We start from the raw sequence: 226,210 nt of genomic DNA, 5'->3' as shown, positions 1-226,210 counted from the left end.
AATGCAAATTTTGCTTTTGTTGAGTAAAATTAAGATGATTCTGCATGCTTTCCTCAAGTATTAAGCTTTTGATGTGAAAATTTAGTGATTTATTAGCTGTTAAAAACTTGCACTACATAAAATTTTTAAAAAGTTGCTATTTTGGGAAAAAACTCATATGATATAAATATTGCTATTGATTCTGAAAACATAAGTGATTATCTCTGCATTTGGTGATTTTTATACATCTAGTGTAAAATTTGAGAATCTTATAGCCATTTTAAGTTTTGTTATACTTGTATAAAAATAATTAATCAGAATTTTGTTAAGGAACGACTTTGAATTTTTGGAAGTCGCTGCTAATGGAGACTCATATAGGCCTAAGGGAGGTGCCTGTTTTGGTTTTAGGTCACTAGCGGCTTTGATTTTGAAAATATTTGAATTTTAAGTTTTTAAAATAGGCCTCCAACGGATCGGCCCCAAGCCCCGTGTCTCTTCAACTGATAGTGAAGTCTATGGCTGGACAATGGCTTTGTTACTACAGCAACATGTTAGGTGTGTCAATAACGTGGCCAATCTGAACTGGCCCAGATCTGAAAATCCAAAACGTATGTACTTCCTCATTCTAAGTACATTTAAGGCCGAGACTTGAGTGGAACAACACTTCTTTATTCAGTGTGCTTCTCATCACACGTGCACACGACTCATCACTTAGGTTCCTTTTTTACTGTAATACCACAACAACAGGGGGCGCACAACTATGGCAACAGCAGTGTGACATAAATATGTTACAGAAACTACAACATACAGTGCCTTGCAAAAGTATTCGGCCCCCTTGAACCTGGCAACCTTTCACCACATTTCAGGCTTCAAACATAAAGATATGAAATTTTAATTTTTTGTCAAGAATCAACAACAAGTGGGACACAATCGTGAAGTGGAACAAAATTTATTGGATAATTTAAACTTTTTTAACAAATAAAAAACTGAAAAGTGGGGCGTGCAATATTATTCGGCCCCCTTGCGTCAATACTTTGTAGCGCCACCTTTTGCTCCAATTACAGCTGCAAGTCGCTTGGGGTATGTTTCTATCAGTTTTGCACATCGAGAGACTGACATTCTTGCCCATTCTTCCTTGCAAAACAGCTCGAGCTCAGTGAGGTTGGATGGAGAGTGTTTGTGAACAGCAGTCTTCAGCTCTTTCCACAGATTCTCGATTGGATTCAGGTCTGGACTTTGACTTGGCCATTCTAACACCTGGATACGTTTATTTTTGAACCATTCCATTGTAGATTTGGCTTTATGTTTTGGATCATTTTCCTGTTGGAAGATAAATCTCCGTCCCAGTCTCAGGTCTTGTGCAGATACCAACAGGTTTTCTTCCAGAATGTTCCTGTATTTGGCTGCATCCATCTTCCCGTCAATTTTAACCATCTTCCCTGTCCCTGCTGAAGAAAAGCAGGCCCAAATCATGATGCTGCCACCACCATGTTTGACAGTGGGGATGGTGTGTTCAGGGTGATGAGCTGTGTTGCTTTTACGCCAAACATATCGTTTTGCATTGTAGCCAAAAAGTTCAATTTTGGTTTCATCTGACCAGAGCACCTTCTTCCACATGTTTGGTGTGTCTCCCAGGTGGCTTGTGGCAAACTTTAAACAAGACTTTTTATGGATATCTTTGAGAAATGGCTTTCTTCTTGCCACTCTTCCATAAAGGCCAGATTTGTGCAGTGTACGACTGATTGTTGTCCTATTGACAGACTCTCCCACCTCAGCTGTAGATCTCTGCAGTTCATCCAGAGTGATCATGGGCCTCTTGGCTGCATCTCTGATCAGTTTTCTCCTTGTTTGAAAAGAAAGTTTGTAAGGACGGCCGGGTCTTGGTAGATTTGCAGTGGTCTGATGCTCCTTCCATTTCAATATGATGGCTTGCACAGTGCTCCTTGAGATGTTTAAAGCTTGGGAAATCTTTTTGTATCCAAATCCAGATTTACACTTCTCCACAACAGTATCTCAGATCTGCCTGGTGTGTTCCTTGGTTTTCGTAATGCTCTCTGCACTTTAAACAGAACCCTGAGACTATCACAGAGCAGGTGCATTTATACGGAGACTTGATTACACACATGTGGATTCTATTTATCATCATCATCGGTCATTTAGGACAACATTGGATCATTCAGAGATCCTCACTGAACTTCTGGAGTGAGTTTGCTGCACTGAAAGTAAAGGGGCCGAATAATATTGCACGCCCCACTTTTCAGTTTTTTATTTGTTAAAAAAGTTTAAATTATCCAATAAATGTTGTTCCACTTCACAATTGTGTCCCACTTGTTGTTGATTCTTGCCAAAAATTTAAATTTCATATCTTTATGTTTGAAGCCTGAAATGTGGCGAAAGGTTGCAAGATTCAAGGGGGCCGAATACTTTTGCAAGGCACTGTATGCGTCATTTTTACCGTTTGCAGCTGCTCATGAGCTCTCGGTGCAGCTCCTGATGACTTCTGGAGGTTTTGACAGGGTTGAGCAGCTTTCTAGGTTTAATGAGGTCGTCGTCATCGCGGCTCCTGTTGTCGGGCTCCCGGCTCGGGTAATCAGGCGTCGCGTAGCGGGATGGATGGGGCGCCGTCCTCCTCTGCTGAGGCTGCGGGTCGCCGTACGCCGTAGCTGCCGCACAAACGCCGTTGTCAGTGTCGCTGACGCCAACCGGGGTTAGAATTCTCATCAGAATTATTTGTGTCATTGCACTGGCAGTCTGTTTGTAGTCCTCGTCGCCACCCAATTTTGTTTCCCAAATCCAGCAGAAGACGGTCACTCCCCTACCGCCGAGTTGGGAGACGTCTAGGAGCGTGGCGGGCCGAGACAAAAGAGGAGATTAGAGGTCACGCGAGACGCGTCTTCTGTCTGGGTGCGGATCTTGTTTCCGCTATGAAAGCAGACACCGCATTCATCGTTCTAAAAATGACAGCTGTGAACAAACTCGACTTATTTTTCAAGGCAGTGGTGACACGTTCTTCTTCTACTCTTTTCTTACATACCAATGAATCAAAGCGATGACCACAACTAAGCACCAGTTCTTTCAGATTGACAAGAACTCATTCATAAAATTTGTCTACACAAGTAGACTTCACATCCATTTGAAACTTTAAATACTTTAAATGGACGGTACATCTATTCACTATAAACTCAATTTCAATTGATGGCAGAAACATGAAAAGACCTTTGTCTATTGTTCATACTCAATGCAAGTCAATACATCTACTACTCATTTATGAGTTTTTAGTTTTTAAGAGCCAGATTATTTGGCGTCTATCGATAATAAACTCATTCAAGCATTTTAATTGCTCCAGAAAGAAAAGGAAGTGTCCCAAGAAATGTCCCAAAATCAGCAGGAAGTGACCAGCAAATGTCCTTAAATTAACTCATTGGCGCTCATTGACAGCAGGACACCACATGATTGGATGTCTATCATTGTCAAGGTACCATTCCAGTCAAAATGTTGAAATGTCTGTGTCCATCGGTAGATATGAAGTGACCAATGTTTATGGAAGCCTTACCGCAATGACACCTATCCTGCCTGGAGGTGATGTACGGCTCCTCTGTCCATCCATCCATTGGTGGTTGTGCCTCCCTCCCAAGGACTGACAGACCCCTCACACACCCACACTTTGCCCTTCCCCGGGTGCGTTGCCCCTCCCTCCTCTTCCTCTCACTTGTCCGTGAGGTGGGCGCGGCTGAGCATCATGGGACATCAGTCCATGCTAACTTGTCTCGAAGTGACTTGCGTCGTCGTCTACTTACTGTCCGTCAAACTAAAGTCAGAAGCACACTCACACATGTACACACACATCTTACCTTTACGTGGGCCGCTTCGGTCGGCTCCTCCCTGTCGCTGTGCAATGTCGTACGCTCTCTGCAGGAGAAGCACACAACAGCAACATTGGAGTCATCGCAGTCATTTTTTTGTAAAAAAAATACTATCAGAGTACCAAAGGTGGCGTTTGACTTTTGTGAGGGTGGGGGTGGGGCTGGGGGGTGGGGGGAGTGGGGTTAAAACATCATAACACCGAAACGCAGAGTCAGAAATAAAATTAACTTACTATAAATATATATATATGGCGGAAAACACAGACAAGACTAAAAAAGCAGTTTCTGCTCTTGCACTCCTCTTTAAAACAAACAGCTGTATATTAAGCCAAAACAACAGTTTTGACTGATAGAACAATAAGTCTATAGATTCATGGTGCATTAAGCCCCCGAACTATTTTTGATTTGCCCGTTTTACCCTGGAAACCCCCATTTACAGACGTCGCGCAGCCATTTTTGTTTCAACCCGGCCATGAAAACAAGGTAAGTAATTATATTTATTCTTCAAAATGTCTGTCATTTTTAGCTTACAATCATTAATTGATGTCTAATATTTTGCTAAAAAAAAAAAAAAAGACTTAAAAAAATTATTCACTCACATATTTTAAACAAATTGCGTCACAATGAAAAAAATGGCGTCTGTAAAAAAGTCAAGGATATCTACCTCATAACGATCGCTAAATTGCATTTTTTTTTTTGTTTCGATCGCATTTTCCCCGATATGTTAGAGGATAAAGAATCGATCCAACAAAGAAACATTGAAAAAAAAAAAAAAAAAAGTTTAAAAGGGTAAATATATGAAAAAGAAAATCTCGACCACTCCTTGATGTCTGCGATTTCTGCATCGTGACCCTTCTTATATGACCATGTTTCACCCATAAAATCCCCTCAAAATCCAGCTGTGGCCATTCACAGCTGTGTCTTGACACTCAGGCAATGTCCACACGTAGCAGGGTATTTGGCAAAAAGAAAATATTTTTCTGCGGTTTGACCTATCATCCACACATGCACGCAGATTTAAACCAGGGTTCTTAAAAACGACGGGGAACGTGAAGATTTGCGAATTCTGCGTTTGTTGTTCATCATGTGGACACTGATAACCGAAGATTTACGTCACTGGCTGCGACAAATTTTGTCCTCACGTCACACATGAGACCAATTTTTACATTTGGGCCATGTCCACACATAGCAGGGTTTTTTAAAAACGAGGATTCTACCCTAATACGTCGGGGGAAAATAATTGCGCCCACACCTGCACGTTTGTGTAGAAAAAAAAAAAAACTTCCACAGCCAACCGCTTTCATTCATTTTTAAGTACATTCAAAACAATAAAATAATTGTCCAAAATACCCATTATTCAATAAGAAGCACAGCAAGAGTCTGAAAAAAAATGTAAGCAAAAAAGCACCTATTTAATATACTCCAAATGCAAAAATTGGTCTCATGTGTGACGTGAGGACAAAATTTGTCGCAGCCAGTGACGTAAATCTTCGGTTATCAGTGTCCACATGATAAAGCCACAAACGCAGAATTCGCAAATCCTCACCTTCCCCGTCGTTTTTAAGAACCCTGTTTTAAATCTACGTGCGCGTGTGGATGATAGGTCAAACCGTAGAAAAATATCTTCTTTTTGCCAAATACCCTGCTACGTGTGGACATGGCCTCAGTGATACATCCGACATGGAGTTTTTGGATCAAAACAAGGTAAGGACGCGATCATATCTTGTTAATATATATATATATATTTATATATATATATACATATACATATGGCGGAAAACACAGACAAGGCTGAAACAGCAATTTCAGCTCTTGCACCCCTCTTTAAGATAAACTGCTATATTTTAAGCCAAAAGAACTTTTGTGTTTGAGAGAACAATATGTCCATATGCTGCCATAGCAGTTTCATGGCGCATGAAGCCCCCGAACTATTTTGGAGACCCCCGCGCAACCGCTTTTCATTCAACCCAGCCATAAAAAGAAGTAATCATATTTATTATTCGAAATGTCTATCATTTTTAGCTTACAATCATCATTGATGTAAAAAATTTAGTTAAAAAAAACAACTTTATAAGATTATTCACTCGCATGTTTTAAACTTTTAAAAAATTACGTCACAATGAAAAAAATTGTGTCTGTAAATAGGTCAATCTACCTCATAACTATCGCTTAATTGTATTTTTTTACTGTTGCATTCCAACCAAGAAAAAAAGTTTAAAAGGGTAAATATATGAAAAAGAAAATATTGAACACTCCTTGATGTCTGCGATTTCTGCATCGCGACCCTTGTTATATGACCATGTTTTCACCCATAAAATCCCCCCAAAAATCCAGCTGTGGCCATTCACAGCTGTGTCTTGACACTCAGTGATACATGCGACATGGAGTTTTTGAACCGAAACAAGGTAAGTACGCGATAATATCACGTTCAAGTCATGGCGTCTGTAATTCTGCTCTCGCGTGCTCTCATCACCAGATTGGGTTTTGTTGTTTGAAAAAATGCCCTCATGTTCAAAATGTTTCTTCCCCCAGAAAATTGAGATTTTAAGCTTTCCAACACATGCATATCGGAGTTGTTGTTTTTTTTAACAAAATGTTAGACATCAATTAATGATTGTAAGCTAAAAAAGTCAGACATTTCAAGTAGTAAATACAATTACTTACCTTCTTTTTATGGCTAGGTTGAAACAAAAGCGGTTGTGCGACGTCTGTAAACAGGGGTTTCCAGGGTAAAACGAACAAATTAAAAATAGTTCGGGGGCTTATTGCGCCATGAATCTGCTATGGCAGCATATAGACATATTGATATATCAAACGCAACAGTTCTTTTGGCTTAAAATACAGCAGTTTATTTTAAGGAGGGGTGCAAGAGCAGAAACTGCTTTTTCAGGCTTGTCTGTGTTTTCCGCCATATATATATTAGGGCTGTCAAAATTATCGCGTTAACGCACGGTAATTAATTTTTTAAATTAATCATGTTAAAATATTTGACGCAATTAACGCACATGTCCCGCTCAGACAGTATTCTGCCTTTTGGTAAGTTTTACAGCAAGGCTTTTTGTGCTGTCTAACAGCGAACTCTTGTGGTCGCTTTGCGACATGGTTTATTTTTTCTTGCCAGTTCAATATGGCTGCACGACGTCTCGGGCTGACGCCTACGTTGTAATGTTGTGCTTATATGATCCTTGGACAAGATTTGTCCGTAAGTATGGTTGTTGTAAAGAATGTACATATTATGTTAGTAAGCGAAATGTTCTATTTTTTGTATGAGACGCTTTTTGTTTATGTTTAGTGAACCTGTATAGCGTGCTGAGCTAACGTTGTTGCTAATGCAATGCTTGTGTACTTTTTTTTTTTTGTAGTTTTATGACGGTCTAAAGAGGACAATGGTTTGAGGCTATTTTATTAATAAATCAGATGAAAAAGGAAGAAGTCTGATTATTAAGGCGTCGTTCACTAGCTGTCTAGCTTTGGAAAAAGTAGACGCTTCGGAGTGAGGACAGCATAGACAGATTTAAATGACAGTAGAGTGAATTGCCCACTACAGTCCTTATGTACCGTATGTTGAATGTATATATCCATCTTGTATCTTATCTTTCCATTCCAACAATTTATTTTACAGAATATACATGTAATTTACAGAAAAAAAATGGCATATTTTATAGATGGTTAGAATTGCAATTAATTGCGATTAATTACGATTAATTAATTTTTAAGCTGTAATTAACTCGATTAAAAATTGTAATCGTTTGACAGCCCTAATATATATATATATACTGTATATTTGTATTCTTGTTCATTTAATTCATTTTTGTTGTTTCTTTTATTGTTTTACAACTGATATAGACAACATTTTAATGGCTAGGTCTTTATTTTAGAGGGGGAGTTCAGAATTTTTACATTACGCTTCATCTTCGAGTTGGCGTGGGTTTACTTAGTTGGTGGAGTTGATTTCTGCAAATTCCGAGCAGTTTGTCAGTTATTGTTAGTTTGAGGCCGCCGGAGTGGCTAAGCTAGCGCGAGTCAATGGTGCCTGCTTAGCATACCAATAAAAAAAACTATATTAAAAGATTTAACATTGTCAAATGAATTCAAAATGCAGATCATTGTTTGAAATACCCATGCGGCCAAAACAATGTCACACCAAACTGCCGTTATACATTTCAATTACAGAACTATTTTTTTTTTAGATGCGTAATGTGACCATAATAGAGAGGAGTGCTTCGGCTCTCGTGCTCAGTCAGCTGGGGAGTCCCTTTGGTTCCCCCAATAAAAAAAAATAAAAAAATCAGCTGTGAAAAAACTAATGTCATATCATTCCACCCTGCTTGCCTATACTGCCTGTTCCCTGCAGAGCTGCTGGATTACAAATGTTGCTTTTCATACTATTATAGAGATGCAATGGTAAATTTTAATAACTTTATCCTGAAAACATAACCAACACTATTGATTGCATGTACAATGGGGGCTCTGTGCCCCTCTCAATCTCTCCTTTTGCAGTTTACATTATATATATAAAAAAAATCTACAGCAATGACAATAAAGACGTTGCATTGTATTTTATTCTAAATACATCAAACAAATTGAAATAGATACAATACGACATTATAACACTAAACAAAAAAAGTCAATAAATATACATATTATTCATTAAATATTTTTGAATTAGCAAGTATTTGTTATTAGGAGACTTAAAATACATTTCAACTTCAATTAAAAATGCCAAATTTGGGGTTGAATTTAGAAATGTTTATTATTTTTTGGTTTTAGGTTTAGGCCTAACCCTTTAAATTTGAGTGTAAGTTATTTTCATGTCAGAGATTTCTTATAAGAAAGGTGTTGTCCATTATCGTTGAAAACATCAAACAAACATAACAATCCAGTTTCGTAACTGGATTGATTAATTCTTGCAAATATGCTCCTGATTCCAAATAGTAGATTTATTGGAGGAAAAATAGCGGGAGTGACATAAATTTCATGATTTGACGGCATCCCGTCACAAACGCTCAAGCGCGCACGCACTCGCCACCAGAGTGCATTGGGGGCTCCGGATTCGGGGGAACTAGCTACGTGTGAATGGTTGCTAGGAGACGCTTGAGACAAAGCCGAACACAACAACAAGGCCTCCCTTGTTTTCCACCACAAGGAATTCAGGATTCATTTTCCTCTAAGCTATCAGTCGCCGATTAGTTTAGCGCAATAGATTGTATCGGTGAGCCATCACCGAATCGGGAACAGAGGATTGAGTGGTGCCATTTATTGCCTAAATTTATTGAGTAGGCAAAGAAATCAGTGGGCAGGTTGATTTGCTTGAAGGCGAGGGGGTGACCTCTGCTGGGACTAAGGAGAATTACAGGACGAAAAAAATTAAGTCAGGAATGCGCAATATAGCAGGTGCTTTGTCGTTCCAGTTAGCAGGGGCGTCACTCGACCGAGAGCAAGATTTTATTTATTTTTTTAGAACTTAACTATCATTAAAAAATTCAGGATTAGCGCTTTAACCTACTAGTAGCCTATATATAATCAAACCAAAATACATGTTTCTGTAAAAAAGTGGCGGCTTTCTTGTTTTTCAGCCATCAGTATTCAAAATCAAAATTGGGACATCCCTTATCAGGACCGCATTGCATTATTTCTGTCTTTCACATATTCCAGTCTAAGCAAGCTATAATTACTCACTTATAGCTCTAGAGCAGGGGTGGGCAAACCGGTCCTCGAGTGGGTCCTGGTCTTTTTTCCAACTTACCCCGCACAGATAGTTTAATCAATGCGATTTCAGCAGAAATGCGAAGCACCTGACTGCAATCGACTGATTGCACTTGTAAAACAGCAGATTGGTGGCCAGTGTTGTTAATAACGGCGTTACAATATAACGGCGTTACTAACGGCGTTATTTTTTTCAGTAGTGGGTAATCTAATTAATTACTTTTCTCATCTTGGCAACGCCGTTACCGTTACTGAGGACGGAAAGGCATGCGTTCCTATGCGTTATTATATTGGTCGAAAAGTCTGAGGGAGACGGACTCACCGAGACGACAGAGCAGAGCAGGAGTGGGGAAGAGGCAAGAAAGTTGTGACGCCGAGCAAACGCAATGCTAGGTAGCTCCAATAATACATGTTGTAGCCGAAAGCCTACAAACTACGCCCGCATGTTATGGTAGATATGGTAGACATGGTAGATATCACATATACTGTATATAGATATAACTAGATGCAAATTGACAGACACGGCACTAGATGCGTTAGTAAACAGCCGCCATCTTAAAGCAGTAGACTTTTTAGGACGGCTCTGTTGTAGAGAACCTTCCTAGCGAACCTAAGTACATTTTTATCTAAAATACTTCTAAATCGGCAAAATCTAGAATTGAATCTATCTTTAAATGATAAAACAGTTTTAAAACTTTCATATGTCGAAAGTAGAGAGAAGGGAACTAATGCAATAATGGGAGCAATTTTAACAACTTTTAACAGTTGATTCAGGGCAAAGGGTAAATTAAGGTAAAGAATTGGGCTCGGGCCAATTGTACCAAAAACCTTCACAAAAAACTTCACATAGTGTGGCCAATGTTTTTTTTTGTTTGTTTTTTTGTTTGTTTTTTTGAGGGAAAAAAAAAAGTAATTATCACCAATTACTTTGCCAATTAACTAATTACTGTTACATTCAGGTAATTGAGTTACTAACGAAATTACTTTTTGGGAGAAGTCATTTGTAACTATAATTAATTACTTTTTTTCAGTAAGATTAACAACACTGTTGGTGGAAATGTTTCCTCTTAATGGGTTGCAACAAAAACCCGCACCCACTGCGGCCCTTTGTGGAATAGTTTGCCCACCCCTGATCTAGAGCATATATTTTCCTATTCATTTATTTCATTTTATTTCATTAAATACATAGGTTGATGCTGGAGTGCCACGTCCAATTTTGTTGCTCACAATGTTCCATTGTCGACAATGACTTCTATTCTAATCTATTCTATTCTAGTGATCTAATAGTGGTTTACAGTCGGCCAAATAAGTATTTAGTCAACCACAAATTGTGCAAGTTCTCCTACTTGAAAAGATTTGAGAGGCCTGTAATTGTCAACATGGGTAATCCTCAACCATGAGAGAGAGTGTGGAGAAAAAAAAACAGAAAATCACATTGTTTGATTTTTAAAGAATTTATTTCCAAATTAGAGTGGAAAATAAGTATTTGGTCACCTACAAAGAAGCAAGTTTTTTTTTCTGTCAAAGAGGTCTAACTTCTTCTAACGAGGTCTAACGAGGCTCCACTCGTTACCTGTATTAATGGCACCTGTTTTAACTCATTATCGGTATAAAAGACACCTGTACACAATCTCAGTCAGTCACACTCCAAACTCCACTATGGCCAAGACCAAAGAGCTGTCGAAGGACACCAGAGACAAAATTGTAGACCGGCACCAGGCTGGGAAGACTGACTCTACAGTAGGTAAAACGCTTGGTGCAAAGAAATCAACTGTGAGAGCAATTATTAGAAAATGGAAGACATACAAGACCACTGATAATCTCCCTCAATCTGGGGCTCCATGCAAGATCTCACCCCGTGGCTTCAAAATGGTAACAAGAACGATAAGCAAAAACCACAGAACCACACAGGGGGAACAAGTCAATTACCTACAGAGAGCTGGGACCACAGTAACACAGGCTACTATCAGTAACACAATGCGCCGCCAGGGACTCAAATCCTGCACTGCCTGACGTGTCCCCCTGCTGAAGAAAGTGCACGTCCAGGCCCGTCTGCGGTTCGCTAGAAAGAAAATTTGGATGATCCAGAAGAGGACTGGGAGAATGTGTTATGGTCAGATGAAACCAAAATAGAAGTTTTTGGTGGAAACACAGGTTCTCATGTTTGGAGGAGAAAGAATACTGAATTGCATCTGAAGAACACCATACCCACTGTGAAGCATGGGGGTGGAAACATCATGCTTTGGGGCTGTTTTTCTGCAAAGGGACCAGGACGACTGATCTGTGTAAAGGAAAGAATGAATGGGGCCATGTATCGAGAGATTTTGAGTGAAAATCTCCTTCCATCAGCAAGGGCATTAAGATGAGACGTGGCTAGGTCTTTCAGCATGACAATGATCCCAAACACACAGCCAGGGCAACAAAGGAGTGGCTTCGTAAAAAGCATTTCAAGGTCCTGGAGTGGCCTAGCCAGTCTCCAGATCTCAACCCCATAGAAAATCTGTGGAGGGAGTTGAAAGTCCGTGTTGCCCAATGACACCCCCAAAACATCACTGCTCTAGAGGAGATCTGCATGGAGGGAGGGGCCAAAATACCAGCAATAGTGTGTGAAAAGCTTGTGAAGAGTTACAGTTACAGTTACTGTATGTTGCTTAGGTGGGTTCTTTAGTTTAACGCTCTCATGCATTCCTCCTTGCCGATTTATCCTTGCTGCGGGCAAATAACTTTCTAATATCAATTTGCAAGAGTAATGCTTTTTGAGTCAAATAGAAATAAAAAATAGGACATCTTGTCATAGATTACAGGCACTGCAGTCACAAATAAAATGCTTTTAAAACAGCTGGAAATTATGATGAGCACACATACAAAATTATTAAAGGTTATATCCCAAAGATAGGCAATTAATTAATATAGATTGATTGTATTCATTTTGGTCATATAAAGAAATAGCAATAAATAGCATCAGTATCGATACAGTTCAAATATCACAGATATTATTAACATAATATTAGACAAAACTCTTGAGTGAGACCCTCTTACTCAAATCACATTCAATTGTCATTGTATTCATAGCCAGTTAGCTAAAAGACAGCAACTAATCGGCTACTTTAACTTGCGACCACAGTAGTTTACCGCAGTTAAATACGTAAAGAGTAAAGTTGAACCATTTAAATTCACAATTCATGGGAATAGGCAATCAAACAAACATCAACACAGAGTTAAAATGTACAACAATTATGGGCAGTTTATCTGGCACTAACATGTGAAGCAGGTGGGAAGATGTAATTTGCACCGTCGGCTGTATGATTGGCATACGCACACTTAATATTGATGCTGCATTCATGTGTTGAGTAATTAAAAAAAAAATCCTCTACTACATCTATATAAAGCGCCATATAATCACTGAACTAGTGATGTATCGTTGCAGCATTATAATAGGCTACCTTTCTTTGTAGCAACTAGGAGTGGGAACCTGTTGGTACCTCACGATACGATACGGTTTGCAATACAAAGCTCACGATAACGATGGCGATACAACGATTATCGATACATTGGTCAGGAAATCATTCTAGGATATTCTGAAAAACAACTAATAAACAGAAAAACAAGCTTCTGCTGTGAATTTGAGTTTATCACTAGTAGACGTCCAGTCCATTTGAACTGGGAGGGTGGCAGCGAATGTGTTCATTCGCTGCCATCCCTCCCACTTCAAACGGATTGAACGTCTATGGCCGGTAGTGGCAACCAATGCCAGGCAATGAGGTAATTTTGGGCCATTTAAGGTCATTTACCTGTTAATTTTTAGTTATTTCCTGTTGTTTTTGGGGTATTTTATGGGTTACTTCCTGTTCATTTTGTGTTCCAGAACAGGAAGTGACCTGGGAATCACCCAAATTAATAGGCAGTGACTCAAACTCAACAGAAAATGACCTGTAAATGCCCTAAAATGAACAGCAAGTGACCTGTAAATGCCCTGAGAATCGGACAGAATGACTGTGAATGCTCGAGTTTCGAATGAACGAACGTTCGCAGTCTAAATTGATTGGGCGTCGAGCACCGTCAATGCAGCCTTACAGTAGAGTTAACTGAGACACTATTATGGTGGAAGATTTTGGTAGCAACTTGTTGGTTCCTTTTTTTTTGTAGGCATTGACACCTTTTTAAAATGGTATCTTGATTTTTGCAGGAGCATATTAATAACCTTTTGGGATACAAAGTATCACGATATATCACCATTCGGATATTTTGTCACACCCCTAGTAGCAACCATGTTTTTATCCAACATTACGACTTTACAACACATCAGAACTCAGATCTCCCAAAACACATGAACGCAGCATACAGTGTCTCACAAAAGTGAGTACAGCCCCAGCTTTTCTGCAGATATTTAAGTATATATTTTCATGGGACAACACTGACAAAATGACACTTTGACACAATGAAAAGTAGTCTGTGTGCAGCTTACATAATAGAGTTAATTTATTTTCCCCTCAAAATAACTCAACATATAGCCATTAATAGATACATCTCTAAATGTACAAATTGAGTACTGCTTGTCATTTTTCCTCCAAAATGTCAAAAATGTCAATGAAAGCCCGCCCGTCTCATCAGACCATAGGACATGGTTCCAGTAATCCAGTGCTTCTCAATTATTTTCTGTTACGCCCCCCCAAGGAAGACGTAAATGTTTCGCGCCCCCCCCAACTCTCTGCCGCCACTGTAAATAGTATCATTTGTCTATAATATTACTATTTTAAGTACGCCTCAGCCTAACATTGTGCCCTTTTTTTCTATTAAAGAAAAAAAGTAACATAGATCAACTTATAATAAAGTATAACTTTATTAACATTGTTTTGCTTGTAACAGAAAAGACTTAACGCGTATCAATTTGCCTGAAGTAAAAAAAAAAAAAGTCACATCCAAACTGTAAAAATACACTCAATGTACATTTTTGACCATTTGATACTAAAAAATAAAATGTAATAAAATTAGTAAATAATAACAAATTCAAATTGATTAGAAACATTTACTCTTCAAGACAACATGCCCAAAAAATTTGACCGAAAAAAACAAAACTGAATGGGGGGGGGGGGGGGGTGTCTTTGGACAGAAGGAAAGTTTTTATTTTCGCTGATTCACCACAGTGCTCACTGGTTTACTGATATAACACTGACAAAGCGGGATGATTGTGACAATTGGCAATATTCGGCACATTTTCACTGAAAAATAATCAAGCGGCTTATCAATGAGATTGAGGTCTAATGTTTTTAAGTGGCGTCAACTGATTTGGCTTCAGACTCTCCGCTATAATCATTTTTAGACTCAGCAAACAGTGGTCTTTCCTCATTTTCCACTATATTAAAAGTCAAAGCCAAAAGGCAAACGGCCCGAAAAAAGCGCATTCTCGGCGGCCGAGGGAGAACCGTAGGTGAGGGCTGTGGTCGTGACGATCCCAAGCCGAAAACGGCACTTCTCGGCCGGACAAGTGAGAACCGCAGAAGACAGTGGGTCGCTGCGTGAGTCCAGCTCTACATTAGTGTTGTATCGGTCGCGAACGATTCGTTCTTTTTGAACGAATTGTTTGGGTGAACGAGACCGAACTAATCACCATCTGCACTGATTCGTTCTATGAAGTTGGTGGCGCTTGTTCGCTGCGTGGGAGGGCGTTGAGCAAGCGGCAGCGTCTTCTGACATCGCACACGACCAATCAGACGCCAGCCTCATCGCGGGCAGGGGAGGGAGCGGAAACAGAATCATGGCGTATGTCACTCATTTCCACGTGTGGCCAATAAGCAGCCAGCGTGCAGGCAGGGGGGAAAGACTGAGTTTTGTCACTTCCCGTTCAGTGATTCGGTCCTCCGGTTCCTGACCTAGCTTGCTGCTAACTTGACTTTCCAGTAATGACTATGCGGTGAACGAGTCATAAAATGAAAGGAAACGACTTTGTCACATATTTGTTAACGTGGAGCCTATCAAATGCTGCTCAAAAAGACAAAAACACCACACAAATCTAGTGAGCATGGTTTAGTGTTCTACTTTTCTCAACAGACTCGGGACTGTGCCTATGACGATATACTATCAAATTTACAGTAATTTAAAACGCGTAGCTACGAGGCAAGCAAAACCTGAGCTGCGGTCGCGTGACGGCAGTGAAGCGGGCAGAGAACTGTCACTATATGGAGGCTTCATGGCAGCGATATGTACCTCATATGTGCACAGAAAAAAAATAATATTTAGTATGATCACAATAATACTGATTTGCAATGAAACTGTATATACATGTCAATTTTTTCCGAGTGTTTTTTTTTTTTTTTCGTGTCAGAGGGTGTCGGTTGGTTTGACAAATTATGTCAATCCGTCCATCATGTGCTACTCAAGCGCCACAAAAAACAAAGCGCGCGGACACGGGAGATGTCGCAATATGTCTACATTTTTCTTAACAGACTAATGAGAGTAGAAAGGCGAAATCATAAAGCAAACAATTATTTCTCGTCAGCATTTGACGATCTGAGATGCGGGGACGACAGGGGAGCTGACCGGATTATTTTATTTATTAATACCAGTGCAAAAATTCAAAACGATCATCTTAATAATAAAAAACAAAAATACAACAGAGCGAGAGGTTAATATGATGTGTTGGCCGTTCCATAATTAGAAATTAAACTTTCGATTTATTTTTATTTTCGTGACAGCAAGCATGCCGCGTTGGCTGGTAGCAGCACTGCAGCAGCATTGTATATGTGAGCAAGATCATGCTAAAGAAAGTCCGTGCGCCCCCGACCCCAAACCCCGACTTCCCCCTCAAAAGGAAAATGTTTAACCGTGTCCTAATTCGAAATGCAAGCACGAGCCATGACTTTGAGCCCATAGAACTAGGACAGACGACGCGAAAGTTCTCCCTCGCTTTTGCAGCAGCGGGAGGGAGACGAGGCTGTCTCTGAGAGCAGAATGATATCGCCTGTCACTCATTTCTGAAACTACGACGAGTGGTCAATGTGCAAGAGAGGGAGGGACCAAGCAATGTCACTTCCCGTTCAGTTATACTGCGAAGCGGTCTTTGGTGATTCGTTCGGCAACGTCACTTCCCGTTCACTAACCGAACGATTCATTTGGGTGGGGAGGGAGATGAGGGGGGCGAACGATTCGTTGAACGATTCGTTTGAACGAATCGTTTTACTGAACGAACCGGAATGGATTCGTTTACTCAAGTGAACGACAGATCCCGTCACTACTCTACATGAGTCTCTTCCGTGTGCTCTTGCTTACCTTCAAAAATACTGCACGCACTTTGAAAATGAGAGCGCCACTGCCACCCACGGAGTGGATGTGCAAGTACACTTTATTCTAGTACGGCCCAACAAAAAAAAAAAAAAAAGCATGTTCCCCGAGGTCACTCGCGCCACCCCTGGCATCGCTCTGCGCCCCCCTGGGGGGGGCGCGCCCCACCATTTGAGAAGTACTGCAGTAATCCTTGTGCTTTTTTGACATGTCTTCAGCAAACTGTTTGCGGGCTTTCTTGTGTATCGTCTTAAGAAGAGGCTTCCTCCTGGGGTGACAGCCATGCACACCAATTTGATGTACAGTGCGGCGTATGGTCTTAGCACTAACAGGCTGCCCCCCCCCACCACCACCTCTTCAATCCCTGCAGCAATGCTGACAGCACTCCTGTAACGAGTCACATGACATTTTGGAGGGAAAATGACAAGCAGTATTCAATTTGGACATTTAGGGATGTTTGTAGTTCCCATGCAGTGTACTCACTTTTGTTGCAAGGGGTTTACAGTGCCTTGCAAAAGTATTCGGCCCCCTTGAATCTTGGAACCTTTCGCCACATTTCAGGCTTCAAACATAAAGATATGAAATTTAATTTTTTTGTCAAGAATCAACAACAAGTGGGACACAATCGTGAAGTGGAACAACATTTATTGGATAATTTAAACTTTTTTAACAAATAAAAAACTGAAAAGTGGGGCGTGCAATATTATTCAGCCCCTTTACTTTCAGTGCAGCAAACTCACTCCAGAAGTTCAGTGAGGATCTCTGAATGATCCAATGTTGTCCTAAATGACCGATGATGATAAATAGAATCCACCTGTGTGTAATCAAGTCTCCGTATAAATGCACCTGCTCTGTGATAGTCTTAGGGTTCTGTTTAAAGTGCAGAGAGCATTATGAAAACCAAGGAACACACCAGGCAGGTCCGAGATACTGTTGTGGAGAAGTTTAAAGCCGGATTTGGATACAAAAAGATTTCCCAAGCTTTAAACATCTCAAGGAGCACTGTGCAAGCCATCATATTGAAATGGAAGGAGCATCAGACCACTGCAAATCTACCAAGACCCGGCCGTCCTTCCAAACTTTCTTCTCAAACAAGGAGAAAACTGATCAGAGATGCAGCCAAGAGGCCCATGATCACTCTGGATGAACTGCAGAGATCTACAGCTGAGGTGGGAGAGTCTGTCCATAGGACAACAATCAGTCGTACACGGCACAAATCTGGCCTTTATGGAAGAGTGGCAAGAAGAAAGCCATTTCTTAAAGATATCCATAAAAAGTCTCGTTTAAAGTTTGCCACAATCCACCTGGGAGACACACCAAACATGTGGAAGAAGGTGCTCTGGTCAGATGAAACCAAAATTGAACTTTTTGGCCACAATGCAAATAGATATGTTTGGCGTAAAAGCAACACAGCTCATCACCCTGAACACACCATCCCCACTGTCAAACATGGTGGTGGCAGCATCATGGTTTGGGCCTGCTTTTCTTCAGCAGGGACAGGGAAGATGGTTAAAATTGACGGGAAGATGGATGCAGCCAAATACAGGAACATTCTGGAAGAAAACCTGTTGGTATCTGCACAAGACCTGAGACTGGGACGGAGATTTATCTTCCAACAGGACAATGATCCAAAACATAAAGCCAAATCTACAATGGAATGGTTCAAAAATAAACGTATCCAGGTGTTAGAATGGCCAAGTCAAAGTCCAGACCTGAATCCAATCGAGAATCTGTGGAAAGAGCTGAAGACTGCTGTTCACAAACACTCTCCATCCAACCTCAATGAGCTCGAGCTGTTTTGCAAGGAAGAATGGGCAAGAATGTCAGTCTCTCGATGTGCAAAACTGATAGAAACATACCCCAAGCGACTTGCAGCTGTATTTGGAGCAAAAGGTGGCGCTACAAAGTATTAACGCAAGGGGGCTGAATAATATTGCACGCCCAAACACACAAACGCACACACAAAAAATTAAAATTTTATATCTTTATGTTTGAAGCCTGAAATGTGGCGAAAGGTTGCAAGGTTCAAGGGGGCCGAATACTTTTGCAAGGCACTGTAGATATTAATGGCTATATTTTGAGCTATTTTTTGGGGAAAATGAATTAACTCTATTACATAAGCTGCACTACTTTTCATTGTGTCAAAGGGTCATTTTGTCAGTGTTGTCCCATGAAAAGATATACCTAAATATCCGCAGAAATGCAAGGGGTGTACTCACTTTTGTGATACACTGTATCTCCTGAAAGTGCTATGTGGAAATATCAAGTCATATGCCTATCACAGCCAAAGTTATGTGCATAATATACCATATTTAGGAGCCATATGCAGATTGAGTATATGGAGTGAATTTAGTAATACGAACAGATTAAATAGGTGCATTCTGTAGATTATGCTATGTAGACTTAAAACTCCAAAGTATATTATTTATCTATTTTTACCAGTGAAATTTAGTGCAGTGCAGATCAATCCTGGGGCACGTGCCTCAGTGAAATATGTCTGGCGACGACCATCCCCGTTAATGTATCGATACGGTATTAAGATGGCATCATGGATATCAGGTAGTAGAGTACTAAAAAATAGAGAGCCAATGTTGCGCAAATATGTACTTTTCCAGACCGGTGGTCGACCTACCCAAGATGGCTGCTATATACGCATGTCGCTGAAAAAAAAGCTGTGCTTGTTGCCCTAGCCAACATAGAATGATGATAGACATCTAATCGTACGGTGTCTACTCAACCAGTGGGTTAAACCAGTAGTCCCCAAACTACGGCCCGCCTCCACATTTGGTCTAGCCCCCTGAACAATTTTTATTTATTTATTTTTTCAATAGTGTTATTCATTTCCTGGCTTTTTTCTGTGAAGAACCCAGAGAGGGTTATTTGGTTATTATCTATTTAATTAATAGTGTTATTATATTATATTATATTATATTTTGGGCTGTCAAACGATGTCATGTACACCACGCAAACACATTCGCCACATTAGAACCCGGTTAGTTACGTTATTACTAGGGCTGTCAAACGATTAAAATTTTTAATCTAGTTAATCACAGCTTAAAAGTTAATTAATCGTAATTAATCGCAATTCAAACCGTCTATAAAATATGCCATATTTTTCTGTAAATTATTGTTGGACTGGAAAGATAAGACACAAGACAGATACTGTATATACATTCAACATACTGTACATAAGTACTGTATTGGTTTATTAAAACAATAAATCAACAAGATGGCATTAACATTCTGTTAAAGCGATCCATGGATAGAAAGACTTGTAGTTCTTAAAAGATAAATGTTAGTACAAGTTATAGAAATTTTATATTAAAACCCCTCTTAATGTTTTCGTTTTAATAAAATTTGTAAAATTTCAAACAAAAAAGAAACTAATAGCACGCCATTGTTGATGTCAATAATTACAAAATGCTCATGGTGCTGAAACCCATAAAATCAGTCGCACCCAAGCGCCAGCAGAGGGTGACAAAACACCAAAAAACACAAGTAACAAATCGACATAACACTGCGCTGTCATTTTAATCTGTTTGAGCGGGGCATGTGCGTTAAATGCGTCAAATATTTTAACGTGATTAATTTTAAAAAATTATTTATCGCCTGTTAATGCGATAATTTTGACAGCCCTATAATATCATATCATATTATATTATATATATATTTTTTTTTATTTTATTTACTTTCATTCAATGAAGAATTCAGAAAGGGTTATTTGATTGTGGCTTTCTGAAAAACAAGAAATTTTTACATTTAGGCACTCCTGCAATCGTCACACTTTTTGTGTTACAAACTGATCAGAGAAGGAAAAAGTTATGTGGCCCTCACAGGAAAAAGTTTGGGGAACCCTGGGTTAAACAAACACAACTTGTTGTGATGATGTTGAAGATGAACCCTGCCACCAAAGAGTTCATCACCAGTAGATGTCCAATCTGTTTAAAGCGGGATGGCTGGTGACCCTCCCACTTAAAATGGATTGGACATCTATTAACCTCATTGGCAGCCAATGACGTTATGCAGTGTCTGACCAAGCCATAATCGCAACTTTACATTCAATTATGCGGTAATTTAAATTTTTTTTTTTTTTAAATAATGTATATTTTTTTCATAAAAAACATGGTAGGCCTGTAGGAACAGTATCGACATTGGCCGATACCACACAGCAGGGTGTTGGAAGTCAAAAAATAGTATCGGTGCAACAGTAGTATGAATGAACACAAACAAATACGTATAGTATGCGAATAAAGTGTATGCACCTAAATACACACAGAAGCAGGTGTATTTTTAGCAGTAGGATTTTCTGTGAAGAGGTGAATTAGTCTTTAATCTGATTTGTTTTTGACTCAAGCTGCTACTTCCTCTCGCTCTCTGCATCTTACATAACCACGCTGCTACTGTATCACTCACGCTCCACTTGAGCCAATAATTACGAATAGAATAGACCATTCGGAAAAGAGCAATATACATTTAAAGGATGATAATATTTCAGATTATCGTTAAACAAGCGTATCATTCCGTTATTCTACAATGTCCTGCTTAGCGAATGGTATTAGCATTCTTTTGCTCAATGAGCAATGTACTGTATACAAGTGACAAATAAATCAAATTTGTGTCCACCAGTCAGCAAGCTGTGCTCGCCACTCCAACACGCCCGTACGGTCGACCCGCCGCGGCCCAAAAGTCAAACAACACCTGAGCACTCACACAAAGTTCAAACAAACAAACGCCAAGAGTGTCAAGCAGAAACAAAATAAAATTTAGTGAGACTGAATATTCATTCGCTCCTTCCAGTCAAAAGGAATTGAACGTCTATCGCCGTCAATGGCAGCTAATGACTTAATAGTGAATATACTATTTATTTGTCAGGATTGTTATTTTTCTCGCAAAATCATCTCAAATACGCCATCAAAATATTTCTTTCTGCGTAGTTGCCCTATTGTGCGATATCATTAGCTTTTTGTATTTGTGTTGCACCCGATACTGACACCTGGCTGTGGGGTATCAGCTGATGCCGATACTGCACCGATACATTTTCTCCATTTAATACTAAATTGTTGCATACTCCCTTGAATCTGAACTTATAGCTATCATGGTTTTCTCAGACACTGCTTAAGTCATTGGCTGCATTGACGGCTCTAGACGTCCAATCCATTCGAAGTGGGAGGGTTGGCAGTGAATGAACATGCATTCATTGGTTACTCCAAAAAGACCTTTCGTTGCCCCTACCATGTGTAGCTGGCAGCCAACTTGGGTAGGTCGACGGGCAGAAACAAAGAGTTCATGTTCCACAGCTAATTCTTAGTACTTTCAGATACCGATGATGTCATTTTCGTGGCGTATCGGTACTATCGACAACACTAATTTCTCTATATATTCTTGGGGAATTTTAGGAATTCATGTGTGTAACGTAGGAAAGACAAACATCAATGGTGGAAGTTTTACAAGAAAAGCAAGACATCTATAAATGGCATTACCCTTGTAATGCTAACAAATAGCAGGAGTTTAGGTCAGAAACAATGTACTATACTTGTGCTTGTTGTCTGCGTTTGCGTGCGAGAGGCGAGAAATGGCCAACCTTTTTGCCGTGAGACGCTCCCATGATCTCGGCCGGGCCGAGTCGGATCGGGCCGGGCTGCCTCCTCCTCTTTCTCTCTCGCTCGCTCCACGTTTGCTCCTCTTCCTCACTGGCTCTCTGAAGAAGAGGAGGGTGAGGAAGAGGAGGAGGCCACCTGTGCCCATCCTGCCTTCCTGCTCCAGGCGGGCGGGCCTGCTGCGAGGGGATTAAAGTTAAGTGGCCGAGTCTTCTGACGGGTAACATCAATCGTACATACCGCTGTCAGTCTATCCGCCTTAACTCATTGGCCGCTGCTGCCACCGACGGACAGGAGGGTCGGCCTGTGATCGAAGCGACGTTGTCCGTCTGCACACATTGCCGCAGCTGTTTTGTACATTTAAAAAAATCCATCGAGTCTCGTAGTTATCTCATCTTTGACCATATGCTGTAAGGGTGTGACTACATACTGCAATACTTTGTATTCCAATAAGTAAAGGATATACAGTGGTATGAAAAAGTATTTGAACCTTTTGGAATTTCTCACATTTCTGCATAAAATCACCATCAAATGTTGTGATCTGATCTTTGTCAAAATCACACAGATGAAAATACAGTGTCTGCTTTAACTAAAACCACCCAGACATTTATACGTGTTTATATTTGAATGAGAATAGCATGCAAACAATAAAATAAGGGGGGGTAAGTAAGTGAACACTCTGCCAAAGGAGACTTAAAGAGCAATTGAAATCAATTTTTACCAAACATTTTAAGTCAGGTGTGTGCCCAATCCCCGATGAGTGGTTTAAAGCTGCCTTGCCCTCTGTAAAAAACACACCGGATAAGAACTGTCTTGATGAGAAGCATTGTCTGATGTGCATCATGGCTCGGTCAAAAGAGCTGTCTGAAAACCTGCGATCAAGGATTGTGGATTTGTATACAAAACAATCTCTAAAAGTCTGTTTATCAATCGACAGTCAGAGAAGTTGTCTACAAATGGAGAGAGTTTGGCACTGTTGCTTCGCTCCCAAGTAGTGGCCGTCCACCAGAAATGACGCCAAGAGTTCAGCGCAGAATACTCAGAGAGGTTTAAAAAAAAAAAAGAACCCTAGAGTGTCTGCTAAAGACCAAAACCCTCTAAATATATATGAAATGCATCTTACCAGATATAAAATGACTACTACATAATCTGTGGTAATCGTTTGGAGCCCATTTTTCTCGTCGAATTGCAGCAGCCCATCTCGCTCTCTCCCCTCCGGGTCTCTCGGAATCCGGTAGAACTTCAAGTCTCTCCGTCTATCTTCTCTGTTATTGCAACCGACCGCCACACACGCCTTCACCATTTTGATTATTAATGTTAACGAGCAGAAAAACACGCCGTAAATAGGAGGAATGTACGTAGCCGTAACAGGTAAACACGATGTGTTGACGGACAATTGGGCGGCACCAGTCAGGAGGGCGGAGTTGTGACGTCACGTGGGTAGGGTCTATAGTGCAATACTAATTATGAATTCACGATATACCGATAAATTGATTCATACATACATTTTGAACCAGCTCTACCATCTGATGTATTACTAATTTTTGTATTGTGAGATAATCGTATTCATGAGCATTGTATCGCAAATCCCATCATATCGCAAATCGCATCGTATGGTACCCAGAGTAAGTTATCAAACCAAAGCATGACAAGAATTGCACAATAATAACAATTGTGTTAAAGTCAAGACTTTATTTGGTCTGGACGGAAGGTGAACATTTGACATTTGCCTACATCCACTTGACTTCCCGTCTAATTTTTGGGCTGTGGCTGAGCCGGCTTCACTTGCGGGTCCTGCATCGGCTTCTTCTGCAGCAGCTGATTCAGCAGTTGCCTGGCAACGGCGGCACGAAAGTGGGAGACGGACAAAAATAAAAACTTGTTAAGATTTGAAGTCAACAGAACTCAAAATTTAAGTTATCATTTGTTATTTAGAGTATTCCTAACTAAATTTCTCAAGTGAATTTTGTCCAATCACGTGGCCTTCAATCATTCTTTTTCTATGAATTGAAACGATTTTGTCACTATTTGATGTCCCATCCACTTGAAGTGGGAGGTCTGGCTTACCGCTTCAATTGGATGTGACGTCATGTGCCATCAATGGCATTGAGTGAGTTAAAATGCTTATTACATTGTAATGACATTGAAACTTATGAGTCACTGATTATTCTTGTATTTTATTATATATACAGTGGGGCAAATAAGTATTCAGTCAACCACCAATTGTGCAAGTTCTCCTACTTGAAAAGATTAGAGAGGCCTGTAATCGTCAACATGGATAAACCTCATCCATGAGAGACAGAATGTGGAAAAAACCCAGAAAATCACATTGTTTGATTTTTAAAGAATTTATTTGCAAATCATGGTGGAAAATAAGTATTTGGTCAATACCAAAAGTTCATTTGGTCAATACCAAAAGTTCATCTCAATACTTTGTTGGCAGTAACGGAGGCCAAACGTTTCCTGTAACTCTTCCCAAGCTTTTCACACACTGTTGCTGGTATTGTGGTCCAGTCCTCCATGCAGATCTCCTCTAGAGCAGTGATGTTTTGGGGCTGTCGTTGGGCAACACGGACTTTCAACTCCCTCCACAGATTTTCTATGGGGTTGCGATCTGGAGACTGGCAGGGCCACTCCAGGACCTTGTAATGCTTCTTACGAAGCCACTCCTTTGTTGCCCTGGCTGTGTGTTTGGGATCATTGTCATGCTGAAAGACCCAGCCACATCTCATCTTCAATGCCCTTGCTGTTGGAAGGAGATTTTCACTCAAAATCTCTCGTCACATGGCCCCCTTCATTCTTTCCTTTACACAGATCAGTCGTCCTGGTCCCTTTGCAGAAAAATAGCCCCAAAGCATGATGTTTCCACCCCCATGCTTCACAGTGGGTATGGTGTTCTTCGGATGCAATTCAGTATTCTTTCTCCTCCAAACACGGCAAACCTGTGTTTCTACCAAAAAGTTCTATTTTGGTTTCATTTGACCATAACACATTCTCCCAGTCCTCTTCTGGATCATCCAAATGCTCTCTAGCGAACCTCAGACAGGTCTGGACGTGTACTGGCTTCAGCACGGGGACACGTCTGGCAGTGCAGGATTTGAGTCCCTGGCGGCGCATTGTGGTACTGATAGAATCCTTTGTTACTGTGGTCCCAGTTCTCTGTAGGTCATTCACTAGGTCCCCCTGTGTGGTTCTGGGATTTTTGCTCACCATTCTTATCATTTTGACGCCACGGGGTGAGATCATGCATGAAGCCCCAGATCGAGGGAGATTATCAGTGGTCTTGTATGTTTTCCATTTTCTAATATTTGCTACCACAGTTCATTTCTTTACACCATGCGAAGAGTTAAGAGTTACAAAAAACGTTTGGCCTCCATTATTGCCAACAAAGGGCACATAACAAAGTATTGAGATTAACTTTTGGTATTGACCAAATACTTATTTTCCACTATAATTTGGAAAAAAATTATTTAAAAATCAAACAATGTGATTTTCTGCTTTTTTTCACATTCTGTCTTTCATGGTTGAGGTTTACCCATGTTGACAATTACAGGCTTCTCTAATCTTTTCAAGTAGGAGAACTTGCACAATTGGTGGTTGACTAAATACTTATTTGTCTCACTGTATATACAGTATACTGTATATATACATATAAACACTCAGTGCTATTGACAATGACAGACGTCCAATCATCCTTCTGCTGAAAATTGATGTTGATGTTGAGTTTTGTGTCATGATTGGATGTCTGTTCATTTGCTGCCATCCCTCCCGCTTCAACCGGTCAGTGCATCCTGCACCTTCAATGGCAGTCAATAAGTTAAGGTCATGATAAAGATCAGCTGAAATACTGAAGTGAAGGTCTCACTGTTGGACAAGTTGTTCCTGGTACTCCTCCTGTTGCTCGAGCCTGTCTTCCCGCATGAGGGCAGAGTCAACACCCGCAGCGGTACCCGCGGCAGTACCCGCTACTTGCCCTGCGGCTATATGCTCATCCAGGTCGAGTTCCAGCCCTTTCGTGAGAGAGGATCTACCAGGCCGCAGCGTTGTAACGATTGAGCCAGAGGATTGGGAGGTTGCAAACTGTCCACGCTTCCTCTGCAGCAAAAGTTTTCAGGCCCGCAAAAATCTCACAAACACGTTAAAAAAAAATCTAATTTGTTCCTGCCCTGACCAAGATGCACTCCCCCACCAAAAGGTTTATCACTAGTAGATGTCCAGTCCAGTTGAAGTGGGAGGGTGGCTCATTCCCTGCCGCCCGTCCCACTTCAACTGGATTGGACATCTAGTGCTGTCGATGACAACCAATGAGTTTTAAAATAATATAAAAAAAACAGGATGACTATTTTGTGTGTAATGTAATGTGTGTTATTTTTCTCACCCAGCTAAATTTGGTAGCACTCCAGCATCTGGGATATAAAGACACAACATTCAATATAGTGTGATGTAGGACTGCAATGCAATGTCCAATTTTTCAAGTATGAGCAGAAATCATCCCAAAATCAGAGAGGGAACCAACAATAGCACAAATCAATCAATACAGCACCAGGGTTCCCACAGGTATCAGCAAATCTCATTTAATGCTTTTTAATGCCACTATAAGCTTATTTAATGCCCATGCCCAACTGCAGACACATATATAACACACACGTATTGAAAGTAGAGTTGTGCAGTAATGACTTTTTAACTCCAAAAATCGGACAGATATTTGCGACCGTGGACATATTATGGCTAATTGTATTATACTGCTCCACTGGATGCTCTTCTAATGATGAATGGAACAACTTCAAGGTTTTCCAATAAACATTCGGAAAAGTAAGAGAACAACTTCAACGGAAGTTATGGTAATAGTGCCTATATTGCACCACTATATTTACTGTTGAAATCAAAATAGTGCAAACATCAGGTTTTTGGACCAAGTCCAAGTGCAAATGAGGCACTACCATTTCACATATGGCTCACACAGTCCTTCTGGCTCACAATAACAACAAAGGCACACAGCTTCAGTCCAATGAATGAGGTATGTAATGAGTATATAATTCATTATTATTCAATAATTTATTCTTCATTTAATTTTTGCACCATGAATGCAAATGAATGGTCTGCTCTCATAAGAAATACGAAGCAACTTAATTTAGAGACATCTAATGGTCAATAAGCATAACTGCTGTGTTAAGCTGTAACCAGACATTGTACAATGGCGATGGCTCCTTTGACGATGGGCTGGGCTGCGCCTCCCAGGGCTGGCTAGGTGGGTGCGGCGGCCCTGGGTTGGCGCCTGCGGGGTGTCTCCGTTCGTCTGCGTGGCTGGTGGCTGTCACGTATTTGGTGGGGCTCGCGTGCGGCTGAATGTGACTGGGCGCGCTCGGGTGGGCGGGTCCCGGTGCCGGAACTGGCGGTGGGGCTGCGTAGGGTCGGTGGCCAACGGGCTTACACTCAAAAGGGATTCACACGATTACTGGGTTCTAGATCACAGAGCTGATTTGTGTACACTCTACCCCTCCAAATCACTTAGTTTATGGAGTTCCCCACTCCCCTAACCTTCTTTCACTGGTCAACGGGCCCCCCACATGGTGTCAACCGGAAATACATTTAGCTAACAATAGCACCAACATATTAATAGTTGGTGTAGGCGTTCAACGCATATCTTGTTGTTGTTTGCGTTTCTTATTTCTTTTCTTGTGTACTCTCCTGTCCCCCCAAAACCCCTTCCTGTTCGCTGTCATAATAAACGAGAAAAATGAAAAAAAAAAAGGTTATTTTCACCATCAAGCGAATATTTAGTTTAATGCTTTTTAAGGCCTGAATTTTGACAAAATTCATTTCATGCTTTTGAACGACCCGTGTAAGCCCTGATCACACAATAAATCAATACAAACCTAAAAGGGAAAACATTGAGTTTGGGGTTAGGATAAAAGGGGTTAGAGTTGAACGCTTAAGCGCAATCCACTAAATAATTGACCGCAAATTGGCCTTTAATGATAACCAGGAAGAAACAAACTAAAATACTTCCAATCAACGGCTTAGGTTTGCATATGGACAGTAGGAACATAACACTACCAACTTTTCAGGATGCTCAAATTGTCCCCACCAACTTTTAAGCAACCTTATTTGAATTATATTATGAGTTCAGTTATAGAAGTACGGTAATTTAGATTGTCTTCCCATATAAGGACAGAATTGACCCTACCGTTATTAAGTGAATTATTTTCATTATGTTTAGAGTTACATTTACCCCTTTTCATTTGCTGAATGTGCCAGTCCATTTTTTTGTCCTCAAACACACATTTGATTGGCTGATGACTTGACCCCCCCACCACACACACACGTGCGCGCACCACAGTCCCGACAGAAATACATGCCGCCTCCTCCGCCCCCTTCGAAGAGGAAGGATATTAGAAGTGTTTTTCAGCCAGCAGCAGCCACTGTAAGCAATGTAAAAATACCTCAATGTTGTGAAGGTGGGAATCACACATCTAATTTTGCTACTGAAAGTCCGACCTGCATCAGAGTTAGCATAAGATTACACTGTTTGAATTTGCTAACCTGCAAAACTCGAGTAGGAAGCTACTTAGGGAAGTGTTTTTTACTGTTAATTAAACTGTAGGGAACTGCAGTTTGCACCCATCTCCCCGATTTTCATTTTTTATTTCATTTATGTGGTCTTAAAGAACCCCAAAGGAGCTTTCTTTCTTTTTTTTTTAGTTTGGCCGTGCATGTGGACAAAAGCAGTAGTGTTTTACCTGAACGAAGGCTCCATTTTTATTTATTTTTGTTATTCCCTGACTAAGAAGTTTTTCTGTTATATTTCATTTCTTTATTTACACGGACAATGTTGAGTGGTCTTAAGACAAATGTTTACTTTCTTGCATTCCTGGATAGTTGAGAGATTTATAACAAGTTTATTGTGTATGTTAATATAATTTAAGCTATGTTCAAATATTGCAATTCAAAATACCTAATAAAATCCAGACATTAATTCTGGAAGTTTTCAAAATGTTTATTAGTAGTTTTTGAAAACAAAGGTTTGAATCGAACGGTTAATCACCTGAACCAATACATATGAAAGTTAGCATAAGTCAATACAGATTTATTTTGCATTGATCATTTAGCCTATCAGTTAATTAGGTTCATACTCATGAGAAATGTAGCCCTGACCTCCGTTCACCCAATCTGTGAGTTTATTAATGTCCCGTCCCCAGCAAAAAGTGTAGCCTACATGCAGGTTATACTGTTAAATGGTCTGTACCCATTCTGAGACCAAACCTACGCCCTTCCTTTTTTTTCTATCATAGTTATGATAGATTTTTTACAGGAGGAACAAATATCACATAACTTAAAATTCATGTATCAACTATGATATGCATAAGGTTAGTGTCGTCTGCCCCTTAAGCTCTAACTGGCCAACGATTGGCGTGATTTCCTCCATGAATCCAAACAAAAGAACCTAGTGGAGACTTACCGCTTGCGTGGAGCATGAGAAAGGTGAGCATCACACCTGGAGGGATGAGACATGCATGTACGCACGCAGGCATGATCATGAGTAGCAAAGCAAGACGAGAGCAGTCATCTCACAATTTGTGTTTATCACTCACCGCTGATGAATGAGAAGGCCATCCTACCTGCCTGTCCTTCATCTTCATCTTGACTTCGTGGAAACAAGACATCTTCTTCTGGTCTCATCTTCAGCATCCTTGTGGAAGAACCCGTTTGCCTGCCATTGACTTACTTTAGACTTAATTGAGCCTAACTCATCAAAACACAGAATACCTCATTGGCCCGAATATAAGACGGTTTTTTGCATTGAAATAAGATTGAAAAAGAGGGGGTCGTCTTATATTCGTGGTCTAGACATTATACCCATTCATGACGCTAGATGGCGCCAGATATCATTGAAGCGATGTTCTGTTATGACCAGTGTTGGGCACGTTACTTTAAAAAAAGTAATTAGTTACTTTACTCACTACTTCTTCCAAAAAGTAACTGAGTTAGTAACTGAATTACTCTATAGTAAAAGTAACTAGTTACCAGGGAAAGTAACTATTTCCGTTACTTTAAAAAGAACTTGTTGAATGTCAAAGAATTTGAAATTTTCTGAGCAGTATTCGAGTCAGTGGAATAGAGAAGAACAGACAGGTAGTTAACTTGTTAGGTGCTTCTGCAGATTTGAATTGCTTACCACAAATGTCGACAAAAGCTTTGCCCCGGGACATAAATTACACATTACATGCAGGTTCTTTTCTTTAATTTCAACAAACTTGAAATAGTGTCTATATCTCCACCTCTTAAAGGACAATTTTTCTTCTGAATGCTCTGCCATCCCGACCCTGTGTATCTGTTTTGCATGTGTGTTTGCCGCACGCACTGTTCCAGTTTGCTTGTGAAATCACCGGCTCTGATTGGCTTACCACGACACATGACTCTAACCCTGAGCCAATCACAATCACTTCCATCGCATCTCTCGAGGGGCTGCATTCAGGTAGGCTTGTTTCCCGACAATTCACGTCTCCTTCAAAGCATCTGCCGTCCTCAAGATGGAAATTATTGCTGGCTGACAGTGGGAGATGGGAACGAGGCTAGCATCAGGTGTAGCAAACACAGAAACGTTACCAAACTTTGGAAAGCATTGTCTAATAGAATGAGCAGGGACAAACAGCTTGGAGTCAGAAGTACGTGCGCTATTCTCGAACCTGAACGCACCCCTAGTCTTGGATGACAAATCAACAGAGCAGAGAGTCGACTCGACTCGGCTGGTACTTTCTTCAATTTATTCAAAGTAACGCACTGCTTTTGACCGTCAGTAACGGTAACGGCGTTGTAACGGCGGAAAAAGTAATTAGTTAGATTACCCAGTTACTGAAAAAATAACGCCATTACGTAACGGCGTTATTTATAACGGCGTTACTCCCAACACTAGTTATGACAGATCTCAGCTACTCTCCCCATTCACGTCGCTAGATGGCGCCAGATATCATTGAAGCGATGTTCTGTCATGACAAATCTCAGCTACTCTTTTAGTTTAACCAGTTTGCATTCTTTTATTGCAATGTTTTTCCTTATTCAGATTTGTTTCAAGACTACAATTACAGTTAGACTTCACTTTGATGGTTAATGCAGTTATTGCAATTTTGTTTTATGACAATAGATTGGTTTATTTACATTTTAAAAACCAGAAGCCATTCATTTACAAATGTGATTGCACTTTAGTTTACATATTTAAATGTTCAGATATTAAGATTTGAATGAGGCAAAATAACATGCTTTTTCTCTCAAATATATTATCATTTGTTTCGGATGTACTGTGATTATTTTCTGTATAAAAATTAATTTGGTGTTCAAAAAGACTTTTTTCAAAGTTGAGTCTTGAAAAAGAGGGGGTCGTCTTATAATCAGGGCCGTCTTATATTTGGGCCAATACGGTAATACATTTGTAGAACAAGAGTTGAACCAAATAATTCATCAGCAGGGCCGGGTAATATTGGGCAAATTAATTTCAGACTTCTTTTCGGTGTTATCTTAAAAAAAACTATCACGTGAAAAAAATAAAAAAAGATCATCTTTCGATTCAAGCGAAAAGAACAACATTTCAAGAGAAGCTACTTGGAAAGGCGTCATTGCCTTGAGGGCGGCTTGGCGCTTGTAAAATACACCTTACATACACAGCTCATCCGCCCCGTTTTGGCAAACTGCTTGTCAAATAAAGAGCAACTATGGGAGCCGCCGTCCCGTACGGCGACAGCTGCGGGCGGGAAAACAGAAATGGAAAAAGTGAGATGGGGTAAAAAAAAAAACACAAAAACAAAAAATGTACAACCTTGATCAAAAGTTTTGAGACTCGCTCATCTGAATGGTGTAAAGCCTCAAAACGTATAACCGCGGGCACAGATAGAGGAAACACAACAGAAACGTCAAAGAAAACGACAAAACAAAGTTAGCAAAATAAAACTGAGGAAGAAAGTACACCTTTGCTCAAAAGTTTTGAGACACTTTCTCATTCAATTGGATGGTGAAGTCTCAAAATTTAGGACCGTGGGTATACACAAAGAAAAAATGCAATACTATAGAAATGGAAAAGAAAGCAACACACCAAAGTCAGATAATTAAAACATTTTTTTTTTTAGAAAAAGAAAAAAACTGAGGAAAATACAGTACGATGAAGTAAAGGACGCAAGAAGCTTTTGCTCGTTGTCGCGTGTGCTTTCAGGAGCTTTTTATTATTATTATTTTTTTTTTTATTACCATGAGGATTTTGTGTGCGGACAAAAACATGAAGACAGGAAAGGCCGGGGCGGGCCAGGCCAGGCCAACTATCCGTCTGCAGCTTGCCAGACCGGGGTGTGAATTTCATACGTCACAGTTTAAAATGGGGCGTGATTTGTTTACGTCACAATAAAGCGCCAACCATCACGATCCAAAAACACGCCAACAAAGTGCCAGCATTACATAAATGTCCTCCTAAACACTACTGTTGCACCGATACGGCACTAAGTTGTTCATTCAGTTGCTGCCAGCCCATCAGCTTGAAATGGATTTGACGTTTTATGCAAACAATGGCAGCCAGTGAGTTGAGCAGTGTCTGACCAAGCCATGATGGCAATGACTTGACAGTCAAGAGAACATACAGTCATGTATAGTATATTAAAAAGATAACTTGTCTAATTTCTCCCCCCAAAAAACATAACGATACAGCATCAGCTGACCCCACATAGCTGGGTGTCGGAATCTGGTATCTGGAGCCAAAAAAAGGTAACCCTACAACCCTACTAAACATTCCAATTTGAACGGAATTATATAGTCAGACCCATTAAAGTCATTAACAAGTTGTTGAGAATGTAGTTGGGGTTAGGGTTAGCCATAGCTACGCTGGTTTATCCAATTTTGCCACTTTGTTGTGACGTTTTCAATTATCGCCCACATTGTGATGACATTTTTAAATAACTGACGCCAGCCTGTCTCGCAGGCAGCAGACGGCCCCATTGCGGCCGGGCGCTCAAACCTGACTAGTGTCTACAAACACACCGAGCGTCTTTAGCCAACAAAGGCGGCCTTTGTCTCTCTTTCGGTGCCGGCCTGCCGGAACCTCCTACTGCCTAGGCGGTTCCGGCGGCGTCTCGGGCCCATCGTTTCCCGGCGCCGACATCTGCATGAAGAGCTCGCGCAGCTCGGCCATGTCGTCGTCCGGCGCCGGCGGCCGAGGGCGCTGCTCGCGCTCTTCGATGAAGTCCCACAAACGCACGTTGTTCATGAACTGCGGAGGAAAAAACTGCGGTTAAAAGACATTGCAAATGAGCATTTTCATTTTTTATTTTTGCTCCTGCGGCGAGCGGCGCTGACCCGGACGTTGCCCTCCGAGCCCAGCTGCTTGCGCGGCTTGTCTGCCTCCGCCCGGCTACCGTCCGGGAAGGCGTGGAGGTAGAGACACTTGGCTCCAAAGGGGCACGAGCCGCGGCCCTGGTCGAAGTACTTGCACGCCTTCTTGCTGCACGCGCCAAACAGCCAAAGGTGCGGTGAGCGGCAGAACAAAACCTGATGATGGTGGCGGACCACGCCCAAGGGCGGCGGCTCACCTGACTCCGGATTTGAAGAGTTCGATCAGGTTATCTTTGTCCTCCTGCTCCTCCACCCAGTACACCGACGGGATGACGAACTCTGACACCACACGGCACTCGGGACATGACCTGATGCCGGACACCGATTTGTCACGTTGACCCTTGTAACCATACTATCATTTCCAACTATAAATACACTGGTACCTCTAAATACGAAGTTAATTTGTTCCAGGACCTTGTAAGTCGAAATGGTCGTATGTCGAGCAGGATTTTTCCTTAAGAATACATTATAATTCCACTCATTTGTTCCACAGCCCGAAAACCTACACTAAATTCTTATTAAAAACTGATGTTACTATTGCAAATATCCATTACAAAGAGCAAAACAAAGAAATTATGAATAAAAATCGGAATAACAATAGTAATAATTAGGTTTGTTCCGATCATGCTTTTTTGCTCCCGATCCGATCGTTTTAGTTTGAGTATCTACCGATCCCGATATTTCCCCGATCCGATTGCTTTTTTTTGCTCCCGATTCAATTCCAGTCATTCCCGATAATTTTTCCCGATCATATACATTTTGGCAATGCATTAAGAAAAAAAATGAATAAAACTCGGACAAATACAGTGCTGCTCAAAAGTTTGTGAACCCCCTCAACATTTTGGAATTTTCTATTATTTCAACCTGATTTCCTAATCAATCAATTCAGTAGTTTTTTTTTGTTTTTTTAACAGTTGTGTTGTCGAGACTAAATTAAAAAGAGTTTTCATCAACTGATGTAGGTGCAAAATTGAACTGTTTGGTCACAACCAAAACCGCCATGTCTGGCGAAAAGTCAACACTGCATACCACCAAAAGAACCTTCTCCCAACAGTGAAGCATGGAGGTGGGAATGTCAAGATCTGGGCTTGCTTTTCATCCTCAGGACCTGGACAACTCCACATAGTCCAGGGAATCATGAATTCTGAGGAATATTGTCAAATCCTAGAACATAACCTGACGCCATCTGTTTTGAAGTTAAAGCTTGGCAGAAGGTGGATCATGCAACATGATAATGATCCAAAGCATTCCAGCAATACAACCAAGGAATGGCTGAAAAAGAAGAAGATTCGTGTTCTGGACTGGCCCAGTCAAAGTCCTGACCTAAATCCCATTGAAATGCTGTGGCGGGACCTGAAGCGAGCAGTTCATGCCAGACGCCCATCAAACCTCTCTCAACTGACTGCGTTCTGCAAGGAAGAATGGGCAAAAATCCCCCAAAGTAGATGTGAGAGGCTGATTAGTCACTACAGAAACCGTTTGGTTGAGGTAATCTCTGCAAAAGGAGGCGCAATATCCTATTAACTGAAGGGGTTCACATACTTTTGCACACATGATATCTGAGTTTTTCTTAAATCAACCACTTTTGTTAAATAAAGAATGACAATATAACTATTTCTTTTGTTTCAGTCCATTATTTGGAATGTCAGTATTGTGGATTTGGGTATAACTTAACATTTAATAAGGTTATTTTAGTTTTTTTTACAAAAAATCTGACCATCGCTGTGGGGTTCACAAACTTTCGAGCAGCACTGTATATACATTCAACATACAGTACATAAGTACTGTATTTGTCTATTATGACAATAAATCCTCAAGATGGCATTTACATTATTAACATTCTTTCTGTGAGAGGGACCCACGGATAGAAAGACTTGTGACTTTGAATATTGTGACTAAATATTGCCATCTAGTGTATTTGTTGAGCTTTCAGTAAATGATACTGTGGCCATCCCAAATGCATGATGGGAAGTGGAACCATGACTGTGCGAAGTGCTACCAATTGATACATCTTCTCTGCGTTGGGAAGTAACATAAGGTGTTAAGACAAAGATCAATTGCCACCTTGATTCCCCACGTTGCTTCCCATGATATTTCTAGTCATAGGGAAAGGGGTTTGCAAGGCTTTAGCCAATTAAAAAAAGGCTCCAGAGGCTGCCAAAATTCACTCTACTCATTTTGCGCTGCCTTTTATCTATCTATATAGGTAAAAACGGCGTCATTACAGATTGAGCGCGACAGTGAATGAGAGGGTCGTGCAGCGCATGCATTAATTGCGTTATATATTTTAACATGACACATTTTTTAAAAAAATAATTGCTGTCGTTATCGGGATAAATTTGATAACCCTACCTTAAGCCTAAACCAAAGACCCTGGATGAGTGTAACATATTATGTCTGTAACGTTAAATACAATTAGAAAACGATTTAATTAAAAAATAAATATATATTAAAAAAAGGCATGGCCGATATTTTTTTTGCCGATTCCGATACTTTGAAAATGACGTGATCGGAGCAGATCGATCGACATCTCTTGTAATAATAATTAGGGCTGTCAAACGATTAAAATTTTTAATCGAGTTAATCACAGCTTAAAAATTAATTAATCGTAATTAATCGCAATTCAAGCCATCTCTAAAATATGCCATATTTTTCTGTAAATTATTGTTGGAATGGAAAGGTAAGACGGATATTATACATTCAACATACTGTACATAAGTACTGTATTTGTTTATCATAACAACAAATCCACAAGATGGCATTAACATTCTTTCTGTTAGTGATTGAAATAAACCACAATGTGTCAATAGGGAGTTTTAAATTAACTTCGAAATCAAGCCAAATAGTGTTTTGTCCCTCTACTGATGCCGTAGTTCCCTGTCTACTGGTCCATGCATTGTACCTCACGGTCATTTGAGTGCTGGCTTCACAACGTACGAGACCTCTGATATTTTGTATATTGTGACTAAATATTGCCATCTTGTGTAATTGTTGAACTAAACAAAATGTTTGAATAGAGTTTGACCAAAGTCTAAGTTTTATTAGTATTTTGCATAGCTATTTTGATTGGGAATGCCAGTTCTCTTTGCACTGTTGTTTGTGTGAGAATAGGGTCTCATTAATACAGATTAAAGCGCTTTTCTATTTGTGAACATTATTTTTTTGAGAGATATTATTTTTGTTGTGCTTTCACTGAAGGATACTTATGTTTGTTGTGAGGGAGCTGCCGAAGCTTATGCCAATAAACAGCACGGTCCAATGAACGCCTGTGTCCACTCGCCTTTTGTAATATTCTTATGTAGAATTATCCGAGGCACCCTGAAGTACACGCGGCGCCAATGCTGTTGACTCACATGATACAGGAATGAGAGTTACGGTCTGCCGACAGCCGTAAGCTGTGTTAATGTTGAAGCTGAATGTACTAATAAAGAAACAAAGTGCCAGCATGTCGTGTGTGGTATACCTTTGTTAAGAAAAAGCAAAAAACAAGACACCTTTCTCTGCCTCTTAGCTCTCAAGTGCGTCATTGTAATCTGTTTGAGGAAATGCATGAGCAGGTCAGTCCATGCATGCGTTAATTGGGTCAAATATTTTAATGTGATTAATTTAAAAAATTAATTACCGCCTGTTAACGCGATAAATTTGACAGCACTAATACCTGTAATAATGTAACAAACCGGGTTCTAATGTGGCGAATGTGTTTGTGTGGTGTACCTGAGCGCATCGCGTGGCAGACTTGACAGAGTGAGCCTTTTTACTTTCACTTTGTTTACTTGCTGCGTTTACTTGCTGCGGGGGACACTAAGCATGTTGTGTTGCACAAGCTGATGGAATAAATGATTTGCAACCTGACGAAGCAGGCAATTTCTTTGGCTATGTTACCACTAGTGTTGCACCGATACCATTTTTTGGCCCCGATACCGATACCTGGCTGTGCAGTATCGGCCGATACCGATACCACACCGATTATATATATATATAATCCCCCCCCCCCAAAGAGCTACATAATTGGATGTGAAATCATTGCTATCAAGGCTTTGTCAGGCTGTTGCTTACCTTTGCAAAATAGGAAAAAGACTAGTACAAAGTATAATACTAGCCCAACAGTAAGAAAGTAAAAATAAGTTCATAATAATAAACTCTGAATGAACTGAGTAAACCTTTTTTAAACCTCTCAAAGGCCAAACAGTTCCACTTTCATGAAATTATTGTCACATTCTGCTGCTGGTTAGATTGTGTTTTGTTGCTGGGCTGTTAGTGGGGGCGTTCCTGACGTCGCACCTGAATCCAATGCGGGCTCATCAACGCAGCATTTAAGCACGGGTGAGCTCAGAGAAGGCCGCCGAGATATTTGCTTTGCTGATCGCCATTTGACATCTCGCACTATAGTCTCGCTACATTTGCTTGTTACACCCCTGTATTGGGTTTTTTGTGTTAGTGTGCCGCACTCGTTTGTAACCTCTACCCTGTGCAGGTATTTTAGTGTTTTTATTTTGGCTTTTTGGCTCGCTGCCTATCGTCTTAGTTAATCTTCGAGTTTGTAGTACTGAGCTCCGTCGACCTGCTGTCACGGACTCCTTTTGTTATTTCTACTATCCCGCGATCGCGTGTTATTTTTTATTTGTTATTATTAAACCCTTGTACTTATCCCCCGCTTGTTGTCCGCTTCGAAGTCCAACCTTGTTTCCGCATTTGCGGACGCTCTCAATTATAAGTAATAATAACTGACCACAGCATCCCGTCTCTCTATTAGCCTCGTTTTTTCGGGAGGGGGTGGGTCCCTTATTTCTATTTCTGAAAGGTGGCAACCCTACTTTGGAAACAGTTCCCAAATTACTGCAGCATTTCTTTCAGTAAAAGACAATAAAAGTAAAGTAAAGTAAAGTTCCTCTGGATAGCAGTCCTGCTCTTGCAGGCTCAAACTCGTTGTGTTCGTTCACGTTTCGTCTTCACATGTTTTATCAGGTTCGAGGTATTGAAACTGGACGATTTAACTCCACATCTCGAAACTTTCAGGCCGCAAATCTTGCACGCAGCCATTGATTTTAATTGACGGGATTTCTATTTTGAAATATTTCCCAACCGCCGCCATGCCGGCCATGTCATTGGTCAGAAGTGGCTATTGGCCAGTTCTCATTGGTCTGGAGCAGGCCAATAGCGATAGCTGTTTGGTGTTCACGTGTCATCACACAACACAGAGACAAAGTGTAGTGAGCGCCAGGAGAAAAAAAAAAGGCTGCGGCCAAATGTTATAATAATGGACCGGTAAATGGTATCGGCGCAGTCTTTGTTGGTACTCGCCGATACCGATACCACCATTTTGGGCCGGATCGGCGCCCCCTGCCGATACTTGTATCCGTATCGGTGCATTTTTAGTTACCACGATAATAATTGCCACCTTAACTTATAAAGACTGGCGAACGGAGGAGGACCGCCAGGATCATAGACCATCTACGGCTGTACTGTTGAGCCATATCACGGATGCGGACCCCACGCTCATATTTTTCTATTATATCCGTGCCCCGAAAACAATAAGAAGTGACCCGAAAATGCCCAAAAACAAGGAATTAAAATTAACATGAAGAGACCCAGAATCGACAAGTAGTAGCCCACAATTGGCCTAAAATGAACTTGTTAACGTGACCCTTATACCGAAAATTGTTTTTGGTGACGTGACATGTTCCCTGCCCTACTCACTTGATGATCTTGTTGCTGAAGTTGCGCGTGCATCGCCACTGCCTGATGCAGGCCAGGCAGAAGACGTGGCAGCACGCCGACAAAATTCCAAAGCGGCGCTCCGACGGGACTGCCTTCTGAACCACCACCTCCATGCAAATGGAGCACACCTGCAAAACAGCACACAGTCCTCAGTGCCGGTGTCGCGTGTGGCCGCCGCCATCGCCTTTATATACCTTGTCTTGGCTGAGCTGCGCAGCAAAGGCTTTTTCCATGTCTCTCTCGAAGGCCAGCATACACATCTGCGTGCAAAGGCAACATCAACGGAGAGGTCGCGGTGTTTTCAGCGCACGGGCGGCGGGCGTCACCTTTTCGTGGGCCCGCCTCTGCTCGGCGTCGTGCGGGTGTAGCACAGGCAGCCGGCACACTTCGCAGCGATCCCCGTGGAGGTACGGGCAGTCGCCCTCGTAGAAGCATCTGCCAGTGGCGGCAGCGTACGGGCACAGCTGGGTAAAATCTCGGTAGGCTCCGCCCATCTGGGGAGGGGCTAATCGCCGTGGCATTAGCAGAGGTGGGTAGAAATGCGTTACATTTAGTCAGAGTTATGCAGAGGAGCCAAAAACTAGTTACTTCAAAGTAAGGTTACTCAAGTAGAAGTAAAAGTAGTCATCCCAAAATTTTACAAAAGTAAAAAAGTATTAGGTGAAAAGAACTTTGGAAGAGTACTCTGTACTAGGAATGTCCCAATCGCATATTTTTGCACTAAGTCCAAGTCACCTGATTTTGAGAATCTGCCGATAGTCCCGATCAAATAAGTGAAAAAAAATTGTGTGTGTGTGGGTGGGTGTGTTTGGGGGGGGGGGGGGGGGGGGGGGGGTAAAAAATCCAATCATGTTATAGTACTGTAGTGTACTTCCTCTTCCGCTTTTTCTGGGAGTGTTACGGAGTATAAGACGCATGTATTTTTATTTCTTTTGGAAATACCATTGTGTTTATGCATTATTTTGTTACTTTTTAGTCCTTAAATACATATATATGTATGTAGATTTTTTTAAATGTGAATTTTAAATTAAAACACCCAATCCTTTTCACCTGATTCCGATCCTCTGAAAAATGGCCTGATCGGCCTGATTTCCGACCACATAATCGGATCAGGGACATACCTACTCTGTACTAAAGTACTAAGTAACTGCTTGATATTTTTTTCTTTTTTAAACAATTTAATCAGTTATTGTTTTGTCTATTTTGTCTAAGTAAAATGTTAAACATCCCCTGGTTTATCTTGCTTGGTATATTTTCCCTTCAGAACAACATTTTTTTAAACTTGTACTTGAGTTTAGGGCTGCAGCTATCGAATATTTTAGTACTCGAGTAATCGACTGAAAATTCTATCGATTAATCGAGTAATCGGATAAAACAAATATATTTTTAGGTGAAGAGCAATTATAGATATACATGAGAAAACAAGACATTTTATCATTTTCAGTCAATCAATGTCTTTATTTTTTATGTATATTGTTGAAAACAGCCAACAATTGCATCTCAGATGTAACTAGAATTTTAAAAAATGACTAATTCACTGCTTTCACTCAAAAAACCTTTAGATCTTATTTTTAAAAAGTATATATATATATATATATATATATATATATATATATATATATATATATATATAAACACACCTAAAAATGCCTTTACGCTTGATAACACACATCACTTAAAAGTTAGGATTTTTTCCCACGTTTTTCAATTAAATTTCTATTTGTGTCAAGCCATTTTTAAGTTCTAGTTAAGTTTTAAGTTAGTCTAAACTGTAAGTCCTGATAGGATTTTGAGTTTTTGCACTGTTCAAAATAAATGTATGATACAGGCTGTATTGGAGCACATTAGGGACTAGTGCTACTTGGTGTTTTATCCTGCAATGACTACTGAGCTAAAATTGATAGTTAGCATTATTGAGTTTTTATTTGACACCCTCATCACTCCACAACGCTATGTTATGTTATAGCCTGTATGTAAGACACGTTAGCCACGCATCGAAAGCGGTCTTAATTAATTGAAACCTAGCCCTCCGCAGTGCTAACGTAAGGTGAGCTAGTAGTGACAGTAACGTTAATCTTATTAGTGTTGTATCAGTCGCGAACGATTCGTTCTTTTTGAACGAATTGTTTGGGTGAACGAGACCGAACTAATCACCATCTGCACTGATTCGTTCTATGAAGTTGGTGGCGCTTGTTCGCTGCGTGGGAGGGCGTTGAGCAAGCGGCAGCGTCTTCTGACATCGCACACGACCAATCAGACGCCAGCCTCATCGCGGGCAGGGGAGGGAGCGGAAACAGAATCATGGCGTATGTCACTCATTTCCACGTGTGGCCAATAAGCAGCCAGCGTGCAGGCAGGGGGGAAAGACTGAGTTTTGTCACTTCCCGTTCAGTGATTCGGTCCTCCGGTTCCTGACCTAGCTTGCTGCTAACTTGACTTTCCAGTAATGACTATGCGGTGAACGAGTCATAAAATGAAAGGAAACGACTTTGTCACATATTTGTTAACGTGGAGCCTATCAAATGCTGCTCAAAAAGACAAAAACACCACACAAATCTAGCGAGCATGGTTTAGTGTTCTACTTTTCTCAACAGACTCGGGACTGTGCCTATGACGATATACTATCAAATTTACAGTAATTTAAAACACGCGTAGCTACGAGGCAAGCAAAAGCTGAGCTGCGGTCGCGTGACGGCAGTGAAGCGGGCAGAGAACTGTCATTATATGGAGGCTTCATGGCAGCGATATGTACCTCATATGTGCACAGAAAAAAAATAATATTTAGTATGATCACCATAATACTGATTTGCAATGAAACTGTATATACATGTCAATTTTTTCCGAGTGTTTTTTTTTTTTTTTTTTTTTCGTGTCAGAGGGTGTCGGTTGGTTTGACAAATTATGTCAATCCGTCCATCATGTGCTACTCAAGCGCCCCAAAAACAAAGCGCGCGGACACGGGAGATGTCGCAATATGTCTACATTTTTCTTAACAGACTAATGAGAGTAGAAAGGCGAAATCATAAAGCAAACAATTATTTCTCGTCAGCATTTGACGATCTGAGATGCGGGGACGACAGGGGAGCTGACCGGATTATTTTATTTATTAATACCAGTGCAAAAATTCAAAACGATCATCTTCATAATAAAAAACAAAAATACAACAGAGCGAGAGGTTAATATGATGTGTTGGCCGTTCCATAATTAGAAATAAAACTTTCGATTTATTTTTATTTTCGTGACAGCAGGCATGCCGCGTTGGCTGTTAGCAGCAGCATTGTATATGTGAGCAAGATCATGCTAAAGAAAGTCCGTGCGCCCCCGACCCCAAACCCCGACTTCCCCCTCAAAAGGAAAATGTTTAACCGTGTCCTAATTCGAAATGCAAGCACGAGCCATGACTTTGAGCCCATAGAACTAGGACAGACGACGCGGAAGTTCTCCCTCGCTTTTGCAGCAGCGGGAGGGAGACGAGGCTGTCTCTGAGAGCAGAATGATATCGCCTGTCACTCATTTCTGAAACTACGACGAGTGGTCAATGTGCAAGAGAGGGAGGGACCAAGCAATGTCACTTCCCGTTCAGTTATACTGCGAAGCGGTCTTTGGTGATTCGTTCGGCAACGTCACTTCCCGTTCACTAACCGAACGATTCATTTGGGTGGGGAGGGAGATGAGGGGGGCGAACGATTCGTTGAACGATTCGTTTGAACGAATCGTTTTACTGAACGAACCGGAATGGATTCGTTTACTCAAGTGAACGACAGATCCCGTCACTAAATCTTATACAGTATATTAGCGTTTAGCGCTCTTTATTAGCGCTTAGCGCTCTACTGCTTTAAGATGGCGGCTGTTTGCTAACGCTGCCCAGACGCGGCCTAGTCTGTCATTGCGCATCTAGTTCAACATACATGTGATCTCTATGAGACTCACTGGACGCCACCTGCAACTAACGTAGCATGAGCGGGCTAGTATTTAGCAACGTCGGCGTCGTTTGTAGCGGTTGTCGGCTGCAGTAAGTTTTTTTTTTTTTTGCTTCTTCCGCTACGCACGTGACATCAGCGCGTTGTCCCGCATTAAAAGTAGTCCGAGCAAAACATGATGCTTAGAGCTGTCAAAATAAACGATTACTCGAGGTGAATAAAATTACTCGGATCAGTTTTTAAACTCGAGTTACTCGAGTTGCTCGAGTATTCGTTTCAGCTCTACTTGAGTTCCCTAATTTTCGGACTATAAGCCACTACTTTTTTTCCTTCATTTTGAAGCCTGCGGCTTACAGTCCAGTGCAGCTTATTTGCTGATTTATTTGGGCTAATAGGTAACACTTTATTTGACAGCGGTGTCATAAGACTGTCATAATTATGACATGACACTATTATGGGCATTACTGAATGTTTATGACAGATGTCATCTGGCAAATTATGTCACCAACTCCATTTATGTCCAGCTCAGATCTTTTACATCCATTCAAAAGTGACATTTGCCAAATAACACTAAATGGCATCTGTTATAAGCATTGATTAATGATCATGACAGTGTTACGTCATAATTATGATTGTCCAATGACAGTCTTATGGCGCCACTGTCGAATAAAGTGTTACTAAATATCATTACTAGCAATTAATGAAACAACTGGAACAGTAACTGAAGAAACAATTAGCAAGGAACATGAATTTTGATGTTTACATCTGTAGTGCTGCAATGCATGCTAGGAGGCATATTGGATGACAACAGTGTTGACAGCAGGTGACAGCAGAGGTTGACTGTCTGCCCTAAGGGAGCAGTGATGGCCAAATGAAGCTTCATGAAGCACTGAAGCTTTGCAGTCAATTGGTTCAAAGCGTCATGATGGTTCATTTGGTCTTATGACAGTCGTTTTATACCGCTGTCAAATAAAAGGTTACCGGTTTATATCTTTCGGTCTAACTATCCCATAATACAGTGAGGACAGCTGCGGTTTATAGTCCATTGTGGCTTATAGTGCAAAAATTATGGTAAATTTTTCGATAGAGTACTTTTACTTGTGTAATATTATTTTGAAGTAACGCTAGTACTACTTGAGAACAATTTCTGGCTACTCTATTGATGACAGGGTTTTTAAAATAACATAAGCAGTTATTCTGTAACTTTTTTTTCACTTAATTACTTGTGCAGTAGAACATCTACATACAAATTTAATTTGTTTCAGGACCTGGTTTGTAAGTCAAAATGGTCGTATGTCGAGCAGGACTTTCCCATAAGAATACATTGTAATTCGATAAATTCGTTCAACACCACAGCCCAAAAACCTATGCTAAATCCTTAAAAAATACTGCAGGTACTATCACACATACAGTGGGGCAAATAAGTATTTAGTCAACCACCAATTGTGCAAGTTCTCCTACTTGAAAAGATTAGAGAGGCCTGTAATTGTCAACATGGGTAAACCTCAACCATGTGAGACAGAATGTGGAAAAAAACCCGAAAATCACATTGTTTGATTTTTAAAGAATTTATTTCCAAATGAGAGTGGAAAATAAGTATTTGGTCACCTACAAACAAACAGCATTTCTGGCTGTCAAAGAGGTCTAACTTCTTCTAACGAGGTTCCACTCGTTACCTGTATTAATGGCACCCGTTTTAACCCATTATTGGTATAAAAGACACCTGTCCACAACCTCAGTCAGTCACACTCCAAACTCCACTATGGCCAAGACCAAAGAGCTGTCGAAGGACACCAGAGACAAAATTGTAGACCTGCACCAGGCTGGGAAGACTGAATCTGCAATAGATGAAATGCTTGGTGTAAAGCAGACATGTCCAAAGTCCGGCCCAGGGGCCAAATGCGGCCCGTGGTCAAATTTCATCCGGCCCCCAGCCTCTGTCATAAAATCAATAACGTCTGGGCCACATGCAGACTTAATAAATTGGTCAGCAGTTCTGCTACCGGCATATGAAGTAGCTTATACACTAAATGCTGCTCCTCATTTACCCACTAAAAGGCAGCAGCACTCTAAGCAACATTACCCCGTGTGACCCTTTACTCCCAATTTTTTAAAATGGCGACAATCAACAAAAAAAAAAGTTGACTGTGACGGCCGACGCTTCAAGGATGGGTGGAAATTGGACTATTTCTTCACTAAAATATGCAACAACTGTGTCTGCCCCATTTGCAAAGAGACAGTCGCTGTTTTTAAATAGTTCAATGTGAGGTGATGTTAGCAAAAAAGACACGCTGACATGTACGACAAGATTACAGGGAAGATACGTAGCGAGAAATTGAAGCAACTTGAAGCTAGTTTAATTTCACAGCAGCAGTATTTCGCAAGAGCCCAATAGTCGAAAGAACGCCACAAAGGCTAGTTGCGAGACTGTTGAAATTATTAATTTTTTTTAAAAAAAAGTAAGAAAGCAAATGTGACACACAGAATGGCTTGCTAAAATTTGCTTAAATATATTGTTCTACGTAAAGGACGTCAGCCAAGGTCGGCCCCCCCACATTTTTACCACACCAAATCTGGCCCCCTTTGCAAAAGGTTTGGACACCCCTGGTGTAAAGAAATCAACTGTGGGAGCAATTATCAGAAAATGGAAGACATACAAGATCACTGATAATCTCCCTCGATCTTGGGCTCCATGCAAGATCTCACCCCGTGGCGTCAAAATGATGACAAGAACGATGAGCAAAAATCCCAGAACCACACGGGGGAACCTAGTGTAGTGAATGACCTACAGAGAGCTGGGACCACAGTAACAAAGGCTACTATCAGTAACACAATGCGCCACCAGGGACTCAAATCCTGCACTGCCAGACGTGTCCCCCTGCTGAAGCCAGTACACGTCCAGGCCCGTCTGCGGTTCGCTAGAAAGAAAATTTGGATGATCCAGAAGAGGACTGGGAGAATGTGTAATGGTTAGATGAAACGAAAATAAAACTTTTTGGTAGAAACACAGGTTCTCGTGTTAGGAGGAGAAAGAATACTGAATTGCATCCAAAGAACACCATATCCACTGTGAAGCATGGGGGTGGAAACATCATGCTTTGGGGCTATTTTTCTGCAAAGGGACCAGGATGACTGATCTGTGTAAAGGAAAGAATCAATGGGGCCATGTATCGAGAGATTGAGTGAAAATCTCCTTCCAACAGCAAGGGCATTGAAGATGAGACGTGGCTGGGTCTTTCAGCATGACAATGATCCCAAATACACAGCCAGGGCAACAAAGGAGTCGCTTCGTAAGAAGCATTACAAGGTCCTGGGGTGGCCTTGCCAGTCTCCAGATCCCAATCCCATAGAAAATCTGTGGAGGGAGTTGAAAGTCCGTGTTGCCCAACGACAGCCCCCAAAACATCACTGCTCTAGAGGAGATCTGCATGGAGGAATGGGCCAAAATACCAGCAATAGTGTGTGAAAAGCTTGTGAAGAGTTACAGAAAACGTTTGGCCTCCGTTATTGCCAACAAAGGGTACATTACAAAGTATTAAGTAGTAAGATGAACTTTTGGTATTGATCAAATACTTATTTTCCACCATGATTTGCTAATGAATTCTTTAAAAATCAAACAATGTGATTTTCTGTTTTTTTTTCTTCCACATTCTGTCTCTCATGGTTGAGGTTTACCCATGTTGACAATTACAGGCCTCTCTAATATTTTCAAGTGGGAAAACTTGCACAATTAGTGGTTGACTAAATACTTATTGGCCCCACTGTAGCAAAACATAACAGTTCAAATAAAAATTGGAATAATAATAAATCGGAAATGAAAACGCGTTTTTATTGTCACCTTAACTTATTGAGACTGGTGAAAGGTAGTCTGAGGAGACGGAGGGTGGAGGTATCTTTATCTTTAATCCATATCAGCAAAAGTCGTTCCGTCTCCTCTGAAATAGCACTATGACGTTTGAAGAAGATAGTTGTCCCCTTGGATGCTCTGACCATTTTGATGGCATCTATCTGCTTGAGGACCATCGAGATCGTAGTAATATTCCGGCCGTAGTGTCGAGCCAGTGAACTGACACGCACAGCACACTCATATTTTTCTATCATTTCCTTCCTAATTTCAATGGAAAGAGTCACCGTTTTCCTTCTTCTACCACCTGCACTAACCTTCTTGGGACCATGTTGATTTCTCTCACAAGAAGATCCCTACTGTCCTCTTGCGGGAAAACAATTAAATTGCAACGCTGTCGTAAATCGTCGTATTCCAAGCATGTCGTCATATGTCGAGACGAACGACGAGTCAAATTTTACGTCAGATGTCGAATCACATGTCGATGTGTTCGTATGTTGAGGTACCACTCCACTACACTTGAGTGAATTTTTTGAGGACTTGTACTTGTGCAATAATATTTGAAGTAATGCCATTCTAACTTGATTCCAATTTCTGGCTTCTCTAGCCAGGTCTCTCTGTTAATGGCGGTACATCCCCACAAGGCGCGGGCGGCCCACCTTGTTCGGGCGCAGACGCTTCCAGGCCCGTTCGGATGGCGTCCACGTAGGAGTGGGGAGACGCCGTCGACGCCTCGGGACCCGGGCCTAGAGGCGGAGGACCCCCAAAAACACCGTCCAGAGGTCCTGCCGGGGGCACATGTAACGTGAACGACTCGCCTCCCGCGCTTCTTCCCGCTTGCTCATCGCCCCCTCGACCTTGGGCGTCTCTCGTGGGTTTTCTGAGCGGAGCTCCGCCTCCGGGGCCGACCTTGCCGTCTGACGCTCCGCCTCCTCCCCTGTAGGACGGCTTGATGTGGTCGTATCTGCAAAGGTCAACCGTCACAGAGCTCACTTGACATGTCCTTTCGGTGGTGAACAATCGTGTTTCAGTCCCTAGATCGAATGTCCAGCGCCGTTCATTGAATCATTGAAACATTATTGGTCCAATCAAATAAGTCAGAAATATTTTTTCATTAATTTTTATGTTTTAATTAACTCTTTCAGCACCATCGATGAAGATTGGTGTCTAATCTTGTGGTGTCCAATTATCCTGCTGCTGGGAATTCAACATTTGTTCATTCACTGCCATCCTTCTCATTTCAAATGTATTCAATGTCTAGCGTGGTCAATGGCAGACAAGGAGTTAAAAAAAATCTAATTTGTTCTTCCTCTGGATAAGATGCATCCTCCTACCATTGAGTTTATAACTAGTAGACGTCCAATCCATTTGATGTGGGAGGGTGGCATTTGGAAAACTGCTATAATGCAAAAACCGTGAAAAACTGCAAAAAACATGAAAATGACATTTTTAAAAATTTTTTAAAGGTTTTTTACTCATTTTTTTGTGTTATTTGTCATTTTCTGCATTTTCTGTGTTTATTTTCTCTCTTGTGTGGTTTTTGCAATTCTGGGTCCGAATTGAAAATTGAAAAATCTAAAAATGGAAATAAATAAATAAATTAAAAAAACACTGGGTTACCCTAACCCCGAAAAATTTGAATTTTTTTTTTTTTTTGGTTTAAAAAGTGGTTTTGGATCGGTACCGGGAGCCCAAAAAATGATCTTGGTGAATCACTAATTTTTGAAAACACTTTTGCAATTTATCAATTGTAATAATGCATTTAAGTCCCACCCACGCTTGATTTATATTCTGTTTCATAATTATATTTCAAATGTATGTATTTAATAATACATTTTACAGGTATATTTTAAAAAAATAAAAAAATAAATTCAGTTCCAATGTGCATTTCCAAGACAATACGGCACCCGGAGTAACGCGATTGATATCTGAAGCGACCAACGGAAGTGTCGACGGCAGCCAAAGAGTGGATTTAGCAAACACTCTATTGCTTTTTCCCCAAGGGGTAAAGTTTGACCTGCATCGCTCCCCGTAGGCGCAGACTCCTCTCTGGTAGAACTTGCAGATGGTGGAGGGTTTGCTGCTGGACGGGTCGTGAGAGAACATGCAGCGGCTGCCCTCCCGGCACACGCCATGCAGAAAGTACCTGACAACAAAAAGTTAGCATTTGGAGACATAACTGTAATTAGTGTATTGACTAGGACCAGAGGCGGGTAGAGTATAGCCATAAATGTTATTCAAGGAAGAGTAGCGTTGCTTCAAAATAATATTTCAGGTACAAAAAAAGTAGGATCCAAAAAATTCATTAAAAAAAGTACTCAGTGAAAAGACAACTCAATTACTGAGTAGCTGGTATATTTTTTCCTCAGCACATCATCTCTATAAGCTGTTATTATTACACTATAACTTATTACATGACCACATTCAGCAGAAAATACATAAAATTGATGATATTCCAACTGGAAAAATACACAGAAATGAAACATCAGCTGACGCGCGCCAAGAGCACGAGTGGGCTCTACGGTTTAGTGCGCACACATGCACGGACAAACACCTTTACCACCATCAACTTAAAACGACCATATCTCCGGTTTATTTGTTGTTTATTTAGGTGTATGTTTATTTAGACGTCATGCGGCATCAATGGCAACCAATGAGTTAAAGGGAAGCTGAAGAGCTTTTTGGATTTCGTTCTTGACCGTTTTACTCGGATAAATTGTATTAAATGCATAATTTGCTGTCTCAAGACTCCTATTAAAAAAATAATAATAATTGATCGCGTAGTTTTTGAGTTACTGCCATAGCAACACCTTAGCAATGTGGGACACGCCTCGCTTCAGGCCGCTACCGATGACGTCAATTCTAGAGGGCCCCGGCAGCACTCTAATAAGAAAGTATAGCACCACACCACCTCGCTACATATTGCAAACATTTTCTGGGTTTTAGTTGAGAGATTTGTCATGCCATCTCGATGTGTAGCTATGAATTGCTCACACGAAGGCTCGAGACTCTATGAGTGGCCCAAAAAAACTTCTGCAAAGATTTGGACCACTTTTGTGAGAGTAAACCGGAAGAACTCCCCTGCTCATTTCAGCGACGACAGCTTTGAAAACTTACAGTACAACCTTGGTTTAACAAAAATGTAAGTAGATCCTTATTGGCTTTTCTAATTCTAAAATTTGATACAATTCTGTTGATATACGAGGGTAAATCCTACTGCCTCTTCGTTTGTTGTCATTGGTGGCCTGTCATAAGTAGATAGTTAGCTGACAGGTCGTCAATTCATGTGAATTTGATACATTTATTACTAGATCTATAGGTATTATAGAAATTAAAATGTCCCCAGCAACAAATAGGTCCTTGCCTAGTTATTTTTTGGGCCTGTCACGGGGTAAATGTAAAGCCTACTAGCCTAGCAGTGAATTTAGATTGAGTTTGATCAGTTGGTCATCACTTAGTTTAGTTGGTTATGATTTTGGGCTTTGAGTTGACATAACTACTCAACTATTTTTGCAGTGACAGCTAATTATACCACATAATGACTGGTGAAAGAAATTCTCATTGAAAAATCACGATGCTGGACATAGGCTTACCAATCTTCTGTTCGTGAATGTCGAACTGTCAATCCGCGTCGTCACCAACGTCTGCTGTGCAGAGTAATCTCAATCGTCATCTGACGCTTCAGGTTCAAACATGTAGGAATTAATTGTAGATCATCTTTCCTGGGAGGCTTTGCCATTTTTAGCGTCACGAAAGACCAATCCTGAATGTCTACTTTCAGTGGAAATAGCACTGATATCGCTGCTGCTGCTGCTGCTATGCTCGCTGTGGATTGTCTTCTGTTGCGTTCAGGAATTTTCATCACACTTCTGATTTTAGGAAGGGACTATGAACAGATCGTAAAAAAACTAAAACGCAAATTATCCTTGCAGTTGCGTGTTAAAAATGACATGGTTGTTTTGACGAACTGTAAAAGGCCAATAGTTAATTGTGCGTATTTTAAATTTACTTGTATTTGTGAACGATGTTTTCTATTATGGTAAATTGTTTATGGACTTTTGGACCAACGCTGCGCTTATTAAAACGACGTAACATCAGCAGACAGCTGCATCTGCGCAATGCAGGAGCCGGTAAGATCGCTCCCCTTTTGAGTTACGATATCTATCCTTTGCTTCTTTAACATCTGACAAATGCAAACTGTTGTAATTTGATTTGACCAGCTGATGTCAGCTCAACTTGTCTTGGAGCAACACTTCCATGTTTGGGTTGATTTGCATGCCTCGGAGAGCGCAGCGAGGTATCTTATTGGTGTGTTGTAATTCTTTGTTATTTGATCACTGAATTACTAATTGTTTTGAATAAATTTTAGTTTCACGGTGTCATAAGGATTGCATGGAATAAAAGAAACCTTACACATCAGTCGATCTCACGTCGTCATTCCGAGGGGCTGCTACACGAACTAATCCAAAATTTATAATTATAAAATTACACCGAAATTCGAAAAAGCCCTTTAAGAAGTGACCTGAAAATGCCCTAAAATGAATAGGAAGTGACGCAAGGCTGAGAGAGAAGAATCCCCACACAATTTCTCCAGAGATTTCAAATTTTGAATATGATGTTGTCTTTTGTGATAAATCTATAGTTTTTATTAGGAAAATATTATTTGCACAAACAGGTTACCAAATCCACACCATATTTTCTCATATTGCTTGTGGAAAAAAAACCCTCATCACCATATTAATTACAAAAGCTGTACTTGTACAGTACTGTATATATATTTTTAAATTATTAAATTTATTAGGATCATGGAAGCTTCCACTTGGTGAAAATATATACATACAGTATATCCTGTATATACATAATATAATAAAAATATACTGTGTAAAATGTACTCTGCAATACCTCAGCGATCTTTTCATATTTGACCTTCAGTGATTTTTTTTTTTGATGTGAAATTTGAAGTGCCTTATGTGATACATTAGAGTATTTCTGGCACGTATAGTACATATGCCTTTTATTTTTGTTTAATATATACATATATTATTTATTCTGTATACTTTTTGGACGATAGTGTGTAGTATTGTAATGTATGGTTGACTGTTTAGCATTGTATGTTTGCAATTGTTTGAATAAAACAAAAACCGCAATTTTCCAGAAATGGATTTTTTTGTTTCTGAAAAAAAAAAAAGGAATTAGAATAGAAATGTTGATGTATTTCCAGAGGTTAATTGATTTCAGAGTACATATAATGATGTTACTGTGTGATCAATATAAAAACGGCTCTTTTGAAAGCAACTCGGGTCCATCTACCACCGTCAATGGCAGTTATTGACCAATTTTGTTCATCTGCGGTTAAGCGACCGGTGTTTGAACGCTCGTGACGCCGGCGCATGTTAGTGACGTTTCTGTAGATTGGAAAATGCTACAGATTATGCGTGTAAATGATTTCTCGTCTTTTCTCACGCTTTAATGCGGTAAAAAACTGTCCATAGGACAGCGGCGGGGGCGCGGATGTATGAGAGCGAAGTGCGGCGGGAGAAGCGTCACGCGGGGAACCGCTAAAAACATTAGCATGGCGCTAATACGTCCAGCTATAACGAAGACAATCACGCACACACAAAGGGACAGTCGCGTAGGACGTAGGGAGGAGGCAAGGGGACAAAAAATGGACGGATAGACGCAGGACGCTTCGGACTTACCGGCAGGTGACCTGCTTGGTGCTCATCTTGCCCGCGAATGTTTGCAGAGGCTAGCGAGGCGGAGCGAGCTAGCTAGCTAGCTGCCTGCTACTTGTGTGCCTGTTTGACTGACGGACGGACGAACGGCGGCGTTCCAAGTAAACACGTCCGGGTAGCAACGACGTCTCGCCACGTAAAAAAATCTTCCCACCCTCCGTTTTCACGTCCTGTAGTTTAACTGTAGTAAAACAAGTCATTTTGAGGTTAACACCTTTGATTTGTAGAACAGATGAAAGAATGGGCCTGGTCATTTGTCCAAGTGCCGTACAGGTTTGGAAATCGAAAAAAAGCATACATTTTATTTGGATTATTTACAGAGGTGGTCAAGTGGCTAATAACGCATTACCTTTACTCCATTACCCTCACTTGAGTGACATTCGGAGAAAAATGTACTTATAAGAGTCGTTTTTGTCACGCCATACTTTAAATACATTTACTTGAGTAGATGTTGAAGAAATGCTTACTCCGCTACTTTGGCCAACACTGTCTTACTTTATTATATATACATATAAATGTATATTGCGGAAACACAGACAAGGGTGAAAACGCAGTTTCTGCTCTTGCACCCCTCTTTAAAATAAACGGCTGTATTTTGAGCCAAAAGAACTGTTGTGTTTGATAGAACAATATGTCTATATGCTGCAGTAGCAGATTCGTGGCACATTAAGTCCCCGAACTATTTTTAATTTGTCCGTTTCACCCTGGAAACCCCCGTTTACAGACGCTTTTGTTTCTACCTAGCCATAACAAGAAGGTATACGCAGACTATGCAGCTGCTTAGGGCCCCTGACCACTAGGGGGCCCCCAATCTGTCAATTGTTTAATTTATATTCTATTTTGTTTACTACAGTTTGCTTTATTTGACTTTTGTGAGTTTTGATACTTGATTACAAGCTTTAAAAAATAAAAGTTCTTAACTTTCTTTCCTCTTTTAGAAAAAGGTTTGGCGCTATCTACTGTAAGTACTGACAATCATTTGGGGTGAGAAGTTTGAAGTATGCAGTGCAACAAAATCTGATTAATATACAAAATATGGACGTATGGGTTGGATGTATGTATGGGTTTCACGGTACCCTGTGACGAAATGGTGGGCCAAAAATATGGGCCCCTTTGCATTATTTTGCTTAGGGCCCCCAAATGGCCTGGGCCGGCCCTGAAGGTAAGTAATCGTATTTATTATTCGAAATGTCTTTTTTAGCTTAGAATCATTAATTGATGTCTAATATTGAGTAAAAAAATGACTTTAATTAAAAATATATTCGATCACATATTTTAAACTTTTTAACAAATTACCTCACAATGAAAAAATTGGCGTCTGTAAAAAAGTCAGATATCGACCTCATAACTACCGCTTAATTGTATTTTTTTCATTACTGTCGCATTTTCCCCAATAATTTAGATGATAAATAATCGATCCAAACAAAGAAAAATTGAAAAACAATGTTTAAAAGGGTAATATATATGAAAAGGAAAATCTAGACCACTCCTTGATGTCTGCGATTTCTGCATCGCGACACTTGTTATATTACCATGTTTCACCCATAATATCCCCCCAAAATCCGGCTGTGGCCATTCACAGCTGTGTCTTGACACTCGGTGACACATGCTACATGGAGTTTTTGGATCGAAAGAGTACGCGATAATTTCTCGTTAAAATCGTGGCGTCTTTAATTATGTTCTCGCGTGCGCTCACCTCCAGTTAGGGTTTTGCTGTTTGAAAAAAAAAAAATTTTAATGGCCTCCTGTTTAAAATTTTTCTTCCTCCGGAAAATTGAGATTTTAAGCTTTCCAATGATGTAACTCACATGCATATAGGACAATTTTGAAATTTGGCCAAATTGGAGGTCTCAGAGCGGAACTTCAAGTCGCCTGAGTGTTTTCCGCCATATAAATATTTATCTATATTAATAAGCATTATTATATTTTTTTATAATATGAATAAATGAATACAAGGTTAATAAAAGCTAAATTAATGAGATTACCGTGAGAAACAGAAATACAATTTCGTTACGGCCGTAAGTAACACTCTATGTAGATGGTTTTTTTTTCATCAAGTAAGTTTATTGCATGCCATTGACGGCGATAGATGTCCATTTCATTGAAACGGGTAGGACTGTTTTATCTTTCAGTGCCACTGACGACGCTAGGAGCTCCCAGTCCAAATGGATTGGATGTCTTGCGCCATAAATGAAAGCCAATAAGTTAAATGAAGAAGTTAATAATTCGTGTATTAAAGGATGACGCAAAGTTATTTGATGTTTGATGTTTTGATACGGAGACTTTTTCCGTTTTCCGAAGTTGGCCCCGCCCAATGCGGGCGGTCACCTGCTGCCTTTCCGGTTGGTCAGAGTCAACAACATCTGCCGCTCATGGATCTCAGAGACCTGCTTCGCTTCTCCCACTGCGGGCGGACGGTGTGGACGGCGGCCGACGCGGCTTCAGCGGGCCCACTGCGGTGCCCCGAATGCGGCCGGACACCCAGTTTCCCCCTAGCGGAAGCTCCGGTGCGCGTGCGCGCGCCGGTAGTCGACGGACACCGCACGAGCTGCTGCTTCCTGGTCACGTCGCGGGAGGGCGCCGACGGCCTCAGGTAAAAAGAAAAGCGCACCAACACAACCTTCCCTACTTCATGTACAGTATTGTGCTTGCTTTTTCGACGTCTCAGTGAAGACAGAGACTGCGAGCTTCACGTGGGCATCTCCAACTCGCAAGGTAACAAATAGTGTCGCTCTGATATCAGTTGTTGGCTCCTCATACCGATGGGATTGGTACTGATACTAGTATCGGTGCAACATGGAGCAATACCAGATCAGTATAACCGATGTCTTGTCAATGCCATGTGACCACAGGCGTGGTGTTGAGTTACACAGAGTCGGGGGTGCTGCGCGAGCAGCAAGGCTGGCAACAGAGTGCGGCGGTCCCCCTGGTGGCCCCAGGCGAGAGCATCCCTGAATGGGACGAGCGGCTGGAGCGCTTCGCTGCTACGGACTCATGGACGCCGAGCAGGTGCCCCTCCGCTCTGGCTGGGTACCACTCTCTCGCCCTTTCCGCTCAATTGTCTCCATCCTTCCGCCCATTCCTCAGGTTCGAGGAGCAGCGCGAGTTTGGTTCCTGTTGCTACGGTTTTGCTCTGGGATTCATCAACCAGCTGTTGATGTCACAGGGCAAGCGGCCAATCAGCGGGGAGAATTTCACCCGAGACCTGGTGCTCCCCCGGGTGCGGGCGGCCTCCGGCTATCTGGCTGTATTGCGTCACGTTCGTCGTCATGGATACTGGGCCTCCCCGATCCCAACATCCCTCGGGATCCTCTCAGTGTCGGACCCTCGTGAGTCTGTCACCGTGGCGACTGGAGACGTGGCACCCTTCCTCCTCACGCTGGAGACTGGACACGACTGAAATTTTAATAGGGAGGGCAGGCAGCTAATCCATTTGAACTGGTATGGGTTGGCTACTAGTCCAAATAGTTTGAACGCCCGTGATTGTCAAGATTAGTTTGTCTGCAGTACTGTTGTCACAATACTAGAAATGTCAACTCTTCCCGTTTACCCATTAACTATCTTTTTTTTTTTTGACCAACAACATTTTTGGAATTGCCTCCTGCTGCAAAACCAACAAAAACTGACCCGGAAATGACCCAAAATCAACACAAAGTGATCCAACATGTACACGAAGTAAACCCAGAGTGCCCCAAAATGTACCAAAAGTGATTAAAAATCAACATGTAACCGATAATTACCCTAAAATTTACGAGGAAGTGACCTAAAATGAACGCACTTCATCCCAGTGTTGGCGATGGTGTCCAATTCATTTACGGTGAATCACAAAAGTGAGTACACAACTCGCATTTCTGCTGATATTTATATCTTTTCATGGGACAACACTGACAAAATGGCACTTTGACACAATGAAAAGTAGTCTGTGTGTAGCTTATATATTAAATGTATTTTCCCCTCAAAATAACTCAAAATATAGTCATTAATATCTAAACCCCTGGCAACAAAAGTGAGTACACCACATGGGAAGTACTGTACGTACATCCCTCAATGTCCAAATTGAGTACTGCTTGTCATTTTCCCTCCGAAATGTCATGTGACTCGTTACAGGAGTGCTGTTAGCATTGCTGCAGAGATTGAAGAGGCGGGGGTGGGGGAGTGGGTCATTCCCACCACCATGCATGACACACGTATCTTTGTACTCCTCACCTGGTCGCCGCCACACATGCTTGAGACCATTGGAACCAACCAAATTCATCTTGGTCTCATCAGACCATAGGACATGGTTCCAGTAATCCATGTGCTTTGTTGACACGTCTTCAGCAAGCTGTTTGTGGGCTTTCTTGAGTACCGTCTTCAGAAGAGGCTTCCTCCAAGGGTGACAGCCATGCACACCAATTTGATGTAGAGTACGGTGTATGGTCTGAGCACTAACAGGCTGACCCTCACCTCTTCAATCTCTGCAACAATGTTGCCAGCACTCCTGTAACGAGTCACATGACATTTTGGAAGGAAAATGACAAGCAGTACTCAATTTGGACATTTAGGGATGTACGTAGTTCTCACGCGGTGTACTCACTTTTGTTGCCAGGGGTTTGGAGATTAATGGCTATATTTTGAGTAGAAAATGAATCATTATATAAGCTGCACACAGACTACTTTTCGTTGTGTCAAAGTGTCATTTTGTCAGTGTTGTCCCATGAAAAGATATACTTAAATATCTGCAGGAATGTGACGGGTGTCCTCACTTTTGTGATACACTGTAAACTAGGAGGACTGGCTGTGAATTCTCATCTTTCAGTGCCACTGGGGCTGGATTCCAATCCCTTTTGACAAGGAGGGTTGACTGAATGAAAGTGTGCTCGTGAAAAAAACAAAGGAGTATTGATACTTTTGCAATCAAATATCTTATCAGGATACAACATTTCGGTAACGATATTTTTGATCACACTACAGCCAACAGGAGGGACACCTGGGTTTCTTTGATGTTTGATTGACAACATTGACATTTGAGCTGGTCGACCGGCATGAAAGTCAACACCCGAAGCGCAGCTATCGTTCCTGTGTGACCCAATAGGGCTAGCTGGTCACGTTACACCGGCGGTGCGACGCCATGGAGGAGCCCGGTGTCTTGCGAGTGCGGCACGAGTGCCTCAACGATATCTTCTGCTTCTCTCTGCCACTACTTTGTCCTGCTTGCGGCGAGGCTTTAGCGGGAAGACGCCTGCACCAGGCTCCGGTCAGCCTCCCCGATCCGCTCGGCGATGGACACAAAACGCCCTGCTGCCTCCTAGTCGCGCCTGTTGACCGCCACGCCGGCGGGTAGGCACACACACGCAGTGTTGATAAGTACAAGTAAGTGACGCATTGATGTCCTTCAGAGACTTTGATGGGACATCGGAACTTCACACTGGAATCTCCAACACTTCAGGTGAGCTCAAAGACAACGTTGGTCTGAAAACGAGCTGTTGCCTCTGAAGGTCAGAATGTGGGCGTGTAGGCATGGTGTACAACTACACAGAGAGGGGCGTAGTGCAAGACCGGCACGGCTGGGACCGCTGCCTGAGCGTCCCTCTGGTCAGACCTGACATGTTCCACCTCCTGGCCCAGTGGGACCGGTACCTGGAGCAGTTCTCACGTGGACCCATGTGGGACCCAACCTGTCGCAGGTACACGCAAATGAACTGACAAAGATAATCAGACTGAGGCAACTGGTCCATAATTCTTCGGATTCAGTTCTTAATCTGTTCTAGTCTCCAGAGAAAATACCAGTACCAAAAGAATGTCCTAGTGACAAATGATGGCAATAGTACTCATATCAAGAAACCCTCAAAATCCCAAGAGACGTTCATAGTCTCAAGTTACAGACAAGTACCCTCTAGATCCAGATTAACATTCCAGTCTCGTGGTACAAATGGTACAAAAACTATAGTACAAGAAAAGGCTCTAGTCTTAAAACGGGGGTGGGGAAGTCAGTCCTCAAGGGCCGCAGTGGGTCCTCGTCTTTATTACAACTGATCCAGCACAAGCAGTTTATCCAGTGAGGAGCCCGGGGAAAGAAGCAGCACCTGACTGCAATTGACAGATTGCACTTGTAAGACACCAGATTGGTGAAAAAGTGTCCTCTTGATGGGTTGCAATGAAAACCCACACCGACTGCAGCCCTTTGTGGAAGTTTGCCCACCCTTATCCTAAGAGAAGCTTTTAGTTAACAAAGTGTACTTGTCTTGAGATAAGGTTTTAATTGTGAGATCAGATTTTAGTCCCAAGGGGAATAATCTAGTCTTTAGAGATCATAATTTCCCCAAAAGTATTGTTTTATTCCAAATGAACGTTTTACTCCTGTGTGAAAGTTCTAGTCTTTATGAAATATGCCTGACCTGAGATAAGGTTATAATCATAAGACCAGGTTTTAGTCCCAAGAGAACGGTCTTGTCCATCCAGATGGTACTCGTTCAAAGGGAACAGTCAGATTTGAAGTGAATTAACAGGTTCATGTCACAAAAGTGTCTCACCCCAAAAGAGGGTTGTAGATGCTAAATGTGAAACAAGAAGTTTTATTTTTTAAATACCAAAATAAGACTAGTGTTTAGTGATGGTCCCCATCCAATCCAAAATGAAGGTTCTTGCCCAAAGATTCTTGTGCTCAGAGAAGGTCCTAGTCCTGAGAGGTTTAGTCTTAAAACCAAGGGAATGTTCTGATCCCAAGAGAAAGTTCCGATCCCATATAAAAGTCGTAGTCCCAAGACAATGTCTGGTCTTTGGAGGCCAAATTCAGCCTGAATTGAAACAGAGTACTGACAGAAGGTTTCATTTGTCACGTGTGTGAATTAGTTTTGCACAGATAACAATTTTTGGTTACAGACTCCGAATCCTAGTACTCCCCTATACGGATTTTAGTGCTGTATCGGTGCAATATTTTTTTCCTTGTAACCATTTTTGTGTGCGGGTCTCAGTTTCTGCGAGGACTCTCACAACTGTCTGACGTTCTGTGTGGCGTTCATCAACGGTGTGCTGGCGGCGGAGGGTCACGGCAGAGCCAGCTTGAGCAGAGACGACTTGACGCGCGATGTCATCGCTCCCGCCGTGAGCAGAGCGTGCAAGTATGCAGCGCTTCGCAGACACCTGCAACAACATCAGTTCTATGTGATGGACATGCCTGCAGGGCCATCGGGACCCCAGCCTGATCACCTTCCTTAATCTTGGAATTTAAAGTTGCGTGTTGCGAAATTAAAATCCCATCTCAAAGTCAATCCTACTCCATTTTCTACCAGAATGACAATATTGTGAAAAAGTGGTCACAAAAGTGAACTAGTCTCCAGTGTAGTACTGTATTTACTAGGCACAGATACTCTGCTGGCTGGTATTGGCTGATGCCATACATCTAAATTCCCCACCCCAAATTTGAACAAAGCTATTCTAACATTATAGCCTTATTAAAAAAATGATTATATGAACAAGTAGCAAAGTAGGAGTAGAAGGAGGAGCGTTAGTGTAGTAGGAGTGTCGAAAATATTCCATTTTTTTATGGCAAATCAGTTGTGCAGCACAAAATGAGGTTGCAAATAAACATTTTATTTGTTCTGCAAAGTTTCAGTAGTTAGTTATATATACTGTAGTATAATATGTACTGTGAGCATATATATCCGCTATTATATACACAGTATATACATACCGTAATTTTCAGAATATAAGCCGCACCTGACTATAGGCCACCACCCACTAAATTTGACACGAAATTGGCATTTGTTTATAAACCGCACCAGACTATATGACGCAGCTCTCCTGACTGTATTATGGGATATTTACACTGAAAGATATTAACGGGTAATACCTAATTTGACAGCGACGTCATAAGACGGTCATAATTATGACATGACACTGTCATGGGCATTCGTGAATGCTTATGACAGATGTCATTAAGTGTCATCCAGCAAATTTTGTCACTCACTCCATTTATGTCCAACTCGGATCTTTTACATCCATTCAAAAGTGAGATTTCCCGGCTGCAATTTATCGCTGCTTGCGTGTGTAGCGTGCACTCGGCACATGTTCGTGTTGACTCCATTTCTGTTCACAGATGTTTATTGGTCATCAACACTGTAGAATTAGTTCAGACATAAAAACTAAGAAAATACATCTATATTAAACATTGTAAAACGTTAGCATTGCTACATTGAGGCTAATGGGGGGAAAAAAGACCATCTTCTAGCCACTTTAGCCTGCTATAAAACATTGACAGTCTTGTCCTAAACGCAAACTTGTGGTTAAATGGTGACACCTCAAACGTGAAAACCCGCTGTTTTGCATGTTTGTAGGCATGACAAAAATAGAAATGCACTTTTTTTGGGGGGGGGTTTCTTGAGTAATTTTTTTTTTACCGAGTGTCAAGGTTACGGTCAGTGGCTTACTTCCAGTGAACATTTCACTATTGAAATAAATTTGATTTGATATGAAAAGCACGTCATGTTCAACATGTAAGTAAAGATTTCTTAATCTCACATACTTCAGATTCTAAAGTCAGAATAGCTTTAAAATCACACCCATTATAAAAAATCTGATTAGTAATGAATAATTTGGCTTTTTAAAAAAAATATAGTTTACGTTTAAGAATAACAATTCATTGCATTTCAATAGCTAATTTATTAGGATGTATAGTCACACTATTGGTTGAACTGGTTAAAGAAATTGACAATATCGTATATCGGCAATAATATACGACACAATATATCACCTACTAAAATTTGTTATCGCGACAGGCCTCCTTATGACAGTCTAATGACGCCGCTGTCAAATAAAAAGTTACCCAGTAACCAAAATAAATCAACAAATAAGACACACTGGACTATAAGCCATAGGATTCAAAATGAGGGGAAAAAGTAGCATCTTATAGTCTGAAAATTACAGGATGTAGCCAAAATCAAATCCATTTCAACTGAGAAGGCTGGCATTGAACGATCATGTTTCACTGCCATTGATGGCGATAGACATCCAAACCAATTTGAGTGGAGGGCTGAGCCTTCCCAGTCAAAATGGCTTGGATGTATATCACCATTAATAGCAACCAATGAGTTAATACTTAAAAAAAAAATAAAAAATTAATCCCTTCAGACCTGAGCATACTGCAGAAGGACATGACACGTTCATGTCTGTAAACCAGAAAATACACTGAATTTAGTTTTTCAAAAAGACAAACGTAAGTGATCATTTCTTATCAAAACACATTAAAATTAAAAACAAACAATAAAAGCATGAAATATCCCCGACCAAAAAAATTGCACTTTGTCCTGGTGTTTTGAGTAAAAATTAGCGCAGTTTTTTTTCCCAGCAGAAAAAATACCTGAAAGTGATGTCATCGGGCCAGATTTCCAATCACGTGATCTGACCGGGTTCATCCCTAATACAACGTTGAAAAAAATATATATATACACTTGTACATATAGTATATTTTTCTTAATACTAAAGTTGTGAATACTCACACGAATGTAAAGTCATTGCTCATTGTCAGACACTGATTTAACTCATTGGCTGCCATTAACAGATTGGTAGAAGTCCAATCCATTTGAAATTGGTGGGCTGTCAGTGAATGAAACGTATTACGGTCGTAGAAACTTCACAGCAACGTAGCTCTCCGTCAGCTTATCAGATGTCTTCATGCTCGGCCCGTTCTTTGGAAGACACCCACCTGCTGACCACCACCTCCTGCAAAAAGACGTGGGTCACTGGACGAAACTGACGCCATGGAAGGGGAGCGTACCTGAATCTTCAGCCGGCTCAGACACTCTGGCGAGGCCAGTTCAGCTTCCGTTAAATCGACCGGATGGACAACGTAACACAGGAGGAGCTCCTGCGAGGACAAAAGTCGATTTATTTTGCCTATCCCCGGACGCGCAGTGGCGAAAGCGTTCACCTTTGAGACGGTAGCGGTGATTCTGCTTAGGGTGGCCAGAGAACGCCAGGAGAAAGGCCGCAGTGTGGAACCCTCAAAACGCTCGTCCGCCTTTTCCACAACCACTGAATAACTGAGGAAAAAATTCCATACTCGATTTGAGTGAAGAAGTACGATGGCATATGAGAAAAAAAGTCATACTATTACAAGAATAAAGTCATTCATATTAAAATGGGATTAAAGTCATTATTAGAAATAAATCGTAATACTGTATTATTAGATTAAAGTTATGCCAAGTACGTATCTTTAGGTAATATATTACATAAATGATTATGTATGATTATCATTTTTTTTTCTCGTATTACATAAATTTACAGAACATTTATACTTGCTTTCTCATAATATGAAAAAGTTCCATTGTACGTATTATGACTTAATATCATAATAATACCCCCCCATATTACCACATGACTATTCTCGTAACAGTACGAGATTAAATATTAGAAGGTTTAAGTCGTGATGTTACGTATGTTTGTACAACTCATGTATGGTTGCAGTGCGGCTTATTTAACTAAATTAGCTAAATCAAATTGACTGTCACAAAACATGTCCAAATCCTTGCAGAAGAAGTTTTTTGGGCCACCCAGAGTCTCGAGCCTTCGTCTGAGCAATTCATCGCTACACATCGAGATGGCATGATGAATCTCGCAAGTAAAACCCAGAAAATGTTTGCAATATCTAGCGAGGCTAGCGTGGTGCTATACTTCTGTGCTGAAGTGGTGGCGAGGCCTCCTGGAAGTTACATCATCAGGTAGCGGGCGGCAGTGGGCACGTCCCTCGTTGCTAAGGTGTTGCCATGGTTGTAACTCAAAAACTGCGCGGTCAATTCATTTTTTGTTTGTAACATGAGTTTTGAGACAGTGAATGATGCATTCAATACATTTAAAGCTAGTAAAATGCTCAAGAACTCTTCAGCTGCCTTTTAAGTAAGGATACGCAATATAACGACTCAAATCACTGAATAAGACTTGGTTCCCCTAATAAATTAAAATTTTCCTCATATTTTGCAAAATTATGTAATGTTACTAGAAAAGTTGTAAAGTAATATTACGACTTTAATCTCATATATTACAAAAATAATCAGGTCTCGTAATATTACGAGAAAAAAATTGTAATATTACAATATTAAGTCGTAAATCTCGTAATACTACTAGGGCTCTGTGGTCACTGGTGGACCATGCATGGAGTAAAAAAGTATTGTTCATAAACATTATAAATTATATACAGTACTTTTAATGATTTTTTTGAACACCCAGGCTAGTTTAAAGTCTTGCCTACCTGGAGTGGTAGAAAGGAGGACCTTTCCTGTATAAGACTGGGGGGGGGGGTGCATAATTAGCATAAGAGCGGCAGTCCCGTGACGCGACACCGGTGGTTTTCTCACCCATGTCCACTCCGTATTTTGCACCACTCCCTCCTTTGGGGACCCAGCCCCTGCTGCGAAAGTGGTGGTAGGCCGCGTAGGAGCTGACAAAGTCCGGACGCAGTGAGATAAAGTGCCTCCAGAGATGCGTGATGGACAGCGGCTCCTGCCCATGACAAAGGACAAAAAGTCCACTCGGGCACGACACGCAACGACTTCCGCTCTGCATCTCGTGAGTTTATGAGTTTAGTTTAATGAGTTTATCACTAGTGGATGTCCACTCCATTTTAAGTGGGAGGGCTGGGCAATGAACAACCATTCAGATAGGACATCTAGCACCAGGCCATGATAGCAAAGACTAACAATAATTCAGTATTAAAAGAAAAAATGGCTTTTTTTCCCCAAAAATTGATCAGTACAGTATTGGCACTGGCCTATATCACACAGCTGGGTGTCGGAATCGGTATAGGGAGCCAAGACATGGAATCGGTGTAACAATAATACTAAAATTTGAAAAATAATAATAATATGATTTTATGTATGGTGCAAGTTAGTGACCTCTATGCTCAAAAAGTATTGCCCCTGTTTTGATGTGGAATGTCAGTCATTCACTTGCGACCTCAAGGGGTTAAAGCTTAAAGGTGAGCATAAAGGCTAATTAATTACCTGCTCCAGGTGGACAGAAAGGCAGCCCAGGGCGTAGACTAGGAAGAATGCCTGTAGGCACACGCGGACAAACGGACAATTACTGACAAGTCCAGACAGGTCAATCAGTCGACAGGAACAGAAAAAAACACGTTGTGGACCTCCTCCAGGCTGAGTTGGAGATATTCTGTCATCCTTAAAGGATTCCGTCTTAGTTGTGGCGGTTCTGCGGCGACCTGGAACAACGCGAACTGCTTGATTGGCTACAAATCTTTGCCAAAAACCGTTTGAAAAGCAAACCGCGCACTCACCGCTTCGTCGTTGGGCACCACCAGGACAAAACCAGGACCCGGAACTAAAGTGCCTGAGTCGTCGTCGTCGCTGGAGCGGTCAGAGTCGTTGTCGGTGTCAGAGTCGTCGCAAGAGTCAGAGTCGTCAGGGCTCGGGCTGGGACCGACCTTGTTCCTTTCGGTCTCCGGGTCCGGATTGAGGTTCTCCGCCCCGTTCCCGTTCTCCGATAGCCGCCCCAGCTCGTCTTCTCCAACGGGCTGTCGTAGTCGTAACAGAGTTTCGTCGACAGACTCCCGAGCTGAGCCCTGAGCCAAGAGCGCTGACTCGGCCCACCCGAGCAGCTCCTCGTACCTGTGGGGCCCAACCAAGAAAGGCCTGTTTCCCTGATAAGGGATTTTGAAATGTTTCTCTGCCCTTTTTGAGCTTTAAATCATGCTGTTTTGGGCGTATTCTGCAGTTTACATATACCAAATAAAATTCAGTGGTTTTCGCAGATTTTCAGTCAGATTCCAATCTTCATAAAAAAAAATCAAGGGAAAAAAACTGTAAAGGCGGAAAAAACAGGAAGACTGCGAAAATTACAAAAAACGCAAAAAAATTCCAACTGAAAAACTAAAATTTCTGTGATTTTTCACTATTTCTCAAGGGGCGCAAGGTTTTTCACTGTGTTTTCATCTATTTTTGGGGTTCCAGAGTTATTTGTTGTTTTTCGCACTTTCCATCTTCTTTCCTATTTTTGTGTGGTTTTTGCAGTTAATGATCCAAATTTGGATCGAAAAACCCTGACCATACAAAACGCAAACGCTGCAAAAAAGCGGAAAAAAACAAAACATAATTCCACAAAAATTAAAAACAAACTGGGAAAGGTGAAAAACACTTTAATAGGTTTATCACTTATAGACCTCCAATCCATTTGAAGTGGAAGGGCTGGCAGCGAATGAACATTACTTATGCTACATTCATTAATTCGCTCCCAACCCTCTCACTAAAGATCACCTAACCAGTAAGTGGTGTCACTCACCTCGTGCATGTGACAACAGGAAGTAGGAAGCCTTGGTGATCTGTGAGAGCAAATGAATGTAGCAATGTACCAATTGAATGAATGATGTATTGATTTTTAAGTAGGGCTGCAGCTATCGATTATTTAAGTAATCGATTAATCTATCGATTACTTTGTTCGAATACTCAAGTAATCGCATTAAAAACATTTAATGCATTGCAGAATAAATTTTAGGAGATGGAAAACAAAGACACAGGTGGTCATGCTTGCTATAACATTTTGGCTTGCAAAGATTGCACTTTCAAAAGAGCAGTAAATGCAAATACAAAATACCTGAGTGTTTCTTTAAACAATGCACAATTGCATTTTCATTTAAAAAATAAATTGAAATCCCTGAGCTTAGCTTCAAATGATTGAACAAAGAAATAAATGAGGATCCAAGTACGACCAAAAGAACAATTGGATAACTTGTATAGCTAAAGTCCACTAGCTTTAATGCTATAAAATGCTAACTTTTTTGTTTTGTTTTGTTTTACAATGCTCTTAACATATCGTTCAAACACACATTCACAAAAGAAAGGTTGGTAAATATACTTCTAAACTAAATAATAAATGCATAGAAACAACATATTACCGAAAACAAAAAATTTCCTCATGTTAGTCTTAACAGGGAGCAGCTGGATTCAAGCCATGTTCGATGAGTTATTATTAGTGTTGCCATTAGAGGGCAGTGTATCCACCCAAATCAATAAAACTAAATGGAAACACTTTCAAAAAAACTATTACAACACCACTAATTAAACGAATCCTCGAAGCAGCATAATTTGGTTCGAAGCTTTTTTCCAATCAAATTACTCGAGTTAATTGATTAATCATTGCAGCACTACTTTCAAGTGTCAACTCACCCCGCCACTGGTTGAAGATGGTGTACTCGGGTCTCGCTCGGGACAGGATGCCTTTCCCGAAATACCCCTGAAAGAACAAGAAGTTTCTTTCGCTCCGCTCAAAATTTGCCACATTTGAACTCTTTCAGTACCATCGATGGATACTAAATAATTCCACTCATTATTATTAAATTCTCAATGTTATTTTTAATACAACAAATACAACAAAAAGAAATGTTATTTTATCATGAAGTCTTTCTGTTTTGCGCCATTGGTCTTTATTTTTTAATGAAACTGCTTTGAATTGCCCCAAATTCATTAGAAACTAACCCAAAAAATCAACAGTGCCCCAAAACCAACAGGAAAAGTAACCAATGAATGTACCAGAAGTCATCCAAGAAGGTACAAAAACCATCAGAAAGTGACAGGAAATGATATAACGTAATAAATGTACAAGAAGTGACCGGAAGTGACCCAAAATGTATAGGAAGTGTCCCATAAATACCTTAACTTGAACAAGGAAGCAACCCAAAATCTACTCATAGCCTACAATTAACAGATGTCCACTTCATTTTAACTGGACTGGCTGTCCAAGCTCATGTTAAAGTGTGTGTGTGTGTGTGTGTGGGGGGGGGTAGCGTTTGCTGCTATCATCTCCTAGTCGAAATGGATTGAACATTCACCGTCAACCAAAGAGTAAATAACAAAGCAGTTCCACCAGTACTCAGGTCGCTTACACTGCTGGCCAAAAGTATTGGCACCCCTGCAATTTTGTCAGATAATGGTCAATTTCTCCCAGAAAATGATTGCAATTACAAATGCTTTGGTAGTAATATCTTCATTTATTTTGCTTGCAATGAAAAAAACAAAGAGAATGAAAAAAAAAATTAAATCATTATCATTTTGCACAAAACTCCAAAAATGGGCTGGACAAAAGTATTGGCACCCTTTGAAAAATCATGTGATGCTTCTCTAATTTGTGTAATTAACAGCACCTGTTACTTACCTATGGCACATAACAGGTGGTGTCAATGACTAAATCACACTTTCAGCCAGTTAAAATGGATTAAAGTTGACTCAACTGCTGTCCTGTGTCCTTGTCTGTACCACATTCAGCATGGAGAAAAGAAAGAAGACCAAAGAACTGTCTGAAAATTGTGAGGAAGCATGTCAAGGCTACAAGTCCATCTTCAAAGACCTGAATGTTCCAGTGTCTACCGTGCGCAGTGTCATCAATAAGTCTAAAGCCCATGGCACTTTGGCTGACCTCCCTAGATGTGGACGGAAAAGGAAAAATTGACGAGAGATTTCAACAAAAGATTGTGGAGATGGTGGATAAAGAACCTCGACTAACATCCAAACAAGTTCAAGCTGTCTTGCAGTCCAAGGGTACAACAGTGTCAACCCATACTATCTGCTGGCGTCTGAATGAAAAGGGACTCTATGGTAGGATACCTAGGAATACCCCACTTATGACCCAGAGACATAAAATAGCCAGCTGGAGTTTGCCAAAACTTACCTGACAAAGCCAAAAATGTTTTGGAAGAATGTTCGCTGGTCAGATGAGACAAAAGTAGCTTTTTGGGAAAAGGCATCAACATAAGAATTTACAGGGGGAAAAAAACGAGGCCTTCAAAGAAAATAATGCAGTCCTCACAGTCAAACATGGCGCAGGTCCCCTGATGTTTTGGGGTTGCTTTGCTACCTCTGGCGCTGGACTGCTTGAGTGTGTGCATGGCATTATGAAGTCTGAAGACTACAAACACATTTTGCAGCATAATGTAGGGCCCAGTGTGACAAAGCTGGGTCTCCCTCAGAGGTCATTGGTCTTCCAGTAGGACAATGACGCAAAACACACTTCAAAAAGCACGAGACAATGGTTTGAGAGAATGCACTGGAGACTTCTAAAGTGGCCACCAATGAGTCCAGACCTGGATCCCATAGAACAACAGTGGTGAGATCTGAAAATGGCTGTTTGGTGAAGGCACCCTTCAAATCTCAGAGACCTGGAGCAGTTGGCCAAAGAAGAATGGTATAAAATTCCAGCAGAGCATTGTAAGAAACTCCTTGATGGAAACCGGACGCGGTTGTTCGCTGTTATTTTGTCTAAAGGTTGTGCTACCAAGTATTATGCTCAGAGGGTGCAAATACTTTTGTATGGCCCATTTTTGGTGTTTTGTGTAAAATGATAATGATTTAATTTTTTTTTCATTCTCGTTCGTGTTTTTTCACTGCAAGCAAAATAAATGAAGATATTACTACTAAAGCATTTGTAATTGCAATCATTTTCTGGGACAAATTGAGCATTATCTGACAATATTGCAGGGGTGCCAATACTTTTGGCCAGCAGTCTACGGGAGTTAGTCGGTTAGTTTAGTTAGTTAGTTCATATCATATACGGACAAGATGCTTCTCAGTTTGAACAGCTCAGATGGGTTTTGATTGTTTCCTTAGTTTGAGTTTTAAAAATGCCAGTAAGCTAAAGTTGGCAAGTGGTAAAGCGTTTAGTTTTAGTCGTTTTGTCACCTGGTTGTAAATGTCGCTGATGTGGTCTGGATCCGTGACCAGCACGTGCCCGTTGACGATGTCTGCTCGGAAATAGCTCCTCGTCGGCCTCGACGCGCTTCCCTTCTCCGGGGAGCTACGGCTCCTGACGGGCAGGGGCGCCACGTACTCCTCGTACACCCGGCAGCGGCGCCGGGGCGGCCGAAACTCGGCCTGCATGTAGCCGGCTTCCAACAGCAAACACCGAGGAGGCTCGGTCACCCGACCGGCCAAATGATTACGCCGCCGCCGCTACTTGAACTTAGGTTTTGCGTTTACCTGGTGACTTCACTGTTCACTTATGTTTGGCCATTACAGCCTTGTTATCGCTCACACGTTTCCGACTAATTTTCGGGTAGCACTGGTAGATAATATACACATTTATAGTATATATAACTGTATTATTGTTTTAAGGAAGGGAGTAGGAACGAACCCCAGACAGTTCGTCAAATGTTTGTGCCTTATGGTTTGCCGTAGTATCGCGAGACATACAAAATGAGAGTCAAAATTGCTGATCAGGTAAAAATAAATATAACAATAATAATAACTTTTTTAAATTCTTGGAAGATTTGTATGACTGTTTTTTTTCTAAAATTTTAATGTTCTCTAGCCTTGCTAGAGGAAACATTTTTTTATGGTATGATATCTCTTTATAATAGTCACTAACACAATTTTAATAATTGATAAATTTTCATACATGAGAATACATATTTCAAATCTATTTCAAATATTAATATTCTACACAAAGAATTATTTTATTTTAATATTATTTTTCTTCCTTGAAATATATGAAGGTAAAATGCTTTAAAACTGTAGGATTTTTGAGGAGCTTAAACTTGCTAATAGACCCTATAATTCACACTGTTTAAAAATTGTTTATTTATGTATTTATTTATTTCCTCTACTTATGTTACTTTATTTAATTTTCTTTTTTTTAAAATTATATTTCCAGTGTGATTGTGATTTCAAATGTACGACTAATGCTTATTCCTTAGGCTGTTCTGTTATATTTAAGTTTAGACAACAATGTACTATGTCACTTATGTTGTATATCTGAATATATAATAATAGTGATGATAATAAAATAAAAATGTATATTCTACTGTATATTTTTGTGATGTTGATTCATTGTGCCTTATGCCTTTACACGATAAGTCTATACACGTTATATCAAAGTTGCCAGTTGGTTTCTGAAATGAATTTTTAAAAATACTGTATGTTTTGTATTATGATGCAATATTCAATTGAAAATAATATTTGGCCTCCACAGTTTATCTGCACCTAACATATCAAAAGCCACACAATATTGCTGATCATGTTCCGACAAAAAGAAAGGGTCACCAAATAACACCTCACAAAAGAAAAACTCTGAAAATCTACACGCCACAACACAGAGGAACCCAAGTTCCTCGCCATCCATTTTGCCTATCACATTCAACATAAATCAGGGGTGTGTAAATTAAGGCCCACAGGCCAACTACAGCCTGATGCCAAGTTCTTATTGGCCACAGCAAAGTATGAAAATATTGAATATTGGCCACCCAAGAATCTTGAATTCAGCCTATATTCTGTTGCACTTTTCGTCTTTAACACGAAATAATGCATTTAACCCGTCTATGCCTCTTCATTAACTCAGGAGTCAAAACATGACATCTTAGAGTAAATGTAGGACAATGAGTAGAATTTTAGTATTTTGTTTGGTATTGTTAAACTATGTTAAATCCCGTTTGTGATTTTCTTGAGTTTTTTTTGCAGTCGCTGGAAATGTTCTTTGTTCTGCAAACTTCATTTTAGTAGTGTAATTATAGCAATAACCTTACACTGCTAGCACTATCTCATTGACTGTCATTGACAGTTATTGACATCAAATCCATTTCACCTGGGAGGGTTGGCATCAAGTGAACATGTTTCATTGCCATTAACGGCGACAGAGGTCCAATCAAATTTGACAGGGTCTGGCAGCGATGGAATGATCCAAGCCAATGAGTTAAGATTCATTTTAAAATCCCAATCGTTTTTTGTTTTACCCGAATCCGATCCTCTGTTTAAACAAATGACGTTTGCCCTTTCATTGCATCCTCTGATCTTTCTGAAAGCAGCCCTTGGAGAAAATAGTCTCAGCAACCCTGACCTAAACCAAATGACTCTGTGAACATTTTCTGAGTTTGGGCCATCAGCTAAGTAAATACAGGGCAGAAGCAGTCACGTTTGCAACTCGGGACTTTATTGGAAATGGTATCTTTTAAGCCCCACGTGAGGTTCAAATCTTTTGTTCTAACACAAACGATGTCTACCGGCGCTATTTTACTGCAAGGCAATGTTGTACAACCAAATTGTTGTTTTTTTGGTTGTCAACAATGATTCCTGGCTGCCAGCCAATTCTTAGCATATTGTACTCAGTATTTATTTTGTATTTGTTTTTATTTTCTTTATGACTTATTGTTGTGTCGATGTCTTGAATGTATGGATTGATGTAAATTGGGAGACTGAGGTAATGTGAGACCACCATATGTACCTACAGTAAGTGAGGGAGCACATTTGTAATCAAGCAACCATCATGTTTCAAGCCCCTACCAATTCACCTTGTCCACGAAGAAGAGAGCTTCCTTCTATTGTGCTAAACATGTTTTTTTTTTGTTTTTTTTTTAAAACAACATGTGATTATGCTAGTTCAAGATTAGCCTGTATTGCTAGGAGAGGTTTATTTATTTTAATTGTGGCGATGGGGTAAAGTGAGATGTCACATTTCACTCCTTCATGTCAGCAGTGACACTACACAACATCACGTCTGGATTTAGATCTACTGAATTTTCTCTGTTTAAGCATTTGCTCCATCCGTGGTGTCAGACAGGCCAAACCCTGAGCTGCAGCCTAACACTGCAGAAGATCTGGATGGCCTTCCTACACAGATGATCCACCTGCAGATGAACAACTCGTTTCAGACAATTCAGTGACTGATACTAATCTATCCACTGCACATGGTCCACCTGGATAAGCCTGGTTAGCTGACTCAGATGTGCCACATTATCCCAGTCGGAAATTGGTTGTGAAAAGAACAACCCGAAAAGAAAAACAGCAAAAAGAAAATTGTAGTTTAGCAGCTCTGAGGAGATTGAGGTCCCACTTGTCTGCTGAAGACACAGATCTGGCCATGGGTAATTTTGTCATATTATGTTATGATGTATGATGATATATTTCATAATGTTATTGTAGATCTTGAGTTCAGGAGTTTAAAAAATGTGTTTAATCGACCAAACCCGAGGATGCTGTTACTATTCTGACATTCATTCTGAATTGTCTTGTTGTCAAGATACCTATTAAGATTCTAACTTTCACCTAATTTGCTATATTATGATTACTCCTCATTGGGTCTTTTACCCCTTTATTTTTTGTAGTCTGTCTCAGTTTGCACTTTAGATGGGCTAAAGTAAGACACAATACCGCATTCTTTTTACGAGTTCGATACTATTCATTCTGATTACATTCTGATAATTTCTATGGCTAGGAAACATCCTAAATTCATGGGAAATATGTAAACTTTACTGGTTTGTTTTTTTTAGCTTGCTTGGAGGAGACCAAATGTTAAAAATGTCTCACATTGCCCCAGTATTTTTGTGTGTTTGTATGTTAATAGCTTCCTGCCTGGAAACAATAGGGCGTATCTCAACACGATGTATCAGCCAATCATATTTCAGTATATCGTGTCTTGCAGCCAATTGCATTGCAGCGGGGCTCTCGGGCTTCATCGTGACGCGTCAATCAATATGTCCTGTTGCTCGGCCGTCAGCTAGTCTCGCGAGAACGAGTCGCGCCATCTCAAGTCTAATAACTTAACGTCGCGCGGAGCTGACGACAAGGGAGCGGACAAAGTCAACCGCGGCAACGTTTTACACAAATTTCGAAGAGCTGAGTGCCGAGGTAAAAGTCGGCCGTTTCGTCGGTTTGACATTTTTTCCTCCCCGTGGCGGGAATGTGCGCCAAACGCAGGCGGGAAGACGCGTCGCTAGTTAGCACCGTGAGCTAACAGCTAGCTCGTAGCTCCTTGGAGGCCTCGTGATATTTGAACACGAACAGAGCCACGAGCTCACTCGAAGCGCAACTGAGTGACCGCTACGAGTCGACGGGAAGATGTAGGCGTCGAGTTTGGTTGATGTTGTACTCCACGAGTGAGTTCGAATCTCGACGAGATGCTAGCTTAACATCAGCGTCTGCCGTCCTTTAAGCCTTGCACAGAACCTCAAAAAGCCCCTTAAACGCCGCTCCAAAGATGTCAAATATTCAGGGCGGGAAACCCAAAATGATTCTGATGCTCTTACTGGTTTGCTCCCACAGCAATGTTGACTAATTTCTTTAAACATTACAGCGTGTGTTTGTAAATGTTGTGTTCTGATTCATTTGGAGTGGAGAATTACATTCGACAATATTGACAAACTAGACAAGCTCTCAAATCAATTCATAGAATATTAAAATAGCTTTTGGAATTCAGAACTATTGTTGACCGATACCATTATTTTGGATACCAATTCCGACACCTGGAATCGACCATGGAATGCTGATGCTAACACTGTACCGAATACTGATAATGCATTTCGTTGAAAAGCTATACATTTTTTTAACAGTACTAAATTACCACATACTCACTTGAATGTAAAGTCATTGCTATCATGGAAGACAGCCTTTAACTCATTGTCTGCCATGGACTGTGCTAGATGTTCAATCCATTTGAAGTGGGAGGGTTGGCAGCGAATGAACAAATGCGTTAAATGCAACACTCCTTTAAATAGGTTGGACAGCTATTGCAAAAATCATTTAAATTATTCACCTTAAATTTGCTGTATAGTTTCACGTACCCCTTGATTTTTTTACATCGTTTTCTATTTTGCAGTTTTCACAGCTTTTCTATCCAAATTCGGATCCGGAACTGCAAAAAAAGAAATTCTAAAGATAGTGAAATAAACACAAATAGATTGGACATCTAATAGTGATAAACTCATTTGTGGAAGGGTGCATCTTGGCCAGAAGAAGAACAAAATAAACTTTTTTTAACTGGCTGCCATTGACAGCACTAGATGCCCAATCCATTTGAATGGAGAGGGTTGACAAAGAATGTTCATTTGCTGCCACAATCCCTCTGCAAATGGATTGATCGTCTACTACTAATAAGTAGGGCTGTCAAACGATTCAAATTTTTAATCGAGTTAATTACAGCTTAAAAATTAATTAATCGCAATTCAAACCATCTCTAAAATATGCCATATTTTTATGTAAAATATTGTTGGAATGGAAAGATAAGACACACGATGGATATATACATACAACATACTGTATATCAGTACTGTATTTGTTTATTGTAACAATAAATCCACAAATGGCATTATTAACATTCTTTCTGTTAAAGTGATCCACGGATAGAAAGACTTGTAGTTCTTAAACGATAAATGTTATAGTTACAAGTTATAGTAATTTTATATTAAAACCCCTCTCCATGTTTTCGTTTTAATAAAATTTGTAAAAATTTTCAATCAAAAGTAGAGTTAATATAATAATAAGAAGAATAAAAATAGAGTGTATAAGTTTTATGTGTATTTTGCATAGCTAAATTGATATGGAATGCCAGTTTATTTAGCATTGTTGTTTAACTGTGTCAGAATAGGGCCTCATTACTATAGACTGAAGTGCTTTTCTTTTTGAGAACTTTTTTTTTTTTTTTGAGAGAGATAGGAATATTATTTGTGTTGTGCTTTCACTAAACGATACTTATGTTTGTTGTGAAGGAGAAGCTTATGCCAATAAACGCCTGTGTCCACTCGCCTTTACTGTATAACATATACAGTGGGGAGAACAAGTATTTGATACACTGCCAAAACCCATTGGCAGTGTATCAAACACTTGTTCTCACCACTGTATATGTACATATCTTACCCAAAATAAAACAAGAGACACATAATTGCCACTAAAAGAAAGAAAACTTACCGAAATATGTGTGGAGCACAAATAGCAATTTGCATTGCATTGTGAATACAGCATAAACGTCTCACAACTACTAATTCTCCCACGTTTAGAAGACATAACATGAGTATGGAACGGCGCTGCCCCCAAGCGGCCGGTGGCATTCTCTTCACTCAATGTCCATAAATGGCCTCATTGTAATGTTTGAGGCAATATGCTAGCGGGTGCGTTAATTGCGTCAAATATTTTAACGTGATTAATTTAAAAAATTAATTAACGCCCGTTAACGCGATAATTTTGACAGCCCTACTAATAAGCTAATTAAAATTCAAAGCAGAAGGATGACTGTACATCTATTACCATGTTGGCTAGAGATTGGAATCTTGGGGCACCCAACGATTCGATTATAAATTGATTATTTATGTCCCCCCACCCCTGCTATTAGCTGCTTTTAATGTTTCATACATTAGTTACTTAAATAGTACAAAAATCCTCTCAGGCTTAAATAAACTACTATTTCGGTATCAAGTTAACAGTTCAAAACAGTAAAATAATCAAGTCCCCTTCTGTATCAACAGCTTTAAGCTACATTCAATTATTTAATGTTGTGACACTACTGTTAAAGTTGTTAAAATTGCTCCCGTTATTCCATAATTTCCCTTCTGTCTACTTTCGACATGCGAAAGTTTTGAAACGGTTTCATCATTTAAAGATAGATTTAGGTCAAGATTTTGCTGACTCAGGAGTATTTAAGATAAAAAGTTAATAAGATTTGCTACAACCTTCCTGAGAATTCTACTGCTTTTGAGATGGCGACTGTTTACTAACTCATGAGGGTCTGTCATTCCGCATCTAGTTTTGTATTCATGTGCTAACGCCGCCGAGACTGTCATTTCGCATGTAGTTCTATATACATGTGATATCTACTGGATCTACATTATGTGGTCGTAGTTTGTAGCGGCTGTCGGCCGCAGTCAGGTATTATTGTTTTTTTATCTAGCGCAGTGCTTCTCAATTATTTTCTGTCACGCCCCCCCAAGGAAGACGTAAATGTTTCGCGCCCCCCCAAACTCTCTGCCGCCACTGTAAATAGTATCATTTGTCTATAAAATTACTATTATTAATACGCATCTGCCTAACATTGTGTCATTTTTTTTCTAATAAAGAAAAAAAGTAACACAGATCAACTTATAATAAAGTATTATTAACATTAGTATTAGTATTATTAGTATTATTAACATTGTTTTGTTTGTAACAGAGAAGACTTGACGTGCATCAATTTGCCTGAATTAAAAAAAAAAAAAAAATTCACATCCAAACTAAAAAATACACTCAAGGTACATTTTTGACCATTTGTTACAGAAAAATAAAATGTAATAAAATCAGTAAATAATACCAAATTAAAATTGATTAGAAACATTCACTCATGAGGACAATGTGCCAAAAAATTTGACCGAAAAAACAAATCTGAATAAAAGGGGGAAAAAAATGTCCTTGGACAGGACATTTTTTATTTTTGCTGCTCACAGTATTTACCTCCTTTGCAATGGTGTGGAGTAATTTTGCAATTAGCATGCTAACAATGCTCACTGGCTTACTGATATAACACTGACAAAGCAGGACGATTGTTGGCAATATTCGGCACGTTTTCACTGAAAAAACAACAACAAACAATTAACAAAACAACATTAACAATGAGATTGGGGTCTAATGTCTTTAAGTGGCGTCTTAATTGATTTGGCTTCTTGCTGTCTGCTATAATTATTTTTAAACACAGTAAACAGTGGTCTTTCATCATCACCCACTGTATTAAAAGTCAAAGCTAAAAGGCAAACGGCACGAAAAAAGCGCATTCACGGCGGCCGAGGTAGAACCATAGGTGAGGGCAGTCGTCGTGACGATCCCAAGCCGAAAATGGCACTTCTCGGGCGGCGACGTGAGAACCGGACAAGACAGTGGGTCGCTGCGTTAGTGAGTCCGGTCGGAAAACGGCTTTCGAAAACGGCGGTGGCACACTGCTCTTCATACAGTATCTGTTGTCTATGTGTGCTGAGTGCTCTTCCTTAGTTCAAAAATACTGCGCGCACTCTGAAAATGAGAGCGCCACTGCCACCTACTGAGTGGATGTGCAAGTACACTTTATTCCAGTACGGCAAAAAAAAAAAAAAAAACATGTTCCCCGAGGTCACATGCGCCCCCCCTGGCATTGCTCTGCGCCCCCTCTAGGGGGGGGCGCCCCACTATTTGAGAAGTACTGATCTAGCGGCATGAGTTGAGCATGTTGTTCACTCTCGTTCCGTTCCTCATTGTGTTCCAAAGACCGTGCTGACTGTGTTTTAGTTCCGCTTTACTTGCCATATTTAATAATATAATACATTTTATTTATAATGCACTTTTGAAAAACAAATCGAATTTCATTTGAATGTTTGTGAATCGTTCTTGAATATTCCACGGCCGAATCGTGAATATTCTAAGAATCGGAAATTTTGCACACCTCTAATGTTGAGTAGAGTTACCAGAGATTGGAAATAATTGCGAAAAGCACAAATTGCAGAGCACTGGCAACGTCTCAGTAAACCTTGATACCAAAGACGTAATTTTAGTGCCATTTCTGTATTGATACTAGTATTAGTATTGGTGCAACACTAATGGCAATTAAACACATGCAGCTCAGTTTTCAATTTGCATTTTTCTGTATATCGTCAGATTACTGGCTGAAAATTATTTTTTCTCCAATTCACTAGCTTTCACATCGGGAGCTCACTCATGCAAACATATTTTTGCATTTATTGCAAAGCAATAAAATAGAGTGATGGCTCCAAATTGGAAAACCTGTGAGTTTAGGGCTGTAGGTAACATTGCCACAAAATACGGAGTAACAAGAAATTGCTTGTGTTGATAATCGACTGGTGTTTCGCTTTGAGAATCTGAATACAAATAATGAACGGACTTATTGTGTGTTTGCATGTACCGTCAGATGGCAGATGACCTGGACATCGAGGCCATGCTGGAGGCTCCATACAGGAAGGTGAGCATCTTTTTTGGCTCTTCTCAAGCACTTTCCGTCATCCCCGCCCACTGATTGCTTTGCTCAGAACTCTGCGTGACCACCTTTCGTCCAGTGCGCGTGTGAAACCCGCGACCCGGGGGCCTTATCCTGCCCGCTACATCATTTTCCGTGGCCTGTGGAAGTAAATCATTGTGCATCTGCTTCATGTTCCTCGCAAAAATTAAATTAAGTAGGGATGTCCCTTGAATTTTCAGAGGATCAGAATTGGAATTTTAAATGTATTTATTTTTATTTTTAAGTAGTAACACATGAGCTGCCATTGATGGTGATAGACATCCAATCCATTTTGACTGGGAGGTACAGGATGTTTATTGCCATCAGTGGCAGTGAGACGTGATCACTCCATGGTAGCCTTGCCATTTGAAATGTATTTCATGTCTACAACTGTCAATGGCAGTGAATGAGTTAAAAAGCAACAAAATAATCAAGAAGTATTTCAAAATATCTGTCTAGCTAGATTTTTTTAAATAAAAATTTATGTCAAACAAAATACTGCAAAGTTTTGACCCCTGAGCTAATGGAGAGGCATTATTTATTTGACTAGCTTCATCTAGTGTTACAGATGAGAAGGTTGACAGAATGTGGGCTGAATTGTGGGCCATATCCAAGAATATTTTCATCATTTGCTGCGCGCGCCACAGTGGGCTGGAGTTTGGACACCACTGGATTTGTGTTAGCAATTGGCATCCACGTTAGCGTAACGCTAGCAGTCTTATTAGACAACTAAATTTGCTCACTTGTAAGTGACTGAAACATTTGTGTCTGAGAGCTTGCTGACGGATGATGCCTGAACAAGGAATACAAGAAGAAAATTTTTGAAAGGATCTGCCATCTTGCTTCGAGGAAGCTCATCCACTTCCTGTCCTGTTTCCCTTTTCTTGTACGATTGCTTCCTTTTTTGCTACTAGGTGGTGCAAAATAACAAGTAACAAAGATCATCACCCAGACAGTGAACATTAGTTATACTATTACATTGTCTTAATATTTGTAACTCGACCAACAGACGGGGGGGAGGGGGGGGTTATATATTGGCTGGCCGATATAGTGGTCGATGTTTACCGTACATGCTGTGCATTCCACTTTGTGGGTCACTTGAGGGCGATTCGAACGCAGCTCACGAAACGCAGAGCGTCCCAAAGGCGAGACACATCTCCACATTTATGCAATCGCCATCCAATTTGGCACAGCGGAACAATCCACTTTACGTTGTGTAGAGTAGTGTAGTGCAGTGTATTTATCTACTGCATAGACATATATTTTTTAAAAAACTGTGGCATTGTCCCCGAGCGGCCGACATTGCGGGGAAGGCATCTGTTGGCCGCGGCTCCACTGCTGTCTCGTGGCATATTACAGAGCTGCTGAAATTTTGCAAGAGCAGCGTAGGTTTTCCCCGAGTAGGCGGAGGAACTGGAAGGAACCGGAAACGGCATTTTGCCGGGGTAGGTAGGCAGACGCAACAGAAAGAGACGCTTAAGAAGCCGCCTTGCTGCGGTGAGGACGCGGGGCGCTGGCGAGTTGACTTGACGCAAGACTCCTGTCTGCTGCAGGGCCCTTGAGAGGCGTCCCGGCGAGGAAGAAGAGTCCCGCCCGAGTCGGCCGGCCGGCCTGCCTCCGCCGGCCCGCTCTGACCCCCTCCCCTCAGCACACGAACAAAGTCTGTTTCAATGTCGCTCACTCACTCTCCATATTCTCTCTTGCCCTCCCTTCCCCGAACCCCCCGATGTCGCGTCTGCCTCCTCACGCTCTTCTCTGTCGACCCCGCTAGGACGACAAGACCACCAGCCCCAATGGGGGGGAGGAACAGGCCAAGAGGTACCCGCCGCCGTCACGCGTGTGTCTCGTCTCTACGTTGGGGGTGGGTGGGGGGGGGGGCTTCGTCACGTCGTGGCTGAGACTTCTTCGCAGTGTCTCCTTGAGGAAGAAATTGGTTTGTCAGTGGTAGACATTCAATCCATTTGAAGTGCGAGGGCTGGCCACTTCAAATGGATTGGATGTCTATTAGTCATAAAGTTTCAATTAATAGCAGAAGGATGATTGGACATCTGTCTTAATCAATTGCAACCAATGAGTGTGACAGCGAATGAACTTTTGTTCATTTGTTGCCATGCCTCCCACTTGAAATCAGATGTCCATTATCGTCTATGGGAGCCATTGAGTTAGAAATGAAAAACAGTCCTTCCTCTGGCCATGCTGTGCCCTCCTACCAATGAGTTGAGCAGTAGTAGATGTCCAATCCATTTAAAGTGGGAGTTCTTGGCAGCAAATGAACATTCGTTATTTCGTTCATTTACTGCTAGCCCTCCCACTTTAATTGGATACCTAGAACTGTAAATGGCAGCCAGTGAGGAAATTGCACATGCTTTGACTTCTATAAAATAATCTTTTGAAAATCATTTAAGAAATAAAATAGTGATGGGCTTTATTTGAATCAATTTCAATGCAAAGATTTTGTTGGGAACATCAGCCCCATCAACATGGCTGCCATGAGGTCATGTTGGTAGGGGCGGTGAAAGGTCTTTTTATGTTTCTGCATCTGAAGTGGGTGTTTTTTATTAATTTGCTGTCAACCTTCCCACTTCAAATGGATTAAACTTTTACCGCTGTAAACGGCTGCCCATGAGTTAACGTCAGGGAAATGCTTTTTAAAGCAAATTCTCTGCTTCATCATTTCGCCCGTCGCCGTCCTCTGTTCGCCCGTGTTTCCCTCCACTTGGGTCTCGTCTTTCCGCCGGCGCATTGTGACGGGCCCTTCGCGCCGCCCCGGCAGGAAGAAGCGGAGCCGCAGCCGTGAACGCAAGCGTAGCAAGAGTCGAGAGAGGAAGCGGAGCCGCAGCCGCGAGCGCAAACGCAGCCGCGAGAAGCGGCGCAGTCGCAGCAGAGAGCGTCGGCGCAGTCGCGAGAGAGGCGGACGCTACAGAGACTACCACAAGACGTGAGTTCCCGCCGGGAAAGCGGCTGAAAAAGCGCCCAGATGACGACGTGATCTGTGTTTCCAGGCGGAAGCGATCCAGGAGCAGGAGTCCCGTGAGGAGAGAGAAAAGTCCGGTTCGGAGAGAGAAAAGTCCGGTTCGGAGAGACAAGAGTCCAATCAGGAGGGAGAAAAGTCCTAACAAGTGAGAAGACTGAAATGTTTTTGTAAAAAAAATTTCCATGTACCTTATTTTTAAGACTATTAAGGGTTTGGGACATTTTTCAATTATTACTATATTTTGTTATTAGACATTATTTAAAAAATATATATTTAAAAAATAATAAATTATGCATTTCAAAAATAAAAAAGGAAAGCATAAGTTGCGCCACACCCAAGTATAAGTTGGACCAGCTAAAAACTGCACACCCAAGTTGTTACCCAATTTACACTAAAATAATATTGAAATGGAGAACAACAGGCTTAATAGGCACCTATTGTTTTTGGGTAACGACAGCCAAAAGTACACAACAATAACAGGCCAGCGGCGGACAAAGTGGGGAGGTAGACAGTGGCCCAGCCAAACTGAAAAAAGTGAGACTTAAAATCCAAAAAATGTATTAATAAAACTTTAACTTATGATTAATTCCTTTACTTTTTACTACCAGTTCTCAATTAAATTATTATTATTTAATTTAAAAAAATATATATTTTTATATATTTTATTAGTCTATTAGCAGCACAGTGGTTAGCACGTCTGCCTCACAGTTCTGAGATCCAGGGCTCCGGCCTTCCTAAATGGAGTTTGCATGTTCTCCCAGTGCTTGCATGACAGCCGTGAGATTAAGTTGTTAAGGCTATAGTTATCCGAGACAACCATAGTCCTCCGAAAGACATGTAATGTGTTAACGGAAGCCTATTTATCCTATTGTCCTACATTTTACCATTATTTAACACTTAATGTTTGTTCTTGGTTTCTGATAAACTAAAAAAAAATGCAACTTATGTTTTATGGTTTTGTTTTCTAATTTTCCTCTGTGTGCATTCTTTTGTGACCCTTACCCAAGTGTTATAGTCCCAAAAATACAGTAATTTTCTTTTTTACCGTATTTCCCCTCTGTGTCAAAGGCCGCCAGTGGACAATTTGACTCCAGAGGAGCGAGATGCCCGCACAGTCTTCTGCATGCAGCTGGCTGCCCGCATTCGTCCTCGAGACCTGGAGGACTTCTTTTCTGCCGTGGGAAAGGTAACGTCAAGGCAGCGTTGGCAGCCGATTTGAAATCGGGCCTCATGACGCTTTGGCGCACGCAGGTTCGAGATGTGAGGATGATCTCGGACAGGAATTCCCGTCGGTCCAAGGGCATCGCCTACATCGAGTTCGTGGAGGCAAGCTCCGTTCCTCTTGCCATCGGGCTGACCGGGCAAAGGCTGCTGGGAGTTCCCATCATCGTGCAGGCCTCGCAGGTAACCTGCTTCAGGTCACTAGATTGTCAGATGTACAGGTGCATTGCTGTGGGATTTTCAAGGCCAATACAGATTTTGGGGGGAAAAATTCAGCCAATCGTCGATGTCTAAAGTAGATTTTCTTAAGCTGTAATATGAACAGATATACTTTATTTTATTTTTAAAGCACGTCTTTTAATTAAAAATAATTGAAACATCCATCCATCATCTGATCACTACGGTATATAAGTGTACCGTATGTATTTGAAGTCAATTTATTCCTCTTCTAATTCTATTGGCAACATTGGCCACTTGGTGGTGCAAAATCATAACAAAAATTACAACTCAAACAGTGAACATTACAGTGTGATGCAATTATATTGGCCGATCATGTAAAAAAGTCCAACATGTCGGTCAATCTTCATGAGAAACACCATCACCAAAACAGTAACCATAATAATTATCTAAGATCCACTCGCAAGAAATTTTGGAAATATATATTATGTCCCACGCAAAAAGATTAATTTCAGCCTACATTCTGTTGCTGGCATTTAGGGCTGCCGCGAATACGACATATTCACCTAATCGCGAATATTTTTATATTCTTGATTACTGTCTGTCTCTCAACCCCCTTTTATGACCACCCTTAGCTTTAATGAATAGAAATGTGATTCTATCAATGTGTGTCCCCCGAAAGATTTTTCATTTGCTCAGAATTAGGCATGTGCCGGTATGAGATTCTGACTGTATGATAACCTTAAGCCAGTACTTCTCAAATAGTGGGGCAGGCTCCAACAGGGGAGCGCAGAGTGATGCTGGGGGTGGCGCATGTGACCTTTGAGAACATACTTTTTTGCCGAACTAGAATAAAGTGTAATTGCACATCTGCTGAGTGGGTGGCAGTGGCGCTCTCATTTTCAGCATGTGCGCAGTATTTTTGAACCAAAAGAGCAAAGAGCACTGGAGATATGAAAAGCTAAGACAAAGGAATATGACGCAGCGTATGTAGCATTTGGCTTTTGACTTTTAGTACAATGGGAGATGAGCAAAGACCAGTCTGTTTGTCTAAAAATGTTCGCAGTGGACAGCAGGATTTAAAAAAAATATATTTTCAGCGAAAAGGTGCCGAATATTGTGTTACATCAGTAAACCAGCGAGCACTGGTAACATAAGGTGGCATACCAAGTTGCTCAATGCAAAATAACCCAACACCACAGCAAAGGAGCTGATCCTGCCTGCAGCAAAAATAAACTCTCTCTGTCCAATGACACTGTAGTTTTTGCACTATTAATTTGTTTTTTCATCGTAGTGGTTTGGCATATTGTCCTCTTGATTTAATGTTGCTAATCAATTTGACTTTGATTATTTTTTTATTTTATTTTTTTCAGAATGGTCAAAAAATATATCGAGTCTATTTTTACAGTATGGATGTGTACTTTTTTGAAACACTTTATCTTCTTTAATATTAAAAAGGACAGTGTTATGCAGAGGTGTACTTATATTAATAAGAATTTTATAGACAAATGATACTACAGTATCTTTGCAGTGGCGGCAGAGAATTGGGGGGGGGGGGCGTTTACGTCGTCTTGTGGGGGGGCGTAACAGAAAAAAATTGAGAAGCACTGCCCTAAGCCAAAATATCACGGTATCTCGATATTGCAATTACAGCTCTAAAATGTGTTACTTTGACATATCAGGGTTTAAAAAAACTTTTTTCCATTGAACAGGGTTTTTATTTTTTTCAAAGTGGAACATAAGTATAATATTAAATTAAAATAAATTTAAAAAACGACTGAAGTATTCTAAATATAATTAAATACTTTCCAGTAGGTGAGCCTAAAGCCACAGCTCAACATTATTACCATCAAATCAAAAATAATTGAATTATGTTCAATAAAAAGCATGTGTATTACTCATATCAAGTTTACATTACACACTTTGTCAACACAGATGCTAGATGGGGGGGGGGGGGGGGGGGGGGGGACACATTTTACCACTGCTAGACACACTAAACACGCTGGAGTTAACTCTCGTAGCTGGTGGGAAACGTTCATGATAGTGTGTACTAACCTTTAATTTTGTATAAATGCGAAATCATATTTAAAGTATTGCCTCCTCCGCAAACATGTTTTACATGTTGGTTGGTAGGGTTGGGCATCGTTTGAAATTGAACGATTCCGGGTCCATGTTTCGATTCCGGTTCCGAACGATTATCGATTACGATTTTTATGAGAGGCAGGGTAAAAAAAAAATTGTAGTTTAAAAATGTATTCGTTTATATCAGGGGTCAGCAACCTTTTTGGTGTGGCGTGCCACTTTCAAATTTTCTTGTCAATCAGTGTGCCACACCAAGATTAATGACGCACATCCGAATTTTTATATCCAACAGAGCTGTAATTTTGCTCCAAAGAAAACAACATGAACATACGTTGAAATCTTACAACTACCATTCTTCTTTAACAAATAACTAAAAAATAAAAGTATATTGTAGAAAACATCAAAACTTGAGCATCATCTTATGTAAACATATCACACACACACAACCCAGCAAGAAAAGGGGAACAAGCGTGATTCTCAGTGCAGGTCTCTCACAGTACAGAGCGGGCTGTTTTAACCTTCAAAGTCAGGCGACTACTTTGTCTTTTTCACTAACAGTGAATTCTATGCACAATTTTAGATTTTATATCACAAATACAAAAGATGACTACCTTAATGTGATCCCTGGCCCTGTTTTCCATGAATTTCATGTTTCGTCTCGTAGTTGCGTTTGACACTTGTTATGCGACACACACACAACGCTCCCGAGGCATAATGCACAGAGCAAGCGGAAGTAACCAGCCAACCAGTTGTTACCGGCACCCCCAAGGGGCCGCTGTCCCCTACAGTATGACCAGCTTACTAGTTAAGCGTAAGAAAAAGAGAGGCAAGGAGCAAGGTGTTGAGAGAGAGTTGTGCGAAGAGCGCCACATCACCACCTCTCTGAAGTAATAAGCACCGGGCGAATCGACGACAACAAGCCACGTTAATCGCCTGTCCACTACACCCTACGGTGCAGAGTTGCAATTACCAAAAAGTGCAATTGGTAACACAGTGTACTTCCGCCAGCTCTCTGATTGGTCGGCTTCGTAACATGTTAGTAGCGTGGGCTGAATTAAACGCGCAGAGAAAAAAAATCCGACAAGCGCAGGAGTCGAGAAATTGGGGAAGAGCTGGAGGTGTGCTCAAAATCAATTATTGCTCGCATATAACGCCACAGGCTGAGTGGGTGAGAGGGGCGGTCCCGTAAAGCCCCTAAATAACAGGGCGCGCAACTGAAAATGCCTTAATTTCCGGTAAAAAGGCACATCTTAAATGGGCTCGCTTCCGCTATCCAAACAGCTAAACATGAAAAGGTTCATACTGTTTTCAGTAATCCTTTATGTGTCTCTTTTCTTTTTTATGAAAACTTTTTTATGAAACTAAAACAATGAAAAAATACATGCAATCAGCAACAATGCTGCAAATAACAAAAATGCCATCCATATATGCAAACACAATTTGCCTGTATTCAGTAGTTCTTAATTAGAAATATCAAACACATTTCCCCTCAAACATGCAACCTAAAGACAATATAAAGAGTGTAATTCTCAATTTGACAACAAAATACTCACAGACGTTGCTCTAAAGAACACAAATGCCACTCAAGTTGTGAGAGTGGATGCCATGTAACACACTGAATCCCATTTGAAGAACTTCCTATTTGCATTTTTCTTGTACTGTTTTAGAACCAATAAATAAAACGGCCACAAGATGGGGCGCTTCAGCAAGTGATAAAGATACAACCGACAATGAACATAACACGCATATTTTATTTTTTTTTTTGCCATGCCCTCGCGTGTCACTGGTTAACCCTTCGCGTGCCAGTGCTGACACGCGTGTCATAGGTTGCCGACCCCTGGTTTATATGAATGTCTTCTCGTTTTTTTTAAATTACTGTATATGAATTTAAAATGTATTATTATTATTATTATATTATTTATTATTTTTATTTATTATTAATACAATTTCTATGACAGTTTTGAATTATATTAACTTACATTAACAGGGCTATTTTTAACTTGTACATAAATATCAGTCTTTGAACTTGAATGTGATGAAGTTTCTTTCCACAGGAGTGCACTTTCAAAAAGATGTTTATTTTTCAAAAGCTCATGGAGAAAACATTTACTTATATTCTTTTGCCATACATGTAGATGTAGATGAGGCAAAATAATAAGCTTTCCTTATTTGTAAAAACCGATTCTGTTGCGTTTACAGACACATTCATTGTTTATGTTATGACAATACCAGTTAGGCCAGTGAGTGGTGCTGTAGGAGCGTATGTATAATGCGGAGAAGAAGCGATGAGAGCGTCTGGCAAGGATGCTACGTGATGTGAATGGTAAATGGTGTTATATAGCACTTTTCCACCGATGTTTTCACTGCTACGAGTTCATTAAAAAAGTAATCGAATGCCTCATATGGCTGCATCTTTCTAAATAAGCAACACGACAGATTCTGAAACAAAAATCCTTTCAATACTGTTGATTTTAATGGAGGCATATACTGCTTTAAAATGGTGGCTGTTTACTAATGCCAGTGAGTCATTTAGCATCTAGTTCTATTTATATGATCTAACGCAGCCGAGTCCGTCATTTTGCATCTAGTCCTATATACATGATATCGACCATGGCCCGACGTAATAATACCATTTATTCTCGTACTATTCCATCCATCCATCCATCCATCCATCCATCCATCCATCCATCCATCATCTGCTTAATCTAGGGTCGGGTCGCTGGGACAGCAGAAGACAGATGTAATGTATTTTATTTACCTGGTTCTGACGGCGCAGCGTGTCCAATACGTAGCACTCTGCTAGCTATACATATAGCACTTGTACTCCATGAAGCCGGTCATGCATAATTGGTCGTGCAGCCACCTTTGCATGATATGGTTGTGTTGCAAATGTTGCACTGAGCTGATTTTTTCTTTTGTATAGTTAAGCAAAACTTTTGAGCGCCGCCTCATCGTGTCCATGGTTGTAATCAAGTTGCAATGCACAAACACACGCTTCTTGTGGCTGCTTCTTCGTGGTTTTCGGCAGCAATTTTTTTTTCCACTCGGCGGTCAGGGCATCGAAACATGGAACCGAAATTTAAAAATTCGAACGGTTCCGGGAGAACTGGAGTGTTAGAACTGGGTCCCATCGATGTTCGATGCCCAACCCTATAGACCCTACCCACCGACGTCACAAAACCACGTGCTCGCTGTATGGTTCCGCCCACTTGTCCGTCATTTTGTCTCTGTATTAGCATTGGTTTCAATTGATCGAGGAATTTAAAATGCATTTCATGGAAGACCCGGTGCTTTCCGATGCCGTAAACTCACTGGATGTGTTGCATAAAAGGCGTTATGTGGAAAAGCTTCGTTCTATACAGTCGCCAGATCCATATTTGATGCCCAAATCGATGTTTTTCGACCCACTGTCTTTGCCCTGCCTGCCTGACATCTGCTACGCTGATTTTTACAATTATCTTGTCCACACAAAATCAGCCTATTCTCACGAAAATTTGAAAAACTTCAAGAGCTTGGAGGCTTATAAATACTTCGTTGCTGGTTGGGTGAAACAGGTCCTCGTCCACGAAAATTCGGCAGGAATCTATCTTGTGCTTGGAAAGGTGAGTTACGAAATTTTCAATTCAAAATCTTTTGTTATTGCTAACATCCACTGTCAATTCTAATGTATTTCATGTCGTTTGTCAATGGAGTTAAGGCTTTTAATGTTTATATGGTTTAGCGATAGCACTCTCACTACATACATACGTGTATGTTGTCGGCGATTAGCCTAGCAATGATCTTAATTGTGGTTATTTGTCAGCCCAAAACCCTCTAAGTATATCTTAAATGCATCTTACCGGATATATAAAATGACTACTACATAGTCTGTGGTGATTTTTTTGGTGCCCAGTTTTCACGTCGAATTGCAGCCGTCCATTTCGCTCTCCTCTTTGGATCCCTCGGAATACGGTAAAACTTCAAGTCTCGCCTACCATCTTCTCTGTTAGTGCAACCAACAGCCACACACGCCTTCACCATTTTGATTATTAATGTTAAGGAGCAGAAAAACACGCCGTAAATAGGAGGAATGTACGTAGCCGTAACAGGTTAACACTATGTTTTGACGGACAATTGGGCGGTACCATTCAGGAGAGCGGAGTTGTGACGTCACGTGGGTAGGGTCTATTGGTTGGCCCTCCTCCTCCTCTAAGTTGCTGCTGTCTGTAACTTTTCTTTTGCAGAAGTATTCCCATACCAGCGATTTTGTTTTCTTTAAAAGGGGGGGGGGGGGGGTAGATCAGGAGTTTCACCACCTCCATTGTGTAGCATAGATGACTCACTGACATTGAGCAACAACCGATGGGAAGGGGTTGAGCCTTGCAGCTGCAAGTGAGGGATTTCTCACTGCATTTTTGGGACATAAAAAATAGCCAATACCGTAGGGACGGTATGACGGAAATTTTTTACGCGGCTTTGAAACTGACATTTTCATACCACAGTATACCTTGAAACGGGTAATTGGCACATGTCTACTTAATTAATCTTATATAATATATATATAATTATTAAATAGCTGATTATTTCTTGACAATTAAATTGCTCTTCTTAATTAAGGTGTACAGGATATATCATATAAAGCTCATACTATCATAGTAGCACATAATGCCGAGGGGAAAAAAGTTGTCAATATACTCGTCAATCGCGATTATTTGTGTGAAAATGAGTCGTCTCCAGCAATTACTTATTGTGACAGCCCTATAGGCATTGAATGATCATGTTTCAGTGCCATTGATGGAAATAGATGTCCAATCCAGTTTGATTGGGGGCTGGCAGCGATCGAACAACCTCCTACTTTAAATGAATTGGACGGTCTACTTCCGATAAACTCATTGAAACAAGTTTAAATTTTCCCACTCAGGCTGAGAAGAACCGAGCGGCGGCGGCTGCAGCGGCCGCCAACAACCTTCAGAAAGGCTCATCAGGACCCATGAGGCTCTACATCGGCTCGCTGCACTTCAACATTACAGAAGAGATGCTGAGAGGAATATTTGAGCCCTTCGGACGGGTGAGTGATCCAGCAAGAAGTTTTCTCTGTCTGCAATGCGGACAAGCTGACACCGTGTGCCCGCGGTCAGATCGAAGGCATCCAGCTGATGATGGACAGTGAGACGGGTCGGTCCAAAGGATACGGCTTCATTACGGTGAGTCCAATTTAAGAAGGACGAGTTTCACGAGGGTAGCCTGTCCAACAGCGCAATGGTGGTCTCAGTTCGCAGATGCCGAGTGCGCCAAGAAAGCGCTGGAGCAGCTGAATGGCTTCGAGCTAGCCGGTCGGCCCATGAAGGTGGGTCACGTGACGGAGCGCAGTGACGGCTCAGCTGCTGCCTCCCTGCTGGACAGCGACGAGCTGGAGCGCACCGGTATCGACCTGGGGACCACCGGGCGCCTGCAGCTCATGGCCCGCCTCGCCGAGGGTGAGTTCCCTCTTCACCGTAGATTTTTATTCAATTCTCAGGTCTGTACCTACCTTTAAACCATTTTTATTGACCTGCATCATATCATTGACTATGGCCTGCACAAGAAGCTTGAGTTCAGCTTCCATTCTGTTGCACTTCTCAGCTTCAGGACTACATGGCGCTAGTCACTCAAATGCATTGGACCCCTAATATTAATAAATTGGTGGAAGGGAGGGTGCATCTTGGCCAGAGGAAAAACTGATTTTATTTTTTTAACTCATTGGCTGCCATTGATGGTGCTAGACCTCCAATCCATTTTCGCTGCCACCCTCCCACTCCAAATTTATTGGACGTCGATTAGTGATAAACCATGCTAAGGATGATTGGACAACGCACGATTGGACGTCTATATCGTCTTAGAAAGTCCAACAAGTCCTTTGTATTTGGCAGCCAATGGCAGTTGGAAACTAGATTTCGAAGGGTTCAAATACGGAGCATTGACACGTTTTTTATTAGTACTCCCCGATACCGATGGTGTCAACTTAGTGCCAAATCAGTGCACCACTAGTGAATAGCACGCAGTTTGTAAACGTGTTGACAAATGACAAAACTGTCAGTCAACTATGAAATGAGTGCCCATTTGTAACGTGAATGTTTTATTGCTCTGCTTCGGAGGTACGGGCCTGCAGATACCCCCGGCTGCCCAGCAAGCCCTCCAGATGAGCGGCGCCATCGCAATCGGCGCCATGGCTGCCGTCTCGGGTAAGATGGCCGCAAAGGTGGGCGGGCAGCCGCTCTAACCCTGGCTAACTGTGTGGTGGGTTACTCAGCAGCTGCCATGAATCCATCCATGAACCTGAACATGAACCCACCGGCGCTCAACCTTCCTTCTCAACCATTGGCCACGCACTGTTTCCAGCTCTCCAACATGTTCAACCCAAGCAGGTAAGGAAGTACCGTAATTTCTGGACTATTGGGCGCCCCTGATTACAAGCCTCACCCAGTACATTTTTAAAGGAAAAAACATTTTGTACAAAAATAAGCCTCTCCTGCCTATAAGCCGCGTAGACAAAGAAATAGTTTTCAAAATTTTAATAACACACCTTAACTTTTCGTTCCAAACAGCGCCAGCAAACACGGCAGTTATATAGCAGCGGCACGGAAGATACATAGCATCAACACGCGGCACTGCACTAACTGGGCTGGTTATTAAAAACATAAAAGTCTTTGTTAGCAATCTTCATCTTCCTCCTGTGCACTCAAACCATGGAAGTCTTCACCCTCAGTGTCGGATATGAAGACGCTCAGATACACTTCGCCACACAGCTACTCAATCTCTCCTTCGCTGTCGCCTTCAATGTCTCCCATAATGAGGCATATTCACTCCTGAGCCTGTGCCATCCTTCTCGTCACGCAGCAGACTGGCCCCTCGAAATCCGTTGGTGATGGCGGACTTCTTTCACACCGCTTCATGCTGCCAGGCTCCCCCGGCATACATGTGCAATAGCTGCTCTCCGCATGAGGCGAGTCTTGGCAAACGATCTCTCGCCGCGAGTCATCAAAATTTCCCATACAACTCGGATGCCCAATTTTTTCTAGCGTTTTCCGTGATGCAGATCTGCCAATTCTACTCATGCACAAGGACGAGGGTCCGCCACCTCTATTCATGCACAACGCACAAAGTTTAACCAACGGTCATAGTGCAAACTAGCGTCTTCCTCGACACATATATTCTCACTCCCACATTCCATGCTTGAGCGCCCCTGGCGGCCGTCAGAAAAATGCACAAATTGTACGCATCATTGCACATGCCGCAGGACCCAAAATGAGGGGGAAAAAGTAGCAGTTTGTAGTCCGGAAATTACGGTAGGCTGTTTATTGCTAGCTCACCCGCGTGCTCTTTTTTTTTTTTTTTTTTTTTTTTTTTTTTTTTTTAAATGCTTCACCTCGACAGTGAAGATAATCCCGGCTGGGAGTTGGACATCCAGCACGACGTAATCGAGGAGTGCAACAAACATGGCGGCGTGGTGCACATCTATGTGGACAAAAACTCTGCAGAGGTATGTTTGTGCGTTTGAGTGAGCTTTACAGTTTTGACAGCGGCAACTCTGTCTAGGGTAATGTCTACGTGAAGTGTCCGTCCATCCCCGCAGCCATGGCGGCCGTCAGCGCACTTCATGGACGATACTTTGCCGGTGAGTTTTCGCGGTCTTATGTGTGGCTATGAAAAACTGAATTGAAACTCTTTAAATGAGTTTATCACTACTGGACGCCCAATCTATTTCATGTCGGACCGTTCCACTTCAAATGAATTGGACATCTAGTGCCGTCAGTGGCTGTCTTAACAGACCTAATTTATGAAATAACATTAATTCCTCTTGTTGCCTAATTTTAGATTTAACACGTATCTAAAGTTATGGAGTAATACATAAGCACACAAAATAGTATTCATGAAAAAAAAAAAAGCAATAGAAAACTTTGAAAAATACAGCTAAAAAGGAGAGAAATATATATATTAAAATACAAATTAAATATGAAAATGTTTGGGGGAAAATATATAATAGTAGGAATTTTATTATTTCATTTCAGTGTCATATTTTTACTTGTCATGTTGTATTTTAGGAATTTATCCTTCCAGCTGTATTTAAAAAAATAATAATTACCTGTCATGTTCAGTTGCTCAAACATGAAGAATGGGAATCCGAGCGTCCTTACGGTCTGAACAAGTTTAATGTATCAAATGGGAGTTGGATATACTCCCATTGTGGTGGTTCATTGTTTTATTTATTAGGAAAAAGCATATTAGATATTGTATTTCATTTTTTTTTTCCCTTTTAGGATTTTCTTTTGGTTGAATTTTTACATTTTTCTTTCTTCGTATATATTTTTAATTATGTATTGCCCAAATGCTTTTGTGATGTGTATTTGTTAAATGTAAATTCAGGCAAAAAGGGGTTATTTGTTAGAACAGAAGGAAAGTAATTGATGCATTTGCTTAATTTGTGTATTATAAGTGTTAATATGCCAAAGTTTGTGTGCTCTAAACACCAAGGCCATGTGTTTCCTAGGCAAGATGATCAAGGCGGCGTACGTCCCCCTTCCTACCTACCACAACTTGTTCCCGGACGCCGCCACGGCGACGCAGCTGCTGGTCCCGCCCCCTCGCCGATGATTCGGCACCTTTTGATATCTCCCTTTGCCACGGGGATTGTTCCGCCAGATGTTGACCGAGCGCAGTGTTGCCAATTTCGCGTGCGGGCTGGCGCTGTCCAATGAGTGAGCTGGCTCTGTGAGCCCCACCCCCTTTTGTCAAAACATACATCGGTCTTGCTTTTCTAATCGAATCCTCCATTAAACTTTATTTTCAAGTCACAAAGTGCAAGAGTCTCTTTTCTTTTGACCTCATGCCGTGAGCTCTGTAAAGCGGGGTTGGTCGAGGGCCGCGGTACCTCCCGGCCACCTCCGGGGACAGCTGAACGGCTGGTGTCGGCATACTCCGGGACAGCACAAGTGTACTATTGTCTCCGGGAGGAGGTGTTGTAAGTCAGCCAGTGTGACACCGGCATCCCGGATGATCACCTTCATCTGGGCATCTTTCAGGTATGCCGTGTGTTGAACCCATGCCAGGAGGATCATAGAGCATGGGTGTCACAGGGTCGCTGCTGTCCACCTGGACCACGCAGGACGCCATCTCTCAAGTTAAAAGGGGTTCACCCAAAGCGTAGAACAACTCTCGCTATCTCAATTTTCTGTCATCTATCCCCATGCTGTCAGTTAACTATCAACTTGGGCAACAACTGACACTCACCTTTGGACCCTCTTGGGCAAAGTCTTTCCAGATTTTTTTTTTTTTAAATTACTCTCCAAAAGTAACCAAAGTTAATTTACTTGGCAAGAATTGGCATGTGCAGTTTAAGCCTATTGCTCTTTCATTTTGATTAATTGAATTTATTTTACCTCAACGTATCCTGCTTTTATTTTCACAAGTCTTAGAACTTGCTACAATGTAAAAAGAAAGCTTCCAATAAATTATGCTCAGTAAAGATTCGAAATTAGTTCAACTTTTTAATTTTCAAGTTGAGTACAATTCGAAACACATTTTGTCAAGTAAACCCTGTTAATCTGATAAAATTAGGTGTTCTAACTTGAATTAACATTTTGGGGGAAAACTGACCTTTGCAAGATAACTGTGTAAATTAAGCCTTGCCTCACTCCTGATGCCTAAAGAGTGCACTGCCAGCATTCTAGTCAGCCAGACTGATCAGCTCGTTCACGCATGGAGCTATCATTGAGGAGACTCGTTTCATTCCAGCTTGGTTGTTTTTCATGTATGTGGATATAGTAGAGTTATGAGTTATTTTAAAGAAGAACAATTAAAAAAATTTTTTTTTTCATCAAAACCTTCAAATTCAGTTAAAATACATTCCAGGTTTTTACTGTGTCTGCTAACTGAATTATATTTTAACTTCTATTTCCGCATGTAAAAATCTGGATTTTTTTTGGGGGGGGGGCGGGGGTTATAACGTATTTGTACTCGTAAAACTACGCGTTTACACATTTGACGATGCTGTACTTGAATGACATCAATATTGTCGTGGATTCAAAGTGCAGATGTTGCTATTTCCCGGAGCACCTGAATGCGTCAGCGCTTGTACGTGCCGCGTGCAAAGACAACGAATGAGAAAGACGAAACCCAAGCAAAATAACCCCCCAAAGCTCACTTTAGCCTCGGTTTGGGCCCACTTTTTCCTCGATTCGGCTCAGCACTTGGAGAGCTAGGTGAGTTCTCGCTCCGGGTGTCAATGTGCCCTCCCACCACTTCCACTGTTCTTCCATTATGACTTATCGCTCGCTCGGTTAGCATGCTAGGCGGCTAAGCGGCCCACCCACAGTACCGCGAAGAGGACGGCCGCAACAAGGCTTCCTCTTCGGGGCGGAGTAGAGCCGTCCGTCCCCCCGGCGGCCTGGCCGCGCGAGGCCCCCTAGGGCAGCGGGCTTGGTGGTCTGGTAGGGGGGCTCCTCCTCTTCAAATGGCACCTACCGCTTGTCTCGGCATGCTCGGTTATTTCACTTTAATTTGATTTCCACACATAAATAATCGCGAAGAAACCTGAAAACCTTGAAAGTTTTTGTCAAATTCTGCGTATTGAAAATGTTAACACTGTAGAGTAGCTAAATACCCCATTCATTTTGTTTGGGGAGGGCAAATGAACATTCAAATGACCCAAAAATACCTTCAAATGAATAGGAAAAGACCAAAAATCTACAGGAAGTGACCCAGAAATGGTGCATTCCAGACCGTGCTCTTACATTAAAACAAAAAATATAGCAAAATAAAAATGTAAACCAAAAACACAAAAGCAACAACAACAAAAAAGGAAAAAACAAATACAGTCCAAAAACTGTATTAAAAAAAAAAAAAAAAAAGAAAAGAAAAAAAAACTGCGGAACGTTTTTGTCAAGTCCTGTTTATTGGAAATGGCAATTACGCTCTAATTTTTTTTTCATAATATTTAACTCCTTGGGCACCATTGGCTGCGCTAAATATCCTATTCATTCTGATTGGGAATGGCAAATGAACATTAAATTGACCCAAAAAAATACCTCCAAATTAGTAGGAAGAGACCCAGAAATTGCATATTCTACACTGTACTGTCTTGCATTAAAACCTGAAAAAAATAGCAAAATAAAACGTTTTTTAAAAAAAACGCAAAAGCCACAAGAAAAAAAACGTGATAAAATGCAAAAAAAAAAAAAAAAAAAAAAAAAAAAATACAAAATACAAAAAACCTAAAACAAATACTCTCCAAAAACTAAAAAAACCCCAAAAATGAAAATAGGAACGTTTTTGTCAAATCCTATTGGAAATAGCAATAACACTCTATAATTTTTTTCATAATATCTATCTCTTTGGCTGCCACTGACGGCGCTAGATGTCCAATTCATTTTGACTGGGAGGGATGGATGCAAACGAATGAACTTTCATTTGCTTCTCCCAGTCAAAACAAATTGGACGTTAAGCGCCGCCTATGGCAGCCATTGCGTTAACATAGACACTATTCTAATGGATTTTTTTTGTCGGTTCCTTTAATAAAATATAGATATTTTGTCACACTCCTACTTTTAACCGTTTATTCAATGCCAACCCTTCCACTTAGAATGGACTGGACATCTAATGGCGTCAATAGCAGCCAATGGGATATCAAGGAAGTGACGTAAGAAATGCCACACAATAAAATGTACCCAAAAATCTACAGGAAATGACACAGAAATGGCATTTTCTAGTCTCTTTTCACTGTTCTGTGTTAAAGACCTGCGAAAACCCGACCCCCCCCTCCCAAAAATAAAGTTTTAAGTGGAAAAAATGGGGGGGGGGACTGAAAAAGAAAATGTAAAAAGCTTTTAAAAAGCAGTTCTTCCCCCAGAGTATTTAACTCATTGGCCTCCATTGACGGTGCTAGACATCAAATTCATTTCGACTAGGAGGGAAATGTTAATGGCAGCCGTTAATGGCAGGCAATTAGTTAACACTATTTAAGTGAAAAATTTTAGTTGGTTCCTTTATTAAACTATGACTTTTTTTTTATGTCACAGCCCTACTTTTAACAATTTTCCTTTGTTACGTCAACACGTATAAGAACGATGCGTCCCAAGATGATGTCAGGCTTGTTTATGAGCAGTCACGATGCTCCCCTTCATGTCTGTGATGAGTGTTTTGTTTTGCTGGGGCACCGGGACTAGGCGGACGGGCAGACGGACCACGCGCCGAAGGAGGAAATGAGCGGCGTGGAGTGCTTCGGCTGTGGCCGAGCCGGTCACTGGATCAAAAATTGTCCAGACGCGGCCAGGGGACAACGGGGCAGGGGACGACCCAGGCCCAAAGGTTACCTCTCATCGTCGCGGTCGTCCTCACCGCTCATTTGTTCCGCTGTCCTCAATCGCTTCACATCTTTCAGACACCTTCTGCTACCGCTGTGGGGAGCGAGGACACGTGGCCCGAGACTGCGAGAGGACGGAAGATGGTGAGGACTTGCGGGCTAAAATTAGCACACCAACTCTGATGTGCTTTTGGCAGAGTAGAGGTTGACATTTTTGGGGGGTGGGTGAGAGTGAACCGAGACAACAGGTCACTGGGCAGCAATTATTGTTGCACCAATATCAGTTTTCGGTACCCAATATCAATTCCAATACCTTGCTGTGTGGTTTTGGCAGATGCTGATACTCTAGCGATACCTAACTCATTGGCTGTTGATGACAGCGCTAGATGTCCAATCTATTTTAAATGTGAGGGCTGGCAATGAATGAACAAAAGTTTTATTTGTTGTCCAGCTCTCCCACTTCAAATAGATTGGATGTTTACGAGTAAACTCTTTTCAATTCACGGCAGAAGAATAAAAAGACCTGCAATTTCCACTAGCAAAATGGCCTCGCGGCGTTTTCAGGTCCCTTTGTTGGTTATGGGGCACTTCTGAGTCCTCCTTGTTGATTTTGAGTCATTTTCTGATGAAATTGGGGCATTCCGAAATGACTTCCTTTACATTGTAGGCAGCGTTGTTTTCGCCATTGATGACCATAACAAAAATATTTTGTCAACGAACGTTTTTTTAACGACAATGACAACGTGCCTTGGGAGTAGACATGTGCCGGTATGACTGTATGACCTTATGCAAAAATACTGCAGTGTTTTAGTTTGAGATGTATGGTTTAAAAATAAAAAAAATTCAATTGAACAGTATTTTTTATTTTTCACAACATATTTGCAAATGGGAACATCAACATGAATATAATGTTAAAATAGAAAAAATAACAAACCGTAAATAACGGAAATATTTTTAATTCAATTGAAATAGAATTTATAGACTAAGTTGCTCAACATTAGAACAAGAACCCTTGGTAATATAGAACTGGACTTAAACAGTATATGATCAAATTAATTTTATGTAAAACAAATATCACTACTGCTATTAATATTAATTAGATGAATATTAATGGCGAGTTAGAGTAAGAGACAGCGCATGTGTATGACTCGTATTATTATTTACATATTATACGCACACACACCCTCTCTCAACACAAAGTCGCCAGAGATTAAAAAAAAAAAAAACAACACAGGCTGTATTATCAAAATGTTAATTTGAACAGATGTTTACAGTGGTGGAAGACTTTACAAAAGTAGGCGAATGGTAGAGAGGAAACTAGTTAGCCGTCTTGGCATGCTAACTAGCCACGTTATCTGCCTCCTTAACAAGCTTACGTTGTATTTAGGGTTGTTCCGATCATGTTTTTTTTGCTCCCGATCCGCTCGTTTTAGTTTGAGTATCTGCCGATCCCGATATTTCCCGATCCGATTGCTTTTTTTTTTGCTCCCGATTCAATTCCAATCATTCCCGATAATTTTTCCCGATCATATACATTTTGGCAATGCATTAAGAAAAAAATGAATAAAACTCGGACAAATATGTACATTCAACATACAGTACATAAGTACTGTATTTGTTCATTATGACAGTAAATCCTCAAGATGGCATTTACATTAACATTCTTTCTGTGAGAGGGATCCACGGATAGAAAGACTTGTGACTTTGTATATTGTGACTAAATATTGCCATCTAGTGTATTTGTTGAGCTTTCAGTAAATGATACTGTAGCCATGCCCCAATGCATGATGGGAAGTGGAACCATGACTGTGCGTAGTGCTACCAATTCATATATCTTATCTGCGTTTGGAAATAAGGTGTTAAGAAAAAGATCAATTACTACCTTGCTTCCCCACATTGCTTCCCATGATATTTCTAATCGTAGGGAGAGGGATTGTAAGGCTATAGCCAATTTAAATATGCCTCCAAAGGCTGCCATAATTCACTCTACTCATTTTACGCTGCCTTTTATCTCTATATAGGTAAAATGGCGCCATTGCAGATTGAGCGGGACAATGCGTGAGTGGGTCGTGCAACGCATGTATTAATTGTGTTAAATATTTTAACGTGATACATTTTAAAAAAACGTATTCTCGCCATTATCGTGATAAATTTGATAACCTTACCTTAAGCCTAAACTAAAGACTCTGGATGAGTGTAACATATTATGTCTGTAACATTAAATACAATTAGAAAACGATTTAATAAAAAAATATATATATATATTTTTTAAAAAAAGGCATGGCCGATATTTTTTTGCCGATTCCGATACTTTGAAAATGACGTGATCGGACCCGATCGATCGGCAAGTATTATTTGTTTTGCCATCGCTAGACACACTAAACACGCTGGCGTGAACTCTTATTAGCTGGTGGGAAACGTTCATGACAGTGTTTACTTACCTTAAATCTTGTATAAAGTCACAAATGATAGTCACATAAATGTGAAATCATGTTGGTGGTGTTGCTTCCCCTGGCAACCACCCTCTGCAAGCACGTCAGCTGTCCTTCCTATTCTAATCTGCGGCCATCTGTTTCTTTTCGGAAGCCGAAGTACTCCCATACTAGCGACTTTTATCTTTTTTGAGGGGGGGGGGGGCGGCTGTGTCCTTCAAGACACAGGACAGAGCAACAACGGGAGGGGGACGGGTGAGCGGTGCCGCTCCAAGCCACGTTTTTTTTGCTGCATTTTTGGTACATTAAAAATAGCTAATACCGTACTATGGTATGACAGAAAATTTTTACGGTTTTGAAACAGTGACGTTTTCATACCACGGTAAACCTTGAAACCGGTAACTGGCACATACCTGCTTGGGAAACCAAAACAATGAGACAAATGCCAGTTTTCGTCTGACAAGAACGAGATGAAAATTCACCAAAGTTTTCGTCAAGTTCACAATGTGTGACATTTTCCTATCGTATGTGTAGTTAGCATGCATTGTAGCAATGTTTGGTCCATAGGTGGTGTTTGACTTTTGGGGCAGGGGGGCACAACATGTTGATGACCCCGAAACGCAGTGTCTGCAATAAAATTAACTTAAATGAATATTTATAACAAGTTGAAAATGAGTGGGGGGTTTTTTTTCCCCCATCATTCTTGAGGGGAATTCTAAATCAGGCTGCTGGTAGGACAGCTATACTTTTCACCCAAGAGCATCATCCATTGAATATGGTACACCCGCCTGTGTCGTGACAATGTAGTTACTGCAATCAAAAATTGTATCCCCTGGGCGGAGCAATATGGAGGTAGTTTTGTGTTCATTGTTCGATCAAAAAAAAAGTTGCTTCAATCAAAATATATATTTTCAATAAAAAAGTCACTTCAATCAAAAAAAAAAAAAGTGTTTGAATGCAAAAGAAATTTGAAACTCAAGAAAATGCATTTGAAAGCTATTTTTATTTTTGGATGAAGCAACTTTTTTGATTGAAGTAATGTTGTTTTGTGTTTGGCCATTTTGGCTAGGACATATTTGTCTTTATTATTCAATCAAAAATTAAGTTGCTTCATACAAACAAATATATATTTTAAAAAGAAAAATCACTTCAATCAAAAAATTTCAGTCATAGAAAAAGTTTTTGAATGCGAAAAAATATTTGAGACTCAAAAATTTGCATTTGAACACTTAATTTTTCATTAAGAAAAGTTTTTTTTAAATTTTAGCAATCATTTTTGTGTTTGGGTCATATTATTGGTAGGACAGTTATGTCTAAATCATTCAATCCCCAAAAAGTTGCTTGAATAAAAAATAAAATATTTTCAAAGAAAAAAATCAATTGAAAAATAAAATTGCCTTCCCCTATGTTTTTTTGGAAAATAATATGCAAAGCAAATGACTGTCTAAGGTGCTAGTGACATGATCTGTTCGAAAAATAATTTTGACCCACTATAAAAATATCTTTGCTCATTTCATTCGTTTTTGTTGTTTGTATTCTTGCTTTACAACTTTTATATATATAGGAAAGTCAATTACAACACTTTTCGGCCACCAAGGGGAGCCTGGCCCCCCCTTAAACTCTGCTTAAGGTTTGGTCGTGTCACTCACGTGACGTGCTATGCCTCCCCTTGCTCCACACATACGCTTACTCACCGGTCAAGTGTCAGGTGCTTCTTGTTAAGTTTTGTAGCATAGCGTTAGCATTAGCCGTCATTTTTAAACTCTTGGAAAACTTTTTACATACAGTTTGTGGCATCCAGGTGAGTTTAATTAATTGAAAACACTGTACTGTTTTCCTGCTGATTGTGTATTATCATCACAAAGAAGGTGATGTCTTTGTAGACTCTACAATTATGTGCTCGTCTATCACTGTTCATTCGAAATTGTTGGAAACTTTTATGCATTCATGGTCTAAAACTTTGGAAGTTTACAGACGAAAACATTTTGAGTAATTGTCGACTAAAACTAAACGAAATTTGTTTGAGTATTCCTTGACTAAAACGAACACATTTTGAAATGACTGAAATATGACTAAGACTATTAAGTATTTTTGTGCAAGAGACCAAGACAAAAATTAAATTGGCTGACAAAAACAACACAAATTTTAGGCCACTTCCTGTTCCTTGGTCACTCTTTTGATTTTGTGGCATATCCAGGGTAATCTCTTGTTGAGTTTGGGGCACTTAGGGATTGATATGGGGTCGAAAATTTGAGTATTTGGGCACTTTTCTTTTGGGGTCACTCTCTGTTGATTTTGAGTCAAGTTGTGTATTTCTGGGCATGTCGGTCACTTTCTGTGTATTATTTTTTTCAAAGAACTGAACACCAATAGAGAAACTCTGAGTTAATTTTAAAAAGTATATATACAGTGATCCCTTGCTGCTTCGCGCTTCAAACTTCGCACCCTCAGTTCATTGTGGATTTTTTTTTTTTTTTTTTTGCTCAATTAAAAATAAGTAAATAAATGCAGTATTTTATAGAGCTGGTCTCTCTCTCACTCATGCTGCTTTTCTTGGTCAGGCGGTGCATGGAGTTGCTTATTAAAGTTAACCATGTTTGACAGACGTTAAGGTTTGATCTTGCCAAAGACACCTGGAAGCCGAAACTTAAAACGCAGCATGAGTCATTCATCGTTTAGCTTGCTAAACAGTTGCTGTGGCAACTCAATGTGTGTAAGCAAGCAGCTTGAGTGGATTTGAGTGGACTCTCAATGAAGCACTTAATAAAGACAATCAATTTTTCTACATTATTCTTTAAAGATAATTCGGTGAGACAGTCACATGTTTAAAACTTATAATTATTACATTTGAAGAGCTTAAAAACTTGTTTTTTTAATTATACTCCGGGGGAAAAGTTTTAAAAAATGTCTTATATGTATATCTTTCCATGTCTTATATGTATATCTTTGCAATGCTAAATCTGAATAAATACATTGAAGTTACACACAAAAAATTTTTTTTTTTTTTTTTTTTTTGATACTTTGCGGTTTTTCATTGATCGCGGCAGGTTCTGGTCCCCATTAACCGCGAAAAATGAGGGATCACTGTATATGTATATATTTTAGTGTTGGTATAAGGTAGAAAATTTCAGTATCATGCACTCATAGTACAATGGGATTGATTCCTTCACAATGAACTTGACTAGAATGAAAGAGATTTGAGCAGATCTGATTTGTGGTTTTCAGCGTGTTACAACTGCGGGCGCGCCGGGCACATCTCGCGGGAGTGCCCAGACCCTAAGAAGGAGCGTGAGCCCTTGTGCTACAACTGTGGCAAGGCGGGTCACGTGGCCCGAGAGTGCCAGCACGCGCACGAGCAAAAGTGCTACTCCTGCGGCGGCTTCGGACACATCCAGAAGGGCTGCCACAAGGTCAAGTGCTACAGGTGAGCGACCCGCCGCTCTCTTCGATGAGGCGCTCTCTCACATGCATGCGCGGCAGGTGCGGTGAGCTGGGTCACGTGGCCATGCACTGCAAGCAAGCGTCCCAGCTCAGCTGTTACAACTGCGGCAAGACTGGCCACCTGGCTAAAGAGTGCGTAGAGGACGAGCAGGAGGCTTAGCGCCCGGCCGTCATTTTACGCCCGGGCGTGAGGGGGACTCCCGAACCACAAACTGCGGAGCCTTCCGGCCAGAGAACACATCAAATACGGCGGCGCCTCCCGTTTGGGAGCTGTCACCAGGTGGATTGAATGATATTTCCCTTTTAATTGATTAGCTGCCGCGGACGGCAGTACCAACGCACTGGATCTGCTCTAAAAATCAACTGTTTTGATGTTGAAACTTTGGTACATTAACTCAATCATGAAAAAAAAAACGGGAAAAATTGAAAAACTCTGGTTTTTGTGTTTTTGCTGTCATTCGCCATTTTCGCAGGGTTGTGGGGGTCAGTTTTTGCAGTTGGTTGCTGTTTTTCAATTTATCAATATTTTTTTAAATAGTAAATGGTGTTGTATAGCACTTTTTTCACCTTTCAAGGCCCTCAAAGCGCTTTACAATACATCGCCTTCCAACTCATGAGCTGCCATTGACTGCAATGAATTTTCAATCCATTTCAGGAGTAGGAAGGCTAGCCGCGATCATTCTATCGCTTTGCGGTTTTCTCTATTTTTCAAAAATGTATGCATTTTTAAAAAATGAAAACTCAGTTTTTTTTCAGTTAACTTTTTTTCTTTTGCTGTCTTCCAGTTTTTTATTTTATTTTAATTTTCCGTATTTTTGTGGTTTTACGATTTTTCAATAAATTTGAAATGTTTGTCAATGGCAGGGAATGGGCTAAGGGGATACTACTCCAAGGACATTGAAATTGATTCCGCCCCCCCCCCTCAATTTCTGGTCATTTTCCAGGAAAACTTGGCCAACCAGCGAATTTCTGGTAACTTTCCATAGAAAATTGGGCTGATTGTGTCATCCTTTACTGCAATTTGGTGTACAACTGACAACTTTACCACTGATGGTGACAGACTATGAAAATAATCTGGAGTTTGAAACCAGAGTATGAAATTGAATTTCTAACAAAAAAAAAATTCAGCATCAAAATTATAACACGACTGAATTTTAATGCTTTTTGGTTTCGTTTTTTCAATGCCATTTTTTCAGTATCACAGTTCAGCTACAGAAAATTCAGTCGCAAAAAAATCTGTGACTAAAAATACAGCGCCAGGATATCCATGACAAAAATTCTGTTGCAAAAAAAAAAATGATAAAAAAATTCAGTTGCAAAAAGTCAGCTGCGGTGGCCCATATTTTCTTCCATAACAGACATCCAATTCATTTTGCCAGTCCAAATGGATTAGACGTCTTTTGCCGTCAATGGCACAGGAATAAGAATGCTCCGTGGTCTCGGATAGGCAATAAGTCATATTTTGAAGTGCGTGAAATGTGTGTGAAAGCAAGCAGCCAATCAAATATTTTGGGGATGCCGATAAGCCAATTGGAGCAGTGGACAAACAACAAAAACAGAAAATCCTTTTCTATTATCTCAAAGGTGCTTTTTCCAGCTGCCAAAAACACTGTTATCTTTTTTCAGGTTCCAGTAGAAGTTGAACAAATGTTATTTTTGTACAATAAGTCACATGGTTGCAAAATGTCATTTGTTAAGTGAAGGTGACAATAAAGCGGAAAGGAACTCATTTGACTGCTTTTATTTTGCCGTGATCCATTTCAGCCGTACTTCACTATTCAAATGGATTGGGCGTCTATTGCCGTCCATTGCAGACAGGCTTAAGCAATGCGTGGTCAAGAGAATATACAGCAAAAAAAAAACTATTTTTTATTTTTTTACATATAATACATATGGTGGAAAACACTCAGGTGACTTGAAATTCCGCTCTGAGACCCCCAACTTGGCCAAATTTCAAAATAGTCCTATATGCATGTCTGATGCATCATTGGAAAGTTTAAAATCTCAATATTCTGGGGGAAGAACGTTTTTGAACAGGAGGGCAATAAAAAGATTTAACTCCTAAACCCTAACTGGAGGTGAGAGCATAATTAAAGACCATGATTTTAACGAGATCGCGTACTTACCTTGTTTTGATCCAAGAACTCCGTTTAGCATGTCTCACCGAGTGTCAACACGCAGCTGTGAATGGCCAGGATTTTATGGGTGAAACACGGTAATATAACAAGTGTCACAATGCAGAAATCTCAGACATCAAGGAGTGGTCGAGATTTTCTTTCAAATATTTACCCTTTTAAAAGTTTTGTTATTTTCTCGATTTTTGTTTGGATCGAAAATACAATCGAGCGACAGTTATGAGGTAGTTATCCGTGGCCTATTTACAGAATTTTTTTTTCATTGTGGGCGAATTTGTTAAAAAGTTTAAAATATGCAAGGGAATAATTTCAAATAATCAATACATTTTTATGGCTGAGTTGAAACAAGCCTATACACAGTGTCTGTAAACTGGGGTCTCGGGGGTAAATTGGACAAATTAAAAATAGTCCGCTAAACCAGGGGTTTTCAACCCAGTCCTCAAGGCACACTGTGGGTCCTGGTTTTTGTTCCAGCCGATCCAGCAGAGACAGTTGAACCAATGAGGCTTCTGCTAAAACAAGCCACACCTGACTGCAATCAACTGATTGCACTTGTAAAACACCAGATTGGGGAAAAAGTGTTGTCATCTTGTTTGGTAAGAATGAAATCCTGCACCCACAGTGTGCCTTAGTGGAATAGGTTGGGGACCCCTGCGCTAAACTATGTGATGTCACAAAAATTATTTTCTCCATTCCTAAAATAAACACGGGCCACACTTATGTGAATTTTTATTTATGCTTCATTTTTTTCCAATGCATTAGAATATTTTTTATTTTTTAAAAAAACAGTTTGAATTGTTCTTTTTATCAATACTCATGGCTTTTCTAAATTTCCATTTTATTTTTTCTTTGTATTCATTTTTTCCCCCAAAATATAGTCTTAATTTCATTTTATTGGAAATTATTTTTCATGCTCGTCGCAAAATATGTGCAAGCAACACATACTACAATTGAATGTCATATTGGGTCCACAAAATTCTTTTCATTCATTTCATTTCATTCGTGTATTTCAGGCCATGACTGTCCTTGTCAAGACAGCAAATATATACAGCTCAAGTAACAAAAAAGAGCAGCAAAACAAATTAAGCAGTATTGCAACATAAGCTACACGACTGAAAAGGAACGGGAAGAAACTTTATTTAATCCTACCCTTATTCTCATCTAATTAAGAATATAAAAATCCTTCCATAATGTAGGCAACTAAAAACTCAATCTTGAATTTTTGTAACCAATTTTGTCCCTTTTGATGAAGTTACGACAGGTATCACACAAACCAAAACCAATTTCACACCAACATGGTGAATGAAAGTAAAACCATACCAACAATAGTTAAGGCCACACACAGGACAAACAATTACAAATGACAACAATGGTAACGGACAATATACCAGCAATGGTAAGAAAACACCAGCACACATTACAAAACAGATTTTTGATGTAATTAAGACACTATACTATCACTATACTATGACCAGACCATAAATTTGATCAACCGTTTAAATACACAGATAGTTTTCCATTGCTTGTGTTGCATTTCCAGATTATTCCAAAGATTCACTCCACGCACAAACACGTGGGTAGAGTAGCCAAACATTGTACGTTTTAAGAGTGGCATTACTTCAAAATAATATTACTCAAGTAAAAGTAGTCCAAAAAATGTACCCAAGTACAAGTAAAAAAATATTTGGTGAAAAGAATAATCAAGTAATGAGTACCATTGTGAGTAACTGCTTGTAATTACAACTGTAATTGTTGCATTTTTTTTTTTTAACGTTATGTATATGAACTGTTGTTATAATGTCCTGATCAATCGGGTCCGATCATGTCATTTTCAAAGTATCAGGATCGGCAAAAAAATATCGGCCATGCCTTTTTTAATATATATATATATATATTTTTTTAATTTAAATCGTTTTCTAATTGTATTTAACGTTACAGACATAATATGTTACACTCATCCAGAGTCTTTAGTTTAGGCTTAAGGTAGGGTTATCAAATTTATCCCGATAACGGCGGTAATTAATTTTTTAAAAAATGTATCACGTTAAAATATTTATAGCAATTAATGCATGCGTTGCACGACCCACTCACGCATTGTCGCATTCAATCTGTAATGGCGCCGTTTTACCTATATAGAAAGATAAAAGGCAACGTAAAATGAGTAGAGTGAATTATGAAAGCCTTTGAGGCCTTTTTTTAACCCTCCTGTTGTCCTCGGGTCAAAATGACCCGCTGCTGTGTTAAAAACGAAAAAAAAATCCCCTAAACAAATTTTTTTTTAATTAAAATTTTATGACTTTTCCTAGATTGGCCCCAACAGCAGAAAAAGTGAAATGTTGCTTTTGTGCACATTTCCAACTAAGCTGTACAAAAAAATTTGCAAAGATGGTCTTCGGGTCAAAATGACCCGTGAGGCAAATAGAGTTGAAATCAAGGTCACAGAGTCATTTACACACCACAGAATGTTACAATTTTTTGTTGTGTCTCAGATCAATCAGTAGCAGAAGTAAACAAGACAAATCAGGTGGTGTTCTCGTAGACTTATGTGCCTTTGATCAGTCTCAGATCAATTAGTTGTAAATGTGAACAAGACAGTATCAGACGTAAACAACACAAGATAGGTGCCATTCTCGCAGACTGCAAAGCTTTTTTTCTGTGGATTTCCAAAGGATATAAAGGTGCTGCAGATGGCAGAACCCCACATTCTCTGTGCTGAAGCCATGAGTGTGCATTATAATGTTGAGGAGGCTCTAGAGCTGATTTTTTTAGATGTCCAGCAAGACAACTGTGATTCAGAAGAGGAAGTGGAGGATGTATCAGAAGAAGAAGATGGGGAAGAATACAACCCAGAGCATGATAATTCATCTTCAGAAGAAGAAGAAAACCCTGAAGCTGAAAGAGAGACTTTTCAAAAAATGGCAAAATAACATGGTCCTCAGCAGCATATGACCAACATGGCAGGCATGCAGAGCAAAACATCATAAAGATGACCCCAGGACCCACACGGTATGCTGTTTCTCATGCCCATGACATTGTCTCTACATTCTACCTGTTTATCACACCAGCAATAGAAAAAATAATCCTGGAAATGACAAATCTGGAGGGTTTTCACAAATATGGAGACAGCTGGAAAAAAATTGATGACACTGACCTGCAGGCCTACTTAGGGCTGCTAATCCTAGCAGGTGTATACAGGTCCCGAGATGAGGGTGCAGCTAGTCTATGGGATGCAGAGTGGAAGGCCAATTTTCCGAGCCACAATGCCACTTAAACTCTTTCACACCTACTCAAGACTGCTACGATTTGATGACCGTGAGTCAAGACCAGCTAGACGTGTGACAGACAAACTTGCAGCCATAAGACACGTCTGGGACAGGTGGGTGGAGCGGCTGCCCTACCTCTACAATCCAGGGCCTGACGTAACAGTGGATGAGCAACTGGTTCCATTTAGAGGTAATTCATTTTCATATTTGTAATAAAAGTGATTTTCACTATTAATTTCATTGACCGTTTTCTGTGACAATGATACTTATCACTGGTGTCTTCTGTCCAAAGGTCGTTGTCCTTTCTGGCAGTATATGCCCAGCAAGCCAGCAAAATGTTGGATTAAGTCATGGGTGGCTTGCGATGCCAAATCAAGCTATGCTTGGAAAATGCAAGTCTATACCGGGAAGCTGACCGGTGGATGCCCAGAGAAGAACCAGGGGATGCGAGTTGTGCTTGATGTGACAGAGGGACTGAGGGGTCACAATGTGACATGTGACAATTTCTTCACCTCTTATGAACTCGGACAGCAGCTGTTTCTTCAAGAAAAATAAAATTTGGTGTTTAAAATTCAATTAAGCTGCTTATATTGGGGGTTCAGTGAAGACGGGTCATTTTGACCCGGAGGACACAGGGTGTATACAGAAAATGAGGACAACAGGAGGGTTAATTGGCTAAAGCCTTACAATCCCTCTCCCTACGATTAGAAATATCATGGGAAGTAATGTGGAGAAGCAAGGTAGCACTTGATCTATTTCTTAACACGTCGTTATTTCCCAACGCAGAGAAGATATATCAATTGGTAGCACTACGCACAGTCATGGTTATACATCCCATCATGCATTTGGGCATGGCTACAGTATCATTTACTGAAAGCTCAACAAATGCACTAGATGGCAATATTTAGTCACAATATACAAAGTCACAAGTCTTTCTATTCTATGGATCCCTCTCACAGAAAGAATGTTAATAATGTAAATGCCATCTTGAGGATTTTTTGTCATAATAAACAAATACAGTACTTATGTACTGTATGTTGAATATATATATGTCCGAGCTTTATTCATTTTTTTCTTAATGCATTGCCAAAATGTATATGATCGGGAAAAATTATCGGGAACGATTGGAATTGAATTGGGAGCAAAAAAAAAAACAATCGGATCGGGAAATATCGGGATCGGCAGATACTCAAACTAAAACAATCAGGATCAGATCGGGAGCAAAAAAACATGATCGGAACAACCCTAGTTATAATGATACTGTACAATAACACATTATATAACCATATTAAGCCAAAGAAATATAAAAAAGATTGAATTCCAATGAGAGAAAAAGATTACATAAATGAGGCATTATTCTTTCAAAGAGCATGAGTTCCCTCTGGAGGAGAAAATAGTTCCTAGTTTGAATAGTGAATAGTTCCTTCATAATTACTATTATGAAATCAAAAGGACTATATGGCGATAGAATAGTGCCAAAAGAAGTGAATTTGTACAATGAAAATTATCCCTGTAAAATGACAAATTTTAACTTGTCAAACATTGAAAAACACTTGTATTTCAAAAATTTGCGTTGTAAAATAAACATGAAAAAAACAAGAAGGAACAAATTGTTCTACAAGTTGTTGTTTTTTGTTTTACAAGTTAAAATTAGTCATTGTACAGGGATTTCTTTAATTTTAAGTAACATCTTGGCTCATAAAACTCGACAAGAATGTGACAAAACTTGTGCACTGGTAATTGGTCATTTTTAACCCGTAGTGAAGAAAAACACCTGTAGAACAAAAAAAAAAAACTTGCAAACAGAAAAAAACAACTTGTAGAACAATTTATTCCTTCGTGTTTTTTCATGTTTATTTTACAACGCAAAATTTTTAAATTCAAGTGTTTTTTCTTTGTTTTACAAGTTAAAACTTGTCACTTTACAGGGCTAATTTTCATTTTACAACTTCACTTCTTTTGGCACTATTCTATCCCCATACCCTCCTCTAGATGGCAGTCTTTTTAATCGAGAAGCCGGATGTAATACAGCGGAAACCACCGTTTCCTGTTTTGTCGGCGTGTGCAGTTTCATCTTGAAGGTTTAGTTTATTTAGAAGGTGTAAAGATCCGCGGCGGCAATGGTAAGGACCTCATTCAATTGTCCCTTTGTTTGGCCTGCCCCCCCCCCCCCATAAATAAATAAATAAATACGACGAAAACAAGAATGAAACAAGCTAACTCGCTAGCATTCATTTTTTAAATACTATCCCGTTACGAGGCATGCGTTCCGATGTTCGTCAAAACTCGAAATGATGAGTGTAATGTGTTAGTCCAGTTTGTTGGGCATTTAAGGACATTCAAAGTTAATCCTCCCATTTGCCAATGAGGTGTTGTGCGCACCATAGCCGAGTTCTTACCTACTTTGTTTGTTGTTTGTAGTGACTTCAAGTGACTAGCTTTAGGATTAGTCGACTAATGTATATTTTTTTAAACGAATTTAGCAATTAAATGTTTGTTGACGCTTATTAATTCAGAAAAAAAAACGTTTTGGAACACTTAGATTATTAAAGTACAAATAAACACATAAATAACAATAATAAATCACAAACAATGAAGTCAAATGCTGATAGCATTAACCAGTGCAAAAGAATGGAATGTAAACAGATTCAGAATACTGACTTCACCTTTCCAACATGATTCAAAGCAATTCTTAAAAAAATCTAGCATTAATATTATTGTATACTACGATATATACAGGCCCTTCTAAAAAAATTAGCATATCGTGATAAAGTTGATTATTTTCTGTGATGTACTGATAAACATTAGACTTTCATATATTTTGGATTCATTAAACACTCAAGCCTTTTATTAATGTTGTTGTTAGTAGGCTGTTGATTAACCCTTTAACACCTAAGCCTATTTTGGCCGAATTTGCACGCATTTGATGTTGCCTTTATATTTCAAAGAAAAAGTTGTTCACAATGGCCAACTTGGGTCCCTTTTTTAAGGACACCTTGAACTTCATGTCCAAACTGTTGTTTTCTTCACTGACCAATTATAATCCACATTTTGGACCCAAAAAGACAAAAAAAATCCCAAAATATTTTTTTCAAAATTTGTAATGTTGATTTCCCATTGACAACCAAACATGCTCGACCAACCGTTTTGAAGCTTGATAATATTTATTCAACTTGTTAGGATGAACATTCAATAGAAAAAAATAAGATTGAATAGTTTTATGTTTGACAATTCAACACAAACAGCAAGTATGTTCATAGGTGTTTTTGGCCTTTACACATACTATGGTTAAAATAGGTTATATATAGTGAAAAATGGCGAGAAAAAAAAAAATACCGTATAGGGCTGCAGCTATCGAATATTTTAGTAATCGAGTAATTGACTGAAAATTCTATCGATTAATCGAGTAATCGGATAAAAACATATATTTTTAGGTGAAGAGCAATTATAAATATACATGAGAAAACAAGACATTTCATCTAATCTTGAACCATTTTCAGCCAATCAATGTTTTTATTTTCGATGTATATTGTTGAAAACAGCCAACAATTGTATCTCAGATGTAACTAGAATAAAAAAAGACTAATTCACTGCTTTCACTCAAAAAACCTATCTTATTAAAAAATATATATATATCTTACCTAAAAATGCCGTTACGCTTGATTACACGCATCACTTATAATTTAGGATTTTTCCCACGTGTTTCAATTGAATTTCTATTTGTGTCAAGCCATTTTTAAGTTCTTGTTAAGTTTTAAGTTAGTCTAAACTGTAAGTCCTGATAGGATTTTGAGTTTTTGCAGTGTTCAAAATAAATGTACAATACAGGCTGTATTGGAGCACATTAGGGACCAGTGCTACTTGGTGTTTTATCCAGCAGTGACTACTGAGCTAAAATTGATAGTTAGCATTATTAAGTTTTTATTTTACACCCTCATCACTCCACAATGCTATGTTATGTTAAAGCCTGTATGTAAGACACGTTAGCCACGCATCGACAGTGGTCATAATTAATAGAAACCTAGCCCTCCGCAGGGCTATCATTACGTGAGCTAGTAGTGACAGTAACGTTAATCTTATTTATTAGCGCATAGCGCTCTTTATTAGCGCTTAGCGCTCTACTGCTTTAAGACGGCGGCTGTTTACTAACGCTGCCCACACGCGGCCGAGTCTGTCATTTTGCATCTAGTTCAACATTCATGTGATTTCTATGAGACTCATCAGACGCTACCTGCTACCAACTTAGCATCGTGCGGGCTAGTATTTAGCAACGTCGGCGTCGTTTGTAGCGGCTGTCCGCTGCAGTAATTTATTTTTTTTTTTTCCCTTCTTCCTCTCCGCATGTGACATCAGCGCGTTGTCCCGCATTAAAAGTAGTCCGAGCAAAACGTGATGCTTAGCGCTGTCAAAATAAACGATTACTCGAGGTGAATAAAATTACTCGGATCAGTTTTTAAACTCGAGTTACTCGAGTTGCTCGAGTATTCGTTTCAGCTCTAATACCGTATATCATCTAACACAAAAAGGGTTTGGAGGATATCTCTTTGTGGTGTTAGGTATTATACCCATCACCGTATCTAAAGTATATACGTACATGCAATCAAGCTTCTCGAACACTCATCTTTATAAAAATTGAAAAGATTATAGTGAAGAAAAAATATATATAACATTGAAAAAAAGTATTTTCAAAAATATTGACAAGTAATTCAGTTCAATTCAAAATTTTCTGGCATACGACCCAATAAAGTTTTTTTGTTTTTTTTTGTTTTTTTTTTTGTTTGTTTTTTTTGCACACTCAATAAAGCTTCTGCATGAACAGGTCACGGAGCTGCGTCACACACAACGTCACACAGCCTACTCTTTCGCCGTTTGCGCGCTGCTGTCACTTCTACTCACGAGGCGCCGACTCATCCCAGGAAAACAACGACAAATACGGCTCATCTTCTTCCTTGAGTTAATGAAATAATGCATTAGCTTGCGCTAAATTTAGTTTTAGATTCATTCTGCACGTTTCAAAGTCGCTCGCTCAATCCAACCGGCCGTTGCTTGCTTTGAATGCCTCCTTTTCCTTAGTTGGCGCCTCGCTCGGAAATTTATTAAAAATGTCGACATTCGGTTCGCCCTTCTTGACATCACAACGGCTCTTGGGATATGTAGTCTTTTGTGCTGCTTTCGGTTTTGAAAAAGGACAAGAAATGATGGAAATATGGAGATAGATACATGGTCCATGCAGCGTTTTAATGCATATTTATGAGTGCAATAAAACTATAAAACTCAAATGACATTATCTCCCGTTTTTCTTGGTCGATTGACTTAAAAAAAAAAAAAAAAAAAAACTGGTGTGGACATCAACTTCCGCACTTTCAAATGAGACCAACCAGCGGCACGTGGATGACGTAATTACAGCGTGACGAAGCTTCAAAGACGACATGCGTAAACGCGGCGCTGCCGACACGTTCGGTGTTAAAGGGTTAATAAAAACCTGACAAAGCTGGCGATTACTTTGGCGATGTTGGCGATGCGTCCATCTTGTGGGAAAAACAAACTGTGACACTGTCCTAAATCATCGTGTTTCGTGAATGTCATCAGATATGGAAACAAATGGCAAGTCAAAAATTACATCGGATTTCGAAAAGATCGTATGTCGAGGTCCCACTGTACCTACAAATCACAAATGACAGTGTACGAAGCTATTCTTCAAAGAGTTTGACGTACAAGTTTAACTTTTTTTAACTAATCCAAACGGTTGTTTCCAAAACTGCTGAAATGTGTTAAAACTCGCCCAAAATTATCTTTGAGTCTTTGAAAACAGCCCAATTGGGCATCTCTGCACATCATCTTGAATATTGGTGTTGACGCATTTCCATCCTTTGTGTCTTTGCGCAGGCTCGAAACGCTGAGAAGGCCATGTGAGTATACATGCACACAAAGCCAGACATACACACGCAAAACCGAGCATGCGGCACGAACTCCAAAATCCCACTCGCATTATTTTCTTTCAGGACGGCCTTGGCTCGCTTCCGTCAAGCCCAGCTGGATGAGGGAAAAGTCAAGGTGACCGCTTCACTCATTATCTACCATTGATGCCGATAGACATCTGATCCATTTGGAGCGGCGATTGTGCCCCTCCCAGTCCAAATCACTGGACGTCTATGTACGTCATCGGCGGCCGATGTTAGTTTATGAAATAACTTAAAAACATCAAAACTGTAGGGCTGCAGCTATCGATTATTTAAGTAATCGATTATCAATTAGTTTGTTCGAATAATCGAGTAATCAGATCGGGAACATATAATGCGTTGCAGAATAAATTTTAGGAGATGTAAAACAAAGGCGTGCTAAAATTGCACTTTCAAAAGAGCATTTAATGCGAATAGAAAATAAACTTTTTTCTTTTTTTCCTTCAAACTGCAGAATTGCACTTTCTTTTCAAAGAATATATTCACAATATATGCATTTAAAAATAAAGTAAAATACCTGAACTTAGGCTGAAACAGTATAAAACAATTAATAAATGAGGATCGGAGTATAACAAAAGAACAATTGGCTAACTTGCATAGCAAAAGTCCGCTAGATTAAATGCTATAAAAACGTATTTTTACAATGCTCTCAACAAATTGTTCAAACATATATTTATTCAAAGAAACTGCCTCTAAACTGAATTATGAATGCATAAAGAATCATATTAGCTCAAAGAAAAACTTACAACCCATCGATTCCACCATCATTTCACAAGACAACTCCCACCGACTTTGCGCTACGTCTTCCCGTAGGGGGCCGACCCATAGAGTGTTGAGGTGGCTTTCACTATTCTCTGTGATGAACTCAAACACACGCTGCGTTCCATCGCCGGATTTAGGTGGAAATAGGACAAAGGTTTTCTGCATACAAGCAGGCAGGAGTGTCTCAAGAGTGGTTTGGTTAAGGATTCAAGGTAATTAATGTATTTTTAGCAACATGCATGCACTTTGAAACACTTGCCACGTTTACATGGAGCCAAATATTCCAATTACAATCGGAATATTTGTTCAAACCGAATAAATGTGTTCCATATAAACACCTCATTCGGAATGAACAGGCCCAAACCGAATGGAATTTCATTCCGATTCACAGGGGTGGAATATTCCTTTTCCCAAACCGATTAGAAGTAAAATTATATCATGTAAACAGGGAAGCGGAATGGTGTCTGGTTGCGTTCTTTCTGCACATGCTCCGTACTGACGTGGTGACGTCACTTGGTGATGTAAGTAACGTCACATGCAACATGGCTTCCAAGCACACACACAGCGCACCCACACAACTTTTCAAATGAACGGCGTGTCATTCTGAAGTTTTGTTTCCACTCGAAAAGTTAGAACAGCAGCTGATCTGATGATCGATCTCCATGTTTTGCAACGTGACGCTTTGTTTTGATTAATCTGGGCATGTCAGACGGCAGTTGTCAAACGTCCTTTCGGAATAAAGGCAGACACATGTAAACGCTGGATCGGAATAGATGAAGTGACATGTAAACAGCTGATGTGAAATTTCCATTCGGAATGATTTGAATCGGTATGAATAAAAGTCAGCATGTAAACGTGGCTACTGTGAATACAATGAAATGAATGGAAAAAATTTGCCTAACTTTAGCTTGAAATATTTTCGGAAATGAATGATAACTGCCCGTTTTTTTTTTTGTTTTTTTTTTTGTGCTTTTAACCAAGAGTCTAGACTGTTTTACGTTCATATCTACAGAAATTCTGTGATTTACGCATTTATTTGCAAGACTTTTCAACTTAAAAAGCTCTTTGTCATGTGATGTCCGCCACGTTGGATTAAACAATGCTGTAAATTTGGCTTGACATATTTACGTCAAATGAATGATAACTGCGTTTTTTGCTTTTAACCAAGAATCTAGACTATTTTACGTTCATATCTATAGAAATTCCGCGATTTAAGCATTTATTTGCAAGAATTTTCAACTTAAAAAGCTCTTTGTTTTGTGATGGCCGCCATGTTGGATTTTGTATCTCTATCGCTACACAATAGCGGTATTCAACCTAAATAAGTTGAGATTGTACATGGAAAAATGCAATTTTTGCTTTTGTTGAGTAAAATTAAGATGTTTCTGCATGCTTTCCTTAAGTACTAATTTTCTAATGTGAAAATTGAGTGGTTTGTTAGCTGTTGAAAACCTACACTAAATTAAACAAAAAAAAAGTTGCTTTTTTGTGCAAAAACTTATTATGATATGTTCAATATTGCTATTGATCCTGAAAATATAGGTCATTATCTCTGCATTTGATTTATTTTATTTTTTTTTTTTGCATCTAGCTTAAAATTTGAGAATATACATTTTAAAAGTTGTATTATACATGTATAAAAATATAATTAATTGGGATTTTATTAGGGAACGACTTTGAATTTTTGTATTTTGCAGCTATGTAGACTCATATGTCCCTAAGGGAGCTGTCTTTGTTTTGGTCTTAGGTCAGCTTTGGTTTTGAAAATATTTTAATTTTAAGTTTTTGAAAATAGGCCCCCTATGGATCGGCCCCGTGTCCTGTCAACTGATAGTGAAGTCTATGTACAACCTTATCTTAGTCTTAACAGGGAGCAGCTGGATCCAGCCATGTTAGATAAGTTATGTCATATTCACTATTGCGACTAGAGGGCAGTGTATCCACCCAAATCAATAAAACTAAATGCAAACACTTTCAAAGCAAACCATTACAACTCCACCCTAATTAAACGAATCCTCAAAGCAGCTAAATTTGATTCGAAGCCTTTTTCCAATTTAATTACTCAATCGATTAATCGTTGCAGCACTACAAAATTGTTCATTTTTTCGACGAGATCCGGTCAGTCTTTCGCCATCGTTGGCGGCCACTGAGTTAAAAGCGTGTCTTTTCTTTTTCTGCTTTTGCGGTCAGTAATGTTTTTGACTTTGGCATTCGCGTAGGAGCGTCGACCTTTCCTGGCCTCAGAGTGCAGCGATCTTCCTAAGGCTGAAAAATGGAGGCGACAGGTGACACAGTATATGCAAAAAGCCAGTGCCGCATCAGTGGCGCGTGTTTAGAGTAAGATTGTTTGTTTCAGATTATCAGCGAGGTATCCAAAAAAGTGGCCCAGATCCAAAATGGTGAGTTGAAAGAGACCGACGCAATATAAAAGCCGTCCGTCCGCCCGTCTAAAGGAGTTTGCGTCCGTCGGCAGCGGGTCTGGGAGAGTTCAGGATCCGGGATCTGAACGACGAGATCAACAAACTGCTGAGGGAAAAACGCCACTGGGAGTACCGCATCCGGGAGCTGGGAGGAGCCAACTACAGGCGCTTTGGGCCCCGCATACTGGACCACGAGGGACGCGAGGTTCCCGGCAACCGGGGATACAAATACTTCGGGGCTGCCAGGGACCTGCCCGGGGTCAGGGAACTCTTTGAGAAAGAACGTACGTACACTCACGTCCAAATAACTCCTTCTCTGCCATTGGTGCCGCTACCCCTCCAATTCATTTTGGCGGGTATGGGCGATGACCTCTGTGAAATGAACCCCTCATCAGACGCAAATTTAGATAAAAAAATTATGTCAATCGTTTGTGCTCTAAAAAGTTTTGTTTGTACTGCTATCGTTTTTGAGATATTAATTTCGAGTGATGACATTACACAGCAATCATTCATTGCAAAATGGACCCGAATTAGTGCCATTTGTTTATGCTTTTTTGTGCTGTAAAAAATGTAGTTTATGCTGCTATTGTTTTCTAGATATTGACATATTTCCAGTGAGGACGTCAATCTCAGCCCCTCCATCGAGGCTGAAGGAGCGTACAAATGTTGCCAGTTAAACAGAGGGGTGTCTCAACAACTAGCCAAAACGTAGGGCACCCCTTCGGGTTCATTTTGTCCTAAATTTGGGTGCTGCGAGTCATGCCATCACTTGAAATAAATATCTCAGGTTAATATCATTAATATCTCCCATTTACTACAAAATGGAAGCGAAGTGGTGCCATTTGTTTGGCTAGTTGTTGGAACATCCCACTATTTTTGAGGGAGTTGGTACGCTCAGCCGCGTGAGTGTGGAACTGAAATCTGCTAGTGACGTCATCACTCGAAATTAATATCCCAATATCACAAAAACAAAAGTAGCAACAACTAAAAGTTTTTTCGGGACAAACAAAGCATAAACAATTGACGCCATTTTAGTCAAAAATGGGGGGGCTGGTTGACCTTGGATTGACCTACAAGTATAAAAGAATCTCAAAAACAGTAGCAGCACAAAGAAAACTTTTTACAGCACAAACGTAGCACAAACGATTGACAGCCTTTTTATATAAATTTCTGTCTGATGGGGATCCAAATTCACCCCTCTCAGTCAAAATGGATTTACTGAGAGGGGTGAATTTGGCCCTGTCAACGGCAATCCATGAGCACCCTAGAAATGTAAGGTTTCTCTGCTTGCAATTTGCGTGGCAACAGCGGCGCCAGAGCTCCGCAAGACCCGCGGCGAGCTGATGAAGGACGTGGACGCTGAGTACTACGGCTACCGAGACGAAGACGACGGCATCCTGGTTCCGCTGGAGACGCGGCACGAGAAGCGAGGTTTGCCCGCCGCCGTCCCGCCCATTGGCTGATGTCGCTGCCAACTCATGCCGCGCATATCATTCCTCACAGCCATATCGGAGGCGGTTCACAAGTGGAAGACGGATCGCCAGTGCCTTCCTTCGGGCGAGCCGGCACCGCCGGCAGCGGAGGAAGAAGACGAGCCCAGCATCTACTCGCTCGCCGTCATAGAGGTTCGCTCACCCTCAAACGAGTCACGTGACTTGGTCACTACTAATTCAGCTGTTTTGCGCAACTACAGCCCGAATATGACGAGGGAGCAGCGGAGGAAGACGACCAAGACGAGGGCGGCGTCGCCTTCTTCGCGCACATTCCTGTACCCTCGCAGAAAGAGGTGACGTGAACAAATTTAAGAACCTACATAATTTGGACCAAAAAAATACAACACAAACACACCAGATTAACTCTCTCAGTGCCAATGACGATGATAGTTGTCCAATCATGTGGAACATTCATTCACGTTTTTTTTTTTTTTGCATTTTTGTTTGCTTTTTTAGCGGTGCGTTGTTTGTGTTTTTTGCTGCTTTGTACTTTATCGTGTTTTGTTGTTGTTGTTTTTTTTTTAGGTATTTAAATCCAGATTCGAATCAGGCCAAAAAACTGAAAACCACAATAGAAAAAAAATGTAAAACTGTGACTCATGAAAAATTGATGAACTGAAAAATTGGAGGGGGGGGGTCGGTGATAAGTTTGTTTGGGGGGGGGGTGTAAGTGTTTCGCTTTTTTCATCTTTTTTGGGCAATTTTCCTGTTCCTGATTTGGTGCTAAACATCAAATCAATTTGAAGTAGACATCGACTAGTGGTAAACTCTGAAATTCACATCAGAAATGATTGGACATCTTCATTTTGGGAATGGTGACAAGCTTTCCTTTTTTATAATGGCGTGCGTAGCTGGCAGCCATCTTGAGTAGGGCAACTAACGGTTGGCAAACAAGATCTGGAAAAGTACAAATTCTGCAGCATCAGCACTTTATTTCTTAGTAGTGCCGTATTTGCTAATATCAGTGCAACACCACATTTAACATTTGCGGCAAGTCAGTTTAATGTAGATTCAAAAATAGTGGGGGAAAGCTGTCATAATTGTCATTTTTCACCAAATATTTAAAAGTATCACATGATGGCTTATCGATATACTGATGTAAAATGGCCCATATAGTGGTTGTGTGATTTGAAAGAAAATAATACTCATGCAAAACAACAACAAAACACACTACAGACACCACACAAGCACATCATACAAAGAAAGACGCGCAAAAGACAAACACTAAATTTTATGCGTATGTGTTTGTCAGGTGGAAGAGGCGCTGGTGCGGCGGAAGAAGATGGAGTTGTTGGAACGATACGCCAGCGAAAGTCTGCAACAACAAAGTCGTGAAGCCCGAACGCTGCTGGGACTCTGATGGAAATTCACCTGTCTTATCGTCATGGCAACCGCTTCTTTTTTGATTCTTATGCCTTTTGCAATAAAGTCATGTTGCTTTCTTATTAGCCGTCAAGTGATTGACCGATGAGAAAGCTGGAAAAAAATGCTCTATGGAATCCAAATCGACAAAATGGAGCCAAAAGCACACTTCTACCCGCTGAGACCTTTGAGCGTCACGCGTCTCCAATGCTTTAGCGGATTGGCCGCAGCATCCCACGGCATGTGACGCCCGTGATGGCCGGCATGTGACGGACGACTTAACGCCACTCAGCAGCTTCCAATCAGTTGGTTGCCGACGCGCCGCACAAGTTGCCTTTTGTCTGTCTTTCCGGGCCGGACGAACGCGATACCGCTCTTTTAGCTTCTTGGCGAGCGCGAGCCATATTGGATGTGTCCGCGCAACCGAATTGGGATGACATGCTTGCGGTGATTGTTGGATTGCTGTGTCACTCATGGACTTGACATTAATCAGATGTCTAGCGCTGTCAAAAGCAGCCAATCAGTTAAAAAAAAAAAAAAAAAAAAGACCTGGCCAAGATGCACCGTCCCTCCTATCAATGATTTTATCTTTAGTAGATGTCCTATCCATTTTTTGGGGGGGCGCGGGGGGGCGGGTAGTTAATATTTAACGATATTTCAATCCTAATTTGGAATTGCACCAAAAACTACAAAAACCACAGAACACGTGCAAACATTGAAAAACTGAACCATTAGAAATAGTAATGGTCCCCCTCCAGTTTCCTTGTTGTTTTTTTCCATCCAGATTTAAAAGTTGACCAGAAAACTTAAAATTGCCCAAAAAATATACGAATGCCAACACTTGGACGGCCGTCACGGTCAATGGGAGCAGATGAGTTCACGCTGGACAGGCATTCTGATTGGTCGGAAAAATTCTGTGAAAGTTGGGAAAAGAGCATAAGCAGCGTGGTTTGTGGCCCCGCCCCTGGTCGTGACGTCACATCGCAACTCTTCTAATATGAGTGTCGGTTTGGAGAAGGTCCCCCAGGTCGTCATGTGGTCGTCACAGATCCGCCGCACGTTCCGGACCGCCGCCGCATCCGCGCAGGTCAGTCCGCAAAACAAAACAAAAAAAATACTTAAAAAGGAAAAAGTGTACATTTTTCTGACGTGACACCACGCTAACGCCAAGCAGCGCATCGTCGGGGGCGGCGGCTCGGTCGGCATCCTGCTGGATGTGGACGGTGTGCTGTTGCGCGGCGGCTCCGTCATCCCGGCGGCGCGGCGCGCCTTCGGGAAGCTGCTGGATGAGCGCCGACGCTTCCGCTTTCCGGTGGTCTTCGTCACCAACGCCGGAAGCTGTCAAGCCCGACAAAAAGCCGCTCAGCTGTCCGCGCTCCTCGACGTCCACGTGGGTCTCATTTTCCTTCCTTTCATGATGATGATGATGCCAGTCTCTTCTTTTTATGTTCTATGACTCCCTCCCCCAAATGTGTCCGTTTCATGGTGTCTGTAACTCAACTCTGCCACTGACGGTGGTAGAGATATTTGTATATACTGCATACATCCTTTTAAAATGTAAAAAATAAATACCTGCGACTGGCTGGCAACCAATTCAGGGTATTCCTGCCAACGGCCCATAGTTGGCTTAGGCTCCAGCACCCCCGCGACCCTTGTGAAGTGGCACAGAAGATGAATGAATGAAAATATAGAATTAAAAATGACATTTTTGGACAAAAATTAGAATGTTATTTAATTCCAGATGCGCATCGGCTGCCATTGTCGGCAATAGACGCCCAATCCATTTAGACTGTCAAATCAATTGTCAATCTATTGCCGTCCGTCAATGGCGCTGACACGTATCGTCCATAGGCAGAGTTTGACTTTTGGTGAAGGGGGGGCATAACATGTTGATGACCACGAAACGCAATATCAGCAATAAAATTAACTAACAAGAATATTTATAATAATAAGTTGACAATGAGCGTTTTTTGTTTCCCGTCATTCTTGAGGGGAATTCTAAATCAAACTCAAAACAGGAGACGGCATCCTTTTTGACTGAATATTCCAGCCAGGATTTTTTATAACCATACATTGAAAATAAGCGTTTTTTGTTTCCCTTCATTTTTGGGGGGAATTTTAAATCCGGCTGCTTTGGACAGCTAAGCTTTTGGCAAACGATGTTGTCCATTGAATATGGTTCGCCCGGTTGTGGCTCTGTTGTACTATAAGCATCTTTAGTGGGACAAACTAAAACTCCGCTCACCATTTTGGCGGTGCTCTCCGGCGTATCATTTTCCACATCTTCAATCCTTGATTCTCGCACAGTATATCCAGTGATAGTTATATCCATCTTGTTTCTTCTGTCCTCAGGTGGTTTTGGCTAAGCAGAGCAAATGGCCGTATCTAAGGTGCTAGTCACGTGATCTGTTCGAAACTTAATCTTGACCCATTATAAAAACATTTTTTTGTTCATTTCATTCATTTTTGTTGTTTGTTTTATTACTGTACAACTTTTATAGACAACATTTTACAGGCAAAGTCTTAATTTTAAATTCAATTGGAAAGTCAATTACATGCAATGACATTTTCGGCCAACAGGAGGGCTTTGCCCCGCTTAATCTCAGTGTATATTGCATCTTTTTCTTTTCTTTTTTTGAGCACGTTTGTTGTTATGTTTTTTCATTGTGATTCTATATGTATATCTAAACTTGCCTGTGTAACTTGCTGGTAGCGATCATTGTGCATCGTTTTACAGCATCAAAAAATACATTTATTAATACCGTATGATGCATATTGCGTGATATGATGTGTCGTGTTATATTTAGTGTTTTTTTCATTGTGCGTTTGAATGTTTTTTCTTCTTTGCGCTCAGATCAGTCCGGCCCAGGTGGTTTTGTCCTACAGCCCGCTTGAAATGTTGACGAAGTTCCACGATAAATGCGTTCTGGTTTCCGGTCAGGGACCCATCACGGACATCGCCCGCACGTATCCTTGACAAGTTGGCGTCCAATCCAATCCTTTATCTTGAACTGCAGTGATGTTGTGTACTTGACTGCGGCCCACTCAGTTTGGGCTTCAAGAAAGTGGTGAGCGTGGAGCAGCTGAGAGAACAGCACCCTCTGCTGGACATGGTCGACCACAACCGGACCCCCGCAACAACCGTGAGTGCTTTCAATCAGTTTGAACTGGAAGGGCTGGCAGCAAATAAACATTCGTAAAAATAAACTGGATGATAAATGGCAGCCAATGAGTTCGATGGGTCATGGGTGGGTCCATGCTTTTCAAAAAATAATAAATATAGAAATACGAGTTATACATAAATATTAGAATAAAATAAAAATACACAAAATTAAAAAAAATAAAAGATAAAAAACACCTGGCAAAAAATGTGAACACCATGAAAAAAAAAAAAAAAAAGGGGGAAAGGTTTTTCTCAAATTCTGCTAATTGGAAACGTGAAAAAAAAAATTCATATGGATTCTTTTTTCTTAGTATTAAACTGATTGGCTGCCATTGACAGAGCTAGACGACCATTTTCACCCCTCTGAGTCAAAATGGATTGGACGTCTATCTCCGTCAATAGTTAAATACTATGGGGGAAAAAAAGTACCTGGAACCCTTTGTTGTATGTCAGAGGCACATTGTCATATCTGTGGATTTTAAAACTTTTAAACTAAAAAAAACACAATTTTTTTTTTTTAATCAATGGCCTTTAAAAAATGTATACTTTAAATATTTTTGGGGAGGGTTTTCTTTAGTTTAGATGGGTATGTCTACAGTATTCGTTGCTGTGTGCGTGTGGTTGTTTATGTTGTTGTTTTTCTTCTTTTGTTTAATATGTAAAAAAATAAATAAATAATAATTAAAATGGAAACGACATCACTTGTTTGTACCATAAGGGAGAAAGTTTGTAACAAAAAGTTAAATAATTGACAGGGTTTCACATAAAGAACTAGAAACTGCAATTTCTGGAGAAAATTACGATAGGGCTTTGCTGTGGTAGATCTATTAGGTCACTTCCTCTTGATTTGGGGACATTTTGGGGACACTGTTGGTATAAATGATCTCACTTCCTGTAGATATTGTAACGTGCATGGCCATCAATGGCATTGACATACATGGCTGTCGATGGTATCGACTTACTTGGGCGCCAGTTGAATGTTAGTGGGTTGTAATGGTAAGCTTATGGCCAAAAGTCAGAACCACACGTTTTTCTGCCTTTGAAAATTAATGGGAAATTTGGATGTACATGGCCGTCAATGTCATGGATGTGCATGGATATAAATGGCCCTGACTTACATGGGCCCCAGTTGAATGTCAATGGGCTGTAATGGTAAGTGTATGGTCAAAAATCAAAACCATACATGTTTTTGTGTCATTGAAAATAAATGGGAAATTTGGACGTACATGGCCTTCAATGTCATGGATGTCTATGACTTTCATGGACCCCAGTTGAATTTCAATGGGCTGTCGTGGTCAAAAATCACAACACGCCATTGAAAAAGAGGGGAAAATTTTTGTCATTAGAAATGAGTGGAACGACGTACATGTTCGTCAATGCCATTCCCATTACAAATAAATGGGCGAGTTTTTGGCAAATTTTGAGGGAACTTTGGCAAATTATGTATACAACTTTTATGGCCCTCACCGTCCTGGAATTTTTGATGTGTAAATTATGCGATTTTGTCACGAAGAAAAAAAATCTGAAAAACCTGTGTTTACAAGCGAACGGAAAATTTTGGAGGGGTCGTACGAAAAAATTCCCTGCGTCGCGCGAAAATTCCAGTCATTTTGATATTTAAACGGTGACGGTTGGTCAAACGGTTTTGGCTGTGCAGCGCGTCGAAGAAACGCCATTCAAAAAAAAAAAAAAAAAAGAATTTTACTTTGTAGGCCTTTGCCTTGCAAAGCCCCATATAATTAAATACCTGTATCAACTTATAGGTTAAGGTCAAGCAGAAAGTATCTAGGACCCATTTCAAATCAAAAGTGCCAAAATACAAGTACAATTGCAAAATCATGTTGGTTTTGTCTTTCAGTCTACAACCCCCGTGCAGACGTTTTCCCAAATTGAAGGTAAGAGCACAGCAAAAAAATTTAAAAATATCAAAAATTGAAAGAGGGTGCAACTGAGGAGGCTTCCGATTTTTAGCCGTGCTGCTGTTGGGCGAGCCGGTGCGGTGGGAGACCAATCTGCAGCTGCTAGTGGACGTCCTGCTGACGGATGGACAGCCGTCCTCCGCTTACCGCCGCTCGCCGGCCCAGCTACCTGTCATCGCCTGCAACGTTGACCTACTCTGGATGGCCGAGGCGCCCTCGCCGCGGTAAATCCATTCATTCATCTTCTGTTTAGTTTATCGTCACGGGGTGCTGGAGCCTATCACTAACTAAATCGAAATGTTGACTGATGGGGAAACAAGCTTGCCAGTCTTGGCCACAGTAGGCAATTATATAGAGAGAGCTAGATGTGAAAAATAGTTCATAGTAATAATAATCCCGATATCGATTCCGACATCTGTATTGTATCGGTGGATTTTTTTTTTCTTTTTTAATACTAAATTACTTCATACCTCTTTGAATGTGAAGTCATTGCCATCATGGCTTACTCAGACACTGCTTAACTGCCACTGACGGCACTAGACGTCCAATCCATCTGAAGTGGGAGAGTTGGAAGCAAATAAACAAACCTTTATTCGCTGTCATCCTCAAATGGATTAAATGTCTATAAGTGATCAACTAATTTCAATTGACCATAGACTTCATACTGCATTGGTGGGGCGCGGGGCCGATTAATAGGGGCCCGCATTGTTGGCGTGGCCGTCAAAGCTGACCGAGTGGAATCACAGACAAAGAGCTTTTTTCGGTCAAAATTCTTGTGAGTTTACGTAAATATGTTGAAGTACAATGCTAGTCTGTTAGTCAATGTGGCGGCTGCCTTATGTAAACAGAGCTTTTTCCAGCGATATTCTTGTGAATAAATGCTTAAATCCCTGAATTCTTTATAGAAATGGACGTAAAACAGTCTCAATTCTTGGCTAGAAGCAAAAAAAAACAAACAAACGTGCAGTTCGGATTTATTTTACGTAAATATGTCGAAGTACGATGCTAGTCTGTTAGTCAATGTGGCGACTGCCTTATGTAAACACAGCTTTTCCGGTGAAGATTATTGTGAATAAATGCTTAAATCCCTGAATTCTTTATAGATATGAACGTAAAACTGTCTCGATTCTTGGTTAAAAGCAAAAGAAAACAAACAAAAAAAACGTGCAGTTAGTATTTATTTTATGTAAATATGTTGAAAAATGATGCTAGTCTGTTAGACAATGTGACCGCAGCCTTACAACAAAGAGCTTTTTACATTGAAAATTCATATGAAAAAACAAAAAAATATGATAATTACCTTGAATCCTCGAACGAATCACTCCTGAGACAATCTTTCCTGTTTGTATGCGATACAGCTTTCGTACTTTTTTTGGATCGCTGCATTTGTCGCTGCGACCGACTGCGGATAACTAAAGTGGATTGTGGGATGGCCCCCGACTTGAAGGCGTGGCGCAGTGAAGGTCCAATCTGACCCACCATTATAATTATGAAGTCTATGAATTGACGGTAGAAGCATGAAAAAGAACTTTCATCGCCCCTACCAAAATGGCTTCAGGGCGGCCATGTTGGTAGTTGCGATGTTCCCATCAAAGTTGATGCATTGACATTCAAATGCAGTCATAACAAGCAATTTCTCTACCCATTATTAAAATATCAAATGTCAAAGCAACTGCTATTTACTCGGTGGCTGCCATTGACGGCGCTAGACGTCCAATCCATTTCAAGTTGGAGGGCCGGCAGCAATGGCAATCTCATGATACTAGCATCGTTATTGGTGCAACACTAGTTGCTAATTCACTTTGGTCAGTTTCAGTTTAAAATCCAAAAGTTCTCATTTGGTTAACACATTCACTGCTAGCCGTGGTCACAGGCCGTTGTAGCTTGTAAAAGAGGGAAATTGAAAACAACTATTCATGGCAATAGACGTCCAATTTATTTTAACCGGGAGGGTTCATCTTTGGATTTGTTTTCTGGGCAGCTTCGGTCATGGCATGTTCCTGCTGTGCTTGGAGTCGGCGTACAAAAAGTTGACGGGACGCGACTTGACGTACGAGGCGCTTCTGGGGAAACCCAACCTGCTCACCTACCAGTACGCCGAACATGCGCTCGCTCTGCAGAACCGAAACCGCAGAGTTGGGACTATTTACGCCGTCGGGTAAGAAGGCCGCGCATTTGCATAATCCAGGGGTGCCCAAGTTAGTTCCTTGAGAGCCCTTATCAAGCTTGTTTTCCATGTCTCCCTCCTGTAACACACCTGATTCAAACAATCAGCTCATCAGCAAACTCTGTAGGAGCCTGATAACAATGCTGATTATTTGATTGAGGTGTCTTGGAGAAGGGAGACATGGAAAACAAGCTGTATAGGGCCTCTCGAGGACCGGACTTGGGCACCCCTGGTACAATGTATCACAAAAGTGAGTACACCCCTCGCATTTCTGCAGAAATTGAAGTATATCTTTTCAAGGGACAACACTGACAAAATGACTCTTTGACACAATGAAAAGTAGTCTGTGTAGAGCTTAGAGTTAATTTATTTTCCCCTCAAAATAACTCAAAATATAGCCATTAATATCTAAACCCCTGGCAACAAAAGTGAGTGCACCCCTATGAAAAAATGTACGTCCCTAAATGTACAAATTGAGTACTGCTTGGCATTTTCCCTCCAAAATGTCATATGACTCGTTACAGAAGTGCTGTCAGCATTGCTGCAGATATGGAAGAGGTGGGAGGGTCAGCCTGTTAGTGCTCAGACCATACGTCGCACTCTATAACTAAATTGGTGTGCATGGCTGTCACCCCGGGAGGACGTCTATTCTGAAGACTGTACACAAGAAAGCCCGCAAACAGTTTGCTGATTACAGAACATGTCAACAAAGCACATGGATTACTGGAACCATGTCCTGTGGTCAGTAATCCATGTGTCACATGACATTTTGGAGGGAAAATGACAAGCAGTACTCAATTGGTACATTCAGGGATGTACATTTTGTCATAGAGTTGTACTCACTTTTGTTGCCAGGGGTTTAGATATTAATGGCTATATTTTGTGTTATTTTGAGGGGAAAATAAATTAACTGTATTATATACGCTGCACACAGACTACTTTTTATTGTGTCAAAGTGTCATTTTGTCAGTGTTGTCCCATGAAAAGATATACTTAAATATCTGCAGAAATGCGAGGGGTGTACTCATTTTTGTGATACACTGTATTTCCCTAACATCAGATGCCTGATTCTTCCCTCTTCTCTTAGCGACAACCCCATGACAGACGTTTATGGCGCCAACCTTTTCGATCGTTACCTGGCTCAGCAGCATGAGCAGCCGCCCACCCAGACCGCGGGAGATTCAGAGACGTCGGCAGGAGCTCGTTGTCGCTCTGTCCTGGTAGGTGACTGACGACTTGGGCCGTCCGCTTCACTCATTAGCCACAAATCACGTTCGTTACTTTTCTATTACTCCAGAATCAGAAGTTTAGCTGTAAACGCATCTCGCAACCATGAACAATGTGCTAAATAAAGTTCAACTGGGAATATTATTGAATTACAGCATGTAATGTTTTCGATTTTCCAAATCCACATAATGGCAGAACATAGACTCCATCATCAGTTGACAAGACAGCTCCCACAGACATTGCGCCACGCCTTCCCGTAGGGGGCCAACCCAGGCAGAACGTTGAGTTGGCTTTCACTGTGATAAACTCAAACACACGCTGCGTTCTAACGCCAGATTTAGGTGGAAATAGGACAAAGGTTTTACTGCATACAAGCAGGCAGGAGTGTCTCAAGGGTGATTTGGTCGAGGATTAATGGTAATTACCGGTATTATATTTTTCGCACCATGCATGCACTTTGAAACGTTGTGAATACAATGAAAACATGAAATGAATGGAAATAATTAGCCTAACTTAAGTTTGAAATATTTACCTAAAATGAATGATAACTGCCCGTTTTTTTGCTTTTAACCAAGAATCTAGACTGTTTTACTTTCATATCAATAGAAATTCTGCGATTCAAGCATTTATTTACAAGAATTTTCACCTTAAAAAGCCCTTTTTTTGTGATGGCCGCCATGTTGGATTACACAATACTGTAACTTTGGCTTGATATATTTATGTGAAATGAACAATAACTGCCTGTTTTTGCTTTTAACTAAGAATCTAGACTGTTTTACGTTCATATATATATAATATATATATAGAAATTCCGCATTTTAAGCATTTGTTTACAAAAATTTTCACCTTAAAAAGCGATGTTTTGTGAGGGCTGCCATATTGGATTACACAATACTGCAACTTTGTCTTGAAATATTTACGTAAAATGAACGATAACTGCTCGTTTTTTTGCTTTTAACCAAGAATCTAGACTGTTTTACGTTCATATCTATTGAAATTCCACATTTTAAGCATTTATTTACAATAATTTTCAACTTAAAAATCTTTCTTTTATGAGGGCCGCCATGTTGGATTACACAATACCGGAACTTTGGCATGAAACATTTACGTAAAATGAACCATAACTGCTCGTTTTTTGCTTTCAACCAAGAATCTAGGCTGTTTTACGTTCATATCTATAGAAATTTTACGATTTAAGCATTTATTTACATTAATTTTCATCTTAAAAAGCTCTGTGTTTCGCGACTGCCGCCATGTTGGATTTTTTAATCCCTACACAATAGTGGATTTCAACCCAAATGAATTGTGATTTTATGTAGAAAAATGTTGAGTAAAATTAAGATGATTCTGCAGGCTTTCCTCAAGTATTAAGTTTATGATGTGAAAATTGAGTTATTTAAATTATTAGCTATTGAAAACGTGCACTAAATTAAAAAAGAAACTAAATGGTAAATGGTAAGTGGACAGTGCTCATATAGCACATTTATCTACATGGTTATTAAGTTGCTATCTTGGGCAAAAACTTATATGATATGTTAAATATTGCTATTGATCCTGAAAGTATAGGTGATTATCTCCGCATTTGGTGATTTTTGTGCATCTGCTGTAAAATTATAGCCATTTGAAGTTTTGTTATACTCATGTAAAAAATAATCGGGATTTTATTAGGGAACGACTTTGAATTTTTGATGTCGCTGCTCATGGAGACTCATATATGCCTAAGGGAGGTGCCTGTTTTGGTTTTAGGTCGCTAGTGGCTTTGGTTTTGAAAGTATTTGAATTTTAAATTTATGAAAATTGGCCCCCTACGGATCGGCCCCGTCCCATGTCCTGTCAACTGATAGTGAAGTCTACTGACAGAGAATGGGATAATTTTGGAGAAAGTTTCTTCAGGATAACTCAAGAACAAATAATGGGATTGTTGTCAAGTTTGCAGGATATGTTTGTAATACGAAACTGAAGCGGTGACTCAATTTTGGGGTTATGAGGTCCAAGGTCACAGAGGTCAGAAACGGAATATCACAATATCTTGAGAACAAATAAAGGTATTATCAAACTTGTAGGATATATTTGTAAGATGAAACGGAAGGGTTAGTAAATTTTTGGGTCGTTATGTCAAGGGTCAGAAAAGGAATTTTGTGATAGCTCAAGAACAAATAAAAGGATTCTTGTCAAATTTGTAGGATGTATTTGTAATATGAAATGGAACAGGCGACTCAGTTTTGGGGTTATGAGGTTAAAGGTCACAGAAGTCAGATAGGGAATTTCGCAAGAACTAGAAACACAACAAGAAATATGGCGGTGCTTTGAATTTGGCTCCTTAGGCAGAAGTCTACTCCTTTAGTAACTGTCTTTTCTCTTTTTTTTTTTTAATAGAGAAATTTCAAACAATTTAATATAAAATGTTTTCTCCTTTATTGTTTACTTCTAAATAAATAAACATGATCAATAAAGCAACAGTTACCGTACTTATTCGCTTTTTTATTTATATAAATACAACAAAAAAAAAAAAGAATTGAAAAGAATATTAACCGTGATCTCTTTGGCTTTGATGACAGTAGACGCCTAATCCATTTTAACTTGGAGGGGACTGGAACCTATTGAACAATCGATCCAATGGGTTGGATGTCTATTGTCGTCAATAGGCCTTTTCAATCTTAATTTCCTGACGCTGGCTGTCCTTCCTTCTAGTCTTACGGCGACTTACTTTTCTGACCCTGTCAGGTGTGCACAGGCGTCTACGAGGCGTCATCGGCGTCCACTGGGGAGAGCGCCTTCCTGCACGGCCACCGTGACATCTGCGGCGAGGAGGCGGGCCTGGCCCGACCTGACTATGTGCTGGATGACGTGGAGGCCGCCGTCGACTTGTTGCTCCGCCACCACCTCTGACGTTACCACCGAGCAATGTTCACTCACTGTGCCTAACCCATATCAAATCATTTGACGCCCTTGACGGCGATGAACGTGCAGTCCATTTGAACCGGGATACGATGAGTGAACCAGACCTCCAAGTTCAAATGGATCTAACTTTAAGAAGTAATGTCTGGTCATTACTGCACAACACCAGCATATAACCGGTGACCGTCGCCGTTTTGCGCAATGCGCAAAGGAGTATAACGAAACTTTTTTTTTTTTTTTAATAATGAAAGATTGCCAGATGCAGCCATCAAAAGAGCCTGATCTGGCTCGCGAGCCATAGCTTCCCAACCCCTGATTTAATATTACGAGAAATGAAAACATTTCTGACTAAAAAAAGTTGGAACATAATATGTTGTCAAAAATGTATTATTCTGATTGCAATTGAGCGATTATTGCTATTTACATTCATGGTTTGATGATTTTATTTTCAAATATGGTATATAATAGACTTCATAACCTAAAGTTATGAAGTCTATGGGTATATATTTATGATATGTGATACAGTGCTGGCCAAAAGTATTGGCACCCTTGAAGTTTTGTCAGATAATGCTCAATTTCTGCCAGAAAATGATTGCAATTACAAATGCGTTGGTAGTAATATCTTCATTTATTTTGCTTGCAATGAAAACACAAAAGAGAATTTTAAAAAATGAAATCACCATTTTACACAAAACTCCAAAAATGGGCCGGACAAAGCCTAATACTTGGTAGCACAACCTTTAGACAAAATAAATGCGAAAAACCGCTTCCGGTATCCATCAATGAGATTCTTACAATGCTCTGCTGGAATTTTAGACCATTCTCCTTCGGCCAACTGCTCCAGGTCTCTGAGATTTGAAGGGCGTCTTCTCCAGACTGCCATTTTCAGATCTCTCCACAGGTGTTCTATGGGATTCAGGTCTGGACTCATTGCTGGCCACTTTAGAAGTCTCCAGTCTTTCTTTCAAACCATTTTCTAGTGCTTTTTTGGGTCATTGTCCTGCTGGAAGACCCATGACCTCTGAGGGAGACCCAGCTTTCTCACACTGGGCCCTACATTATGCTGCAAAATTTGTTGGTAGTCTTCAGACTTGATAATGCCATGCACACGGTCAAGCAGTCCAGTCCCAGAAGGAGCATATCAATCCCAGAATATCAGGGGATCTCAGCCATGTTTGACTGTGGGGACTGTGTTCTTTTCTTTGAAGCCCTCGTCTCCCCCCCCGTAAACTCTATTTTGATGCCTTTTTCCAAAAAGCTCTACTTTTGTCTCATCTGACCAGAGAACATTCTTCCAAAACGTTTTTGGCTTTCTAAGGTAAGTTTTGGCAAACTCTAGCCTGGCTTTTTTATGTCTCTGGGTCAGAAGTGGGGTTTTCCTGGGTATCCTACCATAGAGTCCCTTTTCATTCAGACGCTGACGGATAGTACTGGTTGTACCCTCGGACTGCAGGACAGCTTGAACTTGTTTGGATGTTAGTCGAGGGTCTTTATCCACCATCCGCACAATCCTTTGTTGAAATCTCTCATCAATTTTTCTTTTCCGTCCACATCTTGGGAGGTTAGCCACAGTGCCATGGGCTTTACACTTATTGATGACACTCCGCACGGTAAACAAAGGAACATTCAGGTCTCACAATTTTGCTTCTCAAGTCCTCAGACAGTTCTTTGGTCTTTTCTTTTCTCCATGCACAACGTAGTACACTCACATGACAGAGGTTGAGTCAACTTTAATCCATTTTAACTGGCTGCAAGTGAGATTTGGTTATTGCCACCACCTGTTATGTGCCACAGGTAAGTAACAAGTGCTCTTAATTACACAAATTAGAGAAGCATCACATGATTTTTTCAAAGGGTGCAAATACTTTTGTCTGCACCATTTTTGTAAAATGATAATGATTTGTTTTTCCATTCTCTTGTTTTTTCGTTGTGAGCAAAATAAATGATATTACGCCCAAAGCATTTGTAATTGCAATGATTTTCTGGGAGAAATTGAGCATTATCTGGCAGAATTGAAGGGGTGCCAATACTTTTGGCCAGCACTGTATGTACTTTATATTCTCATATGTTGTTTAATACCAATAAAAATTAACAATTGAATGTTATTATTTTGATTTTTTTATTTTTGGATCCATATAAGAAAATGAAAAATCAACATTTTTAAACATTTTTTGACAGCAATTAGAGGTCCAATCCATTTGAACTGGGAGGGGTTGCTCCTTTCTGTCCGAATGGATTAGACGTCTAGTGTTGTAGGTGGAACCCTGCTAAAAAGAAAAAAATCTATCATGATAGATATGTGGTTTTTATATTACTGGTTTGGCCGGTACGTTCATATTCAATTCTTTGCCCTTTCGCTAGATGGAGTCCTCTTAGAATCGAATCGCGTTTATCGTCATCGTAACATTAAAATACAACGATATTGTGTTGCTTCCTCGTGCAAAATTAAAATAACATATATTCTAATAAAAAAAAAAAAACAATATGAAATTAATAATAGTATAAACAGGGCAGGTCGAGGGAATGTATGGTTGACCAGGACCTAAATTAAATAAATACAGTTAAATAATTAGAAGTGTCGTTTAAAATGCTAATATTCACATGAATATTACTTGTTTTTGTTTAGCCTTTCGCCCAACGTCAGCCGGGATAGGCTCCAGCACCCTGCCAAGGATAAGCAATGTTGAAAATTGATCAATTATTTTTAAAAATGATTTAACTATTTGTTTCAATTTTCATTTAATTACGGTGGGTCATTTTGGAGCCGTACAACCAAGTTTTTAACGTGTTTCGGGGCCCCAGTCCGTTCCGGTCGACCTTCTCAAGATGGCGGCGGGAACGGGACAGAGGCCGACAGGAAACGTATCCCGCTCGACGCCTGCGCAGTGGCTCTTTTGGCTCCCCTGTAAAGATGTCTGAGCAGGCGGGGAGGGAGCGGAGCGGAGGACCCCGAACCAACAGGCAGAGCCCGCGACTGCGAGCATTTAAAAGAGTCCAGGTAAGCGGAGGCGGCGCAGCGGAGCCGCTCCGACGCTACCCGGAGGCGTCGGAAGCTCCGGGCTTTGAAACGAAGCGCTCGGAAGGCTCGCGCGGCGGCCCGCTCGAGCGGGAAGGACTCGAAAGCGCGCACGGGACGAGCGGCGCTGTGGCAGGGGCGTGTCCGCCATCTTGTCTGAGAAGTGGCGCCGAAAACAGCGGCGGCTCGGTCGGACAAGATGGCAGTCGGCGAAAACGCCAGAAAGGCGGCCGTTCTCCGAGCTCGAGCCGACGCTAAAAGCCTAAAAGGCGCGCGCTCTCGACCGCTCGCTAGCTAGCTCTCTCGCTCTTTGCCGCTTTGCCTCTTTTTTCCCTCCTTCTTCTCCTCCTCCGCCTCCGTGTTTGTTCGCGAGCGAGCGGTGCATTGCGCATGCGTGTCACCATGGCGCTCATTTCTGGGGCCCGACGAGGGAAAATGCAGCGCAAACGAGCCGACGTTAGCTTTCGGAGCGGCGCTACCGCTGCCGTCGGAACCGAACCGAACAGGACCAGAACCGTTTTCGAGGGGCGCCCGAGTCGTCTGCCGCTTTCCGCCAATTCAACTCCTTTAGCTTCCTTACCTTAATGTACTACATATCTATGATCTGATGACGAGACGACTACCGTGGTGTCGAAAAGAAACGCTCATCTTTGTCACAAAACGAAAAAAAAAATTGGGAGATTATGAAATAAACACGAAATAACAGTGGAGATTAGGTCCACAAATCCCCTCAGAAATTGGTGCATAAACATGATTAAACAGGTGATTGTCGATTAGTGGGGGGATTTTTTTTTTTTTTTTTTTTTTTTTGGGAAACTGAAGACCCCCCCCCCCCCCCCCACAATAAAAGTCCTCAAATAAATTCATTTTTTTCCCAATGAAAAAAAAAAACGGAGGGACTTGTCAAAAATCCTGCAAACATTCAAAAACCAAACAGTCCAGCTGTTATAGTTCTGTTTCAGTGTCATTGATGATGCTAGACGTCCAATTGTCTGGGGTGCAATCATCCTTCTGCTTTGAATTAAAATGAGTTTGTCACGAGCAGATATCCGAAATGGATTGCACGTCTAGTACTGTTAATGGAAGCCAATAAATTAAAAACATAATTTTTTTTCTGGCCAAGATGCACCCTCCCACCAGATTATCACTAGTATATGTTCGAGCCATTTGAAGTGAGAGGTTTGGCAATGTTATGTACTATTTATATGTTCACTCGTATGTATTAGGTAGCCTTTTATTATTAGTCAAAGCAATCATGCATTCACATTCTGGATAGTTTTAACATATACCATTTGGTGTCATCAGAGTAAACTCAGTTATCTTAGTCCTTTGAAGACCACAAAGGTGTAACAAGAGCCCCCTCAGTCTACTCAAGTCTTTGATAATCAAATAAGGGGTAGTCACAGATGACCCCCAGAACTGTTAACCAATGGTTTGAATCAGTAAAGTAAACACCCACTAGATTGTAAAATGTGAGGTATATTTTAGAGTCAGATTCTGAAATGTGTGTGTCTCATTATTTAAAACATGAGACTCAGTATTTGTGTGTCGACGTTTTTTATTAAAGCCTCCAGAACAGGAAAAGAATGCGCGGTGTTGTGAGTACGAGGTCGAGAGCCAACGCCAACAGCAACGAATGCCCATTCATTCAGTCGCAGCCAACCCCCTGCTTCAAATGGATTGGACGCCTGGCACTGTCAATGCCAGTCATTGAGTAATTTTAATTTCACATGATATGGGATTATCAAAGGCTGATACTGTTTTAAAAAAAAAAAAAAAGAGTAGATTGCCGATGTCTAAAGCTGATTTTATAAGCAGACATTTGAGGCTGCTATCTTCCCCCCCCCGAAAGCACGATCATGAAAGGCAATTGATCATATTTTCATCTACTTGCTTCTGTAGGACTGTCCACCAGGTGGGGCAAAATCACAATAAAGCTCATCCAAACAGCAATCAGAAAATTTATCCTATTATGTCATTTGAGATCGGCCGGCCGATATATCGGTCGACCTTCATTAGAATGATCATCACCCAAACATTGAACATAACATTAATCCAATGATATGAGCTAGATATCGGCTGATTGCTGATATTGGGGAAAAAATATTGGTTTAACTTTAACTAACAGAATTGAAGAGAATTCAGTTTTCTTGTCTTTGCGCTGCTACTTGTGTTCTGGTCGACTTTGGACACACAGGAAGAAAGAAAGAACAGAGTTTACTAGGTAGAGTGTCTAGCACTGAGCCAGTACGGTTCATGGCAGAGGAACAAGAATATGCGGGCGCGAGTAATGAAAGCGAGTCAAAGTCTGGTGCGTCTGTTTAGGTGGCAGGTGCTAGCAGCGTCGGAGATGTCCAGTGACAGCCAGGCGTCGCTGAAGGGGGAGGCGGCGGTGCACTCGTCGGCCGCCTCGCAAGGCCCGCCACTCTCGCCGGCCACCGCCAAAGCGCCCGAACTGCCAGGTGAAGCACCCGTAGGTGTAAGTCCACGTCTGGCCCGCCGCCTTCGACTGAGCCGAGGCCTTCTTTGCTGTCCTCCTCAGATGAGCTGATCCAGGCGGGTTGGTCCAAGTGCTGGTCCCGGCGGGAGAACCGGCCCTATTACTTCAACAGGTTCACCAACCAGAGTCTGTGGGAAGTGCCCGTGTTGGGCCAGCACGACGTCATCGTGAGTGCCAAATTTCTTGCCTTTTCCATTTCTTTATTCAGTTCAACGTTGATGGATTATGTCAACATTTATGAAATTTGTATCAATAAATACTGAAATATTTCATGTCACATAAATATACTTTATTTGGGATGTTTATGATTTGGAAAAAATCTAACAATGAAAAGCTTGATTTATTTGATTAAAAATTGTAAAGAATAAATAAAAATGTAATCAATAAAAAATGAAATTAAGAATTGGAAATGTGTTCAGATTTGAATAGAAGAAATATATACTGCAATCTCAACATATTGAATGACATACTATGTAATTCTTCATGTTTTTGTCCACTTCATTCATATTTGCTTTTGGATTTATTTAAAAATTTATTTCACATTTTATTTATCTTGGTGTTTATTTCAGTTTGTACTGTATTCTTGTTTTATTTCAACATTTACTTACAAAGTTTACGAATTGGAGAAAATAATTGACAAATTAAAGATTTATTTCATATATTTGATGAATGTTGAAATTTCAAATGTAATGAATAAAAATAGGAAATTAAAAAATCATAAAGAACATTTGCGTGAATTATTAAATTAAGAAATACATACAGGGATGTAAACTTATTGAATGACACTTCATTCTTTCTGTAGAGATTGTTGTACGTCGTTCTGGATATTTATATTTTTAGCATTTATGCAATGAAAAAAATATGAAAGGATTATATTTTTTGTAAGTAAAGAAAAAATGCAATGAAAAAAAATCTGTACCAATTGATGTAATCCCATGAACAATGGAAAGTATAACTATACTGTAAATTAAAATGAAGACTATGAGCACCTATTGATGTATTTTTGTCTGTTGTGACACAGTCGGATCCTTTAGGCCTGAACGCAGCGCCAGCAGAGGGCGGCGATGCTAACCTGGGCAATGGGCAGAGGAAGAGGCGGAGCTCCGAGGAGCAGGCGGGCGGGCCCAACAGCCTGAAACGCGCCAAGGTGAGTGTTAGCGCAGGCGCTCTGCCGCTCGACTGCACCGGTCTTCTCAAGGCAGATGCCTGTCTGTCCGTCCCTTTCAGGCCGAGCCCACTACGCCCATCTCACCCGGCGCCCCCGGCGTCAAACCCTGGAGTGATGACAAACAAGGCGCCACCCCCGCACAGGCCGCGGCCAGCCCCGCCCCTGCTCCTTACAGGCCGGCCGTGTAAGTTGTCCTCGCTGATACTGTGTATATAAGGCTAGCTTCGATCATTCACCCATCCTATTCAAAATGAATTGATGTCTAGGGCCGTCAATGGCAGCCAACAAATCAACATGGGCACTATTCTAGTGAAAAATTTTGGTAGCAACCTGTTGATTCATTTATTAAACATAGAATATAATATGGACGAGCTAACGTTTGCTGCCACTGTACCATAGCAGCTCTTGCCATCTCACCACGTTGTTTTTGCCTTATACAAGCATTGGTTGTAAGTCATATTCTTCCCTTTTGATATTCATGATCATTATATAGTATACGTATTGGAGATGTATGTGTTTCGTATTTTGTTTTTATTTGTGGCAAAATGTGATTACATTTTTTCATTGCTTGCAAGCTGTACTACCGCTTGCTATTCAAATTGACATTGATTGTTTTTAGTTTTACAAAAAAGTATCAGTGCTCTTGTCAAGAGAAAGGTGGCCACAGTAAAGCAATTTCAACTTTACTTCACTTATATCGGTATCGGATTTTTGGAGTTGGAAAATATTGGGATATCTGCTATTGGTTAAAAGTCCTTATCGGACAACTCTAGTTACAACGTTGGACGCTTTTAACCAAACTTTTTTATGTTTTGCCAATATATTTCATAAACGGTATCATTTAAAAGCAGGCACAGTATGAAGTATGTACCAGACCTTAAATACGATAAAAATAATTTCGGGTAAATGCATTAAAGTACAGTATTTTAATCAATAGCCATGTGAACGCAGCCAACATCTTTACTCCTTCAAAACATTGCCACCCACAGGTAACATAGCGCAACTGCAAGCTTTTAAAGCAGAACTGAGAGGTAGATAGCATATAGATGGGAGGGCGATGGTGGTCCTAACGTCAGTGTCGTCAAGCAGCAAAAATCAAGGCGGGTAGTTCATTTTTCGTTTACGTTTGGTTTGAAAACAAAATTATCCCACACCATGACTGGGGCATTTGGCTTGTAAATAAACATTTTCCATCTCTTTTTATCTATCCAACTCTGCTCATTGTTGTGACCCATCTGCGCGCGCGGCCTCGGCTCCGCTACCCTCCGTTAAATGACTGACAGGAAGACATTCTCTCTGGAAATGTGGAACGAACATACGGAGATGTGGAACGAACATACAAAGATGTTAATAAAAACAAAGCAAGACCTCGACGAAATCTTTATTTCGAAGTTTTATTTATCGCACATAGGAATATGATCGACCACATTTTTATTGACTTATTGCTTAGCGCGATTCATGACAGGCTTAATTGTCACATTCCTAGTTGGGAGTCGTTAGTGTAGTAAATGACTCACTATAGCAAGATGTAGGAGTGGGAACCTCTTGGTACCTCACGATACGATACGATTTGCGATACAAAGCTCACGATAACGATGATCTGACAATATGGCGATACAACGATCATCGATACAGGAAATCATTCTAGGATATTCTACAAACAACTAATAAAAAGAAAAACAAGCTTCTGCTGTGAATTGGAATGACTTCATCACTAGTAGACGTTCGATCCGTTTAAAGTGGGAGGGATGCCACCCAGTGTTAACTGAGACACTATTATGGTGAAAGATTTTGGTAGCAACTTGTTTGTTCCTTTTTAATTTTTTCTTTTTTTAAACATTGAAACCTTTTTAAAACGATATCTCGATTCTTGGCAGGAGCATATTTTGTAACACCCCTTGCAAGATGGCCGCCGGTCAGTTACACCAACGACTCTGCCTGTCAACATTGAGCTTACATACATAGCATACAGTCCTCACTGTGCTCCATCTTTAGCTTTCACAAACATAGGTTCACCTCTTTGAGTCATTTTACCATTTGTTTGAAGTGAAAGCCTTTGGAATGTTGACTGGCTGTGCTGTCCCATGGCTTTAGTGTCTACTGGGACCTGGATGTCCAGACGAACGCAGTGATCCGAGAGCACTCCCCTGCCGAGCACTTGCCCCCGCACCCTGAGATCGAGCTGCAGCGAGCCCAGCTGGTCACCAAACTGAGGCAGCACTATCATGAGCTCTGCCACCAGCGAGAAGGTAAGAACAGGGAGGCGACCGGAAAAGACCCAACTTAGTGCGCCCATTCCCGGCAGGCATCGATCCGCCTCGGGAGTCCTTCAACCGCTGGCTGCTGGAGAGGAAAGTGACAGACAAAGGTCAGGATCCCGTGCTGCCCAGTGACTGCCGCCCCGTCATCTCGCCGTCCATGTTCAGGGAGGTGATGAACGACATCCCCATCAGGTGGGTGGTTCAGTCGGATCGCCCGCCTGGCGTTGCCTTGACCTTTTGCGCGCTGTCCGTCAGGCTGTCTCGGATCAAATATAAGGAGGAGGCCCGCAAGCTCCTCTTCAAATATGCCGAAGCGGCCAAGAAGATGATGGACTCCAGGTACCAGCCGCCCATCACGCTAATAATGAATCTAGATCTAACGTTGAGGCCTTTTGCTGCCTTCAGGAATGCCAGTCCAGAGAGCAGGAAAGTGGTCAAGTGGAACGCCGAAGACACCATGAGCTGGTTGCGCAGGGACCACTCGGCCAGCAAGGAGGACTACATGGTAGAGCCGCTCACCGACTCTTTCTCTGCTCTTTTTCTCAATTTTCCATTCATGCCGACTATAGACATTCTAATTTTACAGGCTGAAGGCCTGTCAATTCCCCACTCTGGTTGTTCTTGCCACTAACTTTAAAGTCCTGCTCCTCCGTCATTCGTGCAACTTGATAGCTGTTTAGCATGGGGCAGTATCTATCGATGCGTGGAGCCGGATTTTTAATTTTTTTTTGTATTAAGGCTGGATTGAGTGCGAATTTATTTGTGCCTGTGTTACCTGTAGGTTAGCCAATAGCAGGTGTGCAATCAATATTTGGCTCTGTTGATGAGTGTATCTGGCTCTCTGCCAACCTGTAATCTTAAATGTGGACCGACTACCTCGCCTGACATGAATTAATTGATCTTGGACACTTCAAACTTATGTCGCAATAATATGCTTCAATTCGGGGCCACTGTTGCAGATTACGCTGAGACGGCATTACAGAGCTCGTCTTCTAAGACTTGTAGCTGTTTGCTTTTTTTGCTGTCAAATTGTCACCACTTCCAAGAGAGCGAGAATCACGAAATGCCTGCTCCAAGAGGCTTCACTTGTTTCGGCCACTTTTAAGCATACGTCCCCCTTGGTGTGGTTTCCACCTTCAGGAAATATACGAGACACAACAGCACACTATGTTTCCGTGGTGACTGCGCAACTGAGCAACGATTGTAACAACCCAGGCAACGATGCGGACTTTAGCTTTATTATGTTTTAATTTTACACCCTCATCACTCTACAGCACTGTTTTTTTACAGATTAAATAAAGACTATGCAAGGCACGTTAGCCATGCATCGGCGGTCATAATTAATAGAAACCTAGCCATCCACAGGGCTAAAGTTATGTTAGCAAGGTACAGTTAAATCTTATTCATTAGCGCTGAGAAGTCTACTGCTTTAAGATGGCGGCTGTTTACTAACGCCAGGAGTCGTTGTCATTTTGCATCCAGTTGTTTGTACATGTGCTAATGCCGCTGAGGCTGTCGTTTCGCGTCTCGTTAAATATTCATGTGATATCTATGAGACACATCAGACGCTACCACCTTAGTTAGCATCATTAGGGCGTAGTTTGTAGCAACGTTGGCATAGTTTGTAGCGGCTGTCGGCTATTCTTCCTCTACGCACGTGACGTCAGCGCGTTGTTCCGCATTAAAATAGTCCGGGCAAAACGTGATGCTTAGACTTGGCAAAATTAAACGATTCCTCGAGGCGAATAAAATTACTCGGATCAATTTTTAAACTCGAGTTACTCGAGTATTCGTTTCAGCTCTAATATATATGTATAAGGCCTGCAAAATATATCGTTTGAATATCGCCATCACGATGTACACGTGTGCAATAGTCACATCAAACGACGTACGATTTTTTTTTTTTTTTTTCCTAATGTTGAACACACAAACTTGTTTTGCTTCACAAAAGTAGCAAGTGTGCAGGGACATGGCCTCCTGAATCCCTCTTATATACCCTACCCACCGACGTCACAAAACCACGTGCTCGTAGTGTGGTTCCGCCCACTTGTCCGTCATTTTGTCTCTGTATTAGCATTGTTTTCAATTGATCGAGGAATTTAAAATGCATTTCATGGAAGACCCGGTGCTTTCTGATGCCGTAAACTCACTGGATGTGTTGCATAAAAGGCGTTATGTGGAAAAGCTTCGTTCTATACAGTCGCCAGATCCATATTTGATGCCCAAATCGATGTTTTTCGACCCACTGTCTTCGCCCTGTCTGCCTGACATCTGCTACGCTGATATTTACAATTATCTTGTCCACACAAAATCAGCCTATTCTCACGAAAATTTGAAAAACTTCAAGAGCTTGGAGGCTTATAAATACTTCGTTGCTGGTTGGGTGAAACAGGTCCTCGTCCACGAAAATTCGGCAGGAATCTATCTTGTGCTTGGAAAGGTGAGTTACGAAATTTTCAATTCAAAATCTTTTGTTATTGCTAACATCCACTGTCAAGTCTATTGTATTTCATGTCGTTTGTCAATGGAGTTAAGGCTTTTAATGTTTATATGGTGTAGCGATAGCACTCTCACTACATACATACGTGTATGTTGTCGGCGATTAGCCTAGCAATGATCTTAATTGTGGTTATTTGTCAGCCCCGTAGACGAGGCCAGTTTCTTTCACTTGGTACCAGCTAAATATTATTCAAAAAATAACGATGTTGGAAGAAAGGGAAGTCACAAACATCTTGAATTTGAAACTACGTCGTACTACGTCGTATGTTGTCGGCGATTAGCCTCGCAATGATCTTAATTGTGGTTATTTGTCAGCCCCGTAGACGAGGTCAGTTTCTTTCACTTGGTACCAGCTAAATATTATTCAAAAAATAACGATGGTGGAAGAAAGGGAAGTCACAAACATCTTGAATTTGACACTATGTTGTACTACGTCGTGTGTTGTCGGCGATTAGCCTCGCAATGATCTTAATTGTGGTTATTTGTCAGCCCAAAACCCTCTAAGTATATCTTAAATGCATCTTACCGGATATAAAATGACTACTACATAGTCTGTGGTGATTTTTTGGTGCCCAGTTTTCACGTCGAATTGCAGCCGTCCATTTCGCTCTCCTCTTTGGATCCCTCGGAATACGGTAAAACTTCAAGTCTCTCCTTCCATCTTCTCTGTTAGTGCAACCAACAGCCACACACGCCTTCACCATTTTGATTATTAATGTTAAGGAGCAGAAAAACACGCCGTAAATAGGAGAAATGTACGTAGCCGTAACAGGTTAACACTATGTTTTGACGGACAAGTGGGCTTTACCATTCAGGAGAGCGGAGTTGTGACGTCACGTGGGTAGGGTCTATATACAGCAATTTTACATTCACAGATGAACCCCCTTAGCCTTGATTAAACGGTATTACAGGGATATGAATACAATGTGGTCATGTTGAGTCAACCGGTCCTCCCAAACAGCTATTCAAATCATCAGGTGAAAGTCTTACAGTTTTACGATCGCAATCTATCTGAAACCTCCAAAAAGTTGCAATGTCAGTTTTTTTAATAATGTCTACAATATGGAAATATTTTACATTTGGATGTGATTTTTTTTTCTCCTTAATACGCGGACATTGTACAGGTATCTTGATGAGTAGTCTGTATCAGCTGATCCTCAAAATCGGGTGCAAAAATGTATCATCGGGACAAATCTAGATTTTATTTACGTTCAGTTAACGTAAATGTTTTGCATATAAGTTATATAGAACGATAATTACCTTGGCCGTACAGGAGCATTCGATTTTAGTCGCGATGCGAATTTGCTGACAAATGAAGGAAATCTCCGCCCATCTCAGGACCGTCTGGAGCACCTCCGCCAGCAGTGCGGCCCTCATGTTACAGCGGTGGCGAAAGACTCTGTGGAGGGTATCTGCTCCAAGATCTACCAGCTGTCGTGCGAGTACAGCAGACGCCTTCGCCACACGCACCTGGGCCTGCTGCAGGACCCGCCCACAGGTACGTCGCGCATGTAAGTGCTCCGCCCACCCGGCGCGGAAGGTCACCGCCACTTTTTCTATGTTCAGAGGCATCAGAGGAGGAGGGGGCAGCGGCAGCTTCGGCAACTCTGGCGGCGGACCCGTCCCCGACGCCGTCTCGACTGGTGTACTGCTACCCGCTAAGGTTGGCGCGGCCATCGCCACCTCTGCCACGGGTGGAGCTTCACTTTGAGAACGACGTAGCCTGTCTGCGCTTTCGAGGGGAGATGGTCAAAGTCAACAGGGGACACTTCAGCAAGCTGGTCAATACTCAACTACGTCACTTTTGCACTCTTGACAACTTGCATTTCTCCAGTACAGGCTTCCCGCGGGCTCTAAATACATTGGCTGCCATTGACGGCGCAACAGTTGATGACCAATCTGTTTGAGCCGGAAGGCTAGCAGCAAAGGAATGAATGAATGTTCATTCACTGCCACCCTCCCACTTCAAATGGATTGGACGTCTACTAGCGCAAAATTCATTGGTGGGAGGGTGCATCTTGGCAAGAGGAAGGACAGATTTTGATTAACTCATTGGCTGCCATTGATGGTGATAGAGGTCTAATCATTTTGGAGTGGGAGGGTTGGCAAGGAATGAAAAACAGCCATTTGCTACCGACATCCCACTTCAAATGGATTGGACGTCACTAGTGATGAACTACTTTCAATTCACTTTTGAAGTATGAAAAGAGCTTTCATCACCCCTACCATGGCTTCAGGGCAGCCATGTTGGTAGGGGCGACGTTAAAATGAAGTCCTAACTAGGGCAGTCCCAAACGACTATTTTTGTCCCGATTAGTCAGCCGACTATTATTACGTTTAATCGACTAATTTATATATATGTATTTTTTTAACCAATTTAGCAATGAAATTTTTGTTGACACTTATTAATTCATAAAAAAAACATTTTGTAACACTTAAATTCTTTCTTAAAGTACAAATAAACACATAAATAACAAAAATAAATCGTAAATAAACAATGAAGTCCAATGCTAATTGCAGTAACAAGTGCAAAAGAATGGAATGTAAACAGATTCAGAACACTGTCTTTGCCTTTCCAACATGATTCAAAACAATTCTTTAAAAAAAGCTAGCATTAATATGATAGTATACTACTATTAGTATATATAATAGTATTGTTCATTGCAATCAGATTTTTCAAAAAGGGTGTCACTTTAAAGCTATTCTTAGTGTAAAATCTGAATTCTGATGTATGTGGGATTAACTTCAGAAATTGTTATTTATATGACGAACATGACGTGTTTTTTTTTTTTTTTTTTTTTTTTTTAATGTTCCCGGGAAGTACGTTCGCTAAACCGCTAACCGTAAGCTTTACAATCTGCAGGAAAAAAAAGCACTTTTCGTCATTGCATGTGGTGTCAATATTTTTTTTTCCTCGTTTGCAAATGCTGTAACGAGCGATTTTTCATGTTGGAAGTGTCACTTTTTAACCGCAAGTTTACTTTTTTCGGAAGTGTCACTTTTTAACCGCAAGTTTACGTTTTGCGGAAGACTGCCAATGTTTTATAGCTGGCTAAAGTAGGTTGTCTTTTTTCCCCCATTAGCCTCAATGTAACAATAACGTTTACAGTGTTTCATATCGATGTGTTTCCTTATTTTGTATGTCTGAACTTTAATTCTACAGCGTGTTGACGACCAATTCACATCTGTGAAAAGAACTGGAGTCTCATATGCCATCAGCACGCACAAATGTATGCACGCACGCACTCGGCGATAAAACACAGTCATGTAATTTCCCACCCTCATTTTTATTTAGTAATAAATATTAATTGATTTCTTGCATACAGCGACCGGCTTATTAACTTCAATAAAAAATGTCATTAGTTAGTTAGATGGACTTGCGATCTGCAAGCTTGTTGTCTCCTGTTGTCTTCCAAAATTACAACGAGGTGACGGCGCTTTAGGTGTTCGTCACGGTTGACATGCAGCCAAGCTTGGCATTGAAGAGACAGGACACAACAGTGTACCCTCCTTTGTTTTGTTGAAATAAGTCAATGTTGCGGCCACTCTGGTGCGCTTTTTTGGCTTTGTGCCGTTTTCCCCTATTGCACACCGAGCGTCTGCGACTCTCAACTTTCCACGGATATATTTTTTAACCCTTCATTAACCGCCAATGTGATGTTATGCTCGTCGACGCATTCACGTCATCGAAGATGTCGACTAGTCGGGACAGCTCTACTCCTAACTAATTTCACAACCGATTTTTATTTTATCAATGTCATAGCCTCTACTATTTACTCAGTGGATGCATTCTGCCACTCTCCCACTTGTAGAAAAGCAGTTATAGTATTGAAAAGAGTGTTCTGCTTAATTTCTTTTATTTAGGAGCTGCTGTACAGGTACGGCTGTATCGACGACTCTCGCTTTGAAAAGTTCCTGTCCAGAGTTTGGTGCTTGCTCAAACGATACCAGGTGAGCCAGCCCACGGATCCCGGCGAAACACCGGGATGTCACTTGACCGGCCGCCGCTTGTGCGCGCGCCCGCAGGTGATGTTCGGCGGCGCGGCCAACGAGGGTACTGGCCTCCAGGGGGCGTTGCCGGTACCAGTCTTCGAGGCTTTGAATCGGCACTTTGGCGTTTCCTTCGAGTGTTTCGCCTCGCCTCTCAACTGCTACTTCAAACAGTTCTGCTCCGCCTTCCCCGACACAGACTGCTACTTTGGATCGCGAGGGTGAGAATCGGCCTGTCGGTAGCCTGCCCGATCATGCCAACCCAGATATTCACTCACTCGGCACGTTTCGGCAGGCCCTTCCTGTCTTTCCGTCCCGTCAGTGGCTCCTTCGAAGCCAACCCGCCGTTTTGCGAAGAGCTGATGGACGCCATGGTGACGCACTTTGAGGTGACTCAGACGGCGCTTTCCCCGACTCTGCCATCGGCTCTAAAAGGCATAATTTCGGGAAAAAAAATAATGCAAAAGGCTTGTGGTACAAGTCGTACGCTGCCACGCTCCCAGTTGAAACTGATTGAACATCTATTAGTGATGAACTCATTAATGGGATTGTAATCTTGACCAGTAATCTAATTTTTGAACTCCGGCAGGACCTCCTGGAGCAGTCGAGCGAGCCGCTGTCCTTCGTGGTCTTCGTCCCCGAGTGGCGAGACCCGGTGACACCGGCGTTGGCCCGCATGGAGGCGAGTCGCTTCCTGCGCCACCAGATGAGCGTGCCCGCCTACGAACACGAGTACCGATCAGGAAGTCAGCACATCTGCAAAAGGTGGCTTTGACACTTAACCACTTCATAGAGTTGTACCTGACCACCCAAATTTGACAGTGACAGACAAACCAGAGTTGCTTTTAAAAATCAACTCCCTGACTACACTTAAACATAGTGGTATAACTCTATTTGCAGGGCAAGTGATGATAATTTCTAGTGCTGCAACGATTAATCGATTAACTCGAGTATTCGATAAGAAAAAAATATTCGAATTAAATTTTGTTGCTTCGAGTATTCGTTTAATTAAAGTGGCATTGTAATGGTTTATTTTGAAAGTGTTTACATTTAGTTTTATAGATTAGGGTGGGAACACTGCCCTCTGGTCTGCCTCATTTTACATGGCTGAATCCAACTGCTCCCTGTTAAGACCAACGTAAGTTTTTGTTTGGGGTAATGTTTTTTAATGCAGTCGTAATTTAGTTTATAGGTATATTTAGTCATTTTTTTGTGGGAATATGAGTCCTAACCATTCGTTAGTATTTTATAGCATTTAAGCTAGCGGACTGTTGTACATAGATCCTCATTTATTTTTTTATACCAGTTGAGGCTTATCCCAGGTATTTTAATTTTTCATGTTCCTTATCGGATTACTCGATTATTTGAAATAACTAGTTCATTGATTAATCGACTACTAAAATAATCGATAGCTGCAGCCCTGCTAATTTCAAACCAAGTTTAATACCTTTTAAATAAGAATTAATGCAATTTTTATGGTCCTATCGGGGCATTCCTGAATCACTTAAGGTACATTTTTTTATCATTTCCTGTTGATTTTGGTCACTTCCTTTTGATTTTGGGAATTTCGGGGTCACATCCTGTTTGTATTAGGTTACTTCCTGCTTATTTGGGGGAATTTTCATACATTTTCATTTACTCGAATCGGATTAGGGACATTTAAATGTGTTGCAGAGTAAATTGTAGGAGATGAAAAACAGGCTTGCCAAGATGGTACTTTCAACAGGGCTTAAATACAAATACGAAATAAAATTCTGGGGTGTTACTTCAAACTATGCAGAACTGCACCTTCATTTAAAAATAAATTAAAATACCCGAGCCTTGGCTCAAACGGTATAAAAAAATTAGAATCTAAGTGCAACAAATGAGCAATTGGCTAACTTGCATAGCAAAAGTCCGCTAGCTTAAATGCTATAAAATGCTAACTTTTTTTTTTTTTTTAAACAATTAACAAATTGTTCATTTTTTTAAACAATTAACAAATTGTTCAACATATTCCAGCAAAAACTGCTAAATATACCAATAAACTAAATTACGAATGCAAAAAAAAAAGTTAGCTCAAACGAAAATGTACCTTATGTTGGTCTTAACAGGGAGCAGCTGGATTCAGCCATGTTAAATTAGTTACAGTGGGGAGAACAAGTATTTGATACACTGCCAATGGGTTTTCCCATTGGCAGTGACTGTATGACTGTGTGTCATATTCACTGTTGCCACTAGAGGTTAGTGTATTCGCCCAAATCAATAAAACTAAATGCAAAGACTTTCGCCCAAATCAATAAAACTAAATGCAAAGACTTTCAAAACAAACCATTACAACGCCATTGTTAATTAAACAAATACTCGAAGCTGCAAAATTTGATTCGAAGCTTTTTTTCCTAATTGAATTACTCCAGTTAATCGATTAATCGTTGCAGCACTAATATCAGGTTGTTGGGGGCATTTCTGGGTCACTTCCTGTTAAAGATGTCCCCAATCCAAACGCTCAATTGAAAACCAGGCTGATCATGTCATTTTTCAGAGGATCGGAATAGGGGGGTGCTGCCTTTAAATATGTGTTGTTTTTGTCTTAAACGTTTATTGTTGTGCGGCAGGGAGGAGATGTACTACCGGGCGGTCCACGGCACGGCGGTTCTCTTCCTGCAGAATGCGGCCGGCTCGACCAAATGGGCACCCACGCCGGAGCGGCTGGCCGAGCTGGCGGCGTCCTACCGCCCTTCGCGTGCCGCACAACCACCGGCCTCGCCGGGCCCCGCCCAGCCACCGGCCGACGCCCCCTCCAAGGCTGCCGGCCACGACGACAACAACAATGACGGCGGTGGGGCCAGCCCGCGAGACAAGATGAAGGAGAGGCCGTAGCGCCCGCGGGCTCGTTCCGGACCCGTCAGACTTTCCGAATTTTCGTCCAGTCGTGCGACGACAAATGCTATTTCTGACATTTTGCGTTCGCCCGCTCGCCGTCATGTACATAATGTACAGTCAAGGTAACGCCCGTCGCAGGCTTTTTATTTAACGTCATTTGCGTATCTTACTCTTGACCCTAGTTTGTTGGAAACTAAACCAAAGCGTTGTTCGCTCATTGAATGCCATTGACGGCACTGACTTTGATGGGATTGTCACCCCTACCAACATGGCCGCCTTGCTGGGCAATGAAAGGTCTTTTCATGCCTCTGCAATCAATTCTTTCCAATTGTCCTTCTGATGTGAATTTCAATGACTTTATCACTCGTAAATGTCCAATCCAATTGAAGCGGGAAGGTTGGCAGCAAATGAATCAACGGCCATTCTCTGGACGCTTACTAGTGATATACTCGTTGGTATAAGGGTGCGGCTTGGCCAGTGGAAGAACCAGTTTGGCTGTGATTGACGGCGATAGACATCCAATCAATTTGTAGCTGAAGGGTAGGCAGCGAATGAACGAACGCTGCCAACTTCCTGCTTAATATGGGTTGGACGTCTACTAGTGATAAATTCATTGATGGGAAAGGGCACATCTTGGCCAGAGGAAGAACATTTTTTGTTTTTAAATTATTGGTTGCTATTGAGGGCAATAGACGTTCAATTCATTTGAAGTGGGACGTTCTGTGGTGCAAGCCTCTCTGCTTTAAATGGATTGGATGTTAAACTATTTAATCAACCCATTTTTGCCTGAATTTACATTTAACAAATCTACAATTAAGTCATTAAAATAGTAATGAAATATATAAAGAAATTCAGAACATAGTAAATAAAAAAAATAGATGTAAATATAAATTTTAAATTCCGACATTTTAAAAATATTATTTTTTATCTATCAGTGATTATAATTTTCAGCTGTATTTTCGTTTTTTCCCCATATAAAGTATTTTTTTTAAATACTAATGTATTCCTCAAATACTTTACGATGAAGTGCAAGTTTTAATTTCATTCATTCGCTAATAGGTCTCCCACTTCAAATGGAAGGGCATCTGGCACAGTCAATGGCATCCACTGAGCAAATGGATGCTTTGACAATGAGGGAAAAAAAGTTGAGAAATAAATGAGTTTTGACCTCATTTGATTGACTTCTTTATATGGATTGGACTTCTGTCACCGTCAATGGCAGTGAATGGTTTTTTTTTTTAATGTTGTCAACGTCCTCACCCATGCTGAAGTCAGTAGGCAATCCAGTGACCTTCCCCCGTTTTGTGGTTATGTTCCTCAGTCCGTCAACTCTCTTTTGACCTCAAAAGTGTCGTCGTACAGGACAAACTGAGGACGAGTGGAACAATATGCAAAAATATTTGCCCATCGTAGCGCTCCCTTGATTCTCTTCGTCTTTTTGCGATTTTTTTTTTTTTTTTTTTTTTTTTTGGAAACAATATGTGTTTTTTTTGTTTTGTTGTTTTTTGCTAAAATGGGACGATGGACCTTTTTCTGCTTGTCTAAAAATTGATTGGGACGTGTTTCAGGAGAAATGAAGAGCAGTCCGGTCAGCGGTGGGCGACTATTTTTAATCCCGCCAAAGACACTCGTTGGTCTTTCTTGGGCCGAGTGGACTGGAGAATGTACATAAACAAAAGACACAATGCAGTTTAACTCCCAGTAAAGTTCTATTCCATCCTTTCCAACTTGTCCTCATTTTATGTGCTTCTTTATTATGTCCAAAGGCGTCCCAAAATTCAATTCACAATAATTGAAAAATATAGGTAAAAATAAAAGTTTTTAAAAGTATAGAAAATATTGAAAATATAAAAATGTACATTTAAAAAAATGTTTCAAATCGAGGAATTTCTCCTTTTTATATTTTCAAAAGATATTTTAGGTTTTCTATTGGAAATTTTATAGTTTTTAAATCCTTTTTTTTTTTTTTTTTAACTTAGGCTTTTTCAATTGTTAGTTGTAAATTTCAGTCAATATATATTTTTACACTTTCTGCAAAATGTTCAGGCTTTCCAAGTGGAATAAATGTCATTAAAGAGTTCATATTTCAACTTTTTTTATTTTAAACATTTTGACATTTTTTTATTTTTAATATTTATTTCCACATGCATATGTATAATAAATGAATTGAAAATAATTGAAATATGTCTAATATTTAATAGAAAAAATATTCAAATAAAAAAAATATTAAAGTATTAACATTTTAGTGACACATTTATTGACAAAAGTTGGTAGGTCATACAAATTGTGAATAAAAATAATGCAATGATGTGGAAGTGCCGGATTTCGAGATTGTATTTTAAAGTAGAACAGAAATCAGATGAAAAATTGAAAATGAGAAAATTGCGCTTCTATTTGAAATCACGTGACCAATCAATATGGCGACCTGCGAGTCATAGTGAAAGTAGGAAAAGCGCATGCGCAATGCTTAGGCGCAGCTCCATCGTCGAAAGACACTGAAGTACTTTGGACGTGCTTTGTTTAAACGACCCGACTTTCTATTTTGCCATCTTTTCATTAACGTCCTGCTCGTTTTGGACTTGAAACGACCGCTGCTTCTACTCGTCTGCAGTAAAATTCCTTCCTCCTCTTTATCTGTTGACAGCCTAGTTAGCTTACCCTAGCCTTACCTGTGCGATGGAAGATAAACAAAGTACTTTGACGCGGCCGCGACCGGACGGAGTCCAGCAGCATGTAAGAAGGACACATAAATAGGCACGCACTCGAGAAATGGCCACGAAAGAAATTAATACGCTTTATTTTTCTTAGAATCCGTGGAATTTGATGATCAAACACAGACACGTTCACAGGAGAGGACGACGCTCACACGTGACTGTTAGGTAGGTACCGCCAACATCACGTCTGTCAGTCAATCAAATAACTAATTTGAAAACCGAATGGCCCGATTTCCACCACTTCCGCTGTTTTGCCTTCACTTCCTCTTAGTTCTCGTCACCTTGACTGACTCTCGTGAACGTCTCCCGTAGCCTATGAAGTTGATTTGATTAAATTCTCCCTTTGTACTAGTAACTCACGAATGACCAGTTTCATTGAAAACTATTTTGATAGTCGAGATAATCGTTTAGAGCAGGTTCGGCAACCCAAAATGTTGGAAAAGACAGAAAAGAGGAAAAACAAATATGTCTGGAGCCGCAAAAAATTAAAAGCCTTATATTATTCTAAACCATATTATTCTGAATTCTAAATCAGGCTGCTTAGGACAGCTATACTTTTCGCCAAGATCGTCATCCCCTGAATATGGAACGCCCGCCGGTGTCGTGCCAATGTAGTTACCCCCGTCAGAAACTGTATCCCCTGGCCAGAGCCACTGCGCTGCACTGATTTGCTTGATTTCTGTGTTTTTGGTGTAGTTGTCTACGAGGTTTTAAAACATGGCCCATCCATCAAGAAAAAAAATGTTTTTCTGTCATATAATGTAACATACGTACTAAACATAATAAAGGCAATGTTTTACTGTTTTACTCATAGAATGACCTATAACTGTTATTACTGTAATTCAAGTCCTGTTTGGAGTTTCTCCAGTTTAATAAATGTCGATGTCCAAAATATATAACTGTGGTTCTTTTCTGGCTTCAATTAATTGTTTAAGCCGACATAACTCATAAGTAATATGTGTGTGTGCCCTTACGCAGCCAGGGGATACAATTTTTGACGGGTGTAACTACATTGGCAAGACACTGGTGGTGGCTTTATTGTACAATTCGTGTCTTGGTGGGGCAAATTGAAACTCCGCTCACCATTTTGACGGTGGTCTCTGGCGTTTCATGGTCCTCATTTTCAATCCTTGGTTGCTTTAGTGCAGGGGTGCCCAAGTCTGGTCCTCGAGAGCCCCTATCCAGCTTGTTTTCCATGTCTCCCTCCTTGAACACACCTGAATCAAATGATAGGCTCATCAGCAAGCTCTGTAGGAGCCTGACAATGATCCTGATTATTTGAGTCAGGTGTGTTGGAGGAGCGAGAAATGCAAAACAAGCTGGATAGGGACTCTCGAGGACTGGACTTGAGCACCCCCTGCTTTTGTACTTTACAACTTTTATGGACAATATTTTACCAGAGAACTCTTCATTTTAAAATCACATATAGGAAAGTCAATTACATGCAATGACACTTTTTGGCCACCAGGAGGAGCCTGACCCCCCCCCCCCCAAACTCCGCATATGGCTGTACGTATGTATTTGAGCTATATTAGGATATTATCAAAATGACTACCGGTAAGTTGTCTACAAACATAATGAACCTTCATGATAACTAAAGATACACGATAATATCGGTCGCCGATAATTATCGGCCGATAATAGCAATTATGACGTCACACAGATAATCCAGATAATAAAAAAATTCAACCGATAATGCAATCCGATAATTATATACTTGATTTAGCCTCCAAATGTTCACAACCGAAGAATTCAGCACGCCGCCTCCTCAACCCGTCCCCTCTCTGAAGCCCCTGAGGGAGGAGGGGTTGAGGAGGCGGAGTTACACGACAAGAAATAGTTGAATATTATGGCGGCAGTTACTAAAAAAACGACGCTCTCGCCATCTGCGAAACATGTACTGCAGAAGTTGCACGAGGCCGAAAGAAAGTGTCCTCATTTAAAACCACTAACCCAGCATCCATTTAAAACTGCATAACAAAGATTTTTGGAACGAATACGAGGCTGCTGCTAGCGGGAATGCTAACGGTATTGTAAACACAAACTAAGTTAAACTACGGGGCTTGTGACGATACAGAGTCGGGTTGTTTGGGAAAGCAGCCCAAGACGGGTGGTAAACTCGCATCTAAGGCTAAACACTGGCACGACTGGAGACCGATAGTCTGCAAGTAGCCGTCTTCCGACGGAGCCCGCTGCTCTGTCCGGTCCGGCAGGCCGCCGGCGGGGTGGGCAGAGCCCGGTTCCCCGGCTTCAGGACCTCCGGCGAACACCCCGGTTTCTCGAGCGTTCCCCCACGGCGTGCGAGCAGAGCCAGGCCCTGAATACGCCGCGGCAAACCGGCCGGTGCGGACGGATTATCCGGTACGAACGTAGCCACCGAGACACTATTTTTTTTTTACCGAAATGACCCAAGAGCCAAAGCCCTGGATAAAAAAATAATGCAGTTTATACGACCACCATTCTTCATGAAAAACATGCCAATCACATTTTCACCACAGAGATTTGAAAAAGTGATGTCCAATAAGCTTATCATGACGGCACAGTGGTTAGATGATAATTTAAACATGGAGAAAACGAAGTCAGCCAGTCAATAATGCATTCAGTGTGTAAAATGACTTTGTAACGCTGCCTTTATTTTCGGCTTAACAAAACTCAGGCACAAAACAACACGCACGGAGATGTGAGCTCCAACTCCATCCAAATAGTACTGCCGTGTATCAGTTTAGCTGCTGTAAAGCAAATGTCGTGAGTGCCGTAAATGTAAACAAAGCGCTGCAGAATGGGTACATGACATCTCGCTCTTTTGAGTTAATCATTTTCACAGTGTGCAACAAAGCATATAACATTAGCAATCACTTTTCAAATTAATTTAACTTATTTGTCTGCTCAATTACAGTCACAGTAGATAATCAAAACTTATTGGCACTTATTAACATGTATCAATTTAAATATGCACATTCCTGTTGTAATGAAATAACAATAATATTCTGTAGCCACAAATATTATTCAAAATCAAAGTCTTCTTCCAAGTTTTTTTTTTTTTTTTTTAAGATTAAGTATAACAATGTATTGCTTAAAATAAGGCTGTTAAGATTATTTTCAGCTAGCTATTTTTCTTCCAAGAAATCTGAGAGAAATACACTTCAAGCGCTGGCAGATAATTTCACTTATTTCCAATAGATTTACATTTAAAAGTGACTAGTTTTAATGAGGTGTGTTTTGCAAAAATGTACATACAGTAATTACACATATTATAAAAGATAGTTACAAACTGTAGAAGTGCTGGCTGTCTCGTTACCTGTCGGCTTTGTTTCGAGTTTTTTCGCGTCGTGCTGTAATTCCAAGTGTTTCCTTGTTGAATTGGATGTCGAGTTTTTAGCGGTCGACAGTCTTTCTGAGCCAGCGCAGAGTTTGCAATGCACGGAGATATTTGTGTCGTCTTTACTGGACGGATATGTGAAGTAATGGCTGTATCTCCAGTGAGCAAATGCAGCCGTTTGTTGTATCTCTCTGGCTCCTTTACTGTTAGCATCCTGATAGGTAGCCAGGCAACGTTGTTGACCGCTGTGGCAGACGGCGCGCACACGGCATGGTAATACACGTGACCCGTTTTTTTTTCCAATGAGAAAACATGAGACGTGATGTCACTCCCGAACTCAAGAGCAGTATTTTCTATTCAAATGCTCTTTGTACATGACTACAGTATTCTTCATTCTAAATACAGTATGAGGCAACAACAAAATAGTTTCCTCAGTGCCTGTGCGTTACTAACTTTAATCAGATTACTGGCTTGAAAAAATGAATGCGTTAGATTGCTCGTTACTGAAAGAAAGTAATCAGATTACTAGTAACGCGTTACTTAGTAACGTGTTACTGACAACACTGATTGTCACACCCCTAATTGTGTGTGTGCGTGTGTGTGTGTGTGTGTAGTTACACCGACCCCCGTGTGTCCATGGACCTGCTGAGAGCCGTTTTGCAGCCCAGCTTCAATGATGAGATAATGGACGTGTTCAGCAAATACCACAAGGTATGTCGCTTGTGCATTGGCGTCTGCCCACGCCTGCCTGCGTTTGTGACACGTTTGTTTTTAGTTTTTCGAGAAGGCGGCGCAGAACGTGAAGGAGAACGTGGGAGAGGACGTGCACACTGACCAGCTCATTAAGGAAGCGTGCAGGAATATTCTGGAACATGTGAGGCATCTTATTTCTCAACCGAATATTATTTGACCAATGTCAGAGCATGATATTCACTCATTGTGTGCCATTGACGGCGCTTGGCGTCCAATCCATTTGAAATGGATAAACAAATGTTGATTTACTGCCACCGCCCAGCTTCAAACGGATTAGACGTCTACTCGAGATAAACTCATTTTAATGAGCAACAGAAGCATGAAAAAACCTTTCCTCACCCCTACCAGCATGGCCTGTGGGTGTCAGGCGGCCATGTTGGTCGGGGCCACATTCTCATGAAAGTCATTGCATTGCCATTAAAATGAAGTCATGAACTGAGGTGGGTAGAGTAGCCAAAAATTTCACTCAAGTAAGAGTAGTTACTTATAAAGAATATTACTCAAGTAAAAGTAGTCATCCAGAAATTCTCTCAAGTACAAGTGAAAAAGTACTTGTTGAAAAGAATAGTCAAGTAATGAGTAACATTGTGAGTAACTGCTTACTGCTTTCTGATTATTATTATTTTTAATAATGGTATATTATATTTTTTCTCAGTACAACTTCCAGGACCCTCTTGGCCCTTTGTGGAATTGGTTTAACACCCCTAATCTATACGAACTGTTGTTATTATACTGTATTAAAGCCCAGTGGTCCCCAACCTTTTTTTGCACCACGGACCAGTGTGATATGGGCTTTTTTTCATGGACCAGCAATGTGTGGCAGAAAATGACAGTTGACATTAAACAGCACGACGGGGCTAAAATCAAAACATTAAGTGCAGGGAAAACGTAACTCACCATACGCTGAATCAACCTTTTTCAACAGCGGCCTCTCCTAAAACTTGACGGAAAATATCCTTGGTTGCAGGCATAATGCGTGAAAGGTGTCTTGGCTTTAGCAATATGGTTCGCCACGAGGTATGATGCTTGCAGAGCATTCGCTTTCGTAGTCTCGTTTGCTAGCTTTTAGCCACATATTATGCAGAATAGACTTTTCTGGCTCAGCAGGTGGCCTTTTCATCGTAAAAAAGCTGTCCCGCAGCACAAACCAACAGCAGCTAATGTTACTGTTTACATTGACTGACTCTGGGCTGCTATTGGTGTGCAAACACCCTGTAATGGCGGCCAACCACAAGAAGGGGATGTATGCAAATCTCGGATTAGCCAAGAGGCACAGGCCAGATTGCAGTCGTTAACAAATTATTCATTTTTTGTCTGCAGCCTGGTAGCAAATGTGCCACGGACTGGTATCAGTCCCCAGCCCGATGATTGAAAATCCCTGCTGAGTTGCTGAGCCTATTGCATGACCGTATTACACCAAAAAGATGACACAAAAATTTACACTAGAACACTATGACCCATTACCCGTCCAAAGAGCATGAGTGCCCTCTAGTGGAGAAAAACATTGTTACCTCTGAATGGTATAATGGAGTCACATGTTTATTGTTGCAACATCCCATTGGTGAAACTGGTAGCGCTACCATCAGCATCTCTGGCAAAAATAAAGAGGAAAAATGTAACGATTCTCGTGTAGCCCAAAGTAAGAGTAGTGTTTCTTCTTCACAAATCTACTAGAGTGGAAGTAAAAAGTATTGGGTGGTAAAACTACTCTAAGAAGTACATTATTCTCAGCTACTCAAGTAAATGTAACGTGTTGCTACCCACCTCTGGTCATGAATAGCTTATTTTTCGATATTTCAATTTATTTGATAGACATCAAAGCATCTGTGGCTGTCACTGACAGTGCGTCGTGGCCCAATCCATTTAAAGCGACATTCATCCACTGCTGTCCTCCCGCTCAAAATGGTTTGGACGTCTACTAGCGATAAACATTTACATTCACAGCAGAAAGATAATTGGACGTCTTTGTCACGCGCCCCTATTTTATGGCGGCATCTTGGGTAGCAGTTGGAAACTATGTGGAAAAGCAATATTGTTCAGTATCGGCACTTTATTTCTTAGTACTCCCTGATTCCAGTGACGTCATTTTATTGAACTATCGCAACACTAATTTGACTATTTAACTGATAAGTCCACTAATGGCAAAATTAATCCGTGATCAGTCAACGATGAAAATAATCCCAGCTCTCGTGTGCACATGTGTGAGGATTTGTTTTGCCGTTGTTTCCTTTTTTTTACGCCTGCGTGGAACTCATGCTGACCGCTGCAGGCCAAAATGTTGTTTCCCGACAGCGAAGAGAAAAAGTCCAGCTCAGAGGCCGTTGTCAAGGTAGCGACAGACTCCCACGCCACCTTAGTCGGCCAATGTTGTGATTTTTAAAAAGCTTTTTCTGCTTTCTGATCGTTGTCAGCGTTGTCGAGGTTCCGAAGAAAGGGCAAGTCCGGTCCCCAAAAAGGTACGTCGACAGAGGCGTTGTTTAGTCCTCAGCCACCGGACTGATGCGGGATTCTATTTCATTCCTTCTGACCGCCAGAGGGCGGTGCTTAGCACCTGGATATCTACGTGTGCGCAGCACAAAGGTCGAGAATAAAATACCAACAAAGTCACGCCATTGGACGTGACCTGGGTGACGTCAGAGGTCGATAAGAGCCCCGCTCACCCAGCACTAGTTCCTTTTCTACATTCTCGCATCGGCGAAGGTCGTATTACCGCGCTCGCCGGAAGCCTCGAAACCGGCTTGGTTGGAGCTACGTGGATTACGTCCTCCAGAGGCTGCGAGCTGCGGCTGGACTATCGATTTCTTCACGTTCTGGATTATCTTCAGTTGCATATTTTCTGTGAGTGTTTTCCGCTCCGGACTCTATTGATTGTATTGTTGTGAGTATATTTCGCTCTGATACGCTAATGTAGCACCGCGGCTATTTCCACCAATCATGCGGGCCCGCACTGGCTGATGTGTCGCCGCGGCGGTTTCTTCCGAACCGGGTTATTGATTAGGCTGTGAGTGTTTCCCGCTCCGCGCCATTTTTGTTTGGTGTGCAGTGAGTGTTTCCTCGCTCTTTGCATTTATACAACGGGAGTGTTTTTGCTCACTCTTTGCATTTCTACAACGGGAGTGTGTGAGTGTATTTTCGCTCCGCGCCTCCTCCAGCTGTAACCGAGTGGCTTGTTTGCTTCGAGCCTCAATACTGTGGACTGGTCCTCGAGTGTTATTCGCTCGGGGAGCCTCGTACTTTGCTGACTCACTCCGGAGTTCGTGAGTAGGGCTCGCACTGTGTGTAGGCATGTCGGGACCGCTCGTGAACGCGTGTGCTCGCTGTTTAGCCCACCTGAGCCCAGAAGACGGACACACTTTATGCCCGTCGTGTTTAGGTGTTGGGCATTTAAGAAAGGCGCTCACCGAGGAAGCGTGTCTTAATTGTGTCTGCATCCCGTTGTCGGAAAGGTCCGCTAGACTGGCTTTGGTGGAAAATGAAATTTCTCGCGGCGCGTTGGCGTCGAGCCCAAAAAAGACGACCAAGCGCCATAAGAAGCAGCATGTTGGGGCCACCTCATCAAAGAAGGCTTGTGATACCGACCACATGCTATCTGCTAAGGTTGACACTTTGGCCTCTGAGTTCGCTCAGATTAAATCATTACTCCTGAATTTACAGCCAGGGGGGGATATGTGTGCAAACACAGGTGTCATTGATAGCGTGCCTGAGCAGGAGCACTGCAGTGTAGTTGGCCACCTGGAAGAGGACGTTGTGTCCATAGCAGCAAGTGACTCGCTGTTTAGGACCGGAGATGTTACCTATGGTGGTGACCTTGACATCGGGCCTTCTCCATGCCCCTCGGTAGCGGACTCTGACACTTCCGAGTCCCTACCCCCAGACTCTAGTCCTGGTTTGTCTTTCATAAAGCAAACTGTCCAATTAGCCCTTTCACAACTGGGTATTGAGACATTACCAGCTGAGAATTCGGTTTCTAATGCCTTCTTTAAGACCGCTCAAAAACCACAATTCTGTGTGCCAGCATCACAACCCTATATCAATGAGCTTCAGCTTTGCTGGACGGATCCTAAGTCGTCCACCCACTTGTCCCAAGACTGTAGGGCACTCAGCTCTATGCATGATGGTGCTCAATATGGGTTAAACAAGATGCCGTCGGTGGACAGCATTGTCGCGAGCCTGATAGTGGACCCAGCAGATGCTGCCCGCGCAGAGGCACGATGCCCGCGCCCACAGTGCCGGGTGACTGATGATCTCCTTACCAAGGCCTATGATGTTGCGGCTCGGATTGGCCTTTTGGGTAATACGTTTTCCCACCTTGCCCTGGCCCTTTCACAGTCATTGAGGGTTGCAGGTGTCAATGAAAGTTTACAGAACCTGAGCGATGCTTCCCTCCAGACATTTGCATATATGTCCAGAGAACTTGGCAGACTCATGTCGACACTTACTGTGACCAGACGCCAAGTATGGTTGGCACAGTCTCCTCTGACTGAGTCGTGTAGGGGTGCGCTTCGCACTCTACCTGTTGTTCCGGGTCAAGTGTTTGGCCCAGCAGCCCAACAAACCCTTGAGAGAGCTGTGGAAGCCAACAGGTCCCGGCAACAGTTTGTTGACCTGCAACGAGCTTCCAGGCCCCCCCACAGACGTGCTCCTACCTATCACTCTGCTACCAGGGCTCCACCTGCGCCGAGAACTGCACGTCCAGTTTCTGCGGATGGACATTCCTCTCTGCGGCCTGTTTTTCGGGAGCCGACAGGAAGACCTCCAAGAGCCGACCGATTTCACAGACTTCAACACACTCGCCCCTCCAAGCACTCTACCGCTAGTAGGGGCAGGAACGGTAGAGTTTGACTACCATTGCCAGGGCCTCAGCCATTTTACCGAACTCCATCTCAGACGCTGGGTCGCCCTTGTTCCAGACCCATGGGTCATTTCAACTCTGTTCAGAGGTTACACTATTCAGTTCAAGCGTCGTCCCCCAAAGTTCAATGGGGTGAAGACAACAGTTGTGTCAGATCCAGGGAAACGTATGGCCCTCAGAAAAGAGATCGTAGAACTCTTACAGAAGGATGCTATAGAGTTGGTTCCCAGTTCAAACCTGTTGAAAGGGTTTTATTCAATTTATTTTCTTGTTCCGAAGAAGGACGGCGGATTTCGCCCTATCCTCGACCTGAGATCACTAAATTGTTACCTCAAGCGTCTAAAATTTCACATGCTTCGCACGACGGACGTTCTCCAATCAATCACTCAAGGAGACTGGTTTACAAGTGTGGATTTAAAGGACGCCTATTTTCACGTGCCAGTGGTACCACACCACAGGCCTTTCCTTCGCTTTGCCTTCGAAGGAAAAGCATACCAATACAGAGTGCTGCCATTCGGCCTCTCTCTTGCTCCCCGGACATTTACAAGATGCATGGCTGCGGCGCTGGCCCCCCTGCAGAGCCGCGGCCTCAGAATTCTTCCTTACTTGGACGATTGGCTTGTGTGTTCACAGACTCGGGAACAAGCTCTCAGCCACACCACGCTGCTGTTGGACCATGTGAAGCAACTAGGTCTCAAGGTAAACCTTTCAAAAAGTCATTTGATTCCCAGCCAACATGTGATTTTCATCGGCATGAGCTTAAGCTCCTTAACTATGACCGCCTCTCCGTCGCCACAAAGGGTGGACGACGTTCTCCGAACGGTCACGCGTGTCAGACACAGTGCGAGTCTGTCATACGGGACCGTCCTCCAGTTGTTGGGGAAACTGACTGCACTATCAGTTGTGGTGCCATTGGGGCTTTTGTTTTTGCGCCCGTTACAGATTTGGATGAACGGTTTGGGATTGGATCCCACCCGACATCAACGCAGACTTGTGACTCTCTCAGGGCGTTGTCATCGACTTCTAAGGCCCTGGATGGACAGGCAGTTCATATGCAAAGGGGTCACGTTAGGTTCTCTTCCCTCACGCCGAGAAGTGGTTGTAACGGATGCGTCGCTTTCAGGCTGGGGAGCAGTGTGGAACCACAGGACGATCAGGGGTGTTTGGTCCCCACTGGAGAGACTTTGTCACATAAATGTATTGGAGCTTCGTGCTGTTCGACTTGGTCTCAAGCATTTTCTCCCTGCGCTGAGTGGAAAGCATGTTCTGGTTCGGTCGGACAATACGTCCACTGTCTACCATATAAACCACCAAGGGGGGACCAGATCTCCTCTCTCACTGGTGGAGGCTCAAAAACTTCTCCTGTGGGCTTTTCCACACCTTCTGAGTCTCAGGGCAGTCCATCTTCCGGGGGTGCGGAACTGTGCAGCAGACTTACTCTCCAGGCAGAAACCACCGCCTGGGGAGTGGAGGTTGAACCCTGCTGTGGTTCAGGAGATATGGGGGAGGTTCGGTGTTGCAGAGGTGGACCTCTTCGCTTCAGAAGCAACCACTCATTGTCAACTGTGGTTTTCCCTTGCGGAACCGAACAGTCCACTAGGTCAGGATGCCCTAGCACACTCATGGCCAGACTCTCTCCTGTATGCGTTTCCGCCTCTTCCTCTCTTTATGGTGACTCTGCACAGAATCAGCCAGAGCAATCACAGGGTGTTGTTGGTCGCTCCGTTCTGGCCAGGAAGAATGTGGTTTCCGTTGATTCTCAAACATCTCAATGGGGATCCTTGGCCTCTGCCCCAGAGAATGGACCTGTTGTCCCAGTTGGAGGGGAGCATCTGGCACCCCCACCCGGAGCGTCTTCACCTGTACCTGTGGCCTCTGAAGGGCCGGACTCTCTGTTAGAGTCCTGTACAGAGGCGGTTGTACAAACTGTACTTGATGCTCGTGCTACGTCCACGAGGGCGCTTTACAGTAACAGGCGGAGACTGTTCAATAAATGGTGTAAGGATCACGATGTGGATCCTGTGCGCTGCTCTGTGCCAATATTACTTAGCTATTTACAAGAACTTCTTGATAAGGGACTTTCTGTATCAACCTTAAAAGTGTACGTGGCTGCGATAGCCACCCACCATGTTTTGGTGGATGGCCGATCAGTGGGCTCTCATTCCCTGGTGTGTCGGTTTTTGAAGGGTGCCCTTCGTCGACGGCCTCCAAGATTACCACGCGTCCCCACGTGGGACCTTCCGTTAGTCCTGGAGGGTTTGTGTTCAACCCCTTTTGAGCCTTTGGATGGGGCTGACCTTAAGTGGGTCACAATAAAAACTGCGTTCCTCCTCGCAATTACTTCAGCGAAGCGAGTGAGTGAATTACATGCTTTATCGATTTCTCCGAACTGTTTAAAGTGGAATCCTGACTGTTCTGGGGTTACATTATGGCCCAATCCGAGTTTTCTACCGAAGAGACTTTCAGCCTTTCACATTAACCAGCCAGTTACCCTGGCTGTGTTTAACGATGTGAGTGAACCTGACGGACATTTGCAAAGTTTGCTATGTCCTGTTCGTATGCTGAAGCACTATATTAGCGTGACTGCAAGCACTCGTAAAACAGATGCTCTTTTTGTATGTTTTGGTGACAAAAATAAAGGCTGCACAGTCTCGAAGCAACGCTTGTCACATTGGGTTGTCGAAGCTATTCTTCAGGCCTATGAATCCAAAGGTCTTCAGCCTCCTAAAGTCACGTGCCATTCCACAAGGAAGATGGCAACTTCCTGGGCGGCACTGAGAGGTGTTCCTCTGAATGACATCTGTTCCGCAGCAACGTGGGCATCGTCTTGTACGTTTGCCCGCTTCTACAGAGTGAATGTGGCAGCTCCTCACCCGGTAGCTTCAGTAGTGCTGTCGGCTTCCTCTCACCGTGACTGATCCTCGGTATGTGTGGTGTCTTCGTGACATTGTTGGTATAAAGTCATCCAGGTGCTAAGCACCGCCCTCTGGCGGTCAGAAGGAATGAAATAGAACGAGAGTTACTTCTGTAACTAAGGTTCTATGAATTCCGGATGACCGCCAGAGCTGCCTGTCACTCAGACTCCCTGCGAGTACATTCCGAAAAGGAACTAGTGCTGGGTGAGCGGGGCTCTTATCGACCTCTGACGTCACCCAGGTCACGTCCAATGGCGTGACTTTGTTGGTATTTTATTCTCGACCTTTGTGCTGCGCACACGTAGATATCCAGGTGCTAAGCACCGCCCTCTGGCGGTCATCCGGAATTCATAGAACCTTAGTTACAGAAGTAACTCTCGTTTTGTGTCATTGCGGTGTTCAGAGGAAGAAGAACCGTGTGAGCGGCGCGGCATCTGCAGCCGACCGACCTTTTAACTTCTCCGCTCAGTGAGTATGACTGCACTTGATATGGCGTCACAGTGCTCAGATACAGTGGGGCAAATATGTATTTAGTCAGCCAGCAATTGTGCAAGTTCTCCTACTTGAAAAGATTAGAGTGGCCTGTAATTGTCAACATGGGTAAACCTCAACCATGAGAGACAGAATGTGGGGGAAAAAAACTGAAAATCAGATTGTTTGATTTTTAAATAATTTATTTCCAAATTAGAGTGGAAAATAAGTATTTGGTCACTTACAAACAAGCAAGATTTCTGGCTGTCAAAGAGGTCTAACTTCTTCTAACGAGGTCTACGAGGCCCCACTCGTTACCTGTATTAATGGCACCTGTTTTAACTCATTATCGGTATAAAAGACACCTGTCCAGAAGTCAGTCAGTCACACTCCAAACTCCACTATGGCCAAGACCAAAGAGCTGTCGAAGGACACCAGAGACAAAATTGTAGACCTGCACCAGGCTGGGAAGACTGAATCTGCAATAGGTAAAACACTTGGTGTAAAGAAATCAACTGTGGGAGCAATTATAAGAAAATGGAAGACATACAATACCACTGATAATCTCCCTCGATCTGGGGCTCCATGCAAGATCTCACCCCGTGCGTCAAAATGATAACAAGAACGGTGAGCAAAAATCTCAGAACCACACGGGGGACCTAGTGAATGACGTACAGAGAGCTGGGACCACAGTAACAAAGGCTACTATTAGTAACACAATGTGACGCCAGGGACTCAAATCCTGCACTGCCAGACGTATCCCCCTGCTGAAGAAAGTACACGTCCAGACCCGTCGGCAGTTCGATAGAGAGCATTTGGATTATCCAGAAGAGGACTGGGAGAATGTGTTATGGTCCGATAAAACCAAAATAAAACTTTTTGGTAGAAACACAGGTTCTCGTGTTTGGAGGAGAAAGAATACTGAATTGCATCCGAAGAACACCATACCCACTGTGAAGCATGGGGGTGGAAACATCAAGCTTTGGGGCTGTTTTTCTGTCAAGGGACCAGGACGACTGATCAGTGTAAAGGAAAGAATGAATGGGGCCATGTATCGAGAGATTTTGAGTGAAAATCTCCTTCTATCAGCAAGGGCATTGAAGATTAGACGTGGCTGGGTCTTTCAGCATGACAATGATCCCAAACACACAGCCAGGGCAACAAAGGAGTGGCTTCGTAAGAAGCATTTCAAGGTCCTGGAGTGGCCTAGCCAGTCTCCAGATCTCAACCCCATAGAAAATCTGTGGAGGGAGTTGAAAGTCCGTGTTGCCCAATGACGGCCCCAAAACATCACGGCTCTAGAGGAGATCTGCGTGGAGGAATGGGCCAAAATACCAGCAACAGTGTGTGGAAAGCTTGTGAAGTTACAGAAAACGTTTGGCCTCCGTTATTGCCAACAAAGGGTACATAACAAAGTATTGAGATAAACTTTTGCTTTTGACCAAATCCTTATTTTCCACCATAATTTGCAAATAAATTCTTTAAAAATCAAACAATCTGATTTTCTGGGTTTTTTTTCCACATTGTCTCTCATGGTTGAGGTTTACACATGTTGACAATTACAGGCCTTTCTAATATTTTTAAGTGGGAGAACTTGCACAATTTAGTGGTTGACTAAATATTTATTTGCCCCACTGTACCATTTGTGTGTCTTTTCAGCGCAAAGGTCAAGTGCGAACCCATCAAGCGAGAAGGGCCCAAGGTAAGCTAGCTAGCTAGTGAGCGTTCCGCCCATAGATATCACATATTATAGAGAGCCAGATGCGAAAAGTCTGAGTTGTTCATGACCGGTGATCTCTTTTGCAGCCAACCTCCACTAAAATACATGGAGAAATCTTGGCAGCTTTGCTTTATAACAACACTGCATCAACTTCATTCAGGCTGCATGTTAAAAAAATAATGTGCAGTTAATTTACCGCATCTCTGACGTTTATGAAAAACCGAGCTGCTTGATAATGTTTTAAAAATTGAGCATTTTATAGCTACTTGAATTGAGATTTAGTCACCATTGACTACGTTATGTTTCAATGGCACTGACACAAGTTACTGATGCTCGTCCCCATTGGCTCACAGTGCTATTTTAGCATCATACTCTCTCTCGCTCCACATAAATATGTGATAGCTATGGCCCCGTAGCGTGTCTGTGTCTTCCTTTAATGTTGCTGCCTTGCGGTCTAGTGGGAGCCGTCCAGACTGAATGAACGCAGCACCTTCGTTCTGGGCTCCAGAGCCAACAAGTGAGTCCATTTTTTTTTTTTTTTTTTTGGAAAAAGTGCTAGTGACGAACTCATTTCAATTCATGGCAGAAGCATGGAAAGACCTTTCATGGCTCCTACCAAAATGGCCTCAGGCGGCCATGCTGGTAGGGGTGACATTGTCATTTAGTCAATGCCTTGCTTTGACATTAAAAGTAACTATTGCTATTAAATCATTGTCTGTCATTAATAGCCCTAGATGTCCAATCCATTTGAAGTGGGAGGTTAGAATAGGTCTTTATTGTCATTGTCAACAACAGAACATTGCGAACAATGAAATTGGACGTGGAACTCCAGTGTAAACATATGTATTTGATAAATAAAATTAGTGCTGCAACGATTAATCGATTAACTCAAGTATTCGATTAAAAAAAGGATTCGAATTACATTTTGCTGCTTTAAAGTTTAAATTAAAGTAGCGTTATAATGGTTTATTTTGAAAGTGTTTGAATTCAGTTGTATTGATTTGGGTGGATACACTGCCCTCTAAATGGTAAATGGTGTTACACTTGTATAGTGCCTTTCCACCTTTTAAGGCCCTCAAAGCGCTTTACACTGTCTCCTCATCTATCTACTGGTGACGCAGCACCAGGAGCAACGTGGGGTTCAGTATCTTGCTCAAGGATCCCCAGTCTGCCTCATTACACATGGCTGAATCCAGCTGCTCCATGTTAAGATCAACATAAGCCCAAGTTTGCGCTAATGTTTTTTAAATGCATTCATAATTTAGTTATAGGTATATACATTCATTCATTTTCCATGCCGCTTTTCCTCACGAGGGTCGTGGAGGTGCTGGAGCCTATCCCAGCTAACTACGGGCAGTAGGCAGGGTACCCTTGAAAGGTGGAAAAGCGCTTTATAAGTATAACACCATTTACCATTACCCTGAACTGGTTGCCAGCCAATCGCAGGGCACAAGGAGACATACAACCATTCACACACCCACTCATACCTACGGACAATTTTTAGTGTTAAATCAGCCTACCAAGCATGTTTTTGGGATGTGGGAGGAAACCGGAGTTCCCGGAGAAAACCCACGTTATAGGTATATTTAGCTGTTTTTTGTGGGAATATATGTCTGAACCATTTGTTAAGAGCGTTGTTAAAAAAAAAAAAAAAAGTTTGCGTTTTACAGCATTTAAGCTAGCGGGCTTTTGCTATGTAATTTAGCCGATTGTTCTTTTGTTGACAGATCCTTATCTATTTTTTCATATCGTTTGAGGCTCAGGTATTTTAAATTTTTCGTGTTCTTCATCCGATTACTCGAACTAACTAGTTCATCGATGGATCGACTACTAAAATAATCGATAGCTGCAGCCCTAAATAAAATGTATAGAAAAATATATGCTTAAATTGTTGCCGGTATGCGATATTGTCATTTTTTTTAACCAATTCAACCACTGATGTAGTAACAATACATCCGAATAAATCACCCTTTCAAATGTAAGAAATTGTAAAATACAAACGATATTAAAAATAAATATTTTTTAAAAAAATGTATGGTCATTTGAAAGCTAAGTGCAGAATGGAATAGGTGAGAAACTCGATACCCTTTATGTTCTCTGCCAATTAGAGCCCATCAAGTGTTTATTTGATCCAAAATGACTGTCATCAAGTGCACGTTAGCAAATTTGATGCCAAATTATTTATTGCCAATCAGATTTTTCATAATGGGTGTAATTTTAAAGCTATTCTTAGTGTAGAATCTGAAGTATGTGAGATTACCTCCAGAAAACTTATTTAAATGTTGAACATGATGTGCTTTAATTTGAAATGGTCACCGAAAGTACGTACGCTAAGCCACTAACTGTAAGCTTTACACTCCATTGAAAAACAAAAAATGCACTACTCTTTTCATCATGCATGGCGTGTCAGGAAGAGATTTTTTTTTCTGCATCATTTGCAAATGCTGTAAACGAGCAAGTTTTCATGTTTGAAGTGTCACCTTTTAACAGCAATTTTGTGTTTTGAAAAAGACTTCCAATGTTTTATTGCAGGCTAAAGTGAGTACATTATTTTTTCCATTAGCCTCAATGTAGCAACACTAACATTTTACAATGTTTAATATAGACGATTTCCTTATTTTGTATGTTTGAACTTTAATTCTACGGCATGTTGATGACTGATGAACATGTGTGAAAGGAACTGGGGTCACATGTGCAATAAACACGCATGCAGCACACGCACGAACAAATGTATAAAAGCATGCGGGGAGAAATCGCAGCCGGGAAAATTACCGCCATTTTTATTCACCGTGCGATTGACTTATTGCATATCGCGACAGGCTTGGATAACTCATTTCAATTCACATCTATCATCGTCATAAAAGTGTTTTATTTTGTATTGCAGGGCACTTGGGATGGGCGGGACTAGAGGACGCATCTACATCAAACACGCTGACCTCTTCAAGGTAATAAAATGGTGATCGTTGACGACGATCTGAGCTCTAACCATCTAACCAGAACAAACGCGCTTTCATCAGTACGCGGCGGACACCAAGGACAAGCAGTGGTTAGCAGAGCGTCACCACATGAGGGCGACGGGCGGCAAGATGGTGAGCGGCTGGTCAGTCATCGCGACGAATCCTCTAATGGCACTAATTCTGTTCAATCAGGCCTACCTGCTGATTGAGGAAGACGTCCAGGATCTGGCGCACGGCGACGATTACAAGTGAGTGGCGGCGTAGCTAGAGGCCTGGGCGCGTGCTGACCCGTGCGACACGTACACGCAGGGACTGCCCGGACGTCAAGCTGGACGAGATGAAGCCCTTCTCGGTGCCCATGTGGATGGTGGAGAAGATGCAGAAGGCCATGGAGGCGCAGAGGGACTCGGAACTCTGATCTCACGCAGGCGTCGTCACTATGGTCCAATTTTGGACAACTTTTGTTGCTCTCAAAATACTCCTCAAGAGGTACTCAAGTACTCATGAAAATGGAATGGGGAATTTACTGAAATATTCTCTGAGAGATCAATACTCTCCAATAAACAGAAATACCCCATAAAAGCCTTTTCAATTGACTTAAATACTCAGAAAAAAACCTGACATCTTTCATGAAAATTAAACTTAAAATTGATGAAAAAACACATCTGTAGATTGGAGAGTATTTGTGTAAGTTTCAGAAGGAATTTCGGTAAATTTCCTAGTATTATTGGTCAGTTTTCAAGAGTACTTCAGTAACTCTTTGGGGCTATCAAAGGATTTAGATGACTTACAAGGAGTTTTTCCGTGGATTTGCTAACTAAGGAGTTTTTTTGTAGAGTAGTCATGCAACTTTGATGGAGTATTTGAGCACACTTAGGAAAGGTTACTGATATATCCCCTAAATCTACTCATGCACTCCTGAAGAGTTACTCAAGTATTCTTCAAAATTTACTGAAATACCCTCTGAAAGTGAGTCAAATACTCTCCAATAAAATGCTTTTAAAAATGATCAAAATCTACTACTTAAATTACTCATACATTTCTGTAGATTGGAGAGTATCGGTCTAACATTCAGTGTGCATTTCTGTAAATTCCCCAAGTATTTTAGATGTTTTCAAAAGTACTAGAGTACCTACATTTTAAAGGGTATTTCAAAACAATTTCAAGGATTTATGCGACTTTTACGGAGTTTTTCAATGGATTTGGAAAGATTTTGCTTTAGTATTTCTGTATTCATGTAACTTTGTTGGAGTATTTGAGTACACCTAGGAGAATTGATCACTTTTAGGGATTTAGAAAAGTTTCAGTGGGTAGATTCCAAAGTGTCAATTTTTGACAACGCTTTTACTTTTGAGTCTGAGGTCCCCAACCTTTTTTGCACGATGGACCAGCATGATGTAGGCCTTTTCTCACAGACCGGAAATGTGTGGCAGAAAAATAGAGCAAATACATACGGGAAAATTTAACTCACGCTCAATCAACGGGAGGCCTGAGCTAGTTTCGTTCAGACGGTCTATCTCTGTGTGATGAGAGATCGGCAAATATCCTCGGTAGCAGGACCGTATAAGTTCTTCTCCAATAGTGAGAGGCTTTATACAGATTTCATTACAAATTATGAATGGCATTTTGAGATTTCTCCGTCGCGTTTTCCAAAACACAAAAAACAAAGACTTTTATTTGACTTTGCAGCTACAAAGTTGCACACACAGGTGACTATTTACACGTGGGGGAGGGGGTGGGGCGTAATGATTGCGGTAGGTCTGATCACTCGATGCCTTCTTGTTTGTCTTTGATAGCCACTCTGAAGCGTTCCTCCAATAGGGACAGCTCACTGATCAGGTCGGTGATGGCATTGGTGAAGGCTTCCTGTTTCATGCAAAACATTTCCCATTACCATCTTTGAAAGAAAAAAAAAAACTACCATCGCCGGCTTGCTCTCTAAACGAGACGTGAAAGCTCAACGGAAGCGCGGATGCCCTCTACTGGCTAACTACAGACAAGTCTGCAATTTTTGTAATCGGCCCTGAGTCAAAATATTTGAAACAGAGCTCCAAGGATCAATGTGTACACATCCTTAGTACTGCTGTCATTTCGACAACAGCAAAAAACAATACTGTTTTTGATACTGCCTATATATATATATAAAAAAAAAAACTTCCTCAAATTGACATGAAATCCCCAAAATTATCATGAGACCCATAATGTACAGGAAATGACTTGGGCCATGTCTCCACTTAGCAGGGTATCTGACAAAAATTACTTTTTCTATGGTTTGGCCTATCATCCACACGCACATTTAAACGAGGGTTTTTGAAAACTGCGCCCAGAGTGAAGATGAGCCAATTTTGCATTTGTGGCACCATCATGTGGACACTGATAACCAAAGATTTAACCCAGGAAAAACGTCACTGACTGCGACAAACTTTGTCCCTACATCACATGTGAGAAAAATTTTTACATTTGGAGCAGGGGTCGCATTAACCGAATATTTTCCGTCGTTGACCGATTTTTTTTAAACGGTGACGGAAAAAACTGAAGTCCATCCGTCATTTTGACAGGTTGCAATTCACACCCCAGACCACAGGGTGGCGAGTGAGCATATTAATTAGCTATTGTAGCTCTTGATGCATGACGTCGTTGGCCTTACTCTGAAAAATGTCAAGGCAACTGAGTGTCCGAAGTTTCTTCAAAAAGCCCCAAAACGACGGTGTTGATAAAAGAGGTGAAAAAACAGGGACTGCACAAGCGGGCACGCAATTCAAGTCCATGCTTACCAGGAGGAAGGTGTGAAACTACGTTCAGGTCACAGCAGGTGAACTGTTAATTTCATTGTTCCATATGCTACATATGGTAGCCTACCTACCTACTGGGGCCACAGTCAGCTGTTTTTGTCACTGCGGAGAAAAAGTTAAATATTCATCTGCTTGATGTGTGATGGCACGGTGTGGATTCTCTGTTAAGCTTGTTCGGACAGAATATTAATTTAAAATGAATGAAAACTAAATACTATTGAATATGTTGAAGCGGTATGCAATGTTAAGAGTCTTGTTAGCTCGAATTGCTGTGTCCAGCCGCTGTAGCTCTGTTGCTCTCTGTGAACTCTCTATTCAAGCCAGAACGCACGCGGCTCTTAAGTGTCTCTGTCACGTGACTGTGTCGTAGCCGCTAACGCGCTCGGCCAAATGGACACACAAGTACGGAAGGTGAATTATGCCAAACAAAGGGTCACCACAATGTCATTATCATTTTAAAAATTTAAGTGGCGGGTAAAAATAGATTATGACCGGATTTTTATGACCCTGTCAGTCAAAATGACAGACAACGAAAAAGTCTAGCGCAACCTCTGATTTGGAGTGAATTAGGTGTTTTTTTGCTTTTATTTACAAACTCTTGCAGTGCTTCATATTGAAGAACACATGCGAAGGTTGGGGGTATTATGGACAATTATTTTTAGCCCATAGTTATGAATGAAAGCGGGTTGCTGCGGAAGCTTTTTCTACACACGTGCTGGTGTGGACTTTTTATCCCCCAACGTTTTAAGGCAGAATCCCTACGTGTAGACATGGCCCTAGAAATGCCACAAAATCAACAGGAAGTGATCCAGAACGCCCTAAAATCAACAGGAAATTATCCAAAATGTACAGGAAGTGACCCCAGAATGATCCAATATGTATCGTAAGAAAAAATCAACAGGAAGTGAGCCGAAAGCAGAGTTGTCAGTAGCGTAACGCGTTACTGTAATCTGATTACTTTCTTTCAGTAACGAGCAATCTAACGCGTTTATTTTTCCAAACCAGGAATCTGATTTAAGTTTACTTGCTGTCTGTGCGTTACTATTTTGTTATTGCCTCATAATGTATGTAGAATGAAGAATATTGTAATCCTGTACAAAGAGCATTTTGAATAAAAAATGTTAGGTTTCCAAAGGTTAGTTTCCATGGTAACCACTCATAGTCACTTCCTGTTTTGGTCTCGAGTCACACGAGCCAAGTGTTTTGGGACTGAAAAGGGCGTGACCAACACGGGTGCACATTCGAGCCAAGTGCAGCCGCCACTTGAGATGTGCGAGGGAATATTGATCTGTGTGCGTCCATGAATGAACGTGAGTATTTTTCCTTCATTCTGGAGGGTTCCAGCGATAGGTTGAAGCAGCTACATGCGCGGCCGTTTCGTAGCTTTGCCGTTGCAACGGCGGGTAGTCATCGCTCAAAGTCGGCAAGCAATGTTTACAGCATGTTTGAGTTGCACATTTATGCCGTGAGGTGACGTGTTCGTTTAGCATCTTTGGGATGTGTTGTAAGTCCGATTGAGTGTGAAATGCTTAGTTGCTGCCACGTTTTGTGGCCAAATTGACCGCATTAGTGTATGGCGTACTTCCGGGTTGTGCCCCCATCTTTGTGTGTATTGCACTGTTTATTGCACAATTCATTTGGGTGTCGATGATTGTGCAGTCAATTTGCATTGTTTTACATTGGCATTGATATGCTGTTAACCCCTAAATCCTAACCCGAAGTTAAGAATTTTTTACATGAAGCTTAATCTTCGAGTTAGTGGCTGTTTAATTAGTCTGTAGAGTTGATTTCAACAAATTCCATGCAGTTCGTCAGTTATTTGTTAGTTTCAGGGCTCCTGAGTGGGTAAGCTAGCCCCAGTCGTTGAAATCAACTCCATTGACTGATTAAACCCCAACTGACTCGAAGATTAAGCCTTATGTGAAACAAAATCTGATCTTCCTCTTTAAATTCAATTCTCGGAAATTCAGTTACATTTTTATGTTGTCATTATGTTGAGGCAGCAAAGGGAGAAAAATTGGTAAAAATTAACCGATAAATTACTTTTAAAAGAACGTAGATACTTTAATAATACAGTAATCAGTAAAGTAACTAGATAATTTTTTTGAGGCATAATCAGTAATTAAATTACTTTTCAAGTAATCTGTGACAACACTGGCCATAAGTACCCTAAAATGAACAGGCAAGTGACCCAGAATGACCTCATGGCCTGCCAATCCAATTCATTTAAACTGGAGGTTCATTCGCCCCTCCCGGTCAAAATTAATTTGACGACTAATGCCGTCAATGGCAGCCAATGAGTTAAGTCATTTTAAATGCGTTTCAACTTTAGGTGGTGCGTTTACTTACTTAGTTTAAGCGTTGTAAGGTGTAATTTGTCAACGTCACTGTGTGGCCAATGTAAAACAGCTTATTTATAATATAATTAAGCAATTGTTTCGTCTATCACCATCAACGGCAGCTAGCAAAAGAATGGCTAAAGTCTGTACCGTCCGTTGTAAATATGACCAGTGTTGGGAATAACGCCGTTATAAATAACACCGTTACATAACAGCATCATTTTTTCAGTAACGTGGTAATCTATTTTTTTCTGCCGTTACAACACCGTTACCGTTACTGACGGTCAAAAGCGGTGCGTTACTTACTTTGAATAAATTGAAGAAACTACCAGCCGTAGCGAGCCTACTCTGCTCTGTTTATTTGTCATCCAAGACTTTGGGTGCGTTCAGGTTCATGGCAATGAAAATAGTAAACACACAAAGCCTACATTTGCAAGAACGATGGAGTTGCCGTTTGATACGGTCATAATGTGCAGGTCCTGCACCCCTCCGCAGAAAAACTGTTCATAGCTTTGTAGCGATTTGTAATTTCAGAATCGCTGATGAGTTTAGTAACATACACCAAACAATAAATACAACAGAATGTCCATTTCGCGTAATTGTGGAAGCCCGTCGACATCTTTACTCCATTTGTCTTCGGCTTGCTCGTAAGGGTCAACATTGTTCACATCCTTAAGTTTGATCACATATCTGTTCTTCGCCTTAGTAACGAGTTTCTCTTTATCGAACTGGCAAGTTAAAGTTTAATGTCCCGCAAGCCAGACCTGCTTCCAATATGGCTGCGTTGTTGTCAAATCTCACGTGAGCCCCCATTCTGTGACATAAACGCTCGAGCCTAATAGCGCACGTACTTCAGAGCCGGTGTTTTCACACACAAACCGGAACAGCGCGTGCGGCAAACACACACACGCAAAACAGATGCAGAGGGATATGATGGCAGAGCATTCAGAGGAAAATTTGTCCTTTACGAGGTGGAGATATAAGCACGATTTCAAGTTGGTCGAAATTAAAGGAAAGAACGTGCATGTAAAGTGTAATTTATGTCCCGGGGCAAAGCTTTTGTCGACATCTGTGGTAAGCAATTCAAATCTGTTTGCTTTTGTTGCACTTCAAGTGTAGGATAAATCTGTTGCTGGTGAGGTGCAATAAATATTACAAGGTTCTATAACACAACTACCTGTCTGTTCTTCTCTATTCAACTGACTCGAATACTGCTCAGAAAATTTCAAATTCTTTGACATACAACAACTTCTTTTTAAAGTAACAGAAATAGTTACTTTCCCTGTTAACTAGTTACTTTTACTATAGAGTAATTCAGTTACTAAAATCAGTTACTTTTTGGAAGAAGTCGTGAGTATCTATAATTACTTTTTTAAAGTAACGTGCCCAAAACTGAATATGACACGCGAGGGTAAAGAGGAAAACCCACCTGAGGACTGTAGTCCGGCGTGGTCTGTACCCTGATGACGATTTTGTGCTCCAGGGGGTGAGGAACCTTGTAGCCGGCGAATAGAACTTGCGGGTCCTTGAGCAGCTGCCTGCGGGAAAACATGTAGCTCAAGCCGCGGCTAAAAGCTTGGGCTTTCGGGCTTCGGTTTGCCTTACGCTTGTATGATGTTGCCGAGCGTGTGGTCCTCCTTGTTGAGCGTGAACAGACACGAGTTGGGCACTTTAGTGTCCTTGGTGATGGTGATCTTCTTCTCGCCCTCGAACAACAAGAACGACTCGAAAGCAGGCGGCGCGTTCATCTTGGCACGACAATATATAAAAGGATTTCTTTCTCCTCGTCTTTTTCTGGGCGCTTGCCTTTCTATGTTATTAGCTTAGCTTAGCGTTTCCACCTCCGGAAGCAGACAGCCGGATGCCCATAGATGTCACAACATGTGAAAAGCCGGAGTCTGCGACGTAGGTAATCGGCGGCCATCTTAAAGCAGTAGGCTTCTGAGGCGTACTCTTTTGCAACTCGCCTAAGTTGCAAGTTAAGTAAGTTGTAAGTGATCTTGACGAATTTTCAAATGGTTTGAATTATTTAAAAAACAAACAAACTATTAACGTGGCTATAATTCAGACCGGATAATAAAAATGTTTAAGTATTTTTTAGTATGCAGTGCCAGTGAATTAACTTCATGTTTGTTAAATGGCACTGATACAAAATGGCCGACAAGTGATGACGCTCGTCTGCGGTCACCGAGTGTCCGACTGCTTGTGAGAATGAGTAGTGCCATTCTACGGATCGGAGCGGTACTATGACTTGAGGCTCAGCAAAAACCATTTAAGATTGATCCGTTTTTCATGCAGTAAAGGAAATTCCGAACACTTACCTGTGATTTATCCAGAGGTGGGTAGAGTAGCCCAAAAAATTCTCAAATAAGAGAAGCGTTACTTCAAAATAATATTACTCCATAGACTTCATAACTTTTTTTTTCTTTTCTTTACTGCATGTTTTCTCCAGGTAATAAAATCACTCAATTTTCACATCAGAAACTTAATACTTGAGGACAGCATGCAGAATCAATTATAATTTATAAATAGATTACTAATAAATTATTTTTACAATCACAACTTTTTATAGAATAGAATAGCCCTTTATTGTCATTATACAGTAGTTCTACAATGAAATTGTGGAACATTTCCCTTTGCAGTGCATGATAAGTTAAAATCTCAAAAGTGACTTGCAAGTATAAAATCTAAATAAACAAATATAAAATGTGTATGAGGTAGCCCTATGTTCAGGCAGTGCAAATAATCGAAGTCAAGTAGAAGCAGTTTGACAGTTAAGGCTTTGAATATTGCAGGTGAGTAAGTATTGCACATAGAATATTGCATATAAATGAATAATGGACTATGCCTTGGAGCATCTTCCTTTGCAGTGCATGATAAGTTAAAATCTCAAAAGTGACTTGCAAGTATAAAATCTAAACAAATATAAATGCGTATGAGATAGCCCTATGTTGAGGCAGTGCAAATAATCAGAGTGAAGTAGCAGCAGTTTGACAGTTAAGGCTTTGAATATTAGTATCTCGTCATCTGGGCTTTACAAATTGTTGTATATAGTCGAATCGTCTCAAAATATGATTGTAATTCACTTAATAATGCTATTTAACATCTTTTTTTAATCCTGTCGTACGCACTTTAAAAATAAATTACATTTCAATTTGCATAACGTAAGAACCATTTGTACTCATTTTTGACAATATATGGCGGAAAACACTGACTTAAAGTTCCGCTCTGAGACCCCTAATTTGGCCAAATTTCAAAATTGTCCTTTATGTATGTGTGATACATCATTGGAAAGCTTAACATCTCAATCTTCTGGTTGACGAAAAATTTTGAACAGGAGGGCGTTTTTGAAAAAAATAAAATTTAAACAGCATAACCCTAACTGGAGGTGAGAGCATTCAAAAGTATAATTAAAGACGCCATGATTTTAACGAGATATTGCGTACTTCCCTCTTTTTGATCCAAAAACTCCATCTAGCGTGTCAAGACACAGCTCTGAATGGCCACAGCTGGATTTTGTGGGTGAAACATGGTAATATAACAAGGGTCGTGATGCAGAAATCGCAGACATCAAGGAATGGTCGAAATTTTCTTTTTCATATATTTACCCTTTTTAAACGTTTCTTTCCCAATTTTTCTTTGTTTGGATCGATTATTTCTCATCTAAAATATTAGGGAAAATGAGACAGTAACGAAAAAAAAAATACAATTAAGCGATAGTTATGAGGTAGATATCTGTGACTTATTTACAGGGGCAAATGTTTTCATTGTGACGTAATTTGTTTAAAAGTTTAAAATATGGGAGTGAGTTATTTTTTAAAGTCTTTTTTTTTTTTAACTAAACATTAGACATCAACTAATTATTCAAAGCTAAAAATGATAGACATTTCGAATAATAAATACAATTACTTACCTTCTTTTTATGGCTAGGTTGAAACAAAAGCGATTGCGCAACGTCTGTAAACGGGGGTTTCCAGGGTAAAACGGACAAATTAAAAATAGTTTGGGGGTTTAATGCGCCATGAATCTGCTATGCCAGCATATAAACATATTGTTCTATCAACCACAACAGTTCTTTTGGCTTAATATACAGCAGTTTGTTTTAAAGAGGGGTGCAAGAGCTGCTTTTTCGGCCTTGTCTGTGTTTTCCGCCATATGTTACTTGTATTTTTATTATTTAAAAAAGCATAAGTCAATGTTTATATTATTTTCAATTTTAATGTACATCCAATGTTCTTAACTTTTATTCTAAAGTGGTTAAAATTGAGGTCTTGCATTTAGATTTGAGGAAATGAAGGAAAATACAAATAACGAACGCAAAACTCAGGCGACCTCTGATTGGCTACCGTAAGGAGGTTTGTATTTGAAAGTCGACCGCTGATTGGCTGAGCGCACCGCTGTCTCGTCCGTTTAAACTGTGAGCGGTACTCCTCTTGGCTTGAAATTCAGTCGCACCGACGCTCTCCTTTTGCTCGTCTATTTCTTTTTCTTTCGGAGCAAATTCAGCGGCAGACGCTGAGGTGAGTTAGTTTGCCTACTAAGATGTTCGGTAAAATGGTGAGAAAATGCCCAATTGGGTCCACTTTGCGATAAAGGAGACGCTAACTTAGCATTTTGAGCCAGCGGTGCTAAAAGTCAACATTAACTCCATGACTAAGCATACATTTGGAAACGATGTCCTACTCGTTTAAACTACTAATAATTGAACATGATGTCTGTCGTTTTGTAGATTCGTTTGTAGCTTGATATGAGGGACTTCGAGGTTAAGTTAGCCATTCAAGATGCAGAATTAGTGGACAATTTCTTGAAAAAATAAACCTTGACTATGTCTATTTTCTGCTGAGTATTCCTTTATAACACTCAGAAACTATCAAAGGCTCGATAAGCCCAGTTTACAGATCAATACTAACTTTATAATTTATACACACACACATATATATATATATCAGGGGTGGGGCAAAATATCGTAAGGATGATACAGTATATCATGACACTTTCTATCCCAAAAAGTTTTCGATATGCTCCCGCAAAAAATCGGTATATCGATTCATTTTTAAAAGGTGCCAACAACTTGCTATCATAATCATCCCATAACAGTGTTAACTCTAAGGCTTCCATTGACGGCAATGGACGTCCAATCCATTCAGACCAGGAGGGGCGAATAAATTCGAAAACCATTTATTCATTCGGTTGATTCAAAACCATAGCATTCGCAGCTAGTCTTTCTGATTTTTGGGGTGTTTACTGGTTAATTTTGTGGCATTTGCAGGTCACGTTCTGTTGACTTTGAGTCACTACCTATTCATTTGGGGAGATTTCCGGTTCACTTCCCTGTTCTGGAACGCAAAACAAACAGGAAGTAACCCATAAATTTCCCAAAATCAACAGGAAGTGACCCTAAAATGCCCCAAAATCAACAGGAAGTGACTGAAAACTCACAGCAAATGGCCTGAAATGCCCCCAAATTAAAGTCATTGGTTGCCAAATGTTCATTCGCTGCCACCCTCCCAACTCAAACGGGTTGGACGTCTATTAGCGATAAACTCATTCCAATTCAGAGCAGAAGGATGAAAATGACTTGTTTTTCTGTTTATTAGTTGTCTTGTAGAACATCCTAGAATGATTTCCTGACCAATGTATCGCTAATCATTGTATTGTTTTATCGTGACATTGTATTGTCTTATCGTGAGTTCATCGTTACCGTGAGCTTTATATCACAAATCGTATCGTGAGGTACCAAGAACCAGTAAAAGGGTGGTAAATCTGTATTTGTTAGAATTTTCTCAATAGTACTGTAGTAGTTTACCTCGGACAAAAGCCTATGTGAATAGGTCAAGAAGAAAAAAATCTCTCAGATGCGTAATGGGTTCTCAAAAAATTGCGATGGTAAGCTTTGCATTGGCAGGTAACCCCCCCAAGTCATTTCCTGTTGATTTTGGGGCATTTTTGGATCACTTCCAGGTGACATTAGGTCACTACCAGTCAATGGAATTGACGTGCAGAGCAGTCAATGGAATTCCCGTGTCATTTTCAAGCAATAATTTCATGTAGTGCTGCAACAATTAATCGATTAACTCGAGTTATTCGATTTAGAAAAAACATTAGAATTAAATTTTGCTGCTTCAAGTATTCGTTTAATTAAAGTGGGGTTGTAAGGGTTTGTTTTGAAAGTGTTTGCATTCAGTTTTATTGATTTGGGTGGATACACTGCCCTTGAGTGGCAACAGTGAAAATGACATAAGTGATTTCACATGGCTGAATCCAGCTGCACCCTGTTAAGACCAACATAAGTTTAGTTTTTGTTTGAGCTTGTTTTTTTAACGCATTCGTAATTTAGTTTATAAGTATATTCAGCTGTTTTTGTGGATATGTGTTTGAACAATTTGTTAAGAGCATTGTAAATTAAAAAAAAAATAAAAAAAAGTTAGCATTTTATAGCATTTCAGCTAGCGCACTTTTGCTATATAAGTTAGCCAATTGTTCTTTTGTTGTACTTGGATCCTCATTTCTTTTTTTTATACCGTGTGAGGCTCAGCTATTTTAATTTTTTATGTTCCTTATCCGATTACTCGATTATTCTAATAAACTAGTTCATCAATCAATCGATGACTAAAATAGATGGCTGCAGGCCTAATTTCATAAGTGAGACTTGCCTCAGATTTTTTTTTTTGTTTGTTTTTTTTTTGTTTTTTTGTGTGTCTTAAAGAGCATTTGCGGTTGCCGGCTTTTAATTGTTTGCTGTCCAGCATCCTCCCGTCCCTTCCTCCAATGGCCTCGCAGAACTTGGACCCCGCCGCATCGGCCGGCGCCGCTGACAAGGCCGGCGAGGCTGGCGGCAACCCGGCCAAAGGAGCCGTCACCAAACGGTGAGAACGTCCGTCGTCTTTGTGGTTCAAAATGAGGAAACCCATTTTTCTTCTGCAGACTGCAAAAGGAGCTGATGACTCTTATGGTGAGTGAGTGCACTTCAACCTCCACAACACACGGGGGAGCCTTTCGCCTCATATGTCGCGTTACAATCAAAACAGGCGGGGTGGGAATCCACAAGTACATGAATATAATAATCATAACACAGGCATGAAAATCTCTCACCTTTCGGCGAAATTCGCCGTTTTGAAGTCAAAAAGGGCGACCTACGTGAATTGCGTATATCCGAGGAGAAATTCTTTTTGGGAGGAGGGGGGGGGGGGGTCGGGAGGTTTTATTTAATTATTATTATTATCATCATGTGATTAACTTAGTACGTAAACTGAGCACTTAAGAACACAGTCAGCAAATCCTTCTAGATGCTTCGCTGACGAGAACCAATCATCGGCCCAAGTTGCGTTCCATTATTCCAACGCGCACACTCCTTATTCGTGTACATGGAGTGTTCGGAGAGCCTTCGGTTGCGTTGCAAAGCAGCGAAAACAAAAAGCAGGCCTTATCCACATCGGGGCAGACCAGAGCACAGCATACACACTTGCCTGTATTTGCCAGCAGATTGAATTTGGTGAGTAATGGTTTCAATCGTTTTCACGTTTTGCGATATAAAAAAGTTACTGCCATTCGTTGCAGCTTGCGTTGAACACTGCCAGAGCTAGCCAAATCTCCCATGAAAAAAAATAGCTCCCGTTAAATTGGCGTCAAGCTTGTGTATTTAGCGGTAATATAAACGAAGAAACACACTGTTGAGTCAAATTAAGCGGCATTCTCTCGGATGGAGGGGGCGCCTCACATCGCTCCCGTCGTCCGCCGGAGACGCGTTATTTTCGGCTTGGATTTGAGCTGACGGCCGGTGTCGGCACAACAGCGGCCCGACGAGTGGTGGGAATGAGTCCTGCTTCTTAAAGCTTTTCAGAAATACAGGGATCCCTCGTTTTTCGCGGTTAATGGGGACCAGAACCCGCCGCAATAAGTGAAAACCGCGAAGTAGCGCCCCAACCCCCCACATTTTTTTGTGCGTGTTCAATGCATTTATTCAGATTTTACATTGGAAAAAAGATACATATATATGACATGTTTTTTCACTTTTTTCACCAAAGTATCATTTATAAATGGTTTTCAAGCACTTCAAAATGTAAGAATTATGATAAGTTTTAAACATGTTACTGCCCCACCGAATTATTTTAAAACAAGAATAAAGTAGTTAGAAAATGCTTGGCTTTATTAAAAGCTTCATAGTGAGTCTACTCAAACCCTCTCAGGTTTTGGTAAACGGTGACTGGCACATGTGCAAAGTTTTTCTTTTTATATATATATATTTTTTGTTTGAAGCAACTTATTTGATTGAATAATAAAGACACAAATGTCCTAGCCAAAATGTGGCCCAAACGCAAAACATTACTTAAATGGAAAAATTTGTTTCAATCAAGAAAAATAGTTTTCAAATGCTTTTTTTGTCTCAAATTTATTATTGCAATCAAAAACATTTTTTTTTTTTTTTTTTGAAGCTACTTTTTGGGATTAAAAGTATATACTGTATTTTGATTGAAGCAACTTTGTTTTTGATAGAAGTAACTTTGTTTTTTGATTGAATAATAAAAACACAAATCTAACTCCATCGTTATTGAGTGAGAAAGAAATTAAGAAAGCTTTAAAACTAAAAGCCACCGGGGAGTCTGTTTTTTTAAATATTTATATTTCATTACATAGACATGCGTCGTAGGGAAGGGAGATTGAGGGATAAAAAAAGGAGTTAGATGAGGCTGCTAAAGGCAGTGGATACCTCATCAGCTGGGTGAATAGCAGACCTGGTAAGAACAAGTTTGCAAGGATAGTCGGGTATTAAATCCAATTATAAACACAATTACAATGTTATTTTTCTATAAGATTTTTATGTCATTGCTTTATTAATCATTAGGTGCTAGAGTTGTTAAGTATGGATAATAATGAAATAATAGTTTTAAGAAAACTGTGCTGTTGGTGGCTCAGTGACCATCTGATGTGGTTTGTTCTCAGATGAACAAGTTGAGGAAGGAAGTTTTGATGCAGAGGTTGAAGGAAGAAAAGAGGCAGACTGACTGAGTCACAGCCAGAAAGTGTTGATGACAGTTTTGATTTCTATTCACTGTTGCCCCCTCCCAATTAAAGTATGTCACAGTCGCAGCCAATTATTATCTAAAGCTGGTTAAAATTGAAGTTATGTTGTTTTAAGGTGTATTAAATACTTGTTCATGTGCCCCTTTTGATCTACGAGCACCCGCCCCTCCACCGGTCTCTGCATGGCCCTGCTGAAACAGTGTGGGTCGACAGAGCTCAATATTTTGTTGCGGTGTACAATACAGTGTACTGGAACATATTTCCTCCACACCCTTCTCACCTTTTTAACCCCTGACCCATTTTCATGCCTGATAACAAATATTAGAGAAAATTAACTTGAAAAATACAACTTAAAATCTTAGGTAAAAAATGAAACAAAATATGGAAAATATATTAAAAAATAAAGATTGCAAAATAGTGAATTAACAAAAAAAAAATTAGAAGGAAATATAAAGTGGAAAAAATATTAAGTATAATTCATCTTTTTGATTTAAATATGGAAAATATATTAAAAAAAAGATTGCAAAATAGTGAATTAACAAAAAATAGAAGGAAAATCTAAAGTGGAAAAAATATTATGTATAATTCATTTTTTTTTCTTGACCATTTTTCAATATTATTTTTCCATATAATTTTGTATTCATCCAAATCTTTAGCTATATTCTTTAACTCTTTCTCCACTAATGACAGTGATAGATGCTCAATCTGTTTGAAACAGGAGGGATGGCAGCAAATGAACAAAAGTGGAAAATGATTTTTCTCACTTGCTCATGAATTGTTTTTTGCGCGTGGCAGATGGCGGGCGACAATGGAATCTCGGCCTTCCCCGAGTCTGACAACCTCTTCAAGTGGATCGGAACCATCGACGGCGCTAAGGGCACGGTAGGTTCCCGCTGTCGGTGCTCGCTTGCTTGTCGGCACTTCCGAACTAGTGACCAACCCTCAAGGAGTATATTGATACTAGGGCTGCAGGTATCGATTATTTTAGTAGTCGATTAACCCTTTAACACCTAAGCCTATTTTGGCCGATTTTGCATGCATTTGATGTTGCCTTTATATTTCAAAGAAAAAATTGTTTACAATGGCCAAATTGGGTCCCTCTTTTCAGGACACCTTGAACTTCATGTCTAAACTGTTGTTTTCTTCACTGACCAATTATAATCCACATTTTGGACCCAAAAAGACAAAAAAATCCCAAAATCTTTTTTCAAAATTTGTAATGTTGACGTCCCATTGACAACCAAACATGCTCGACCAACCGCTTTGAAGCTTGATAATATTTATTCAACTTGTTAGGATAAACATTCAATAGAAAAAAATAAGATTGAATAGTTTTATGTTTGACAATTCAACACAAACAGCAGGTATGGTCATAGGCGTTTTTGGCCTTTACACATACTATGGTCAAAACAGGCTATATAGTGTGCATAATAGTGAGAAAAAAATGTATACATATCATCTAACACAAAAAGGGTTTGGAAGATATCTCTTTGTGAATTAAGGTGATGGGTATAATACCTAATCTAAAGTACATGCAATCAAGCTTCTCGAACACTCAGTTTTATAAAAATTGAAAAGATTATAGTGAAGAAAAAATATATATAACATTGAAAAAAAGTATTTTAAAAAATATTGACAAGTAGTTCAATTTCTTGGATTTTTCAGGCATGCGACCCAATAATTTTTTTTTATTTTATTTATTTTTTTTTTTGCGCACTCAATAAAGCTTCTTCTTGAAGAGGTCACGGAGCTGCGTCACACACAACGTCACACAGCCTACTCTTTCGCCGTTTGCGCTCTACTGTCACTTCTACTCGCCGAGACGACGATTCATCAGAGGAAAACAACGACAAATACGACTCATCTTCTTCCTTGAGTTAATGAAATAATGCATTAGCTTGTGCTAAATGTAGTTTTAGATTCATTCTGCACGTTTCAAAGTCGCTCGCTCAAACCAACCGGTGTTGTGCATTTTTCGGCACGACACCGGCCGCTGCTTGCTTCGCATGCCTCCCTTTCAATAGCTGGCGCCTCGCTCGGAAATTTATTAAAAATGATCACGTTCGGTTCGTCCTTCCTGACATCACACCGACTCTTGGGATAAGTAGTCTTTTGTGCTGCTTTCGCTTTTGAAAAAGGATAAGAAATGATGACAATATGGAGATGGATACATGGTCCATGCAGCGTTTTAATGCATACTTATGAGTGCAATAAAACTATATAACTCAAATGACATTATCTCCCGTTTTTCTTGGCCGATTGACTTCAAATAAAAACTGGTGTGGACATCAACTTCCGCACTTTCAAACGAGACCAACCAGCAGCGCGTGGGTGATGTAATTACAGCGTGACGAAGCTTCAAAGACTATATGCGTAAACGCGTCGCTGCCCACACGTTCGGTGTTAAAGGGTTAATCGATGATCTAATTAGTTCGAATAATCGAGTAATCGTATAAGAAACATCAAAAATTAAAATACCTGAACTGAACCTCAAACGGTTTATAAAATGAATACCGGTAAATGAGGATCGATATACATTAAAAGAACAATTGGCTAATTTACATAGCAAAGGTCTGGTAGCTTAAATGCTGGAAAATGCTAACTTTTTATTTATTCATTTTTTTACAATGCTGTGTTAACAAATGGTTCACACACATATTCCCACAAAAACTGCTAAATATACCTAATAAACTGAATTACGAAAGCATTAAAAAAAAAAAACTTTAGCTCAAACAAATTTATCTTATGTTGGGGAGGGAGCAGCTGGATTAAGCCATGTGAAATGAGGCAGAATAGAGGGCAGTGTATTCACCCAAATCAATAAAGCTAAATGCAAAAACTTTCAAAACAAACCATTACAATGGCACTTTAATTAAACGAATACTCAAAGCAGCAAAATTTAATTCGAATCTTTTTTTCTAATCGAATACTTGTGTTAATCGAATAATCGTTGCAGCACCAATTGATACAGTGCAAAAAGTGTGTTGGTCAGTGAATAGTGACCTCTGCTGTACATCTAAATTCATTGCAGGTAAACAAAATGTAAATGGGGGCGGATGGCTCATCCTGTAACCGCTGTAAAGTTGCCCCCCCCCCACCCCCCCCCCCGACGCAAACTTACGCTACTGGCCAAAATAATTGGAACCCCTGCAATTCTTGTCAGATAATGCTCAATTTCTCCCAGAAAATGATTGCAATTACATATTCTTTAGTAGTAGTATCTTTATTCATTTTGCTTGCAATGAAAAAACACAAAAGAGAATGGGGGGAAAAAAAATCATTATCATTTTACACAAAACTCCAAAAATGGGCCAGACAAAAGTATTGGCATCCTTTGAAAAATCATGTGATGCTTCTCTAATTTGTATAATTAACAGCACCTGTTACTTACCTGTGGTGGCAATAACTAAATCACACTTGCAGTCAGTTAAAATGGATTAAAGCTGGTTCAACCTCTGCCCTGTGTCCTTGTGTGTACCAAATTGAGCATGGAGAAAAGAAAGAAGACCAAAGAACTGTCTGAGGACTTGAGAAGCAAAATTGTGAAGCAGCATGGGCAATCTCAAGGCTTCAAGTCCATCTCCAAAGACCTGAATTTCTTGTCTACCTAGCTAACCTACCTAGATGTGGACAGAAAAGAAAAACTGACGAGAGATTTCAACAAAAGATTGTGCGGATGGTGGATAAAGAACCTCGACTAACATCCGAACAAGTTCAAGCTGTCCCGTAGTCCAAGGGTACAACAGTGTCAACCCGTACTATTCATCGGTGTCTGAATGAAAAGGGACTCTTTGGTAGGATACCCAGGAAGACCCCACTTCTGACCCAGAGACATAAAAAAGCCAGGTTAGAGTTTGCTAAAACCTACCTGAAAAAGCCAAAAACGTTTTGGAAGAATGTTCTCTGGTCAGATGAGACAAAAGTAGAGCTTTTTGGGGAAAAAGCACCAACCATAGACATCATCACTAGGTTATGAAGTCTATGCATCAACATAGAGTTTACAGGGAAAAAACGAGGCCTTCAAATAAAACACAGTCAAACATGGTGGAGGTTCCCTGATGTTTTGGGGTTGCTTTGCTACCTCTGGCACTGGACTGCTTGATCGTGTGCTTGTCAATATGAAGTCTGAAGACTACCAACAAATTTTGCAGCATAATGTAGGGCACAGTGTGACAAAGCTGGGTCTCCTTCAGAGGTCTTGGGTCTTCCAGTTGGATAATGAAACAAAACACACTTCAAAAAGCACAAGACAATGGTTTGAGAGAAAGCACTGGAGACTTCTAAAGTGGCCAGCAATGAGTCCAGACTTGAATCCCATAGAACACCCTTGGAAAGATCTGAAAATGGCAGTTTGGAGAAGGCATCCTTCAAATCAAAGAGACCTGGAGCAGTTGGCCAAAGAAGAATGGTCTAAAATTCTAGCAGAGCATTGTAAGAAATGCAGTAATTTTGTCTAAAGGTTGTGCTACCAAGTATTAGGCTGAGGGTGCATAAAAATGATGTCATTCAGTTGTGTTAGTCTGTGATGAATTTTTTTTTTTTGGGGGGGGGGGGGGGGTGCTGCTATCGTTTTTGCGATATTACGCTCTTTTGTAGGTCAATCTGAGGTCAACCAGCCCCCCATTTTGATTAAAAATGGAGTCCATCATTTATGCTTCGTTTGTGCTGCAATTGTTTCATAGATATTGAGATATTTTGTGTGATGTCAATTGCAGCTTTTCCGTATCCAACTCCTGCGGCTGAAGGGGCGTACCAACTCTCCCAATAACGGCTGTCCCAGCAACTAGCGAAATGTAGCACAAACAAATGGCACCATTTCGGGTCCATTTTGGAGTAAATGGGAGGCTTGAGATCTTAATTTCGTGTGAAGATGTGACTCACATGTCCATCCAGTTTCTTTCCTTATGAACGCTATTTTGCGTGGCACATCCATGCGTTACATTTTTTTTTTTTTTTTTTTTTTTTGCAATACAAGCAGTAATACGGTGTTTCACGCTTGCGCTAACGCACCAGTGCTGTCGCTAGTCTGAATGTCGTCTGCTTGTGACGCAGGTGTACGAGGGTTTAAGGTACAAGCTGTCCCTGGATTTCCCGGCGGGCTACCCCTACCAAGCGCCGCGCGTGCGCTTCCTGACGCCCTGCTTCCACCCCAACGTGGACGATCAGGGCTTCATCTGCCTGGACATCCTCAAGGACAAGTGGTCGGCGCTGCTGGACGTGCGCGCCATCCTGCTGTGCCTCCAGAGCCTCCTGGGAGGTAAAACCGAACGCTCGAAAGCAGTCCCACGACCTTGTTTCACCCTCCACACTTTGCTTCCAGAACCCAACAATGACAGTCCGCTCAACGTGACGGCCGCCACACTCTGGCCCGACCAGGAAGGTGAGTGGGGGTGTTGTTGAGCGGCTTTCCGTGTGGAAAAATATTCATTTCCTTGAGCAAATGAAAGTTTTGTTTAGTTCGCCTTTTCTTACTAATTGATCATATGTTGTAGTGCTGCAACGATTAATCGGTTAATTCGAGTAATTCAATTAGAAAGATTCGAATTAAATTTTGCTGCTTCGAGTATTCGTTTAAAGTGGATAAATAAACTGAAACTGAGTTGTAATAGTATGTTTTGAAAGTGTTTGCATTAGTTTTGTTGATTTAGGTGGATACACTGCCCTCTAGTGGCAATAGTGAATAAAAACAACTCCTATCACGTGGCTGAATTTTTTGTTATATGTGTTTGAACCATTTGTTAAGAGCATTGGGGGGAAAAAAAGTTAGCATTTTATAGCATTTAAGCTAGCAAACTTTTGCTAAGCAAGTTAGCCAATCGATCTTTTGTTGTACTTAAAGCCTCATTAACCTGTAGGTGTTATTTTATTTTGACTAAATTCTTGTGATTTTGTCCAAAGTATGGCTTTTCCTTTGAAGTGTGATAACCAAGTCATTTATGAATATTTTTTCACTTTCAAACACTCAAAAATGTTCATTGGCATCTGACCCATCTATAAATATAGTTTTTCTTTTTTTAATGCCCTATATGGACATTAATAGCAGTATTATTCTAATAGCAAAACTAACTTTGCTGCATTAATTTGAATATTTCATATGAAATAGTTAGAGGCCCAAATAAGCCATAACAACAGAATTTTTTTATGCATGCCCAGTTTTTACATAATGGCGGTTTTCTGAATCAAACTAAATTCTTGTGATTTTGTCCAAAGTATGGCTTTTCCTTTGAAGTGTGATAACTAAGTCATTTATGAATATTTTTTCACTTTCAACAACTCAAAAATGTTCATTGGCATCAGACCTATATAGTTTTTTATTTTTTTATGCCCCCTATGGACATTAATAGCAGTATTATTCTAATAGCAAAACTATCTATGCTGTGTATAATATATATCTATATATCAAATAAAAGTCTAATTTGAATATTTCATATGACATAGTTAGAGGCCCAAATAAGTTCATAAGTCATAACAACAGAATTTCTTTGCAAGCAAATTCATGTTTTGGCCTTTGGCGCCCCTTAGTGACTTTTGGGTGTTAATACTCTCAACACAAAAATGTCTCTATTTCAATGTTTGTGACTCTCCAAAGAAGCGATTGCATCAGTAATCACGGAAAATGCATTATAACAACTCAGGTTTACAGCATATCAAAAATTATGATTTATAATGAGTCAATGAGCCAGAACATGGCATTATTACAAGAATTTAGTGCGAAGCTCCCCAACCTGTTTGCAATAAGTTAGAAATTGCAGCATGGTGCCATTTTGATCTTGACATGTTTTTACTATCCTGAGGAAATATTGACTCCTTAGTGTAATTTTTCCAATGCTTTTTCTTTGATGAAACACAGAAAAAAACCTTTAAAAAGAAGAGCCAGAATATGGACAAATAACATCAACGGGTTTTCTTTTGTTGTACTTAGAGCCTCATTAATGTATTTTTTATACCGTTTGACGCTCAGCTGAGGTATTTTAATTTTTTTATGTCCCGATTATTCGAACTAACTAGTTCATCGATTAATCGATAGCCGCAGCCCTAATATGTTGCCCTTTTGAAGCCGAATGCAAAAACCCATTTTTATTTAATGGCATATTTTTGCTTTAATGACTACGGAAGCGTATTGCTGCCACACCGCCCAAAAGTCCGGCATCATTTTTACATGATGGTATCACATAAAAACGAGTGTTGCACTGATACGGTACTGAAATGATGTCATAAATATCGGGGTGTAAAAATAATGTGGCGATGCTCTGCAATATGTACTTTTTGATGTGTAGTTTTCAACTGCTTGTCCTTCCCGACCCAAGATGGCTGCCAGCTATTAGGGGTGCACGATATCCATTCTTTGAAACCGATATCGATAGCTTCCTGCTCCTCAAAGCCGATACCGATATCGATAACCGATAATAAATATATAATTTAAAAAATGTATAACCTGAGTTTTTGAACACCTGGGGGTTTACAAAAATCGTGGTTGGATTCAACATAGATTTGCCTTTGATATCATCAGATTTTTCATAATGACATGAACGAAACGGTGCGTTTCACTTCTGCACTACCCGACAGCCAGCTAAGAATGAACGCACTTCCATAAACCACAAGGCTTGGTCTTTTCTTGCTTTTATGGGAAGACACTCGTCTTAATATTGTGAAAGTACAACAGAGAAATACACATATTCAATACTCAATATACAACAAACTGCACAATACACTTATATACACAACTATTATATATAGCACACTAGCTTGAGCTACTAAAGCATTGGCTGGCTTCTATAACACAACTTATGAAGTTCTGTACTTATGACCCTTCACCACAGAAGTAAATATATTTTGCACATCCATATGTAATAGTAAAAATAAAATACTTACATATATTTCCGAGGCGGAAACGTTAGGGTGACCATATTTTGATTTCCAAAAAAGATGACACTCGGCCCGGCCTCGAGATACTTGAATTTTACTCGAAGTCCACTCAAAGATGCCTATATAACTTTAATATATTTAAAGTTTGCCTCCTCCAGCTGGTTAGAAAAATTCAGTTTTATTAAAAAAAGAAAAACAAAAAAAAAACATAGGCCTATTGCCATATAGTATTTATTATACACCATATGGAAATATTTTTTACTCAACAGGCTTTATTCTTCCTAAAAAAAAAAAAAAAAAATCAAACCTTAAAATATATATATATATATATATATATAATATACACGGTATAATGCAGACCCATGGAAATGTAGTCCAGTCAATACGCACACACAGTAGGCTATGTGCCAACTCAATATTTTTATAAATTACAATGACGACAATTGTCACTGACAAATTGTTAATCCCACTCAATTTTTATTGTCATTCAGTGTTCTAGATAGTACGCAAACAATAACTGAAATAAACTGACAAGCTATTCAACCAGTGTTTCCAAACGCAGCAGTTCAAAACTACATCGACCATAATGCCGAGTGCACTGATAGCTACCCTGTTAGCGAGTACCGGGCGAGGCAAAATCAAACTTTGCTATAAAAGTTTACAATCATCGGCAGCGCAACGATGCGACACCACAGAGGATTTTACAGATTACGCCAGTACAAATCACCGACAGAAGTCAACAGTTGCCATTATATACGTATTTATTGTAAAAAAAACTCTCAACTGGGCAGGCACTCCTATTTAAAATATAATACTAACATTCAATCAAATACATGAACACAGAACAATTAATACAAGACTAATACAATATACTGCATCTCTGTTTACACATATAACCCTTTATTCAACACACGTGATCGACATTAACAGGAGAGAAACCTACAGAACGTGTATGGAGCCACGTCTTAAAACTCCTTGCTGTTGTCTGATTTCTTGCTAAACTGTCAACCGTCGTTAGATGGTGGTAATTCCACATGAAAGAAAGGGTAAACTGCCAACAAAAAACGAGAAGAAGATGTACTCCTTCTCCCACCCCTAGTAGTCGGAGCCACATCAACGCAGGCAGGCACTGCCTCCTAGCGGCCGGAGGGATTCTCTTCAAATTGGTCCCATGAAAAATCATAAAAAACGGACGTTTTCATGAATTTATGAAACCCGGCTGGACCCTCCGGAGAGCACGTAATAAGAGGACATGTCCGGGCAAAAGACGATGTTTGGTCACCCTAGGAAACATAACAGAAAGCATTCACCACTGTCAATGCTACAACTAGACACCGCAATGTAGGGTTGTTCCGATCATGTTTTTTTGCTCCCGATCCGATTGGTTTTAGTTCGAGTATCTTCCGCTCCCGATATTTCCCGATCCGATTGCTTTTTTTTTTTGCTCCCGATTCAATTCCAATCATTCTCGATAATTTTTCCCGATCATATACATTTTGGCAATGCATTAAGAAAAAAATGAATAAAACTCGGACGAATATATACATTCAACATACAGTACATAAGTACTGTATTTGTTTATTATGACAATAAATCCTCAAGATGGCATTTACATTATTAACATTCTTTCTGTGAGAGGGATCCACGGATAGAAAGACTTGTGACTTTGTATATTGTGACTAAATTTTGCCATCTAGTGTATTTGTTGAGCTTTCAGTAAATGATACTGTAGCCATGTCCAAATGCATGATGGGAAGTGGAACCATGACTGTGCGTAGTGCTACCAATTGATATATCTTCTGTGTTGGGAAATAACCTAAGGTGTTAAGAAAAAGATCAATTGCTACCTTGCTTCCCCACATTGCTATCAATTGTTACCTTGCTTCCCCACATTGCTTCCCATGATATTTCTAATCGTAGGGAGAGGGTTTGTAAGGCTTTAGCCAATTTAAAAAAAGGCTCCAAAGGCTGCCAAAATTCATTCTACTCATTTTACGCTGCCTTTTATCTCTCTATATAGGTAAAACGGCGCCATTACAGATTGAGCGCGACAATGCGTTAGTGGGTCGTGCAGCGCATGCATTAATTGCGTTAAATATTTTAACGTGATACATTTTTAAAAAACATAATTACCGCCGTTATCGGGATAAATTTGATAACCCTACCTTAAGCCTAAACTAAAGACTCTGGATGAGTGTAACATATTATGTCTGTAACGTTAAATACAATTAGAAAACGATTTATTTAAAAAATATATATATATATTTAAAAAAGGCATGGTCGATATTTTTTTGCTGATTCCGATACTTTGAAAATGACGTGATCGGACCCGATCGATCGGCAGATCGGGACATCTCTACTGCAATCTGTAAGTGATTGAACCAAACTACTGTAACAAAAAATAGGTGCATTGAATTATCCAGACCAACAGGTGGGAGCAATGCCCCGCAAATGGTCAACCAATTTCCCATACTAGTGTGTTAACTGCAAAGCCAGAACAGTACATATAAATGTTATTGGGTTCATCGGGATGACGTCATAATTCCTATTATCGGACCAATAATTATCGTCCACCAGTACCAGCTATGCACATCACTGAAAAACAAAAATTGCTTGTCGTCCTTCCTAGGATGATAGACGTCCAATCCGTTTGAAGCAAGAGGGTGGCAACGAATTAACTAAATGAAATTGTGTGTTTATTACTAGTAGACGTCTAATCAGGGGTGAAAGTGGGCCAAAACGGTCAAGAACGCAGTTCCGGTATAAGATTCAGGGCTGGAACGCTGTTCCGGTATACAGTGCTTTGATTCCGAAAATATGACAGCAACTGTCAAAACGCTATGTAAAAACGAAAAAATACAAAGCTGCCACACATGCATTTCATCTCCAAGAAGAAAACAATCTACCCACATCAGATTTACATACACAAGTGTTAACAACAAGCATAATAAAGTGCTTGTGTAGGGTAATCCGTTTCCACCAATATTTATTATTTTATTCCACGGACGGCATGGAGGTTTCCCCAGCTGCTGCAGTTATCTTAGTTTGGCGAGGACGAGTTGCGTCAATGCGCGAATGCACGCAACAAAGCAAAATGCCTGGACTCATTTATCGGTTCAATTGGCCGACATACTGACATGTGATCAGCAGGGTTAGTTAGCTCTGATTGGTTCAAATGTGCATGTTTTCTGGAACGGCAAAAAAAAAAAAAAAGTTGTTGACTTGATGCGACAAAAAAAGGGCAATGCAACCTAAAATGGATCAAATCTTTAAGAGAAATGAAAGAGTTGAGTAGGCTTATTTATCATATTTAGTTTTATTTGCTCTGATGGGGAAGTTCAGAACATCTTAGCTGTCAATGTGCACTTTGGACTTACTTGTAAATTTGTTCATTGATGTTAGGCTACTTATTAATTTCCTTATGATTTAAAAAAAAAAAAAAAAGTCGATGTTTGCGCGATCTTCAAAATATATTGCATTTCACTCTGCATAAGTACATAATATGTACATGTTTTTCTGAACGTATGTTACTTATCTCTTTATTATTTAAAAAAAAAGTATGTTTGCATTGACTTAGTTTAATATACATCCTATGTTCTTAAGTAGTTAAAATTGAGATTTGGCATTTAGTATGTGAGGAAATGAGGGAAAATCTAAATTAGGAGATGGAGGTTGGGGATGTTGCTGTTTTCGTTTTTTTATTTTGTACTTTTATTTTGCAGATCATTGGAAAAAATAGTTTTGAATGAAAATGTTTTTGTATGTGTTATAGAAATAACTGTGCTAAAACCGTTTTCTTTGCATTTCAGTAGTTTAAGAGGTTTGACACCCCTGCCCCCCTGCCAAAAAAAAAAAAAAAAAAATCCAATAAAATTTCTGGCTCCGTGGCGACCTTCATGTCGGGGGGGTTACGGACAGAAATTCTAGCCACTTTCACCCCTGCGTCTAATTCATTTGAAGTGGAAATGTAATTCGCTGCCAACCCTACCACTTCAAATGGATTGGACGTCTAGTGCCATTTAAGGGTTTTGTATCAGGCAACACTAGTACGAATGAGAGAACTGTCTGGTAATAATGTGCGAGCTGAAACACAATTGCGTCCTAATTGTTTGTGCTCTCCTTTCAGCCTACAAAGCTCATCTACACTCAACGTTCCAAAAGTGAACCCACTGGCCTTTTCCTTTCTTTCCTTTTGATTTTATCCCACTTTGTACAATATTTTCATGTTTGTTTGCCTTTCTTTGAGCAATAAAATTCTTTATGAAAACTTTTACACAATTTTATTATTATTTTTTTAAACCTTAACCATTCGCAGTGGCATTGAACCAGCATTTTCGTCAACGAACTATTTTTTTTCATGACAATGACGTCACGACGGCGAGCTAAAAACTTGTCTTGGGAGACTAAAACATAATGAGATAGTTGCCAGTTGTCGATGAGAAAGAGATGAAAATTCGCTGTAGTTTCCATCATAAGTTTATAATGTTATATTTTATTATTGTATGTGAAGTTAGCACGCATCTTAGCAGTCTTAGCGATCCTCCCACCCCACACGCTCCTTTTGTGAAATGTATCAGGTAGCATGAGCATCGCATTAGCATTTAGCGCAGTGACTCTGTGTCTTCTTCAACTCTTGGAAAACATTTTTCAGACAGTTCGTCGCGTCCAGGTGAGTTTAATTGCAAATAATGTACCGTTTTCCTCCTGAGTGTGTATTATCCTCATGAAGATGTTGATGTCCTTGTAGACCTTGTCTGTCAATGTTCATTGAAAATTGTGGGAAACCTTTGAATATTTATTCGTGGACTAAAACTCTTGAAGTTTATAGACAAAAAAAATTTGAGAATTGTCCACTAAAAGACGAACACATCTTGAAATAACTAAAATATCACTAAGACTAAAGTATTTTCATCCAAAAGACGAAAATTTAAAGCGCTGCAATGCTAAATTGTGCGGAGTCCAAGGCAATTAAGTTGATCACCAGAAGATGTCAGATCCATTTGAAGAGCGAGGGTGCTGGCGAATGCCAGCCCTCCTCCTCCAAACAGATTGGACGTCTAGCACTGTCAATCGCAGCCAATGAATTTGTTGATCCTATTACGCTAACTTAATATGAGCAGTCCTAAAAGTAAAAATCACTAGTAACAATTTTAGTAGATTTGATATTTTTTACATTTCAGTAAATATATGTATGATACTGTGCTTCTGTTTACGCTGAATGGTTTTAATTTGCAGCAGTACTTGATGCAATTAACATTTGTGGTAGGCAGAGGTTGCGCTAGACTTTTTCGTTGTCTGTCATTTTGACTGACAGGGTCATAAAAATCCGGTCATAATCTATTTTTACCCGTCACTTCAATATTTAAAATGATGATAATGACATTGTGGTGACCCTTTGTTTGGCATAATTCATCTTCCGTACTTGTGTGTCCATTTGGCCGAGCGCGTTACCCGCTACGACACAGTCACGTGACAGAGACACTTTCGAGCCGCGCGCGTTCCGGCTTGAATAGAGTTCACAGAGAGCAGCAGAGCTACAGAGGCTGGACACAGCAATTCGAGCTAACAAGACTCTTAACATTGCATACCGCTTCAACTTATTCAATAGTATTTAGTTTTCCTTCATTTTAAATTAATATTCTGTCCGAACAAGCTTAACAGAGAATCCACACCGTGCCATCCTCACACATCAAGCAGATGAGGTTACATATGGAACAATGAAATTAACAGTTCACCTGCTGTGGCCTGAATGCAGTCTCACTTTCCTCCTGGTGCGCATGGACTTGAATTGCGTGCCTGCTTGTGCAGTCCCTGTTTTTTCACCTCTTTTCTCAACACCATCGTCGTTTTGGGGCTTTTTGAAGAAACTTCGGACACTCAGTTGCCTTGACATTTTTCAGAGTAAGGCCAACGACGTCATGCATCAAGAGAGACAATAGCTAATTAATATGCTCACTCGCCACCCTGTGGTCTGGGGTGTGAATTGCAACCTGTCAAAATGACAGATGGACTTGTTTTTTCCGTCACCGTTTTAAAAAATCGGTCAACGACGGAAAATATTCGGTTAACGCGACCCCTGGTGGTAGGTCACTTTGTCAAGTCTAGAAAAGCAGTCATAATTTTTGAAAAATCCTACAAAAACATATATGGCGAAAAACACTGGTGACTTGAAGTTCCGCTCTGAGAGCCCCAATTTGACCAAATTTCAAAATCGTCTTATATGCATGTGTGACATCATTGGAAAGCTTAAAATCTCTTTTCTGGGGGAAGAAAAATTTTGAACAGGAGGGCTTTTAAAAAAAATTAAAGAGCAAAACCCTAACTGGAGGCGAGAGCAGAATTAATTAATTAATAATATTATCGCGTACTTACCTTTTTTCGATCCAAAAACTCCATGTAGCATGTACCTGTATCGTCGAGTGTCAAGACAGATGTGAATGGCCACAGCCGGATTTTGGGGGGATTTTATGGGTTAAACAAGCTAATATAACAAGGGTTGTGGTGCAGAAATTGCAGACATCAAGGAGTGGTTGAGATGTTCTTTTTTTAAATATTTACCCTTTGAAACGCCCCCCCCCCCCATTTCATCTTTGTTTGGATCGATTATCTATCCTCTAACATATTGGTGAAAATGCGACCATAACAAAAAAATACAATTATTCGATAGTTATGAGGTAGATTTCCGTGGCTTTTTTACAGACGCCATTTTTTCATTGTGATGTAATTTGTTTAAAAATTTAAAATATGCAAGTGAATTTTTTTTTTTTTTTTAAATATTAGACATCAATTAATCAAAATATCTCATTCTTATCTTAGAATCATTAATTTTAATGGCTAGGTTGAAACAAAAGCGGTTGTGCAACGTCTGTAAACGGGGGTTTCTAGGGTAAAAATTAAAAATAGTTCGGGGGCTTCATGCGCCATGAATCTGCTATAGCAGCATATAGACATTATTCTATCAAACAATAGTTCTTTTTGGCTTAAAATATAGCAGTTTTTTTTTAAAGAGGACTGGAAGAGCAGAAACTGCTTTTTCAGTCATCTGTGTTTTCCGCCATATATATATTTTTTCACAGTTAATGGGGACCACAACCCGCCACAATGTGGAAAAACTTTGTGTTCATTGTATTTATTTATTTAGCATTGGAAAGAGATTTATACACAAGACATATTTTTTCATTTTCCCAAAGTATAATTCAAAAACCTATATTATATATAAATACATGGTTTTAAAACACTTCAAATGTAATGTTTTAAACATGTTACCGTCCCACTGAATAATTTTTTTCAAACAAGAATAAAGTAGAAAAATGTTTGGCTTTATTAAATGCTTCCTTGAGTGAGTCCACTCAAATCTGCTCACAATGAGTTACAGCAACTGTTTAACAAGTTAAACGATGATTGACACATGTGGCACTTTGAAGTTCGTCTCTGGCAAGATCAAACCCAAAAGTCTGTCAATCATCGTTAACTTTAATAAGCAACACAAGTGCACTGCCTGATGAACAAAGAGCAGGGAGTGGGAGGGAAGGAGAGTGAGACTACGCGATCGGCTTGAGACAGCTCATATGTATTTTTGTAATGGAAATAAAAATCCTCGAAAGACTGAGAGCGGAAGGTTTGAAGTAGCAAGGGATCACTGTACAGTGGTACCTCTACATGCGTATTTAATTTGTTCCAGGACCCGTTTTGTAAGTCGAAATGGCCGTATGTTGAGTAGGATTTTCCCATAATACATATTTCGTTCCACAGCCCAAAAAAAACAAACACTAAATCCTTTATACTGCAGGTACAATTACCAATAGCAAAACAAATAAATCATAAACACAATTCGGAATGCTATAATGCACGATATAATGCAATGAATCAGGTTCAAATGTGGCGGTTGTGTTTCGCATGCTGTTCCTGAACGCACTGTGTGAGGACTGTTTGTTGTTGGCTATGGTGGACAGCATTGTTGTTAATAACGGCGTTACTAACGGCTTTATTTTTTTCAGTAATGAGTAATCTAATTAATTACTTTTCTCATCTTGGCAACGCCGTTACCGTTACTGAGGCGGGAAAGGCGTGCGTTACTAAGTTGGTTGAATAAAAAAAGTCTGAGAGAAACGGACTCACGGGGACGAGAACAGAGCAGGAGTGGGGAAGACGCCGTTGCAACCGCGACGCTAGGTGGCTCCAATAATACCTGACTGTAGCCATAGCCGACAAACTACGCCCACATGACACGGTAGATATCATATTATAGAACTAGATGCACATGACAGACAGCTGCAGCTACGTTTTAAGGACTACATACGTTAGTAAACAGCCGCCATCTTAAAGCAGAAGACCTCAGGAAGGCCCTGATGTAGAGATCCTTCCTAGCGAACCTAAGTAACTTTTTTTTTTTTTTAATCTAAAATGCTACTAAATCGGCAAAATCTTAATTTAAATCAGATTAAGTGCTCCTAAATCGGCAAAATCTTAACTTAAATCTATCTTTAAATGATGAAACAGTTTTAAAATTTACACGTTTAAAGTAGACAGAAGGGAACTAATGCAATAACGGGAGCAATTTTAACAACTTTAACGATTGATTCACAACTTTAAATGACTTCCACACATAGCAAAGGTTACTAGCTAGTTATCGCAATACCCTTGTGTCCTGTTAAGTGGAGGGTAAAAAATTGGGCTAGGGCCAATTGTCCCCCAAACCCTTTAAACTTCACATTGTGTGACCTATTTTTTTTTTTTGGGGAGGGAAAAAAAAAAAAATTATCACTAGTTACTTTGCCAAGTAACTAATTACTCTTACATTCAGGTAACCGAGTTACTAACACAATTACTTTTTGGGAGAAGTAATTTGTAACTGTAATTAATTACTTTTTTAAAGTAAAATTAACAACACTGGTGGACAGTAGCTGTGTTGTGTTGAACAATTTCTGAAATAAACTATTAAAAACCTGATGAAGCTGGTGACTTCCTAGCCAATGTTACAAAAATAATTGTCAGCTTAACGTAGAAAGGCTAGCCAACGGAAATAGGAGGACCATCAAGATCTTAGACATATTCCAGCCGTACTGTCGAGGTACTTCACTGACGCACACTCAACGCTCATATTTTTCTATCATTTCAATGGTAAGCGTCACCTTTTTCCTTTTTTCACCACCTGCAATAACCTTGTTGGGACCTATGTTGGTTTCTTTTACAAGAAAATTAGCGGTGCGTCCGTTTTGCGGGAAAACAATGAAATTGCAACGCTATCATAAATCGTCATTTGTCGTTACGAGTCAAATTTTATGTCTGATGTCAAAAGGATCATATTTTGAGGTACTACTGTGTACAGTATATCAATTCTTACAAGAGGAGGAGAGGCATTTGCAATTGTTGAAAATAAACCCAACAACTCAGTCTTTGCCAATTTATTTCAAAACATCAAGTGGATCATTCACACAAAAATGCTGCCCGCCGCCGCTTACTTCCTCTTGAACCTGATGGACACACGAGAACGGCCGCAGATGTCAAAACGCGTGCGTGCCCAGAGCGGGCAGAGTTCTATCTCAAGTAACTTACCTGGAGCCACCCGAGCGCTTCCTGTCCAAACCCAGCCGTTTCCTGTCCGTCCAGGATGGCCTGTGAGGAAAAAACAAAACAAAACAGTAAGCCCACTCGGGAAACACACGGACAAAAACGCCGGGAGACGTCCGTCGCTCGCTGACTGACCCCGCTCTGTATTGTTTGAGGGCTTTGTCGCTGACATTGGTCAACTCCTTGTCAAAGGCCGACTTTCGGCCTCCTTTTCCCGTCTTCTTATTGTCTGTGGAAGGGAAAACAAGAGAGAAACCATTCAAATTTCAATTCTCAATGATGTGTGTGCCCACATATCGTCTGGTATTGATGATTTATCATCCAAACTCAAACTAGATTATTTTCACTGTGTTTTGCAAATTCAACTTTTGGCCCATGTCTTAGCATGAAAATTTCAAATCAGCGAAAGAATCCAATTTCCTACATACACAAAATTCCATACACATTTTTCATTTGTATTTATAAAAAAAGATTAAGATCTCATTTTGCCAAATGATTTTTGGGATTCATTCTGTGATATATTAGAAAACAAATATTTTATATACAATCAGGGTTCATACACTTTTTCATGGCTAAATTCAAGCACAAAAACGATGTCATTGTAATCTACAGTGGGGAGAACAAGTATTTGATACACTGCTGGTTTTCCCACTTGCAAAGCATGTAGAGGTCTGTAATTTGTATCATAAATTCTCCAACTGTGAGGGACGGAATCTAACACAAAAAAACAGAAAATCACGTTGTATGATTTTTAAATAATACATTTGCATTTAATTGCATGAAGTAAGTATTTGATACATCACAAAAATCGAACTTAATATTTGGTACAGAAACCTTTGTTTGCCATTACAGATACCAAACGTTTCCTGTAGTCCTTGACAAGGTTTGCACACACTGCAGCAGGGATTTTGGCCCACTCCTCCATGCAGGTCTTCTCCAGAGCCTTCAGGTTTCGGGGCTGCTCCCAGGCAACACGGACTTTCAGCTCCCTCCATAGATTTTCTATCGGGTTCAGATCTGGTGACTGGCTAGGCCACTCCAGGACCTTAAGATGCTTCTTACGGAGCCACTCTTTAGTTGCCTTGGCTGTGTGCTTTGGGTTGTTGTCATGCTGGAAGACCCAGCCACGACCCATGTTCAGGGCTCTCACTGAAGGAAGGAGGTTGTCAGCCAAGATCTGGCGATACATAGCCCCATGCATCCTCCCCTCAATACGGTGAAGTCGTCCTGTACCCTTGGCAGAGAAGCAGCCCCAAAAAAATGATGTTTCCTCCTCCATGTTTCACGGTTGGGATGGTGTTCTTGGGGTTGTACTCATCCTTCTTTTTCCTCCAAACATGACGAGCTGAGTTTAGACCAAAAAGTTCAATTTTGGTCTCATCTGACCACATGATCTTCTCCCATCGCTCCTCTGGATCATCCAGATGGTCAGTGGCAAACTTCAGACGTGTCTGGACATGCACTGGCTTCAGCAGCAGGACCTTACGTGCGCTGTAGGATTTTAATCCATGACGGCGTAATGTGTTTCCGATGGTTTTCTTCGAGACTGTGGTTCCAGCTCTCTTCAGGTCATTGACCAGGTCCTGCCGTGTAGTTCTGGGCTGATCCCTCACCTTCCTCATGATCAGTGATGCCCCACGAGGTGAGATCTTGCATGGAGCCCCAGAACGAGGCAGATTGACCGTCAACTTGAACTTCTCCATTTTCTAATAATCGCTCCAACAGTTGTTACCTTCTCACCAACCTGCTTGCTTATTTTCCTGTAGCCCATCCCAGCCTTGTGCAGGTCTATTATTTTATCCCTGATGTCCTTACACAGCTCTTTGGTCTTGGCCAATGTGGAGAGGTTGGAGTTTGTTTGTTTGAGCATGTGAACAGGTGTCTTTTATACAGGTAACAAGTTCAAACAGGTACAGTTACTTCCGGTAATGAGTGGAGAACAGGAGGGGTTCTTAAAAAAGAACTAAGAGCCGAAATATTTTCCAGTTGGTAATGTATGTCATACACTTAAATACAAATTTATTATTCAAAAATTATACAATGTGATTTTCCGGATTTTTGTATTACATTCCGTCTCTCACAGTTGAAGAGAACTTATGATACAAATTAGAGACCTCTACATGGCTTGCAAGTGGGAAAACCAGCAAAATCGGCAGTGTGTCAAATACTTGTTCTCCCCACTGTATCTGAGGCAATGCATGAGCGGGTCATTCCGTGCATGTGTTAAATGCGTCAAATATTTTAACGTGAGCAATTTAATTACCCCCTGTTAACGCGATAAATTTGACAGCACAAATAATGTTTACCTTTTAAGACCTACAACTGTTTCAATTCGTGGATCCCCTTAAGGTGCACCACCACAACATGTAGGCGCATCCACATTTTTCGTTTGCATCACCTTCAACGCCATACTTTTAATCACTCCCCATAATATTAATGAGAACAGCCTCTAGACATTGAAGATAGATTACATTATGATTGACACATTTGTGCCTTTGATTGTAGAGCTACAGAGCCTTCACGCGCAAGATCAAAGCTACAAACCCGTTAATCATCATTAACTTAAAGTAGCAAATTCCAGCTGCCTCCTGACCAAGAAAAGCAGCAGGAGAAAGAGTGAGAGGTTGTACCAGTTGGGTGGCAGTTTTTACAATTTTTCTATTTAATTTTCATTCATTAAAATTTCTTTATCCTTTTTGTAATAGTTAAAAAAAAACAACTACTACATTTTAATATTTAAATTGGAATTTGCGATAATTTTTGTAATGAAAATAAAAAGGTAATCCGTTTCTGACCTTTCGGGGGCGCTTCGTTGTGGTCGTCGTCGGCCATTGCCCTGGCCCTCTTGGGTCGTCGCTGTCGCTTCGCAGCTCGCTCGGCGAACATCTGTGCCTTGAGGATTTCGAACTGAGAGCGCTCCTCGGCCTGCTCCGGACACCGGCTCAGGTTTAGTACATAATACGTGCGTAGACGTCCATGTATACAAGAGAGGGAGTTTACGTTTACCGTCATGTCTTTCTTTTTCTTGCCACTCTTGATGAACTTGTCACGCTTCTTCTTCCCTCGTAGAGCCAAGTCAAATTCCTGCAGCGCCTTGTTGACTGCGCGCAAACGAGCCGTTAGGGGGCCAACGGCGCTGTGGTGGTCTTATGTGAGCGTACTTACTGCGAATCTGCTTCCTTTCCTGCTGCGTCTGGAACCAAACCCGTTGAGGCTCGTTGGAGGCGGTGCCATCCAGACGCTTTTGGGCCACACTCAACTACAAACAATCATAGACATCATTACAATTGACGTGTCATGTCATTCTTTGCGCGACGCCTTATCAGAGGGGGCCGAACTTCAATTAGTAATAGTTAGAGGTGTGCAAAATTTCCGATTCTTAGATTATTCCGATTCGGCCGTGGAAGATTCGAGAACGATTCACAAACATCCAAATTCCGATTATTGAAATATGCCAAGTAAAGCGGAAGTACAACACACTCAGCGCGCCGCGCGGTCTTTGGGACGGAACGGAGCGAGAGTAGCTAAACATTATGCTTCTCATTAACCGGCCCCTCGGGTAATGCCAACGCTCAACTCACGGCTCTAGCTCAACTCATGCCACGAGATAAAAAAACACAACAACATACCTGACTGCTGCCGAAAAGCTGCTACAAGTACAGCTAAGCTACATAATGTTACGGTAGATATCATTTATATAGGACTAGATGGATTATAGACTCGGTAGCGGTAGCAGCACATCTGCAAAAAGCTAGATGCGGGCGTTAGTAAACGGCCGCCATTTTAAAGCAGTAAACTTCCCTGCAATGCTGTTGTAGCGAACCTTTCAAGCAAACCTAATTAACTTTTTATCTAAAATACTCCTAAATCGGTAAAATATTGACTTGAATCTATCTTTAAAATAGTTTTAAAACTTTCACATGTCAAAAGTAGACAAAAGGGAAATTATGGAATAACGGGAGCAATTTTAACAACTTTAACGGTTGATTCACAACATTAAATTAATTGAATGTAGTTTAAAGCTGCTGATACAGAATGGGGACTGGAGTTTTTTTACTTAATGTTATTTTTCTATATTTGTTTACTGCTATATGTTAACTTGATACTGAAATAGTAGTTTGGTTTAGCCTGAGAGTATTTTTGAACAATTTTGGAACTAATGTACAAAACTTTATTAAAAAAAAAAAAAGGAGGGGGGTGCATCAATAATCGTTTTATAATCGAATCGGAGCCTCTGAATCGTAATCGTAATCGAATCGTTAGGTGCCCAAAGATTCCCAGCTCTAGTAATAGCCGAAGACTGCACACGCTCATGTCAGATTTAAGCTTGGATTTACTTACCATTGGATTTAACTGCGAAAGCTGTGCCACATACAAATAGGAAGGATTGTCTCAGGAGTGATTTGTTTGAGGATTCAAGGTAAATATTATATTTTTCGTACCATGCATGCATGATTGAAGCATTTATTCGCAGGAATTTTCTTCTTTGTTTACACGTGGAGGCGGCTAATTTTCATAACTGACTAGCCTCATAGTTTACTTTTAACAAAGAATAGAGACTGTTTTACGTCCATATCTATAAAGAATTCAGGGATTTAAGCATTTATTCACAAGAATTTTGACCAGAAAAGCTCCTTTTACGGCAGGCGGCCGCTAGCCTCATTCGCTAACATAGTAGCATTGTACTTCGTCAATATACATAAAAATAAACGCTAACTGCACAGTTTCTTTGCTTTTAACCAAGAATCGAGACCGTTTTACGTCCATATCTATCAAGAATTCGGGGATTGAGCATTTATTACGCCAGGCGACCGCTAGCCTCATTCATTAACATAGTAGTATTGTACTTCGTCAATATACGTAAAATAAACGCTAACTGCACGTTTTTTTTGCTTTTAACCAAGAATGGAGACTGTTTTACGTCCATATCTATGAAGAATATGGGGATTTAAGCATTTATTCACAAGAATTTTTGCCAGAAAAGCTCCTGTTACGCCAGGCGGCCGCTAGCCTCATTCGCTAATAGTATACAGTGTATAATGATAATAAAGGGCTATTCTATTCTATAAGTTGTGATTGTGTATAGAAGTTATTAATAATCTTTACATATTATTTATAATTGAGTCTGCATGTTTTCCTCAAGTAATAAGTTTCTGATGTTAAATTGATTTATTAGCTGTTGAAAACTAGTAAATCCCCCTCAAAAAATAAGTTACTATTTTGGTCAAAAACTTATACATAGGGCTAACGTTATGTTAGCGAGGTAAAGTAATGTTAATCTTATTCATTAGCGCTACGTTAACTTATTTTTTCCTTGTCCCTAGTATCGCTCCTATGCTCTTGTGCCTTCGGTGGAGCGGGGGCTATGCGGGCGGGTCGCACGGTGGAACCCTGCTCAGATTTCGGGGGGTGTCATTGGTCCCAGGGTCCAGCCGGGGATGCGGAATCGTCAGCGGGGCCGCGGGTAGCCGGGGCGGGCGTGGTAGTGTTATACAAGCGCAGTCTTGCAGTGAATCACAGACTTCATAATGTATTGACGGGACACGGGGCCGATTCATAGGGGGCCTATCTCCGTCAAAGCTGACCGTGTGGAAACACAAAGAGCTTTTTCTGTTGAAAATTCTTGTGAATGAATGCTTAAATCCCTGACTTCTTTATAGATATTGATGTAAAACAGTCTCGATTCTTGGTTAAAAGCAAAAAAAAAAAAAAAACTTGCAAGGTAGCATTTATTTTACGTAAATATTGTGAAGTATAATGCCAATGTTGTTGCGGCAAATTTCTCCCATTGATTTTTTTCAAAACGTTTCAAAATGCATGTACGGTACAAAAAATATAATAGTTACCTCGAATCCTCGAACAAATCACTCCTGAGACAATCCTTCCTTTTTGTATGCGGTACAGCTTTCGTACTTTTTCAACCTAGATCTGGCGTTAGATCTCCGCATGTGACCGACTGCTAATAAATAATAATAAAATTTGAAAAAATAAAATAAATGAAACGGAATGTTAGTCGAATAGGGAATGCGTCATGTCAATACATTATGAAGACTATTAGTGAACACATGAAACAGTGTTGGCCTTGGTCTCCAACTTGAAAAGCTCTCACCCTTTTGACATTTTCTGCTTTTTCTTGGGTGCCTTTCTCTTTGCTTTCGTCGGCTTCTTCATCGTTACTTCTATATTCATGTGTGGTTGAAATCAAATGTATCCACCGCCCTCGTTTTTGCCTGTACGCACGTGACGTCAGTGCGTTGTGCCGCATTAAAAGTAGTCCAGGCAAAATGTCATGCTTAGAGCTGGTAAAATAAAACTATTCCACGAGGTGGAGAAAATTCCTCAGATCAACTTCTAAAACTAAGTTGCTGGAATTATTCGAGTAACTAATCTTGCACTAATTTTATGAGGGGGGGGAAAAATCATAAAACAAAACTGAAAAACAAGTGTACCGAACCAAACAAGCGCTTTGAGTACCTTGAGAGGTAGAAAAGCGCTATACAAGTAGAATTTACATGCAAAACAAACGTTTCAATACATCCATGTGAACCGTTACACCCTTGTCCCTACACTATCAACAATATTGTCAAGTCAAATTGAAAACAAATTTATGGTGACCAAAGACAACTGAGTATGGCTACTTTTGCCAAGTGTGGGCGCAAAACAAGTCTGACCTTGGCCTCAGAGGCAGCCATTTCCCTCTCTTCTTTCTCCAGGGTGAGCACGGCATACACGTCTTTCTCCAGTTTGGAAATGAGGTCCCGGAATTTGAGGACGACGTCTGAAAGACAGCAGTTGAGCAGGACGATGGGCGGAAGGCGGCGAGGGTACGTACCTGTGGGAAGCACACGAGCCTTGACGGCGCTCTTGGCCGACTTGACCACCTCCTTGAGCATTTTCCTCTCCGACTCACCGACCAACGAGACGGAACGGCCCGTGCGACCCGCTCGCGCCGTACGCCCCACGCGGTGGACGTAGTGCTTCGCCGTTGACGGCATGGTGAAGTTGATCACCTGGCGTGAGGGAGCGAGTTCAAGGTGCTATGAAATGGTGTGCATGTCAAAAAATTGAAAATGACTACACTAATGTCGCAGAGATGTAATGCCACTTGCTGTAGATATTCATTTTGGGGCATTTTTGGGTCACCTAATGCTGCCAATGAGACATCCCTTTACGACAGGGCAGATGAATGTTCATTCACCCCTCAGAGTCAAAAGAGATTGGATGTCTTGAGCTGTCAATGGCAACCAATGAAGGCCCTATAAAGACTAAAACAAAAGGTTTTCCATGGTTTTTGGACTCTTCATGATTTTTAACATGGTTTTGTTTTTGTTTTTTTTAGTTCTTTGCCGTTTTTTATCTTCAGTTTTCACAGGATTTTGTTTTTGTTTTAACCTTTTATCAGTTTTCACATTTTGCAGATTTTACTTTCTACTGCGTTTTATGCTTTGCAAAGCATCCCCACAAAAGTAAATTTGTAAAGTAAAAGTAAATTCAAATCAGTGTTTTTTAATATTAATATTTTTAAAATTTTATAGCGGTCTTGTTTTCGTCAATGATGACGATAACAAAAACATTTTGTCAACGAACAATGTTTTCATGACGATGACGTGACGTTGACAAGCTAAAAACTTGGGAGAAAATCTTGGGAGACCAAAAAACAAGGCGAATGCCAGTTGTCATCTGACGAGATGAAAACGAGATGAAAATTCACCATAATTTCAGTCATAGGTTCACAATGTGTGACATTTTCTTATTGTATGTGTAGTTAGCACTAAGCCTGTCGCAATATGCAATAAGTCTATTTATCGCACGGTATATAAAAATGCGGCGGTAATTTTCATGGCTGCGTTTTATTGCTGTGTGCGTGCATACATTTGTGTGTGCATGTTGATGGCATATGAGACCCCAGTTCCTTTCATAGATGATTATTGGTCATCAACACGCCTTAGAATTAAAGTTCAACATACAAAATAATGAAACCCAATAACCCATCTATATTAAACACTGTAAAACGTTAGCATTGCTGCATTGAGGCCAATGGGGAAAAAAAGACAACCTACTAACCACTTTAGCCTGCTATAAAACATTGGCAGTCTTCTACAAAACGCAAATTTGCGGTTAAAAGGTGACACTTCGAACATTAAAAAAAAATCACTGGTTAACAGCATTTGCAAACAGAAAAATGAGAAAAAATCTATTACTGACAGCACATGCATGACAAAAACAGAAGTGCACTTTTTTTTCGGAGTGTAAAGTTTACAGTTAGCGGCTTAGTGAACGTACTTTCAGTGAACATTTCAAAATAAAAGCATGTCATGTTCAACATATAAATAACGATTTCTGGAGTTAATCCCGCATACTTCATGTTCTACTATAAGAATAGCTTTAAAATGACACCCTTTATGAAAAATGATTGGCAGTGAATAATTTGGCTTGAAATTTGCTAACGTACACTTTGCAGAACAAGATGACAGTCATTCTGGATCAAATACTGTATTGTGAAAACACTCACTGTTGGACTGATTGACAGAGAACAAAAATGGCATTGGGTTTCTCATCTATTTCATTATTCTGCTCTTGACCAGCTTTCAAATGACTCATTATGCATCGTGTGTGTGTGTGTTTTTAATATTTATAATTTTTAATATAGTTTGTGTTTAATTTAAGAATAACATTTTATTGCACTGAATGAGTGATTTATTATGATGTATTTTCACTACATTAGTGGTTGAATTGGTTAAATAAAATTGCCAATAATATCACATATCAGCAATAATTTATGAGACAATATATCACCTATTAAAATTTGTTATCGCGACAGGCCTAGTTAGCACTCATTGTAGCAGTGTTTGGTTTTGTCACTCATGTGACGTGCTGCGCCCCCCCAGCCCCACACATACGCTTACTCACCGGTGTCCTTTCCAGGAGCCTGGAAGCTAGTATTGTTAGCATAGAGTGGGGGTGCATTAGAATTATGTGTGGTGTCGTTTTAAACTCTAGGAAAACTTTTTACATAGAGTTGGTGGGGTGCAGGTGATTCAAATTAAATAAAAAATAATGTACTTTTCCTGCTGTGTGTGTATTATCATCACAAAGATGGTGATGTCCTTGTACACTCAACAAATATGTGCTCGTCTTTCAATGTTCATTTGAAATTGTTGGAAACTAAAACATTGGAAGTTTACAGACAAAAACATCTTGAGTAATTGTCGACTAAAACCAGACAAAGAAGAACACATTTTGAAATGACTAAAATATGACTAAGGCTAATAAGTATTTACGTCCAAAAGACTAAGACGAAAAATAAAAGGGCTGCCAAAAACAACACTGTTTGATAGTTATTCCACGACAAAAACAAATCATGCTTAGTTTTCTAGTGCTGCGGTAGCTAGCTTGCAAGCAAGCACGTGTTGACACAACGCTCACACGGCAACAAGAGTATAGCGCACCTTAGCATAGCATGCTAGTGAAATATTTTGTTTGGAGATTTAGTGGGCGGGGCCAAGGTAGCTGAATGAGGAATGGTAAATGGTGTTACACTTGTATAGCGTCTTTCCACCTTTTAAGACTCATTCAGATATAATTTTACTATTAAACCTTTTCTGTCACTTTCGTTGGATGGATTTGTGTCCAAAATATGCCCTATAGTCAACTGCTTTAGTATTTCATAGCTCCTTAAACCAGCGATCGGCAGCTTCTCACCGTTTGGACGCCATCAATGTCTAAACCTCTGGCCGCGACGTCTGTGGCCACCAAGATGTCGATCTGGTCGTCCTTGAAACGCCTGCGATTTGGAAAAGGTGTCATAAGCTGGCTTCCCTTCCATAAAATGCACCTCCGTTTCCTACAGTCAACTTGATTGGTGGACACTACGCAGTGTTTCCACAGCCTGAGGCAAGTTCCAGTTCAAATTTTTAATGCCATTTGAAATTCAAGACTGACTACATAAATAATATTAGAAAAAAAATATACATATAAATGGAAAAATACAACAACCAAAAACAAAAACTTTTTTTTTTAAATATGGAGAATGAATGAATGAATGACACGTCTCTACAACATCGCGTGGACATCGGGGACAGTGCCTCTGGATTGGCAGACCGGGGTGGTGGTCCCCCTTTTTAAGAAGGGGGACCGGAGGGTGTGTTCCAATTATAGAGGGATCACACTCCTCAGCCTCCTTGGTAAAGTCTATTCAGGGGTGCTGGAGAGGAGAGTCCGCCGAGAAGTCGAATCTCGGATTCAGAGGAGCAGTGTGGTTTTCGTCCCGGCCGTGGAACAGTGGACCAGCTCTACACCCTCGGCAGGGTCCTCGAGGGTGCATGGTAGTTCGCCCGATCAGTCTACATGTGTTTTGTGGATCTGGAGAAGGCGTTCGACCGTGTGCCTCGAGTAGTCCTGTGGGGGGTGCTCCGGGAGTACGGGGTACCGAGCCCCTTAGTAAGGGCTGTTCGGTCCCTGTACGACCGGTGTCAGAGTTTGGTCCGCATTGCCGGCAGTAAGTCGAATTCGTTCCCAGTGAGGGTTGCACTCCGCCAAGGCTGCCCTTTGTCACCGATTTTGTTCATAATTTTTATGGACAGAATTTCTAGGCGCAGCCGAAGCGTTGAGGGGGTCCGGTTTGGTGACCTCAGCATTGAATCTCTGCTTTTTGCAGATGATTTAGTGCTGTTGGCTTCATCAAGCCGTGACCTCCAACTCTCACTGGAGCGGTTCGCAGCTGAGTGTGAAGCTGTTGGGATGAAGATCAGCACCTCCAAATCCGAGACCATGGTCCCCAGTCGGAAAAGGGTGGAGTGCCCTCTCCGGGTCGGGGATGAGATCCTGCCCCAAGTGGAGGAGTTCAAGTATCTTAGGAGGGAGCGGGAGATCGACAGGCGAATCAGTGAGGCGTCTGCAGTAATGCGGACTCTGCACCGGTCTGTAGTGGTGAAGAAGGAGCTGAGCCGAAAGGCAAAGCTCTCGATTTACCAGTCGATCTACGTTCCTACCCTCACCTATGGTCACGAGCTTTGGGTCGTGACCGAAAGAACAAGATCTCGGATACAAGCGGCCGAAATGAGTTTCCTCCGCAGGGTGTCCGGGCTCTCCCTTAGAGATAGGGTGAGAAGCTCGGTCATCCGGGAGGGACTCGGCGTCGAGCCGCTACTCCTCCGCGTAGAGAGGAGCCAGCTGAGGTGGCTCGGGCATCTGGTTCGGATGCCTCCCGGACGCCTCCCTGGAGAGGTGTTCCGGGCATGTCCCACCGGCGGGAGGCCCCGGGGACGACCCAGGACACGCTGGAGAGACTATGTCTCTCGGCTGGCCTGGGAACGCCTTGGGATCCCGCCGGAGGAGCTGGTTGAAGTGGCTGGGGAGAGGGAAGTCTGGGCTTCCCTGTTAAAGCTGCTGCCCCCGCGACCCGACCCCGGAACAAGCGGAAGATGATGGATGGATGGATGGATGGATGGATGGATGGATGGATGGATGGAGAATGAAAATTTTAAATATAAAAAAATTAAAGTAAAAATAGAATATTAAAAAATATACAATATTTTTAAAAAATACGAAATGTCATTGAAAATATGAAAAAAATATATTTAAAAATATTTTTTTAGGCTTTTCAAATTTTTAACTGTACCGTGGTACCTCGACGATAACTTCGACGCACGATCTTTTCGACATCCGGCGTAAAATTTGACACGCCATTTGTTTCTACGTCCGACAACATGCCAAAATATGGTTTATAACAGTGACAGTTTGTTTTCCCGCAAGACGGACGCACGGCGGATTTTTTTGTGAGAGAAATCAACATAGGCTCCAAGGTTAGTGCAGGAGGTGAATAAAAGGAAAAAGCTGACGCCTATCATTGAAATGAAGATGGAAATGATAGAAAAATATTAGCATGGTGTGCGTTCGACAATACGGCCGTAGAATGTCTACGACCTCGACGGTCCTCTTCCAACCTCCGTTTGCCAGTCTTCATGAGTTAAGGTGACAATTACTGTTGTGGTAACGTCGCCAAAGAAATCGCCCTTCCTCAGGTTTTTACTCCATTATTGCAGAACATTTGCAATACAACACGCCTAATGTCCGCTGCAGTTCACGCTAATAACAACATAATATTAAAAGTAGAGATGTCCCGATCGATCGGGTCCGATCACGTCATTTTCAAAGTATCGGAATCGGCAAAAAGATATCGGCCGGCCATGCCTTTTTTTTAATACATATACAGTACTGTGCAAAAGTTTTAGGCAGGACACCTGCCTAAAACCTTTGCACAGTACTGTATATTTTTATTATATTATGTATATACAGGATATACTGTATGTATATATTTTCCCCAAGTGGAAGCTTCCATGATCCTAATAAATTTAATAATTAAAAAAATATATATACAGTACTGTGTAAAAGTTTTAGGCAGGTGTCCTGCCTAAAACTTTTGCACAGTACTGTATATATTTTAATTAAATCATTTTCTAATTGTATTTAACGTCACAAACATAATATGTTACACTCATCCAGAGTCTTTAGTTTAGGCTTAAGGTAAGGTTATCAAATTCATCCCGATAACGGCAGCAATTAATTTTTAAAAAAATGTGTCACGTTAAAATAATTACCGCAATTAATGCATGCGCTGCATGACCCTCTCACTAATTGTTGTGCTCAATCTGTAATGACACCATTTTACCTATTTAGAGAGATTAAAGGCAGCGCAAAATGAGTAGAGTGAGCTTTGGCAGCCTTTGGAGCCTTTTATTAACTGGCTAAAGCCTTGCAATCCCTCTCCCTATGATTAGAAATATCATGGGAAGCAATGTGGGGAAGCAAGGTTGCAACTGATCATTGTCTTGATACCTTATGTTATTTCTCAACGCAGAGAAGATATAGCAATTGGTAGCACGTTGCACAGTCATGGTTCCACTTCCCATCATGCATTTGGGATGGCCACAGTATCATTTACTGAAAGCTCAACAAATACACTAGATGGCAATATTTAGTCACAATATACAAAGTCACAAGTCTTTCTATCCGTGGATCCCTCTCACAGAAAGAATGTTAATAATGTAAATGACATCTTGAGGACTTATTGTCATAATAAACAAATACAGTACTTATGTACTGTATGTTGAATGTATATATTAGTCCGAGTTTTATTCTTTTTTTTTCTTAATGCATTGCCAAAATGTATATGATCGGGAAAAATTATCGGGAATGATTGGAATTGAATCGGGAGCAAAAAAAAGCAATCGGATCGGGAAATATCGGGAACGGCAGATACTCAAACTAAAACGATCAGGATTGGATCGGGAGCAAAAAAAACATGATCGGAACAACCCTAATTAAAAGAGAAAGTAAATCTCTACCGCACCTATCTCACTGTCACGTCAGCCACGCGGTGCGGTCAGGTACAATACGCAAAAAACATCCGCCTCATTAGAACCTGATTCTTTACATTATTACAGGAATTATTATTATTACTATTGCGATTTTTTTGTATAATCTATTTGTTTTGCTATGTGTAATTGCCATTTGTAATAGTACCGGCAGTATTTACTCAGGATTTAGTGTAGGTTTTCGGGCTGTGAAATGAACTAATGGAATTATTATGTATTCTTGTGGGAAAATCCTGCTCGACATACAACCATTTTGACTTATGAACAAGGTCCTGGAACGAATTAACTTTGTATGTCGAGGTACCACTGTATTTTTCAAATAAATTAAATAAAGTTTTAATCAATACACTTTTTAATACACTTACGTATTCCTTCAATCCTTTATATTCTTTAACTACCAAAAAATGCAGCCTCCTACTTCAAATGGATTGAATGTGTACTAGTGATAAACTCATTGTTAGGAGGGAGCATCTTGGCTGGAGGAAAAACAAATTGGATTTTTTGAAGTCATTGGCTGTCAACGAGTTCGCTTACCTGAGATTCTCCAGTCTCTGGTTCTGGCTGAGTTCCCCGTGCAGCTCACCGACCTTGAGGCCCATGAGTCCCAGCAGAATGTGCAGTCTGTGTGCTTGCTTCCTGGTCTGCGTGAAGACCATGGCGTGGTCCTGGAAACTTCTGGTGAGCAGAGCTGCGGTCGAGCCGCGGTCAGAGACGGCTTTCGTTTCAGACGGGGCGCCGTCACAGGCTACCCACCCGCCAGCACCGCCTCGCGGTCGCCCTCTCGTCCGGCCCGGATACGCACAAACTCCTGCCGCAGGTATGGCGCCACGTCCGTGTTGCTGTTGACGAAGATGCGGACGGGCTTCTTCAGCGACACCGCCGCCAGTTCCTTCACCTGTCGATCAAATAGCGAGTTAGCAGGTTAGCCGCGCGCTACGCTCCCAACAGAGTCTACCTCCTCGGTCATGGTGGCGGAGAAGAGCATGGTTTGTCTGGTGTAAGAACACATCCTGATGATCTCTTTCATTTGCTCCTCAAAGTACTCGTCCAGCATCCTGAGAAACAGAACAACACAGTCGTTAGCTCGCTCACCAGCCGCGCTCTCTCCCTGCCTACCTGTCGGCTTCGTCCAGGATAAGGATCTCGATGTGCGCCAGCTCAAAGCTGGGTGTATTGTGGAGATGGTCGATGAGGCGCCCGGGAGTGGCGATCAGGACATCCGGACTCGCCCTCAACGCCGCCTCCTGAGACTTCAGGTCCAGGCCGCCTAAAAAAAAACACGCCACAAGAACGCTAGGAGGCTACAGAAACTACTTACTAATTAGCCCCACCCCCTTTTTTAAAGTATTAAATACAATTTTTTAAAATCAGGACATAGATTACCTTATTAACCATTTACATTAATCAGGAATCATTTACAGAATTAAAAAAATGGAAATGTAATAATGAAAAAAGAATAATTGCAATTCACTCTTTAGTGATAAAAAGAAATCCAGTCACATGGTGACCAATCCTCATTTGGTTGTAAATGTCATGTGACACAAAAAAGCATGTTTATTTCATAATACACGCGGTATTTTATGCTCCTGAATGATATGGACCGCTTGGATGTGTGTGGAAGCGATCGCTATATTTATTCAGTTTTTTTTAATCCCGCGCCATGAAAATGAGTGACTTCCGGCTTCGGTCTTGCATTGAGGAGGACGGCACTGTGACGTGTACGGATGAAGGCGTCCTCTTCACTATACAGCCGTACTGTTGTGTATGAGGACTAAGGATTCAGCTGATTTTGCGGATTAATACGTTTATTTTTCGCATCACGCCAGCCAAACGGCTGCAGAAAAATCTTACTGTATGAGGGACAGGCGTGTGCGCCTTTTTGGATTTTCAAAAGGTTCCTATTCACCGTGGATATTGGCCAAAACAAGCCCTACTACAGTGGGACCATTGGATTTGCGAGGAAGTGAGTAAACATCTTGTTTTGTATTATGTCAAATACGAATACAGCGATTACAAAGTAAACACTACAAACTTTCTTTAAATAAAGGACTACTTACGTTTGATCACTGATAGGCATGTAAAAAGCTCTCCTCATGCACATTAGCTGCACAACAACTGCAGCCGCCCTCCTCCGGGGAACGAGCTGTACATTGCTCTCCGCCGGGCGGTTTGCCGATCCGCGAAGACAATCGACAACCCAGTCGTCATGTCAAATAATCCGGGCTAGTTATGTGTGATTTTCCGCTTCGAAGACTTTGAAACATCACTCGGTTCGGGTTAGCATGTCGGCTAGCTGTCATGCCTCTTGGTTTGTTTACATTCTCCAAAACCGGGGAAGGGAAATGACAAATCCGATTTTGGTGGCATAAAATATCGTTCGGGAGGTGCGACAGTAAAGGTGAAGTCGACAGTTTTGACCATTATGGAGTAATTTTGCCATGTCGTCCTGAATAAGTGCATTTTTATTATTTCATATTCCATTTAGCACAAGACTGTTATTTGTCATGACCATGCCATATATTTAGCAATTGGGGAAAATACTTGGATAAAAAGAATATCCAGTAAAAATATTGAAGAGACAGAAACAATGACATTTTGCAGCTCTCGTCTCGTTTTCCTCGTTCTGAATAGTTCCCCCTCGACGGGCTGACTGGTCCTTCTCAAGCCATTTATTTAGCTATTGGGGAAAAATACTTGGATAAAAAGAATATCCTGTAAAAATATAGGAGTAGAGAGACTGAAACAATGACATTATGCGGCTCTCTTTGTCGCGTTTTCCTTGTTCTGAATAATTCCCCCTCAATGGGCTGAATAGTAAAACCGATGAGCCCAGTCTCCCGCTGACGTCATCCACCTATTGGGGACGCTAGAGCCCTATAATGGTAGGCGTGGCTAACCGGCAGATTAAAAGACTAATTTCTCGTCATCTGCGCTTTGCTAAATCTTTGTATATAGTCGAATCGTCTCAAAATATGATGAATCTTATTCACATATTAATGCTATTTAAGACTTTTTTTTCTCCTGTCGTATGCTCTTTAAACACTTTTATCATTAGTAGACATCCAATCCATTTTAAGTGGGAGTGTTGGCAGGGAACAAATTATGCTATTTACTGCCACCCTGCCATTTCAAATAGATTGGACGTCGACTACTAGTGATACTCATTTCTGACGGCAAAAGCATGAAAAGACCTTTCGTGGCCCCTGCCAACATGGCCTCAGGGTGGCCATGTTGGTAAGGCAAGGTTCCCATCAAAGTCGATGCATTGACATTAATATCAAGTCCTAACTAGCTTATGTCTCTTTTTTGCTTCAAATGGATAGGATGTCCACTAGTGACGCAGAAGGACAAAATGAGAACGAGAGAGACACGCGGGTACGAAGTCGTACCGACGGCCAGGCAGACTGTGATGGAGGTGAACTGTGCCAACTGGCGCGCCACTGAGTGTACTTGGATGCCCAGCTCTCGGGTGGGAACCAGAACCAGCACACGGGTCACCTGCGACGTCCTGGGCTTGTACACCAAGCGCTCCAACACGGGCAACATGAAGGCGGCTGTCTTCCCTGAACAAATGCAAGGAACCCGTTTGGATCATTTTAGCCATCATTCACCTCATTTTTACTCATGTACTACTCTGGTCTGCCTACCTGTGCCAGTGGCGGCGCAGGCGCAGAGATCTCGGCCCAAGAGCCCCACGGGGACGCATGCCTTCTGGATGGGTGTGGGCTGCTTGAAGCCCAGCGCCGCAATTGCCTGCAAGGGTCGGAAGGTGTGAGCGGACGGCCTCGATCGGCCAGCACAGCTAGCACGGCGCTCTTACCTTTAAGATCGGTCTGGACAGGTTCATGTCGTCAAAATTGAGCGCCTCGTCAAACCGTGATGCGTCTTCGTCGAACGACTGCGCCTGGACATGTGCCTGAGTGTTACCGTGGTTACTGTACCACGCCCTTTCACTACTTCCTCACCTCTTCCTCCTGGTCTGCCTCCCTCCGCTTCCCGCGTCGTGGCTTCTCCCTCAGTGTGTCTGCAGGTGGAAAACAGCGAGGCGGCCGCCGGAATTAGTGTTGCACCAATATCCTTTTTTGGCTTCCAATACCCGGCTGTGTTGTATTGGCCGATGCCAAGATTGTATAGATACCAAGTTTTAAAAAATATATATACAGTGATCCCTCCTTTTTCACAGTGAACAGGGACCAGAACCCCCCGCGAAAAGTGAAAAACTGCAAAGTAGGGTTTAATTATAGTTCCTACGCGATGCCTGGGGCAACTTGGCATACCTCCTGGATGTCGTGTAGGTCCACTCACAAGGAAAGAGAGAGTGTAGCAGGGATATGAAGCTTAATTTGCGGGTATAGAAAAATTCCCAAGAGATGTCGGAGGTTTGTAGAGGCTTTGGGTGCTCTCAAAGCGAGTAAAAACGATGGAAAGTACCAATGAAAATGACCCCGGAGATCCTGGAGATGTTTCAAGGGGACAGAGTGCTCCATTTGTGGGTAAAAGTTGTTGAAAGTCCTTGCGAGGTTTTGGAGGTTCGTAACAAGCTTTGGGTGCTCTCAAAGGGGGTAAAAAATTGAATAGTACTCCTGAATATCTCCTCGGAGGTCCTGGAGGTGTTTGGTCGGGATAGTCCTCCATTTTGGGTAAAGAAATGATAAAATAGGTTAAAATTCCCCCGGACGTTGTGGTGGTTTATTGCGGGCTCAAAGTGGGAAAAACGGAGAAAAGTACACCTGAAAATGACCTGAGAAGTTCTCTTGTTAAAATTCCCCCGTGAGACTAGAGTTAGAACAAGTTCAGATGCTCGGTGAACCTGCGATGTGTGCAGCCAATCAGGTCACGAGGTAAGTCCACTCTAATTTGTTGTATGGTTTGTCAATCAGCATAGGGGAGGCGGCGAAGGTATGCAGCCAATGACCTCATGGCATAAGGTCACTTTTATTGGTAGTCTCATCAGTTGGAGAGGCCGCAATGGTGCTCATTGGCTTAGGCGAGTCACTAGGGCAGGTACGTACAGTGGGGCAAATAAGTATTTAGTCAACCACCAATCTCCTACTAGAAAAGATTAGAGAGGCCAGTAATTGCCAACATGGGTAAACCTCAACCATGAGAGACAGAATGTGGAAAAAAAACAGAAAATCACATTGTTTGATTTTTAAAGAATACTTCCAAATTAGAGTGGAAAATAAGTATTTGGTCACCTACAAAACAAGCAAGATTTCTGGCTGTCAAAGAGGTCTAACTTCTCCTAATGAGGTCTAACGAGGCTCCACTCGTTACCTGTATTAATGGCACCTGTTTTAACTCATGATCGGTATAAAAGACACCTGTCTGTCACACTCCAAACTCCACTATGCCCAAGACCAAAGAGCTGTCGAAGGACACCAGAGACAAAATTGTAGACCTGCACCAGGCTGGGAAGACTAATTCTGCAATAGGTAAAAAGCTTGGTGTAAAGAAGAAAACTGTGGGAGCAATTATTAGAAAATGGAAGACATACAAGAGTCAGACCACTGAGAATCTCCCTCAGTCCGGGGCTCCATGCAAGATCTCACCCCGTGGTGTCAAAATGATAACAAGAACGGTGAGCAAAAATCCCAGAACCACACGGGGGGACCTCGTGAATGACCTACAGAGAGCTGGGACCACAGTAGCAAAGGCTACTATCAGTAACAGAATGCTCCGCCAGGGACTCAAATCCTGCACTGCCAGACGTGTCCCCCTACTGAAGAAAGTACACGTCCAGGCCCGTCTGCGGTTCGCTAGAGAGCATTTGGATGATTCAGAAGAGGACTGGGATAATGTGTTATGGTCAAATGAAACCAAAATAGAACTTTTTGGTAGAAACACAGGTTCTTGTGCTTGGAGGAGAAAGAATACTGAATTGCATCCGAAGAACACCATACCCACTGTGAAGCATGGGGGTGGAAACATCATGCTTTGGGGCTGTTTTTCTGCAAAGGGACCAGGACCACTGATCTGTGTAAAGGAAAGAATGAATGGGGCCATATATCGAGAGATTTTGAGTGACAATCTCCTTCCGTCAGCAAGAGCATTGAAGATGAGACGTGGCTGGGTCTTTCAGCAATACCGGCAACAGTGTGTGAAAAGCTTGTGAAGAGTTACAGAAAACGTTTGGCCTCCGTTATTGCCAACAAAGGGTACATAACAAAGTATTGAGATGAAGTTTTGGTATTCACCAAATACTTATTTTCCACCAGAATTTGCAAATAAATTCTTTAAAGATCAAACAATGCGATTTTCTGTTTTTTTTTTTTTTTCCCCCACTTTCTGTCTCTCATGGTTGAGGTTTACCCATGTTGACAATTACAGGCCTCTCTAATATTTTCAAGTGGGAGAACTTGCACAATTAGTGGTTGACTAAATACTTATTTGCCCCACTGTGCTATATTTTTAGCACTCCCCAATATCGATGACGTCATTTTAGTGCTTTATTGATAACAGTTCAAGCATGGGTGCAACACTAGCCGGGATAAAATCACAACGACAGGAAAAAAGTAAAAGCCTTACCCGCTTGGGTGAGGATCCGCTCGTCATCTGAGTTAAACTCGTCCTCTTCGTCTTCTTCATCCTCTTCGCCATCACGGCTAGGCTTCGTGTCTGCCTTTTCTTCTTCTTCTTCTTCGTCCTCCTCCGCCGCCACATCTTTTTCCCCCACCGAATCTCCTACGGGCTCCGAGGCTTTCTCCTGCGCGACCGACAAGAAGCGGAAGCTAAGTCGACAGGATGTGCCAGCTGGACTGACCGGGAGTCAGACAATCGCCTACCTGGGCTTTTCTCTTCTTGCGGACTTGCTCGATCTTCTGATCCAGAGTGGTCATACTTCTCTGCGCGACACAGTCAACATTACACAAAAATGGAAAACGCTTGCAAAATCATTTTAGCATTTATGTGGAGAAATGATGTAACTACACTGCTGGCCAAAAGTATTGGCACCCCTGCAATTCTTTAAGATAATGTTCAATTTCTCCCAGAAAATGATTGCAATTACAAATGCTTTGGTAGTAATAGCTTCATTTATTTTGCTTGCAATGAAAAAAAAAAAAAAAAAAAAAAAATTAAATCATCATTTTACACAGAACTCCAAAAATGGGCCGGACAAAAGTATTGGCACCCTCGGCCTAATACCTGGTAGCACAACCTTTAGACAAAATAATTGTGAACAACAGCTTCCGGTATCCATCAATGAGATTCTTACAATGCTCTGCTGGAATTTTAGACCATTCTTCTTTGGCTACCTGCTCCAGGTCTCTGAGATTTGAAGGGTGCCTTTTCCAGACTGCCATTTTCGGATCTCTCCGCAGGTGTTCTACGGGATTCAGGTCTGGACTCATTGCTGGCCACTTTAGAAGTCTCCATTGCTTTCTCTCAAACCATTTTCTGGTGCTTTTTGAAGTGTGTTTTGGGTCATTGTCCTGCTGGAAGACCCATGACCTCTGAGGGAGACCCAGCTTTCTCACACTGGGCCCTACATTATGCTGCAAAATTTGTTGGTAGTCTTAAGACTTCATAATGCCATGCACACGGTCAAGTACTCCAGTGCCAGAGGATGCAAAGCAACCCAAAACATCAGGGAACCTTCGCCATGTTTGACTGTGGGGTACATGTTTTTATCTTTGAAGGCCTCTTTTTTTCCTGTAAACTCTATGTTGATGCCTTTTCCCAAAAAACTCTCCTTTTGTCTCATCTGACAAGAGAACATTCTTCCAAAATGTTTTATGGCATTCTCAGCTAAGTTTAGGAAAATTCCAGCATGGCTTTTTTTTGTCTCTGGGTCAATAGTGGGCTATTCCTAGGTATCCTACCATAGAGTACCTTTTCATTCAAACGCCTACAGATAGTACGGGTTGACACTGTTGTACCCTCGGACTGCAGGACAATTGAACCTGTTTGGATGTTAGTTGAGGTTCTTTATCCACCGTCCGCACAATCTTTTGTTGAAATCTCTCGTCAATTTTTCTTTTCCGTCCACATCTAAGGAGGTTAGCCACAGTACCATTTGCTTTACACTTATTAATGACACTGTGCACAGTAGACACAAGAACATTCAGGTCTTTGGAGATGGACTTGTAGCCTTGAGATTGCCTATGCTGACTCACAATTTTGCTTCTGAAGTCCTCAGACAGTTCTTTGGTCTTTCTTTTCTCCATGCCCAATGTGGTACATACAGGGACACAGGGCAGAGGTTGAGTCAACTTTAATCCATTTGAGCTGGCTGCAAGTGTGATTTAGTTATTGCCACCACCTGTTATGTGCCACAGTTAAGTAACAGGTGCTATTAATTACACAAATTAAAGAAGCATCACATGATTTTTCAAAGGGTCCCAATACTTTTGTCCGGCCCACTTTTGGAGTTTTGTGTAAAATTACAATGATTTTTTTTTTTTTTGCATTCTCATTTGTATTTTTTTATAGCAAGCAAAATAAATGAAGATATTACTACCAAAGCATTTGTAATTGCAATCATTTTCTGGAAGAAATTGAGCATTATCTGACAGAATTGCAGGGGTGCCAATACTTTTGGCCAGCAGTGCATACTGGAGTATTTGAGTACACTTAAGAGAATTTATATCAGATTACAGATTTTAAAAACTTTTAGCGGGTAGGTTCCAAACTATTTTTGGGTCCATTTTTGAAAGCACTGAAGTACAACTAACTTTTAAGGAGTAGCTTTTGCTAACTTTTTATTTCAATTCCGGAGCCCTTTCTCCGATTATTTCTGTAGATTATTGATACTGGTCCAACTTTTACTTGTAGTATTTCCTTGTAACAACAAAATCCGTGTCAACCCTTCTGCATTTGGCAACTGCAATATTATTTGTGATTTTACCTCATTTTGGTGACTCAAGTGCCCGGCATATCAGTCTACACCTCACGTTAAGACAGGCTGCACAGGTTGTTATAATTTTGTTCACGAATGTTCAACGAAGTGATAAAAACAAACATACAAACTTTTAGGAAGATCGATTTAAGGCGTATGGCACGGTTGATCCACACTGGCGCATTGAAGCTACTAGCTGGTCGCTGATCAAAACATTCCACTTCCAACTATATATATAGGCACTTCCAGGAGTTGACGCACACCACAGAAAGTCTCGGAGTCTCATCTATGTCGTGCTGAATCCATTTTTGGAGATTCCGTGGGTTCGTGTTTTGATTTTGCAATTTTAACTTTGTCAACACACTGCTGACTTCAACCGCACTTCATGTTGTTATGTCTAAATCGGAAGTTTGGAGCAGAAATTATCAAAGATTGCGCCGCCCTTGTTTCGCTCAGGAAACTTGTCTATAGGGACAAGTCATTTTTACAGAGTAGATATTGAGAACTTTTAGAAAGTATTTCAAGAAGGCCTCTTCGGTATAGTAGTAGTAGTAGTAGTATAGTTCAGTACACTGTCAGATATCATTGTACAGGTAGTCCACGGGTTACCAACAAGTTCTGTTCCTACGCTGGCTACGTAACCCGAAATTCCGCGTAAATCGGAATTAACTCTTTAAGTAGCCCTAAATCTCAAAATAACTATCCAAAAAATGTATTGTACGTAATTGTACTGTCCTTGCCAAGATGAGCAAATCCTAGCTAGACAGCGAGATAAGCTGTAATCTTTCCCATCTCTCTGTTACTCGGCCGTGAGACTTCTTCATGGGAGCAAATGCGCTCTTCCTTGCGTGTGCCGTGCGCTCTTACTCACGTGGGTAAGTACTACCTGCTCTATGCTTTCTGCACCAAAAGCATGCATGACAAAACAGAATTCAACATTATAATCAAATACACATTTTGCTAAAAGGCAGCACAGTCAAATTAATAAAAAGGTATAAAATAAGATACTGTGAGGTACTATAAGGTACTGTTTACGGGACAAAAAAACAAACAAACAAAAAAAAGACTCCAGACAAAATGCCGACAAGACTCCAAAGTCGTTAAGTTGAAATCACGTAAGTCGCGTATGTCGCAACCCGGGACCACCTGTATATCGGTACATTTTCAAGAATTTAGGTGATTTCCAGGGAGTATTTGGAATGATTTTGCAAACTGATATATTATTTCTGTATTCGTGTAACTTAAACTTCAAACTGTTGAGTGTTTGCACGGTACAAGTTATACCTTCTTCTTGAGCTGCTTGACGACGTCAGGCGCAAGCCAGTCATCTTCAGCCTCCAGCGCATCTCGTTCGCCAAACACAAAGTCGCTGTTGAAGTATTTGGCGCCACCTTTCTGACTGCCAAACTTCTTCTTCCGGTTCAGGATGATGGTTTCATCCTGGGAATCAAGACAGCAACAAAATTGGAGGGATGTCTGAAGGTGTGGAAATGTAATTCAAACACAGGTCCCCTCTAACTCCTTGGCTGCCATTGACAGCGCTCGATGTCTGATCCATTTGAAGTAGGAGGTATAGTAACAAATTAAACAACTTTCATTCGCTCCCAGCCCTTCCACTTCAAATGGCTCTCTTAGTGTCTATTGATAAATTCATTTCAATTCCCAGCAGAAAGAGAATTGGATGTTGATCATCGAGAATTACAATTCTAACTGGATATTTACTATGTCATTTGACGTAATACTGTCAAGCCTTGTAATGTTACGAAAGAAACGTTAACATTCGATAACTTTTTGGCCCGGCCAGACCCAGACTGGCCGAGCATCGTTCTGCCTCAAGCCGACCGTAAGTGGACCTTCCCCGGGCAGAGCGTTGCTCTTTGAGCCGGCCTCCCTACCTCTTCCTCGGAGTCGCTGTCGTCTTCTTCCGGACTCTGCTCGTCGTCCTGGATGGTTCCGATAAAGCCCAGTTCCTTCAACATGGTAAACGAGTCGCTTGCCTTGAATTAATTTTATTTATAACGCCAAGCGAATGTCGCTAGTCTGCACACGTGGAGCGGCTAAACAGGAAGTTGGTGCAGTTTACTTCCGGGAGAGTTTGGACGGAGCGGAAATGTAAAAAATGTTCTCAAAACTTTAATGAAATAGAATCATTTAAGAAAACAAGTAGAATGCAGATAGACAAAACCCATTGGCAGTGTATCAAATACTTCTTCTCCCCACTGTATATATATATATATATATATTACATTATTTGCATAATAGAAAAAAAGGAAAATAATAAAAAGATTAAAAATAATGATAAAGA

The 226,210-nt window shown here is 40.9% G+C and overlaps 13 protein-coding genes across 22 annotated transcripts; 9 read left to right on the top strand and 4 right to left on the bottom strand.

The window, feature by feature from the left end:
- Positions 1–31,333: 31,333 nt before the first annotated feature.
- Positions 31,334–53,135, bottom strand: mkrn2 (makorin, ring finger protein, 2). Of its 2 annotated transcripts, XM_057846511.1 has the most exons (10): positions 52,972–53,135; positions 49,290–49,418; positions 48,130–48,236; positions 47,932–48,057; positions 39,835–40,013; positions 39,703–39,768; positions 39,488–39,636; positions 33,988–34,098; positions 33,755–33,899; positions 31,335–33,668 (listed from the first exon to the last, which is right to left on the bottom strand). In XM_057846511.1, the coding sequence occupies exons 1-10, from the start codon at positions 52,995–52,997 to the stop codon at positions 33,504–33,506; spliced, it is 1,203 nt and encodes a 400-aa protein (XP_057702494.1). In that variant the 5' UTR covers positions 52,998–53,135; the 3' UTR covers positions 31,335–33,503. The 2 variants fall into 2 exon arrangements, with proteins under 2 accessions (XP_057702493.1, XP_057702494.1); XM_057846510.1 differs by having other exon boundaries at positions 31,334–33,668; positions 47,932–48,236.
- mkrn2os.1 (MKRN2 opposite strand, tandem duplicate 1) lies at positions 52,668–57,479 on the top strand. 4 transcript variants are annotated; one of them, XM_057846514.1, is made up of 5 exons: positions 52,668–54,169; positions 55,359–55,600; positions 55,676–55,722; positions 55,860–56,016; positions 56,095–57,479. In XM_057846514.1, the coding sequence occupies exons 1-5, from the start codon at positions 54,068–54,070 to the stop codon at positions 56,405–56,407; spliced, it is 861 nt and encodes a 286-aa protein (XP_057702497.1). In that variant the 5' UTR covers positions 52,668–54,067; the 3' UTR covers positions 56,408–57,479. The 4 variants fall into 4 exon arrangements, with proteins under 4 accessions (XP_057702497.1, XP_057702498.1, XP_057702496.1 ...); XM_057846515.1 differs by having other exon boundaries at positions 55,309–55,600; XM_057846513.1 differs by having other exon boundaries at positions 52,669–54,169; positions 55,140–55,600.
- Positions 57,480–57,584: 105 nt separating this feature from the next.
- mkrn2os.2 (MKRN2 opposite strand, tandem duplicate 2) lies at positions 57,585–61,211 on the top strand. The gene is made up of 4 exons (XM_057847158.1): positions 57,585–58,326; positions 58,386–58,435; positions 58,505–58,673; positions 59,961–61,211. Exons 1-4 carry the CDS (start codon positions 58,118–58,120, stop codon positions 60,202–60,204), a joined length of 672 nt encoding a protein of 223 aa, XP_057703141.1. The 5' UTR covers positions 57,585–58,117; the 3' UTR covers positions 60,205–61,211.
- Positions 60,544–70,126, bottom strand: tsen2 (TSEN2 tRNA splicing endonuclease subunit). Of its 2 annotated transcripts, XM_057847156.1 has the most exons (11): positions 69,663–70,126; positions 67,158–67,224; positions 66,274–66,313; positions 65,273–65,603; positions 65,123–65,197; positions 64,983–65,033; positions 64,338–64,482; positions 64,232–64,268; positions 62,915–63,026; positions 62,762–62,851; positions 60,544–62,706 (listed from the first exon to the last, which is right to left on the bottom strand). In XM_057847156.1, the coding sequence occupies exons 1-11, from the start codon at positions 69,858–69,860 to the stop codon at positions 62,647–62,649; spliced, it is 1,206 nt and encodes a 401-aa protein (XP_057703139.1). In that variant the 5' UTR covers positions 69,861–70,126; the 3' UTR covers positions 60,544–62,646. The 2 variants fall into 2 exon arrangements, with proteins under 2 accessions (XP_057703139.1, XP_057703140.1); XM_057847157.1 differs by lacking the exon at positions 65,123–65,197 and having other exon boundaries at positions 65,420–65,603.
- Positions 70,127–73,452: 3,326 nt separating this feature from the next.
- On the top strand, positions 73,453–93,958 carry LOC130921796 (RNA-binding protein 39-like). 3 transcript variants are annotated; one of them, XM_057846082.1, is made up of 15 exons: positions 73,453–73,598; positions 78,607–78,657; positions 80,465–80,511; positions 81,467–81,631; positions 81,696–81,812; positions 82,736–82,853; positions 82,919–83,071; positions 90,048–90,194; positions 90,265–90,330; positions 90,399–90,603; positions 91,261–91,347; positions 91,419–91,530; positions 92,540–92,645; positions 92,702–92,780; positions 93,654–93,958. In XM_057846082.1, the coding sequence occupies exons 2-15, from the start codon at positions 78,607–78,609 to the stop codon at positions 93,755–93,757; spliced, it is 1,557 nt and encodes a 518-aa protein (XP_057702065.1). In that variant the 5' UTR covers positions 73,453–73,598; the 3' UTR covers positions 93,758–93,958. The 3 variants fall into 3 exon arrangements, with proteins under 3 accessions (XP_057702065.1, XP_057702064.1, XP_057702066.1); XM_057846081.1 differs by having other exon boundaries at positions 91,416–91,530; XM_057846083.1 differs by lacking the exon at positions 73,453–73,598 and adding an exon at positions 80,247–80,353 and having other exon boundaries at positions 78,618–78,657; positions 91,416–91,530.
- Positions 93,959–95,127: 1,169 nt separating this feature from the next.
- cnbpb (CCHC-type zinc finger, nucleic acid binding protein b) lies at positions 95,128–105,065 on the top strand. 2 transcript variants are annotated; one of them, XM_057846084.1, is made up of 5 exons: positions 95,128–95,364; positions 97,327–97,468; positions 97,542–97,607; positions 103,121–103,319; positions 103,376–105,065. In XM_057846084.1, the coding sequence occupies exons 2-5, from the start codon at positions 97,363–97,365 to the stop codon at positions 103,494–103,496; spliced, it is 492 nt and encodes a 163-aa protein (XP_057702067.1). In that variant the 5' UTR covers positions 95,128–95,364; positions 97,327–97,362; the 3' UTR covers positions 103,497–105,065. The 2 variants fall into 2 exon arrangements, with proteins under 2 accessions (XP_057702067.1, XP_057702068.1); XM_057846085.1 differs by lacking the exon at positions 95,128–95,364 and having other exon boundaries at positions 96,397–97,468.
- Positions 105,066–110,729: 5,664 nt separating this feature from the next.
- isy1 (ISY1 splicing factor homolog) lies at positions 110,730–120,814 on the top strand. Its single transcript, XM_057847060.1, has 10 exons — positions 110,730–110,857; positions 114,621–114,643; positions 114,737–114,788; positions 117,676–117,741; positions 117,813–117,855; positions 117,930–118,160; positions 119,185–119,307; positions 119,380–119,501; positions 119,570–119,662; positions 120,622–120,814. Exons 1-10 carry the CDS (start codon positions 110,855–110,857, stop codon positions 120,727–120,729), a joined length of 864 nt encoding a protein of 287 aa, XP_057703043.1. The 5' UTR covers positions 110,730–110,854; the 3' UTR covers positions 120,730–120,814.
- Positions 120,815–120,951: 137 nt separating this feature from the next.
- zgc:77375 (uncharacterized protein LOC402927 homolog) lies at positions 120,952–132,534 on the top strand. The gene is made up of 9 exons (XM_057847059.1): positions 120,952–121,818; positions 121,906–122,121; positions 123,586–123,698; positions 123,781–123,874; positions 125,753–125,789; positions 125,866–126,037; positions 127,795–127,971; positions 129,068–129,200; positions 131,932–132,534. The coding sequence occupies exons 1-9, from the start codon at positions 121,729–121,731 to the stop codon at positions 132,094–132,096; spliced, it is 1,197 nt and encodes a 398-aa protein (XP_057703042.1). The 5' UTR covers positions 120,952–121,728; the 3' UTR covers positions 132,097–132,534.
- Positions 132,535–134,945: 2,411 nt separating this feature from the next.
- Positions 134,946–152,123, top strand: pcif1 (phosphorylated CTD interacting factor 1). Its single transcript, XM_057846761.1, has 16 exons — positions 134,946–135,103; positions 137,447–137,583; positions 137,664–137,788; positions 138,643–138,768; positions 138,849–138,973; positions 140,884–141,038; positions 141,095–141,242; positions 141,306–141,389; positions 141,456–141,555; positions 144,888–145,047; positions 145,116–145,330; positions 147,414–147,500; positions 147,576–147,760; positions 147,835–147,928; positions 148,129–148,304; positions 150,134–152,123. Exons 2-16 carry the CDS (start codon positions 137,472–137,474, stop codon positions 150,396–150,398), a joined length of 2,157 nt encoding a protein of 718 aa, XP_057702744.1. The 5' UTR covers positions 134,946–135,103; positions 137,447–137,471; the 3' UTR covers positions 150,399–152,123.
- A 732-nt stretch (positions 152,124–152,855) lies between these two features.
- On the top strand, positions 152,856–176,266 carry LOC130921759 (deoxynucleotidyltransferase terminal-interacting protein 1). Its single transcript, XM_057846014.1, has 13 exons — positions 152,856–153,134; positions 153,210–153,280; positions 157,049–157,145; positions 157,210–157,308; positions 159,457–159,516; positions 159,599–159,643; positions 165,358–165,422; positions 167,085–167,127; positions 167,604–167,662; positions 170,030–170,090; positions 170,163–170,234; positions 170,295–170,350; positions 170,412–176,266. Exons 1-13 carry the CDS (start codon positions 153,078–153,080, stop codon positions 170,518–170,520), a joined length of 894 nt encoding a protein of 297 aa, XP_057701997.1. The 5' UTR covers positions 152,856–153,077; the 3' UTR covers positions 170,521–176,266.
- polr2j (RNA polymerase II subunit J) lies at positions 171,727–177,114 on the bottom strand. Its single transcript, XM_057846015.1, has 3 exons — positions 176,839–177,114; positions 176,663–176,771; positions 171,727–171,968 (listed from the first exon to the last, which is right to left on the bottom strand). Exons 1-3 carry the CDS (start codon positions 176,979–176,981, stop codon positions 171,867–171,869), a joined length of 354 nt encoding a protein of 117 aa, XP_057701998.1. The 5' UTR covers positions 176,982–177,114; the 3' UTR covers positions 171,727–171,866.
- Positions 177,115–179,634: 2,520 nt separating this feature from the next.
- Positions 179,635–196,404, top strand: ube2c (ubiquitin-conjugating enzyme E2C). Of its 2 annotated transcripts, none has more exons than XM_057846154.1 (7): positions 179,635–179,753; positions 181,940–182,099; positions 182,158–182,185; positions 185,050–185,136; positions 189,307–189,511; positions 189,575–189,634; positions 196,247–196,395. In XM_057846154.1, exons 2-7 carry the CDS (start codon positions 182,002–182,004, stop codon positions 196,282–196,284), a joined length of 516 nt encoding a protein of 171 aa, XP_057702137.1. In that variant the 5' UTR covers positions 179,635–179,753; positions 181,940–182,001; the 3' UTR covers positions 196,285–196,395. The 2 variants fall into 2 exon arrangements, with proteins under 2 accessions (XP_057702137.1, XP_057702138.1); XM_057846155.1 differs by having other exon boundaries at positions 179,643–179,753; positions 181,980–182,099; positions 196,247–196,404.
- A 4,595-nt stretch (positions 196,405–200,999) lies between these two features.
- On the bottom strand, positions 201,000–225,996 carry ddx27 (DEAD (Asp-Glu-Ala-Asp) box polypeptide 27). Its single transcript, XM_057847123.1, has 21 exons — positions 225,801–225,996; positions 225,190–225,345; positions 221,852–221,911; positions 221,595–221,772; positions 219,032–219,090; positions 218,887–218,970; positions 218,714–218,819; positions 218,456–218,629; positions 216,183–216,333; positions 216,022–216,121; positions 215,820–215,961; positions 215,601–215,754; positions 211,393–211,474; positions 208,523–208,700; positions 208,362–208,468; positions 204,856–204,949; positions 204,697–204,791; positions 204,486–204,615; positions 201,826–201,919; positions 201,676–201,735; positions 201,000–201,593 (listed from the first exon to the last, which is right to left on the bottom strand). Exons 1-21 carry the CDS (start codon positions 225,882–225,884, stop codon positions 201,578–201,580), a joined length of 2,304 nt encoding a protein of 767 aa, XP_057703106.1. The 5' UTR covers positions 225,885–225,996; the 3' UTR covers positions 201,000–201,577.
- Between the last annotated feature and the right edge of the window lie 214 nt (positions 225,997–226,210).

Source organism: Corythoichthys intestinalis, chromosome 9 (assembly GCF_030265065.1).
Source record: "Corythoichthys intestinalis isolate RoL2023-P3 chromosome 9, ASM3026506v1, whole genome shotgun sequence".
Classification (NCBI taxonomy): Eukaryota; Metazoa; Chordata; class Actinopteri; order Syngnathiformes; family Syngnathidae; genus Corythoichthys; species Corythoichthys intestinalis.
The sequence above is the reverse complement of the archived record's forward strand: the minus strand, read 5'-3'. Positions and strand labels throughout refer to the sequence as shown.

What these genes read in the sequence shown, in the direction of transcription:
- mkrn2 (XM_057846510.1), bottom strand. Translation starts at nt 52,997, where the DNA reads ATGAGCACCAAGCAGGTCACCTGCCG. An exon ending in AGCGTCTGCGCCCGAACAAG is followed by an intron (nt 40,014 to 47,931) that starts GTGGGCCGCCCG and finishes CACGGCGATTAG; the next exon opens with CCCCTCCCCAGATGGGCGGA. An exon ending in AGAGGCGGGCCCACGAAAAG is followed by an intron (nt 39,769 to 39,834) that starts GTGACGCCCGCC and finishes CTTTGCACGCAG; the next exon opens with ATGTGTATGCTGGCCTTCGA.
- mkrn2os.1 (XM_057846513.1), top strand. Translation starts at nt 55,248, where the DNA reads ATGACGCAAAGTTATTTGATGTTTGATGTTTTGATACGGAGACTTTTT. An exon ending in GAGGGCGCCGACGGCCTCAG is followed by an intron (nt 55,601 to 55,675) that starts GTAAAAAGAAAA and finishes TCGACGTCTCAG; the next exon opens with TGAAGACAGAGACTGCGAGC. An exon ending in GGGCATCTCCAACTCGCAAG is followed by an intron (nt 55,723 to 55,859) that starts GTAACAAATAGT and finishes ATGTGACCACAG; the next exon opens with GCGTGGTGTTGAGTTACACA.
- mkrn2os.2 (XM_057847158.1), top strand. Translation starts at nt 58,118, where the DNA reads ATGGAGGAGCCCGGTGTCTTGCGAGTGCGGCACGAGTGCCTCAACGAT. An exon ending in GTTGACCGCCACGCCGGCGG is followed by an intron (nt 58,327 to 58,385) that starts GTAGGCACACAC and finishes GATGTCCTTCAG; the next exon opens with AGACTTTGATGGGACATCGG. An exon ending in TGGAATCTCCAACACTTCAG is followed by an intron (nt 58,436 to 58,504) that starts GTGAGCTCAAAG and finishes GTGGGCGTGTAG; the next exon opens with GCATGGTGTACAACTACACA.
- tsen2 (XM_057847156.1), bottom strand. Translation starts at nt 69,860, where the DNA reads ATGCAGGCCGAGTTTCGGCCGCCCCGGCGCCGCTGCCGGGTGTACGAG. An exon ending in CATCTTCAACCAGTGGCGGG is followed by an intron (nt 66,314 to 67,157) that starts GTGAGTTGACAC and finishes TTGCTCTCACAG; the next exon opens with ATCACCAAGGCTTCCTACTT. An exon ending in CCTGTTGTCACATGCACGAG is followed by an intron (nt 65,604 to 66,273) that starts GTGAGTGACACC and finishes TGGGCCCCACAG; the next exon opens with GTACGAGGAGCTGCTCGGGT.
- LOC130921796 (XM_057846081.1), top strand. Translation starts at nt 78,607, where the DNA reads ATGGCAGATGACCTGGACATCGAGGCCATGCTGGAGGCTCCATACAGG. An exon ending in AAGGATACGGCTTCATTACG is followed by an intron (nt 90,331 to 90,398) that starts GTGAGTCCAATT and finishes TGGTGGTCTCAG; the next exon opens with TTCGCAGATGCCGAGTGCGC. An exon ending in CATGGCCCGCCTCGCCGAGG is followed by an intron (nt 90,604 to 91,260) that starts GTGAGTTCCCTC and finishes TCTGCTTCGGAG; the next exon opens with GTACGGGCCTGCAGATACCC.
- cnbpb (XM_057846084.1), top strand. Translation starts at nt 97,363, where the DNA reads ATGAGCGGCGTGGAGTGCTTCGGCTGTGGCCGAGCCGGTCACTGGATC. An exon ending in GGGACGACCCAGGCCCAAAG is followed by an intron (nt 97,469 to 97,541) that starts GTTACCTCTCAT and finishes CACATCTTTCAG; the next exon opens with ACACCTTCTGCTACCGCTGT. An exon ending in CACAAGGTCAAGTGCTACAG is followed by an intron (nt 103,320 to 103,375) that starts GTGAGCGACCCG and finishes CATGCGCGGCAG; the next exon opens with GTGCGGTGAGCTGGGTCACG.
- isy1 (XM_057847060.1), top strand. An exon ending in TGGATGAGGGAAAAGTCAAG is followed by an intron (nt 114,789 to 117,675) that starts GTGACCGCTTCA and finishes GCATTCGCGTAG; the next exon opens with GAGCGTCGACCTTTCCTGGC. An exon ending in GGAACTCTTTGAGAAAGAAC is followed by an intron (nt 118,161 to 119,184) that starts GTACGTACACTC and finishes GCGTGGCAACAG; the next exon opens with CGGCGCCAGAGCTCCGCAAG.
- zgc:77375 (XM_057847059.1), top strand. Translation starts at nt 121,729, where the DNA reads ATGAGTGTCGGTTTGGAGAAGGTCCCCCAGGTCGTCATGTGGTCGTCA. An exon ending in CCGCCGCCGCATCCGCGCAG is followed by an intron (nt 121,819 to 121,905) that starts GTCAGTCCGCAA and finishes AACGCCAAGCAG; the next exon opens with CGCATCGTCGGGGGCGGCGG. An exon ending in GACGTTTTCCCAAATTGAAG is followed by an intron (nt 125,790 to 125,865) that starts GTAAGAGCACAG and finishes TCCGATTTTTAG; the next exon opens with CCGTGCTGCTGTTGGGCGAG.
- pcif1 (XM_057846761.1), top strand. Translation starts at nt 137,472, where the DNA reads ATGTCCAGTGACAGCCAGGCGTCGCTGAAGGGGGAGGCGGCGGTGCAC. An exon ending in TGGGCCAGCACGACGTCATC is followed by an intron (nt 137,789 to 138,642) that starts GTGAGTGCCAAA and finishes GTTGTGACACAG; the next exon opens with TCGGATCCTTTAGGCCTGAA. An exon ending in AAGAAGATGATGGACTCCAG is followed by an intron (nt 141,390 to 141,455) that starts GTACCAGCCGCC and finishes TGCTGCCTTCAG; the next exon opens with GAATGCCAGTCCAGAGAGCA.
- LOC130921759 (XM_057846014.1), top strand. Translation starts at nt 153,078, where the DNA reads ATGGAAGATAAACAAAGTACTTTGACGCGGCCGCGACCGGACGGAGTC. An exon ending in TGTTCAGCAAATACCACAAG is followed by an intron (nt 157,146 to 157,209) that starts GTATGTCGCTTG and finishes GTTTGTTTTTAG; the next exon opens with TTTTTCGAGAAGGCGGCGCA. An exon ending in AACACGCTGACCTCTTCAAG is followed by an intron (nt 170,091 to 170,162) that starts GTAATAAAATGG and finishes CGCTTTCATCAG; the next exon opens with TACGCGGCGGACACCAAGGA.
- polr2j (XM_057846015.1), bottom strand. Translation starts at nt 176,981, where the DNA reads ATGAACGCGCCGCCTGCTTTCGAGTCGTTCTTGTTGTTCGAGGGCGAG. An exon ending in CTCGGCAACATCATACAAGC is followed by an intron (nt 176,772 to 176,838) that starts GTAAGGCAAACC and finishes GTTTTCCCGCAG; the next exon opens with GCAGCTGCTCAAGGACCCGC. An exon ending in CGCCGGACTACAGTCCTCAG is followed by an intron (nt 171,969 to 176,662) that starts GTGGGTTTTCCT and finishes TGCATGAAACAG; the next exon opens with GAAGCCTTCACCAATGCCAT.
- ube2c (XM_057846155.1), top strand. Translation starts at nt 182,002, where the DNA reads ATGGCCTCGCAGAACTTGGACCCCGCCGCATCGGCCGGCGCCGCTGAC. An exon ending in AGGAGCTGATGACTCTTATG is followed by an intron (nt 182,186 to 185,049) that starts GTGAGTGAGTGC and finishes TGCGCGTGGCAG; the next exon opens with ATGGCGGGCGACAATGGAAT. An exon ending in ACTCTGGCCCGACCAGGAAG is followed by an intron (nt 189,635 to 196,246) that starts GTGAGTGGGGGT and finishes CTCTCCTTTCAG; the next exon opens with CCTACAAAGCTCATCTACAC.
- ddx27 (XM_057847123.1), bottom strand. Translation starts at nt 225,884, where the DNA reads ATGTTGAAGGAACTGGGCTTTATCGGAACCATCCAGGACGACGAGCAG. An exon ending in CCGCCACCATGACCGAGGAG is followed by an intron (nt 215,962 to 216,021) that starts GTAGACTCTGTT and finishes TTTGATCGACAG; the next exon opens with GTGAAGGAACTGGCGGCGGT. An exon ending in CCGCGAGGCGGTGCTGGCGG is followed by an intron (nt 215,755 to 215,819) that starts GTGGGTAGCCTG and finishes GCTCGACCGCAG; the next exon opens with CTCTGCTCACCAGAAGTTTC.